Here is a 288,358-nt window from a genome sequence, read left to right on the forward strand (position 1 = left end):
AAGAACACGGGAATATTTTTGCTTTGTTACCTAGTACATGTAGATAAAGAGTAATATTTCTTTGCACCCTCAAACTCATTTTAGCTTTTACACTACTCTATCAAACTTGTAATCCTCCCACCTCCTCCCTTGACAATAATATGCCACAGAATTAATTCTTTAAGTCACCCTGTCACCAGAACCCTGCTCCTGCTGTGGCCAGGGTCCATCGCGTGCCTCGCTCAGCCTGAGCCACCGGCCCGGTCCTGCTGGAGGTACCCGCAGCAGTGCGGGGCACTGGTGGGCAGGGACAGCCCAGCTCAGCACTGTTTGCTGCAGTCACTGAATTGTGTCCGACAAGGGAGACCTCGGAGCCGTTCTTATACTTGCAAATGGTGCTGCTCCATCAGAAGACTGAAATTCTCTGCCTGACCACCAAAGATGTGTATTTTGCAAAGCAGATGTGCAGACCACCTGCTGTCCTGCCACATTCACCTTTCCCCAGGGTCTGTGCCTCCGGTACACCTCCAGCTTAGCTGGGAGATACTCTCGTCTTTACGGCTACTTCCCAGCCTGACCTCTCTGTTGGAGGTCTGCCAGCAAAATGAGAAATTAATTTCAGGTCTAGTGGTGGTTTTATGTGATGCAGCTGCTCGTCTGCTAGGAACACAATTTGAAGCCCAGACAGAGTTGCTGGGCACTGAACAGCCTGTGCAGAATAACAGCTTTCAATCAATACTGACCTGAGATGAAGATGAACCCGTCTACAAGAGACAAGAAGCTCTGCAGCGCTCCTGTTTACAATTCCCTTTGGCATGCTGAATCCCTACCAACAGCAGATCCCTTCTTTCCCAGGATCATTATGAAGCAAACTCCATTTCATTTAGGTCATGACCTCCTGTTTGATTTTTCAGAGAATTATGACCTCATGGGTGGCTTGTTTTTAGCTCTTTGGATGGAGAAACTAATAATCAGTTAAGTACCAGAGGATAAGCATTTATTTTTAATACTAGCTTCTCAGTGTAACCAACCATAAAATATTTAGGGTTCTTCCTTGTAACTCTAACAGCTACTTGTTCTGAATGTGCTGCTTTTTCTCCTCATCTTGATGAAGCCTCCTATACCTCACTGGAAAGTAGTATGTGAAATTCTGCCAAAATGAATTTTCTGGCCTGAAACGCAGTAAAGAGTCTGTAGTCTAGAATAACGTTGCCTAAACTCGCCTAAGCATTATCATACCTGATAGAAGAAAGAAAAAACAAAGGAAGGAGATATTCCCCAGCCCTTAATCCACCTTTCTCCATACTAATCTGAAGATGAGCTTGTGAATGGTCAATAAGGGGGGCAGGGCTCAATGGCAGTTTGCTGAGCATCTGGCTGAGGTCCTCAGCTGATGTAAATCATGTATGTTTCAAAGCTCATCACACCAGCAGCAGATTGGGTTCCGGAACAGTAAATATTTACTTCTGTAAGGCCCTTTAACAAAACATCCTTTTCTATTCCAGCTCTTGTCCCAGATTAAGTCCAGATAAGCAAACTAAAGCATGTTACATGAAGACAGGCCAACACAGCGGTGTTTTGAAGCCATGTTTTGATTTTTTTCTGGAAAGGAAGCATGTCAGAGATGCTGTTCCTTAACCAGGTCATATTGAAGTTTCCCCAAATTATATTTGCCCCCTTCCTAAAGCAATAAAAGTGCTGCTAATAACACGCAATGCATTTCTGACAATGGCAAGGTATATATAATACGCAGACGTGTAGGAATGAGGGGTAAGCTAAGACCTGATAGAGAAATGTCCCTGAAGACCTTATTTCACTAAAACAGTCTCCGACCTTCACTTTGCCCAAGTAGAGCCTCCAAGACAGGCTGCAACGCATTTATCCAGTAAACTTGTCACACAAGACAGGCTGTGCTGAAGTGCTCGGTCGGGCCCGCCTTTGCTGAGAGGTAAGAGGATCTCGGGTTGTTTACTAGAAAGTGTTGCATAATTGGCTACACCAGTTAAAAACCAGGCTGGCAGGCTCTGTGGGAGCCATACTGGATAGCACTTCCCAGCTGCCTGGGTCAAAGGCTTGCGTAACACTGGGAAAAATAATGTCTATCTGTGATATTATTTGAAGTGTAAACTTCATTAACAGTATGATCTACTGTAATTTTTTTCCAGTTAAGTGTGTGATTTTGGATTTCTAAGATATAAAAGGTATAAAAAGACTACCTTATTGTATTGACATATTGTTTGGTTAATTTTAGATCTTGTGGCACTCTCTTGGTAAACCATTTCACACATTCAGGTAATTACCTGATGCAATTGCACGTGAGTAATGCACAGATGCACAGATTTGCTTTATCCCTCCTCCATGCCATGGTTGCTTCCAAGCTCTGATGAAGTCGGTGCAGTTACTCCAATGCGAGATGCATCAGTCTCATCCTCACACTACACAGATACACAGAGTGATGCTGTCACAGTTTTGTTTTAAACACTTTATTCCAAGCTGAGTCTTTAAATTTATGTTATTTGACTCAATAAATGTTTGATGGTCTCAGTGTAGCATCTAGTGGAGAAAGTGTAAATAACAGAAAAAACGCGAAGCAGGAATGTGCCATTAACCCTTGTGCATGGCAGGGATGGAAATGTGAAGTGTCAGGGAGCAGGAACACTCCCTTCCCCACATCATTCAACAAAATCCTTCAAGCATTACTGCAAAGCAGCCACAGTTAACTGGGTACAATGCAGGACTTGTAATCCTGGCAGAGCAGGATGATATCACTGGCTCAAATTCAGCTCAGGAAGGTCTCTCTGAGGTACACAATTGATGGGAAGGCAAATTGTCCTTTAGAAACTTCCCTACTTGGTTTAAATTTGCTCTTGCTCCAGCAGTAGTTTCTGTCCTGGCTTACAGTCAGTTTTGTGTTTCTTCCGTTCATGCTAATGCTGTGTCCAGTGGAACTACAGAGCCAGAGCTACTGTTCCCCAGATTCTGTCCTGGCGGAGCCCCTGCACAACCCAAATGGTGTGGGTGTTACTGCAGCAGCTGGTTGGACTGGAAACATCACAGCCAGGTCTGGCTCAGAGGGGACTTGGCTCAGGACTAGTCCTGGACCTGCAGCACAGCCAAACATCACGGGGCTTGGGGAAGTTCTGAACACACAAGCAAGATGGGAACTTTTCCTGCTCCCTTTCTGCAGGAATTTGAAGGCTTAGCTTTTGAGACCTATCAAATCTGAGCAGCTGAAAAATGGGGCCCACTGTGTAATTATTTACCAACACCAAAAAACTTGAGAGTTACATTTTTAACATTTTTTTTTTCCTGAATGTTATTATTGTATCCTGTTTATAAACAAAGTAGAGTGGAATATCTGTGGCAAAAGAGAAAAAAAGCTTCATTTTCAATAACCATGAGTTTTACGAAGAAAATAAGACTTGTTTTATGATCATTTTCTTCAAACTTTATTGCAACTTTTTCATGTGCATAATGTGTTTGGTATTTTACAGGGTGGTGAACAAAGAAGCACAAATCTGTACAGCAGAATCTGCCTGTAGGCACAGCTGATAGTGGAGAGTCCTCCAGAAGCACCACTGTTAGAGGAGGGAGACAGCTATGGAATTAATGATGGGACTGCAGAGCCAGTTCCTCATGATATGGCATGGAAATGTGCTGCCTTGAGCGGGAATAGAAAGTAGAAGGTAAGTATGTCCCTCATTAGGAGTACCTCTAGAGAACACTGTGATTAATCAAAAATTATCTGAGATACAATTTATTTGCAATTCATGAGGACACTGTATATTGCCCCATACATGTTGCAAGCAATTAGGGAAGCATCTGCATTAGCCTGGTAGCACTAACCAACATGTAGCAGGAGACTCAAGGGTTACCCATTCTGTATTTGTCCTTGCTAAATCTTTTAATAAGGCTGAGGTGTGTTCACATCTGTTTGCTCCTTCATCCCCATTAGCAAGCAGAAAGGTGTAAAGTGGGGGGATTCTCATTCTCCTCTCTTGGTGCAAAGAGCCTGGCTGGCAGTGCTGCCTGCGAGCAAGGAGGCTGCCGGCTCATCTCCTCAAGTGCCTGTCAGCTCTGTCCTCATCTCAGTCCAGCCTCTCCTTGATATTTTCCTGTTCCTCCGAAATGCTGGGGGTCCCATCCTGTGATCCCACAACAAAAGCCCACTGGAATCAGGATAACTACCATGTTTTTTGAGAACTTAAGAAGGTGCAGCAGACATCACTGAAAAACTATCTCACGGCGGTCCAGTAAGTGACAGAGCCTGGAGCTGGAGAGAGCCAGCTCGAGAATTTTACCTTTTTAAGCAGAGAGGAGTTACTTTATGCATGCTTGCTGCTGCTCTAAAGGTGACTTGGGAGTCTCAGCAGCAACACTATTGGTTGTGAAAGGCAAGCATTCAAAAGAGAGTTTGTTTACAAAACATAGTTGCACTTTTATTTGCCTTTTTATTTTTTTCCTGGATTTTTCTACTTTCATATTTCCAAGTTACCACAACTATCATGACTAGAAACATTGTTAATGTCATTCTTACCATCAGAACTATGGCTGCTTATAACAGTAGTACATGAAAGCTAAGATTCTTAGATAATAAGCAAATTTATTGAGCTGTGGGCAACATTACAGACCTGCTATAGATCAGATAAAAGCCACAGTAAATCTGCAATTGGTAGCTTTGGTGGTGGTGTCACCAGAGAGATGAAGCTCTGAGCCATCCCGTCCTCAGTGTGTGGTCCCTTTGCAGTTGGGTAAGACAGGTGCAGGTAGCACAGCAGCGTAAACACAATACAATGCCTTAAATTTTCAATGCAGACTACAGCTCACAGGCCTGACAACTCACCTGTTATTCGCTTCTCTGTTCTTCTGTGTCCCTCCTAACCCAGAAGCCAATATTTTGTCTGTGAAAGCATCTTTTCGGGGCTCTGTCCAAGGAACAGAAGTGGAATAGTTTCTAGGACTTAGGAATTTGCCTTTACCAAACTTCTATCAGCTCTCTGCTCCTCTTGTCTTCACTGGTTATTTCAGAACTTGCTACCTACTACACTCCGTCCAGACTATTTTTAGGGTACATATATTTTTAAATTAAAAAAAAAAAACCAACAACAACAGACACAATCTTTTTGTATTCTTGATCTGAAAATGTTTTTTTTTTACTCTATTAGAAAATGAAGTGAGCTGAATTTTGTGTAAATGTTGATTTTTTTTAATTATAATTAATGTACCTAATTTCTATACAATCATCCCAAGCCTTCTAATAATTTTTGCTATTTATAACATGAACTTTGGAACTACTTCAGGAAGACAAAGTCAATGTTCTATGAATCAAGAATTCAGAACAAGTTGTACAGTTCCTGGAAGAACATAACTGGTCAAAAATCTCTCTTGACAACTTTAACTACTTTGTCAGGGAGGCTGGAGTGTGGGTGTACCAGGAAGTAGTTTGCACATACCTTTTTTTAGCCAAGTTGCTGCTGTGCTGTCTTTTGTCTTTTTCTTAGGAAAGGTCAAATTTGGCAGTTCTCTGTACTGCACACTCAAGTAGATGGTTAATGCAAGGGAAAAGCAAACCACAACAGCCAATAAACACTCTTTCTCTTTGTAAAGAAGCCTGTGAAAGGCCAAAGTAACCAAACACTAGGGTGTTTTTTTAAATCCCCAGCAACAAAACGGGAAGGGATGACAGAGCAGTCTTTTTCTCCTCCCTTCTTTTATATGTATTTGTGTTTCTCAAAAGGTTTCCTGATGTTTTATTTGAAACAGACCTGAAACATGAAAACTCCCCATCTGAAAGTCTGAGCTCATTCCAGTGTTTGCCCTGCAGATCAAGGAAATAAATCCAACAAAACCAACTTCTTTACAGAGGTGGAATGTGTGTGGCTTATCTATACAGGCTGCATCAACTTAAGATAATATAATGCCATGGCCTTCCCTCAGAAGTGGAGATCTTGGCAACAGAAATGCAAATAGCATTAAGTACAAAATGCAGCAACCTGTGCACATACACGTCATTAGAATCTCTGCTGACTTTTTGAAAGAAAACTGTCTACCTGCCTGAAAGTTACCTACAATTCAGCCAGATACAAGTCAATGTAAAGTTAGTTTTTGTTACTTTAGAAAGAAATGAATAGCAGAATTGAGCTAATTCCTTACAAACTGAGCCGACCACGATTCTCTTAATTTTTGTGTATTTCTTTCCCTCCTCTCAAATACTCCAGAAATTTTCTGACAAGTTGCAAAGCCAGGAGGCTGTGGTGGCAGTTCTAAGTGCTGGGTTGCTTAATGATGGACTTAGAAAAGGCAAAACCTATTTTAAAACATGCAACCTAGCTCAAACCAAAGTTATAGGCTTGCTGCAGAAATTACTGGGTGAGGTTCTCTGGGCTAAGTCAAAGTGGAGGTCTAAGTAAATGGTCATTTTTGGCTTTATATCTATGCAAGTAGTTTGCCTAAAATAAGATCACTATGGATCTCATTTCAAAACTTTGATCAAATCCCTTTGAAGGTTCTAAAAATGTCCATTAGATGTTTCATTCACTAAAATGCTTTAGCAACATTTCTCATGTTCAATACTTACAGTTCCAGGATACGCCAGGAAACAAAAAGTCTAAGACAGATGTGTTTTTGCTCCAGCCGTAATATAAGAAAGACTTAACTGAGTCACACCAAAGGTCCAAGTAACCTGGCACCCTGCAGTTGCCTATAGTACAAGGCCAGAGCAGTTATAGCTTCATTTCTCCTCCTATTTACCGTCTCAATTTCTGGCAATCTAAGGACAGAAGTGGAGGCTCTGTCCATCTCTCTGCAAAGCAGTCTTTCTTCCATTAATTTATCTACTTACTTCTTGCAGCCCTTAGTATTGTCGGCATCTAAAGTATCTCATGACAATGAATTACCCAAATTAAGCAGATGCTGTTTAAATAGTACTTCCTTTTGTCTGTTTTACACCTCCACCTGAAATAATATTATTAGATTCAGCCTAGTTCTCATAAGAAATGAGTAATGGTTCCCTGTTCACCTTCCCCATGTCAGATGTGGTTTTTGGTACCTGTGTTATGTCCCCCATTTGTCATCTATTTTCCAGGTAGTCCCAGAGAACTTTATCTGTCTTACTTAGAATGCACTCTGTATTTCTGGTAAATTTGGTCTCTCTTTTTTCTAATATCTTAATCTGATGCTTAAGATGCTACCAGATGTCGAGGGGCTAGAAGCAGAATTTGGTGTTGTATTAAAGAGAAGAACATGCTTGCTGAAGATTTATGCAGTAGCATTATGTTTTATGTTTGCTTTTTCATTATCTTCTTTCCTTAGCAGTCCTAACTGCCTCTCTGAGCACTTGAGATAACAGTTTCAGAAAACTATCTGTGCTGATTGATATGAACTAATTTAGAGCCTACTATGTTGCACAGGTAGAGAGGTTTTTTTATTTTCCTCTCACAGACATCTCTGATCATTACATGTTAGCTGCTATTTTATCACCTACTAAGTCTTTATTGTGATTTTTTTTCTTTTGCTATTTTGCATAAGCAGCCTTGGTGTTGTTTTTCCTGAATAACTGAATCACTGGAAAGTACTGTCATGTCACTGTTCAATCCTATTTCACTCATTACTTGTGAACACAATTTAAAGCATAAGTCCCTTTGGAATCTCACTGGGTACTCCCTTCTTTGTGATCATTTACCTATCTGTCTTCCCTTTGAAGCAGTTACTAATCACAGGAGGAGCTCCCTTCTTCTGCTTTGCAAAATCGTTTTGGGAAATCTGTCTATGCTATTGCTTAATCTAGGCTGCATGTTACATGTTCTTCATGTAATGCCTAGAGTCCCCTTATTGTTCAGACTGAGAAGATACCAGGAACATGCTCTGTCTTCCTCTGTCCCTACATTTGAATTTATTTTCTGTGGAAATCAGACTGAGGGTAAAGGCAAGCTGGAAAGAGAAAGAGAGGGGGCAGGAGATAGCACAAGATGGTACATGCTTGGTCTTCTTCCAACAAGGGGTTGGAGTATTGCTGAGGACTCCAGTGTCCCAGTGTTTATATGAAGTCTATATAAACCAGCTCCTCTTTATCAATATTTGCTGACATTGCTGACATTTTAAAAGCATGACCAGATTTGCAGTTTCCATCTCTTCCCTTTATAGGTGATGAGCCGTGTGTTAGACTGACTGGTCTGTTGTTTCCAGGTTTTCCCTGAAGTCTTTTCTAAAAATTAGAATGTCATATGCCACTTTCCATTCTTCCAGAATGGACTTCACTGCAAACCATAAATTACAAAGCACAGTTAATAGTTTGGTGACTTCAGATCCAAGTTTTTTAGAACCCTGGGGTGAGAAATACGTTGTCCTGGCAGACAGGTACCGTACATTTACTGACTGGCTCCAAACCCATACATACTAAGTTTTGTGGATGTTTTATTTTTTTTTATGACCATGCCCCTAAAAAAGGTTTTGTTGTGGCAATCACTTCAAACTTCGCCATAATGAACAGTGGTAGGAAAAAAGTACTTAGCTTCTCTCCTGTGGTTTCCTTGAATGCTTCTCTTATACCTCTGTTGCCTGCTAGTTCCTCATGCTCTCTGGCAGATCTCCTATTCTTCATGTATATGGAAAAGGTTTTATGCTTAAAAATATTTTTTTGCCTGCTTTATTATGGTTTTATATTCAACTTGCCAGAGTTTATGCTATTCCTCTTTTTGACAGAAGCAGAAAATAACAGTATTCCACAAGTGAATGCACAGGTGGCATGCACAAAAAGCTAAGGTATTTGCAATGGGTATCTAAAAATACAACCATGTGGTATACTGGTGTATGTTAAAGGCAAAGGAGCTTGTCAAAGGCTGGCTGGAGGAAAAAGGACTTAGCAAAATGTGCTCCAGTATCTGTAGGTACTAATGCTTCCATCAGCTTACATTCTCTTTGTATTCCTAGAGGGTTATCTTTTAAATATATTTTTCAGAGAAATACAGACAGTCTCCAAACTGGATAGTAGCTGCAGGAAGCTTATTTACATAAATTATTTCCACAGTATTCTAATGACAAGTATTGTGGGGCCCTATTGCACCATGTATTGCACAAATGTAAAGAGAAAGTGAGTCCCTGCCCCAAACAGTGAAATGACTGTAGCTTACCCAGGACACTGCTGAACAAGCGTGCTCAGTAGTTATGTCAATACTGTGTTCTAACAGTGATCCCAAAGCCAAGTTCAAGCACAAACTTGCCCGCTGTTCATACTGATCGGTGGCACGGTCCATGCAGGATTGGGCCAATCTCACTGTGGTTGTGACCCTGAAGTTTCCATGAGCAAGGAGTATATGCCTTACTTCATAGAAAATGTGCCTGCTATTAAATAGACATTACACTTGATCTTAGTGTTAAGATTAAGTGCCTTGTCTCCTGTCCCTTTCTCAGCTAAACTCCACCTGTGGTGAGAGTCATTCATCTTGAATTGCTGTAATGTAGTGCTTAAGTATGTCATCTTGGCAACAAAGCAGTTTGCATACTATTTCAGTGAGAGGTTTAAAATCCCATTCACATTTTTAATACACGTTTCTCTCACATAAATTATCACAGCTTAGTTGGCAGGTCTTGCATGTGTAATAAGGTTGTTGGCACAAACATGTACCACAGATCTAAAGTAAAGGAGAAGTTTTGTTTGTTCCTATGTTTATAAGAAAGCTGTGAGGTTTCACTTGTACAAAATGGTTTAAGATACTGATGTTTTACTAGGAGGACATTACCGGTCATGAGATAACATATCCTCCCCAAAACACATCAGCAACAGTACGGATAAATCCCCATGTGCGAGTTTGAAAATTAATGTCTTGCTATGTGAAGCATCTATGCAAAAGGCAGCTTTCATGGCTTGTATGCGCAGGCAGACTGTAGCTGAAAACTTGCTCTTATATAAAAGAGGCAGGCTACTGAAGGAGAAGTGAGCTGAATGCACTTTTTACATATGAAAGGAACATGCTCTCTTTCCAGTAAATAATGACAGACTTACATTTTGGTTTGCTTTCTCTCCATTCATAATTTTGGGAAGTGATTGCTCAGGGTATATAACACATCTCAAAAATCAGAATTCTGCAAAGTAAGTCTTCTGCTGAACTCCATGTTATAAGGTCTGAACAATGTCTGTACACAAATACCCTGCAATGCAATTTTGTTCCATTGATGTAAGAGCACGAGCTGAATAACTTTATCTCAACATCTGTTTTTAAAGCATTTAGTGCTCTTGCAATGTAGGCCTGACCTGCAGTACTTTGCACATGGTAGGAATCTTCCACTGCCTTTATTTAGGGCTTTGAATCAAATCTTCTGTAAACAAAAAATTACAGGAATAATAGTATATCGTGAGGAAATAAGTCTGGAACATCCAGCCTTTAATATCTGTATGTGCCACCAATTTTGTGTTAAGATTAGCAAAACATATCCTTTCGTAACAGCTCCATGTCACATGTGCCAAACAAATGTTGTGTAGTTCTGCAGTCACATTGAGTGGTTTGGATTGCTTCTCTATTACACACTTTGTATAAAGTAATGTGTTAATTATTGTTATTCTCAAATTGGACATAACTGTATGTTTGACATAAACCAGGCACAAGTAAAGAAAATGATACGAAAATGTGAGAGGCAGACTTTGAAGCTTATGTAGCAATGGATTAAAATGTATTCATGCAATTTGTGAATACATTTTCCATGATCTGAAAGAGAATTATCAGGAAACCAAGACAACTTTGCAGCTAAGGATCCCTTTAATGCGCAGAAGAATATATCTTGTCTGGTGCTTCAGAGGCTGGCAGTAGTTCAGAAATGCAGAATGCAGTTATTGGATGTCTCTAGATGCACCACAATCAGTTTGTCAATTTAACTATGGAAATGTTTGACAAGAGCTGGAACAACATGGACAGAGTAAGAAATAGCATTACTGATGCTCTGTGTGTTATTTTGGGGCTTCATAAAACCATCAGCCTAGGAATTCCTCAATCCAGGAGAAATGTTCACATTTCAAACTTTGTCATGTTTTTTACAGACTTCCATTAATAAAGTTTAAATAACAGCAATTAATGAGTGTTTTCTAGTCATGATCATTAAAAAGTCTATTATTTTAAAGTGCCCCAGAGATTGAGAGATATCTAAAATTCCTGCATGACAGACTTCCCCAAATTCAGTCTTCCAACCCTTGATTCAACTTAGTCCTGAAAGAAGATGCGACAGCTGGAGAATCCTGAGTGTCCTAGTACTCACTCAGAAAAAGGGAGAGGAGGCTGAAAGAGCTTGGATTATTTAGCCTAGTAAAATGAAGTGGGTATGACTGCTTTCTAAATAATAATTGGGGGTAAACTCTGCTAAGACAGAAGGGCTATTTAAGCAAAAATACAAAATTTGCACAAGAACAATTTAGGCTGGAAATGTACAGATGACTTCCAAACATCAAAAGAATGAGATTTTAGATACCTTCCTAATCAAAACAGTACATGCAACATCCTTTAGTATTATTCTGTATCTTGCTATGGTTTGGAATTTAACGGTGAAATCCAACAACTCATTCCCAACCACAAAATATATGTGTATGTCTAGAGCTCATTGTGATAGGTTGTATGTTAATAAATGGACATGACATTTCTCACAAAAGCCTTGCACCAAATTGTGTTAGACTAAGTCTTGCAAAGCAAACCTTCCCATGGGCGCCATGGGAAAATCTTTATGTGTCCAAATGGTGGAATACGCCTCATACCTTGGAGAACTCTGGCAAGGACTCACAGTCAGAAATTACTCTCTAGGACATCTGCAGGGTGAGGCTAGGTGCACAATGTGGTCGTGACAGAAAGTTAGCCCATTAAGACAGCCCAATTCCCTCTCTCTTGTCTCATGTCCTCCCTCGGTGCGGATTTTGACTACCTGGCAGCCCTGATGTCAATGCAGACCTGCTGCCACTTGAGTGACATGGCACCCCAACAGTTAGCGGCATGCCGCTGAAGCACGTTATTGCTGCTCTTCAGCTGAGCAGTATCATCTCACGGCCGTCGTTAAATGCCACCCATAGCCCTGCTTTCTCATTCCACCCGTGTCCCTCCAGCCCCCGGCTGCCTGTCCCTCGAGAGGGTCCGACCCTCCCACCCCAGGCTGCACCTGAAGATGCCGAGGGGCTTCCCCTCTCCCTCCCCCCGGCCAGGAGCACTCGCATAGACGATCGGAGCGGCTGCGGCTACAGCTGCCTTTCCACAGTCCCCTCTCTGGAACGGGAATCCCCGCTCTCCCCGGGCCTCGCTGCCCGCGGGAACGCCGGCGCCCCGAGGCGCTGCCCGCACTGAGGGTGGTGCTTCGGGTTAACGTCCCGTAGCCGAAGCGGGGGCCAGAAGACCACACTAGGTCTCCCACGGCTAAAACCTCCCTCAGGAACGACCACTGACCCCGAGCAACCGGAGAACAGCGGTTCGAAACAGCCTCCCTCAACGACTCCGTACCTCCCCGCACTAAACGGCGCCTGGACTGACGGCTTCGATGACACAGACGGACGTGCAGCACCGCCCCCAGTGATTGATGGTGGACCCAACCAATCAGGCAGTAGGATGAACTCTCAGGCCTGCCTTCTCTCTTTTACGGACAGGGAGCTGAGCCAATGAAAAGGAAAGGCCACCACCCCTTTTCCCTTGGGCTCTCGCGAGTTTACCGGGCTGGCTCCCAGCCCCCCCACCCGCCGCCGGGTGACTGCGCAGCCGCCATGTTGGTTGCTATGCTGCCAGTGCTGCCTGCATGAGGCGGGAGGGCGGCTATGAGGGGAGGAGGCTGCTGTTCCTCCCCCCTTCTCCCCCACAGACGCTCACTCGCTCGCTCACCGGCAGAGAGGGCGCCTCTGCAGAGCTCCGCTGCCTCTCCCCTCCCCGGTCCTTTTTGCCTCTCGGCCGGGGTGACTGCCGGTGTCTGTGAGGCAGCGCCGTGCCCCGTGAGGGAGCGCCCCGACCCGCCGCTGGGCACTGCCGTGCCCTGCCCGCGCCCCGGCTCCCGCCTCGCCGCCCCCTCTGGCCGGTCGCTGTGAGCAGAGGGGAGGAGAGGCCGGAGGGGGGATCCACCGCCTTTCACTCCGAGCTTCCCCGTCCCTTCTTCCCCTTGCTCCCCGTCCCGGTCCCTCGGCCCAGCCGCCGCAGTACGATGTGGTCCTCGCCGCTGCGGCTGGGCGCGGGGCGGCTGCTGCCGCTGCTGCCGAGGCTGCGCCTCGGGCGGTCGCTGCGGGGGAACTGAAGGCAGCGAGCGGCGCGCCCGCTCCCGCACGCGGGGCTGCGGTGAGGCGCTGCGCGCGCGCGCCCCGGCGGGTGCCCGAGCGTCTGCGGCGCGTGCCCGTGTGCGCGCGCGGGGGGTCGCGGGGCGGCAGCGGCGAGCGGAGCCCCCGCGCCTCTTCCCTCCGCCGTCCCCGCTCCATCTGCAAGGACGTGGCTCTTATATGAAGGTAAGGCGGCCGCCGGGGCGCCCGGCTCTCTGTGCTGGGGGGAGAGGGGCGGCGGAGGGACGCTGTGCGCCGCATTCCTTTGCTGTGACCCCCCCCGCCCCTTCCCGCCGGCTGTGGGGGCCCAGGCTCCGCCGCACCCCCAGCCCCGCTCCCCCTCAGCCCCGCTCGCTCCCCCTCGCCCCGCAACTTCGCGCACAGGTCGCCGCTGGCGGAGAGCGGCTCCGCCGAGAGCCCTTTTGGTGGAGTGGGAGGCGTGTGTGGGGGTGCCCCTTCTGTTCCCCCTCCTCCGAAAAGCGAGGAGAGCCAGCCCCGCTCCGGCCGAGGTGTTCGGGCGGGGGGGGAAGGGGGGTGCAAGGGACCGTCGGCCCGCGGGAGCGCTCGAGGAGAGCGGCGGGGGCATGTTGGGGTCTGTAAAAGGTGGTAAACTCAGCTGAACGCTCAAAACGGATATTTATTTATTTATTTATTTTTAAATTTATTTTAGTATGTTTAATATGAAACTTTGCGTTCCTGTGCTTTCTAGGCACATTTACACGTTGCCCTGGTTATGGGCAGGGAAAATGGGTTTGAGTGCTGTCGTTGCATTCCTCTGGTACATTTTTAGTATCTCCCTCCAGCAGAAGGCTTGTATAATCGCGTGGCTATATGCGACAGAGGCTTTCGGTGTACCTGGTGATGGGTTAACTCGTGTGTGCTGTTGCAGCACCAGCTGGAAGGAGAACGTCTTTTTCCTTTCAAAAACCTCCAAGAGCTAGTTGCTAAAACTAGGTAGCTGCCAGTGTAGGTCAAATGTTCCCACTACTTGCTTATTCAAAGAATAATACGTTGTTCAGATGTAATATATACGTGTACGAACTTTCTGTTGCTACTTACACTCTTCCAGGACTTCAGTGTGGCCAAGCTGTTATAACATTTTTAACTGTGAGATAGGAAATATTTATGTGATTTGTGTATTACAGAAGTGCTAATGGATCTCAGCTGAAGAATAATTGTTAGGCTGCAGTATGCACATACATTTTCTCACTCACGGGGCATTTCTCTTGCCCTGAGCTAAACTCTCTTGAATGGTGGTGGTGGTGGTGGGGGGCTGTGAGTGTATGTTTGTCTGCTTGTTATTGGCAAATAACTGCCCTGTAATGGTGGGAGCCACTGCTCTGTTCACACACATGCAGACGTTTATGAGCTCGTGACATCATAGATACGTGTTAGAGGAATATAAGAATGAGTTAGATCAGAAATGGTAAAACCATTTTCTCCTTATATATGTATATTGTAGCAAAGTTTTCCAGTTCATTTCCTAAACATAAATTATTCAGCATTGTAATCTTATGGATGCCATTTTCTTCACAATGGGTTTATTGCTTTGCTGACCTAAAAAGTTGTTTTTATATATTGGCAGGACTCTGGCTTGCACTATGTTGATAAAATATGATTCCGGGTGATAAGCTTACAAATACATATGTGTGCGTCTGCAAGTTTCCCAGACACATTTATGCTTTATAAACTCAGAAATACAACTGTTGGATTGGTTTTTTGAGATAATATTGTTGTGATTACAGTTTCTGTTTATTTTCAGATTATGTTCATGTTTTTATTTGCATTTTTAAGTTAGCTTAAATGTTGAAATGCAAATGCATTTTCCTCAAAAGCAGAAATGTATTAGTGTTTTACCTTTTGGTACATTTTCCTTATGTTTGCAGTTACGTTTGCTTGGCGTCAAGTTCACCTACCTAGGGTTTAGTTTTATGTTTGTTTCTTGTTCAGTAAAATTTTCCATGAAATGTATTGTTTGCTGTTGTGCTTTATAGTTCTGTTGTCCTGCTAATGCCCAACTTTGGTTGTACTTAGCAGTATTGATTGAACACCTTTGCTAAAAATACTTTCAGGGTTGGTTGTACTTACACTGTAGCAGCAGGAAAGTTAAGCCTATACTGTTTTTCTATGACCAGTACTACTTTATTATTAGCTGTTATGTTTGCAGAAGATGAATAAAAGCAAAATTCTGTAGTTTTAGCAGTAATGCTAATTGTTCTGTAGAGTGGATGACCCTCTCTATTGATGAACAGAGTTCATGTAGTACTATTTACATGTCATTGCCATTAGCATATTTGGAATATAGGGTAAGTTAATACACAGGGTACATCATTTTGGCTCTGATCCTGCAGTGACCGCTGTTAGGGCAGTGGGATCCACCTACGCAAAACTTACTGCAGGAACTTGAGCTCAAACATTCATTCTGTAGACATCAGGCCGATGGTTATCATGAGCATTTGCACTGTGTGTTTTGTTGTTAACATTTGTGTTTATGTGGCATGTCATATAGGGTTTTGCATATGTAAAGAGCTGCAGAGTTGGTGCTCAGAGTAACAGCCTGATACAGTAGTCTGTGACTTGATTATTTTGTGAAAAAGAGTTGGGTTGGTTTTTTTTTAATTGCTTTCGTACTATAACTCAGCAATACTGACAGGTCCTGATGAGCATTTGGAGGTTCCATATCACTAGGGTCTTGTTATCCTTGGTGGGTTATGAACATTTTGTTGACTATACATAAAAGTTTTGTGCATTGATTTATGTTCACATATACTCTGTGTACTTTGCAAGCATATTATGGAGAACTGAGGGAAAGTTACAACTTTGAATATGCTGGAGGGGAAGATACTCAGGATGGTTCACTTAGTCACATAAACTAATCTATAGATGGGAAACAAAGACCAAATGGCTTGCTCGTGGCAGTTTAGACCTTTGGACAAGGTAAATGAGTTTGGTTAAGTGCCTTCTAAAAATTATGGTGGATTAAAAATTATTCTCTAACTTTCAGCTGATCAAAACTTAGATAGTAGGCATATACATGCTTTTTGTTTGTTGAAGTCTATGTTAGATTATTTCTCTTAAATTGATAAACAGCACATTTCTGTGGTCTGTATTCTACTACCATTAGTTAGGTCCTCTGATAGCTCATGATTCTGTCTTGTCCCTCCCTGCCCCCCTGGTTTGGGTTTAAATTTGGTACAAGATCACATGAACCCTGTGCCTTCACATCCTGGATTTGTGTCACCTCGCCTCCATTCTCACCAATTATAAAAATGGTCAAACAAGAGAATCTTTTGGCAGATGGCTGACTGTGCTGCCTTTTTTTTTTTTTTTTTTTTTTAAATACCACACTTTCTCTCTGGTGCTCTCACTTTTCATAAAATGGCCAGACAAAATTCTTACGGGTTTTAGTGTGTTCCAGCCTAAACAACTGTAAAAATAGTTTGTGAGTGCATATAATATGGAATTGTTTGTAGTCGAAAGAAGGAACTGTGAAGGTGGAAGAAAAAGGGGAGAGGAGAATGGCCTGAGCAGGAGACAAAACCAAAAGAGCTGAACAGTGGCCTGGTAATACAACAGCAGGTCTTTGCTGTCTAGGCCAGCTGTTCATATATGCTTGTTTGGGAGCAGAGGCTGTTTTTCCTTGAGGACTTGTAATCCGTCAGATTAGTACAAAAGCAGTTTTATGTAGGCTTTTGAGAGCCTGTAATTTCTAAAATTTTGCAGTTTTCTGGGATTTCACTCTGAAATGCCATAGAATTACATATCTGCAGGTATATGTTCAAAATCTCCATTCTTATTTTGGAGGATTTTAGAATTACTGGAGAACTGTTGCTATTTATCACTTTAAAAATAAATTACTTCATGTTTACAGTAGTTCATGTCTTCACAGAAGTTTTATTGACTTGTCGACATACTAGAATGTCCAGATGTAGGTTAGAAGAATATGATCTTTTTATGGTGATGTGTGTGACAGTGTACTAAAGTCTGTGCTGATTGTACACACCGTGTCCCAGTACTTGTTACAGAATATTACAGCTGATAGATGCATAATTGCTCCGGTAGATTGGACAGACATAACTAGGGGGATTTTTGTTTGAAATGTGAGAATTGAACCAGCTTGTCTGTTCTCAGCTTATGCACCTTCAAAAAAAGACTTGGGAGGGTGATGCAATTAGGCCTCTCCTGACACACTTCTTGGACAAGCTGTAAGGCAAGTTGGATGCTAAATGCAATTCCATTTGAATGGTTTGTGAGTTACTGCCACTTCTACAGTTACATGAGAAAGGGGGAAATGGCTAATATCCATTTAAAAATAAATAGTCTTTTAATTATGAGTACTTATGACCTGTAATGAGGAATGCTCTGGGAAATGTTTTCTCTGAGTGGAGAGTGAAATGCAGTTGCCACTTAAGAGTTTTCAGGCCATCCATAAGGTTTAAGAGGGAAAAATTGATAATCCACTTCTGTGGCATGTGTGCTCTTATGTCACCTTCCTGGCCATTCCTTATTTTCTGCAGGGTGACTAGCTCAGAGAATAATGACTGAATTATTCTGCATGACCAAAGCCTAGATCTTCAAATGGAAATCAAATGTAATGCTGCTAGGGATTAACATTTTCATACTCGCATTTTTTAAAATTGGAATGGTGTAGATTAGATTGAAGGTGGATGTATTTAGTTCTCCTGTCAACCTGGAGTTTAGACTTTATATTAAAAATAGGTAAATATCTGGTATTAAATGCTGAAAACCTTGTTCTAACTGATGCATGTTTGGGGATGATGTACCAGTCTGCAGGCTTTAGTTGCATGTGATTTTGCTACTTTGTTTGTTAGTTTTCACAAACTAAATAAAAAGCTTCATTTAAATGTAAGGGGGTTTTTGTTTGTTTTAGGACTAAAAACATAAATTGATTTGGTTTATGCCCATTAACTGTGTTTGGGTTGAACAAACTCCTCACTTATTTATATTAACTTTTATTAACTTTTAAGACAGTTGAGCGTACTTTAGCTTTTCCTGAGTCCTTTGGCCAATTTATTGTGTTTGTGTACCGACATCTCTCTGCCAGAAAAAAAAAAGTGACCAAACAACCCAAACGATGTTCTGTGTCTGTTGCAAAAGACAGAAGTGAGAAATAAACTGTATCAGTGCTGCACTGAAACTGTGTCTATTGAGTGCAACTGAAGTTACATAAAAGATGTTTTCTCAAATGAGAAAATTATTCTTAGATTGTATTTTTCCAGTTTGGTTTTTGTAGCATCAGTCAGGTTTCAAACCTGAAATTGAAACTATATATGCAGCAGATAGCTCTTCATGTAAACCAGAGCAGTGGCTGGTAAAACATAAGAGCCTGCGGTGGCTCCTTTGTCTCAGAGAGATGGACTAACATACTTTGTCTTGTAAGAAGGTTAACAAGCAACATTCTTGTGTTTTCACAGTGGAAGGTGGTATTTGCAAAAGAGTCAAGCAAATGGATTTGACGCACCGAAAACCTGTGTTTTTAATTTAAGAGATTCAAGTGTGACATACCAGAAACTTGTGCTCCCTCTTGTCTGTGGCAATAGATGCGCAAAGCTGAACAAACTTCATGGTTCAGCCTTTAATAGAAACAGAAATGTTGTTAAATTCCTCTGTCCCTTAGGCAGAGAAATTACCACCTTTTCAGTAAGAACACATAGAAATATACCAGTCACTGGAAGAACAGTTGTCACTAATACTGCTCTCTGGACTCCCAGGTTAGCATGGTTTTGTCTGGATGAACAGATAATTTCTTTATGGGACATATTTCTCTCAGGACAGGAAAAGATGGTTCCTCGATCTTACCATTGTGATTTGATGCCTTTCTTTAAAAGAAAAGGCAAAATAATTTAGGACGAAAATCACACAATAGAACTGTGGTGTTTTTTGTTGTAGTGTTGTGTTCCACCACACTCCTTCCCCCCCCCTCCCCCCCCCCCCCCCCCGTCTTGTCAGTGCATTTTGAAGTGTTTTGGAGAAAAAACTTGTAGTTTTTCCATGAAAAATTGGCTTTGGAGAGAGTTAAGATTAACATGTCACTTTGTCTTGATAATTGCAACAAGATTTTATTGTAATCTGAAAAAGTAGCGAGAGAGATTTTTGTCTTTTGATGTTTGGATAGCGTTGAAGATGACCAGTGCTGATGATCAGTGATGTGCTGCATTGTAAGTTGTATTTTCCCCATACAGATTGAGTATGTGCTCTGCATGTCCCAGCTTTGTATTGTGTTTCTAAACTGCATATAGCCTCAGTACTGTTCTTAAAATGTTTTACTGAGTTGATCTGGTGCCTCTGTTTAGAAAAGGTGTGCTTCAGGAGAAGTGACACGTATCAATTAGTTTGACTTCTTAAAAATAAAATTTTATAGAACATGGCATTTGAGTTTTAAATCACTGAGGCCTGTAACCTCCAAACTGCCATTAAGGCTTTGCTTGGAAGAGCTTCTTGGCTTTTTTGGGAAGGAGGCTGCTTTTATGATTGATGCCACAGTCTGTTTTTAGTATTTGAGTGCAAATGAGGCCATGGGTGAGTCTTGGGAATCCTCATCTGCAAGTAATTCCGCACTTAGTATGTTTTAGGCTTGTGTGTTGACTGTGTAAGAAGATCCTGCATCCTGTTAGCTCATTGGAATGCACCTGCTTTCCATAGAGCTGATCTCTTTAAATTCAGTTTGGAAGGCCCTTTCCAAATGTAGTGTCTGAAAGACTGAAATGTGACTGTCTCTGTAAAACTGAAGGGGTGTATCACCTTAGTCTAAGTCTGGATGGAGAAGAGAGGAAAGAGGAAAAGAACAGCTGCCCTGCTGTGATTAAAAATGCATAAGGTTTTGGAAACCACAATTAAAAAGGAAAGGTGAATATGGTAGTGCTGGGTGTTGTGGGTTTTGTTTGTTTATTTGTTTTCTTGTTTTGTGTGTGTGTGTTTTTGATATCAGCAAATCTCCTGACCTCATTTGAATATTTTTCAGCTCCCTTGTTTTCTGTGAGCTTGAATTATACTGCTGATTTAGGTGTTTCAGTATAGGGCTAATACAGTTGCTTCTAGTCATGCTTCTAGCATCTCTTCTCAAGTTCAGTATGTATGCAGCTAGGTAAGGAGGGACAGAACATTAATGATGTGAGAGTTTTTTTACGTTTTTTTCTAACCCTTTACTAATAAATATTTTGCTTCAATTTTCATTTTTTGATAAATTAAAATATATCATATGAGTCAAATTCATAAACCACTCCGTTTGGAAGTGGCCTGCAGTTTTTAAACCTTCCGATCTTTATGTTTGGGATTGAGGAAGTAATTTAATTTTGGAGAAATCTGTCAGGAAAACTTACTATTTTTTTGCTTTGCTTTCCTGTATGGTGTGATCTGCTTACTTTTTTTTTTTGACATGTGCACTTAATAGGTTTGTTCTTGCTTTAGAGACTTCGGGCATTGGTGATACTGTCGTTTCCCTTAGCTCCTAGTATAGGTTTGAGTCCTTTATTCTACAGCTCTGAGATCTGCTGGGGGAAGTGACTTAGTGTGAGTGTGTGTCTGGGGAGGGGCAGAATGCATTTGTTGCTCCCTGGGTTCTTTTTGTAAAGCTGGTTTTGACCTTTTGCAGTCCTTGCACTTGTGGAAATGGGATTATTTTCAGATTTTGCTATAGTTAAGTAAGTTTTATTGAATTGAATAATAGACATATCAATTAAAATATCTCTTTCAAAAACATGCTGCTTAAAAGGCTGAGATAGAATAAGAAAATGAGGCAAGGGTAACTATCGAGGATGTATATAGTTACACTTGGAACATAATTTCTCTGTAGAAGACTAGCAAATAGACTGAAAGTTAACATTTGACAAAAAGTCCTCTAAGAGGAAATTCCTACAGGAGAACTTCATTCTTGAGATTAATTAAATGAAAGATTAGAAATTCTCTAGATAGCTGTAAGCTATTTAATAAGACTGAAGTAGGGAATTAAAAGACTCAGTTGTAGTTACCAGGAGAGGTATTGCCTCATTTTTATGATCCTGGTGCTGCCTTCCCCCCCATTACACATGTTCTCTGTCCTTTTACAGGAAAGCCCTATATGCTGCTCTTTCATGCTAGATGTTTTCTGCAGAAGGATTTTCATAAAAAGCATCCCTCTCTGAATAAGGGTGATGTAGATAATAACTTGTTTGGCATTGAAAACACATAACAGTCCTGAGAAAACAAATAAAAGTGCTTTGTAGGAATTATACTAATGAAATGTATATGAGAGAGGAACTTGAAAGAGAAACATGATTAACATCTGAAACTTCAGGTAACATTTAGCCACCTTTGAATAGAACTTATGTTTCCAATAAAGATACTTCATAAAATCTCGGGTTTCTATTTCTAAGTTATCTTGATGTAAGCATATTTCAGTCTACCTCTACAGAATTTCTTTTCCTGTGTCTTCCAAACAGATTAATTCTAACTGTTCTGGGAAATTATTTTAGTTACTCTGGTATCTGCAAAAGGCGTTTTCCACTTAATTCTCCCATGTTGATTCTGAATATGTTTTGCATTCTGCTGTGCCGTGACAATTGTGCGTGCTCTAGCAGTTGTGTAAAATAAGCCATAGACCTGAGTTGTGTTATATCTCCAGAGATCCATCCCTCATCTGAGGGCAGCATGTAATAGCAAATCGTGTCATCATGCTAGGAAGAAAAATGTATAACTGCAAATTATCACTAGATTCCCCAAAATAGAAACAGTTCTTGGAGTTCAGCAGAATTATTGTGCCACGAGTAAATGGGAAAAATAGGAAAAATGAATTCTTACATTTACTAAGTAGTGCTATTATAATAATTTTAAGCTGCTTCAAGATAAGTTACTGACTGCTTAAGTCATTAAAGAGAAGCACACTCTATGATACGATTTTTTTTTTCAGAAGTGTTCATTACTTTCCACTCTTAGGTCTATGAGAAGACAGATGTGGTCTTCAGTGAAAATAAAGATAAGACTGATACAGAAGTTCTGAAGGTAAACTTCTTAACACTATTATTTCTCTGCTGTAAATGGAAAGGCACATTCTAAAAATCTGCTTTTCAGATTTAAATGACTATAATTAGTACTCAGAAAAAGCCACAGTGAAACCTTTCGGCAATGTATAAATATATTTTCATAACATTTAATGTTAAACCAGAATACGTTGTTAGATTTCAAAGCAAAACTCTAAAAAGGAAGGGATGCCCTTCCTAGTGGCCATTTATTGCGTTTATAATAAAATTTGTGCCTGCATAAAAATTAAAAAAAAGTTGACAAATTAGTGTTACTTTTGTTGTAGCTTCTGAAGTATGGAATTGTGCCTGAAGCTCAGTTTGTTATGTACAATTAATAGAAAGCAAATTGTGCTTTAAAGGCCTAACATTTCTGAAGTTGAGGTGGGGTTCCTTGTTAGACAACAGACTCATCTCCATCCAGTTACCTTGTAAATGCTTCACTGTATTAAGGATGGCATAAAAATGAATGAATGAGGGCATTAGGAACCCAGATCTCAAGCCTTCAGTGCACTTCCAGCGTTTGCAGAGAATGTTTTATAATATATATATATATTCCTAATAACTGTTAACTCATGTGGCCTAAAATGAGTAGGGAATTAGCTTTTCAGAAATTTATGTGTTTAGTGTCCATAATATAATTGACATATATTGTATACTCAGATATATCTATAAACATGCTAAATAAAGTATCTTCATATTGCTATACAGTGGACAAAAGGATGGAGTGATAACATTTTGAAATTCTAAAACAATAAATCCATGTTTTACAATAGAACGTACTTGAAGAGTATCCCAAGATGTTTTAAATGATATTTGACAAGCAAATACCAGTGTTCATGCTTCCTCTTCAAGAGGGATAGGCAAATGTATTTTGTATGTTGTTTTTGTATTGGACTTAATAGTTCCTGCCAAACAGCGTTGTACATGCTTGCACTTCAAAAAAATGTTGAAATGTTCTGTTGACTTTTTGAAACTTTTTTTGGCAACATTACGCTTTCCATTTATTTTGTCCCTTGTTTAACAGTTTTTGTGTGTGTTTTCAAAAGCACTTCCATTCACCATTCAAGGAATTCAATAGAATTCTAATAGGAACTGCACATAAATAACTACAGAAATCAATGCTTCAATTCAGCCAAGAGTTTTTGTGACTTCAAAAGCCACAAGAGCATTTATTATTAGTAACATACAATTGACTTTTCTTGTATTATCATTTTGCATAGTGATTTGGTTTTTGCCTCTACAACAAGATGTTTGACAGTTTCATTTGAAAATGATGTATTTACATTTGGCGTTCCAAAACAGTGTAATTTTTATCTTTTCGATGAAGCTCTATTCATTTTAATTTGCGTATTCAGCTTTGTGCAGACATTGTCAGTGAAATATTTGCTGGTGGATTTGTCCTCAAAGGTCAACCAAATGTTAAGCATAGTCTCCTATTCCTGTATTGCAATTAAAATACTTAAAAAAAATAATCTTTAAATAACTTTAAAGAATACAGTTAGATTAATTTTTGTCTGTTCAATTCATACAATGTCAAGCATATCCTCTCCTCTGAAATGCTCAATTTCCTGAGTATAACAACCACAGAATTAACCAACCTGCGACAGAACAGGGTTCTCTTGGAAGTACTTCCAGCCTTTAGTATTTGCATTACACCTAAGGCTATGTCAGCTGTAGCAGTCCTTTTGATCCTGAAGTTTTTGAGTGATTTTTAGAAAGTGAGATGGTCTCAAAAGAAGTTTTTTCATCACCCTGGAAGCTTTAGTAAATTGATGCTTCTTTTCTTTTGAAATAGCCTGAAATGGATAACGAGATGATATGACATGTAATACAGCACTGTGTTTAGGAGTGCTCAATGCCCTGTAAATGGGCCTCTTGAGTGCTGTGCCTTTTGGGCAGCTCTTCTGCACAGGTTCTGTCAGGTAGTTCAGTATTATCATCTCAGGTGGAAAGCTCATCCAGAAAGAAACTGAGTTGTGTTTTGGTTGTCAGGAGGGTACTCATTGATTAATGGATTTTTCATCATTAATGTTTTATTTTTTGCTATTGCTGATAGTTTGAAAAACAAAGCCAAGTTACCAGCAGGGGCTTTAGCATTCCTCCACCCTCCTCATCTCCTAATTCCTGCTCACCAGCAGGTCTGGTTCTGTTTGAGGAGGATGAGGTGGTGTTAGGAACTGCTTCATGGAATTTCATGTTGTGAACCCACTGGTGCTGAGACTTGCCACCTACCCCTGCCATTACCTTGAGGCGCAGATCAGCAGTCCCATCCTCATCTACCTTGTCGTGTGAGGAGGTGCTGGTGGTGTATGTTTGTTTTGGCAACTGAGAAACATTTCAGTGAAGTGGAGAGGGAGGGAAGTAGTGTCCTTCCCTCTCCTAACATTTGGAGTGGAAAGACTATGAAGGTTAAACTTCTACTGCACCGTGAGGAAGGTTTTAATGGTTTTGAGGGGTAAGAGAGGCATGATAGAGCATGGTGAGGAGCAAGACTAGTAACACAATGTCATAACTGCAGTTCCATTAGTGCTTAGTGTTGTCACTTAGAATTACATGCATTTAGGATTTGAGTGTTGTCATGGTGTAATCTTTAAAAAACTTAAAGAAAAAATAGAGGAAGTGAAGTCAGACCTTCTGTTGGTTCCTCAAAGTTCTTCCCCTTTTCCTTTTCCCACTTCTGTCTAATTCAGATTGCATTTGAGTCAGCTGCTTTCACTTAGAATCATATAATCATTTAGGTTGGAAAAGACCCTCAGGATTATTGAGTCCAACCATAACATAACTCTAGCACTAAGAGCCTCATATGTCTTTTAAACCCCTCCAGGGATGGTGACTCCACCACTTCCCTGTGCAGCCTGTTCCAATGCCTGACAACCCTTTCCATGAAAAAAAATTTTCCTAATATCCGATCTGAACCTTCTCTGGCGCAGCTTGAGGCCATTTCCCCTTGTCCTATCACTTGCTACTTGAGAAGAGAGACCAACACCCTCCATGCTGCAACCTCCTTTCAGGTAGTTGTAGAGACACTTAATGTCATTCAAGCATCCAGAAAGTTGCTATGCTATTGTCTGCATTTCAACTGACTGATAGGTACACCAAAACCTATCTTACTTTTGTCACTGCAACCTGAAGCTTATTTTAATTTCCCTGGCTGTTCAGCATTTACAGAACAAGATAATGGAACGCCGCTGACATAATTTGTGAGCCTAATGTCTGAAGTTTATTCAACACGGTTTTCTTCTTGAAATACACTCTAGTCCTTCCTGTGTTCTCGTATATGATTAGTATTTGACTGCTACATAAGCCAGAGTGGAAGAAATAATAATGGACATCTGAAAATGATGGTTTTGTAAGAGAAAATGGGTTCTGTAAAGGGGCAAAAAGGCTTTTTAGATTTGTCTGAAAGCAAGCATTCCTATGTATTTTTAGGTTTGTGGGTCTTCTGCTTCTTCATGAAACATAGCTTATGACAGCGAGCAAGACAAACCACATGCCTCATGTTTTTCTTGAAACCGTTGTGGGTATTATCCATCCCCTCTTGCACAGCTGCTTTTATGTAGCCAATCCCAAATGTATCAGTGGAAAGGAGAAAAACATCTGTAGTTTGTTTTGGATGCAGGAAGGAGAAACAGAAGAGGAAAGAAATAAGTAAAAGAGATGGGGAAGACAGGGAAAGAAACAGTCTTCCCAGCTCTTGCAAGTAGTTGTCAGAAAACCTGAAGCATGGAGGTATTAAAATATATTATTGGTACAGAGGAACAAAGACTTCATTGCTTGATCCTGCACACTATGTTTTGTAGCTCCACCCTATGACTGTTTCGAACTGGTTGAGGTTCCTTATACCTGGTTTGTAGAACAAGTGGCTAGAAATTTACCTCAGAGAAAAAAATATGGTCCTAAATTTGGAGCAAATTCTTCTCTGACGGTCCTATTTACTGTATTTTGTAGTTGTCATTCCATTTCTATAAGTGCTTTCTTCTGCCTGCTTCTGTCTGTGGGTGTTGCTCTCTTCCATATCATTAAAAAAAAAAATCTAATATCTACTTGGTATTACATTTAGGCTTCTTAATGAATATTCCGTCAGCTATATATGGAGAAAAAATTGTGTTTCAAGTGCTTGAAAACTATAATACATACAATTTTTGCAATTTTGGGTGAAGCAATCTGAATTATTTCTGTTTTATCATTGTTGTGCATTTTCGGGTATTTGATTTTGATTCTGCTTGGAACTGGAACAGTCTCTTGACTGTTCTTAATTGATCTGGGTCTTTTCTGGAAGCTTAAAAATGAATCCATTTGAGCTTTTGCAATACTGAGCAGCATGAGAGAGGGGCCTTCATCTGTCCTGAGGACTGTGCGCCTGACTAAGCATCCTCATAAGTGGAATTCCCTCTCTACAACAGCATGACATAGTTGGTTTATGTTTGTATCTTATGACCTACTAAAAATACTCTTTCCTTCCCACTTATCTTCTAAGATCCTCCTCTGCATAATTGGTTTATGCCACTTTGTATGCAATTCCTGTGTTTTTGCAGGGGATTATGCCTGCTTGATAGAGTATAGATATTGTCCAAACTTATAAAAGAAATGTATATTTTCAGGAAATAGTTTTCCAACTACATTTTTAAGAATAAATGTTATTCTTATGTGCTGAAGATACAAATGACACAATGTGGTTTGTGGTCCTGCTCCGTAAATTTACACTTGTGTTACTGGGAATGAAGGAGATCTTATCTAAATTTCAGTAAATGACTGATACAGTGCCTATGAGGGGTTGTGAAAATGACTGGGATTAGTAGAGAAAGCATACTTTGGATCAGAAGCTGACCAAAGAGAAGACTGCAAACAGTTATACTGTAAGAGCAACTAATAGGATGGAGAAAGATTATTAGTCATGCTTTTCAAAAATTAGTCTTGAAATTAATCATATCTCATTGCATTCATTAATAACCTTGGTGAAAGAATTATGTCTCTTATTAAAAACTGTAGATAATGCAGAGTTCGGAACATTTGTTTGGTATTTCAGAGGTCTGGATTATTCTGTAGGGAAAATAAGAAAAACTCATAGATTTGAGTACTAAAAGAATCAGTACAATTTAATAATGCCAAATCAAGTATTGAAAGCATAAAACCATTTCTTTGGTTTTAGGAATCATTAGCTTGTAAGTAGGAGAGTAATGGGGGAACACTGCTAGTAATGTAAATAACAGCTGGGCTAACCCACCAAAGAGGTCCACTGTCAGAGCAGGAGTACCTGACAGTTGCTGCACCTGAATTGCCTTGGCTAATTGTGCTTATTACTGGCTTAGATAATGAGAACTGGGGATAAAGTGTCCTAAGTTTCACGCACAGCACCAGCTGGGGGGTGATTGTGGATATGTTGGAAGAAAAGTTTCAATGAAGAATTTTTACTCTTTTTTTTGGTAAACTTGTCAAGGTAAAATACGGTCAAATTCATTAGTGTCTGTAGAATATAAGTGTGTTGTAAAATGTATGTAGGAAACTATTTTATAAGAAGTATATACATCTTTTAAAAGTTTAGAATGTTTCTGGTGTGCAGTTGTTTGAGACTTTTTGTGTGAGAATACACTTGGAAACTAGAGTTTTGAAATGTCTTAGTTTTTTTAAATGGAATTACATAAATTTGATTCCTATTCATAAGACATGTTTATGATTTTAATATATATATTAGAAACTTAGTTCTGACAGTAATCTGTGTTATAGGTGGATATCCTGGTTTACTAAGTTTATGGCAACAAACTGAAATAATGGTCTCTTCAGCAGATCTGTGCTGAAATCAGCTGAGGTCATAAGAGAAATTCTAGTTCTATCCCCATTTCTGTGAAAAAGAATGCTGTCATTCAGTGCCCTATTAGGGCAGATAAAAGGCTGATCAACGGAAACATCTGGATTTGACTGTCAGATGGTATAGTGTGGCAGTAAAACTAATTGCAGCTCTCCCTTAACGTTTGTGTCCTAATTCAGATTTACAGCATTTATAATAAGATTATCAGTCTGCTATGCTTTTTTTTTTAATGTTCAGAAAAAATAGGAAGGGGAAAAAACCTATTTGTTTCTGAGCAATTGATGTAATTTTAGTAATTGTGAGGAGTAAATAATGTTCTTTATAGTCTTTAATACATCTAGTCCAGTCACTGGTCTGGCTGTCTCAAACACATTTTCAGGGCCCACAGTGTGTCAAGCTGAGCTGACCATACGTGTTTTAAACCTTACGGGTATTTGAAAGGCTTTTGGTGGTCTATATGTCGATATAAGTTGTGTATACCAACAGAATTTCTCATAAAGTATTGTGCATTGTAGTTAAATGCTGAGTTGCCTTTCCTTTAGGATTGCTGTTTTGCATTATGTTAGAGAAAGAAGAGAGAAAGAAAAAGATGGTTTAGATTTTTAGTAAACTGGATTGAAACCCAAACGTCTGAACTGATTTGCCTTGAGCTTTTGGGGGAGGCATCCTTTATTTTTTCTTTCTTTTGGAGTCTTTTATGTGTTTAAACGTCTTAACTATCAAAATACATGGGAACACAGAATATCAATGTGTATAGAACAGGTAAGAAGTGAATATATTTCATGTGATAATTCAGAAATTTTACATGACTTGAGTTCCTAAGCACTTATAGCAGTTCTGGAAAATAAATTTAAAGTATTATTTCAGTGTCAATCTCTGCGTTTGTTTTAGAAAGAAAACTTAAGTTTCTAAATCAGGTAAATAGTTTTGAGGAGTTAATTTGCCATCTGAAAGGCATCTTACAAGTTGTAACCTAAAACTAAGCTGTCTAGTAGATAGGTGCAGCTAAAAATATGTAGGGATCTTAATGCTTCACCTTCCCCCAATTAAACATTCGCTACTGTGTATAAATATTTTTCTTCTGTAGCAATTACTGTTTCAAGACCTAGAATGATGCCTGGTGTAATCATTTTCTAGAAGACATTAACGCAACCACGCGTAGTTAAGCCCGTGTCCCCTCTTCTCATTTAGTATAGCAGTAATACATCCCTTGAGCACTGTAAACCCCTTTGAAGCAAAGTTCTCTATGTCTATGCAGATTCCTAAATGTGTTTTTTAATGAAGTTATTCTAAATGTTATTAATACTTTGCCTTTTCAGACGAGCGTATATGTTCACTGATGTGTTAAGGGTTGTGTTCATACATCAGAACCTTTCTGAACAGTAATATTATTATATTAGATTTTCACTTACAAAGGTTTTGGCCCTTACTGTTGAGAAGAGAAACTTAAGAGCATATGTATAGGTGATGCAGCTCCCCAAACCTGTAGGGAGCCTGGCGTGGTTCCTGGAGGCTAATTGTTTCATCCATTTTCATTGCCTTTGCCCTCCTAGTTCCAGTGCCACCATCTCAGTATTTGTAATGTCCTGGTGTAGACAGGGTGTGATAGATCCGGGTTGTCATTGCTGATGTCGGCTGATGGGTTTTTGACTAGCATGGCACAGCAGAAGCAATTGTAGGCGCAGGTTAAGATCTAGGATGCTGCATTCAAATAACTGTTAGAAACAGCTGATAATGACAGAAGTTTGAAGGGAAGGAGGAGATCCTGCTTTATGTCTTCCTTCTGCTTTTTCTTTTCTGCTTTACTCACAGCTGGGCATTTGTACAGGACTTGGGAGTCCATCCCTGTACAGTGACATGGTATTTTGAGGTAGGAGGAGGTGTATTGTCAAGCAGCTACATAATCAACTTGGCCTTGCCTACTCCACTCCCTACAGCCTGAGTTGCAAGTCTTATACTAATTATAGTAAATGCACTGGAATGAAATTCTTCATAGCAGAATATCTTTACTCTCTCTTTTACTTTCATATATCAGAATATCATGCTTTGTCTTTTATTGGCAAAACTGTCAATGGTTATTTTCATTATGTGTTTATCTATTTGGACTTGGACATCTGCAGGATAAGAAAAAATGACTGTGCATTAAAAGTCTAGATTCCAGCAATATTCTGGCAAGTGGTAAAATTGAACAATAGAAACTTAAGTGAAAGTTTCTGCCTGAGAGGCTAATTGTAGAAAAGTTTATCAGCGCCAATTATAGCAGGAAAGTCTGTCTTTCTGAAAGGTCTGCCAGTCATTGATGGAGATAAAATCCAGTCTTTCTTGAGCTGCTTTGTGTGATTGTGTGCCAAAGATGATATACTAAAGGAATCATATAGACTTTTATGGGGTTTAAGGATTGCTTGTTAACTAGAATAAATTTTTTCCTTTGGATTGCATAAATTAACCTTTCTTGTAACAATTTATCTTTTGTTTATGTATTATTGTTCCTTGTTCGTTTGTACTGTCATCATCATTCTTTCCCCGCCCCTTGTGCAGTAGTCACTTTTCATACCATGGGGAGAAAAATTCTGCATCGAAAGGACTGGCACAGCACTGCAGATAAGACCCCAAGTGCTGTGTTGGGTCAGATTAAAGATCCAGAACCCAGTAATTCTAACAGTGATGAATAACAAGGAGAAGTATAAGACATAGGTCATGTGTACAGTGAACCTTCCTTGGTGTAGCCACATAGGAACTGTTATAAATCAGTTTCCTGGGTTTGTTTAGTTTTAACATGTAGGTGCTGAAGGTTATAACTTTTATTCTGTACAAGATGTAACTATTTTTAAAGTTCATGGTAAACCCAAAAGCGTTTCTGGTGTTTTTCAGGCAATGAAGTACTAGACTGAAAAAAAAAAAAAAAAAAAAAAAGCAAGCCGCTAGTGTGTTGTCTTTTAAATAAAGTGCATTGTATAAGCTTTAGTGTTCATAGCAAAAGAAAGAACAAGCATAAATTTGAAATAGTGAGATTCATGTTGTTAATACATATGGCATGTAATGATTATAAAAGACCTTAATCTAATGCCAGTACCTGATAAGAACAGCAAGAGATGTATGACCAGTGTGGGCTGCTGCCACTGACTCACTGTGTAATGACAGGCAAATTACTCAGTTTTGTGCATCTCATTCTACTCCTTTATAAATCAGAAATATTGTTTCTTGGTAAAACTCTTTGAGATCCTTGGATAAAAGGAGATTATTTTTTTTTGTACGCCTACTGAGTATATAAATTGGAAGTGAGAAAGTGCAGCAAATACCAGGTTCTGTGTAAGCCTTTTACCAGTACAGACACAGTAAGATGAGTCTTGCTGCTCAATATGGATTGCATTAAAGCACCTTGTACTCCAGAAGACCTCTGTAAAGCACAAGCAAAACGAAGGGTTTAGGTCAGACTTGGCACTTGAGTTTGTGTTCTGTTCAAGCCTTTTTATAGTTAAGTAGAGCTCCAGTGAAGCTTCTGATGTGTGTATTGATAACCACCATACCATTTTTTTTGATACATCGGATGCTGTACCACTTTCAGATGAAATAGTGCAGTGAGCCTTTTAGGGCAGTTTTCTGTCAAATTCCATCACCTCTTTCACATTAAGTCTTTGACTATGTTTTATCACTGAGTCTTCATAATGTTTTGGGAAACTTGACCTTTCCAGAATGGTATGTGTTAACACTATAGTCTTAATGTTTCCCCTGGCACCTCCTGAAACAAAATTCAAATTAGTGATTCAGACACCACAAAACAAATCACATGCCACTTGTTTCTTCTCAACTATTCTTCATTGTCATTGTTTGTTGTATTCTATGCAAGTCCTTGTGTATTCTGTGGTGAAAGAGACCTAAATAATGAAGGTGATTTTAAGGATGGTCAGTAGCAGATAAGTAGACAAATGATGCAACAGTTTTAGGTATACACAAAAGATGATATTTCATCCATCAACTACTGTAGCTATCAACCTATTTTATCCAGTTGTGTTCTGCCCCAAATTCAGTAAATACACAATCCAAAACCTCAGTTTTGAATTTCTCTTTACATTTTCCTCCACCTTTTCACCATTTTCTGTTCTTTTATTCTTCTCTTGAAATTGCTTTTACCAAAATGAATGGTCTTCACTTGGCTGGATGCTAATACATTTACTTGCCTTGGTTTTCCTTGTTTTGACCACAAAAGAAGCAGTTTCCTCCCTTCATGGCCACCTGCGTCTTCCTTGTGCTGCTGTAGCTCTTATGCCACTGCATGGTGAACCATATTGGGAAACTGGTCTGACTGAAACAGAATTTTGCCAGAATTGTGTTATTTCTTAATTCCCCACTCTGGTTTACCATATGGCTGTACAAATGGCTAAGTCAGCAGTAGGGAGAGGATGATGCAAGGCTGGAAAAGGATGGCCAGACTCAGGAGTGGGTTAGGAATGCTGCTTTAGCTAGCGGTGCCAGGCTATGTCAAAATAAAGAGTTCATCAGAGTAAAGTCTAATTGTCTCCGACGTGATCATATCCTACTTCTGGAAATCCTGGTTTCTGGTGTGTTTTTCCTTAATCTCTCTAATTCTCAGTCATATTGTATAACCATATTTTCCAAAGTTGCTTATTCATCTCTATCTTATAATAAGTGATCAATATCAACATCAGTAGACACCTCCATTTCTCAGTGTGTACAGGAGGTGGAACCTGTCATCCTCAGGGTATGTTGAAAACCTCTTATTTAAGCCATTTGGGTAGGCATCGTTAGTCAAACCTGTGCCATCATTTGGAGATGCCTGTTATATCATTAAGATAAGGTTTAGACTGATAAGCTGTTGGAGTTGAATATGTATAAGTTTCAAAAGAATTATTTAAATCAGTAGTTTTCCAAGGCAGCACAGTCTGATACCAGTCTAGTGTGAAATTTTAAAGACTTAAGCCATTTTGGTAGAATCATTGACGACAAAAAAGGTGTGATACAACCTTGTCTGCTTTCGTAGTGTCTTTCCAGCAGGGACTGGTTACCTTCAAAACACATAATTTTGTGTTTCATTTCCCTGGAATCAGAAGGCACTCTTTGTCTGTAAACAAAAGCACTAAATAATTCCATCCTTTTCATTAGTCTGTGGAGATGCCCTTTCACTTATCTGCAATCAAGTTATTAATAGCAGCAGAAAAGTGTGGGCTGTTTTGTTTGGTTGGTTTTGGTGGAGGAGGGTATGGTACATTTTACTCTATAGCTATTAAACCACTTCTGAAATAGTGAAATATACATCTGAATCTATTACCTGCAAAGCTGGGCATTTTTAGATCTGAGCTTAGTTTAAGGCCCACAAAGAATATGAATTCACATTTAAGTCAAATTCTGCATACCCCCACAGTGCCAGGTAAATAGACATTCTGGCTCTATCTGAAACTGTATGTAATGGTGCATCTGCATGTGTTTAAGTCTCAAAATGTTTCACCTAACTTAACAATATTTTTTTGTTGTTTTTAAAAAAGTCAGGTAAACTATGTTCCTGCTATTCTTTTATTTGTTTGGAAAAAATGTAACAGAAAAAGCAGCATTGTTTAGCAGCATGATCACACCATTGAGACAGCTTCTGCAGCCTGGCTTTGATACTCAGTTATGGACGTCCTTTCAGAAAGGAATGGTATTAATTGCCCTCTGGTCAATCATATGAGCTATATAGTTCATTGTGTTGTCCATGTTTTTTTTCTGGCTATCACAATCCTGATTATTGGCTTTTAAAATTTCCATTTATTTGTAGGACAAAATGATCAGTCTCTGATTCTTTCAAAAATCAAACCACAAAGACAAAAATTGGAGCTTAATGCACAGAAACAAACATGAGTTTGCTTTGGCTACGGATGATCATTCAGTATTAGGCTTTTTCAGTAAACAGGTCACTTTCCAAACTTTGATACCAGAATTAGATGCACTGCCCTGATGAAGGTGAACAGTTGAATTCCAGTCTCTTGAAGTATAATCCCAAATCAGCAATGGAAAGCAGACTGTTCTGTGGCATGTAAAATGTAAATAAATATGCCTTTTTGTGGGTTTATGTCCCATGATCTCTACACCTCCCCCCAAAATATCCAAAGGCCCTACTACATGTGCACTCGGGGAGCTGATGCCTGTGTCATAAGGCTGGCAGTGTTCCCTTGCCTGAGAGCTCTAACTGTCGCCTTTCTACTATTTTCAGTAGTCATATAATGTTTTTTTTAGTCTGTGTCCTGCGTCCATTCTGTGCTGCTGCTGCTAAGATGGGTCCTACCACACACACTCTCTTCCATGAGCCCTTGAACACTGTTCTCTTTACCCTGCTGAAGGGAAGACATGATCTTCATTCAGGAGTTGCTCCAGATTCCTGAGGTAATATTTTTCTTGAATTGCTGCCAGCGGAGATAGCAGTTGTGTTCTCTTTAGCTAAATGTTGCTGTCAAATAGTTTTCTATTTCTCCCCTGCTGCCTTGCCTAGATTTTATGTACTTCCATAGATGTCGTATTTTTATTTGTAAGTGTTCTGAAAACAGGCATTTAAGCAAAGGCTCTCTGGTTTCCCATAACTCTGATAAAGTTATTCTGGAAAACCATTTTGTATTCTCTTTTATTCTCTATAACATTCAATAGGAAACTGAAAGGAGCTTGGTGAAGCTAATAAAAAAAGGAAAACACGCTATCTACAAAAGTGAATTTCAGATAAATATTCAAACAACCATAACTTTAAGATCTTTCCTATCCCTTGTGATTCAGACTAAAAATTCAACAGTCCATGGAATTGCAAGATGAGATGTAAGAGCCAGGTTTGCCCTATTATTAAAACTTGCCATGTAATGGTGGTGTGGCTACTCCTACTTCAGCTGGCAGGATCTTCCTGTATCATATTTCAGAGAACTGTAACAGCAAGTTTACAAAGTGACTTAATAGAATATATAGTGGCAAAAATATTAGTGGTTGTTTATTGATGTAAGTTATTTTGCTGTAGTGACCACCATGTGCCAGAGAGATGTACATGCAGTGTAGCCTATATATCTATTAAAAAACAAAGCCTACCACAAAGTATGCATAAGCTGTGGGTTTAGGTATCTGTGCTCTTCAGTTACTTATTTTGGATTTTTTGAGAGCTAGATGAGATTTTTCTGCACTTCCATGAGCTCTGTCAGCACTTGTTCAGTCTAGTTGGCACCTCTTCCTTTCTCTCCTTTTTTTTTTTTTCCAGCAGATTTTCTTAGAGAAAGGCGGATGATCTAACACTGTGAAGAAATTCTAATTTGCCTTTCTCTTTATATACTTACAGAGGACAGATGGACACGTCTGTTATTTAATAATGCTCATGTTCTTCATAAAGAATCAGAATAGCTCCTAGCAGTCTGCCTGCTTGTCAGTAGCAGACACAAGCTTCTTGCTGGTTTTGTGTTAAATAACAAGGATTTCTGCTCTCCAGGCTTCAGCTTCTAGAGTTTAAGACCAGCACATTGTTGGATGGGCATTGTAGGTTCCTCATACTCCTGGCTGCTGAGAAGTTCTCTTTTTTTGAGAGAGACTTTTGGGTGACCTTCTAATAAATAAACATGCTGTGCTTGTTCTCAGAGAATGGGAGATACTTTTCAAAAGGAAAAGGTGGTAGTGTTAATAAACTCTTTATAATTGCTTCTTTCTCTGATGCACATAACATCATGCTCATTCTTTAAGAAATTGTCAGAGCATCCCGACACCAGCTCCTGAATCTGGAAAGGACAGGCTTTGTTTTGTTTATTTCCTCTGAATAGTCAGAACTGAAGCACACTCAGATATTCTTCAGCTTGCTTTCTGGGCAACCGCACCATTGCCTAAGACTGAAGGAGTGGTATAGTGCAGGACCCCAGCCACTTGCTGTTTTGTGAGCAGTGGGTAATATTCCAGGCAGCCTCAGTAACTGAGCGATCCTGCTGGGGCCAGCTCTTTCTTGTTCTCTGGCTTCACAGACTTCAGTTTTGGACCTGCTAGCACTGACTTCAGAAGAGAGGACTTTTCCAGCACTGGACAAAGCTGGGACTTCCCAAACCTTTACAATAAAGGGACCCATTGATCTGCGTTTCTGCTCTGCAGCTTCTTGGAGCCACAGAAACCTTCCTTGTCGTGCATCACTGTGGTCTCCTTCCTGGGATCTAGGGAATAAATTGTGTTCTGTCATTGTACCTTTCCACAGAAGATTTCAACAGTTTCATGGTAGGCCAGGATGTTATTGATGTTACTTGGTTTCACAACAGTTCTGATACTGTTGAACTCTGATACTGGCAGCCTATTTCAACAACTACGCGTTCAGATTTAGATGACTAGTCAGTATTGACCAGCCCACAGTGACAGATGGTTGCTGAAGTGTATTTGTTCTGAACTCAGTATTGCTGATGCTGGTATGGTGGTTTGAGTTCAGAAGGCATAATCTGGATTTTGTTGGCTAGAGTGCTCTCCCTAATCATAGTGCAAATGGAACGTATTCAGACCTCCTTTGTATGCTATGAAAGAATGCAGTTTCTATATCTGCTACAGATTTATTATGCTGTAATGAGAAAAGGATCCTCTCAATTTCATGAGTTGATTTTTTTTTTTTGCCTCTTCATAATGTGGTAAGCTTGGTCATCTCTGTCACAGGTTCTCTAATTATATCAGGAAGGAATTAACTGGAAAACCAAAGTAAGTGGCTGGTGGTTTGGTTTTGGCTTGGCACTCAATCTTCATGAGCCTTACTATTCCGGGCTGTCTCCTGCATAATTTTTAACATGAATGAAGCTTATTGCTATCTCAGTTTGCCACTGCATTTTTGGATGAGTGTTTCCCTATTTGGGAAAATATCTCTTCTGAACATCTGTGGGAGCACGAACCAGAGCTTTGTGCCCTCAGTTGAGTGTGGTACCACCGTGCAGGATGCTACTCTGCAGAAAAGCGCTCCTGTTGCTTTCTCCTGTGACTCCCGCAGCTGCTTCCAGGGAAACTGGGCTGAGCTGCAGAGCAGCTGTCAGGGGAAAGTGCACGTGAATAGACATTGGAAAATAGAACACCCCGGGTACTTGGTTTCTTTGTTAATGTGCACATTCCATATCCTGCCATATGTCCCTCTTCTTAAGCCTTTTAATTCTGGGATGTTATAGGTGATGCCTTCAGAAGTGCTCCAGTAGTGTTGGACTGCATGCCTGCTATAAAATACAGTTAGAACAAATCAACAAACCTTCTTTTTTAAATTTCTGTTATGGTAATGTTAGTGTTAATACAGTGTGGAAAAATTAACTGAAATCAACAACAACAAAAAAAGACCATTTGGATTTATCCTTTATAGTGGTATTTAATGAGGCTCAGGAATTTCTTATCTAAACCCTCAGAACCTATCTTCACAGCAGTTGGGAGGAATAATATTTTTCATAGGCAATATAAATAAAATGTGCTTCTAAGATAATATACTTTAGCTATTAGCTTAATAGGTTTTTAGCTTAACCTGTTTTTTTTTTTTTTTAAGGATATGAATTCTAGATAATGGAAAAGCATTGTAATAAACAGGCCAAGGGATTATTACTGATGCTGCCTTATAGCAAAAGGAGCCACACAGTAGCATAATTTTTATTATATTGGGGTTTTTAACCTGCAAGGTAAGGAATAGTTGAAAAAGGTTATTAGGAAGGCGCTGGAGAGAGACTCGAACTCTCGTGGGTTACTCTGAGCAGTATTTATTGTAGAAGATTCGCAGGAACAGCAGGGTTGGATCACCTCCTCAGAGAGTGACAATCATACAGCAATACAGCTAGTCATTATATAGGGTTCTAACAGGTATTGTACAACTAAGCAAAATTTATCACTGTCTATCACTGTTGATGTCTTCAGGTTCCTTCCGTCCCAGTGGTCTGCAGGTTTCACTTCTTCCTTCATGTTCTACTTTGGCAAGTACTGAACGAAAAGTCCTCGGGTTGCAGGGCTAGCTTTGAAGTTCTACCTCTCTCATTTGTTATCCATAGTTCATCAGTCTAGTACAGAAATCAGCAAACCTAAGAATAGCATTTATCAATGTCTAAGGGTACAAAGCAAGCATAAGGTAACCACGCTCGTGCTTCTGGGCAAGGGCTATACAGGAGACAAGCTGAGACTTGCAGCCTTAGCAGCACAGCTTATAACACTGATATAGGCCTAAAATCCTAATTCCCTATTTTCCTACAACAATAGTGATTCGCTGTATGAGATAGAAGTTTCACTTTCTGTCACATAATGCAGAAGGCAGCGAATAGTTTGGAGAAGCTGAGATTAGTTATAAAAAAAGGGCCTAAAGAAAAGGGTGTAAGAAAGTGATTAATCCTGACTGCAGAGGCACATGAATGAAAAGAGTTTTTAAACAAAATGCCCAAGAGGAGCAGTGCAGGTGTGCTGGCTCGGAGGGCTCATCACTTTTTAATGCCATCTTTGCAGATTCAGTCTTCCTTCTCAATGCACTTTGTATAATATTTTCACTTTAAATAAAAACTCAATGTGATCTTTTATCCTCTGAGTAGCTCTTCACACTTGATAGAAACTGTAAATTTTCTTCTCTTTTAATGTATCAGAAAACTGAGCTACTGGGAAGCTCTATCGTGTCACTGTCAACATGTTGGTGCATGTTGAGAATAGACTTGTACTTAATCAGTTTTCCTGCAGGAATTTATCTTCTCCTGAAAGTCTCTTTTTTGAAGGAGGTCGCCCATAAGCATTACAGGCATTGAATTAATTCTGTTGGTGAAGATGATAGAAAATTGAGGCAGAGCAAAGTTCTGAAACACTAAATTAAATCAAAATTTGTGCATCTAGGAGACTTGTTAGGGAAAGTCGCTTCAACATGCAGATTCTTTACAGATTTTTCTGATTGGTTTGGGAATCTTTCTGCACCTCATGCTAAAAGCTGTGAAATCTAAAAGCCCTTTAATGGCTGTTGGTAATGCTGTACAGATAGTTATGCTGCCCTCCATCCTTTCCGTTCATAACCATGTGGAAAGTATCTCAGCAGAGTGCATCAGGCACCTTGCATCTGTGGTGCTGACTATAGATGGTACCTGGCATCTCTCTTTTAAGCTTTGGACCAAACTTGAGCATGATTCTTGGCCCTTGACTACAGTTTTTCTTCTTGACTCCAGGTGTTACATGTCTCATTTTTTTTATGGTTTTTGGGGATGTTTTGGTAATTTCTATTGCAGTTCCATCTTCTGTACCCACCCCAAAGGAGTAGGGGCCTGAAGTAGGAAAGACAAGATTGCAATAGGCGAGAGACAAATTGAAAAGTGATTAGAGAAATGGGCATAATGTAGAGAAGGGAGTTGTGAAGGGAATTGAAGAGTTACAAGGAGGACTGTTAGAGCCTTGAAAAGTGAAGAAGGGAGGTGGAGGAGGTCTGAAATACTTGAAGGAGAGGAATGGGACAGAACTGATGGTTTCAGTAACAAGTAATTATCTTTATAGTTTCAGCAGGGTTACTGCATCGACCTGTGAATCTGTAACCATCAGCTTGCGAATGTGGCCCATGTTTATACCTGCTTTTTCAGAGAAAACAACAGGAACAAGAGCCAGGCTATTTTAAGATTACTTAATTAGTATGTTATTTAAATTACCTAATGATGCCTAATGACTTTTACAGGACTATTAGTAGCTACATTTATGTGTCTGAAAACATAAACTTAACAATATGCTATCTCCACTGTCAACTGTTACCTATTCTTTCTTTCAGGAATGATAATGTGTACTTGCTAAGACAAAAAGTCTTGCATTTGATGTTAAATATTCATAGAAGAAAGTTTCTCCCAAGAGAGACCCTATCTGTCTTTACAGAATGAGAAAATATACTGAGAAAATTTTCTTGTTTATATTATCAACTTGATAGTAATTTTTGTTGTCTGTCGTGGTATTCATAAAAGTAACTTAAATACTCATTATTGTAACTTTTGTTTTTATTTCTTTGCAAGTCGGTGCTGATACCTGTATTTATAAGAGCTGTAGCCTTTTATTGCGACTTCATGAACTCCTAATATAAGCAAGAATTGTAGTGGGAAATTTTAGAACTGCACTTTCCTTTAAATAAAAGATAAGTGCTCTTTTAGAGCACTAGTGATGAACTTTTTCTCTAAGGACTGTATGTAACTTCAGGATAACTGACACCAGGTTGAATTCTAGATGTTCCGTCCTTCTCCCATCATCAGTCTCTTGGCATTGTTCAGAGGGAGTCACTGCACAGATTCACATTTGTGCTCTGTATTTTGAGAGGTTTGTTGTTTTCTCCACAGTAGCTTCTGTTCCCTTTTAGAAAAGGGAAATGAATCTGTCCCAGAATGTTGACTGCTTGGCAGCTGAGCAGAAAAAAGTTTTCAGTGATGGCCTCAAAAGAAAGGTATTTAAGGAAGCGATGATTTTATTTGCTGGCAGCTTCCCTTCCACTTTCATATCAAACAGCAAAAATATTGGTTCTCACCTTTACTGAAAGGATAAGAAGCTGGGAAACTTGGGTACATTCTGCAAGTATTTTTCTTGGTGGGGATACTTAAATTTATCACTTTTGTCAAAAGATTTGAATCTTTTTGGCTCTACAGGTTTGGAGGAATTTCAGTTTCTTTGTCAGAGATTCACATCTCCAGATACTGTGCACACAGAAGTATGGGTTGCTTAGTGCATACAGATCTTTGAGAACTGAAATGCTGTGCAGAAATGTGCCTGCTTATTGAGTCCTTTACTGTGTTTGGCATGGACTCCAGTTACACCTGAGGAAGTTACTTCCTAGATTTAAGAACTGCAGCATTGTTTTCATGCTTTCCTTTGACTGTGAGGAGTTATTGCACTGTCTTTGGTAGGGGTTTTGGGTAAATGTCAGCCGTGTACATAATAGCTTGTACTGAATTTCCAAATATTAAAGGTCTACTATGATAAAAGTACATTGAGTTGTCATAGTGAGACATCTGTCAGATAGCTTTGGAGACAGAATTTCACCCCTGGTATAAAAAAGCAAAATATGGTAGCAGGGTGAGTTTTATACTGTGACTGTTGTTTAGGTCATCATTGCAAATCAGCTATTCTATGTGCTCCTTACATGCTTTTGGAAATTGTGTTATTGTGGATAAGTTTGTTTTTTCTTGCAGATTTATATTACCTTTTTATTTTGACTATGAAATCCCTTTCTGGCATTGTAGCCTGCCAACTTTGCTGGAAACATGCTCACTAAGCCTTGCGTTAGGTCTCTGCTGTCAGGTTTTGGTAGATTACCACATGCTTCAAATGCTTGTTATGAATTTGAAACAGACATTTAGCATAATCATTTATTGTTGCTTGAAAGTATTTTTTCAGCAGAATCAAAGGAGAAATGAGAGCACTGAGGGAATTGGTCAAAATCTGTCATTCGGATGTGCTGCCTTGCACAGTGGCTGGCTCAGCAGGGATGGGGCTTGGGAGCGACAACTGGTGGTGGTAAAGGTGGAACAGCTTTGCAAACTCCTGGTTTCTGACAGTCTGGGGATTATAACTGAGTGCGTTCAGTTAAAATAGTATTTGTTAACTGCTATATAGTGGAGGAGACTATCCAAATGCTTTTTTCCTAAGACCTTTGTAAAGCTGCTGTATGTTGGAAGGTGAATTAGTTTGCATTGAAGGTTCTTAAATCAATCTGCTGCTTCAGTCATTTGACTTCAAAGAGAAAAATAATGCTGTATCCTTTTTTAAAACAAACAAACAAACAAAAACAGTGGGAGAAGATTTTTACAGGTTAGGGTGTAGCAGACTCTCCAGTATACAGTTGAACAGTAGAATAACATGTTCATTTTTAACAGTAACTTTTTTTGCACAACTAATGTGAACTTCACAGTGGCATATAAAGCTAAATTGATAACTCGATCAATATTTCTTTTCAGAGCAACTTTTATGGTTAGATTATTTTATTATGAATAAGTAGTTGTCAGTTAGAGGCAATGCAGTGGAAAAGTTGGTATGTATTTCTCTTACTCAAAGTTTAGTGTCTAGATACATAACCACCTCTGTCAGCATGGTTTTCTTAGAATTGGGCTTCGTTTAAAAAAAAAAAAATCAAAATAAACTTGGTGTGACCTTTCATACCATAAGTTTGAGAATATTTGCTGTGATGACATGGATGTGTGGACTTCTGTATTGGGCTGTGGCTACAATCAGGTTGATATTGATGGTTCTGGTAGGGGAAAAAACCAAAACCTGGACTTGCCCGCAGCCTCTCAGCTGGGTAACTGTCCTTGCAACCTGCAACAGTGAAGAGGCTCGGGCTGGGCATTTGAACCATCTTACTGTTTTAGTGGCAGAGAAAGTATTTTAGCAGGATAATTCCAGGCCTCCGTTTGTTTTACAAATAAGAATAAGAGTTAATTTTATTATAGTCAATGTAACATCAGGGGCAGTGGGCTCTTTCCATGTTGGTTTGTGGTAGGAGGTCCGTGCCATTGTCCCATCAGGAAATCCATTTCACCAGATGAAAGTTCTCAGGAGCAGGGAAGCAGTAAGTAAATGAATTTGAAGACCCCATGATATGCAGGTGATTAAACTGCTTTCAGTGTTTTTGTTCTTACTTAAAAGCAGTAAATACATGAGAGAAACCATAAATAGTAGTGTGATAAATAGTCATGTCACATTAAGCTTATAAATAGCCTCTTTTAATTTTGTAGTAGTTTTTCCTTTTAATAGTCTGCTGCTCTTTAACTTCAGCACACCCTAACTCTGCGTGTGTGTGTTCTTTTGCCTTTTTTGGCAACGCTTTATTCCAATTGGAGCTGCAATGTTTCTTTTATTGCTTTGTTTTTAATTGATTAATTGGCTTGTAATATGGTTATGTGCATGCTTTTTCAGTGGACATGAAACTTCATACTGAACGGAGCCGATATGATAAAGAAGTACTAAAGCCTCTATTGTCTTCCTGAACATGAATGCTTTAGAGGAGACAGCAGAAGTTGTTTTCCCGCTAAAAAGAAATTCGTTAAATTATAGAGTAATTGAATTAATTCATCTCAAACCAGCAGTGTTGAAAGCTTCTTGCTGATTGTAAATGGCATCTGGTTTTAAAATTTTTCAGCTCCAAGCAAAATGGCCCGTTAATTTTTCTCAGTCAGATGTTTTATTAAATGCAGTGACACTAAATGTTTTTATTTAGAAAAAGTATACCCTGTACCTGGAAAATAATTCACTATTACGTTAGTAAAAGGAATCTAACTCCTAATTAAAGGTCTGAGATTTGGGTGGGCTAATATGAATAGTATATAAATACAGAGTTTGTCACTGAATTTTAGTTTTGCTTGGGTAACATGGTGTGACTTGATTTTGGAGTGTAGCACATTAAAAAACTCCTTCTTTCTGGGTTTTGTGCCTGTTGCAGTTCTATACCTGCAACTTTGTGCTTTACTTTTTGGTTGCGGGAATATGGGTAGTTTTTTTCAGTCTATGTGTGATTTGCTGTGTGGTGGGTTTTTTTGTTTGTTTTGTGTGTGTGTGTGTGTGTGTATGTTTGTTTGTTTGTTTTAGCATATTCATCATTAGCCTTGACAGTGTGATTTTGCTTTTTGCACTATCAACAACATCTGCTATTTTTATTAAGTTAATTTTGTGGAAACTTCCAAATATTACTGTGTAATTGTAGAAAGAACAAAACTCTAAGGAAGAAAACAGTCATATTTAAAAACTAAAAGCAAAACTTCAAAGTTTTTTCAAAAGTCTACTTTGAACCATGGTAAGAAGCTTTATGGGCTTCTCTAAGTTTGTCAATTTAGTTTCAAAAGAAGGAAATGCATCCCAAAAGGAGAAGCGTTTTTAGGTAACTCAGTTAAAATTACCTTCATGTGTATTTCTTCCTCTTACTTGTGTATGTACAAAATTGATTGTAGTTTAATGATTTACGAAACTCAGAATTTGTGAAGACAAGTGTCAGGAGGCTGCAGTCTGGCGCCTTAACATTTAATCAAGTCACAACCCCTGTCAGGGTGCAACTGCTCAGGTCAGTATGCCTCAGTTTTGGAAAACTTTTGGTTTGGCTTTGAGTTTCACTTTGTAAGAAGTACGGATAGAATTGTCCTTTCATTTTATGGTCAAGATCTCTGAAAACGATCCTTTTAGAAAGTAGGTTTGTACGATTTATAAAGCTGGGGATCTTAGACCTCTTTAGGATACTTTGCCTAAGAAACTAAACCCCTGAAACTGTGATTTATGTATTTTTTTAATTTCACTGTAGGTGAATGGTTATCAGATTTAACTGTTTAATCACTTGACTGTGAGTGATATTTTCATTGCCAGATTCACTCAAATAATTTTTAACTGTCTTGAAAATTGAAGTTGTTTCCTCTAAAGAAAATCTTTGGGAGAAGGCGGAGTTGAGTCAGAAAAATAGTTACCTCAGCTGCACTGCAGTTGTAAAAATGTGAGCGAGCTCTTAATAATAAATAAATAAAAGAACTCTGAATTTGGGATGATATGAATAGGATGATTCTTTTGCTACTGGTCAGATCCGTCAGCAAAGCTGCTCCTGCCCTGTGCAGAGAGCTTTTTGCTCTAGTGCCCAGACATGCTTTGGGGTCTGTCTCTCGTGTGCACCCCAAAAGCACCTGAAGAGGCAGCCTGCTCCTCTCTGCTTCCCCAGAGCCAAAGAGCTGGGGCGAGGCTGCGTGTGGGGGTGCGGGGGGCAGGAGCGCCAGGCGCAGTGGCTGAGACCCGGGGCACGGATGGAGTGAGGTCACTTCTCTCTCTGGGCAGCGCTGCTGGCAGAATTCCCTCGGTTTGTTTCCCGTTGGAGGAGGAAGCGGAGTTGACAAGCGTTTTCCAGGCAGGTAGCCAGGCAGGCATTATTTTCATGTTTCCAGAGTAAAATCGGTGTTTTTTGGCAAAATGGAAATTTTCCATGTGAAAATTTCTATTTTGTGGAAAAGGCACTTCTGATTAAAAACTAATTTTGATGGAAAGTATCCAATTGGTTATATTCAGCCTTAGAATTAGCATCTGCTGTGTTTAAGTCTATTGAAGATAATTTGGCTTAAGTTTAGCAACTCTGAACAGAATACACACAGACAACTTTCCTCCCTCTGTCTAATACTTTAGTTCCAGCGCCAGCCAAAATTCAACCTGAAGTTGGCTATGAGTAGAATAAAAGCTTTTTCTGAACTTTGCCAGTTCGTTTTCAATTCATACTGCCTCCAGCTTCAAAGGCTTCACGACACAGGTGCCATGGCTAGAACTAGAGCTGCCAGTTCAACTGTCTGTGCAGCAGGATTGATCAGTGGGTGCTCAAGTGGCTAGCTGCTCGTCCACAGCTTTCTTCCATTAGGATGTTTTCTGTTGATGTTGTCTTTGGGTAATTGTGGCTGAGGCTTGGACGGTTCACAGGATGTGGGACTTTTGTTCATTTACAGTCACACCAAGTTAGAACATGTAGCTCTGCAGCATTTGGTGTTTTACCCCTGTTTTATCTGCTTAGTTTAATACAACTGACAGAGGCCAGCAGTTGTTATTTACATGTAATTTCTTTCTCTTTTTGACTTCTTAAATTGTGTTATAAACCCCTCATTTTTCTAGATGGAAAAGCTGGAAATTAAAAGATAATTCTCACTTGCTACGTTTCCTTGATTCAGCATGTGTAGTTTGGCTGTTCCTTAAGTTTAGAGCTGTTAATACTTAGTGTCCTGAAAGAACTGTATTAGGTTATTCTAGCTATAGGCGGTTGTACATTGTTACTAAAGGCTTGAAGGTTACCAGGCTCCTTGTGGATACTAAAGAGATTTTGGTTTCTACTAGCCCTGTAGAGGACTGTAATCTCCTTTTTAAGGGTCTTATAGCAAAGAGGAATCAAATTTAGTTACTCCTTGATACTTTTGAGAAAAATGGTAGGAAGAAGTGTTTTGTGTGGTTTTTTTGTTTGTTTGTGTTTCCCCCAACTTCTTGAGTAAGATACTAAGTACTACCTTGTTATCACCTGGTGCTTCTGGTTTTAGTTTGTCTGAACTTGCACTGATTTGAACCCTTTTTTTTTTCCTGGTGAGTAAATATTTAGGCTTCCTAAACTTAGAGTTGTATGTGATCCAGAATTTCCTTTTAATGAAAAATCTATTTAACCTAGTTTAAGAATACGTTTTAAAAAATACTGCAAATTTATTTTGGGAAGTTGTATCAAGAAGATATTTTAGTAATATTTCATTATAGTCTCAATTTATTACATCTTATTATAGCATTGAGTAATGAAACCAAGAATAAGGGATCCAGCTCCAGGAATGGGAACAGTTAGATGTAGTATTCATCTGTGTGAGGGTCATGGATTGCCATTTTTGAGGCTATTTTCAAACAAGGGCAGGTTATATATAATGAAGTTTAAAATATTCAGGGTGGAACTCACTTGGAAAAGTTTGCTATTTATTCCTAGTAATCCTTACACATTATAAACACCTCCAAATATCATGAGCTGACAGCTGTGTACTAGGAAACAAGGTAATTTTGTCTTATCAATGCATTTGAGTATTTGTTTAATTTATAATATTAAATATAGAAGGATAATTATATTTACCATTTTGTGATATTTAAACATTATTCCTCTTCCTAGTTTTTTTTTCCTGGCAACTTTATCCTTGTCTGACTGCTTCAGCTATCTGCCCTTCCACAGGTTTTGGTCCTCATATATATATTATTTTTAATAGATTTAATTTTTTCCTATGGTAGCTTTGCCATTTTCTATTCTAAATTGCTTTTGTGGGCTGCTGTAAACTTGGTGCCTGCATCTCTTTGGTGTCCATCGCACTGACTGAAGGGCTGTATAGCGGTGCAGGGACCACAGGGGCTCTTTCTTGTGTCTGCCCCCACCGCCTCACAAGCTGGCCACTGCTGGAGCTGGTGGTTGCCATCAACTTCTGTTTTCGTATTACAGGCCTTAACCTATACTGATAGCTTTACTTAAAGAGATTTCTAACTTCATAGAATCATTACAGTTGGAAGAGACCCTCAGGATCGAGTCCAACCATAACCTAACCTAACTCTGGCACTAAACCATGCCCCTAAAAACTGTGTCTGTGTGCCTTTTAAACCCCTCCAGGGATGGTGACTCCACCCTGGGCAGACTGTTCCAATGCCTGACAACCCCTTCCGTAAAGAATTTTTTGCTAACATCCAATCTAAACCTTCCCTGGCGCAACTTGAGGCCATTTCCCCTTGTCCTATCACTTGGTACTTGGGAGAAGAGACCAATACCCTCCATGCTACAACCTCCTCTCAGGTAGTTGTAGACAGTGATAAGGTCTCCCTTGAGCCTCCTTTCCTCCAGGTTCCCCAGTTCCCTCAGCTGCTCCTCCGCAGACTTGTGCTCCAGACCCCTTACCAACTTTGTCACCTCTTCTGCACTCTCTCTAGTACCTCAATGGTCTTGTTATGATGAGGGGCCCAAAACTGAACACAGGATTCAAGGTGCGGCCTCACCAGTGGCACAATCACTTCTTTAGTCCTGCTGGCCACACTATTCCTGATACAAGCCACCTGCCTGCTCTCTGTTTCTTAACACCATAGTATAGCTTTACTGTAATGTGGTTGCATTGTGATCCAGGTGACTCTTGAAGATCAGTGATAGTTTATTGCTTAATAGAGGGATAGGTGTGTTTTTCTGGTTCATTGAGGTGCATATGGGTATATTGCTATCATATAGAAACTTTCTAGACTTCTGCTCAAAATAATCTCTGAATCCTCACGTTAACTTCACACATCTTGTTCAAATGTGTGTGTGCCCGTTTCATCAGACTTCCCTTACCCCCAGTATCACCTGCAAATAAAAGGTCTCAGTGTCAGAAACAATATGACTGCACAAGTTCATATGATGTTTCAAGTCGGATTGTGGCTTCAGGGTGTCTCCCATAGACAGATGGGTTTGTTCTTGTTGTGAATAACTGTAGGTACTCCATATGAAGCTCTTCCCTTAAGGCGTGTGGTCTCTGCACATTTTTCTTGCATCATTTGGAAGTGATGCAAAAGTCCTGTCTCTTCTGAAGTCCTATTTTCATCAGGTCAGTGAGTGCTCAGCCTTGAGCTGGCAGGAGGTGGTTGGAAGGAGGCTTTCTGTTGTCTTTAATTCATTTGCACTCTGACCTGTTACAGTGAAAAGGGAAATGGGTTGAACCTGCTGAAGTAGGACGGAGTGGAAAAAAAACTAGACCATTTTAATTCTAGGTCTTCCTTAGTTGCAGACTTTAGTGCATTGGGTGTATTTCTTCAGTCTCTCTGAAGCTCAGTTCTCTATCTAGAAAACTGGTAAAAAACTGAAAAAAAAAGATCTGATTTACTGTGAAGGGATATGCTGTGGAAATCCAGTGCATTTGTTGGGCTGCTAGTTGTAATGTGGTGTGGACAGGTGTTCACTACGAATAAATTTGAAACTTAAAAATGGGTTTAAAATGGATCGTATTGAGATGTTTGGAATCTGTAAGTCCATTGTCTTTTTTTCTTTCTCTCAAAAAAATGTAATATCTTCTTGCGTTGCACGTCATCTACAGTCCTGGATAGTGAAGATGGAAGAGTTACTTCATGTAAAAAATGACAGGGCATGGAAAGGGAGGACATAAACGTTATAGGTTCAAAATAATTGCCAGTGTTGATGGCATGGTTCTAAGAACTACTTTTAAAATTAGTATTACTTCTAAACTGTGAAAATAAGTGGTGTCATCTCAGACTAATGGATTTGATCTTGCTGTTTTTGCGTTTCTTGAAATGTTACGTTCAGGAGTGAAGCAAAGTAGGTACCAGACATGCTGCACTGTCCTACCTCAGCCCCAGAGCAGAGGAAGGAAGCAGCTGAACTTAAGAGGCTTTTCTTTGGAGCATTGTGCACACAATTCAAGCATAATGAGTATTGACACTTCATTAGATTGAAGTGTCACTTTTAATAGGCTTTTCTGTTAGCTATGCTCTCTTTCTTGGGGAAGGAGAGAAGCAAGGGACGGTATTGTCAAATTGTCGAAATAGTCTGTTTTTCACATGAAATAGTAGATTGCTACAGTACTACCAAACTAATTTGCTGTGTCCTGGTATACATCCTCCAGCTTTTTGTAACAGATTGGCTGCTATCCTGTAATGAGTGACTGAACACTGATTAATTAGTATTTTTATGTTGGAAATAATTAAATTCTGGGAGTGACAGAGCAAGGTGTTTTGCCTTTAACCTTTTTCTCTGTTAGTAATGATGTGATTATAATGGTGAAAATCTTGCTTGATGTCATGCAGCACTTGTTAAAAATTGAAACCCCTACCTACAGAAGCAGATAAAAAGCATTATCCAAGGAAGTCTTAATTTAAAAATAAGTCGTCAAGTAATTTTTAAACTGAGAGTAATTATTAATTTAGGTGTCAAGTCTGTATTGAAATCTCCAGCCCACCCCATGAAATCTTCATGTTTATAAAAGCAGATGAATTAACAATCATAGAAACTTACCTGATTAAGTGGATGGAATATTAATTCTCTGTTATTGGCTCATGTATAGGGGAAACTGATGGTGAAGGAAGCCTAAATTCAACTTCTTTTCTCTCAGCTGTTGAACTTCAGGCCCAAAGCTTTCAGAAACTGTCAGATATACTTTAAGAATTAATGCTTCTGGTGTTAGATTTGGCTCTTTATGTGGTTGAGGATCGAGGATGTGAAAAAGGAGGATGTAAGAGTAGCTTGTTCATTGAAATGCAGGTGAGATTATAGACATTTTTGGGGGCACATGAATATGTTGCTCTTCATTGCTCTCGAGAGTGAAGTACTTGCAGATAGGAATTTCTTTTGCTGTTCTATACTTCTTGCGTCTGAGAGGGATTTAATCAAGCAGCTCAGAGTGCCCACAGATAATAGAAGTCTTGAGGGAATGCATAAAAGCAGCTGGAGATTAGATAAGGTTCATGTACCAGTTTTGCATATGAAGTGTGGAGGCTGTTGAAAGATGTGTGGGAACCGAGGGGAGGCGAGCTTGGAGTCGCAGAGCTGCCAGACCTGTGCAGATACCTGGACTAACAGAGCACGGCCTGGTTACTGACCGGTGAAGGGATGGTGCCAAGCCCTTCCAAACTTCCAGTGCCTCTGTGTTCCCTGTGCTCTATTTTGACAACTCTTTGGGAATGCAGGAGCACTGAAGAAATAATTCTTGGAGTTACATTGTGCGGTCACTGTAACTGTCCCAGTTTGTCAACAGGAAAAATGCATTATTCCTGTTTTGAGTTTTATAAAGAGTTTAGTAATTGGCCATATGATATCTTTACAGTAGTATATGATTTTCCTTAAACAGAATGAATGTGGTTAATTTTTGTATTACAGATAATAAGTAAAGAGAACACTTTGATGGAGCCCAGAATCAGTAATGGTGCTGTTGCTTGGCTAGAAGTCTAGATTGAACCTTTGAATCTGGTGACAACAAAGTGAATCAACCAAAGTTTACATATCAACTTTCAAGAATTATGGATACTTTGCATTGTTTGGTCAGCAGGAAGAAATGAATGAAGTATGAATTGTTGGAATGACTTCAGGATTGTAGTGTATGAGTCGATTAATGTAAATGAAAATGCATTTCTACTTTGATTTTTATTTATAAGGAATGTCCTGAGGCTTTGTGCTACATCAGAATTACTGACAGCTTTCAAAACAGATTTTTGAAAGATAAATAATTTGAACTTTTTTTTGTTGGGCTAATATGTGCATCCCTAAAAGTAGTGCACAATCAACTAATGTTAAGTATTTTCAAACTGGTTTTGATTAAAACATTTAATACAGTTTTACCAACATGTTTTCAGTAAAAGTATATGAAGATGGATTCTAGGTATAACTCAGTGTTTGTTTGAAATGCAGTAGGTTGTATTACTCCTGGTAAACCTCCAAAATTTTCTTTTTACTTTTAATAGTTGTTTTCTTTCCTCCTGATTGGATTGTCTGGATCATTTTAGTAACCATGGGGCCTGCAATCTATTTAATGTATTCACACTATACCATGTTATAAGAATGTGGGTTTTCTGTGAGTTTTGCCTGCTTTTGCACTTCTTGTAGCTAATTCATGTGTTACGTTGGACCCAAATCAGCAGGTGGGATGCAGTGGAAATACATGCCCTACAGGTTGCTAAAATAGCAGCTTCTAAACAAATGGAAACCTGACAATGCATTGGCTTCTTCATTGCTTTAGATTAGGCATGAACAATGAAATTTCTCATGTCCTTTCATGCACATGTGCACACTGTGCTGTGCGGTTGTCTTTGTGTACAGTACATGAGGCAGACCTGCTTTAAAAGAACTCTTTACTTAGAGTCAGCAAATCAGTTGCACTCTTGGATAAATTAAATTTCAGTGGATTACCTTTCTAATGAACTGCCTATTTGTTAAGCTGCTTAAAATTGGGTAGTTTATTGTGAGCCCAAGAAAATTATCGTTTTACTGTATACTTTTACATAAAAGAACAGAGGATGCCGAAAATTCACTTCTGAAGCTTCTGCATGCTTCTTATTGCCCTAACCAAGCCAGTATCGCAGGAATGTTCTGCCCGTTGATAGAGAACACTCCTTAGAATTGCTTCATCGCTTGAAACCTGAGCTCAGGCAGGAAAAGTACAACTTACTCCCTCCACAGACCTGAGGGGTAAGTGGAGTTTCATTGCACAAGTTCTGTCCTTTTCTAGTTGCTGTAGCAGCACATGCTTTGGATTATTAATTCAAGTGTCTAAATATCACATGCTTAGCAGAAGACACTGAAAAATTGTAAGCAGAAACCTTCTTCATATGCAAAGCTTACTCTGATTTAAATCCGATTTAAATAATGTCCTTGCATATATAGAAAGATTTTTCTTAGTGGAAGTGGCCGTGGTGCTGTCCGTGACACGCATATGTACACACAGAAGTATCTTGCTTAAGTTACTTTGCTGTTTAAACCAGTTGTTCTCAAACTTTTTTAGGTTGAATCTCACTTTTTGTCTTTACTCCTATTTATTTTGGATCTACAGATCTTACTTTGGAGCTTGAAGTCAGACTTTCATTTGTTCCATACTAACTTTAACTATAACCCATTTTTGTTTCAGAAGTTTGCAATAAGTGTAGCTGAATTTTCGTAAGTTTCGTCATTGTATATGTCAATATTTGGTGGGAAATCAGATGGTTAAGATTTATAAGCTGTGGCAGGATGCAAACCCCCTTCTCTCCCCGTCCCTCCTTCAGTATGGAAGGAGTAGGCACATCTCCCCCTCTCTCTGCTACTTGAGGCTAACAGCTTCTTTTGTTTGGCCCCAGAGCACCCTGGACAGGGCCATTAGGAGAAGATAGTGCCGAAGCGCCACTGAGCTGCTGGGTGCCTGTGGCCAGTGTGGGGGATGTTTGGAGGCTTCAGGGTCACCCCACAGGTGGGGATGCAGAGAAGCTTCTGGAATGCCTACAGTCAGATCTGATCAGACAATAAAAAAAGCAGGACTCTTGTCGAAAGCCCATTGTCGCGGGTCTCTCGGAGCACGAGCTTAGCCACTGCCGCCAGGAGCCACGGCCCCTGCTCCTCGGGACTGAGACTCCGCTTGCCTTGCCGCCACGTGTGTAAGTAAATTAACTCTCGCAGGATTGCGAGTACATATACTTTCTGTGCACATTTGCACGTGTATTTTCCGTGCTCAATGCGAGCACGTGTATAAATTATTTCCTCGCACAGTCGTGAGTGTACACTTTCCGTACTCACTATGAGTACACCTATCTCTTTAAAATAATTGCACACTGTGTTCAGGCAAGTGTGTACTCGTCCGGGACTCAGGGGCGGCTCCGGCATTGTTTTGGGTGAAGCCACGTGCATGCACACTGTGGACCTCCTGTTGTATTAGTTACTGCCCCTTAATAATTTTCCTCAACTGATATCCAAACCTGTATGTAAGTCACTTTTGGAGTGCTAAAACCCTGTTTCTCACTGGTTTAATAAAAGTTGTTTTGGACCCTGTTGTCCCTTAAACTAACCTCGGGGTGCCTCCGTGACATAAGCTCATAAGCAATAGATAGCCATCTCACTATTTAGCTAGTATGTATTCAAAATGTGTAGTAAGGATGGCATACTTGGTAAGGAGAAATAATATCATCTGTGTTCTGGGTGGATGTATTTCTGGAAGAAAGGAGTAATAATGATGATACGGGTGCAGTTTGGGGCCAGTTATATTGTAAAACAAGTGCGTCACAGTAAAACCAGTAGTTGCGGGGTCTGTCTGTGCTTAACAACTGCGTCCTTTTTATGTCACTATGCTGATAGAGGTGTAAATATGGGTTATGTACACGTGACTGGCTACAAAGCAGTTACTGGTAATAGCTCTGGCAGATCTTAGGAGGAAGAGTATTTTTGAGAGAGCGTGTGATGGTGAAGGTGTTTTAACATAATCCCTACATACTTCCCATAGTTTCTTTGTTGACATAAGAGGAAAGAATAACTTTGAATGTGATTTGCAGAAAATAGTCTGTCTTTTCTCACCTTCCTCTTTATTACTTTCATAGCTGTTATATTTCCATTTGGTAGAAGTATTTCAGGATTTCAGTTACTACACTTAGTTGTAAAACTGTATTCTGTAGTTGAAAAAGCCTCTTAGTTTCATGGATGAAACTTGTCTAATACAACAAGATGGTCATGTGTAGTATGTGGGACATGGAATATAATGTTTTATTGTCTAACCCGAAAGTTCAAAACATGGTTTCCTAAGCCCATGAAAAAAATATTTATGAATGACTGATGTCTGTCATGGTGTCAATATGAGCTCCACACCTGGAAGATGCTCCAAACTGTGGAACAGTATGCGAGAAATATCTTTGTGCGTCTCCTATTAATTTCCTCTTTCCTTAAACAGAACAAGAAGGCATTGCCCTTCAGGTCTGTGAGCTGGGTGAACTGTTGGTCTCACCTGTCTCGTTTTCTTAGTGAATCCAAAATACAGTGCCTTCTTTCTTGAATTCAACCATTTCATTTATGTACAGTGAGAAAGGCCTGAATCACTGTCTGTGACTATTCAGTGTTTTTGGTTGGAGTGAAGATCATCTGTGTTACAGCAAGAACCTTGTTGGGTCTATCCAGGGGCATGGTGAATGGTTGCTTGGTATGAAAAGATTTTGAGGATGACTGAGGGCAGATTTTGTCATTGTTCACTCTTATGAATTTGTTACTCTGTTTGAAACCCAGAAGCTTTCTGTCTAGTTTGAGGCAGTGATGAGAAAGGAAGAAATATGGTTGGTCTTGATCAGCAAATAAGAAAATAGGGGAGAGAACAGGAGGCAAAAGTGAGATTTGCTTTTTGTTCCATTAAAGCGTGAAGGTTTTTGGCCTTTAACAAGATTTTTTTTTTTTTTTTTTGGCAGGTTGTTGAGTTAGACCCCCCTAGCTCACTACCACATGGTTTTGTGCAGACTGCAATACTTATGTGGAAGCTAAACTGTCCTGCTTTGTGCATTGCTGTTTGTATCCATGGGAAGGGACTCTGAGATAACCCTCACTGTGTCGTGGTTGATTTGTCACTTGTGCAAATCCTTGTAAAACATGCCAGTTAAAGGGTTGTTTCTGTGCTATGGATAAACTGTTTTTAATCAAATTACATGCTGTTTTGAAACCTTATTTGATTCAGCTCACAGTCAGAAAGACTTGACCATAGTTATTGGTTATGGAGCTGCACTGATAAAGATGCTGATCTTTACACCATTATGGCTAGTAAGGTGATTGACTTTTAGATTGTGTCTACATGACATGAAATATTGTTTGTGAAATGTTATGTTGGTGCAGACCACTGGTGTGGAGAGTTCAGTTACCTGTTCTTCTGTGCTAAGTGTTTTCTTCTGCTTGTTATTTTTGAGACTTGTAGAAGACATAGCAGAAGCATCTTCTTCATGAGGAGTTGTCAGACATGTAGTTTCTTGTTAGGCTTTACTTTGGAGTTTCAGCGTTTGTGACTCAATTTTACATTATTTTATCATTAAGAGAATGTTGTGAGTTTAGCTTACAGCTCGTGGATTTATCTGGGATCCTTATCCTTTCTCAGTTTGTCATGTTGGTTTAGCAAAATAAAAATAAACTTGCTGTAATTCTTCATGAATACAGTGTTGCAGTTGTGAAGCCAGAGTGTCTGAGTAGCCAAAAAAAACCCAAATCAACCAAATAAAAAACCTGCCTTGTAAGGAAACAAATACTACTTAATCTGAAAATGCTGGTTGAGTCAAAAGTGTAACATTTTGCAATGATGGATTATCATAAAAGATATTGCTTTATGTCTGAGATGTGTGGTCATGCTGAAAGAACTGAAGATGTGCTCCAGAAAAGCAAAACACCTCAGGGATTTGTAGGGCAGTCACTTGGGAAGTTGGTTGCAGGCGGTGGGAAGAAAGTTAAACCGCAAAGTCCGGGCCCGTCCTGGTGCGAGCGGCTTGAATTTTGGTCTCCAGCTTTCCCAGGAGGGCCTCAGTATCTAAGCTGTCAGCTGTTTAGGAGGGGATTGATCTGCTTGGTACCCCTATTTCATTCATATATATTGGAGCACAGGTATCTGTTATGAGCCAGGCAAGTTCTCTAGTTACTGCTCAGATGTTTGCTGTTCTCTGCTAAACTAGCCTCTTTATTTTTTTTTAATCGCTATACACCGCTACCCCCAAATAGGAAGCAAATGTGTAAATGTTTTTGAAGTCTTCATAATATTTCAGAGAATAAGGAACATCAATCATTATATATTCAGTTTTGAGAATACCTGTCTTCTTTTACTACTTTCTAAAGTATTTTAATTTTCTACCCCAGTTTATTCTGTACTTAAGTTATGAAACTTTGTTTGCTTACGCCCTTGTCGAAGGATGTAGAAATAGCTTGCTGAGCATGTAATTAAGTGAATCACAGGCCTTGATCCTGTGAAGTACTTAAGAAAGTAGCTGGTGTCGCTGGATAGGGCTAATAGCATGTGTGCACAGAAGTACTTTGCTGGACTGGGGTTGCATGATAATCATTAGAATCTTAGTTTGAAATAGTGAAAGTTGCTTTTCAATTGCATTTTATTTATGAGCACTTAGCACAGGGTTTATACTTGTGTTGGCCACTCTTCTGTATTTGAAGAATAGGATTTTCTTGTCCTTCAAAACTAAATACATAAATCCAATCAAATTGATCTAGACAGAAGATTGAGTAGTTTGACAAACCTTTATCTGTCCATGTTGTAATTAAAACAAACAAACAAACAATGCTTATGTTTTTGTTATCACTGTGTATTCTCACATCTAATGATTATACAGTGAATGCACAGGCTTTGCAGAATAATGCGTCAAAATCTTTGTGTGCTTGCTGTTTTCTCTATGCTTTTTCTCTAGAAAGCTTTTTGGAGTAAGCATTTTTTTTCTTGTTTTGCTCTGAAATGAATTACTTAATTGCCTCTAATATTGGGAGTGTAGTAGCTGTGATGCCCAGCAATTACAGTGCTTTTTGAAGTGAAGATGCAGTTCTCAATCTTCTTTTTTTAAAAAAAAAGGGGGAGGAAGAAGAAAAGAAAGAAAAATAGGGAAGGCGTGGACCATGAGCAGAAAGTAAAGGACTGACTGTTTTGGAATAAGGTTGTGTTAATTTTTAAGACATAGCTTTGTTGTTGGATACCATGAATTTAGTACTGCTTTTTCTTTTGTCTGTAATGGAGTTTTTTAGCAATGGATTTGCTGTGTTGACCTGTCTTTGAAGTATGACATTCTGACATTTGCATTTTTAAGTATTTTTAAATTTTATTTTTTGTTTTGCTTGCAGACCCTGTGTGGACAGTAATGACCGCACGTTTCCGATTGCCTGCTGGCAGAACCTACAATGTACGAGCATCTGAGCTGGCACGAGACAGGCAGCATACGGAGGTGGTCTGCAACGTTCTTCTCCTGGATAACACTGTACAAGCTTTCAGAGTTAATGTAAGTAATTTATTTATTGCAAATCAATTATCACCACGCTTGTTTTCCTTTGCTGGACTTGTACGGCTGGAGTTTGGCTTTCAATGTAGTGTTAAGTACAGAATAGAAGGGGAAGTTATGTTCAGGCAGACATGTCTGTGCATGTGCAGAATAAGTCACTGTGAACTTAGTCATTCTGGCATCCTCTATAGTACTAACACATCTTCATTTCAAAATTGAATACACAAAGCATAGTTTATTTCCGGTAATTCTTTTCATGGACAAAAGTTGTATCGTGGAAATGGAGCACAGTTTTGCCACTGAGTTGAAAGAGAAGCAAGCTTTTGTTTTACTTTGGTTTGATTTTTGCATTTTAAGCATGAGTAAGGTATAATGGTAACTCTTCTCATGACTGTGCAGCTAACTACGTTCAGTCATGTATATGGTTATATTTGGTTACAGCTATCATCTTGAAGTATTATTTTGCTTTTTTCAGATTATAATCTTGTTCCATGATTTCTCTTGGTTAAACTAGCACCTTCTAATGCACTAATGAGGATGGCATGAAAGAAAATAGGAAGCTGTTTGCGGAATGCTAAGGACCGTTACTGGAAAAAGTGAATAACTTTTACATATGAGCCTGGATTTTAAAATTGGTTATTTATCAGATTTTCTAACCTGTAGTGCTTGATAAGGACTTAAAATGAAAATGTTCATGGTTTTGTGCATGTGTTCACACAAATGCAACCGTTTCTTTCTACTTCTTGAGGGAAAAAAACCACAAACAATGGTCAAGGACCTCACAAGAAAACATTAAAGCATTTAAAGAAATCTTTGAGTGCAAAGAACCAGAACTCAACAGGAAAGAAGTTTTAGGGTATCGTGAGACAGAACTCAGCTTTTACTTTGTAAGCTATAGATTGGATAACTTAGGTGGAGAAAGGTTGAATAATGGGATGGTAAAAGTAACAGGTGGTATCATGATTAGAGTTTTTGAAGAGAAAACAGAACTTAGCAAAGGGAGTAAAGGAACAGCTCAGGATCGAATAAAAAGGCTGTGGGACTTCAGCTGGGAAATAAGAGAGAAACTGAAGCAGTTCTCAAATCTGTGAACAAGTTTAATTTGAACTATTTGACAAAGTTTTAATGCTCAGTAATTATATGGAATTCTGATATCCAATGTTTAGTGACACTGATACATTCAGAGGGTTTAGGGAAGATACATGAGAATGAGTGCATTTCTCTCTTCTGTAATCAGGTGCTTAGAGCCCGTGCAGCCTGCAGCAACCTGTCAGAGCAGTGAAATCTGTTATCTAGCAAAAACTTCCAAGGATCCAGTGTTGAGTGGTTTAAGATTTAGAGGTAAACTTGGTGGATATTTGTTTTAGAATTTTCAATCAAGATAGAAGGTTTTAGGATGTTCCCTTAAGGCATTTTTGTAGTTCATTCAGGAGCTATTTAACTTTTTGGGATTTCTGAGTGTTTAAGGGTGGGTATTTTAGATGAAGGAGCTGGGGGAGAGATGACTAAAGGCATCAAACCTTATCTCCTTTCTGGGATAACTTTTCCTATATCCCGTTTCCCTTTTTCTCTACAATATTCCACTGCTCTTCTGTACCTCTTCTAATCCTTGTTAACAGTTTCCCGTCTATACTGCGTGCCAAAAAGCAGTATGTGCAAAATGTCGTTGGAGACAAAACATTAAAAGTACCAAGAAATTGTAAATGTTGTGTTCTTTGCTGTCAAATACATGAGTTTTCCATTTTCCACCTGTCTTGCGGTTTTCTGTTTGTTTATAAGACTTGGCTAAAATAATTCTGAGTAATTGTTGTACAATAGGTATGGGGGATTATGCTTATTTTTGATGTGGGTGTTCAAGAGCTGTATGTTGTTAGAGAATCTTAGTGCTTGTCTAGAGTAGAATCACCAGTTATAAATCCTCAAATGTCTACTCTGTCTCTCTTAAGAAAAAATTATGTAATATGTTCTCCCTGCCTCCCTAACGTACTAAATATTTTAGTTGCATGGATCACACTCTAATGCTTACATAGATCAGCCCGCAGTTTTTCTCTGTTAAAAATCAGTTTCGGGAATAAAAAGTTCTTTGGTGCTCAACATGTTGATCTCAGGTCTCAGCTTCAATCTGTTTTTTCAAAAATAGCGCACAATAAGGTATTCAATCATAGCAAATGTACGCTAACCTACATAGTATACAGATTTTCAGGCTTTATAGCTGTGTTTTACTTCATTGTGGTTGACACAACACTTGGCAATAAATATTTATAAAATTGTTTACAAAATAGGAAGAACAAAGATATGTTAAAAAACCAAAAATTATAGCAAGGCTTTTGCCTCCTGGTGATTGCTATAGGTATTCTGCATGCTAATGATGGTAAAGCTTAATCATCTGGAATATGCAGTGCTGTATTAGTAAAAATGTGCTCAAATGCTGTTTCTTCTCCAACAGCAAAATACTGATCACAGACAATGCCTCTTGATAATTTATGTGACATGTTCTAAGTTCACATTTCAACCAGCCTTTTCCATTGATCTGCAAAATAGTCGTTCTTTGTGCTTAACCTTACCTCGTATAGAGCGTAACAAATCAAATCAAATAATCCCTGTGGGTTGTAGCCCGACAAAGGTTATTTTTGTTGCAGGCAGAAGAATCAGTTGTAAGTAACCTATGTGTATGTTTGAAGAGTAGAAATCCTTTTTATAGAACATGCTGCTTACCAGATGAAGAATTTCTACTTAGACTCTGAAAAGCAGCCACCACAGGAAGTGTAGCTGGAAGAACTGAGACGGACTTGAGATAATAACATGATCAGGATGATTTGTTTTACTGTAAACTTGCTTCTTAAAGATCAAATTGATTTAGTTGGCTTTAATTAACTGTCTAAATCCCTCAAATTGTGTTTTTTCTGTGCAGGCTGACTTAATTGTGTTTCCTGAAAGCCAGTACATAGATATCGAGTTGACACTAAACTTCAGGAAAAACTAAGTCAAGGTAGATGTTCTGTGAGCAAGGATGGTGGGCCAGCCGTCATGGACAACTGTTTCAGTTTGGAGCCTTTATTATCTCAGAATTATCTTCCACCTTACTAAATTTACATTCTAATGGAAGTAAAATAAAAAATATATAAAATAATCCCCCCCAAACCCAAAAAACCCCACACCACCCCTTCTGTAATTTTAGAAGCGAAAATTTTCAATAATTCAATCTTCAGCATTACTTAGTTGCTTCCCTTTTTAAAGTTTTTTTTAAAAACAAGCGAATTCTTGCAAAATTGACATAAGCTGTAGAATGAGTGGAGGCAGTCGTGCACACTGGGGATGCACTTACTGGAGTTCCCACCCGTGTACTGCGATGAGCTGCAGTGGGGGTTCCAGTGTTGCCATGAGCAGAGGAGCAACGCGGCCTCTCCACACCTGTGGGCAGCAGAGCTGCCCAACCCTCCAGGAAACCCCTGGGCTTGTCATCCCATCCCTCCCTCATCAGAAATCCAGACCCGTTTGGGGTGGCACAGCAGCACAGTATCTACCGGTGTTTGCTGTACCGCTGGCCAGTTCTGTAAGCCAGCAACAAAACCAGAATGTCAGTAACATAAATTGGGAAGATTGTAGCAGTAGTTGGTAAGCAGGCATTAAACCTATGGAAGTGCAGATCTTTTCCTAAATTTTCAAACATGGGTGTCTGTAAACAGCTAACAATAATTTTGCGATTAGAAATTAATTTGTATCTAGTGGTACTGGATGCCAGCCACTAGATGATAGATACTTCATAAAGTGCAGTTAATATATTGATGTCCAGTGCTGATGCCAAGTTTGTGCTGAAAGGCCAAAATTTGTTAAACATTTTGCCTCAGGCAATGACTGTAAGAAGTACCCATAATATTCTAATATTCCAATTCAGAAAAAAAAAGATATGTTTTGTTCCTAACTACTGCAATTTTATGTTAGATAGTTCCCATTTTTCATATATTTTTACATTATTCCCTGTTTTAGGAGGAAATACTGATGTTTAACTTTGTCTGTAGGTATAAAGCACGTTTCTTTTAAGCTAATCCGTATTTGTTGGTTTTGCTTTTTTATTTTAAAAAAATGGGCAAAAGTAGGAACTTGTTATACTTTTTACAGTTTAGAGTAGCTATGCAATGGTTATGGTAGTAGTATAAATATTTTGGACCTTTCACAACAGGCAGGATTGTGACCTTTACCTGCTCTGGCAAGCTGCAACATCATTATATAAATATCAGAGCTGGGTTAACTGGAGGTCTGGTTTTACTAGATGCTTATCTTTATTTTGCATTGAGAGTAAAACACTGTGATCAAAACAAATGCTTCATGTTGAAACTAGTCTTCTCTTACCACATTTGCTGCTCTCTTGCAGGAGAAATAACTTCCCTGTGGTCGTGAAATGACATTCTGTATCACTAAATTCAAACAGATCAGCAAGTTCTAAGCTTTTTCGTTAGGAGGTGTCTGTTCATACATTTAAGAAATAGTATAAATTCTCAGGTTTAAACTGGAAAAAAGCTGCAGAATTGATACCTGAGTGTTATTCAAAGAAGTAACTTGTCAGCCATGGTAAAGGCAAGCATCAACTTGGCTTCCAAATGTCTCCAGTTTTCTGATAGTTACTGTTAAAAGTTCTTAGTTTGAATTCTGTTTTAAATTTGCGTGGGGAAAAGTGCCAAGAAGCAATTAGTCTTGCTATTAATTTTAAAGTTAGTTTTATTTGCTGAAAAAATTGTACCGATTACTGGTTTATTTCAAAATGCATCGGAAACTCCTGATTAAAAATGAAAGTGACTATTTTTGGACTGTACGTAAAAATTGCCTTATACATTTATACTGTAGTGTATTTCTTATGCTAACACCTGTTGGTTTTTTTCTTTGCTTTTTCTAGTTATTGGAAAGTAAATTTTTCAGTAGTGAACTTCTTAACTGGTGCTTCTACTGCCTGTTCATGAAACAGCAGGAAATTTTCTATTTTTTTAATAGTCTTTCAAAGTAAATATAGCAATTCTTAGATCACTTTAACTTAGCCACATTTATATGGGATCTGAAATATATGCCTTATGTAATTTCAAATTAAATATGCAGAGCCATAGTTATGATTGCCCTGCTGGGATCACTTCAAGCATGATTTGTTGATAACTATTTTCTGGGGTATTTTTATTATGAAATAAATGTTCAAGCTTCTTGGACTTTTTAGCTCCCAATAAATGTTTTTGACAGTTTACTTAAATTAAATGTAATTTCAGCTGAATTTTAAAAAAAAAAAAAGAGTGTTTTGATGGGATACACTTAGATGCCAAGAAATGTCTGAATGCGATTTGTAGATTTTTCTTGTACGTGGACATTAATGAAATTGTTGAAACCTCCTTTTGGCCTTTTAGTTACATGCTTCTGTTTTAACAGCTGAAAAAGTAAACTTTGGGAGCAGAACAGCAGTTTTTTGTTTTCAAGCTTCAAAAATATCTTACTGCCTATACTAAACAAGGTGAGATGTATCAAATCCACTCCAGCATCAATATTACTTGGGACCTTTTTTATTTTTAAAAATTTTTTGGTTGGCAATTGTTCTTGCAGAATTTTTCCTCATCTTTCAACTTCAAGAATCTCAGACACTTCTTTGGGAAACTCCCTTCAGGTTTCACCAAATGTCTAATAAGTCCTGTCATAATGGTATATTCAGCATTTCAGTTGCTGTGTTGGCACTATTTTCAGGTTAGGCAAAAAATTACTAGGTACCAACAACTACAGTTTCTTTTTATAGCATTTTCTGTGTGGGATTTGTCCCTGTAGTAGAAATCAAGTTTGTTTGCTTGTCTCTGAAGAGCAATATTACTGTTATTCTGTTCATTTGAATTAGTTCATTTGTAGTGAAGTATCTTTGAGAGAAGACATTAAAATAGCACTTCCCAGATATTTGGCTGCTTCAGCTATCTATGTTATTTAACTTAAGAAACTTTTTCAATATGCTGGTTCGTTTAGATTCTCAAACAGATTTTCAGATAAAATAAGTAAGAATAACTTGTACAGACCTGTTCTTTTAAATTCAGTGACCCAAACAAGGCTACAGATTTCCTTGTCACATCCTAGCTTTTTTTTTTTTTTTGTACTTCTTTTAAATATCAAATTTGGCTAGTGAATGGCTTTCAGGTATAATCCTGTAGCTAACTGACAAGTGAGAAATTCTTACTCTTAGAAGATGGCAGGGAGGAAAAATAGTAATTCCTTACATATGTTTCAAGAAGAGAGATGAAGCTTGTTTAAAAATAGGATACAATTTTTGATATTTAAAATGTTTGATATTTAAAATTCAGGCTGAAGCACATCTAAATGTCCATGTGCTCTGCCTCCCTGAACTATGTGTGTCCAGTTATTATTTGTTCATTAAACAGTGTATGTATTTGTTTTCTGCAGAAACATGATCAGGGACAAGTTCTGTTGGATGTAGTCTTCAAGCATCTCGATTTGACAGAGAGAGATTACTTCGGTTTACAGTTGGCTGATGAATCTACTGATAACCCTGTAAGTTGACTGTTTTATGTTCATCACTGTACTCTATGTCATTGTAAAGAGAAGTAAATAGAAGCCGTTGCAATATTGTGCTGTCTTCTCCAGCTGTGTCATTTGAGTGGGTTTGTATCACCCTGTAGTTACAATAGAACTAAATGTTAGTATTTAACAAGTTGAGTAAAATGTTGAGATCTGTGCTTATGAAACAAAATCGTAAAAGAATATTGCTTGTTTTATTGTATCTATGTACTAGACTTCATGGTCATTGTCAGTTAGGATCAGAAATAGTAACTTTTTTTGTTTTTAGTTCATTAGGACTTACATAAAAATGGGAGTTTCTAGATTGTCCTGTATGATATTTTTGTTTCTAACCCAGATACCTGGTAGGTCTTTTAATAGTGCTTCACTAGCTGAAAAGGGCTGTCCGCTCATCACCTTGATAGAAAAAGGAAGGGAGTACTTTGAAAATGAGCGTTTATAATAGTTTATGTGCTTTAATTGAAAGGAAATTCCATTGGACTGAAACTTTGTAAATCACTTTATAATTCACCAGTAGATCCACCTATAATGTTCTGTGGCTGTAATAGCTACAGCTGCACTGCTGGGATCATGATTACTTGAAGAATACTTCTTGAATACTTTCTTTTGTAGGTATCAAATGCTCAATACTTGTTTTAAAGTGCAATTTAACTAAGTATTATTCCTTATAATACAATTCTTTATCTTATTCCCATTATATGCATGTCAGAGTGATGGTGTCTAAATTTATCTCTCAGCTTGTGTGTCAAAAGTAATTTTTGTTCACAAAATGTGCAGAATATGATCTGTAGAGATAAGTGACACTGTAAAGTGTTAATCATTCAGTAACTAAGGTGAATTTCAGAAGATAATGCAACTTTTTTTGGTAAGTGCAGATTTGGTCTACTGTTGTTTTACCATCAAGAGTAACTATTCTAAAAAGAAGGAATACTTTTTCATCTTGCTAAAAGGTTGGGATTTTCTTTTTACTTATTTTTAATGTCAACTTAGAAGAAGAAGAAAGAAGTCACAGTACAGCCATAATTTTTCTTCTACCTGAATAGTGAACTACTTCCACATTTCTTTCTTCTCTAAAGCAAGTTATTCTTAATTATAGTCTTTTTCTAAATTCTGGTAATGTTAAGATTATTAATATGAGTAAGCTGTATAGAACAGTTGTAGATATTTAACAAAGCTTTCTTTTGTAACGTTTGAATAGTTCTGTTAAGACATTGGCAGGCTGGCCTCATTTAATCTTTTTATTCTAAACTTTGTTTCCAGACTGAAAAGACATAGCCATGCTGTAGAAAGGGCTGAATTATTTTCCAGCTTTGTTTAAGAAGTATTTAATTGAGTATCACTCAATATTTTACTCAACAATCAGAAATTTGTAGTGTTTCTCATTATCACTTGTCTGGCTTTCCAAAGCTTAGGCCTCTAAGCTCTTTTTTTTTTTTAGTTTATCTGTGTAGAAGCAGCTGAACACAACACTGTAATAGAAGGATCTGGTTAAGAGTTAGTCTGAAAGAAGAATGACTTCACAGCTATTTGATATAAGCACATGATTTAAAGGTTTAGTATTCTTTGACTCCTAAATATTTTGGCTTTTCAGCACATATCTAGTTGCCATGAAAACAATGTGTCAGAGCTAAATAGAAATGTTACCAATATTAGTCATGTAAGCTTGAAAAAATTATATGTGTGACTAATTTCATTTTTTTCTATCAGTTTACTTTTACACTTGCTTCATTTGGACAAAGAAACGAGATTGAATTGACAAATATTCTACTTACTTGTGAAATAACACAGCGGAATATTACTTAATATATAGTCAATACGGCAGGAGATAAAAATGATGGGGGAAAGCCAATTCTGCTGATTGAATGTGGAAACCTCTATCATTGTGTGTAAATGTGGATTTCATAAACTGCACAGGCTTTCTTTGTTTGGTTGGGTTTTTTATAGTACTAATGTCCCAGTAGAAGGCAATGCAGGAAAGCCCTGGTGCTGTGCATAGCTGGAGGGGTGTATTGACTTGGGGTCCTGGGCACTGGGGGAGGAGAGAGGACAGACATGACTCTCCAAGGAACAGGGGTACAAACTTCATGGATCCCCAAACTTACCTGCCTCTCAGACTTACTGGGATGTGAATGGGCTAACACACCTTGCTAGCAGCACCTTGATTCATGGAGTTCTGAAACTTCTGCCTAAATCCTGTCAACTTCAGCTTCTTTACAATAGTAAGTGGTTTAACCCTCTTCAGTTTACCAGAGAGAAAAGACACCTTTTGCATTTGGATCCAGTGATGTCGCCTGCTAAATATGGTTCAAAAAACAGTTACTCCTCTGTGGTTTGAGCTACACTGGTACATATCAAATTGATCTTTACAGCCAGAAGAAAATGTAAATACAAGATTTCTGCTAGGCATTTCAATTCCATCTTTTCTGGATTAACTGTAATCTCAAACAGTATTTCACACAGAAACAAAACCTAAGGATTATCAGTCAGATCTGTGCTTTTAGCAGATACATTGGATCATATACCATAGCTTAAAGATACTGTAGTATCTTTGACTGTGTTTTGAAATATTCTTATATAAAATTAATCTGTATCCCTGTCTGGAGAGTCCTTTCTTAAGCCATTACATTTAGTCTTAAATATAATTGATTGTCTGAGGTCATTTTGAAGTAATCGCCCTCTCTCTAAGCTGCATCAAACTGTATCTTTAGTTCCTCTTAAGTTTTCTAATAGAGAGATACAGCATTGGATTTGGTCGTAGCTGTTTATTATTCCCAGTGAATGAAATGACTCGGAGCTAACTTCAGATCCATAGCGTGTGTCAGATGGCTCAGGTACCTCTGTGTGGTTGTTTTCGCCTCCCTCACATGAAAAAATATTATAAAAAGCCTTGTGATAAATGTGCAGTAGTTACATACCCTACATGGTTAGGTCTCTATCACTTCGTAAGAACTGAGGCCATGTAACTGTTTCCTGAGGCTTTCGGGCTTGCATCGCAAGGCGGACTGAGGAATTGATCACTAATTATAACAAAGGTAGACTTAAGAGTTAACTGAACTACGTTTGTATGTGCAGAATCTTCTGGATTGCTGGTGAGGAGTGGTTTAAACAACTTGTAGGGCTTTGCAGACAACCATACTTCTCTCTGAAATTTGCAGCGTTGATTTTTAGAAAGATTTGTCTGTACTTCCCGACAGCAGCGTTCTGCTGTAGAGACAATCAAGATTGGGCACTGTTTGGTAAAGTTGTTCTCTGATCCTTCATCCAGGAGGCTGAGTGCTGAGCCTCTGCTTTCCAAGATGCCAATTAGCAACTTAGCAGAGATGACACTCAAGCTGACAACATGAAGAGAGTCTGAGCCAGTGGAATCACTCCCTGCATGTGTCAGACCTGCAAAATGCAGAGTCAAACTGCTGGAACTAGTTTAAGCAAATTAACTTCTGAGTTGGGTAAATTAGCCTGCTTATAGCTCTTCACTGCCACAGTTAGTCCATCTTAGATAATCAGATTAAAGAGTAGCTGAAAATTGTGAAACACACCATAATCAAGTTCTCACCTTTCTCAGACTCATGTGACAATCGAGGAACCAAGTCATAATCGAGCAGGCACTGTAATAGACAGATACCTGGACAACAGGTAATCTCATGGAAAGAAGAACAAGAGCAACTGTTGATGATCATTGTGACTCTCTGTCCAGAATCAGTAACAAGGCTTTGTATGCCAGTAGGACATTCTGGTAAAAAGGAATAGAAAAGCAACGTTTTTTTGCAGTATAAGGCTATAATTGGTACTTTTTTTGTTTCTCTAAAGTTTGTGTTATGATTTGTCTCTTTCCAGAGGTGGCTGGATCCAAACAAACCCATCAGGAAACAATTAAAAAGTGAGTACATGTATGTATTTGGTCAATTCATATATCATTGTTATGCTGATTTCCCAGGGTACCCTGATTAATTAGAAATAACTTTTCTTGACCGTAGGAGGATCTCCTCACAGTTTGAATTTCAGAGTTAAGTTTTTTGTAAGTGACCCAAACAAGCTCCAGGAAGAATATACAAGGTAGGTCTAGTTAATTTATTAATGAAACAGTTTTCTATAAGGCTTATGTTTAAGGGGAAAATGATCAGTAATTTTTTTTAAGGTGCGACATGGAAATTTTCTTTTAAATCATTTTTGCGTCTTCATGTGCAAGCTTCTAATTTTTGCCTAATAATTACAGATATGAGCAATCCAGTTGCACCAAATCAATATAACAGAAAGCCTCTGTGAATAAATTTATGAACTTATATGCAAAGTGAAGTAACTACATGACGAAAATACTACCAAGTAGAAACAGAAATGGAAAATAGAGAAGAGAGGAAAAATTTAATCTTACTGTTCACCAATGAGTACAAATTTAATTTTATCCTTACTTGTGTTCTCTCTTGTGATTAAAAAAATACCAAGCTTTCTGCATTTTATTTCTTGAATATTTTTTCCTCAGTTTTCTGCTTGCACTAATAAAATTTATCTCTTTGTATGGTTTTAGTCCTAGCTTGAAGCATGTAAGCTTATTTCGATAGCAATTTGTTGAAGTCTGTTGAAGAAAATGCTCAATATGAATCAAGATAGGAGGCTTGTGAGTTGCAATTATTCCCTGAAGAAATGCCTCAAATTTTCAGTATTTTTAATTAGTGCTGGTCCTCCACCTAAGTGGCAGGATTTGACAGATTGGAATTTCTGGATGTCAGCCATTCTGAAAACAGGTCAGCCCCATTCAAAAACAATATCTAAATTACTAAAGATAGCTTTAGAAATGTGATTACCAAAACTGTGAAAATTTGAGTCCACATTTGTTTATAATTTATTTTGATTCATCATATTTTGGACAAAATTTTACACATATTTATGCAGACAGAATCTTGCTAAAATGAGTCCCAGAGATCCTGAATCAGGCTTTGTTGTATTGAAATATTTACTCTAGGAAAATCTGGCAACTTACTGTATCAGAATAATGAAAAATGTGTTATTTAAATTAAAGGAAAAGATGTAATATTTCTAAAGAGATGGAAAAAACAGTAAATGTTGATCAACATGAAGTAAACAGTAAAGAGACAACTGTTTACTTTAAATGTTAGCTGTAAATACACAGCTATAAATACAGCATCCTTTTAGATGAGAAATAATGTATGATTGCTGTATCTAGGTCAGCTCTGCCTTTCTTGCTAATATGCCTAATTGCCCCTGAGAAAACTGTTTTGTATTTGGAATTATTATAAAGAGAGGGTTATTATCTATGAGGGTCTTCTTTTTTTTTTGAAGTGAAGTTTGGATGCTGTGTCACATATCTGGGCTCCTTTCATGTCATCAGTATTTCCCCCTTAAAAACAGAAAGAAGCAAAATGCAGACTTCTGACAATTCTGTCTCAAGCTGAAACTTTTCAAAGATGCCCAGTTCTTATAAATATCATGAAAACAGAGGATTGAGTCGCCATATTAATGGATGTCAGGGAACAGTTCAGTGCAAGCTTGTGTCTTACTAGACCTGTGCAAATGTGTGTGCGGTTGGCAGGTTCTGAATGCCCCGGGTCTGGGAGGGTCAACAGGAGCTCACCTTATGTTGGAGAGTTTAGCTTTAGGAACTTGTCTTGGCAATGAAACTTTGCTAGTTCTGCTCATGGCAAAAAGACTTGCTTATTAATGCTGACTCCAGTTAGCAATAATTCTGTCTTACCCTTTTCTATATATGTGTGTGTATATATATATATATATCAGGAAGATGAAATATTGTAATGCAATGCCACCTTCGTTGTTCTAGCTGAATTTGTTGTGCAGGCTCTTTCAGATCTCCATTGCTAAGTCTTCCATTGATTTCCCATTCTGCTCAATAGTTTGTGAGGCTTCTGTGTTCAAGCTGGGGTCATTAGCTAACAAGCAATTAACTTCACTGTTAGCTGAAAACAGTGGACAGAAAAGGAACTCTGCTTGGTGTTCCCTAATAGTGAAATCCCTTAACTACGATGGAATATTTCTAAAAAAGCATTACACCAAAAAAAATAAAAGGTGCAGCTGCACATACAGAATCTTTTTGTCCTACATTTTTGAAGCCAGAAATGTTAACAGAAAAAATAGGAAAAATGGATTTTTTTTTTCTTTTTTCTGGATATTTTATGAAGAGATGCTCAAACTAAGCATGAATAGAACTTGTCAATTATTGCGCTTTTTTAACAGGTAAAGAAATTTTGCTTTATCTGTCTTTTCTGTTTGTTTCAGTATGCATTGTAAGGTAGCATATGAAAAGTGTTTTGAAGTCTTTAAAGCCTAGCTAATGCCTCAGTTTTAACTTAAACCTTAAACTAGGCTTCTTGCCATTCTGATCAGTCCAAGAACTTTTAGACAGTTTTCTAGGAGCTGAGTACATGGGCTTTACATCTTTGTTGGTCTGTTTGTGAGTGTTTTGCATCATTTTTTTTCAAACATTGAATGTTTTAACTCTCTGCTATATTTAGCTTGTAAATGACTGGATTTCAGTGCGTCTTTGTGTAAATGTTTATTGAAGTCTTCAAAGTGGTAGTTAATCCACTTCCCGAAGACTATACAGTAATAAGAAGTCCTGTGTAATCAAGTGATATATTTTGGTTTTAATTTCTTATTGCAAGCTCATATTGGGAAATGTTTGGTTTCAGTCAAACTTGAAAAAGGTGATTTTTGATAAGTAATTCTGATGAGTGTTTATGATGAATGAGAATGTCTGATTCTCTACTTTTGAATCAGAACTGCAAGAAGGAAACCAGATTAGTTTTGTAACAATAATGACATAGGAGGTCCCAAAACAGAATAAACATATAAGAAAGCAGGAATGATGTTGAAGTTTTCCACTCAGTAAAACTTTTTTTTTTTTAAATAAAAGGGCATCAGAGCCTAAATTCTACAGCTGCTTTTATGCTCTATTATAAGGGGGTTTTGCTGAAGGTTTAAGCTTGTGCTAATAACATCCTGCCATCTCAGGAGGTCTTGTTACCACACTTCAGTCTCTGTGTGAGTGCAGGTTTATAGTAAGTGTGATTTGCCACTTGATATAAACATTTGTACTACTTTAAAATTGTCTGAAACCTTTGAGTGAACTATGAAGGAACTAAATTGTATGAACAAAAGGTTCATTCTGAGACGTTAACAAAATATTTGGGTTTTATAGGCCAAACACAGGAAGTAATTTAGAGAGAAATCTGTTTGCACTTTCAGGTTTGTTGAGGTTTCTGTGTCAGTGTTTCTGCTGCCACTGTTCCATGGGAAATAGTTCTTGTTTTAAAGTGTTTATCTGTTCCTTTGGCTCTCTCTATCTCCTTGACTTGAAAGAGTGGGCCTGGGAAGACTAGATGAATTTCTAACAAGCTTTTCTCACATCATAATTAAAGAAAACTTCAGAAGTTCAAGGGAAGTCAATCAGAAGACATTTGCCATAATGGAATCCACAACTTTTAGTTAAGAATGTAACTCCAAAATACTAAGAGTAATTATTTTAATTTAAATGAAAACAGAGTAATATCAAATATTAAATAAGAATAAAGTTATTTCATCTACATGGAGTACAAATCATTCTTATTGAGGTACTTCTATACACAGAGGCAAAATTCAAATTTTCATTGCCATATTAATTAGTTCTATTGTTCACACTCATTCACCATGAAGGCATTTCTTTTTTCTCTTTTTAAACTTTAAATTCAACATAAATATTGGAAAATAAATCAGGTAGAATATTAAATTTGCAGCCTTTTAGTGAAATACAATGTTTTTCTTCATAACCTGTAACTAGTTTAATTTACAAAGTTGTATTATTATTTTACTAATCATAGTTTATTCTTAACCATAGGAGTTTAAGAAATAGCAAGCAAAATGTGAAGTTTTAGTTTTGCACTGACAGCAAAATGCATTAAATTGATGAAAAATAGTTACATAATTTTATTTTTACTTATAGTGGTTTTGTTTCTTTCTTTAAATAAGGTACCAGTATTTTTTGCAAATTAAACAGGACATTCTTACTGGAAGGTAAGACATATTTGTTGTGTTGAACATGAAATGCAGCTTTGGTTGAGGAAAAGTTAATGGGGAGGGATTTTACCTGCAAAAATAAAAATATTTTTAAAATAAATTACTGTTTATGCAAGTAGAAGTGTTTATAATAATTCTCTCTAATTTGTTCATAGGCTATGAAAGATTAGGCTTTTCAAAAAAATCCAAGTTTCACATGAAATATGTAATTTTATTTATTTCCCATTTTAAAACCAAAACAGATTGCCCTGTCCTTATAATACTGCTGCTCTTCTGGCTTCCTATGCTGTTCAGTGTAAGTATAAGTAGTATTCAGGTACATGTTACTACTGAAATACATAAAAAGTAGTATTGATTAGTTTCTAAAGAATATAGTTTTTCTAGCATTATACTGTGTTTGTGGGCATGATGCTACTTTTATCATGGCTAAGGAAATATGGGTGGGTGGTTTTTCTACACTCCCTGTCCCCCCCCCCTACCCCCCCCAACATGTTTTGCTGAACTAATGTGGAAAAGATACTGGTAACAGTCTCTGCTTGCCTTCTTTAAACCCATGCAGTTAAAAGTCTCAAAACAATCCTTTTGTATTTCTCTGTATTCTGAAATGTGGAGTTAGATTTGTTTTTTTCTTGAGAATGATGATAAAACATTTTTTAGACACTGAAACAGTTTTAACATACCATACAGTGAATCTACAAATAGATGTGAAAAAGGAATTCTGTTCATATCTGGGCAAAAAGTTGTTGTCAATTTTAAGCCATCCAGTGAGTAGATAAGTCTCGAAGGCTGAGATTTAGTCCTCTTCCTCTCTCCCCATTTTCCTTCATAATTAAGTTGTTCAGTGGAAAAAAAAAAAAAAACCACAACAACTAATCAACTAAAAGACTGTTCAGCACTTAGTTCTTGAAATTTGTGATTGTCAGAAATTCAGTTTTATAAGCAATCCTGATATGTCCATCTAGGTCCACGCGTTTTTCTGCTGTTAAAGATACATATATCTACTTTTAGTACTGTGTATACTTCGAACGTATCAGAGAAATAGTGTCCAGGTTAATCTTTTCAGCGGAAAAAAGTACCGTAATGCAATGTTTTATGTATAGTTTTGTTAGTTTGGGTCACCTTTTTCCAGATCGATCAATGGAACAATTTCTCTTAAACAAAACTCCTGAACTCTCGCTACTTGCAAATAGATAGGAACCACAAGTGCTGTCATGCCGCAGGGATTTGCTTTAGAAGAGGTGAAATATTTGATCATGAAGCAGGCACTGTGAAAAGTTTATAACAGTTTAAGCTTTTAAGAGTATAATATGTTTATTTTTTGAATACTGTAGAAGTGGCAGGTATGCACAGTGCACTATAGTTGCATTTATATACGAGATCCTGCTGCCCTTAAGTTCCTCAATGTGCAAACCCCTGTCTAATGATTTTCTATGCCTGCGTATTGCTAAACTCTCTCTGGGTTTAGCTCTTGGGATCCTTTATAAACACAAGTAAAGAGCAGGTGTAGATCTGGGACGGTCTTGTATTCTCTGTAGTGGGTTATAGCAAGGCACGCAAGCTGTTATGAAACCTGGTCCCAATTTCCAGTTTTTAAATTATTTAGAATAGGATGTGTTTCTGGCAATGCCAGTGCCCCAGACTCCCTTTCCCTTTCCCCACGGTGCCCATCCCTCTGCTCAGTCCTTCCTTGCCTGATGCGGGTGTCAGGGCACCTGCCCAGGAACCCCTGTGCTGCTGTGTTGCCATCAGCTTCCCAGGTTTCACGTTATGATACTCACCTATCACTGTAGATCTGTCACGTGGATTGCAGACATTTAAAGCTTAATTTTTTTATTATAGTTAGAAAGCCTCAAAGCCTGTATTTTTTAGCAAATGTTGTTGTTTGTATGGGGCTTTTTTGATTCCTATAGTAAATGTGATTTTATTTCTTATTTTAAGAAACTGTGAGCAACTATGTAAACACACTTTTTAGTGGTTTCAAATAAAGTCTCTCAATGTGCGTGTATGTATGCATGCTTTCTTCCCATACATACAACTGAATGTGCAAAAAAATATTTTTCTCATGCTTCTGAGTATATCTTGGTACATAGTGAGTTGGTGGGTTTTGCAGAGCTTAATGAAGAAATAACAGTTTTAGTGTTAAAATATATTTATTGTATAATTACATGAAAGCAAACAAGGGTAAAATAAAATCAGAAAAAATGAAGTAACTTTTAAGTATATTAGTGTCAGCCATTATGACAGCATTTATGAATTAATTTGTATTAAAAATAAACCACTTTATATACTTTCTTCATAAGTACCTACTCAAAGCTCTCTCTAAGTGATCTCCATGGTATTCACTGAGAATGTGACTGTTTATTCAAAAGGGAAAAGGAGAGTTCAAATGTCTTCTCTGTTTTTGTTTGCTGTAGATCATAAATTATGTGGGAGCAGACTTTTGTGGATTTGGGGGCATTGCACAGTGCCAAGTACATCAGTGATAAACAATAATCTCTCTTTTTAATATTTTAGCCGAGCTGGGAGACTACAACCATTCAGAAAACTTGCCAGGCTACCTCTCAGACTATTCTTTCATCCCTAGCCAGCCTCAAGACTTTGAAAAAGAAATAGCAAAATTACATCAGCAGCACATGTAAGGATTTACAGCAGAAGATATTTACTGACTTTGTTAAATCCTGACTGCTGGTGCTGTGCTATTGTATAAACAAATGAGTATTTTGTCTTTAAAGTTTTTTGGCTTTTTTTTTTTTTTTCAAGAGTATGTTTGATGTGATTTTTTTGGTAGATTGTCTGTATAGTAAGTACCATTGATACTCTGCGCAGATAGAATATCTGACAGAATGACAACGAAAATAAGTGGAAAAGACATGTTAAAGGTACACTGAAAACAGTATTTGTGTGTATTAGATTGGGTTACAGGTTATAACTTCCTTAAGAGTTTTTTTTCAGTCTTTGAGAATGCTCTGTGCATAAAGGCTTTGTTTTCATGGTGCTCTCACCAGTAAACAAGAGTTACTTTAGAAGTAACAAAGTCCTTTTCTTCAGTATCTGCTCTTTCCTGTGTGCAAGTCTGTGACCTTTTACTAAAGAGGAAAAGGCAATGAAGCAATGGAAAATATTTTTTTTCAGTGTGTTAACATTGTGGTGCTTTTTCAGTGATGGTTCCTTGGTATTCTAGAACTTAAGCACTTCTCGTTACAGTTAAGAAAATGTACGGTATATTTCCAAAACCTTTGCTTAATTGGCGCATGTTGTTGACTTTAGAAACTATGAATGTTATGTTACATTTCAGTCAATGGCTTAGCAAATTCTGCTAGGTAAGATAAAGAAATTAAAGTGAGTTGATGGTAATTTATAAGTATGAGCCTTGGAGAGAAATTCCTGTTATCAGTACAAAATACAGGAAATTACAGAGTAGTTTCTAGGTTCTAGAGCTCCACAGACATTTAAATGATACAGTGCATTAGAAATAAAACATTGTGTGTGTTTGCAAGCTGTGTTGTGGACTCTTGTCAAGACTTTGTCATTACGGAAGCACAAGTGTTTTTCTGTTAAAAATTTGGGTTACAGTCTGTTTATGGTGAGAAAGGAAATTCAGATTTCAGAGTGGAGCAGAAGTAGTAAAACGAACATAGATTGTCTCTTTGAGCTCACAAGGGAGCCTGATGTGGGGGGTTATGTTGGAAAGTTTCTGATTGAGCTTCTTTCTTTCAGAGGATTGTCTCCTGCAGAAGCAGAGTTTAATTATCTCAATACAGCACGTACCTTAGAACTTTATGGAGTTGAATTGCACTATGCAAGGGTAAGTTTGGATGAACTAGTATTGTAAAGTAAAAACAGGTTCCTCTGAGATTTATGGAAAAAGAGAAATTTCTTTTTAGTGAGCCTTCCTGCCTGCTGCCTACAAGAGGAAAAAAAGTAAATATTATCTTATTAGGTGCCTGCCTTTTACCAATTTCTATAATTCCTCTTTCACTCTAGTGAGGGTGTTTCTTTGCTTAAATAAGAGCTTAATTATACATGTATAATTCAGCTTGAGCCTTGTTGGCCTGAATGCCTGTTCAGTTGGCTACTGGTGAATAAGAAAAATGTACTTGTTGAATGTGCTTTTGATATTTAAGGGTCTGTCAACTTTCAAAAATATTTCATTTGGTTCAGATTAGAATCAAATTATAAATCACTATCATTATATAATACAAACTGTTAATGTAAGGTAAGCATAATATAATTTGATATCTGTTTTATCTGGTAAGGCAAGGAGCTCAAGGTCTTGGCTTGAACAATATTAACCTGCCAGTACTAGTGCCACCATTTCTGCAAAGCCTCTGAATATAATTATTTTTTTGTAACCAAGACATCTCTGGTTTTTAAGTATCCCTGCCCTACTCCCAAAGGTTAGAGAAACTTGCAGTAGAATTTAAAATGGACCCCACTTCACTGCTCTGTGTCCTGCTGTTTTTGCACATGTATTAGAAGATGAATAGAAGGTGTTTGGTTAGAGTGCAGAGATATTTTGGAAAAACTGTACTATTTAAAAATGCTTACAATATTGTTTGTTTTAGACTCTCTCCTCTCTGTGTTCTGAGATTGCAATTTCCTTTCAGGTAGGAATTTAAGCTGCTGGTTGCTTATAGTGTAGCAAACATCAAGCCAGTCTGTTAGTGCTGTTATTCATAATAAACTGCTAGAATAGTCTATATTATGTGTTTCTTCGAGGTTGGTGGAAGATAGAACATCTAACTTAGGAAATTAAAATTCTGTGGTAGCTTATAAAGAACTTGGAACAAACATTCAGGGGTGTGCTAAATAATTTAATTCTTACGTGTCTTCTTAAAACACTTTTCCTTCCCTGTCAATTGAGATCTGTTTTACTATGGTATCTGCGTATTCAGAGAGAGATGAGAATGAATATATATGAGGCTTCAAAGATATTTATATTGTTCTTCAAATAACTTTCTCTTTTTTTTTTTTTTTTTTTAAAGGATCAGAGTAACAATGAAATAATGATTGGAGTGATGTCAGGTGGAATACTCATTTTTAAGAACAGAGTACGAATTAACACTTTTCAGTGGTAAGGACAGCTGTTTAACCTCATGTTTTTTTAAGTATTTCAAAACATGTTTTTATCACTACCAGTGTCACACACTTCAAAAGAGACTGAAACTTAGTTGTAGCCTATCAAGATGCAATTATTTACCTCACGCTGTGCTGTGGGTAATTTTATGCTGAGGTTTTGTCCTGCTCTGCATGCTATGCTGTTAAACGGTTGTGGTGCAAACTATAATGAATTTGAATACATTTTTTTTCTCCACAAGTTTGTAAGCATACTTGATGTTTAATTAACTGTATAGCCAGGGCCAGTGTTATGGTCTAGCTGACAATCTTTAAAGTGACAACTGAACTTAAAAATATTAACTTGGAGAGTGATTGCACTTATCTGTTTTGTTACATGTAAGTTAATTGCGCTGCGTGTGTTAAATTTGATGTAGTATGGCACTTGAGGATAACCAAGGTGGAGCAATGTCATCAGTCAGCAGATGGATGTCATCTCTTCATCCACAGATAACCATTTTCCTAAGGATCAAAAAGTACATCTGTTGCAGAAAATGCTCTCTTAACTAAAATAGTTTCTAAAGTTGTTCTGTAAACATGGAGTTATCCTGATTAAGTGTTACTATAGTTTTCAGTCCTCTGAAGTTGCAATCCTGTTCTTATTTATTCATATAAGAAGGGGATAGATCTAAGAGAAATCCTGTTCTGCACTATAACTTCTCCAGTGCTGTGTAGAAGTTATGTCACCTTCCTCGATGCTTTTTTTTAGTTCCCTCAGAAGGAACCTTCCCTTGGTTTCCTTTGCCTGCTTGGAATCCACTTTGACAGCCTTACTTACTACATATGTCACTGAGTATGCTAGAACAGCATTCTGAGTGGGTGAAGTCAGCCATATAAAATTATCATAAGAGACATTAGTTTCCCAGGCACAAAAGCTGTTTGCTCTAGGAAAATGATGGAAGGTTTTGCATTATCATTTGCTCCTGATCTGGTTTTGGGCAACGCAGCATTGGACTTTTCTAAAGTTCTTGGCTGGTCTGTCATCTTCAGATAAATAGATTAAATTGGTTACCACAATTAAAACTGGCAAGGCTTTTCTCTAAATTCAAACTGATATAAGCAGTTGAAATCCTTGGGGTTTTGTTGTTTTCTGTTAGCACAGGGTAAGATCCGTTGCCTATAATCAGTGACCTGTTTTCACTTACTAAGTTCCCTTGCAGAGATTCAAGGTGTTAATCACAGTCTTGATCTTCCCTGCAAACCAATGAATTTCTGTGACATTCTGGTTTTCTGTGCTAAGCTTAGTCTCTCATTTTGCTGGAGGATGTTAGGTGGTTTACCATTTTGAGAAACAGTGTGAATGGTTAAATCGTAGTAGATTTCTCAGAGAGAAAGAAAAAACAAAGCTGTGACGTGTTATCCACAGATAAGTAAGTCTGAAGCTATTACAGAGCATGTAGATTTTTAATCTTCATGGTTAGCTGGGTAAAATAAAACTGGATCTTGCAATGATAAGTTTGGAACTGCTATACTAGTCAGTCAGACCTGCTTTTGTAATAGCGACATGTTCTAAGAAAGCAATCCTTCAGCTAGTGAGAGTTTTGAAGCATTAGAGCCATTTCTGTGTTAAGGCTGCTTTATAAATGCAATGCTGTAATAGTCAGGAAGGTTTTAATTCAGGCTGTTTTTACTGCTGTTATTTTGGGGAAAACAGTAGTAGTAGAAATAGGTTCTATAAACACGCCTGTAAATTACTGAGTATGTACAATGTAAGTCATAATTAAGCTACATGTCCCCACAGGAAGCTAGAGGTTTCTGTAAGCTCTGCTTTGTATTGTTTGCAAGCCAGGGATGGTGATGTAAATTTTTAGTGTGTTTTTTCTGTGTACGTAATTACCTAAACTGTTCTTCTTTGTATTCAGCCATATCAGCTGACATCAGGAATATTAATTTCTTCATGTGAAGACAGTAATATCAACATAATTGGTCTTTGAAAACCAAAACAAATCAAAACCAACAACACACCACCCCCCCATTTTGTTCTATTATAGACTTTCTTTTACTATGAGTAAGGATCTGAAATGTGAGTTCCCACAATATAGCTCATTAGTAGACCTATTACCTTTCCTTGTTAGCTGTAGTCATGCAGCTGCGCCAGTGACACCATTACTGATGTTTTTTTTCTTGCTTCTGCTTACTCTTGCTCTTGTGCAACTGGAGTCATGTAATGTCTTCCCAGTGCTTCATGGCTACAGTGAATGTTTAGATATCGCTTTTTGAGTACTCCTGAGCTGAGTTTTGAGGTGAGAGGATAGACAGGCATGTATGTGGGAAGAAATAACAGTTTAACTGTAGTGCTCAAGGAGAATCAAGTAAAACGTCTTTGCCCTCTCCCTCTTAATTTGATATTATATCTAAATTGCATATTGCAAACCTTTTGATCATGGGGAGGAATGAAACAAGAGGGAGACAAGGTAGGAATAAAGCAAAACAAAGGAGACAGCCTTTTATCCAGTGTGTCCTAACTTGATCTTTGTGTATTGTGGGTAATTCCTCTTTTCCCCAAAATGTGCTGCCAGGCGCAGAGACCCAGAAATTGAGGGAGTAGATCTTGCCCTTGAAGACCAAAGGAGAGGAGCATGGCCTTTCCCTTGTTACTGTTTCCTTTGCCTCTCTTTTGCAGTCAATGTACCCCTGGAGAGGTGCTTTGCCTTTCACATCCATTGCCAGTGGCAACTGCAGTTGCACTTTAGATTTCCTAGTTCTATCCCCAAATGCCTAGGTAGCGTTTCTCTATTCTTCCTTGGTCATCTGATCCTGCTTCTACATCCTGTACGCTTCTTTTCGTGTTTAGAGTCAGTCAGCAGTTCTGAGTTCATCCATGATTGCACATCAGGATTGCTCTGGATTGAGAAGACTGTCCTTTAAGACTGGCCACCTCTCCTCAGCTCCTGTGCCCCAAGCAGCAGATTCTAAGGGATTTTTACCTACCAGAGCTCTGAGCAAGCTGGAGTTTCTTCTCCTGTACTCCAGGGTTGTTTAGTCTGCTACATCCCTCCTCATTTCCCTTAGGATCTCACCTTCACCATCTCACAGCTGCTGGAGCCAAGTTTGTCTTTGACTATAAAAATCTGGACAGTCTTTCTTCGCTTGTGAGCTGTGCTGCCAAGAGCATCTTTGCTAGATGACTGGTCCAGAGTCTGTGTCAAGGAAATCTTGATTGAGAAATCTGCTGGATTGCTTGTGTCCTGCTTTATCACTCTTCCAGCAAGGGTTAGGGTGGTAAAGTCCTTAATGAGAACACAGGCTTGATATCATGAGGCTCCTTCCACATGTTTGAGTACAGGACTTTTAAATATCTCTTCACTTTAAAAGATATATCTAATGATTTAAGATGCCTGAGGTGACTGGAGACTGGAAAAATCGTACTCAGAAAATATTATTGATACCTGCCTGTTCTTACACTTCTACTTAGACTTGGACCATTGTTGACAGACAGAGAAAGGAAACATAGGCAGACAAATAAGCCTTTTGCTTTAGCCGAGTATAGATATTCTTATTTAATGACTAGCAGGGTGTTAGCAGTGCATATGAACTCTCTCTTATCTGCTGTATTTTTCAAAAATAGCTGAGATTCAGTTTTGCTGAATCATTTCTTTGTACTTGAACGGTGACTCTTTTGGGTTGAGTTAGACCTGATTGACTAATGTCATAGTTTTGAGTCTGTTCCAAATAGTTTCAGGCTTAAGAAGCAGCTGACCTCACTCTGCCTGAGTTATGGGGTGAGATTAAAAACCAGCGTATATAGGTTTCATCCTTATCATTCTCCTCGAGTCTAAATCGCCAAAGGCGGTGATTTCTTTAGCAGAAAAAGAAAAGTAAAAGGTAGTAAAGTGTTTTTATAAATGTAATAATTTTGATATATTTTCAGGTTTTCTACTGGCATGCTAAGCAAATCTGATATGCTGTAGAGTATGTGCAGTTAAGTTTTTAGAAAAGGTATATATTAAAATGGTTTTTTAATTGCCCCGTACCCCAGAATTCTAGAAAATTAATTATAAAATAGTCATGGTAAACTGCAGCCCACATAGTGCGATAGAGCTTTTTTCTGCTTTTTCCACAGACTGCTAAAATCACTAGTGTCTAGCCCATCCAGTAAATTTAGGGCCCATCCCTAATTATTCTTAATCAATTGTTTGTCACAAGAGGTGCTAAGGAAATTGCTGCATTGCCAGTGGAATAACTTGATTTCAGTAGATAAGTTGTACCCCTTTTATAGCTTTTTAATCCTTGAGAAGCTAATTTCAATAGCAACAATTTGTTAAGAACTGAAAAACAAAACCAAAACAACAACCAAAACCAACATGGAACAAAAAAACGGGATGAAATTCTAGCTGCTGCTTTTTTTTTTTTATTTTTAACAACAAAGCTAGGAAAGAAATATATAGGAAAGTATTTAAATAAGCATAATTGAAAGGCTAATCTCTCTGTTATTGGAGATAGAAACTCTCCCAACAAATTAGGACATCCAAGTTAACTTCCTGCTTTGAATAATTCCCTGGAGAAAAGTGTTTCCATTTGATTTAGTTAAGAAGATAATTCCTATATAAAGATATCCAGCTTGGGTGTCTATTAGTGTCTTGCTTCTCATTCTTCCTAGTCTAGAGAGTTTTTTATTCATCAAGGTGATTAATAAGGCAAGGAATTCCAGTCACTATTGAAGTCTCTAGATGTTCTTCATGAATATGCTTGTCTCAAAAGTTGTAGCACTATCTTTACTGATGTGGTGGGGGCTTTGTTGGTTGTTATATGTTGGGGTTTTTGTTGTTGTTTTAGTCGGTTTCTGTTTTGGGAGGGTTTGCTTGCTTGCTTTTGTAGCTTTACCAAGCCAATATAGTAACTGGAAGTACAGGGACCGTGAGAGATGGCAGTTCAGATTAGTAAGGGTGCTCTGCATAGACATGCTGTATAAAAGGCTGATTGTAAACCCTGAAGTTTACTGTATAATTTCCTTCAATTAACTGTGATTCTTTTGATAATATTTGAGATTGTCTTTTGCTTTGCATTTCATGACAATTGTCAGTGAAATCTCCTTTGAGTGAGAGAGCATCTGAATTTAGTGTTCTACAGTTCACAGTATCATACCTGTTGTTCTGTTTCAAAGTCTCAGAACTTACTATATTTTTTCTTGCTCCAATTGTAACCTTGCTTTTATTCTTGACCAAATTAATGCTCCTGTATATTCAATAAAGGATGTGCACTACTGTAATATTGCATTTCTTTGAAAAAGTATATAATTATTCTGATGGAAATATAGCCTGTCTTTTACTGTTTAGTGTAACCAGCATTGCAGTGACCATCCAAAATGGTCTGGAATTACTGTCAGCATCTTGTATGTTTCTAGATATTGTGCAAGATGAAAAGATCTGTAGGCTGATTTTTCCCTGTCCTGTGATATTTTAAATGTGTTTTTATCCTCATAGTGTGATTATTTTTTTGTTTTGTTTTTGGTGTTTGTTTTGTTTTATGTTTTTCTTTTTGTGTTTGTTGGTTTTTAATTTTATCAATACCCAGATTGCAAGTCCTTATCTCTGTGCGTATATCTTGTCTTAGCTATTTTACTAAAACAAGTTCTGGTTATATTCAAAGACATGTAGCAGCACAGAGAAAGAATGTCTTTCAGGAATCAGGGGACGTTTAAAGTCTTTTTTAATATTCTAAGGGGTAATGAAAGCAGTCTCAGAAAAGAGAACATCAGATTGGGATGACCTGAGGATAGAATAGCTCTTTGGACTTTGGAACTGGGAAAAGATTAAAATTAGCAACTGTCTTGGGCTTAAGATGGGAACAAGTGGATTTGATAGATAACTTAAATACATGGCTCATAAATTTTGAATTATACAAGGTATTTTATGTAATCTTTGATATCTTATTTTCTGACGATGGAAATCTCATGGAAATGAAGTGAAATCTGTTCTCTCTCGAAAGTGTATTTTCAGTAGGTGTACTGAAGCCTTTAACCATGGTTCCGTATACTAAGTGTTTAAATAATGTGACTTTTGTTTTCCATTTAGGTTGAAGATCGTAAAAATTTCTTTTAAGTGCAAACAGTTTTTTATTCAACTTAGGAAAGAATTGGTGAGTACTGTCTTAAATTTCATCTCCAAAAATGAGAGCAATGAAATTTCTCTATACTGCATGTCTGCATTATACTGACTGTTATGTTGATTCTTGCCTATATCTGTAATTAAAAGTCCAGTTTCACCAATGATCTATTTTAGTTCTCAAATGGGCCATTACAATGCTTTAGAAGCTTTTTTTGACTGATTTGCCTTATTTTAGATACTTTTAGATTTACATTTGTATGCAGGAAATGCAAGTTGCTTATATAAGAAGGATGTTGGAAAGGTTGAAAGTAAATCAATATAAAATTTGTTTCAGAAGACGCCAAATTAAAGGTAATGCCTAATGCTGCTTCAGTCATATATGTGCTTGTAAGTTAACATTTGATTAAAACATGCTGATTTGTATGCAGATTTAGTAATACAAGTTTGCTTTATTACTTATGTTTAAACAGAAGAGATAAGAATGTCTTTGCAGTTTTAAATTACATACAGTAATTTTATATGCATACTTCTAAATTTGTTGAGGAAAAGGTGAAGCTTTCTGTGAAGAAAGTGTATTTCACTGCTTGTGGTGTGTGTTTGCTACCCTGTGAAGCACCACAGGACCTCTGTGTGTTTAATTCAGCAAGAAATGGACTGTTCCACGCCTCCAAGAGATTAGTCTAAGCCCATCACAGACATATCACTGGGGAAAGGCGGAGGAATTAATTAAAAATATGACTATGTGATTAACTCATCAGATCTGTTAAAAGGTTTTGTGCAGTTCGTATAGCTGAAAGGATTTGAAGACCTGAATGCAGAGTTACTGACTAGATAAAAAAAGATCAATTCCAGGCAGAAATGCATCCTGAGTACTACAGGACTGTTCCAGATTTAGAGACAATGTGCTTAAACAAGAAAAATATAAAGAGCAAACATCTGTTACGTCAGATCACACCAGTGGCTGGTGACTGGCTTTAGTCAAGCTGTACATCTTGAAAGCAGGTCCTTTAAAATGAATCCCAGGAGTCTGGAGTTTTCACAGATGGAACTACCTGACCTCCTGCAGACTCTGCGATGTGTATTAGTTGACAAGAGAAGTTTCACCTGTGTGCTTGGAGCAGTGTGAGTAGCTGTCAGTTCTGAAGTAGGATAAACAGGAATTAGAGGATTTTGGAGTAATGATGGGTAGAAAAAAAAAAAAAAAGAACTTCAGTGATTATATGAAATAAATGGGGGTATCTGTCGATGTGAGTAGGCATCATGCAACGTGAGCTGAAAAATTGTAATGATACAAAAGAAGGTGGGGGGAATATTTCATCGTAGTGACACAGGTATTTCGTGATATCCTACAGGAGCTATAGGCTACTTCTGAAAGACAAACTGACCTCTGACAGCCCAGAGGTCAAATTTTGTCTTGATCCCAGTTTGTGTACCTTCCATTACAGTTGCAGGAATGGTGTATTTAGGTCTGAGATGAGAATTTGGAATTCAGAAATTATGAACTGCAGTTGTTTTCTAAATCAGAACTTGAGGAAAAGGTGGTAGTAGCAGAGTTCAGGATGTTGCAGATTGAGATGCCCAAATATAAAATTGGTTTGATTACTGTACTTGAGTGTTTTCCCCATTTTCTGCAGAAAAAAACCTGCATGTAATTGAAGGTAATATAAAGACACCTTCCTCATCTTGTTTGTTTCTGTTGCCTTTTTAATACTCTGCATATTGTTAGTTGCACCAGAATGCTGTATGTGTAACTAATGTAATTTCTCTGCTGAGACATCTTATCCGAGCTAACAAATTTAAAAACCTCGTAGTGTTTTCCTTTAAACTCTATTTATCAGATGAAAACTGGTGGCAAGAACTTAATTTTCATTCATTCCAAGTCATGAATATCTTAAGATCAAAGCTAAAATTTGGCTTCCAAAGAAGGTATACTTAAACTAATTTTTAAATCAAACCTGATATTAAAATTGTTCTTTCCAGAGTTACTTTCCCTCATAGACTAGTAGGATAAGATTAATCTCACCTGTATTCAGCCTCAGCTAGGTTAAAAGAACATATTTTCTGTTTCATGATAATTAGCTAACCAAAGCTAATTATTAGACTTCCGCTATAGTAACCAGACACAAGCAAACAGAGAAACGTCTTGCATGAGGTGGAAGTACATTTTAGGATGGATTAAGTTGCTCTCTGGTGGTATATCCTTCCTTTTGCTTTCACTCCCATTAACAATGAAGGGAGCCTAAATGGCCCTTTTTAGGCAGCAGGAACTAGGTGAAGTGACTCAGTGATTGCACATTTGGTATGTAAAGTATCTCTAATCCAGTGCTTTGAGTGTATATTTAAAAGCACTGATCTATGATATGGCAGTGAAAACACATTTGTGGTATGCTGATGATGTGTTTCAAAGTTGTTTGTAAATATATAATGAATTTTACAGCTGAGTAACCATATTTATTCAGATGCAAAGCTGAGATGCTGTAAGATATTAAGTTGGTGGACTTGGGAAAGGAATTTTCCAGTATGTTTATTTTTTCCAAAATGGGCTACATCTGCTTTTAAGTAGTCCTAAACAGATAAGATTCAAATACTGCTAAAGAGCATTGAGAGCTTTTAATTGCAACTGTCCTCAAAAGTGCAAGTGCCTTATCTTCTAATCACCAATTAAATTTATTCCCTGACTTGGCATTGCTTAGAGGCATCAACATAAGTAAAGAATTATTTGCCTACTTTTAATAGATTATATCTGTGTTTAAATAAACCATTGAAAGGAAGTCAGATGAAGCAGTTTAATGTCTAAGTCATTTTCTACTGGTAGCATAATATAATCTTGAATGGAGGCTGGTTGTGTATTCTGGCAATTACGTAGCTGGAGCAGACATCCACCAGAGTATATTTTCTTTCCATTGTTTCTTCATGATTTTGTGGGGGAAAAAAAGTTGTGTATGACTTCATTTGGCATTAAAGCCCCCTGAGCCATAACTTCACTGGCAGTTTTTTTCACCGTATTTTTGTTTATTCTGCCTGTTCCGTATGTTGCTTCCCTTACATGCTTGAAGCTGTTTGAGAATAATTCAGTAATTTCATTTTTCCAGATGTTTCCCTAAGCTTCTCTGGTCTTTCTTAGTTGCACCATTGGCTGTTGTAATGTCAGTTGTCGGCATCAAACTGTTAATGATGTCGTGCATACTTAGTGCTTTTGATTCTTTGACAGCCAAATAAGCTGTTCACGTGTTCTTTTGCTCTTTTAAAGCTCAGATGTCCACTGAAAAATTACTTGAGTATGTAAAAAAATAGTGTAGTGTTGTCCCTGACTAAGACCTGGTTTCAGTGAGTGGCCAGAAGATAAGATATGATATGATATGATATATGATATGATATGATATGTCTGAAATTTGTGCTTTGAATTTTTTCTTTTTACTGACTTTTAGAAAGAACTTGGGCTAGAATCATGAGGCAATATATGGGCTTATCTGCCCAAGCACATACTTGATCTCAAGTAACACTGGCATTCATTAGATGCCTAGTTGATTGTTGCCTAATCCTATCAAAGCTTCTGCCATTGAGTTTTTGCATGAAGAGCAAATACTGTTGGCACAATCTGTGTTGCTTCCACAGACTTTTGTGGAATATCTTGAGTCTATGGAGCATCTGCTGCTTATAAAGCACAAGTCTTTGTCTCCCTCAGAGATGGGGGTAGGGAGTTTTTGCTTTGTTCTGGGATTTTTTCTTTGTTTAGGCAAAGAGAAAGAGACCCAGTAGAGAATACATTTTTCCAACCCAGTTTCTCTCCTGAGCAGTGAGAGATCTGCTCTGAAGTCCCTGCTTCAAATCAGACAAAGGTGGGTTTGAATGAATATCCCCACCCAAGGTAAATCCTCAAGGGCTGAGCTGTTGTATGTCAGAGAGAGCACCAGTATGCAGTTTGCTTTTTTGGGGTTTTTTTTGTCCTTTTAGGAAAAGGAACCACAGACCTGACTTAGACTTGACGTTGCCCTGTCCCTTCAGTGCTTCTTCCTGAATTTTATAGGTAGCCTGCCACTTGGTGTACATTTGTAAGGCTATGATTTAAATTAACTTTCATGGTGGTATTTGGCTTACCTGCAGTTTAAGACTGAGCTCTGAGCCTCATGATGGGTATTGCATTCCAGCCGCTTCACTCTTCTCCCTCTCTGTAGCAAGCAGACTGTTTTCTTCTCTCTAATAGGAACTGTGGACACAATTAGAAAATAGTTATTTCAGAGCAGAATCCAGCTCTGACTCTGTGAAGTAGTCTCCTAACATTGTCTCAACAGACCAGAAACCCTGAAATCTCTGGGTGTCATTGTCGTACCATAGAGCATTCAGCATCTTCCTGGAGCCTTTTGCTATAAGAACATTCTCATAGGCTGCACTATAACTGTCCTGTTACTTTATGTGCTTTTGGCTGAAGTACTGTGGACATTACAAAAGTTGCCTTGGGGTCTTATGCTGAGCCCACATAGACTCAAGCCTACTTATTGCAGGGAAAAGAGAGGCAATCTTATTCTAAATTGAGCTTCCAGACAGCAGCAGAACCAGGGCTTACACCCCAGAATCATCAGCAAAGATGAAGTACAAGTGCCAAACTTATATTACAGAACCTGCCAGGGTGAATAGAAAAAGGGTGGATGTACTTAGGAGCCAATATCTTATACTCTTCTTTAAGGTTGATTCCTAACTGTAATTGAGATGAAGGATAGGGGTTTAGAATCAGTTCTCTCTGCACTGCAATGAAAGCCTTAAAAGCTATGAATAGAACTATTGTTAAGGTACCTTTAAAGCTCTAACACACTAAGTTCCTCTGAAAGTGCTGTTTCGCATTACAATTAAGCTGATCTAGCTGCAGCTCCTCCTCATCATGTGATTCCAGCTCCTTCATGCTTCATGCCTGATCTAGTGATCAGATGGTGGCATGAGAATCAAATGAGCTCATTCTCTGGAATACAAACTAGGGGAAACAGCAGGATTTTTATTTTTTTCCTGATCCATAATTATAATGCCTTGGGTGACATAAAAATAAATGGTCGTCAGCTCACATAACTTGTCAAATTCTCTTTTTCCAACAGTAGAAAAAGCAGGCAGAGCAATAGAATTTGCTGCATCATAAGAACTTTGTTGGAATTTAAAATCTCAGCTGGTTCATCCTTTACTGCATCCAGATGAGGCAGTTCATAATTGTACATGGTTTCTCTCTTGCAGAACAGTGATGTATCTTGTTTATATTATTGTCCATTTACGTTGTTGATAAAGCCTTTTTGACCAAATAGGTAACAGAGTTAATTTCTCTTACATCATCTATGACTTTTAATTCTTAAGTACTTCTGTTGACATGTCTAGAAAATACAGGGGAGAGCTGGCAATGCTTAGAAATTGAGAAAAGAGAAGTTAATTTTTGTAAATTGAAGTAAAATATCAGGTTTCAGTTTCTTGCATTTAATTTCTTGAATTTCATCAATAGATACTTGGAATTTGGTGTTTGCTTTTTAAATCCATTTGATTCTTTGCCCTAAAATCATCATGTGGCTGAAAATACAGCATTGTTCTTAGCCATTAGTTGCAGCACCTTCCCAAATACAACACTGGGAGAAGAGCTGCAGGTCTCTGCTCCAGTACCTCAGCAGATCTAAAGATGAGCAGACCAGCAAAAGCTTAACTTGGAAAAGGAGTTTACTTCCAAGTGAAGACAGTTAGGCTTTGCTAAATGTTGTGGAGGATTTAGTTCTGTTTAGAGAAAGCAGAGTGCTGATGATGTTTTCTGACCTACAAAGGTTGTAGTCAAGCTCCCTCAACAGGCGGAATAGCTTAGCTTGCTTTGCAATTTTGCTTCTTTCCCTTATTAGGAACCTAATTAATCATTTAGAAGTAGGCACAGCAGTTGCTCTTAATACCTGTTCCCAGTTTCTGATTGGCACGTGTGCGTGACAGTTCCCCATCCTAAGTGTACTAATCTTTGAAGAGTTCTGGAATCACAGATATGTTTTAATGTAGTTTGGGTCCTAGCTTTTGGGGGTGTTTCTTCACATCTCCACTCAATGTCACAAAACAGATTGGTAACCTTTGAGTGAGCTCATTTAAAAATAAATAAATAAATTTTGAAAAATAATACCTTTAAAGAAAACTTAAGAGGTGTTTTTAAAGGTTTTATAATAATGTAAAATTAGAGAACCACTTCAAAAAGCATAATTTAAAAAACAAAAGCCCACAATGCTAACAGTATCTGAATTTTTATCTGAAATAAATTTTTCTCATTTTTAGCATGAATCTAGAGAAACGTTACTGGGATTCAATATGGTGAATTACAGAGCATGTAAGAATTTGTGGAAAGCTTGTGTTGAACATCACACTTTCTTCCGTCTGGACAGACCGCTCCCCCCTCAGAAGAACTTTTTTGCACATTATTTCACTTTGGGTTCCAAGTTCCGCTACTGGTAAGTGCTGATTTGAAATATATGGGAAGGAACATAAGAGGACGGACAACTCATAAATAAACATAGGGAATTACTTAGAAACTATGTTAAAAGATGCCATAATTCAAGAGATTTTGAATCCTGCAGCTGTTCCCCATCCCTGTTGACCTAAGTTTTGAATGTTGTCAGTAATTTTCTAGGATATCTTGGCAATATAATTACTGTATTATTAGCAGTTGTTATTGAGCTGGTACTCTGATATTGCCTCACAGGCTGCATTTCTTTGCCTACTTACCTGCTGGGTTATGTTTATCTTTAAAATGTTGTCTCAGAACTTCAAAGTATTTGGCCTGGTGTTTTTGTAAACTGATGGATTTCAGATCTCCTGTGCAGCAACAGCAAACCAGACCTAAATAAAGGTCAAATAGAAATCAATCAAAAGAAGCTTTTACAAGTAAAGCCTACTTAAGCTAGAAGCATACGAATAGGCAGCTGGGTGAAGACAGAAGACATACATCTTCTGCACCAAAACCAGAAATTTAGAAAATAAGGATGAAATTAAGTCTGTAACTTTTAAGTATGAACTTGACCTAATAGAAAAAAAAGCTTAGAGATGCAAAGAATGACTGTGGAATAACTATAGTCCCAAAGTATAATTTCTGTTCTAAAGATATGGAGTGGGTGTTGTTGGTTTTTAAAGTGGTTTATGCTTTTTATAAAGTAAAGATTCTCAGTTAAGTAACTGAATTAATTAACTGACTCTGCAAGTAATGCAGAATGCTGATGGTTTAAATTGTGCCTGAAGCAGAGTTTAATGGAGCTGCTACTGATCGTCCATCTAGAATGGCAACAGTGTCTGAGGTACAAAGGGAGATGATGAAAAGCTAGAAAACATAGTAACAGACTATTTCTGTTACACTGATGAATTGCATAAATGTATAAAGACTAAAGTAATACAGTGGCTAAATTTGTATACCATCTGTTTTTTTGACCAGCATTCACAGCACCCATTTGAGAAACAGCATTCTGTAATCCTGAACAGTGTTTGAGATTTGGTTCAATGTTGTCGTAGTGAATTTGAGGGAGCTTTTTCATTTTTGTTAAGATTCTGAATTTGAGTCATTGTGGTTACTATTACAGAATAGCTCTTTGATGATGACATTCAACTTATGTTAATGTAAGATGAAAAGGGAAACTGCATAAAAATGAAGAAGGTCATTAAAGTTAATGAAGCAGCCAAAAGGCTAGAACTTCTGCAAGTAGTTTGAGAAGTTGTTTAGAGGCAGCATAATAGTAGTAACATGGCACACAGAGTGAGGTTGGGGTGCTGAGCTCGTTTAATCTGGTGAATAGGAAGCTAAGAGAGAATTCAGGAGTGAGCCTAAAGCTACGTCAAGGGCACTTTTGGAAATGATGGAGCCAAATGTGCTGGTGATGAGACATGATACAGCAAGGGGCAAAAGCCACAGATTTCACCTTGAAGATTGTAGCTGGACATTAGGAAAAGTTTTTGGGGTTTTTTTTGTTTGCTTTTCCAGGAAGGTAGCACATTACTGGAATGAGTTACCCAGAGAGGTTGTGGGATCTCTGTTTTGCAGGCTTTCAAAATTTGGCTGGACAAAGCCATGGCCAGACATGACCTAGTGCTAGCAGAAGACTGGACTACAGAGACTTCTAGCCAATATATTTATGATTAAAACAAACTAATAAAATACTAAACTGCTAGGGCTAGACAGAATTATCTCCAGTTCTGACAGAAATGAGACACATAAAATTGTTGAACTATTAAATGTGTTACATAATTTATTATTTCCATTGGACTAAAACATTCCAGTGCAGCACATTTTAAAGGGGGGAGGTTGAGGAGAAAGCATCTTGCAGGAGGTATCAAGAAGACTATTGCCCTGTTCAAGCAGAGTGCACTATAGGAGGTGGCCTAGGACTGTGCCCAGCCAGGTTTTGACTGTCTCCAAGCACAGAAACTCCACACTGTCTCTGAACAACCTGATCCGGTGTTTGACCACCTTCACAATAAAAAAGTTTTTGTTTGTTTTGTGGGGTTTTTTTGTAGTTATTGTTCTTCTCTCCTCTGTTTAAATAGGCTATCTCATATTTCATTTTGTGCGCAGTGCCCCTTGTCCTGTTTCTGGGCTCTCTTGAGGAGATTGGCCCTTTTTCACTCCGCCCTTCAGCATTTATACACACTCCTCTGATCTCCTGAGCCTTCTCTTCCTGAGGCTGAGCAGTCCCACCTCTCTCAGCCCCTCCTTATATGTCAGATGCTGCAGACACCTAATTGTCTTTGTGGCCCATTTGCTAGACTTGGGGGACCCTGGAACTCCACACAGCACTGCAGATGTGGTCTCAGTGTGGAGCAAACCTGCTTCCCAGTCCCTTACCCCTCAGCTTGTGCGTGGGGTTATTCCCCCCAGGTGTGGGCCTTTGCATTTCCCTTCACTGAATAAGATTCCAGTTGGCCCTTTTCTCCAGCCTATCTGGTAGATACTAAAAAAACCCCAGAAATTATGAAATATTATAAACGATCTTTGACACAAGACATCTGGTCTTATATGAAAAATCAACAAGTTCCAGGTTTTGATCTTGGTTTTGACAAGCTGTGTAGAAGAATAGAATCCTGATGTGCTTGTCATCTAATTTCTTTATGATATTTTACTGAACTAAGTAGCAACTAAGTTATTAGCAGTTCATGGAGCAGTTTAGGAGGAGTACAGAGGAGATGCTGTAACTTTCAATTATGGCTGTGGCAGGAAAGATTATAGTGTTAAGTGTCATCCAAATACCCAACCAGAACTTTCTTATTGCTTTGGATAAGGAGAAAAAGAAAGAGAAAGCTTTATGCTGTGCTTAAATTAAACTGGTCTTTGTTACAGTTAGACTCTAATGGGAAAGAAGACCTACACTTAGCAAACACTGTCCAAAGTTACACTGTACTGAAGCTAGTGCAATTGCTTAAGCCTGACTGAAAATAGAATTTAGATGCTTTTTGTTGAGATGGTTCAATTTTAAGCAAGAAATTGTCATCCTAAGTTTGTTGCATTTAGTGGTTTGGTTTGGTTTTGTTTTTCAGTGGGAGAACAGAGGTCCAGTCTGTGCAGTATGGTAAAGAAAGAGCAAACAAAGACAGGGTGTTCGCAAGGTAAGTAATTTACATTCATACAGGATCAGTAAGTCTTCTGTTTGTGTCTTTTAATATGCTATGGGATTATTGTTTTCTCTTTGCAAATATTTAAAATACAGAGCAACTGTAGTCAACTGTTGCTGTTGGCTTGACTTAACCATATTAAGGAGTTTAATTTTGATATGGGAAGGTGTTTCTTTGGGGCAGCCAGAAATGGGGAGAATCTTATGATGGAAAAGTTAATAAGGTATTCTTTAACATTTTCCCCTTTATATATTGTCAAAATAAATTGCCTTCCATCTGCTGTTGTTAGATGTACTACCCCTCCTTGTGCTGTCTTTATTGCAAAGAATGGTGTCTTCAAATATTCCATTAAAACTTTGGATTATTTGATATGTTTTATTGCCGATAACAACCTGCAACTGTACACACATAGTTCCTTTAGAATAAAAAGCATTACTTAGTTGTGTTTCAGACTGCTGAGGGTTTTAGTGATTACGAGAAAACAATCAAGACGTAGATTTAGTTCTTCGTTCAGAAATCACAAATACAGTATTCAAAAGTAAAACTGCTGCTGTATCCATTTGGCAGTCTGCTCCCATCATTAATAGAAAGAATCCGTATGTGCAGGGAGCATGTTCCATGCCTTTTTTCTAGTTATACTTTTACTGAAATGGGGAATGTCTTTTGGTATAATTACCCCTTAAGGAACTTCAAAGTTCAAATTTATGCTCGCAGGCTTTTTCGTAACAAGCTCAGCAACCTTTCTTGAGTACCTGCAAACACTTTCCCAGAGCATTAGTGAATTCTGTGTTGGTTTTCTACCCGTCCCCCTTTTCTTTCCGCCTGTGCGATATAATATAATTTGAGTTTTTAGTTGGGTAAACTGTAGATACCGAGCTCCATATTAGAAAGATTTGAGGGTAGAAGTGCTGTGACATGTTTGTTCAAAAGGCAGATTTTTGTAAGACCTGTTTGTTCTGTGTGCTGTAGAATTATTTTTTACTCTAATTTACTAGGGAAGTCTGCTTAGACTTTTTTATGTGGGGCAAATTGTTTAGTACTCAGAAGACTCAAAACTGTGACAACAGAGTTTTAATTATCTAAATGACAGTTACGAATCAGTTAAACTGTTTGTTCTTGTTGCACTCTGAGCTTAGCGGTTCTCCATAAGTAAGTAGGGTGGAGGAGAGTCAATATTGGTTTTGAGGGGAGTATATCTATCGTTTTAGAAGCCTATTCTGTAGATGGCACTCTTCACTTTGAGTCAGAACTGAACAAGTGGTGCTGGAGTCACTTTTGTTTTGTAATATATACTCTGAATAAAATTGAAAGCAATGGCTAGGATTGCTCTCATGTTTTCCCAGGTATTTTTAACTTTTTTTTTTTTTAGTTAATAAACTCTTCTGTCCTCAGTAATTCTATCTTGCACTGTTGCTTTTAGATTAAGGAACACAGCATTCATCACCACCTTTTGAGTTGTTTAGTGATGTTGACGACTGATAAAAGTCTGAGGCAAATACGTGTACATGTATTGTAACAAATATACCTCAAAAGGCTTTTAATAGATCATCTGTTTCTTCCTCTGTCCTCCCCATGACAGTGTGAAATTAATGCATTTTCGATCTTAAAGACTTTTAGTAGTTTCAAGGGTGAAAAAACTTGAAAGAGAAGACTGTTCTAGAGCACCATATGGTTCAGGAAGCTCAGTCTAAGAACATTATCTTCAGTTCTTTGTATTCTACATCTACATTTCAGGTTGAAATACAGAGGATACATTTTGCTTTTATAAGGTTTTACAGGTATAATGAGATTTTTGTTCCTGGAACCTGCCTTTTTCAGTGTGTCTTTCTCACACAAAGTCACATTGTTGAAGAGTTTTTAAGCTGTCGAGCAGCGGGCTTGTTTCGGTTGCTTTTGAAAGTTCTGCCAGGTATTGGTTGCCTTTTATTATGAAACCAAGAGTGTGCTAGCATTACAGTCAGGTCTGTCTTGAGAATTGAGTGGACATGAATTAAAAATTAAGTAATTGCTATTGCTTTTGTTATTACCACATCAGAAGATTTATTCATGATCAGTTAAAAAATATATATATATTTTCAGTGTGTTTTTTTTTTTTTTCTAGAGCTATCCGTATTTTATCATCAATATCTAACTAGAAACTGCCTTCTTTGAGTTAATACTGCCTAAGCAAAGTTTTGAATAGTTTCATTGTAAGAAAATAACACTGGTTGTTACACTAACATTTTATTTGAGTGACGTATTTGTTCTAAGTTGGGAAATGGTACTTGCCTTAAGTAATGATCAGGTAGCTGTTGCATACTGAGTGGAACATCTATACAGAGCACAAGACATGAAATGAAAATTCTGAACAGCCATTTCAATGAAACAAGCAGCCTACAATTAGCAGGCTTAGCTGTTTCTCCTTAGGATTTTGCTTTAAAAATAGCTGAAGTAATATTCATGGATTATATTTTCCCAAATCAGAAAAACAGTTAAAACGTACTGTCCAAAAAACCCCAAAACACACACACACAAAACAGACAAACAAAACCAACAAAAAACAAAACCAACCAAACAACATTCACCCCCCCACCCAAACACCAACACCCCGCCCCAAAAAAAACCCAACTTATGTGAAGGAGTAATAAATTGATACAGTTTGTAGATGCTGTTTTCTTTATCTTCCTGCAGCACTAATGTCAGCGTTTAGAAGAGTGTTGCTGCAGTTTAGCTTTTTTTTATATATTTCATCTTCAGTACAGTCCTTCTCTTGGCCTCATTTGTTGCAGGATTTTCACAACCCAAGCAAACCTGTACAAAAAATCCCAGGAGCCTAATAAGAGTTAAAGCAGATAATAAAAGTGAAAAAAAGTTTGATCAAGTCAGGAATTGAGAAACTTTTTAAAGAGCAATGTTTTCTTTTAGAGTCCTTGCAAAATATTCTGATTCTGTTCAGTTATGATGGTCTGTAGTGAGTTGAGAGAAGATCGTTTGTGTGCATTGTATGATAGTGCGTGGGTATCTCAGCCATTTCCATCTACAAACTGCTCAACATTACGTTTCTAAAAATCCAGTCTTGCCTCAACCATGAATTTGTGCAGGTTAATTAAATAATTCCTCACATGCTTTAAACCATGTATGTTATTTGTGGTGTATCTGCAGGTTCGTGTATAGTTTCAGTGTCTCAGCCTGGAGCAGGAGTTGCCACTTATGTCTGAGAAATGCATTCCCTGCACTCCTTGTCAAAATACAAAGCAAGGCTGTAGCTCCAGGTTATATTCTTTTGGGGACAGAAATTATTTAAAAGATTCCCACCTGTGTTCTCAAACAATAATTTCTTTTCCAGCTCCTGTAAGAATTTAGCACTTTCACCTGTGGGATGCAAAAAAAGCTTTTGTGTACTGTAGCTGAGCTAATATAATTTTTGTGCCTTTTTTTAAGTTGCATTTTGTAATATCATCCATGTTACTCGTATTTTGTTCTTGTTTGACGTAGTATCACAGCCTGTAAGACTGTTCTTGATCTTGGGGGCAGGTAAAGTTTTGGGTCTCTGCCCCTACTCAAACAGAAGCCCTCAGATAGGGCTTCTTCCAACTTGTTTAGGAACGTCTTTGCAGATGCACCAAAAATTGAATCTGAAAATAGTTTACTGTTTTAATCATCGGTCTCCTTTGCTACAGTGCAATGGAAGCATCCAGACTGAGCAGACAGGTGTGGAATTTAGAATTTCAGAGTTTATCAAAGCATTTCAAAAGTTTTTTCCAGCTTACTCCCCCCTCCCATCTCTTCAGCTGCATTCTGCCATTAGAAAGTTATTTGAATATTGGAAGAAATTGGTGATATAGGAGAAATTTGCAGGAGTATTTCACAACATACCTTAAAAGTTAATAAAATAGCTTATTGTTATATTTAGAAGTGTTGGCAGGAAAACTAGTATCAAAAAGGCACAGCACTGAGAAGTTCGGTGCTGCAGTGTGGTAATTTTTTCTTTGAAATTTCTGCAGAGACAGGAAATAGAGGCAACAAACATGAGTGGGTGGGACTCTGAGGTTAGAACTGTTAATAAAATTATTGAAACGAGCCTTTGCTGATAAACACTGCAGCTGTTTATCACGTTGGTAAGGTATTCTTTCTGAGACATCAGACCCTATCCACAATAAAAGGTGAGTTTTCTTAACATCAGGTTTTTTCAATAAGGAAGAAGGTAATGCTTCTCATTTTAGAGTTCTGTTCATTTGTTGCATAGATTGAGGAAGTCTTTAAAAATGTAGTTATGATCTATGACTTACATACAATGTGGTGGCTTTTTTTAAGCAATTGAGGGTTTAATTTTTGGAAAAACTTGTGGGTTTTTTTCCCCTTTCTATGTACTTTTGTATCTCTCTTTGTAATTTAATTTGTTTTATACAGGCAAAGATAGTGCTCTTTCACTGTTGTTGAAAATTAAACAACAACAACAAAAAAACACAAAACCAAACAGCTTTCCTATAGTCATTACAGCTGTTGCTTTTTCACTGAGGGAAAATAAGGTTCAGTGGCTGCCTTTACGTGTCTGTCAAAAAACACAGTATCTGTAGTCCTGTATCTACCTAATTTAGCACTATATATATATTATGTTCCTCTGTGTTTTTCCCTCAGCCCATTCTTTGGTCAGTAGAATCCGGCTCTTGGCAGAGCTGGCCCTTGGTGCTAATCTGCTGGCTGCAAATCTGCTGGTCAGCCAAGTCTGGCTAACGAGAGCTTTGATTAATAACAGAATGATGGGTGGGCAACTTCAGGCATGCCTTTCAGTTCTGCTGGTTTCTTGTTATTTTACCTGTTTAGAACTGCTCAAATTTGCTATGTTGATGAAGAAAAATACCTAAGTGGTTTGAATTGCTCACATTTGAAGCAAATTACAGAAATTGAAATGTTGGTTTAATTGATATGCTATCAAGCTAATAACTTTTGATTTAAATAAATACCGTTTAGAATACACGCTCAGAAACTGGATGTGTTTTCCTCAGGAATTATATAATTGATATTTTCACTTTTTTTTTCAGTATCAATATGCTATTAGATGAATTAGTGGATTACATTAGTGGAATAAGACTGAAACAGTAGTATTTAGAGCAGCCCATCTTGCTTAACTGGCTGAAATTTGTCAGCTCTTGTTCAGTAAGTCTTTAGAGAGCAGCAAAGCAGCAGGCAAGGCATGTTCAGAACTGCTTTGGGTGTAAAAACAAAGACAAACCCGCCACGCACAGATCACCACTTCTTTAGTATTAAACAAACACTATTGTCATTAATAGGATTTGTGCATGTGAAGATAGATTATTCGATACGATGCTTGGTTGGTTATTGTTGGAGACTTTTTTGATTATATTGAGGACAGCCTGCTTGAGGTGGTGGCTTGCATGGAGTTTTATGTTCCATGAGAAGCAAAAATGTATTTGTAACTTGGGTTCTCATTTTCAGAAGGATGTAAGTTCTTTGCAGGTAGTTCCTTAATTTCTCAAAGTTCCTTCTTCTGGACTTGCACTTTCAGTAAATTAAAAGATAAATCAGAAGATAAAGGACAGAAATAAATTTTGTTGTTGACTAAGGGATTTTCAGTTGAAAACAAACAGCAAAGTCTGGGTCTGTTTAGTCGCAGGATGACTGAGCCATCCTGTGCGATGCTAAGAAAAAAGCAACCGCAATTCTTGGATGATTCATTTTATAATTTCCAGTACAAAAAGAAAATATACTGTTTCATGAGAGATTGCAAGTATGGTCTCGTGTGCTTAAGAAGCAGGTGAAAAAAAACAGCAGAAGGAGATTGAATGTATCCTGGGGTCCCTAGAGAATGAGAAGAAAAACTTTCCTCAATATTGAGAAAGGGCAATGAGTAGAAAATACAATTCCTTCTGTATTAAAACACTGGCGATAACAACCTTTAACCTGAAGGACATTTCTTGCACAAACCAAATGAAGTTTGACTACCTGCAAAGAACTTTAAATAGGATGATTGTATCTGCCTTACAGGTGACAAAACATGTTCTGGAAGAAAGAACATGTCACCTCGATGGAAATCCCTGATGAGCAAACAAACCCAGCAGCTCTGTTGCCATGTTAATGACTACCCCACTTTCAGTTCTTCAAAGTCTTTAGGAGGTTTTTTTGGCTGGTGTTTCTACTGCTTTATTCTTTCTGAGGTGGCTGAATAGTTGAATTACTTCAAGGTTCAGACCTCTCTGACTGTTTTGTGGGAGTCAGATTCTCTTTGAGGCATTAGAAATGCCTCGTGAAGTTTAGTGGGCTCCCATTCCACCTTGCCTGTTTCCTTCCCAGATGACTGGATGTCATCGATGTTATTGTACGAAGTACAGAAAATGAAGTGCAGTATATTGAGAAAAATACAGAACTGCCCGTGTAAATACAGTTTTGCATTATTAAGTCACCTTTCATCCATATAATTTGGTTTCCTATGATAGAACGTCCACAGTTTCATTGTGGTGAATTTTATGTAATTTTCTTCCTATTAGCCCCTATAATTTTTGGTTAGTCATTTTACTTCCTCTTCTAGATCCCCCAGTAAACCTTTGGCACGAAAATTAATGAGTGGAATGGACTGGGAGGTAGTGAGTAGGAACTCACTGTCTGACGACAGGTTGGAAACGCAGAGCCTGCCGTCACGGTCTCCACCTGGAACCCCAAATCAGTAAGTAGCATCGGATCTGCTCTCCCTAGAAGCGACTGTCTGCCTCTAATGTGCGTGAAATGTTTGTGTAATAAAGGGATTCATGCGTTATGTGGAGACAAATAACTTCACAAATTATGTGCTGAGTGGTTCCCTGGAACATCTAGCTCCAGGTAAGAGAAACTATTTCTGGGTGCATTTTAGGTGCTTCTCACTCAGGCTATAAAGAACGTAAGATGTAGCACACTACCCTAAATTTGAGAGCTTGAGTTTTCTCAAGGACAGTTAAAAACTAAATTATTCATTTGACTAACAAAAAAACCTGATAATAGTAGCTGTGTGATATTTTAGAAATAATTGACTCTGGTTAATACCACTTCTTAAAACATTGGGAAAAATTACTTAATCGTAAATCCTTGTAGGCTTATTCCCCTCAATTTTTCTGCATTTCCTTTCCAAACTCACTCTTTTCACAGCTTTCTGTTTTATGTTTATAGTTAATGAAAAATCATTCCTGAATGCTTTTGGAAAATAACCTGTTTTCTCACTGTGCTAAAACTGGGTAAACAATCAGTATTTTCCAATTTTGTATTGCATAAACCAGAAGGTTTTAGGATTCTTTGGCATTGCAACATATTACTCAAAAGGCTGTTGTAAGTATCTTCAGCATTTGAAAACTTTTGTATTTTTTTTTAAATGAATGATGCTTATAGCATAACATAATTAATGATGCATCTTTCAAAGTATTTTAAGAAAGATGCCTGTCACTATGCTGGTTTTCGAATGGGAAAATTTTGGGTCACAGAAATTAGAAGACTCTCAGTGCAAAGCTTATGATTCTTCTAGGAGAAGATGCAGGGGATAAAATGTTCATCTTAATGAATTGGGTTTAAGTTCTGCCATAGCAGAGCCAGGATTTTTCTTCTTGGGGATTCTTTTTTTTTTTATCATTAAGTCAACTGTTATTCCAGTAACCTTTTCATTGGGCTTTATTAAAAAAAAAAGGCAAAAAACCCAGCTATTTAATGTTTATGAAGATACTTTTGGAACACTTTTGAAAAGAAAATTGTGAAATATAGCATGTTGATCTGACAACATAATGGTTTCAGTGATTTTTGAAATCTTAAATTATTTAATATGCATCGAGAGGAAGTAATTATTTTAGCATTCCTTTGTAGTGGTGTAAGAAATGTAGATTAACAGTAACATTCTTTTCACCTTACACCGCTCTGCTTTCCCTCTTAGTCGCAACTCTGCCTTCACTCAAGAAGGAGCCCGGTTACGACCCTCATCAGTTGGACATTTAGTGGACCATGTAGTTCACACTTCCCCAAGTGAAGTATTTGTGAATCACCGATCTCCATCTTCCACTCAGGCCAACAGCATCATACTGGAATCATCACCGTAAGTTCTGCTGGTCGTTACTGTACAGTAGCTTGCAGAGTTTCTGAAGATAAGTCAGAAATCTTCACTGTTAAGTGTTAAATTTTGGGTTGGGGAGAGCCAAAAGATCTAATAGAAAGGTCGTTGTTATTTAGGGAGTATTATTATAGGTATTACTGAAAATGAAATGCTCCAGAAGTAAAGCCCTATATCTGATATGTTCCTGGTGCAGGATTGCAATACCTTCCAATCCACTGAAAATGTGGGTTTGCTGTAATGTGACCATCAGTGTCTGGATGAGGAAGCGAAAGTTATTTTTTTGACAGAACTGAAGTATGTTGGCTTGTGATAGTTTTTAATTCCTGTGAGTTTGGAAATTTGGTTTTTGTCAACGTACAGAAGTATGAGTGAGCTTTACGTGGCCAAAATGCCTTTTTAGCACCCCAGCATTCTGAGGTTCTTAGTATGTTTTGTATGTTGTTGTAGAGTATCTTTATTTTTTTAAGATAGCACTATCGGGCTTTTTTCTGTTATGGTGAACTATCCTGATACTATGCTTTGGTGGCCAAAATAAAAACTACTATTGTTTATTAAGTCCAGAAGGATGACAAATGGAAAAAGGTTGAGTTATTCAGAGATTTGAAATACTCGATAACTTGTGGCCATAGTACAGATGAATTGGGGAAAAAAGGTGCACAATATACACCTTATTAACACTGCCACTGTAGCTTTTTATACATAGCTCTACATGTAATGCTAAACTTGCCCTTGTGTAATCTCTGTTATCAGGGAAATTGTGCAAATGGTTTCAAAACAATTGGAGAATTATAAAACAGCACATAGATAATTACATGTTTATAAAAAAAATTGTATGTCTCAGGAAAAGTTACCCAAGGAAACCATTAGAACACAGTTCTAAAGCCTTGCTTGGACTCTACCTTCAGTTTTAACTACTGCATAACTTTGGAGAGGGAAATGAATACAAAATTTTAAAATTTTTGTGAAATAACAAAAGGTGCTTTTTATGACAGGGCACAATAGTTATAATTTGACCACCAGCTAGTCATTTAGCTGTCAGACTTATAAAACAGTAATTTGGCCTAATAATATAAAATCTGCTTTTTCTGGTGGGCTTTTTTAACCTATTCGCATGGCAGGGGAGTCTCAAAACTGGAACACTTGTGAATATTTCCTTATATTAGAGTTTTGCTGTCCTAAGGCCATACAGGGTCAGGTTCCTTCTGTTCCAAGGCTTCAAAGAGAAGTCAGTTACGAGAAACACTGAATGGTGGGGTGATACAGTGAAGCAAGCACAATTCTTAAATATTCTTTTATTCCTATACCTTTATTCTAAGTTAAGTTGTAAAAAATATTTCTGAGGGTCCTTGGGATTTGTTACTTTAATACCTGATTTATTGTGTAAGTCGCCATAGAAATGAGCCTTAAGAGGAGAGGAAGTGGTTTTGTAAATCAGTTATGCAACCATGGCTGTTCTTTTTCATGATTTCGCTCTTTTTATACCCAAGAAGAAAAACCATTGCTCTTTCATCACTAAGGTTTGCTTTTTTGTTTTCCCTTGTTGGAAGCTTAAAAGTGGAATTTAATCTTCAAGCATAAGGTATTTTTAAGAATGAGGGTGTTGACTGTCAAAATACTTGAATCCCATTAGGACCTTCTGAAAGTTTCAGGTGGGTTATTGATTCAAGATTTGAGAGTTATGAAAGATAGTAGTAGTCATGAAGGTCTTATCAGATATCTAAATTTAAATTCTATTACTTTACAGTCAAAAAAGCTGTTTCTTAACCAGTTTGGCCTGTCTGAGTGAACAGATTTGAGTAACCCATCTGCTAATTTATTGGGAATTTTTATTTATTGATCAAATTTACATATGTAAAAAAGCAGGGCTAACCTGATAGGTTTACTTATCTCTGTTTGGAGTCAACATAGCAAAATAAATTGGTTTTGATGAAGTTTAGGAGCGTATTATTAACATAGCTAATACAACCTTTAATTCATATTTTTCTTCATCTGCATTTGCTATTCAAAATTAAATTGAGAGATTTCTGCTTGTAGTTCTCTGGGGTAATGATATCCTTAAATTACAAAAGCACATGATATGTGTTTAGTTGAATAAATTTATGGGGGTGCGTAGGAAACTTTTGCTTAATATATTAAAAGGTCAGACCGGATATCTTCAACAAGAATACCCAAAGCTTGTCAGTGCCCGGGTTTGCGTGTTATTTTATTATTATGTAAATGGCTGAGTGCAGTACCAGGGAGCTGCTTTGCCCACAGAATCGGCTGCTTTCACTGCCATTATCTGAGCATTCAGAAGGAAATTCAAAGCTGACTGGGCAAATACAAAGCAGTGAAGTTTTTGCCCAAGGCTTGATTGTTAGTTCTCACAATTCGTTATGCTAATATATTACAGTACTTGTATTACTGCTTCTAAAATGTTAATTTAAGTGACTTTTCCAATCTTTTCTGTAAGTTTGTATGTTCAAAAGGAATTTTTTGGTGTTTTTTGACATGTGTGTACAGACATCTAGTCAAACACAAGATCCCATCCTTTACTTTCATCAGAATGACTTCTTTGTGTCTCATGTTTTCTGTTCCTTTTTTATTCCATTTAAAACTCTCAGGAGTAATTGTTTTCAGGAAAATACATAACTGTGTTGCCCTTCACTTAAAAGGCTGAATAATCTGTGCTGGCCAGACTTCAATGAATAAATACATAGGCAGTTAAAAAGCTCTGGGTGACCTTTGTAAGTCAGCGTCTAAATAATTTATAGCTGCCTTGAAAATTCATTTTGCAAATGTCAGCAGTCGTGATATTTTCCTCTTTCTCCACAAAAATCAATTTAGAAAAGCTGCTTATCCTGAAAAATGTAAGGATGATATGCTCTATTTGCTGTCACTTGCATTTAAAAGTGTTAAGAAATATTATTTTTATTCAATAGTGTTTTGAACATGAGATTCTTCCAATATCAGATACTGAACAATTAGTACTTTTCTTTTTTCTTTTAACACTGCATGAAAAAACATATATTCTAAAAGATGAAATTAAGCAAAAATATACAGAAAAAAATATTGTTAACATTTTTTCAAATGTACTATTTGCATTAATTGACTGAAAACTTTATCAATATTTTGTTTTCTAAGAAATTTGACTAAATTTTTAAAAACTGGAATGGAAAACGTGGTTTTTCAAAGTGAAGTGTTTCGCTTCCCTTTACGTTTTTGTGCTTTTTGAAAGAAGTTCATCCTTTATTTGAAATCACTGCAGACAATTGTGATCTGATTTTTTGTCATTGTTTTTATTGGAAAACACGTGTCTGGGATCTGCCTTTCTTTAACTGCATAGAAACAAGATTATAGGGCATGGAACTTGATGTGTACCTTGGGTTTTCTTAAGGTGCAGCAACTTGAGCTGTTGTGCTGTGTCCTGCCAGTCCTGTGTGGCCAGAGTCGTCCCCCAGCCCTGCTCCCTGCTCGCCCCTCTTTGCGGAGGGTGTTTGCTGAGCTCTGAGGCGCCTCTACAGCTTGCTGAGAACCCAAGGGACCGTGTCCTGTTTTTGGCTTTGGGGAGCGCCCTTCCCTCCCCTGTCACCAACCACTTCACCTTGGGGTAGCTACCCAGGCTTGGCCAAAGAGCGGGTGGATTTTTGCTTGCAGGGTGAGCTGCCTGAGCCGAGCGACCAGCACCGAAGGGCTTTGGGGAACAGGCCGAGGCTGTGGGTGGAAGAAAGAACAGAGACACCCATTTCTGGTTAGAGCATTCTGTTTAGATTTAGCTATAACCTGCAACTTCATTCTTGATGGGTTTTTCTGGATTTGCCACTAGTCTCAGTAGGCTGTTGTCATAAGTCATTAAATGACTTAATAATAGCTTTTAATGTGGTTCATGGGGAGGAAGGCACGTATCCTTGCTGGTATTTAGAAACTGGCATTCAAGCCAAGTTAATAGGAACTATGTGCGAACTGCCCTTTTAGGCCTCTCAAAATGTTCTTAATTCTTAAATGTAAAGCCATATAACGAAAGATGAATCATATACTTATGTAATACAAATTATGCAGTTAAGCTTTTATTTCAAAAGGACTAATAAGGGAAATTGTCTACATTACATATAAACACAGAGAACATTTTTATTAATCTACAGTAGAGTGCTTGCAGATCTCAAACAGAGAGCTTTCTGCTATTTCGTTTTCAGTAATGGTGTTATAACTGAGCTAAAAATGCATGTGATGAATGCTTTTTTTACCAGCATTTCAAAGCTGCACATGTTTCAAAGGGGAATATGTTCAAGAGGGGAAAAAAACAAAGTTCTCTTGAACTGTATATGTATACTATTACATTGAAAAACTGAGACTTAACACTATGATCTCTAATAGGCTTTTCAAGTAAGTGCAGGGGGACAGTTGAGTTGTCTTCAGCTTGCACTCCTCCTATTTTTAGATCAAAAGCCAAGGACTAGCGTGGGTGCACTTTATTATGCTGCTTGTTTCTGATTTTAAGATTTAAATTGCAGGCATTAATTTAAGAGGCAAACTAATTGATTTCCTTACTGAGGAAGACATATTGTCATATCCATTATAGAAATATGGCTTTTAGCAAGAGTGCAGATTATACATACAGTGAATTTTACAGTATTCCAACATAAAGTGGGTTAAGAGTGCTGAAATAATTTTAAAAATATAATGTATAAAAGATGGACTTAATCATTCTGTGTACAGTTGCTTGTCAAGAAACATGCAGAAACATGTCCAAACATACACTTCCAATGTATTGTACCACAGTACATTTTTGAGATTCTAAAAATACATTATACAGCTCTCGTATACTTGAGTTTCTTCAAGCATTTTCAGTTTATTCAGAAGCCTGAAAAAAAATGTCAATATCTCATGATCATTCTACTTCATACTTCTATTTTGGATTTAGATCTCAAGAGACTCCTATAGATGGGCAGCCTCCTGCATTACCGCCCAAACAGTTTAAAAAGAACAGTTGGAACCAAATTCATCATTCGCACTCGCAGCAAGAACTGGATAACCATATTAATGAAACATTTGATGTTCCTGCATCTCCTGAAAAATCCACAGTAAGTTTTTGGATCTAGTTTAATCGTTCTGCTTTTTATTGGATGATCATCCTGCTTTTCATGACTTTGGTTCTGATGCATTTCAGAGAGTTGTTGTGTTTATGCTTTACACTGCAGCATTTCCATTATACAGGCTGTCTCTTTGCAAGCTCGTGCTATTGTTTCCATCTGCTGGAGTTAGTCCTTTGTCAGTTGTCATCAGATGTGACTACATTGGGATGGATATGCAAACATTTTGAACATCAGCTTTTCAGCACATGCAGAAATTTCTGACTAACCTCTTCCCTGAGAAATCACTAACCATCACTTTTAAAGACAACATTGCAGACACTACCACTGGCGTTCAGCTTTTATCAAAAAGCTGAAACTAGAAGTGCCTACCAGCTCCTAGAACAGTTTTGTCAGAAGAGGCCTCTTGAATCTGTGGTTGCATTTTTCATCGGAATTTCCAAGAAAGAGACTCTAGGAAAGAGACCTGTGACACTGAATCTAAAAATCTCAGCAAAAGTTCTTTTTCCACACTTAAGCTAGATGACTAAGCTAGTCAGTTGATTATTGTCTGGCTGAGACCTCACCACTTTTTATTTTCTTTTGTCCTTCCAGAAGTTTTCAAGTGGTTCTTGGTTTTATACTGATGTGGGATAATAAATGTTTTGCAGGATGGGTAAACTGTTTTAACATCCAGATGTAGCAAATATTGCATAAACAGTTTGCCAACCTCAGACATTCAAAATTATGAGTCAGCTCCCAAAACTGATATTTTAGAAATGCCTTTGGTTCAGTTTCATTTACATTTTGAACTCTTAAGCATAAGGTGTTATCTCAGCCCACATTACAAAGTTAAGATTCCCATAAAAAACATATTTCATAGGTGGGGTTTTAATAAAACTTCTGAAAGTGAAACTTGTAAATTTATGAGAAATTTGGGAATGTTGCACAAAACATGAACTGTCAACACCTTTGTATTTTCTCAATGCTTACCTGAGTCATAGTAATGTACTGTTCTGTTTTAAAAGATAAACACGACTTTACTCATCAAGTTTTTCTGCTCTGTATTCAGTTATCTTTACCAAATTGACAAAAATAACTTTCAGTTGTTTTCTTAACTCCTTTTAGTTCTGCAAAAGCAACACAGCTGAGTGAGAATGAGATTCTTTTTGCTCTGTGCATTGTCAGTGTAATTGTTTGCTGTGGTCCAGTGGCCCATATCTATGCAGCCTCCCTTAAAGCAGTCCGCTGTTGTAAATGTGGTTCTGATTTGGTCTGCTGATGGCTTTTTATTTTGGACATTAGAGAAGAAGGAATGCAGCATGACTGAAATTTTATGAAACTGGACATTTAGGATTTGGAATGAAGGTTTGTTTGGTTTTTTTTCAAAGCTGTTTTTCTGCCCAGAATGCACTTCAGGTTCCTGCACCACTAAGGTCTCTTGTGCTTCTCCATCTCAAATATTTTAAGGAAAAGCCCACACCAATTGGATTTAATTCAGTCATTGAATTTCTTTCATCTGTTGTATGTACGAGGAATCCCTTTAGAATGGTATGGGAATGACAATATTTTGCTCCATGTGCCATCCCTACATATCCAGTCTGAGAATGTCCAGCAGTATTTGAGAACAGGTGTGGGCAGGAACCCCTTCAGTTGAACACATTAATGATGATATACAGTGTTCTCTTCGGGTTCCTTGTTACAAGCAGCTGCTCAAAAGGGCCTTTTAAAGCAGGAAATGATTATTCCCTTTTTTGTCTAGGGAATGTAATAGCATAAAAGTTGCTAAATGCTGCAGGTGAGCACTTGGTGGTTGTTCATTCTGCCCAGGAACCTGAGTCTGGTCTCCTGTGCCAGTGAACATAGGCTAAAATGATTTGCATATGTTCAGGCTTCCAAAGCACCCTTCCTTCTCATTAACATCTCTTATGCTGTTACTTTCCTCTTTTTCCCCAATTTTTTCGTCTTTTCATTACTATGTGTTGGTGGGGCTGTGGTTGGAAAGTTTTGTTTTAACCAAGAGCTGAAACGCCTGTAATTGAGTTAACTTTTTATGAGCCAAGTTGAGCAGCCTTCTTTTACCTGTCGAACCTGCAGGTTTGAACTTTCTTACATATAGAAATGTTTGCTTTAATAAGTTTTTGTTTTCTTCTTATCTGAATATGAGTCATGCTTTGGCTGTAGTTGGTAACACTGAAAACATCCTTGAAACAAATTTCTTTATCAATACTTCACATCCTCACCATAGAAACTATAGGAATAGTAGCTAATGCTCAGTTTGTGAAATAAATAGTGATGGAAATGAACTAGAAATCACTTCAATGGCACTAAATAGATTTTTCGAGATTAAAAAAGGATCTGTTGTTCCCCAGTTTATTGGTAGTTCCTTTAACGGTGGTGTTGTGATCAGGATGAAACCAGAAAGAAAGCAGCTAAAACTGTCAGAGCTTGATCAGTGCCAAGCACGTGTCACACCTCACGCTCCACAGCACTGGAAATGGAGTAAGGGTTATGGAACCAATATTTTGTTGCCAGATTTGTCCTTGCGTGCTTTCACCATATTGCTGTTAAAAACAATACACCTTCAATGACCTTATTTTTCATCGTATTGCATTCTTACTGCAGGCTTTTCATCGTGGTCTTAATTAAGATGAATTTAAGGAATTTCCATTTAGTAAATGTTTTTTCTTAAGACTGCTTTGAGCCAATTAGCCTTTTCTGATAGTTTCTTACTGTGGGCTTGTTTTGGCAGAACACAATTTTAACTTAGTTATGTCCGTGACTTTTAAATGTGTAACTGTTCCTTTCTGTGCCGAACTCAAGACATTCACACTATTACATGATGTTTTTTCAAGTGTCCCGCAGCAATTACTTGGTAAGGAGTATAATATCTTCAATGTCTAACTATGAACAAAATATATTTTCATATAATTTCTGTTCACCAGCCCAATGGTGGTGTCCCCCATGACAATCTTGTTATGATCAGAATGAAACCAGATGAAAATGGAAGATTTGGCTTCAATGTAAAGGTAAGAGTACATCTATGTCCTTCATGTCTGTTAATATTATTTTCTGACATTTGTAATTTATTACTGATTTAATTTTTTTTAAGGGTGGATATGATCAGAAGATGCCAGTAATAGTGTCCAGGGTAGCTCCAGGAACACCTGTAAGTTATCAAAAAAACAAACTTGGTAGCAATATCTTTGTATCTTGAGTATGTATTCAGAACTGTAAATTATTTCACAGTTGCCTATCAAATTTAGTTTGTGCTAGAACATTATCCTAACAAAGCAAATTCTGTGCACTGAGAATTTGATGGGGCTATATAACATATTTTTAAAAGTTCTTCAGTCCTCAAAAATATTTTTTTTACTAAAACAAAATTGAATTCCTGAAAATGACAGGGAGTTACAGATGTTCATTACCCACTGTTTCTTGAGCTGTATCATCCTAAAAATACATTTACTTTGTAACTTTTAAAAAACATAGGCATTCATATGATGATAAGAATAACTAAAATAGCAAATCTCTCTTATTTTAGTGACAGATGTTGCTGAATAAAGCCACAATTTAGATTAAAAACAGGCATCATGAATCATTCATCAGGTCTGATTGTCTGTTATTACTGGTGTTTAGTGACTATCAATAGTGTCTTCAAACTAGGCACAATATTTTGTCAGTTGATTGCCAGAAATACTGACCTGGTATTCAGCTGACTGGAGTCAGCTCTGTTTATACCTTTTAGAGTAAACTGTTCATTTGCTAACTCTTGAGATGAACAGTTTTTTGAGGGGTTTTTTGTTTGTTTTTTTGACTCTTCAAAACCATTAAAATGTTTACCAAGAACATTGTTCTTGTCCTTGTTAATTGCTATCTCTAAAATATTTAGTAACAATTTTGGCTGAATGCTTCAAACATTCACACTCTAAGGAGAGGATATTTGGTGATGGCATGTGCTCTTCTGCAACCATGTTTAGATCGATTATAATAACAATTTTTATTACCTGATTCCTCTCTCTAGGATTACTGGGATTAGTGCATTGTTTTTGGTCCTTGCCTTACTCTTTTCGTTACAGTTGTGATATTTCACACCTGAAACATTTAAGCCTGTGAAATTGATTTGGACAAGGCTTTGACATGTTGTTCCCTTCCCTGCAAAGATAGGAACATCTTGCTTTTCAATTTCCTATACAAATTGTGATGCAAACAGAGGAGCTTTCTGCTTCAACCAGAGAAGTGGAGTAACAGCTGCCGAAAGACGTTACAATGACAGTCACCTCCCAGTGGCAGATTGATTTGTTGATGTGAATGGCACTGTCTTATGTATTGTGTAAGACTTAAATTTATCATTTGAATACAGTGCAGCAACCATAGCAACTAGGCTGTTAGGATTCAAGCCCTCAAGTATAGTTACTTTAAGTTGCTATTTTAAGGTGAGAAACTGGAAATGTCTTGTTTTACAGACTGTTTTAAAATTATTTTTCACCTTGCAGGCTGATCTCTGTGTCCCTCGTTTGAATGAAGGGGACCAGGTTGTACTGATTAACGGCAGGGATATAGCAGAACATACTCACGATCAAGTTGTTATGTTTATTAAAGCTAGCTGTGAGAGACATTCAGGGGAACTTGTGCTCCTAGTTCGACCCAATGGTGAGTAATTTGTACATAATAATAATTTTTTAAAAATCCACACCTTGCTGTCATTTTCTAACCTCAGTTTTGTGTCCTGAGATGGAATACTCAACTTCCTTGTAAGAAAGAACTCCTTTCCTTGAAAAGGAATTGCAACAACACTGTGTCTTGTACAAATCGTGGTCAACCCCATACTCTAAGGAGCTGTGCATAACTAAGTGTTGGAAATTATTACAAAACGCAGAGATGAAATATTTCTAATAAAGAGCTAATTTAAATTGTGTTCTCAGTCTTGTTGATAAAAATGTCCAGAAAGCTATATTGATATTGAATGGAGTTTCTGAGGTTGCTGTTATTCCCTTAAGGAACACAAATAAACAAAATTGCCTCACCAAACACCCAGTGTTTGGATGACTTGAGAGGTCTATATATGCAAAATCCTTCCATGTGTTTTTAAAACAATCTAGAACAGCTGGTAACATTTCTACTTGAAGAGGCTTAATAGAAGCAAGTGCTAAAAATGCAGTCTAAATAACAGCTTGTGCAATATATTCATGAAATGCACTGTTGGAGCATTGCCAGCAGATGGTCACTGGATTTAAGTCTTTGCACATCCCAATTATAATTAGGGTGTGCGAAGAAGTTGCAGAGGAAAAAGCAAGATAAAAAATAATTATTTTTTATTGGAATAATTGAAATTAGTACAGGAGAGTACATCAGCCTTTCCTTTATTCACTTATTTGCCCTCTCCACTTGTCCTCTCATTCGCTAACTTCTCTTGCAGCTTTTGTGTTGTCACTTTTTTGGGGGGTAAAATTGTTAGCTCTGTTTACAAATTACTGAAATAGTTTCCCCTTGTATATTGATTATCTTTGTATTCTGGATAAAAACATTTGAGTTGTAGAAGTGAGGAGTTGCCTGTTTCCTCCCTTGCGGTCATGGGATATTATTTAAAAACAGGCTCTCTAACAGAAAATGTCTCTGTTACCTATAGTAGAAAATACATGTTGTTTTTCAGTTTATTTATAAGCAGAGCATGCATACAGCATTAATAGCATTATAATGGCATATATTAATGCCATTTTCTCAGGTGGTCTGCACATCTTGCCCTAATTACTGAAGCCTGTATCAGTTCAAAGTGAATTAAAAGTAAAAATAAATGTAACTATAATCACTTCAGAGGCACGATGTGAGAATCTGAGATTAGGGAGTTATGTCAGACGAGGCAGGGCATAATGTGTTTTGATGAAAATTTTAGCAGTCACTGATGTACTTTCACTTAAAATTACTATTAAACAAAAAAAAAATGGTTTTGTCATGGATTATAATGATCAGGAAAGGCTACTTGCCCTTGCTGTTGGGGACTAAAATCAGCATGTTAATGAATGTAGGTTTTTCTACAGAAGAAACACATTTTTGCTGTTTTAAATGAATGACTTAATTTTACTTGCCAAACAGCATGTTCAGCCAGAGTGTTCATACCTTTATTTGTTATAGCTGTCTATGACGTTGTGGAAGAGAAGCTGGAGAGTGAGCCTGACTTCCAGTACATCCCTGAGAAATCTCCACTTGATGGTGTCCATCAGGATGATAATGCTCTGAGGGAGTCCATGATCCAGCTGGCAGAGGGGCTCATCACTGGAACTGTTTTGGCTCAGTTTGATGTGAGTACAGTGTCGCCTGTAGCTGTTGTGCAGGTTCCAAGTCTTCTGGGTTAGTAGTTATTTTAAACAGAGCAGACTTCAGTTAAATTTCAGTAGAGTCAGCATCTTTTAGCAAAACAATTGTCTTACACTCTTGAAAGAAAAATAATGAAAATAATCCAGTCCTGTATTGTATGTGCAAACTCATGGCATAGAATAATCGTAATACTAGTTTTTAGTGTTACTCCCTATCCAAGTTACTGTAGAAACTGAATGACAGCTTAGCTGTTGGCATTTTATGGACCATCTCAATGAGGGAAGGTAAAATTACCAATGGAAAATACAACCCCAGTCTTAAGGTTTACAACCCTAATCTTAAGGGTTAATGTAACAATGTCTTTTATAAATAGTTGATTTTTTTTAATGACATATTTCAGAAGCGCTTCCTGTGGGGTCCTAAGCTGCTGATAGCTATAGTCTTTCTTTCACACTAACTTGTGCCTTGATACTATTCCATCTTTAATGCGTGAGATTGAGTGGCTTAAAGCAGGAAGCAGTAGGTTTGTAAAACACAGCAGTGTGAATTCTCTGAATTCCTCACCAAATGGAGACCTAGCGTTATGTATTACAACATGTATTTATAAAACATGTTTATATACTATTCTTTAAGAACTTGGGTAAAATTCTACTTTCATATGTAGAAATAAAAGATTTTTTCAAAGTGATTTAAAATCCTTCTTTTACCATCCTTTTCCAGTCTCCCAAACAGGTTCAGTGTTTAAAAGTTTTTAAAGTGCTTTCCGTAGAACCTGGGTCCTTTCACTGACACTGTTCACAGCACAGGGGTTGTGGCAGTGCACGGCTGAGGCGTGAGAGGGTGGGAGCCTCTCAAAGGACACTTTGTGGTGAAAAAGGACAAGGTAGCCCAGTTATTGAAATACAGAAGGACATCTGAAAAAAAAAAGGAAACTGCAGTGTAGGTAGATGACTTATATACAACACAATCTGCTTGCCCCAAATCACCGTGTGGAGTGTCGGTGTCAGTCCATTCCCTTGCCAGGCTACAAAATTGACTTGTCTCTGGATCAGTGTTTTTCTGGAAGCTTGAAATTTAAAATTCAGTTTGTCTTTAAACAAATTATGATCATGTCATAATTATTTTCAGTGGTCCCACAGCATAACTAAATTCATAGTACTTTCTTTTGAAAAGTATTTTCATGTGTGTTGAAGTTACTGTTGCTCAGTAGTTTATGTTCTAAAAAATACCGCTAGGCAAACAATAAACTCACGGATCTTTTGCATCTCTTATAGTCTCACCATCATTTTTGTCTTTTAGCAATTGTATAGGAAAAAGCCTGGAATGACAATGTCTTGTGCTAGATTACCTCAAAACATTTCCAAAAATAGATACAGAGACATTTCGCCTTGTAAGTATGTGTGTTTGTATATGTGCTCTAAAAGTATTTGCTGTGGTTAGTAAATAAGTAACATCTTTCTAAAATTTTTTTCAGATGATGCTACACGGGTTATTTTAAAAAGTAACGAAGATTACATCAATGCAAATTATATAAATGTGAGTCGTATTTTTAAAAGAGCTTCTGACATTAAGTAATTTGGCAGTTTTTCAATGGAGAAGTCGATTTAAAAAAAAAAACCAACAACATTTTCATAAATCTAAGTAAGACTGGAATGGCTGATAAACCTGTAGTAAGATGGTTTGAAATTTACTGCAGTTATACCTATTTACTGATGCTTTGTGGCAGGTGTTTTTATAAATGAAACCAAGAAAAAAGAAAACAACACTATGGGAAAAACAGGTCTCTACCAGAGGAATTCTTCTTTTCCCATTACTAATATGGCAGTAGTGTTCAGCAGTTTCTTCACTTTCTTTTCCTTTTCTTTTTTCATTGTCAGTCACAACAGAATTACAGTTACTTACTTTTCCTTTCAGGAACAAAAACCAAAAATGAAATTAAATTCCAAGATCAGTATTTTTAAAGCTAGTGTCAGAAACCCACAGAGCATTAAATGTTTGCATGTGAATGATTTTCTTTTTTTTACCACTAATCTTGATTATGGCAGCTACATGCTGTCAGTTAATATGTGAATTGTACTTGGATCTTTGTAATAATTTTGTGTGTGAGACACTTTGAAGAATTTTTATCTGTGCCAATCCATGCTTACTAACTTAAAATAAATAGAATGAATATAGTTAATGCTTTTTTTAATGTCTTAGTTACTAAACACTAAATGTCTGATGCCTGACTTGCACTGGCGGTAAGAATTAAAATAATGACTTTGTCTTCTCTTAGATGGAAATCCCTTCTTCCACAATAATAAACCAGTACATTGCTTGTCAAGGTCCATTACCGAACACTTGTCCTGATTTTTGGCAGATGACTTGGGAACAAGGCTCATCTATGGTTGTAATGTTAACAACTCAAGTTGAACGGGGCAGAGTAAGTAAAAGATTTCCTTAAATACCACTGGCATAATCTTCTAAAACTCTGTTGATGACTAGCCTTTAAAAGATGAGAGAAATGTACTATTATGACATGTAATATGACAAGGGGTAGTAGGGTAGATTTAGACTAGATATAAGGAAGAATTTTTTTACAGTGAAGATGGTGAAACACTGGCCCAGGTTGCCCAGAGAGGTGGTCGATGCCCCATCCCTGAGAACATCCAAGGCCAGGCGGGATGGGGCTCTGAGCAACCTGACCTGGTTGAAGATGTGTCTGCTTCTGGCAGGGCTGTTGAAATTATGAGCTTTGGAAAGGTCCCTTCCAACCCAAACTGTTCTGTGAGTCTATGGTTATGAGATTTTTCATAAGGACAGCGCATTCTTAGTAGCGTTGCAATGATGGCTTACATTTTAAACCTTCTGATATTGTTAGCGTGGCTAATACTTTGAACTCAAAGTCTGCGTTTATTTCTTAAAGTATTTTTAGACTTCCTTGTTTGACGTTTATTGCAAAAAGCAAGTAGCATTTACATTCATAGGATTTTTTTCTCTAAATTTAAAATAAAGGATCTCCAAGAAGTTTCAGCAGTTTTTGTAGATTAGTTCTTCGATATGTAGAGAGGTGGATTTTTTTAAGGCAGCCTAACGCAGCTTTGTATTTTTAAGAGCCCATGCCTGGACGGCTGTCTTTAAGAGAATCCATGATAATCCTGAAATCTAATATTTTTCATAAAATGTTCTGTGACTATAAACATTTGTTTAATCATATGAAAGAATCATTGTCCTTTAAGTCATTTCCATACAAAAATGAGTAAAAATAGAGTACTAGTAAGAAAGTAATTAGAGTTATAAGTTACTATAAATAATTGTTTAATAGTGCTATAAATGGCCTCAGGTGTGTCCTGTGGTTGGTTTGTTTTGGGGTTGTGGGGTTTTGGGTTTTGAGATTTGTTTGTTTGTTTTTAAGCTCTAGTTTTCTCCTTAATAGCTTTGTTTATATGCAGCTTTGCCCTTTACACAGTGTAATTCCAGAGTTACTTGGTTTAGAGTCTGGAGCATTCACAGTAGCACTGGCCGGTTGAGTATGTGGATAGAAATGATAACCTGGAATAATAGTAATAGAAGGCGAGTTGCAGTGTTTTAAAACTGTTTTTCAGTGACTCAGTGTAGATATGATGCTGCCTGCTCCCAAATAAACATGATTAGAGGGAATTTCAGTACAAGTGCCCTTTTAGTTTGAGTTCTCTTTGCAGATCTGCTGAGAACAGACTTGAAATAGCAGTTCTCTGAGGTTCCCCCACCCCTTCAGTGATGATATTTGTGGAGTTCTTTGGAGAGCTGCTTAATGATGAAATGAAAGCACTTATCTGTCTTATACCCATAGGCAGACTCCCTGCTCTAAAGCTGATCCCGAGGCTACAGACATCACTGTCCTACTGCTTGCCGGGATGTCTCAGTGGAGCAGGAAGTCTGCACATCTGGCTGCTCTTAAAGAATCGCCAGGTGGGTTGGAAAAACAAAAGTACACTTGAGCTGAAATGACCCCTGTAATTAGGCATTCAAGCCATGTATCTGAAAATCTTAGTGTTTGAAGTTTTCATTCACGTTTGAAGACTTGATCAAGAGTCTTCAAAGCCCACCATCTTTATCCCCATAATTTCTGTATTATTTTAGCAACTTTTTTGTTGCTAATAGCCTTTTTTTTTGTTCTTTTCCCATATAAATGTGCTTTGAGAAGATTAGATTAGGATTTTGGAGATCAAAATGTTTATGAAGCAGCATCTTTGTCACTCAAGTGTTAAAAAAGTATATCTATAAATAATTCAGATTAATGTTAAAGGCATCCATCTTCAATTAAACTAACCTTAAGAGCTGGTGCATGTGTCCTCTTGAAAAGAGAACCAGGAAATCTCTGCAATACCTTATTTTATAAACAATAATTAGGTAACACAGTCTATTTGGTAAGTAAATTCATAGTGATTACAGAATTATCAAAATAGTCTTTCATGAACAAAGGCATAAGGTACTAGAGAGAACCAAAATATTACTATGTGAATTTAAACACAAGCATCTTTAAAAATGTGTTGACCTTAGGTTAAATGCCATCAGTACTGGCCAGAGCCATCAGGAAGCTCATCATATGGGAATTTCCAAATTACCTGCCATTCAGAAGAAGGAAATCCTGCTTATGTCTTTCGAGAAATGACATTGACTAATCTGGAGGTAAAATCATAATATACATTTTTAAGTATTAATATCTGAAATCCTCAGAGACTAGATAAAACTTAATCAGATTTTCTTTTCAATTTTTGGCATATCCACGTAAATAGAACTGTTTATTTCTAGAAGCCTTTAGAAAACTACTCATATTGCCGTCTACTTACCCAATAAAAATTCTGCTCTTAAAATGGTAACAAACCTTTCACTAGCAAAATATCACGAAGATTGAGTTTCCATAATCATATTAATTGGTTTAAAATCACTGAAAATATGTATTATTTCTGTTAAAAGTCTTTGGTGGTGTCTTTCATGCCCTGGCTTAAGAAAGAGTAATTAAGAAGTTTATAAACTTCTTATTCCCCTGATGTTTTCTAGAGGTATTTCATTATCGCAGCTGAAAATCTGTCTCTGTAGAGGCAAACAGTTCTTAATAATTTTGTCTTGGAGAATATGTGCAAGTAGATGGAAGATAAATACTGCTGAGAGAAGGATGAATTGGGATTGGTGACCACATGTAAACAAGGACCTTCTTGAACATGCATTCCGTGATTTTTCAGGGCACGTGTGGTTTTCAGAGCCTCCCCAGCTGGCATTTCAATCTCAGAAATGTTTGGAAATAAGTATTTGGAATTTAGTTTGGGTACTGGCTTCTCACTGCTTGGGTTACCAGATGAGATGCCAGTTTTATAGACCTGCCTTTCAGTCAGTTTGCAGTTAAAATTCCTGTGTCATGTTGAGACAACTGCTGATTTGTTACCAGTAGTGGAACCTCCGTAAATGATTCTGTGCCTGGAGGTTACTTCAAGTGCCGTAACTCCTGTTCTTTGAAATGCAGCTTTTACACTGATCGTACAGCTGGTCTCCTTCACTAACCAGAGGCAGGTCGTTTGTGATATTGGAGTGGAAAACAGTGATTCTGCATCTTACGTGTTAGTAAATTGGGTGAAATTAAGAGGTGCAGATAAAACCGAAACAATACTGCTGTTCACACGGGATCTGAAGGAAAACTCTTATGCCTCAAAGTCCTGCTCCTCCCTTCCCAGTTCTATCATTTGATCTAGTGAGACAGAAGCTCTTTCTGTTAAATGTGGCCACCGCCTTGTACATCTAGTGTTCAGATAGAGCGCTGGTATCCTTGAACTGCTTTCTTATTACATGACATGTATTTTTTTTTAACCCGTTGAAGATGTAAACATTTGTAGATTGCCATTTTGTTTTTAAGGAAAAATGTAGTTATAAAATCCGAGATTAACATGAATAAAGTGCTGCTAGTTGCCTGAAGCCACTTTTATTAGGGGTTCAAGTTGCTGTAAATGTACCATTGATTTTTTTTTTTTTTAAATTAATTATTATTATTTTTGGTGTTTGTTTTGGGGGTGGTTGGTTTGTGTGTTTTGTTTTTGTTTTAATGGGTCATGAATTGTCTTTGGATAAACTTTGTTTCTGATTAGAAAGAGGAAAGTCGCCAACTGACTCAGATCCAGTACATAGCATGGCCTGATCATGGGGTTCCTGATGATTCCAGCGATTTCCTGGATTTTGTGTGTCTTGTGCGAAAGAAGAGGGCTGGCAGAGAAGAACCTGTTGTTGTTCATTGCAGGTATCCATTTTTTTTCCAACTTTATTAAATCATCAAACTGAACTTATATATCATCCGATAGCGTCTCTGTGCTTTGTTGTTGAAATAAATGTAATTGTGTATCTGCTTTGGAAATGACAGGAGAACTCGACATTTAAATGAAACAATTACTTAAAATTGTATTCATGTTTCAATAAGGTGAATTTTGAGTATATACATGTGTTGATCTGTGCAGGGATTTTTTGCATGTTTGTTTTGTTTACGGATTAAATGCTTCTGCTAACAGTCTATATAATAATTCAGGGAAATGTCAAAAGATAGTTAGGAGCCTTTTCCTCCTGGTGACTTTTCTACAAGACTCCGGAATAGCTGTATAAATAATCCATAGCAGAAAATGTGGATGGTATATGCAGTGATCAAATAAAAGATATTTTCTTCTGAAGTTGGCAATCTTTGGCTACGTGATATTTTGATACATACATAAAGATTTTCATTTACATTTTTCTCCACAACGTAATTTTGTCATGAATTAAAATAACTCTTATTCTAATTTTTATGTACACATGAAATGTAGTTTTTTGTTTTTCTTGTGCAGTAGTTTTTAATAGTATTCTGTAGTAAATTTCAAAATCTTAATCCTTTACCTAATTAGTAAATTATAACGTCTAATGCCAAATATCTTCAAATGAACATGTGTTATGCCAATTCCCGGTGAGCAGTTCTGTGAATAAAAGTCGACCTCTAACTGCCCAAATAGTCCCCAGTCAGTGGGTGTTCCCGAGCCAGGTTTGCATCCTTTCTGTTTCAGGTGGAAGCTGAGAGGTTTAAGGGATAAAATCAATGTAAAGGCTATCTAATCTACAAGTAAACTAGACATTTATTGAAGAAGATGAAAGAACAAGATTTTTTCTTTCTAATACTTTGTTTATCAGAAATGGTATTTAAATGGTTTTTGTTCTCTGTTCTGCTCTGTGCTGTTCAGGGTGAATTTTATTTACTAGAGAAACCAATACCAGAAGGCCACTGCCTTAAATTATATTTTCCCTCAACTTCCATTATTGATATACTTTTTCATTAGTATGGTTATTAACAAATAGCAAAAATATCTGGCAAATACAACTTGTGGAAGTCTGCAGAGACACTGGAGCAACGACTTCAAGAGTGTGAACAATTTCATTTGTCTCAATGAGACGTCAGTTCATCTCCACACTGGTAATTTCAATACCAACATTTATAATAGTTTTATGTTTCAGAGAAGAAAAGAGAGGGAATATCACAGTTCAACAGAATTTACTTAACTGGCCTAACTAGTCTGTTGGGAGTTATAATCAAATTCCTCTAGTGAGCCAAGCTGAAGGAGCCCAGGGGTTCCTCCACATCTGCACACACCTTTTTTAATGTTTGTTCAGTATAATGGCAGAAGACGTTAGTGCAACACAATGGTGAAACTTGTTTTCAGAACTGAGCCAACAGCTTTAGTACGGAGAATCCAAGTAGCTAAGAGAGCAAACTTTTCTTTTGTACAATAGCAGTTTAAAAACAAAGCCAAACTAACAGATTGTAAGGCAACAGAAACCTCAAGAAATTAGAGAGGTTTTTGTGATGTTGAACTCCTTAAAACACTAGTTTCTAAGCTTGTGTTCATGTGTGGTTTTATTTTTACAAGGCTCCTATTAGTTGAGTTGAACAGTTTCTAATTCCTCTTCTATGATGGTGATCCACACATCCTGTCTGTGCCCTTAATGATTCTCATGTCATGTCTCGATGTTCCCCTCTATCATTCAATGATTTATTTTTCCCCGCTGAAGAGTCCTAGTCTACCTGATATTTATCATACGGAAACTGTATCATGCTTCCCATCGTTGTTGTTGCTCCTCTCCAAATCTTTTCAAGTTGTAAAATGAATCATTGAGTGCTTTGACAGATACTGTTCCTGTTTGGATTTGATAAAACGTTCTGCATATAAATTCTATATTTATAAATTCTATAAATATAGCATACCATTGAATAATTTTACATAACCAGCACATTTACACCTTGTCATAAAATTCTCATTACATCACTGAAATATATAGTGGCTTTGATGCCACCTTCTGGGCAAAGATTTGAAGTTGTAGTTTGGTCAGACTTAATTTGAAGTTATGGTTCCAAATCAGAACAATTAAGTTTCGAAGTTTGGAACGTTTATATTAACTAGTTTAGAAGGAAACACTTTCATCTTTTGACTGAAATACTAGTTGTATAAGTTGAAGTAATACTGGCATTTGAAAATATGGATTTGGTCCTGTATTCAAATATGGAGAACATTGGTTTTCTGTTTCAAAAGTGCAACATAATTTTCTTGAATGTGAAAAATTTTGATGTGAAACTTATTGTCAAGGTTAAGGTTAAATATTCCATCTTTGAGGATTGCTACTTGTGGAAACGTGTATGTATATGTGAAACAATGCAGATAAATCCTTAGATTCGTTTTATTTTTTAACTAAGGATGATTCATATAAGCTCTCTTAAAAATTTTGCCACTCTAAGGTGTGTATGTTACAGTTCTTCCTTGTCTTGAAAGGGATTACTATTATGTGTTCCTTTTCAGTCTACGCAAGTTAGATCTCTCTTGTACTTTTTTCATAACAAGAAAATTATCATTATTGTCATCCTCCAGAGGCTTCTAGTAATTTTTCTATTCCTTATTCTGAAATACAAAGGAAAAGGAATGGATCACTTCAATGCACGTGGTTTTATCAAATCAGCCCCATGTTCCAGTAATGTCAAATTGACACAAAGTGCACAGTGTATGCTTGGTATCTCTGTCTTTTGTTGTCATCTAGATATTAGTACAGTTTTTAGTATCAACTGAAGAAAAATCTGTAAATTCTGCTCCGATGAACGGCTGGGTTAAGACAGTCCCTCTTCAAAGGGCTGACTGTGCTGGTGGTTTTTGCTGTATTCAGGCAGGATGGACTTTTCCCAGGGACACAATCTCTAACCCCTGCCCCAACAGCATGGGAATCATAACCATCAGTTGTGAGAATCCTGGAGAAGGAAGGTCTTGAGTTGGGTGTTTTTTAACACCCTTTAGGTCTTCAAGTATGAACCATATTCCAGGAACTTTGTTTCATTTTCCATGTGGGGTTTTTTGTTGTTGTGTTTTTTTCCAGTGCTGGGATTGGACGGACAGGAGTTCTTATCACTATGGAGACAGCAATGTGTCTAATTGAGTGCAATCAGCCTGTTTATCCATTAGATATTGTAAGAACCATGAGAGATCAAAGAGCCATGATGATCCAAACACCTGTGAGTAACGTATTTGCTGTTCTACATTGCAGAAGAATAATTTCCTATTATCTAGTCATATCATTAGATGGATTTTTAATATACTTGCTGTTGATCATATTGCAAAGAGGTCACCTGTACCCATTGTAGCTGTAGCCTTGGCTTCAGGCAGGAATAAATTGCTAAGGCTGTTGGAAAGGAGCAACTATTTAAATTTCTACAAAGAAAACTTGAAAAAGCAGCAACTCCTTTCAGGGATACCTGGCAATTAATGTCAAAAAGGCCTGTTTTCTGTAGGGTACAAATTACTCAGTGGAGAAAGCAGGAGTCTAATTCCAGGTGTCAATAATGGGAGTAGTATCAAAGGCAAATACAGATAGATCAAAAACATGTAAGGAAAACCTTCAGTGATGCAATTCAATGATCTTATGTTGCCCTAGTTGCAAGACTTAACTCTGCCCTGTAGTGACTCAGTTAAAGGAAAATAATCACATAAATAATATTTTCTTTTTTAATTGAAGTCATTAAATCTGATGTGAGATGTATCAAAATAATTTTAATTGTATGTATTCTAAAAAAAAAGGCAACTTGACACCAGGATTCTTTTGGTGCTGTCTTCACATTTGATGTGTCTTAAGATGCTAGAGTTTTTCCTGGATCTATAATGTTTGGGTATTTGAGATAATTGCTATGTTGCTTTAATGTATTACATTTCAGAGTTGTAGAGGTTTTAGAACAAATTTAGCAATGTTGTATTTGTATCAGTTAGGTGTTATATGTCTCTGAGAGCAGTTTCCGTTTACATTTTTAGAAAATACTTTAAACGGATCAAAAGATTGAGTTGTCTTTCGAAAACAAAAACCAAAACCAACCAAACAAAAAAACTTTGAAGGAAAAAAGTATCAAATCTCTTCCGCAATTACTTGAAGGTGGTAATTTTAATGTCCCTGCTGCAGTTCCTCTAATCCAATTTGAATAAGCCTTTTCTGTTCCTCAGAGAGTATTCAGACTGACAAAAAGTATATATGGGTCTCCCCTTCTAGGTGGTCATTCAATGCTGCTGTCCAGTATTCATGTTCCACTAAAAAAAGTTGCCTTATTCAGCTAGGGTGGGAAGGGTGAGGAAGATGATATATAAAAAAATAGATAAGGATGGCTCTTGCTGTTTGTGACGACTACACTGTATGAATAGCATATCTCTCTAGCATACATAGAGAGTTCTATGACTAAGGGGAGGAGGTGCAGGGTAAGGCTTTTAACTATATTTTTTCACAGCTTGTGCTAAATATCTTGTGGTCTTCCCATTTTTTATCAGAGGCCAGAATTTTCAAGCTTTGAAATGCAGGTGTTCACTGCATCAAGGGGAGAAGGGGTAGTAAAGGATTTGAAGTTTGTTTTTAAGATCCCATGAACTGTAGCTGTTCTCCTTTAGCACTCGCTCTCTTGTCTCGTAAATCCGGACAGATTCACCCGGTGTCCAGGAGATGGCCCAGCGCTCAGCTCTCTGCTCAGTTCGCTGCCTGAGGAGAGCTGGGGCTCCTTCAGGCAGCACTGCAGGCAAAATATGTATTTTACACAAATATGTATTAATTAACTGGCTTAATATACCTGCAATGATATAGTAAATAATTATTCTATCGCTGAATCTGTTACGGTACCCATTTAAGGTCTGACATCGCTAAGTACTGCACAGAGGGGGATATTCCACCACACTGAACGGGAGGCATGCTGGCTTTCTGACCAGCAGATGCACCATTATGTGGTATTCAGTGTTAGTTGTGGTGTTTTACAAAACAGTGACTTTATTTAATTTTATTTTCATTATATTCTAATTTGATTACTTGTGGGTTTTTTAACTATTATTTGTTCAAAACAAAATATTAGTGGCCTCTTTATATGCAGGTGCTATATTTGAATACATTGCAGACTTAGACATTACACAATGTTAATAAACTGGAGTTTGGGCTTTTTACAACATGAAACAATTTTCTTATTTATCAAATTCTGAGAGGGATATATCAGTAACATGACAGAGTGAAAGTACTTTGAAACTATAAATTCTAAATCAAAGTGCCTGGAAACCTCAGGTCAGTGAAACCAACAATGAAATGAAGAGCAGGAAATTACTAATGTGACATTGTAATAATATGTTGTGGGTATTACTTTTGGTATATATTTCAAAGTGCTCCTCATCCTGTTCTGTTGAGAAACAAGATGTTCTAATATGAAGTTCCCGTTGTTTTGTGTTTCCTAAACTAATTTTGAAGCACAGTTCTTGGCCTGTCGTTAGAATGGTATGGGGAAACCTTAGAGGCCTTTCCTGCTTCAATGTTATGTGGTTGTTACATTTATTTTCAATTTACTGAATCTGCTTTCCTTTTCAGAGTCAATACAGATTTGTATGTGAAGCTATTTTGAAGGTGTACGAAGAAGGATTTATTAAACCTTTACAAGCACCACTGCATAAGTAAAGAGCAAAAAAAAAAAACAAACTAGGATATCAATTGAGGAATCTTGTCCTCTCTAATGAACTGGCAGCATTCTTTGTGCCATAATACTGCTTGCAGGAAATGATAGTGAAGTACAGCAAAGAATTGACAAAGGACTTTGAAAACTTCAGCACTGTTGCACTTTACGTTGAAACAAAATCAGTCTCCGAAACTCTCCTAACCTTCATCTCTTTGAAGACTTTATTTTCGTGCTTTGCTTCGAACAAACCATAAACTGAAAGAACTAATTGTGTTCAGGGTAATCTACGATATTTCATTGTAGTGTCATACTGCGCTTCTGGTTGAATTGCTACAAACAAGGCTTGGAATTATTTCACTCTGTTTTACACCCATGTCTCTTAAAATGAAAAACAAATGAAAAAATACACTAAGCCATGGTCTTTTTCCAGTGCTAGGTTTATTTACTATGTACAGACTCTCACTGTTTTGTTTTTTACAACATTAGCAATATTGCCAATACTCGATAGATACACACTGCCTACTGATGCAGCACACACTTTGTCCTACACTCTGACAAGAAACCAGCTGGTTGTTAGAGGAACGCTGGTGTCTGTGTTAACCCAGCAGTAGCTGCATAATTGCCCACTTACCAGCATCTTGTACAAACTAACAATAAAAAATAATAATAATAATAATAATAATAAAATAAACAGCATTTCTTTGACACAGCTTGTGTGTCATACACTGGTGTATTCTGATTCATGTGACTTAAGATTACGTGATGGGAACTAGTGCATGCATTATGTCTTAACCCCTTAAGTGCCTTGAGACTTACAGCATACATCCAGTGAAAGGCACTCATGATTCTGTGGGGGCGGTATTGTCCTGTCATATTTATCTTAATGGGTTCAGATTTTTCAAATGGCCCTTGGTGCTTGGAACGTGTTACCGCAAAGGGTCAGAGAAATACCACTCCCTCTTTCCTTATACAAGTACCTGCGTGCTGCTCTCGGGAGCAAAAGCACCTCTGCCAACTTCATGAATGAGCATTGTATGCTGCTGTGTTGAATTATGCGAGAAATCTGACACATTCCTTCATTCCTTCCAACTAGTAACTTACAAGCAGCTTACTATGAAATGCTGGTAGGTCATTAGAAGCTGATACTTTGTTTTATCCTTTTATTGAGAAATAGCTGTCTTACTTGATTAGAACGTAACTCTTTAATAGCACTGATAATTAAGTTGAACTTGCAATCAGATGTGATTTAATTCCATTATCTGCTAACCAATTACTATTTAAATCCTCATCGCTGATTTCAAGCCATGTTCGTACAGGTCTGCCTTTTAATTTTTTTTAATTGTTTGGGTGGGGGGAAGGGAGGAGAACACTATGAAGTTGTTTGAGAACTTTATTTAAATTCCATATTGACCCCAGTCACCTTCTGTTATGCTTGTGCAAAATTGTTCCAGTTGGTATGGGTTACTTCTTATTTAAGTAGGTAGAAGATTTGTAAGAATTGTCTGTCTGATACAGTATCTGAGCTCATTCTAAAGATACATAAATGTCCCAGTTTTAAAGTATTTTTCCAGTATAGGAGAAACCAATTCAGAAGCAAGGTGTCCAGTGTAATATACTGTAAGAACAAAATCAGTCACTTATTTGACTGTCCTGTGACAACATAACTTTGTGCCCTCTATTTAAAAGTTTTAATTTATTGTATTGGTTTTCTGAAAATGTTTGTCAAGTAAATTTTGTTGTAGGCTATACAGAGCATAAATTAGAATTGAAAGTTCTACACTAAATAATTTTTAACTATTGAAGAATTATATGCTGTATTCTAAGGACATTAGAAAGAAATCAGCTATGAAGTTCTAAGTGAAAAGGGATTCAGGCAAACTGAAATCCTGGCGTATGGCTTAATAATAAACAGGAACCACAATGCCAAATGGAAGATAGTGTTAAGGAAGTTTACAATAGAGTTTAAAATATTTTTAGAAAACAAAATATTAGGTGGCCTGTGGCCCTGTTACTTATATTTCTAGATTTCATGCTTAAATCAATACTATCCCTCAGTGAAAAATTAATCTTACAAGAATCTCTGGATCTGATCAAGTGAAAAAGAGTAATAAGGTAGCTTTAATCTCAGTTATATTTTAAGCCATTTGCAACAAAAGAAAATTCTTCTTTAGGAAAGTATAAGCTTTAACTTCAGTGTGACAAGATTATTGGCTGAGATGCAGGCTAGATGGAAGTTTATTTTAAACTTGGCACTTAATGTCTAAAAAATAAAATAATCCATTATGTTGAAATAAATTTTCTTCATAGTCAAGTCATAACTGAAAATAGCATTTACCCTTTTTTCTGAGGGAAATCAGAAATGGATTTTATAGCAACATTATATAGTGTTGGTATGTCACATATTTAAATATTCTTATGTAAAGTTGCCAAAGCAGTTCAAAAGACCCATTTATACCACAATTAAGTGTGGGATATTTATCGATCATCTGTGATCAGATATAATCATCTGTTTTGATTATAAACACAGGCAAGAATAATAGGTCTCTTCAAAATCTTCCTCTGCACTGACTTAAGATGCTTTGTAGTGTATTAATTAGCTGCACTAGGCAAAAATTGGAACAAGTTAGCTATCCTTAGATAATTGGCCATCAGCAACTCTGACTTTCTGGCTTCTCCAAAGCCAGGATGGTGGAAACCAAAAAGCGATTGGGATAGAGGTTGGCATTGAAGCCTTTCTGCACCATAAATCATTTGTTCAAATGTTTCTACCTTTTGTGGTATAAATGGCCTTTAAGCTATTTTTATATGGCCAAAAAAAAAGGTGAAATTACTAAATATTTTACTGTGGGTTATGAAGATCTGTATCATCCTTAAGAGTTTTTTAAAGAAGTTTTTGTATGTTTCATGCTGTACAAAACATGAATGTATCTTTCAGACATAATGACCTATAGACCTGTAAGTGATTGGTGTTATGACTGTTGGATTTTATGATTAATTATTTTCATACCATTTGATTAGGAAAAATGTTGGGCGGGTGTGGGAAAGAGTATGTTTGTAACACTTCCATGATACAAATCCAGTTAAAAAAAAAGTTTTCATTGTAAATAAGAGCAATATTATGACAATTTTGTGCCAATGTATAATGTTAAGACTTTTGTTTTCTTTTCAGGTTCAGAGTGAAAGCTACCACTACCATCTCTTGTTTAAAGTGGATTTTGAAGGTTTTTGTTTAGTAGAAAGACATGGGGCTCTAGCAGGGGCTTTGAGTGTTTGGGGGGCATTTTTTATTTTTGCTAAATATGAAATAAGGTGCAGGTATTGTTTAATAAATCACCTACACATTGTCAGCCAATCTGCTTTGGGAAGTGCTGCCTTAGGTATACCAGATAATGGGGCTAAATAATTAATTCATTCCAAATTTGGAAGCATTTGGTATTTTAAATAACTTACAAGTCTTAAGCAGTAAAATACTGCTTTTATGCATTTTATTTTTAGCTATTCTCTCCTAGTTATGAAAAAGAAAAAGCCCGTTGTTTTTTTCTCACTACATTTAATGCTAGCTGATGTTTCTTCCACATTGCTCTGTTAAATCCTGAAAGCTTATATCTCATATAAAGCAATAATGCTGCTTCTTAGACTACCTGATTATAGTCTGGCACGCCATCTATTAGAGAATGGGTAAGAAAGCAGTTGGGTGATTAAGGAACACGAGGAATTTGTTATGGAATTCGTGTAGCTGGCAACTTTCCATGGAGACCTTCCAAAAGACTTTGTGCTACCTGTGGAAGGGCCAAAATGCAGCAGAGCTGCTGCAGTTGCACTGCCCAGGGAGATGGGAAGTAGAGAAGGTCTGGCATAGAGATGCTGGAGCTCCAGGTATCCTGTGGACCTGAATTACGTGATATTTTTATGCTTCTGCAGTGTGTGTGCAGGTACGTGGGTGATGTTTGATGGATCAGGGAATTGGCATGAAAAACTACAGATCCGCCATCCACCAATGTCCATGTGAAAGCAGGTTCTCCAGTATGTGTGCTGGAGTTCAGACTGTAGAGTTACTATGCAAGCAATCTTCAAGACCCTCAGGATGAAGGGAAGGATTGGGTTATGGTCCAAATTACAATTTATAATAGCACATTTGGACTTTTCACAAAGTACAGGAATGGTGCCCTCTAATGTCACTTGTAGTCTTGTAGCTCACATCTTAGGTCCACCACTGGTTGGGTGTATTTGCTAATCTAAGTACACAGCTTTTGTCTTGAGACTGGAAAGAATCTTTTCCGTTGCTACTTTTAGTGCTAGGATCCAATATCAAAGCCTGGAAAAACAATTTCATTAATTAGACATAGATCTTGCATGAAAGTGCAGGGATTAGTGGTGATGGGGAAGCTGCTACAAGGGGAAGATAGTTTGTCCTGTTTCTATTACCTCCCTGCAGTTATAAACTGAAAATGATTTTTTTTTTTCCCTGGTTTAGCAGTCTGCAAAGGAGGCCAGTTTGTTATCACTGATTTTACCTCTGTGCTGGCTGCTACCGTGAATGTGCGTCTTTTCAGTATGTAGGGCTTCTCCAGCTACAAGTTTTTAACTGGTGTCCAAGCTGCAAGCTTGGGCTGTTGGCTTTGGTATGTTTTGCTCATAAAAAGCTCAATGGTAAACATTTCAGACAAATCACTTTAAGGAAAAAGCAAAGCTGAAATTTTCCATTTTAAAAATATGGACTTCTTGTTTTCTTTGAACCGGTAGCCTCATAAAAAGGAAAAAGAAGCCACTAAAATATCTGTCATTGCAATAGCATGAGCTATCGTTTCACGGACTGGCTGACAGTTTGTTGGTTATGTTATTTCGTATTTAGCAAGCTTAGACATTTTAAAGGGTGATTTTTTTCAAAGTGTTTTGATGTTTGAATAGTAGCACTTTATCTCATACTTACTACTGACTGAACTATTGGACAAAATAAATTGGGTTTGGAGAGAGATGCTTAATGGGTTTCTGTACAGAGATTATTACACCCTGGTACGAATGCTTTCTAGTGATTTCTAAAGATTTCTATTACAACTGTTTCTGGTTTACTGTTCGTAAGTTTCTGAGCGACTTTGAGAAAATAGATATTAAGAAGATAATAATTCTATCATCTCATTTTTCCTGTCTTAAAAAGAATAATATAGCTTGCATTAAAAAAATAAAAAGGAAAAAAAAAGGTGCAAATAGAAACTACAGGGTACTCGTAAATTTATCTCTGTGATCTCTCTCAGCTAGCTGCAAATTCGCTATGTTTACTGTAAATGTTTCTGCTAAGCATTATTTTTAACATTAGATCAATTACCTGGAAATCAGTATTTTTTTTTTACTTAACTTATTTGAATTTTGATAACTAAAGATAATGCACAACAAAGTTTAAAGAAGTTGTCACCCTTTTACTCCTAGGCCAGGGGCCTAAGACATGAGTGAAAGGGTTAAACAGTTTACATTAAGCTGTTGTTTTCTTTAACTAGAATATATCCACAAAGACTAGACTATAAAAGATCCAGTGCAATTATCTCAGTACATTGGGGCACCACAGTAACAATACACAATAATCTTACAGGAAAAATAAGGTAAGAAAACAAAGGTTTTATTTGTTGTATCCAGATTTATTTTGCATTTGATTTGGTTTGTTTACCAGCAATCCCATTTTAACTAGTCAAATTGGCAGGGCTGTTTGTGTAAGGTTTTTGTTTGTTTTGTTTTATTCTGCAACAGGTGCTATACTATGTGTAAATACAAAGGGAAGACTATTATTTAGATCATTATTAACAATCAGATGGTGGCAATATTTTTTGCTAGTTACTTCTGATAATTAATTTGCATTTCCAGCTGTGGCTTTCAGTTGTCAAATTTCATCTCAGTTTCATACTGCTGAATGATGGACTGCAAGTGTGAAGTAAATCATCTCAGAGTCGAATAGCTCTTTTGTTGTTTAGAATAACTCTTGTGTACCTTTATTAATGTTGGAGGATGGGAAGGTTCTTCCTACAAATTTGTTAAAAAGCACATGATAGGTAGGAAAAATAAAAAAAAAATAAAGAAAACATAAAGGCAACATCTTGGCTAAACAGCTGGGGGTGGTTGATTAAAAATGATGGAAACTTGAAATTGGTCAACACTGGATGATGTGAAAATAAATTCAGCTTTTGTCACTGCAGCTACTGTATGCTTTAAAGGGCCTTATGTATTTGTCCTCATTTTGATAAAATGAAATTTCTTGCCATTAAAATTATACACTAACTTCTACCGAAAACCAGCAGTTCCCAGGATAAATATGCTAATTAACATTTAACAAGTCTTGTTTTAGTCTTAAGTAAAATTTCATTCTATTATGTGAAAAAAAAATGCTGTTATGCATATTTTGTGGATATATTTAATTTCAGTTGACAAATAGCTGTTTAGGTACAGACTTGAAAATATATATATAGTTTACTTGTGGATCTTAATTGTTTAATTGCAAAATAAAGATGTGCTTTAGTAATTTAAAGTTTTTTTCCATTTTCTTGCTATTATACACATGGTTTTGCTGTGCTGCTTTCATACACTTGTGATGCCAGGTAATGTTTGTCTTGTGTTTTACTTTCTGACATTGTGTGCCATAAATACAGCCTTATGGACTGAGCACCAGAAGAGGATGCTAAATTGCCAGGAATGAAATTTCTTGGCTACAGAAGCAGCTTTGAGTATCAACCAGATTTTTTGACCCAAAAATATATACTACAGTTTTTGGTCTAGTGGAAGAATAAATAGTTATCTTTTACACAGTGAGTGTTTTGGATGACAGTGTTCAGTAGATATTATAGTCTGATCACAAACCTGAGGGTATGAGGAGTAGCGATGTGAGGAACAAAAATTCCAGATGGCAGCTTGAGGGGATGTTCAAAGCAAAAGTAGGAAAAGATGATGAAAGGACTTAAGAGGCAAGACAGAAATGTCAGGAGGGGTAAGAGTCTAAGAGAGACCGATTAATTTAGGACTTAACTGATTAATTTAGGATTTTAAAGTGAAGACAAGGTGCTTGGATTTGTAGAACAAAAAGATAAACTACTGGGAAAGCATTCAAGGAGTGAAACAGAAGAACGAAAACATAGTAAGTCAGCAGAGATTTGTTTGAAACTGGAATAGGAAGACTGGATAGAAGATGAGTCACAGATACCACAGCTGCACGTGCAAATACTTGCACTGCATCTGAGTAGTAAATAGTGAGGAAGGAATAGGCTGTAATTACATGAAGAGTAGCAAGAGGCTGGTGTGAAATAAGAGCAAAAATGAGCAGAAATGTTTGTGTCACGGTAGCTACAGAAAGGAAGCTGGGAATAATGGAGTTCATGGTGGCAACAAGGGACCTTGTGAGTGACCAAGTGTAAAGAAGCTCAATTTGAGGAAATAATTGAAGATGGGCAGAAAATGTAGGGACCGCTTCTAAAAATCAGGTAATTTATTCTCCTGAATGCTCTAATAGGAAAACATGGATTGGTGTAGGCTTAATGGCAAGGAGACTACCATTTATGTGATGGGCATCTCTGCTAAAAACTGGGCATCCTTGCCGAGCAAATGAGCAGTTGATCTGCATCAAGAATTCATCAGATGTTTCATTAATCACCATGTGTTTCATTGTGCCAGTTCCTCTGCGTGGCAGGTGAGTGACTGGTGATCTCAGCCCGGGTTTCACAGCTGAGAGTAGAAAATGTTACGTTATTGTTAGAACAAGCAGTTGCGATAACAAGCCCAACTCATGGTTTCCCAGAGTGTTCCAGATTCCCAGTTATCCCGGGGTTTCAAAGGAGTCTGGAGCTCGTTTACTCAGTGCAGGGTCACTGTCAGCTGCCACTACAGTTTTACAAATGGAGTTTGTATTGCTTCTCACTTTTATCGCTTTCCCTGAGGTTTTCTATTTGGAAATCTCAAATACTAGCTTGAGCACAAATATTTACGTACTCAAAAACACGCAGTGAGGTGCAGCCCTTTATAATTGGCAGCAAGCGGGACTTTTCCCCTTAGGCTGGAGTAACAAAAAAAAATAACTATAAATCACTGCAACAAATTGTATTAACAAAGAATACAATCAGTATTTTGTTGTCATAAATTATTTCAGGGTATAAATACTAACAGTCTTAGTTTATAGACGGCTCTGCTTTATTTAACGCATTGCTGCACCTATCCTTTCAGGCAGTGTTTGAAGAGACGATTTCCTTCTGAACTTTAGTGGTGTAAGAGCGCGTTTGCCCGGGTCCGCGGAGGGAACTTCACCGCGCGTTAGAAAAATCCAGAAATTCTGCGAAATACTTGGAAAGCCGCTTTGCTGGCCGGCCCCGTTTTACCTCACGGCCGTTCTTGGTCGCGCCGCCGCTGCCCTCAGCCCGGTCGCGCAGTGTCGCTGCCGCCAGGCCCCACATCGCGGTGACCGAGCTGCAGCTGCTGGCCCGGCCGCTCGCGCAGCCTCTCGGTTCCCTCCCCGGGTACGAACGTGGGCCGGGCCGCGGCCCCCCGCCCCCCACGGCGCCCCCTGAGCCGGGCGAAACCACCTGGCTCGGGGCGGGGGCGCCCATTCTCCGGTCTCCGCCCCTTTAAAAGGGATGTTGGCCCTACTGCACGGCTCGAAAGAGATCTCCTCACCGTCCACCTTCCGCGTTCCGTCCCGCCGCCCTTCTCCCCGGTCTCCGGTCCTGCGCCCAGCGGGAGAGAGCAGCAGCAGAAGCCGCCAGGTGAGCGAGCGTGGACAGGAGGACGTGGAGAGCGAGTGGTTGCCCGTTTAAGGGCCTCCCACATCGCTCCGCCATGTCCGGAGGCCCGCCCCTCCCGGGGGCTCCCTCACCGCCGCCCCCTCCCGCCCACAGGGTCCCGAGGAGCCGCCGCGGGGACACGCTCCCGCCGCCCCCGGCTCTGCCGCAGCCGCCGCCCGGGCCGAGGGGCCGCCCGCCAGGTGAGCGGCGCGGGGAGGCTGTTGCGACCGGCACGGAGGGTCGGCGGCGCCACCGCGCCGGTGCCCGAGCGGCCGCGGCGGGGCAGGGCGCGGCGCGACCCCTGAGGCGAGGCCGCCGGACAGGCGGGGCGGGAATGGGGCCGCGGGCGGGGGGGGGAGGCGGCGCCGGTCTCGGGGCGTTATGTAAGGGCAGGGTGGGCCGGGGGCGCCCGGCCGGCGTGGCCTGGGAAGGGGGATTGGAGCGGGCGGGCGCCCCGGGGCGGCCGTTCCCTGCCGGGGCTCCCCCGGTGAGGCGAAGGGGCGGCGGCGGGTTTCGGCTCCGTGCTCGCGGACTGGTTTGCGATCGGGGCAGCCCGGCCAGTTGTTGGGGTTCGGGGCTGACTCATCGCCGGCTCCGGGTGTTCGGGACCCGGGAGGCGCCATCGGGTGCGGGGCTGGGAGGCCGCTGTCCCTGGGATCCGCCGGTCTGTGCAGAGCCTTTCCCGGGCTGTGCAGAGCCTTTCCCGGGCTGTGCAGAGCCTTTCCCGGGCTGTGCAGAGCCTTTCCCGGGCTGTGAGCGAAGTTCTGGGGCAGGAAGGGCCGCTTATATTTTTTTTTTGGTATGAGAGAGATGGAGTATGTCAGCCAGGAAAACAGGTGGGTCTTCGTTGCTTTCCTGGTCTGAGAGAACATCACCATCTCATTGAAGAGTGCAGTAGTGCTTGTATTAATGAAAGATTAATCGTCTGAGATCTACACAATCGCTTTTTTTTTCCTAATATACTTTCAGGTTGTTCCCAAAACTGCCCTAACTATTGTCAAGGGTTTGAGCTGCTTTTTTTTTTTTAAAGTAGGCAAAGAGTATGGGTATTTAAATCCAAAGAAGTGAATCGGCTGTTTGGATCTTTTTATGTTGGTTTGTAAAAAAAAACCAAAAAACAAAAAAACAACAACAACAACAAAAACAAACAAACAAAATCAAAGCAACAAAACAAAACAACAAACTGTAACTCATCTAAGTTTTACAGTTTTTCATAGATGAGTTCTGTTCTAAGCAAGAGTTCCTTATCAAAATCTGGCATTTTCTAATAACTTTTTTTTTTCCTTTTGTGAAAAACTAACTTTTTCTGTGTTGGATTTTGTAGCAAAGATGCTGAGCTTTTTCCGTCGAACCCTTGGCCGGCGGTCGATGCGTAAGCATGCGGAGAAGGAGCGGCTCAGAGAGGCCCAGAGAGCTGCAACCCACATCCCTGCAGCTGGGGACGCAAAGTCCATCATTACTTGCCGGGTAGCGCTGCTGGATGGAACAGATGTCAGCGTGGACTTGCCGGTATGAGTGATGCAAGTTTGTGTTTTAAATACTGCTCGCTTGTGTCCATCTGATTGTGCTCTTTGCTGCCTTAAGGTAAAGGCAAATCTGTTTGTTGTAGCAACTGACCCCGTGACTTGATGTCCACTAAGTTACTCGTCATAAAAAGATACTGAAAGTATAGTTAGTTTTCTTACGTGACAAAACGAGAAAGCGTTTTGTTAGATGTCGTTGCGCATTACAGATTGAACACTTTCTAGCACGTTGATGTAGTTGTTGTGCCAAAGCTTAATTTAGGGAGGGTAACATCTCAGATGAACTGGATTTTCTTTTAAGTGAGCTATGTATGTATCTTAAAAAGGAAGGTAAATCTCTTGGTGTAACTCTGTTGAAGAGGAGGGCTGAGCCAAAGTATGAGCAGGAATTTCCGTGTGGGTTTTGGTTGTTTTGAGTTTGTGTCAGGGTTGGATGCAGGTTTTAGCACTCACTTGAGAGGAAGGGGGAGAGAAGGATTCTACTTCCTTCCCCTCCTCAGGGCAGATTATATAGCAGGGACTGTCTCATAGCATAGTGCTTTACTGGGAGTGAGGTGTTAGCCACTGTTTTACATTTCTAAAGCTCCCTTAACATGCACGTGTCTGTTCTACTCTGCTTAATTGCATACATGTTTTTGGCCAACAGGATGAACAGTAGCAATAGAAGCAATGTGCTCTGTTTTTCCATTACCATGTGTTAAGAGTTGTTAGTGACTTGTTTTGATCTTACACAGCTGAGTTAGGAAGCTGTGGGTCTGCGACATCTTCTGACTAGTTCTGTAGGATTTGGCTGCATTAATAGTTGCACTGATATTGGAGCTGCTGACTAGAAAGAGCCTGCAGAGCAGCCATGCTTCACATGGCTTTTCTTTCCTCCCCTTCTTATTTTAAGCTCGTTTCTAGAGTGTTTGTAATGTTAGTTTGAGGAAGGCTCTCAACTTGAGTGTTGAGTGGTGGTGTTAACGTAGCAAGCGGAAATAACTCTGGAAATATCTGGAGCCCCAAGTAATCTAGAATTAAAGAAATAGTTTGGCATCTTTATTTGTGAAATGGCTATACTGATAGGTGTTTATAGAGGGCAGTAAAACTAATTTGTACATCTCTGAAACAATGTAGTGCTGTGTTTCAGTGCTGTGTAGTGCCTAGGATGCTTGATTTGAGGCCAGGAATGCCCACAAACACTTTATAGTAAGAGTTACACTTAAAGAGTACTCAAGTTTAAATTAGTGTCTCCATGTAACTAGAGCAGTAATCTTTTAAGGTTGGGGTTGGCTCTGTAGGCAAATTCCTGGCGCCTCTAACAACATTTCTAAGGCTTTGAGGAGCATAAATTGAACCCGAAGAGGTGTCATGACCTGCCATCTGGGCTGTAAAATGGCAGTAGCTATTTATTTCTATGTGAAACTTTTTTCCCCTCTTGCTTTTTTTCTTTATAAGCCAACATAAAGCCTTGTATGTGGACATATAAGTTATGAGTAACAGTAAACAAATATGCTAAACCTATATAGCTAGATGCAGTAATTACAGTACATCATCAGTGGCTGACATGTACCAGTTCCTTTGGTGATTAAAATACAATAAATTAAAAGTAGATTATATGTTTAATTTCAAACTCCTTAGTGTGTTTATTCTTGCATCTCCACTTGCATCGTTCACATTTTGAGCTTGAAAAAGTGGGGGGAGACGGGATGAAGTGGAGGGTACAAAATCTTGTCAAAACAACATCACTTTCTAAAACTTGAAGGTAAATTGAAAGTATATGTATATATATTTACACAGAGACTTTTTTCTTTTACAAAAACTTCCATAGAGAATCATTGTCCTCTTTGAACTAGGGCACTTTCCAAGACTGGTTCTGTTAGTTTCGCAGCAGATTTGGTTTAGAGTGAACTTTTCTTATCTCAAAGAGGTGCCAGTTCAGTTGTGCACAGTTCTATAAGTTCTGTAAAATTGTTTTATTAAAAAAAAAACAAAACAAAAAGTGTTTTGTACAACCAGATCACTTAGCAAACAGGTTAGTTCACAGCTGAAGAAACAGCTGTCTTGGCAGGAATGAATGCTTTACCTGTTTTAATCTATGGCTACATAGATACTTTATAGTGGCATAAGTTGGTGCTGCCACAGGAAGAAAATATGTTGCTTTCATTGTTGCATTTATCCTTGTTTTCACATACCCCTTGGCAGAAGAAACAGTTTTTTGGCAGCCTGGCAGTAAGCTGAGTCAAGAAAATGCTGTGGCTGAAAATAATCAGTGTAGTTAGTTATGTGTTTCCAGCTGGAGAGATTCTTCAATCTGGTTCCCCATGTGCCTCCCCAAATGTGGTGAGGAAGCATTTAGTGAATTTGCTACTGAAAGAAGAGTAGTCTGGAGTTCCGAACATTCATATCATTGAATCTGAGATTGCTGAATTTATGTTTAAATAAATAAATAAATAATGAAAATAAACCAAAAAACCCACCACAGGGAACGTTATAATGTAAGCCAAACCTGTTTCAGCATCTTTTTAAGCAGCAAAGACTGATGTTTTTATGAATATTGACAATGAGACAAAATGACATGTTGTGAATGATGCAGTTGAGATTTAATTTATTAAATACAGAGCTAGGATTTGAGCAGTAACTCTGCTTTTTGTCTACTGATCCTATCTACGGTGTCTGTCAAGCCGCTTAATCTGTCTGCTTTTCTATTTCTTCTGTCGTTTTTAATTACAAAATTGCCTGACTTGAAGTGGTCATCAAAGCTACAGTCCTACACAGTACATAGACTGGATGTTTTTTAAGGACCTACTTGTTTCATAGCCATGTCAATGACTGAAGAGTATCAGTGTTATATATACTATTTACTGTCACTTTGGTATGTTTGAAATGGGAGGCATGAACTTCATGCAAGTTATCAGTGTTCTTTTAGGGCACATTGAAATGTGTGGGGGCTTTTTCCCCAACTTCATCTCAGATTCTAAAGTTGTGTTTTGATCTGGTAGTTTTCCTCATCTGTTACCACTTCTTTAAAGTTTTATTTTGTCCAGATGCATTCAGTGGGTTTGGGAGACTTATGTGATTAGTGAAGCACTAAGAAGCTTGTTATGTTTTTTTATCTATGAAAAGTTTTTATAAAATATATGATGTCTGTTAACTTTGCTGCTGCTGATGTTCATTGCTCACACTGTTTTAACTAACTCACCTTGAGTTCAATTTGGACAAAAGTCAGGTTGTGCTTTTTCTTCTAGTTGTTAAAGATCCGTGGGTGGAATGTTGCTGAAGTGGTATGAGCAGTGAGAGGACAAGAACTTGGTTTTGCTGACATCTCCTATCTTACTTTTAATCTTGTTCTCGTGTGAAACTAAACTCCATCTTCCCCCACTGCACCTCTGGAATTCTCAAAAGCTATGAACAGCCCTGGTTTAGTTGATGATAGTGGTGATAGTTTGTGGGGAAAGGCAGGTTGGGGTGGGGGAAGACAGCATAGCAGTGTTTGTCCTTGAAGCCTGTTTTTAATTGGAGTCACCAGCAGCTTATGAAATACTTGCAAACAAAAACATTTGTCAAAAATTTCAAATAAAGTGCTGTTTTGAGTACTGGAGGGCATCAGAGATTTTAAATCAAAAGATCTGAAAATAGAGTATTTGTTGTAGATATAGTCAATTCTATGCTATTCATAGTAATAACTGGGAATAGGGAAGGTAATTTGGATAAAGGGGAAAGAATGGCAAGATAAATAGTGTGAATTAAATTACAGGGATGCATTTGCAATATGCACCTTTTTTTAAAATGTGTGGATAGCTTTCTGTGTAGGAATAAGCTGAACCTCATAATAGCAACAGATAGTAAATGTGGGGTCATATAGAAGCAGCTCTGTGCTTTGTGGAAGCCAGGGGTGTTTTGGTAAAAAAGTCTGACCCTGCTTAACCCACAATTTACGTAATCTTCTCATAGATAATAGAGTGTTAATTGTATTCCAGTTTCTGTATGTGCAATCTAAATTTTGGGCAAAAGCTTCCTAGTGGTATAAGGTGAAAGACACAAATGATGAGAATGGATGCTCCCTGAGTAGTTTTTCATCTTAGAATACTCCTTACTTATGCATGCATGAAATTTAATATGGAGATTTCAAAATGAGATGTTTTTGTCCTTATTATAATGAAGTGTAATTAAAACAAGGTCTTGTATGAAGCAGTCCAGAGGCTCTGTGGAATAGCAAGAATTAGCTAAGCTGTTTACAGTTTTGGAGTAACGCTTACAAAATAAGATAAAAGGACTGTATTTGTAGTGATTATTTTAAATAAAATTAAAAAATCTATCTGGACTGCCAAAAACATTGCCAGCAAACCGTTAACAAGTGCTGATGGCTTTTTGTGTGAAGGTAGATGATCTGTGTTGATCCGACTACAAGATCAGAGATGTATTGTGGTAGTTGTTTTTACTCAGTAATCTGCCGTGTTTTTTTAAAAGCCCGTAGAATATTTGTGGCTACTTACTGAATATCCATAGCTGTAAATATGGAATACAGGACACTGTCTGTGATGCAGATGCTGATTAAAAAGAAGATCTAGTCATGCTAGAAGTATTGGAAGATAAGTCTTTGAATAAAATGTGTAATCTTGGTGTTCAAGGCTGGAGTTTAAATTTTTAAAATAAATCTCAGCTGACAAAATGAATGAGTAAATAAACATTTGCTTGTGTGTTTATGTATCAAGATGATACATGAAAATTTTTTTTCCCATATGGTTTTGGTCTTTATCTTAAACTATTGCAACGATTTTGACTATTTGCTTAAACTACCGAAAGATCTCTCAGGTGCGTGAAACTGGGAAAATCAGTCCTGAGTGGAGTGTTACAAAGCAGAGCTGCTCTCTGTCATGGGAGGAGGCCCAAGCCGTAGTGCTTCCTGGGGTGCCAGATTTCAATGTGTATTGAGATTGAATGTAAGATAGATATATATATATATATAGTACATGCTGAGTTGTTTCAGCACTTGTGAGCAGCAGCAGAATCACTGACTGCCTGTACAGAGTTGTGCTCTGGGGCCGGTTGGTTTGGGCAGATGGCAGGTGAGCTTTTTGGGCTTGCTGCCATTCACGATGCCCTGGTCAGACTGGAAAGGGGCGAAGGCAGCAGCTGGAAGTGAGTGATCATCAGAATGATTTGTTTGGCCCGCGGTGTTTCAGGGGATGGTGCTGCAGGCTGGTTTGGTTGTCCGAAGGTTTAGCATTCACAGTTCGCACAATAACAGCGAGTTTTGTCTGAAGCCCTGCCTTCCCCTGCACTGCTCCTGGAGAGAGCTCAGCCAAAGACCGGGATTCTCGTATGCTCCTAACCGGGCTGCTCCTGAGAGACCTGCAGCTGGAACACCAAATAAAACTGAAATGTTTGAGAATATACTGGGGGAGGTATTTAATCTCTGTCTTCATGCTGGACAAGCAGTCTGGATATATTCTGTATCAGAAAGAACGTTGGAAATGGATTCAGAAACAAATTGAATCAAATGTGTCACCAGAAGAGACAAACCTTCTGGGAAAGGAAAAATAAGAGACTTCTGGCGAAACAAACTGACAAGTATCAATGTTTTGGATATTTTTTTTTAATGTATAGGGTCAATAAGCCTAAGCATAGTACCTAAAAATCTTTCTATATAGTATTCTAATAATTGTACAGTTATGATGGATATTGAATTAAATTCTTTATAAAGAATTCTGGGATATGCCTTTTCCGTTTTCCAGAGAGACAAAACAAAATGTTTAATCACAAATGTTTATCTTCCTCTATTTGGGAGAGATTGAATAAATAGAGGAACTTCTAAGCTCTTTCTCTGGAGCTAGAAATTATTCTCCGCAGCCTTCCAGCTTGAAGGGCTTTTCACATGGTACAGGAATTGCATGTTGTCAAAGGCTGGGGATACACCAGCGAGAGAACCAGAACTGGTGTTTTGCTGCCAGTGGCATCTTCAGCTGAAGGAGAAAATCGACAGGGAGGTTTGGAAAAGATATTTGAAAGGTTGATGCTTGGAGTTCGAGGAGAGGGGCAACTCCATTTGTAGGTCAGTACTTAAAGCCATGAGAAGACCAGGGTGATACAAGTAATGTGTACTTCTAACACTGCCTTTGTAAAGATAAGGTGTTTTAACCCTGCAATTCTCCAGCAGACCTTGATGGTGTTAACTATAGATACTGCTTTCATGATGTTGAGATGAAAACTCTTGCCTTTAAAACTCACCGTTGGAGCTTTCTCAGGGTTTATTTTTTTGAAACATGTCGTGTGGGAGAAGGGGTATTAACTTAATAAAAAACGCACAGGCTCATCTGCTGCTCCCACACTGCCATGGTCTGCAAACATGCTTGGGTGACATCCTAGCAACTGGGTGGCTGTAAATCCTGCACAGGGTTTTCCCAGCTTCTTCGGGGCTACATGGGGTGTTTCTGAGGAAACTGGTGTGAATATGAATGGTGGCTGCTAATGAGTTGACAAAAACAAGGAAGGGAAGTTTTTGAACTTCGGTAGCTATTGAAGTTAATAGCTACTGTAAATTATTGTTAATAAGCAACATTAGCATCATAATTTGAAGAAATGTTCTGACAGAAAACTACAGCTGCAAAACCACAAAGAATAAGTCCCATGAAGGTCAAGCCTATTAATCTCTTCTTTTCAGAGTTCATCTTATATAGGGACCTACTTTTCTTCACAAACAAAAATAGGAGAAAAATAATTTTCTGTTGAGCATTTTAGTTAGTATTTTTGATGGCGGTTTTTTGTTATTTGTTTGGGGTTTTTGCTTGTTTTGTTTGTGGTTTGTTTGTTTTTCCCCAAGTTTAGGAAGTTTGAAGTACTTGCTATGATAAGAAGACCTTACAAAGTGAGCCATTCAGCCGGTGCCTGCCCAGCACAGGGGTCACATCCCCAGCTGTTGGGAGCCCGTGTGGCTCCAGCAGTGCTGGTCCTTCCTGGCTGCTGCTGATACTGACAGTGGCCTTTCCATCAGGCCACTTCTGGAGCACCGAGCTGCTGCCTTACGCTCTTTCTTGAGTGCATGTCCATGAAATAACCTTTACTTCTGGGACCACGAGAAGAGGGTATAGAAGCTGCCTCTCTAGTTTCAGGCAGTGCCTGAGCCAAGGTGAATGTCTCTGTGTCACCTTATCCCAGTGCCGAAGGGACAAACCACCCAGCCGAGGTGACCACCAGAGCTGGCTTCACCCTGCCTTGCTGCGGAGCTGCCGGGTTTAAGTCCAGCCTCTGTAACACCGGGATTAAGTCCAGCCTCTGTAACACCTATTCAGCCAGCCATTGCAGTTACTAAGAGCAGCGTGAGATGTCATTAGGACATCGTTGGGAGCATCCCTTCCATTCAGGGGCAGAATGGCGTACGATTCATACCAAAGCGATCAAAAGATGCTTTCATCTCATTCCAAAGTGTGGCAAAGCCTCTAGATGCCCAGCCCTATGTAAATGATATATTTTATTTAAGTTTCCCCGTTCAGTTGTTGATTCTCCTGCTGTGAGAGATATTTGATGTTGCATTCTACAGAGCGTAGCGAACTGTGTAAATCAAGTAGTCGGGTTTTACAGAATTACAAACCCGTGTGGAGTTTAATTTGTGCCCTGAAGGGAGGGCCAGCCACTGACTGGGCTGCTTGTGAGTGGAGTCGTTAAGAGTTCATTGGTAACCATTAAGCAGCTTGAAAATATTTGTCCTTTGAGAGTAACCTGAGCTCTGCTGCAAGGAACAAAAGAAAAAAAGAGACAGGGGAGGGGGAAAAAGCGGAGGGTAGCAGTAGGATAAAAATGTCATTCAAATTGCATCTTGCCACTACAGAGTATGGGTTAACTTCTCACCAGCAAAGGCAGTCGAACTGTGTCTTTGCTATGTCTTTTGAAAACAACTGAGATCACTGTTTTATTGAATACAAAGGATTTAATTTGATTTCATAAAAATTGACCTGTTACAAATCAAGACTTTTTTTTTGCAGCCATTTGTTTAAATATGAGGAAGGACTTAGTTAAGGCTTTAAAAAGATTTGAATTTAACGTCAAAGCAGGTGTGAAACTTACGCTGACTTGCACCAAATAGAGCCACTGATGCTTTAATTCATATGCAAAGTACTGCGTAATTAATTCTATGTTGACAGCCTTGTTGACTTAAGTCAGAAAACACCCAGTACCCCTGCAAGTCTTTCCACAGCGCTTCCGTGCTCTTCTTCAGGGACTTTCCTTTCACATTAGTCATTCTGGGTCCGCTTTATCTTTCAATTCTTTTCTGAGATTACCAGAAAGGTGAACGTGCTCAGAAACTAACTCAGCACTGCAGAATTTGGAACAGTAGTACGTTTTGGTTGTTGGTAGTGTTAGATAGTACGTGTAGTAATTCCAGGCTCGAGTTAAAGGGCTCCATTTCCTGTCCTTGAGAGGGAATTTGCCTGAGATAACTTGTTAATTACAGTTTTAAGAGATGACTTAATGAGGAATTGGAAAGGACGGAAAGCGTTCCTCCCAATAAGGGGAGATTTTACTCTTGTTTTAGACATGGTGCAGAAAGCTTCATGCAAAACAAAACATTTTTCTAGTATTGCTGTTGCAAATACTATATTGATTTCTTTTGTATTAGTTTATTTTACTGTTTGAGCAGGAGATACCCTGTGCTGAGGGAACATATCAACAGTTCAATGCCTTGCTCTTTCAAGAAAGAGGCTACAGACTCAAATAGTGGAAAAAATGTGCGGTTTTATATGTAGGTGATTTGCCTTAAGACTTCTCTTAGGCGAGTCTTGCTGGTGTTTAATAAATCTGTTACTGGTTGAGAAGTACTTCTTCCTGAAGTCAACAGAAAAAAACTTGCCGTGAACAAATTTGATGAGGTCTATATCTCAGCATTTTCATTATTTGACGTTTTGCAGATGCTGTGTGCATGTGAAGTTGCCTTTTGTTCCCTCTGCCTCCTCCAATACTGAAAAATAAATAACTGTGGGGGAACTTGCTTAGACAGATTCAATTTAAAGACTCCTCAGAGATTTTACTGTGGGCTCTGAAATATCATGTTGGATTTAACTAAAGCAAAGAGTAAACCAATGATTATGACTGCGAAGTTGAATTTAAAATATTTGAAGATCAGGGTAGATAAAGGTGGCAAAAATTATGCATGCTGCTGTTTATTATGTGGATGTGACTTGGTGATTAAACCAGATTATTTCTGAGAATAAGAATTCTGGCTGGCCAGGAATTTTGAGGGGTGGACTACATCTGCTGATTAGTACCTTACTATAAAACATGCTTAGCAAGGTAGCCCATTTTTCAAGTTGCAAATATATAAATATTAAGATAAAATATTGCAAGATGATAGCATTATGGAAATAGAGAAATCTTTAAGTTGCTTGCAGAGTAAGTATAAATACTTTCTGCATTTCTTTGCGTTTAAAAATACTTCTTTTCAACACCAGTACTTATACTCAGATCTACTAATGTATTAATTTTTTTTTTTCTGTCAATCTGTTACTGTGGAGGAGTTCATAGCATGAAAAATATATGTTGTGTAGAAACTACACAGTGCTATTTGTGTCTTCTCTTTAAAAACAGGTGTTTAATTTTTTAGGTCATTGCTGTAAAAATGTTTGCTTGGGGACAGAGCTAAGGTTTTTCATAAATCATGTATGAGAATATGCAGCGGCTTTTTGCACCTACCAAGTGAACTTACTTCTGCAAATGCGTTATCTAAGTAATGTTTGTTAAAGTTGTTTGCTCCAAACTATTTCCTGTCAGTTGTTAAAAGCACTTGCTAATGGACTGCTGTATCCTAATTCAATACACTATGCTAACTGCTTCGAAACTGGTGAATTGCCTAGATATCAAATAGGAGTAAATTCTTAAGCAACTTGCTGTACTTAGCTCTGAAAATTTTCTGGTGCATTAGTCATAGCAATTGTAGGAGCTATATTTCCAGTTTTGTTGAACTCTGGTGAGTCAGGAAAGCCTAAAAGGGACAAGGATAAATGATACTTTAACACTCAGTCTTGTGCAAGTCAGTGTTGACATTTTCCAAAAAAGGAGATTATGCAAGTCCTTTGAGGATTGTGTGTGGTTCTTGTGGGGTGTACGTTTACCTTTCAGAAAAACAGCCATCAAAAAATATGAGGGAAAAATAATTTCCACGTTATATTTTCAGAAGCTTATCTTTGGGATTCTCTTACTTTTGGAATTAAAACATAAAGTATGCCTAGAAGAAAGCAGATGCTACAATGAATCTACCTGCCAAGTACTAAATCCTTTCATATTTTCAGAAAAAAGCCAAAGGCCAGCTCCTGTTTGAACAGATCATGTATCATCTGGACCTTATAGAAAGTGACTACTTTGGATTAAGGTTCATGGATTCTGCACAAGTGGCGGTGAGTAGCAGTGCTCTTTTTTTTTTTCTCTTTCCTAATTAACATTCTAAAAGTCTTGGTATCTACGAAAGTGCAATAAGAAAGCTGTCTTTTTTTGAGTTATGTTTTGTGTAGAAGCTCTGTGGTGTGTTAGTTTAAGTGACGCCAGGTTTAATTCCACCTTGAACACTCTTAACATCTTACAGAGCTGTTGTCTCTTCCCTTTCTTGGCTTTCACTTGTTCCTGTTACACCTTTTGTTGTCATTAGTTAGTCTGGTCCAACAGGAGCCCAGAGCCTGGCATGTCATGTAGTTCTTGATGTTGCTGGTGCAGAGAGGAAGGGGCAGAACAGGGTTGTGTGCCTGGCTCTGTTGTTCTAGAGTGCAGAAAGTTTTCCTTTGCCAGTGCCATGAACTTCATCACCAGAAATCAGCTTGTTAGTGTCTTCTTGAGAAATCATCTTGGCAAGAGGGTTATACCTTTGATTTACTCAAATCAGTTGTGATTCCGTCCTGCAACTGGAACATTTTAGGAGGATGTAGGTGTGTGTCTATGTAGCGCACAGTTTGCATAGCGGGTTCTTGCAAGCCTGAGGTTGTGAAGTTTGTTGTGTGGTTCTAAAAAAAGTGACTGCTTTTGAAAACACAGGCAGGGCATCATTTGTCAGAAGCAACCACAGTTCTTTCACTTGTAGGCTGGGCAGTTTTGGTTAGATACTTCTTATGGCTGATAGTTAATCCTTCAAGTTAAGTGAGGTTGTTAGACAAGGAGTGGATGTTTTTCTCCGTCCTGCATCCCTGTAACTTAAACCTGTATTCACTTATTCTAACACCCTAGGTAGAAAGAGATCGGAGTTTTAATACTTTGTATGTCAATCTTATTTATTAGAGGTATGACCTAATAGTTTCTTTGTTTCAAGTCCACTTCAGAACTATTTCATGATTAGGATGACAGAGTAGAAGCGCAGACAGTTGCTGCTGAGCTAAATACCTGAATTGTTTGAGATCAGCATATTAAATGGAGGCAGTGACGTGTATATATTCCTTTATTTCTGCAAGGGCCTATGTCCAGAATGATTTGAAGGAGACATCTTAATTGTTGCAGCTCGAGTCTTTGAAAGAAGCTGACAACTTTGCACACCATGTTATCCACCCGAAAGCACACTCAGAACCTGACACCTTCTTTTCAAAATTATTGCAATCGAGTTTTATGCTTAGCTTCTAGTTGTAGAGAACATTAACTTCTGAGAAAATAATTTGTGTTCAGCATCTGAAGCAAATGTCATGACTAGCAGGATTAGCTGCTACTGGGCTGCAGTTCCAAGTAGTGAAAGTGATCTTAAACCTCTTGCAGAACAGAGATATTTAACACTAATGAGGAAAAGAGCGTTACACTAATGAAGGGATATCATTCAGAGCCATGCATACCTCCTATCAACACAAATTAGAAAACAGCCCACTATATTCCATTTTATATTTATAAAAATCATGTTAGTTGTGTTAAGCATGTGCAGTCTAGGATATTGAGTATTGATAGTGAATGACTCCACTGCATTTATCTTTTTGCTTCAGGAAAAAAACCTCTACATTTAAAGTATGCCAACTCAATTTCTGCCTTATGGCTTTTGAAGTATTTCCATGTGCCTCTAGGATCTAATAGGCGTTCACAGTGGGTTAATTAGAACTGGTGAAACTATCCGTATGGTAACCCTTTTTTTCTCTTACTGTTCTGTTATCACATAATGTCATTTCACCTTGAAATGGGGAGATAAGGGTTAATCTTTTCTGCTTCCGCCATGGCTCCTGGCTTGCTTTTGTCCAACAAATTGTTACTTCTAGTCCAGACAGCACCTGATCCAGTGTTTGATATTGCACAATCTACCAGGTACAAGCAGTTTCGAACTTAGTTTGCTTCCTTTCCTTAAGTATGTGTGACTGAGAAGAGGCAGAGTAGAGATAATGATCTGTTTAAACTGGACTTTAATGATACACTCTGTATAAAGAAGCAGAAAAGACTGCATTTTGCCAGAGGAGCTGCACACAACAGCCAGAGATAACTGCTTTAAGAAATGAAGAATTGTTGTGATGGCAGCTGTTCTTGCAAAGAGGAGCTGGCATATTCTAGCAGAAACCCAATCTGCAGCTGGAAACAAAGGCAGAGACTAATCAAGTGACTGGTCAAAGATTATTCAGGAGACCTGTTAAATAAACAGGGTAGAATCCAGTCCCTTACTGTGGACAGCATTGTCTGCTGGCTCAGAGGGAGATAATCTTTCTGCTACCCAAACTAGCCTTACTGGCTAGTTGCTCCTGATGATATAAAAACTCTGGAAAACTAGCAACATGTAGTTAAATTAAAAAATCAATAATTTCCATGCTTGTGTTAACTACAAATGAGTTTTCAATAGATCAATTTTGAACAACTGAAGAGTAGCTTTTTTCTTCTTTTGAGCTGCTTCAGTGATTAGTATTTAGGTGTTTATGATGTTCTGAGGGGGAGAAGCCCAGATTAATAAAAACTTTTACTGACATTTTTGATTCTAGGACTCAAATACTGACTTCTTTTAAAAGTTCTTGAAGCAATTAGAAAAGTGAAAGAATTGTAGTTTTCATGAAATTTTTATGTTCGCTGCCAGTCTGATGGCTGGGAATAGATTCCTCCCCACCACCCAGCAAGAGGCAGGAGATGGTAAAGGCAGTTATTTGCAAGATTGTCCACCGTGTATTGGACTTGATCTGGCAGCCAAGGTACCAGGCTGTTAATTTGAGTAGCTTTGATTGAGCCTGACAGTGGCACAAAAGGTGAAGATTGTTGTTAACTTGTTGGGCTATTTGGCTTTCTCTCTAGCAATGCTGAAAAGATGTTTCTAGTAAGGAGGGACTGAACATTTAACAAGTGGCAAATTTATAGTTCTAATGCACAAGTTGCAAGCAACAAATACTTGCTATTCCTAGTGGAATTGTACAACACATCGGTTTGTTACTCTGGCAGATTTGTCTAATGTAGTGCTTAATGCTGGAAATTATTTGTATAGCACTGCACAAAGTACGCACCCATTAATTCCATAAAATGTGGGACCAGTTTTAGCCTCACCATCTTACTAAAAAACCCTGTTTACCATACCTTTTTGAAATGTTGCCTTCATTTTTTCCTGAACCAGCAGACTGTTTAGTGAGAACTTCCAGTACTCAATGCAGTCTGTTCATATTGCTTTTTGTTTAGCACACTTTTATCTCTGGATTTCAGCAGTACACTGTGCCGAGCAAACTCTCATCAAAATGTAAACTTCTGCCAGGTCCACTTGAATTCCGTTTTAATCATTTGGAATAAATCTTACGTTTCCTGATGCCTGCCTGTGTCCATGCATGGTTTTGTGGTGTGTGGTGGTTTGTTGTTTTTTCTTTTTCCTTCCATTTAATAGTAGTTCTGTTTCCCTTCGTCCATGCACACCCTCCCATTCAGCCAGAGCTCCCGCAGGCAGCGGCGGTGGGAGCTGAGCAGTCGAACGCTGTCAGTGCCTGTCGCGGGCCTCTCAGTTACCTTCTCATGGAATGTGGAGGAGATGAGGGAAAACAGGAGGGAGATGAAACAGGCGTGCACAGCCAGTCCTGGAGCCTTGAAATGTCTCTTTTTGCCATTTCTGTATCTAATTCACCTGCAAGCCTCCAAGTATGTAGTTTGTGTATTCTTACGGTGGAGGAGGGAATAAGTATATTGTCTCCTCCAGCACTTGAGTTTGTGGAATAGGAAGAGAGATTATACCATTTTCCTAAAGAAACAAAAAAAGTATTACTCAACTCCTTTTCACTGGTTGCATAAGCAAACTTGACATAAATAATTACTTAGTTCTTCCTTAAGCTTCCCACTTTATTTAAAAAATATATTAGATACATTTCAAAACAGCCTTCTGCAGTCACTTTGTTTTAATGGGTGATGAGAGCATTTTCAACTCTGTGCACATTAGCAGTAGATGGTTTGGTTGTTGTGATCTGCAGCTAATATATCAATCACTGCCTATCCTGGCTGATCTACAGGCCAACTTTACCCGCTCTCTGCAGAAGGCAGGGCTGCTCTGAAGTCAGGAATGTGTTTGCACTTGGCATTGCAACCTGAAAATACCGGTTCTTTCTCATATCCCTGTCGCTTCTCTGTCCTCTGTGGGGCCAGATGTGAACTTTCTGGCGCATGGGTTATCAAAAGGAGCGTTGCTAAGTATGTAAGTCATCTGTATTAGTTGCAAGATGACATTTGGGACTGATCAAATGAGGTGGTGTTACCTGGGCAGTGTGATCTGTGCAGGACATGGTGTGCTGGGCAGTTTGCTCTGACTGTTGGGACGATGCAATTACATTGCATTGGGTACTGTGTTTACTGTGGAACTGAGTCACCTCCTTTGGAGGAGGGAGCTCTTCACTCTGCACAGCCCTTGCAAGTAGGTCTCTGCCGCTAGTTGGATGTTTGTTTGCCAGCTTTATCTTTAATTGCTGGTATAAACTCATCAGCAGTGGGAGTATATGCAATTATTTTAGGGAGCGTAGCATATACATGTAGATGTTTCTCTCAGCCTGCCATCTATAGCTTATTTTTTACATGCTGTCGTACGCAGTGTAAGTGAAGCCATTATTTTGGCTTCATGTCTAGTATATACCTTATAATTAGCATTAGTAGGTGAGGCTGTAACTTCTGTCCTCCCATGTGACAATTGCTAAACTGTCACCTGTGAACAGATTTTGGAGAATTAGGTATAGCTGACCCTTATGTCTGGACATAGGCAGCTTTGCTTTTACTACACTTAAGTCACCTAAAGAAAATGCATGAAAGCCAACAATATTTACTTTGTCTCTCCCCTCCACCCCAAGTGAACATCACAAACAGCTCAGTGACAGAGTCTCCAGCTATGATTTGTGCTTCTCTGGCACATTGACTGACCTACTAAAGTGTGAATTAAGTGTTTGTTTATTTGTTTGGACAGGATGAAGATTTTAGTAATTGAAGTGGCTTGTCAGTACCTTTTTTTTTTTAATAGATAAAGTTTTCTTGAAGATTGACTTTTAAATAAGGTACTATGGGATGCTTTTGTTCAAAACTGACATTTTGCATTATAAACTTTGAGTGAAAGTGTCTGAGCACTGAGCAAGCTGTGAATTGTAAAATATTTGGATTGGATTGTTTTAACTACTTGTTATTCCAAGATGATCTTTGCTAATGAACAGTGATTTTTTTTTTTTCCTTTTTTGTTCCTTCTGTGATATTTCTTTATTGATAATTCAATGAAAGTACTTTATTTTTCAGCATTGGTTGGACAACACAAAAAGCATTAAAAAGCAAGTTAAAAGTAAGTGTTCTTTCAATTTTCTCTTTGGTTCTCATATTGAACATACAGGAGACACAGAGAGTTGAAACAGGGTGGGGGGGAAGTGTTCTGTGAGGGATGACAAAAACCCAGCATGGTGCTGCTCAGTGTTTAATGACCTCTTCCCTCTGCAGCTCACATTACTTTAGTTTAATGTCCTTAATTAAACATGTTAGAGGCTCATTAATTATAGTTTAAATGGAGGCAAGGCAGCTGAAGATGCTTTAGTGTTATAGATCGTTATCCTGACTATAGGAACACTTGTCTCAGAGCCTCCATCTCTTGGCACAGTCCTGAATGCCCAAATCAGTGTTTGGTCCACCAGGTCCTTACCTGCAGCACAAGGGTTTAGTGTGTTTTATTGGTGTGTGCCTGGGTAATCTGTGACATCAGCTGATTTTTGTTCAGCAACTTCCTTGCTCTGCACTGTGGGAAGTCTTCAGGGATTTGTTAGTATAACAGAGGTTTTGGAAGCACCAAGAGAGACAAAATTCCACCTGTCAGATTCAAGAATCAGCAGAGCGCTGCACATTTTCAAAGAACCGTTAATCCATCCTTCTGCCGAATTAACTCCTTGGTTTCCAGAAAAGATGATTCCTCCACAGAAGGGTCTGTTAAATCTCCCTAAACTATGTCTAAACTTCTGTGAAATAAAGGGGCCTGAGTTGTCAGCAGCACGAGTATTTCCCAGAGCCCTGGAAAGGTGTTACAGAGACCAACAGAGTGCCTGGGAGTTTGGTAAACTGCAGAGCCGAGATGCTCAGCTTTCTCGGTGATGGATAGAGTCCTTAAATATAGGGATTAACCTATATTCATGTGCTCTTGGCAAGACAAATCACCCTAATGTCATACGGCAGTTGGATTGATTTGGAAGATATAAAAATATTTTATGTGTAGACTTAATTGTTGTTTCACCCAATATTTTTTTTATGCATTTCCTTGTCACAAAGGAATTCCTGCCTTAAGACCTTGTGGTTGGACAGAGCCAATTTCAGTCAAGTTTTGTGATGTGTTTCTGTGTAGTAAAAAAATAACATGTCATAACCAGTAACCCTTACCACTGTCTTGAATGAATTCTGCTTTGCAGTTGGCCCACCATATTGTCTTCATTTTCGCGTAAAGTTTTACTCATCAGAGCCCAACAATCTACGTGAAGAGCTAACAAGGTAAGAGGAAATTTCAGAGAGAGTTACCTGGATAAGGCCAGAAAAATGTTTTTGTGGTATTTATTGAAACAGTTGCATGAAGTTTTGGAGAATTCCTGAGAGCTGCTTGCTTACTTGGCTTTTTGTAAAAGTTTCTAATGTAGCTCTAATGAAATAAATGAGCTCTGATATGAAGAGGTCTATGTATTTCTTATATTACTCGATGCACCATTTTTCATTAGAAAATTCTGGTAGCTGAGCTGAGTAGCTTATACAAAATGGACAGAGGTATTAACTGAAAAGAACAGACGTCATTCCTCTGGTTTTTTTATTCTTCACCTGTGTCTAGTTTAAACTGCATGCAGTCGTCCTCTCTAGGCAGAAAAGTGTTGAATTGCAAGTTAGAACTTTTCTTTGGCAAAAATCAGTTCAGTTAACGTTTCATTACTTCTGTGGTCTTTGTAGAGCTTATACAAAGGGAAAATAGTATTTTGCTTCCATGTTGAGGTGCGAGTTGACTGTACTCTATGTGTAGGATTGTAGTATCAGGTGAAAAACAGTTTCTCTTCATTAAAGCATTTCACAAATCCGTTCATAATGCTGCATTTCATGTTGGGCTGAGATGTACTTGGGGTGCTTTGAAAGAGAACGCAACGTACCATCTGTCAGTAGTATAAATCTGTTGTAAAAGGCAATGTTTCTTTGCATTGTCACCACTGCTGATGATACATTTCAGGGAGAAAACAAAGTTTTAATGTTTCCTTGATAGCTATAGATGCTTTGTACCCTCAGCCATTTGTAAGAGCGTGAAGTGCATTTGTTTGTTGTTCACGTTGAACGTCTGTGTGGATCTTCGATCTGCACTTCAGCCAAATCCCCAGGAATGCTGCCAGGAAGATTATAGTAGCATTACCCCTTACAGCCATATGTACCCCCCACAGCTTCATACTTACATGTGGTAACATAATGTTATAACTGCTCTTCTTTAAGGCTTTCCTGCTGATCTGGGAAGAATGTTTTACTTCCCCATTCATGTTCCTGAATAAACATTTAGCTGTCTTTAAATATAGTAACCATAAGCAAAATTCAGACCTAGATTTGTATCTACCACTATGAAACATTTTCATCCATCCTGACTGAGTTCTGCCAGTCAGACCTTGCTATGCAGGTTTTAGCAGGGCAGACCTGAAACCTGAGGGCTTTTAAACCCTGTCTGTCTGCTTAGCTAATCCCCTAGAACAGGAAAGCAGAAAATCTTTCTTCTGTCTCAAGATAGTTTCACAGCTTAAAGAAGCAGTGGGAAGGGAAGCTCTGCTCTGGGTTATGGGTGTCACCAGCCAGGGCTTGCTGAGGGTTCCACTGTTTCTTTGTGTGGCAGAACACGCAGCTGGAGCTGATTTTTGGCTTCCACAGGTGCAGCTCACTCAATTTTTCTGCCAGCTTCCCATCAGATGTCACCAGTCAGAGGTCGTGTACCACAGCCTAAGCTCAGGAAGTATGCTCAAGGTGTTTGCAAGTGTTATGTGGCTGATAAGCAGGGACTGGTCACACCTGCTATACACTGAAGGCCTGTGCTCATTCTTTTGCTATCTAGGGTCAGTACCAAACAAATTTATTCCCTGTATAGGAGCCGATGTTCAAAAGGCTTTGGATAATAAATGGTTTGGCAAAGTATTTGTGGATTTCCAAGGGACGTGTAGGAAGAAACGCCTTTGTCTGTTTGGTGTCTGTGCATGTGAGTTATCAGGAGAGGTAGTCACACGTTGAAACAAAAGCATCATCTTTGGCTTTGTGCATAAGGCTTCTGCTTATATGTAGTAGAATTCAAACTGGATACTGTCACAAATGTCAGTGTTTTATTTTATGAGACTACTTCTTCCTTTGTTAAAGGAAAGCTGTGTACTGTAATGGAGCAAGAGCGCTGCTCTCTGTGAGTATTGGATTGGAAGGATTGGTGTTGCAAAACAAAGGGAATGTATTCAATATTTGCCCGATTTCTAAGCAAGAAGAGTACTGAATAAGCAAGGCAGTGAAGGAAAGCTGGCTCTGAAGAGTAAACAAGTTGAAAAGGCTGCAGCCTACTGTGTTATTTTGGTTTGGTACTGTCACTTTGCATTCAGCTTTCTGGGCTAGATTTTAACTAAGCAATCCATATTAGGAACTTTTCTTTTTGAGGGGCTAAAAGATTCATTCTCTTGTGAGATGAATATGTGTATGAATAATGAAAAAATCATGGGAAATGCAGGTTGCTCTCTGCCCAAGAGAAAAAATGAGACTTACTTAGGTATCCTGTTTCTTTTTCCATGCAACACTATGACAACTTCTATTTTTGGGTTTACTTCATTTGAAATATGTGCAAAGCATACAAACCGAACTGATAAAGCCTTGAAAGAACACAATGCAGTTTCTTCAGACTTGAAAACCCATTTAAAGAGTATAAAATGTTTTTATTTGTCAGGCTCTAATTTCTTCCTGTTGACTTAGTGACACATTAGAACTATTAATCAATGACATTTTTTTCTTATTTAATCCTACAGGTATTTATTTGTACTGCAGCTGAAACTGGATATTCTTAGTGGAAAGTAAGTATTGCCAATAAAAACAGTCTTTTAAACAATTATAGGGTGCTTAGCATGGGATTTATTAAACTTGTATTTGGATAATTAATAATTTTTGCTAAGTAATGTTATTTTTTTCCTCTATAATATTATTTTTCTATACATGAGTAGCAGCAGAGGAATTATTAACTAATGTAGTGCTTATCTCTTGTTAATCTACTGAAAATCTACTAATCCTTTTTTGCTTTTTTTATCCCAAACATTTGCAGTTTCTCATTGTCAGATATATAAGTGTTCTGCTAAATAGTGTCAGCTGAGTCTTTAACAATGCATGTCTCTTACGGCAGATTGGAATGTCCTTTTGACACAGCCGTCCAGTTGGCAGCTTATAACATGCAAGGTGAGTAGGTAGGAGTGGGGATGGATGAAATTCCATGAACAGCTTTGTGTAAACTCTTATTACCTCTTTCAGTCTGTCCTTGTTATATCCAGAAAATAGGCTCTGCCCAGATGGTAGTGATCCAGTGTGAAACACAGCTCTTTCTGATTGTAATTTCGCTGAGATTGTATGTGGGAAATAATTTGATTCATCAGGAAACAGAGCAAGGAGGTTCTAAACATAAACAGCTTTGCCCTGAACTTGTTTTCTCAGTGTTTGTGTGCACACCTGTCCACTTTCACACAAGATCCGAGGTCTGCAGTCCTCTTGAAATGTTTTGATGTAGTAACACACTTATTTTCATCATGTAGTTTCTGCCATGTGTTTTCTTTGTTGTACAAGTCAGGTACAAAATTATTTTGGTTATGCACTCAATTGAAAAGTCTTGTATGCAAAAACCACCAGCTTTTGATTTCAGCTTATTTGTGGAAACATGTGAGTGCCCCATGTCTCCTGCTTGTACGTGAGCATTTATGGCTGAGCTGCACATGTTGGTAATTCAGATCCTTCTTCATCCAAAAGAGGTGACATACTGTATTTTTTCTAAGCTATACCATATGATGCTTGAATGATATGAGACTCTTATTAATGAGTTTTCCTTGACTTTTGATTCCAGCTGAGACTCCATCCTCCGTGGCTGCTCTGAGAGCTGCAGTCAGGCATTCAGTTGCTTGTAGAGGTTGTGTGTCACTGGTCTTCATGGCCAGTGTCTTCTGTTGTTTGGATGAGGGTGTGTTCTTAACAAATGTGAGGTTTGCTGTGGTTTCAAGCGGGGGAACTCGCACAAGGAGGAGAGGAAGCTTGAAGATTTAGGAATATCTGCTAGAGCAGGCTTTTGGGTCCTTGTTGGAAGACGTAGCTGTATAGCCTTATTCAACCCTGTTTGAGTCTGCCAAAAATCCCAGACCTCTGCTATAAAGCTGTTGTAAAGTCATCTTTGATGAAGAGGAAATGTGGAGATATGGCACACTTGTGCTGTGCAAATTGTCTACACAACATTCATCTTGTAAAGCAATGCACTGTTGTACTTTGCAGGTGTTAGGTAACAGGACTAAGGCACTGAAATTCTTTCACATACAGATATTTTCCAAAACACGTTTTGTTCTTCAGGCAGGAGCTACTCATGGCCCTGGTCATGTGTGGGTATAGAGAGCTGGAATTAAACTGTAAAGATATCTGCCTTTTAATCTGCTCTTTTGTGTGGAATGAAAACAGTTAGAATACATCCATAGTTAAAAACATTAGCATTGTTAGAGCCTTAAGATATGGCTTCAGTGGATAAGTTTTTGGAAAAACAAAGTGATCTAATTAGGCCACATATCCATTGCTTTTTGTGCTAGTCTTTTTTTCTCTCCACAATGAGGCCTGTAGCAGAGCTTTAATCTTAAGTCTGACAGCTGTGTGCTTTTATTTAAATCAGCTGGAACCTAAGCTGGCTTTGACAGCATTCCTTTCAACAGAGGCAGGCGTTCTAGTGGGAGTAAATTATTATAGAACTACAGACTTCCTCAGTCAGCATTTAAAAAAAATAGAGGAGAGGATGAAAGACTCTTATGCTTGCAGTGTTCAGAAATCCAAGAATCAGATTTTTAGATTGTATGTTGCTTTTGTACCTATAGAATACTCTGTGTGTGTATTTGACTTTTCCAGGCCTTCCCAAAGATGTCACTGTTTTTTGCCTACACAAACATCAGTAGTTTCTTTTTTCAAATGGTACAATTACTGGCCTGTATCAGACACCTAAGTTCGAAGTTATAGAATTATTCCTAATTTGTTGGATATGAGCTGAACATTAAGAAGACAATTGAAATTAGTGGGAGGAGCAAAAGCTTAGTGACTCGGAAAATCCAGATATTTTTATAAAGGTTTCTAACTGTGAGGTTCAGCATTTTAGGCATACATCAGCCTTTAAAAGCTGGACTTGTGAGCATCTGTGGAAAAAGGAGGTGGTGCTTTTGATGTGGCACACCCATTGACGTGTATGCTCCAGTATGCTCTCTAAATAGCATCTCTTATTGCCCCTGTTGAACATGCAGCAGTGGACTGGATGAGCCACTTGACTGACCCAGTAGGGCATTTATTATGTTCTTAGATGAAAAGGAGAGCAACAAATAACAGCTACATGATTGTGCCCTGACACAGAGTAATGTTAGCAGCACAGGGGGATTTGCTGTCATAAAAACAGAAATTGATTTTTGGAATGGACAAATAGTTTTATGAAAAGTGTCAAAACTAGTTTTATTTTTGACATATCTCAAGTTTTTATTTTAAAAATATAATGCAAAATTAGATTGTAACTTTAGCCTGCTGTCATCTCAGTAGAGATTTCAGTGATAAAAATTTTGAAAGCTTTCTGCAAGAAAGAAAAGAAGGTGAGTTTCAAGGATATAGATAACTTCCATTTATAGGTAGCTTGTTAATTAATATATTAATAGCACTTTGTAAAAATTAATGCAAAGCTTTTGTGCAGACAACACGACCATTTGTTCAGTGTCCATAACTTTGACACTTCAAATATTGGGAGGACTGGAGGAGAAGGAGGAACACAAAAAGAGTTATTTTAGATTAACTAGAAAAGTATGCAGAAGTTCCTGTTAATATCCACTGTCTTTATTGGGAGCATTGCTTGACATTCTTTTGTAGCTGAGCTTGGAGACTACGATCCTGCTGAGCATGTCCCTGAACTGGTGTCTGAGTTCAGGTTTGTTCCCACTCAGACTGAAGAGATGGAGCTGGCCATTTTTGAGAAGTGGAAGGAATGCAGGTAAGAGATATTCCAGTGTGTGCTACCCAGCAATTTTCAGTGATGTTTCTGTGGAGAAAGCATATTAAAAACATGCTGCTGGTGCTTCTTCCATCATCTTGTTCAGAAACATAATTCTAATATGATTCTGTCATATTTTGTAAGAGGATATAACGTGAAAAATGAAGATTTCCAAAGGTCTGAGTAAAACGATGAGGCTGCAGAATCTTTAAAGGAGTAATTTTTACAGCAGTTTCAGATTAAAACTTAAAAAAGTGACCTTGATGTTCATGAAGGTGAGCAAGTGTCAGCAGTGTTAGGTTTTTCACAAATTCTCAGGAATTTCTTTTCCTCTTACCTCATATACCAGTTTTTCATTTCTGTGCTTTTTCAGGCATCTACCTAACAGCAAACAAATTTGTTTCAGGGGGCAAACACCAGCACAGGCTGAAACTAACTACTTAAACAAAGCTAAGTGGCTGGAAATGTATGGTGTAGACATGCACATAGTCAAGGTATGTTTAACCACAGCTTGGTGACCTTTGGAAATGATAATGTTAGCTTTGTCCTACATTTCAACACTGGGTTTGCTTCGAGGGGGGGGAAAAAAAGGAATATTGTACTCATCTGAACTGGGTAACAAGTGATCTGGCTTTGCATCAACATTCTGCCTTATAGTATACATTTCTAGAAGGCATTATTTCAGTCCAAGCGTATCTGCTCTATGTTAAATATGTGATTGGTGTGGCAATATGTACTACAGTTTCTATTAGACTAAGAGCTATGTGAAAATCATAGTAATTAAAGTTGACTGGGGCCCAGTCAGCTACCAGCTGAAGAACTACAAGTGAAAATACGTCTCCTGTGGAGAAGGAAGTGCAGAGAACTGAACAAAGGAGGTCCTTATTACGCAGACAAATCAAGAAACTTTAATTTTCCACTTTAGTCAGCCCTATTGAAGGGCTGCAAACTAGAAAAATCCATTGCATAAGATCATTGAAATGTGAGAGTTTTGTTGTATAAAATAAGCAGATACGTGTTTAATTGTAATACTGGGCAAATAAGCTACATAAGCTATACCGGAGTAATTGAATAAAGGGTCAAACACCAAAATGAACATTATCTTTGTTTTGTGGCAACTAGGCAAGAGATGGCAATGATTACAGCCTGGGACTAACACCTACAGGAGTTCTTGTCTTTGAAGGAGACACAAAGATTGGATTGTTTTTCTGGTAAGCTCTCTGTATGTTAAAATATACTTTAGATTTTTACTCTTTTGTTTCTTTTGCGCTAGCCAAAAAACCTATTTGTTTGACATATGAGGGCACCATGAATACTGGGTACCTGCAGAAGTATTCTGTAGCCTGTGAATGTTTTCATGGTGTCCAAAAATATTCTTTTTTTAACATTCCTGATTGATATATTAATAGGCTGTATATGTGTAACATGCTAGAGACAAGTAAAAGATGGAATAACTTTGGGATGTTATTATTTTTTTCATTGTGTGTTTGATGTTGTATTTTGTACTAGATTGTTTTGGAAATAGAGGGTGCTCCCAGTCAGTGACATGAAGCTTCTTCAGGTGTTCTAGCTGAGTGTTGTACATTGCTGCTGAAAAAGAGGCAGAAACAATAGTACTAGTGCAGCTTCTACATATAATGTCATCTGGGAAGGTTTTTGATTAAGAAAATGTCTCTTTGTGCTCAATAAAGGGCAGAAATGTCCCTTCCTGACAATTGATAAGGACTAATTAAAAACAAAGAAACTAAAAACCTCAAATACACCTTCTTCCACCCCCTGCCCACAGATCTCTATAGAGTGAGGAGACGTAGAGCTTCCTTTGTTTTTTATGAACATGTGCTTTTTAATCTGTCAAATGCCTGAACAACACCCCACGGTTTCGTAGAAGCGTTTTGATGAAATTTTGCAAGGCTTTATATTACATAAAACATAAAACGGGGAACCTTCTAGCTAGAGTGTTTGGGCCTGGATAAACAGGCATTTATGGTTTTTTTGGTTTTTTTTTTAAGTGCTTTATTCCTTAATTCCTATCCAGTCTTTCAAAACTGTATACAAAGAATGAGTAGGCAGATATTAGGTGAAATTTCGTTATATGAGTAGTTAGTTTGGGTTATAACACCAAACTTCTCAGAAAAACACTCACTTTGTAGCAGCAATGTTATCTGTGTGTCTTGTCCCTCCACCAGCAATTCTGGGTATTTTTTTTGGGTGGGCGGGGGGGGAAGTTGTTGCATTTTTGCAGCATGTCATGTTCATGTTGTTCTCTTTGGCTGGGATTTTCTAAAACAGAGTCATCATAGGAATTGACCTGTGGTATATTGTATGATGATTTACATGTATTTAACAAAGCAGAATTATTTTGAGCTGCCTTTGTGTCTGAGTTCAGTTTTGTGGGCTTGCAGAAGAGTAGGCAGGCAGGAATATTTGGATGGACTTTGATTTCAGTTCAAGTAATTATTAATTTAAGTTCCAGTATAATTATCCCTTTAGAAATTGCTGATTTCTTAGCTTTAAGGTTTCTAATAAAGTGTTTAATTTTGAATACATTGGCATCCACAGTATAACCAAGTCCTACTGCATGAACTTAAAAAAATGGTGGAGAGTCTTGGATCCGAGTGTTGAACATACCTCTCAGTGACTTAATAAGAGAGTTAGACATAACCTGTTTTTTTCTGTTTATCTTGCAGGCCAAAGATAACAAGGCTTGACTTCAAGAAAAACAAACTCACTCTAGTTGTTGTTGAAGATGATGAACAGGTAGATAACTATCTGTCTTGATTATACAGTACTAGTTTACATATTCCTCATTTCTTTCTTTATATTTAAGTTTTGAGAATTAATGTGGGCGTCTTGCAAGATTTTTTGATTGTGACTTGAGGTGAGGGGGGGAAATGAAGGGAATTAAGTGTGAGATAAATAGGCTCAAGTACTTTTTTTTTCGTCGCCCTGTTTTTAGGCGGGGAATACCTTGTGAAACTGGTGTAGGCCAGATAATGTGGCAACAGTTTGCTTGTTTTGCAAGGAAGTTTAAAAAAGGCCAGGTAGCACACTTAGTGGAATTAATTCCTTAAACAGATGCCATAATTGTTCCCATGGGAAGAAATCTCAGAGCTGAGATTGTAAAAAATGTGAGCATTGGTAATTTGAGGAAATCAGATTTGGAAGTGAGACCACATTAGCCTTACTGAGAAATACCTTCCTATTATAATGATGTCTTTAATTTGTAGTTATTCAGAGGCTTGACTTGTTAAATGCATGGGCTTCAGACAGTCAAGCAGTTAATCATTAAAGCTTATGAAAAGGTTGTTTTTTCTGCCTAAAATATTTTTTTTAAAACATTTCGATATTCTTTAAAAAAAATAACATTTTCTTTGGCTTGAATTGAGTTGTAGCTTTGACTTTTCAAGCCCCTTATAAATCCTCAGTGTGCTTTGTGTGCTTTAAGGGAAAGGAGCAGGAACACACTTTTGTCTTTAGACTGGATCATCCCAAAGCCTGCAAACACTTATGGAAATGTGCAGTGGAACATCACGCCTTCTTCCGGCTCCGAGGGCCTGTCCAAAAAAGCTCAAGTCGATCAGGCTTCATTCGGTTGGGATCCCGGTTCCGATACAGGTCAGTGCCATTCAGCACGTATCTTCCACCTTTTCTTGGATTGTGAGTGGCAACAGGAGAGAACTTGGTATTCATTCACCTAGGACATTCAGAACAGTGACACTTGCAAGCTGAGTGTGTTGCATGTTGGTTTTATTAAATCATGGATTTTTCCCCTGCATTTTCCAATTTATCTTTAGGTAATTTTGGTCTGTTTCTCAAGGTTTATGTTCCTTACATAGCATATATAGTACTTTGTGGTTTATAGATCACTTCATCTTGAAAGCCCAACCTTTTTAAAATGAACCATAAAATCATAGCATAGAATTATAGAGGACAGATGATTGACTTGCACAGTTGGAGACATTGCACGACTTCTGGCTCCTGAGTTCCTGACTGACTGAGTGATGGCAGAATTTCAGACACCTGAAATAGTGCCTGTCACCATGTCAGGCACTACCTGTGCATGTGTCAGATTTCCAGGTGGCTTGTGGTCCCAGACTAGTCTGTGTGATGCTGTCAGTCACCCCGCCAGAGCTGGTGAGAACATATGGAAGGAGGTAGGCAGTGACACCAGGCAGTATATGTGCATATAATGCTTCCATTTCCAGCAACTCCAGCAATACCATCTAGTCTGCTTCAGAAGGGATCAGTGGTATCAAGAAGTCAACATGAGGTTGGCTCCAGCTTTAGAGGCAGAGTCTGGCCAAACTTGAGGGAAAAATACTTGCCTGGGAAAAAGAGCATCTAGATGCTGTTTTGTAGGCCTATTGCGGTCTTTCTCTATGAACTTTGGCAACATACCTTAAGCTTTACGTTCTTCTAGAATTTTCAGCCTCTCCCAAACGGTGTGACCACAGAAATACGCAAAGGGTAAATATGCATTTTCAGCAACTTAAAGTTTAAGGAGTTGTTGCTTCAGCTTTTTGTCTTGGGAAAATGGGGTGGAGATTAGAAAGTTTGTAAAACTCCATCACTTTTTTGTGCAAGGCCTTTTGAGGTGTTAAGTTTCAGATTTTTTAAATAGAACCGAGATCAGATAATTAAGCTATGAGTTTGAAACACACATGTGATGTTTTGATGAGCAGTGTTGTGTTTTGTCCCTAAAGTAATTTCTTTTATTATTTTGTACTTTTACATGGCATTGTTAGTGGGAAAACAGAGTATCAAACCACCAAGACCAACAAAGCCAGGAGATCAGCATCCTTTGAAAGGAGGCCCAGCAAGCGGTACTCAAGACGAGCACTACAAATGAAAGGTGAGCTATTGACCTTTCATTTTGAGATGTATAATCAGTTGTGAGAATCATATCCTTTAAAGGTACTGTGTAGGAATTCTTCTGTAGCTGTTTGCTCTCCTCTTGAATTTTCAAAGTTAGGTGTTCTTTGACTTATTTAGGAGGCTACATATATTTATCAGAAAGAGGTTGTGTCCAAAGTATGTTGTTCCAGCTGGCCTAGCAGGTAAAACACCCATGATTATTGCACAATAAGTCTCTGTATGAAGACAGAGAACTTGGATCCAGGGAACAGTGGTATATTAATGATAATATTTGAAATTTATTAATCAAGCTTGGAATTTTTGTCACTGAGATTTTTCATTGTTCTTAGGAGTTGCGCTCTGTTGTTACAACCCAACAGCAAGTGATTTTTCACCTTGCCTCTTATTCCCCTTCTTGCGTAGGTGAAGCATGACCTCCACACATGCTTTCACACACTTGCTTAAATCCAACTCTTTGGTTTGCTCTTCAGATTTTTTAGTTTATTTTTCCAATTTAGGGTTTTATTTTTCACAAATTATGCATGGGATACCTGCAAATTCTGCTGTTCTAGTTTCCTACTTTTTGTTAATAAATGTTTAATATTTAACTGATAATTAACCTAATTACAAATTAAATTTTAACATTTTCTATTTTTGCAGCACATTCTGCTAAACTTGAAGAAACAAGGTAAGATGCATTGCAATACTGAAATTTCTCTTTGATGTCTGCCACCTGTACTTGAGCACGTGTCTGCAGAAGGGAGGATATAAGATTAGTTAAATGTAGAGTGTGTTAACCTCTTAACTGGGGTTTTGCTGTGGGTTTTGTGTTTGTTTGCCTTACATAAAACCTGCTGTTCAAAGCAAAGCTCCTACGTTGGTGTCATGTAGTAGATTTTGCCAGACTTGCTCACTAGGAGGCCAAGAGGTTTGTTCATGACCAGCCGTGGTTCTTGCTGGCTCTGAGCTGCGGTTCTATGTGCTGCTCTGTAAGGAGATCAGCTCAAAGTGTGTGAGGGTGTCTTCTTTCTGAGACCTGCCTACTCTGGCTATGTGGCTGAAATCCATAATAAATATTAAAGTAAAATAAATATTTTAAATATGTTGATTTTATATTTGTACTTGTGTTTATTTTTATATATTTGTACTGAATTATTCATAATCAACAGAGAGAGGGAGGCCTTTCGGTTCTTTATTTCTATACCTAGATTCTTTCTGTTTGTGTAGGTTCATACTTGCTGTTACAATGTAAAATACTCATGAATCTGAATCATACAGTTTTCATAACCTTCCTTAAGGGAAGAGAGGAAACGAGGATGAGAATAATTACCTGGTAGCGAAGGAAATAAGTCACTCAGTTCTGGTTTCTGTCCTTTGCCCTAACAACTTGTGGACATGGCAATGATGACTTGCAACAAAATTATTTTTAAAAAGCAGATATATGTAGCTGTTAAGCATCATGACACTCAGAAGCTAGGTAAGGAATGTCAAAATAAGATTTCAAAACAACAGGCTTAATACAGCCATACATTTTCAGTTTGTAGCAGCAGGGTTGATTCATGCATGAGAGGCGGGGAAATCCAGGTGGTGTGGGGACAAGGCTGCAGTTACTGTGATGAAGGTCTCTTTGTGACCTGTTATTGTCTTTTCTCTTTATAAAGTGGGAAAGCACTCTTCCAAACTGGGAGTCATTTAACTGCTTAAAGATCCTCTGCATGCAAAATTTGACCATCTGATTAATTAGTACTCTCGTCATGCTGTGTTGTCATGCCCTTCTCTCAGTTTCATGCTGCTTAGGTCATTCTGAGAGTGGGAAGAGAAACTTCATTTGCAGTTTCTCCTGATAAAAGGACGGTTTGCTGATGTGCACCGAGGTGTGGCACTGCTCTGTTAGTCACCTTTTCTGAAACTTTACACTCAAGCATTGCTAATTGAAATGCATCATGAAAGATGTATGTTGTTCCATTCTTTTGTGTTAACTCGGCACAGGTGAATCTGCTGCCCAGAACGCATTCCGTAATATTTCTCTGAAATATGTTCTGTTTTGTGGTAACCTCTGTATTTGCTCAATAGAGAAGGTACAAAGTTGGGAAACAGGCAAGGAGCAGCTTGTTTGGTCTTGACAGTATGGAAGTAAAACAATTTTAAAGAATTGCTGAAGTAGATATGGAAATCTGTTTGAATTGTCAGCTTGCCAGGTTGGATGGTTATTGTCCAGACCATAAATCACAAGCCTAATGGGACATAGGAGACTGGAACCATTTTCTTTTAAGAATCAGAAGTCTGGAAAAAAAGTTGGCTTGAGATTTATAATGCATCATAATGCATCATTATTGTAAAGGGTGTTTAATGCTTTTAAGTCTCTCAAAAATGTGAAAATGTGAAATGTCTCTTGCAGTTTCAGAAATCATCAGGAACAGGGATATGGGGCTTATTTAATTTATTAACTATATTAAATATTTAATAATATAAAATTATTATTAATCCTGTGCTAAGATGCTGTGCATGTAATTTTGAATGCCTGCTTTTAAAACTCTGAAGCAGTAATGCAGTCCATTAGGGGGTGCATGCAGAAGAAACTCAGGAAGTTTTCTGATGAACTTTTGTAATGTGAAACTTCAAATCAGAATAGTCCTAGTTATGGAACAAACATAATATCTATAGCATGTAGGTGAGGTTTCTACAATGTCACATTTTGCTGGGTGTACAACTAAAGCTATGTAATTTTTGCTTTAAAAATGCCCCGCCTTACTGCTGAATCAGGAAGACTTTCTAAACTGAACTGTTTTAGGAAAAATCAGGTGAATTACAGATAAATTGCAGCTTGAACAAATAATAACAAAAAGTGATACTCTTAGTGACCTAGAACGAGGCAGCTGACCTAAACCATAAGTTTTTAAATTTTCTTTTAAGAACAATTAAGTACTTTGGAAAGATTTTGTTAGACTTTGTTTCTTTCTGAAAATCCTTGTGATTCTGCCAGCCTGCAAAAGTACTTTGCTGATCTCATTCTGATTTAAATTCTTTTTGTCTTTTAGTACTGCAAACAATGCTGTTGTCAACCAAACTAATGGCTCACAGGTGAGGACTCTCATTCTTTCTAAAGGCAGTTTTTGTGTATTCCAACAGATTAGAAGATTTCATTATTCATTATTAAAATCCAGTAATTGAAAGTTGCAAACAGTTAACTGCTGAATAGCATGCCAAAAATGGTTACTAATTCACAAGCAAGATAATTGGTTAATTTAACTGGAATAAGGAAGATACCTCATGCCTCGTACTGTTTATAGATACAGATTTTTGTAGGTACACAGAAGTACCTTTGTGTGAGAGTTTTTATCATCCAAAGTGAATTAATTCTATATGCTAAATAACATTAAAGAAAAAAAGGGTGCAGCTCATCAGCACTTATGTTGATTCCTGGTTACAATATTATTTTCTCTGAAAGATGGGAATGCATCTGCAAATTAAAGAATACATTGTTAGCAAAAAAAAAAAAATCGGTGTTTTCTGAGTTCAGGAAGGAAATCAAAGACCTGTCCCCTCAGTACTTGTACCCTGAATATCCCTTGTCACTGAAAAGGGACCTTCGTGTGAAGTAACTCTCCTGAGCATAAAAAAACAGGATTTGGAGTTTGGAAAGACCCCATTGCACTTTCTGGAGCATTTCAGATGCTGAGTGCAACAGAAGGGGTCACAAATTGGTGGAAACAGGATTATGGTTTGTTTTAACATTAAAATGCTCAGTCTCTGCTGATAGATGGATAGATTGCTGCTCTGATCAGCCTTTTGCCTTCTGTGCAAAACGAGTATTTTTGGGGGAGCAGTTATGTTTCAAATGGCAGTCCAAATGGTTGCAACCCAAGGTGCCACTCGTTACTGCAAAGTTACCTACAGAAGGAAAGCAAGCATTATTGTGTGAATTTAAAAAGGACACAGCAGGCCATAGCTTTTTACTGAAATCTTTGGGCAGCCTTGCGTTCATTATGATCCCAGTACTAGGAAAGACTGGGCACAGGTATCCAGTGCTGTGGAAGTAACGGAAGACAACAGCCCTGCTTTAGCTTTGTGCTTAAGGAGAAGTGGTGATATGTTTTGCTATGTGTAATGTGTCATTGCTTCATGAATGCGTGTATAGTAACTTGGTTTATATTCTGTCTCCAAAGGTCTGGAATGCAAAGCCAAACCTACCTGTTCTAACAGCGGTTCCTACTGCCCCAGTCTTAGTAGAAATAGAAAACCTCCCAAGGAGCCCAGGAACCAGCCAGCAAGACAAGAAGTGGTATGTTCTGCTTTGCTGGCAAATGAATTTTGCTTGCTTATGCATGATTCAGGTGGCTGTTTCTTTATCTTCACTTAAATAGGCTCCTGTCTTTGTATCTTTAGAGTAAGTTGACAGTCAAGTTAGTGATGATGCAGCTGATTTGTTGCTGTTAATGTAGTATGAGGAGGTAAGGACAGCAGCCTTAGTCACTACCAACCAAAGGAGCTGAAGAAATTATTAAATCAGGAACAGCATTTGCAAGTCTTGGAGAGAGCCAAGTCCTTCTCATTTGCCATAATACTCCTTGTAACCCTTTGCTTCATATCATGGCGCCCAAGGACTTACCTTGATCCTTAACAAAACACAGAACCTTATAAACCAGTATCCTTGTGAATCATCTTTTGAACCTTCTGGAATGGGCAAAGTGATTTTTTTTTTTTTTATTATCTTGGGTAGAATGGGAACTTGAGGAAAATAACAGAAGCTGAAGATAAGAGCTTTGGTTTCATGTAATCAGAGTATTTGGTTTATGGATTGGATGTATTTCAAAGCAAGGATTATTTGTTTGAAGATAAATGTACGTATCATTTATCTTTTCTTAATTCTATATTGCAAAGCTATTTCAAAACCAATACTGACATATATCAATGCCGTACTTCTGCACACATAGTCTTAATTTTTTCAGCTTCTTGTGCATTCAGAGGCAGCATGGCTTATCCTAGAAAGGTAATTGTGGTTTCTCTGAGGCTCTCTAGGAGCAGAAGTGATGGAACCGCATGACACAAAAGCTCTTATCCAAAGCAGTTTCAGCCCTCAAGAGAGAAGGTCCTTTTCCCATTGTTGGGCTTATGAACCTACTTTACTTCAGTATCTCTTAAAAGTACATGGTAACTGTTTCTAACATTGTAATGACAAATGCACTTTAATTTAATAAATCTTATTGATTAAAGACTTTTAATACTATGGATTTTGGATTATAATGGGGATGGTATTTCTGCTTTATGTGTTGCATTTTGTTGAAGTTCCAATCAGAACATGTGATCAATGCTGTTTTTCTTTCTTTTGCCCTTGATTTGTCTAGTATCTGAAATCTGTGCTTGTCTGTGGTGAGATCCTGTTGATCGCTCGATTCCTTCCCATGGTGGTGGGTGAAAGGTGGTGGTTTCTTTATTCCTCAGCATTCTCAATGTGGTTTTATTTTTATTATTTTGGTCTCATTGCAAGGTGCGTGCTAGAAACCGGTATTTCCTTTGGTGGAAGTGTTTGATTCTTGCTCCAAACAGCTCTTCTTGGGTGTCTGATTCGTGCTAGCGTTCTTGCTGGTGTTTGCAATGTTTCTGCTGCATATTGAAATACTACTGCTTTTGTTCAGAAGCAGAGAAGACTCTGTAGCCAGTCTTCCAGTTTTGGTCTTGGTACACCTGTTTTAGGATTAAGACCTTCAGCCTGTCTGTTTTAACACTGTCAAGGAATCTAAGCTTATATCCCAGCTGCCACAGTATGGAGCCTTTCTATAGAAGAGTGTGAGTGGATATAAAAAATACCTCCATGTAACCCAAAACAATATGCCATAAAGAAAAAAAGCTTCTTGGCAATTGATACAGTTTATGCGTTACGTTTCTTAGAGATGTATCATTATTATTGAAAGCACTTATATCCTGTCCAAGAGATTTTAATGTGGTCACTGGAAGTATTGTAATACTGCCTGTTATAAAGGGCAAATCCAGCTGTAGGAAGAAGACAACAGTTTGGAGCAGAGTCAGTGACTGAGCTACATTTTGATTTCCTAGATGGGCAGTGGGGCTAGGTTAATATAATTGCCAGAACATATGTATGTATTGTCGGGGCTGTGATTTGGCTGTTGTGCCTTCAGGTCTTGGTGTCTCAATGCTGCTAACAAGATCTCTGTTCAACTGCTACTGTCTTTAATTGGCCTGTTTCTGCATGAATTATCTTTACTTTCTGTCAGAAAAATAGTCTTCTTTTAAAGAGAGATTGCCAAGGATTGTTGAGAACACCAAAATCTTTTGCACTGGGGATTTTGTAGATGGTTAGATTGGAGGGGTTTAGAAGTAAGGTCCTGACCTCATGAGTTTTTATACTCTGCTTGGCAGATGCCTGTATTGGCTGCCTCGCAGCTTAGATCCCTTCCTAACGTCGATGTTTCCTTTAATTTAAAATTTTAACGCTGCAGCTGCCAACAGCAATTGTGCCAGATTCTACAAAGTGCTTTGCCAGATAGGAGAGATTTTAGTGTTTCTATTTTTTTTTTCTTTGCTCTATTCCTGTAAAATTGTCAGTACAGGAAAATTGTGCTGGTCTGCATGGTCTGAAAACAGTCTGGAGTGTCAGCTGCAAGGCAGGGAAGCCTAAAACACAATCCGTGCCTTTCTAAATGTAGTCTTTCCTCAAGAAGCTGCTTCTACGCTAAAACAGAACAAGAAACAAAGGTTTAATAATTTTTTTTCCTTTGTGGAATAAGTGGGGCATTTTTTTTCTTGCTGGTGAATGTAGCTTTCACTTAACCATTTAAATTAGAGAAATGGGAAAATAATGTAACCAACTGTTGAGGATTGGTTACTTCAGTATTTGTGGGTCACTTCCTCAGCATGTTTCACGAAAAATCCCCAACGCTCCAAATTTACCCATGGGTGACCTTTCTATAAATCTCCTCTCTCTTCTAAAGGAGGACTATCTCCCAGTGTTAATCATTTGCCGCTGTCATGACTCCTGCATGCTTTTCTGCTTCCCTGCCTTAATTCCTGTCACCTTCCCGCGCATGCGCTGGCTGCTTGGCTGTTCTGAAACCGGCCTTTCTGGAACGTGAGAAGGTGGAATCCATTTGTTATAGGAATTTCCTTGCTTGAGTACTTTTATGAGAGAGTGCTTTTTTTCCGAGCACTTCTTTGATACCCGACTGGATACTCCTAAAACACCTCAGTGAAGGATCCTAGTACAACACAGACAGCAGTTAACAGACCATTGGCCATTTTTAGAAGTCTTTTAAAATTCAACTGTTTTAATTACTTACTTACCCCTGCTGCTTTGAAAATGCTTGTGCCTAAAGCCTTACAGTTTTCTAGCTTAAGGACTCCTGCATAAAAATATTTTTCAAAACACTGTTTAAAGTGGTGAGTGTTCTCCCCTGCTCCTCTTGGTGCCCAGCATTTCTGTGGTTTTGATATTAAGAATTCAAAATTTAAAATTTACAAACCATTATGCCTTCATAGGCAAAATTATAAAGCGGGGTCTTAGTTTGTGTTGTGACATGTTTTAAAATGGTTCTTTTTCCAACTAAATGTATGTTAATCAAGTGTAACTACAATCACCTTCAGTAGTATTTAGCCCCTTTGTCAACTAAATTGCGAATGATTTGTGTGTACCTTGTTTGCTCCTGCTAAGTGATGCTCATTTTTCTGAGCTTCTGTTTCCTTCTCCCATTTTATATCTTGCATTACAATCTGCATTTTCCAGTGAGTTTGAAAACCAGTGTTGCTTATAGATTCTTGTTTCAGGTGTGCATTCAGAGCTGCCACTTAAACCCCTTCAGCTTTCCGCAAATAAAATGCGCGGTGTCCTTGGGAGCTCCATGTCTCCATCACGTTACTTTCTCCTATCTGTAAAACACATTTGGTTCCTGCTCAGTTTTGTGAAGTGCTTTTCGTTTTGCAAGCGTAAGCAATGCATACATGGGACAGCTTAACCTGTCATTTCAGTCTTCTGCAAAAATGTGCGTTATACTGAGCAGAAAAAGGGTTTATTTGACAGTGTTGCCATGTGCACGGATACTTGCATGCCTCTTTCCTTCAGCATGTACCTTCTAGCAATGCCCTCTTCCCTTGCCTTTTTGCACCAACCTTCTCATATTTACCTTTGCTCTACTTTTCCACCCTCTTCCTCATCCACACCTGTGTACTAATTGTGCCCCCTCCCGCTCCCCGATGATCCAGGCCCTTTGACGCTGCGGACCGCTGTCACCGAGGTGGAAACCCGTGGGATGCGTGGGCCCCGCCGAGGACCCGCGCTGCGGACGGACAGAACGCCGCGTTTGTCCATGAGCGCAATGTGAAGAACGCGGGAATGCATAGCGGTGCTGGTACCTACGCTGTGCAAACCACCATGACCAGTCTCTGAGACCTGGGCTGGTCTGGAGCTCCAGGCTGCTTTCTAGCACAGGCTGGAAAATTGCGTTTTGAGCTGTCCCTGAGATAAGAACAATGGACCCAAAGCTGACTATAGAAGGGCAAAAAAAGCTTTTATTACGAAGGCTCTGCATATCATACTGTTGGTATTTAGTCTTTAAAGAAAAAATAACATATAGGCCAGAAGCCATCTGTCACTCTTACATTAAGAAGAGTATATATATATATATATATATCTTTTTAATTGTTTTAAGGTTTTTCTTAATGACTGAAAGTTTGTGGGGTTTTTTTGTTTGGTTGTTTTTTAATCTGGGTTTGACTTTGAGAGAGCCATGCATGAAGTCCAATTTGTAATAAAGCTGCACATGCAACCAGTGAGTTATAATGTGCTTTCAGAAATCTTAGGGAGACAGAGGATGTAACTTCCCCCCTTTTTGAACCATGATTATTTAAAAATATCTAAAATAGATGGTTGATTTGAAAACTTTTTTTTTTTTTTTTTTTTTTTAACAAGTCATCTTCTGAAAAATATTGTTTGGAAATGGAATAGAATTATTTTAATTTTTTAAGAATAAAATTATCAGAATTCCTGAAAAGGCAAAGGGTAATTTTTTTTTTTTCCACTTTCTAGATAATTTTCCTTCTTTTTTGCTGCTGTGCTCCAATTGAAATGAAACAGAAATATTTCATCGCAAACACCAGACCTACCGTATGATTCATGAGGTTAATTGTTAAGTCAGAGGTTAAGAGTCCAGCTTCATGGCTCACTGGTGCTCTTGGGGGCCTTTAACAACATGAAGAACTACCTTTACCCTGGAACACACTGTGTTTACACGTGTTTTCTGAAGTTAGCTGCTTTTAAGTTGCAATATTTGTTTCCTATTAAAAAAAAAGTGAGGGGAGGAGGGATAAAATTAACTTGTATTTGGCTTTTAAGATAAAGTGTTTGAATGATTTTCAAATTGTTTGAATAATTTTCAAATTGCCACAGAGCCCAGAAATTCAAAAGCATTGTTTTCAGATATCCAGCCCTGAAGAACCAAAAAAGTCAGTTTCACTTGGGACATAACTTGGTATTGCCTGAGTTGTTTTGTTCTCACCTTTGCGTCTGACAGGGGGAAAGAGGTTGCTGGTGTGGTATGAGCCTCTATTTTACAAGTCTGTGTAAAAGAAAGGAAAGATTTGAAAGCTACATATTGAAGATCTGTGGGATCTACAGCCATGATTAGAGCAATCTGTTGTCCTGTTTTTATTTTTAGAATGTACAAGGTGGATGTTAAACCTCTGGAGCAAAGAAGAGCTCTTTGTTTCTTTATTATTTGTAAAGTTGTGTAGAAATATGCAAAGGAAAAACAGGTGTTTTAACTTCAAAATTTCATATAATTTCTGTGTAGGTGAGGGAGAAGCAGCCACTAATTTGAGTGGAGGAATTTGGAATAGTCTTGTATTTAAAATGCAAGAACAAGTCAGTCTTTTATTGCAGAGTTTTAACTTCAGATGTGCTCATGTAGGTAGTGGCTGCTCCTTGGGTATCAGAAGTTTTGTGTAGCTGTCATAGAATTAATGAATAATTGAGTTTGGAAGACATGTCTGGAGATCACTGAGTCCATCCCCATGCTCAAGGCAAGATTAAGTAGAGCAGGTTGCTCAGGACCGTGCCAGCCAGGTTTTGAGGATCTCCAAGGGTGGAGACTTCACACCCTCTCTGAGCAACCTGTTCTGGTGTTTGACCATCCTCACAGCCAAAAAGGTGGGTTTTTTTTCTTGTGTTTAAGTGGAATCTCCTGTATTTCAGTTTGTGCCCATTGCTGCTTGTCCTGTCTCTGGGCTCCCTTGAGAAGAGTCTGGATGTTGCCTTTACTCCCCCCAGCAGGTTTTTATACATATTGGTGAGATCCTCCTGAGCTTTCTCTTCTCCAGGCTGAGCAGTCCCAGCTCTCCCAGCCTCCCCTCCTGTGTCAGATGCTCCAGACCCTTTATTGTCTTTATGGCCCTTTGCTGAGAATTATTATCCTGAATTCCACTAGGGCAAGCAACAGCGCTCAATAGCAGATGGAGAAATTCTACCACACTCGTACCAACAACACCCAGCTGCACATTTACAGGGACAGGGCATGAGCTCTAGGAATGGTGCTGAGGAAACACATGGATGTGTTTCCAAACAGTGTGGTGGTGATATATCTTTGCTTAATATCCACACAGGTTCTGCAGCCAGAACCTTTTCCTAAGGGTGTTTTCTTTCTTTTCATGTAGTTGTTGACTTGCCTATATTAGGCCATGTCCGTATTCGGAATTACCTTTGAACAAATGGGGGACAGCAGAAGTCCTCACTTTAAAAGGAGAAGGACGTTGTTTGTTTGTTTCTGAATATTTTGCCTTTTTGGTTTAGGAAAAAAATCTGAAAAGCTGACAGGCTTAAATTTATTAGTCTTCTTACCTTGAGATACAGCACTGAATGCCCCAAAATGAAGGAAATTAACAAAGAAATTAATACTATTTTACTTCGTTGTGGAGTCAGTGTGAGAAAGTGTTCTGTGTCACTGCCAGTTTGAAAAAAATAAATGAGTTTTGTGGTGCTCCATGCTGTTTAAAATTAGATTACTTGCAAAAGAATTATCCCCATTGCAGCAGGCTTGGATAGTTACTATATTTTGCAGATTGTATTCTACAAACTAGAATGAAGTCTTGTTTTGCTTTTCAACTAGGAAATTAAAAAAAAAAATACCCTTTGTAACTGACAGCTTTGTTGGTCACATTATGCATTGTATGCTGTATGGTACCTACTAATATCAATATATTTGTCAGGCAAAAAGAAGAAATAATACAGTAGCTAACTCCCTTAACCGTGGGAGTTCCCTGAGCATGTAACAACATTTGTGTGATTTATTAGTGGGATGACAAATCTTTCCATGCAGTAAAAACCCTTGATTATTCCTTTATTCTTAATTATTTGTATGGCTTGAACTCCTGGTATCATTCATCAGCTTTTCCATCAGAATATTTCTTAAAATGTGCTCGTAGAAGTTGATTCTGAAGACATAAAGCCTGGTACTTGCTATTATGAAAAGTTCAAGTATCCCTCTGTATGTGACTAAATACAGAAATGTGGAAAGCTAATGCCTGTTTCATTCTTGAGCACCGCACACGGACTGTCCTAGAAGCCCTCCTTTTCCTGGGAAGCCTTTGATTATTTCTTTTGTGATTGGTGTGACAACTTCATCAGTGTTTTATAAGAGAAGTCAGAGATTCTGTGCTGTGATGAAAATAATATCTTGTTCTTTCTACTTTCCATAGTCTGGCTGTTTATGAAGCTCACGTGGGAGACTTCCCACTGATGCTTTGAAGAGGGTGAAGAATCTGGGTGGCCTCAAACAATTTTATGTTCTTTGAGGAACTCGTCTTTTGTGCCTGCAAAGTCCAGTCTCCCTAGTATGACTTTCTTCTTGTGACTGCCTATCTCAGGGAGGCCGAATAGGTGTTTCAGGGGGTCTAAAGGCAAAATGGGGTCAATTCCTATGTGAATCTTGGCTTAGGAGGCTTCTCTAGAGTTTGCCTAAAATTCCTTTAGTCTCCCTGAGGCCCTGCTGTGACACAGGGCTGAAGCTGCAGGGGCTCCCTCCCGTTGAACTGGCTGCCTCAGTCAGTCCTCCACCCCATGGCACAGATGGCAATAAGATTTTCTATAAACTTTCCTCACCTTAATGTAAGTAGTACGCTGCTTTTGGAGCAACACTAGACATTGAGTGTGCCATTTGAATATGCCACCAGATTTCAAGACTGCCCTTAACTCTAGTGGGCAGGTTTTTGAATCAACTCTTGTGTCTGTCTAGTAAATGTTGCTGCAGTTGTCATGGTGGGGGGACAGCTAGTGTAATTACCCTAGCAATTTTCTAATGAAGATAAATTTCATTTTTCACCGATTTTCTCTTTGCTGTGCTGCAGTGCTAAGAAAAGCATTAGAAGATTACCGTGCAAAGAAGTGTTACAAGTGCTTTAGATCACCTGCCTTATGTGGAGTTCATAGGAGCTTATACCTGGTTCCATCAGCATCTCTGTACTGCAGGCAAAGTCTGAACTTCCTGTGCTGGTTGTCATGTTAAACATTTGGGAGGCTATTTACAGAAAACTGTCAGAAAATAGAAGTGAAGTGAAGTTTCATGTGAAAATTGTAAAGCATTTTCGCTCATGTGCATAAGCATCCTCTGATGATAAGGTACAGGATTCAGTCTCTCTTTCTTTGTTGCTCTTAACTGGAAGAGCTCCTATTCCTGCCTATTATTTCTAATAATTGAAGTTCTCTGTATCCATCAATCCCCCTTTGCAGAGCAGTCTGCTGCTTGCCGTTTCCAATTAGTGGTCCACACAGAGGCTGTGCAATAGATCGAAAAATTTCCTGTTATTTCCTTTGCTAGCACCTTCTTATTCCAGTGATTAAGAGAATCAAGCAAGTGACCTCAGTTTGCCTCACAACAATTAATTGTCTTAAGATGATTTGTACATTATTAGCACTAAAACGGTGATATCCTGTAATCTGTTTCAGAGGTATATATTTAACATTGGAAGGATTCTTTTGGGTGCTTGAGTGAGAAGGAGAAGGAGGAGTTTTTTCCTGGAGCCTGTGGTGGTGACACGGGGCTGCTTCCAAATTCCAGGGGCTGGGGGGGAGTTAAGGGGCACGAACCCGGCAGTGATAAGGGAGAAGCTGGTCTGAACTGTCAAGTAGGAATTGTCTGTGTGTGTGAAAGGGTGAATTCTGTTGTGATGAATACTTGCTTGGTATCATTCTTCTTGCTTTTGGGAGAGGACATTCAAAAGTGATAGTTTCTTCTTCTTAAACAAATATTGCAACCAAACGATGTGTGATTGTTGATTGAAACGGGTGACAATCAAAGTGCAGTTTTGTGCACAGGGTGTCTGGTTCACTGTCGTGCTCTGCAGCAGCAATTCTTTCCCCGTTTGTTCATTTGCTGCTGGGATAGCTTTAGTTGCTCCTGAACTTTGAAGAGATGGGTGAGATTCCTGACTGTTTGCACAATATAAGCACCATAATATAACTTCTGGTTTTGTAATTTTTTTTTTCTATTTTCATTGTAAATACAAACAGTAGGACACAATAAAGAGGAGATGTTTAATGGAAACATTAGAAAGCAAAGGAGGTGAAACAAGCGATCCTAGTAGCGTACAGAATATATGCTGTGGTTCACTTAAAATGTGACTGCTAAGGTTTCATTCACATCTCTGCCCAAGTTAATAAAACTGAAAGTAGTGATAGGTATGCGTAACCATAACATAGTGTCAGTGTGGTGCACCCTCCTGCTCACAAGTGTTGGATGAAGTGCTGTACAAATAGCCTTTTGTGAACAGTATCAACTTCCCTCTTTCTACTCTTCTTTCCTACCTGTAAAAATCATAACAGGTACCTTAAGTTTGTTAGAAGAATTTCAGATGTTCATTCCAAAAAGCAAATTTAATGAGTAAAATCTTCCCTCCTTCTCTCTTCACTTTTTCCAATGCTATGTGATAAACTAGCATACAATGTGGACCTGCTCTGTGATGTAATCAGTTCTTCTACAGACATGAAATATTCTTTTTTAATTTTGTTTTTAAACTCACAAAAAGCCAATGTGTATTAGTTACCTGAAGCAGTTTTTACGGAATGTGTCTGATCACCAGAAGATAGCTTGAAAAAGGACATTGCATGTGTTAAAGCTTTTTTTATGTTACAGAAAGAATGGTAACATGCTTCTGCGTATCTCTGCCCATCTTTCTGCCCTGGCAGTGTACCCCTTGTTGATCTGCTAGACAGCACAGAGCTGCCAGAAACTTGTGTTGATGATGCTGCGGCCCGTCCAGTCGTTGGCTTGGCAACAGGAGATTCGGAAGAGGCTGTTAGTTGCCCTCATCCTGGCACAAAGGAAGCTGCTGCTGAAGAAGCAGACTCTGATCGTAAGCAAACTTACAGATTTTTCCCTATAATCATGACATGTGAGGTCAAAGTTGACTGATTACATTGTTATGAGGTTGTTTCCTTACAAAAACCCAGATGTATTTTAGAGAGCTCCCTTAGATTACATGCAGAATGGTAGTTTTACCCCCACCACTGCAGTATTATGAATTAGTCCATTTAGGAATTCAGTGTAAGGTTTCCACCAAAATGTTAACAAATCGTTTTCAAGGAGAGTGTGTTTCACAATCAGTCTTCCATCTGTGAAATTTCTAATATTGCTGTCGGTATATCTACTGAACTGTCCTTAACTGCTTCCAAGAGCTGCCTTTTTTTTTTTATTTTACTGTATTACCATAATTTGCCACCAGTTTTTCAAGAACTCTATAAGATGTCGTCATGACTTTGAGTCATGCAGTTTGAGACAACAATGTAAGTCAGCTCTCCCCATTTCAGCTGGAGGCAGTTTATTACCAAGGACAAAGGTACAAGGGAAAAGTCACAGGTTTTTATGGGATCTGACTTCAGCCACAAAGAGTGAAGTGCAACCATCTGAGCGATTACCTCTTTCTGCTTCTCTCACTGTGAGGGTGGCTGGTAAATGAACTTGCAGGAGTGCAGAGTGTTGTGACTCAGTACATACAGCTGAGCAAGAGGCTTCCCCCCATCCCAGTGCCTTTTCCCACAACTTAAAAACCATATAATTCACGTTCAGGAAGAATGCAAGTTACAAGTCAAATAATTCCACCGTGACATTAGCAAGATGATATATATATTTTCTGTCTTTTTCAGCATTCGAAGACACATTCCTAAAGCTGAGACAGCAGCTGGAGACAGAGCACAACAGCCCGGTGCCAGCTGAGCGTCCCAACATAAACATAAATGTGCAGGTACTTGGGCTTCATCCCTCCTGACAGAGCCACTGAGTGCTGTTCAGATCAGTCTGAAGAGTCTTCTGCTTGCCTTGGTCTGTTTGCAGGAATTTTTAAGAGTATGAGTGAGTAAAGGGGACAGTAAAGAAAATACAAATGCTTTGTAATGTAGAAACTTGTGTGTGATGGAGCAGCGAGGTAAGGTTGAGGGGCAGAGGTCCATGTGCGTGTATGCAGACTGCAGCCTGGTGACATTTTCTGGGGTCAATGGGAGCAAAAGGCATAAATGCTTGAAATGCGCCTCTGTGGTCTTTATCTGTAGGTTACAGTGTTTTATAGTTCTCCCTCTTTTTTGAGGGGTTGAGTTGCCTTCAGTAACCCTCACAGAATGTTGTTTTGACGTTTTGTTTTGAGAAAAGTTTGCTTGTGATCCATCCCTCCTGTTAAGTCACCAGTTTTTACCGACTCTCTAAAGCAGGTGTTAGTGCTGCGTGTGTTTACACAAAGAGGTGTGATGTGATTTCATTTAGTGCTCTCAGAAACCCTTTTGAGCAAATCAGGCTGCATTTCCATGGGCAGCTGAGCCAGAGAGTAAGCTTCAGTGCCCTGGGCAGGGCCAGGGCTCTCTTGCCTCTCACTCCTCTTTGCTCTTCCTTCCCTCGCTTCCCTCTCTCCTATCACCTCCAGGAATCATTGCATGTTTCAGTGAACCATTGTAGTCTACAAAATGACAAACAAACCAAAAAAATTACTTTTTGTTTTGAACTTTTTTTTAAAGTTGTTCAATAAGCTCATGGAGGGGGTCAAATAAATGCCAGAGCTGTAGTGAAATAAGTAGTGTTGCTAGCAGGGGTGGAAAGGACAGGATCTTCCCATACAACAGCAATGAACTTTCAGAGATTCACTGGTTATCAGATAACTGCACCCATGCAGGATATCCTTTTTTTAATGAGCTTCAAAAAAATTGGAATTTAGGTTTCCCTCTGAGTTTGCCTGTAAATAAATCATATGTTTATAAAGGAAAAAAAGACAAAAAGACAACTTACTCTGCTTCCTTTGTGTTAAGGATTTGGGTGCTTGATTGCATTTTGAAGAAGCAGCGAAACACCTGGCAGTGTTCTCTCTGTACAACCATCCTTTGCAGAGAGGCCTGAGGATTTATCCGAATTCCAGTGAAGCAGCTGTGATTTTTCTTTCTCCCTCAATAGTAAAATGATCCAGGTGCCAAGAGAGGTGTTAGCAGTATGTGTTTGGGCTAAGCCCATTGCTGAGCATGTGTTTCCCTGCTCTGTGTGAGGGAGGGCTGCTGCTTGGGTACCCTGGGTGCTGCATGCTGTTCTGCTCCTGTCCCCTTTAAGGTCTGTTGTCAGAGATGCCTTGTGCAGTACCTCTCTGCTTGGTGAGTGCATTACCAAGATTACCAAGTCTCTAAGAAGATTAGTCAGTAGCCTGTAGGCCCTGCTGTGCTGAAACGCTGCCTCTGTATAAACTAAAGCAAACGAACACAGCTTATTTCAGAATATTTTTGCCTGTTGAGCTCTGCTTTAGTTCAGAAGAGAGGGGAAAAAACCCAAAACATTTAATTGGTTAAATGGAGAGAATGGAGTGAAAGTGTCTTAGTGGTTTTTGAGTTGTGGCTGTTGCATAGTAAGCGAGATAAGATTTCTGTAATGAGCTAATCTAACAAACATCTGCCAATGCAGTACAGTCAGCTATCCAGCTGCTGTCTTGTGAGGTGCTGAGTAACTTTGGATATTAGAGGTTACAGATACTGGGGTGATAGTAACTTGATTAGAGAGAAAGAACATCTACATAACTGAGAAATACATGATGTGTGGATCAACAGTGTGTCAATGTGATTCTTTGAGTAAAACAGACTTCAGCTTTCAAGAAAGATGTGCAAACTATATTGCAAAAATATAAGAGTAGATCGTCAGTGGTTTTCCTCAGATAGAAAAGATTGAATAAAGCTTTTCAGTCTATGATGTAGCTTACCAAGAAATTACTTGAGAGTGTTTGTTTAAAAAGCTGAACAAAGATTAGAGACTGTATACTTTGAATTCTGTATGCCTCAAATTGCAAAGACATGTAGATTACAGTAGCATGAAATGAGTACCCCCAGTTGTGGTAAGAGATGAAGATTAATGGTCTGGAAATGAGTCCTGAAAAGAGTGACCTAAGAAAAAAACCGCTTTATTTCCTGCTTTTGAAGCACTTTGTTATAAAAACTACCTATTGGCTCTCCTCCTGCACTTAGTTCTGCTCTTAATCTACTTGTAAAAGAGGCATTTATGACATCTGCTTCTGACTGAACCAAATGGAACTGCAGTGTATACACTAAAACCCTGCAGTGAGCTTGAATCCTGGAGCTTGCCTTTACAATACTTGAGATGAACACAGAGTTCCAGTGACCTCCCTGAAACTGTATGGTAGCAAATTTCAGCATGTCTCATCTCCCTGAAGTTTTACCAGTGCATGAGATACCTACCTATGTAGAAGCAGTTACAGCACACAAAAGGTTTGGTAAAATGCATGGGGGAAAAGCATTAGTTTGCTGCTTATGAAGGCAGATCTGCATCCTGAGCTTTGTAAGTGATGCTGTCAAATGCCAATGGACTGCTCACTTCAGCTTTGTTAACTAAATATTTTCAACTGTTGTCTGTCAGGTTCAGAGATTGCCAGCCAGCATCATCATTACATAATTCTGTACTTCCAATCAATCAATCTTGATTGATTTCTTTGCTAGGGAAATATTTATCTTGCCATCTCTGTTCTTTTAGAGAAAAGGAGAAATCTGTACAGAATGAGAACTGGGAAGGGGGAATGAATGGCTTCATTCTTCACCACTGCTCCCTGCCAAAATCTGCTGGGATGGAAGAATGCGACTTTGTCCTTTCCCAGCTTTCACTAGTGCAGTGACCAGATCTGACAAAAGAGAACAAATAGCTCTTAAATACACCAGCGCTTGGCTTTCATCAGCTTCTGAAGTGAAGTGAACGATAAAAAGTTCACCCTTTGCCATGTTCAAAGTCTGCTCCAGAGTCAGAAATGCAAGGATGTGAGGGTTTTCTTTTTCGGAATTCCTTGTGATCTGTGAACAAATAGAAGTTGCTCCAAAATGTGACTGTGTTAGACTCCATCTCCCTGCACAGAGTGATTTCCAGTGGCACCAGGAACGCTGCTCAAAAGCAGAAAGCTTGGGGATCGCACGCCCTGCTGCTGCCGTTCATCTTTCCTTCCCATCCTGCATCGCTGCCTAGCTCCATGTTTTCATTGAAGAGTAAAGTACAAATACAGTTTGTCTAGTACATGGAAACAATAAACATTCATAATGAGCTAGAATACTGACAAATCCCAGCAGCTTTACTGTTTTATGTGAACAACTGAAGTGTCTTATAAGTTAGACATCTTGAGGCGTTATCAGGTCCCAGATGCTTTCCCCTCTAGCTATGTGCTTTTTCCATAAAATAAAAAGTAAAACACCACTGTTTTTTTCAAGCACAAAATAGAAAGTATTGAGAAAAAATGTCTTTAATATTGATGGAAATATTTCCTTGGTGTTGTAGAACTTACACTTGCTTGCATTAAAATATTTCTTAATAGTACTAATCTTTTGAAAAGTTTGGAATATAATTGCTAATAGACTAGAGTGACCTAATCTGACTGGTTGTTCGAGTAAAGGAAGATGAGAGGGAAGTTAAGCCACAAAATGGTGCTTAAAGCACCAGTGTACTCACGTGCTCAATTAAAATAACCAAATTTACTGTATTACTAGTACTGGAATAATGCATTAGAAATTCTGTGCAGGGGCTGTTAATGTACAGCATCCTGTTCAGTGAGGTCCAGCGTGAGGATTTAAAGATTGTCACAGTTGGGTACTGTGATGATGATGATTATTATTATTTCAGTTTTAACACCAGACTTTTGGCAATTCCAGGAGCTTCTTGAAAATACCACCACTTAAATGTTTAATACTTTATTGTTTTGTTAGTCTTCATGAATTATGTGAATTTGCACCTCTTAGTATCTGGTAGCAGTAGTCATTAGTAACACTGGTGGTTGTTCCTCATACCTTTTTATGTTGACAGTGACCCCTGAAGATTTTGCGAAATTCTGTATTTAGTGCTGACTGGGGTCAAGATTTTAAAATGGGTTCTTTAGGTAGTCTTCTAAGTTCCTATGCAGATGCCTCAAAAGGTGATTCAGAGGGAGACAAGAAAATGTTTTTTGCCTCCCTGAAGACCTAATAACCTGAAAGTTTTCACTAATATTTCCAGTTAATAAATTCTGTGAATAAAGGAAAAGCTAAAGGAGAGCTTATTTTAAACTTCTGCCCCTCTCTGTCTGTCCATGCACTGGGCATCGTTCCTCTGGCCGTGCCGCAGTCCCTGCACTCAGGGTGCAGTGGGGTTGTCCCTGCTGCGGAAGGCAGAGCCTCTGGGGGCAGCCCGGGTGGGGGATGGCAAGGACTGCGAGGCTCTGTCTCCCTCTGCTGAGCTGTAGCCTGAGAAGAAAGGTCACCAGGTTTAGTTTCCACTCAGTTAATTAAATTCTGTTGCTAGTCAAATAGCAATTATTAGATTGAATGCTTAATTAACGTTTTTTATCATTAAGAAATGCAGCTCACATAATGCAATATACTGTAGTGAAAGGTTTCATATTTTTAATTGTCTTACGTATCTGGTTGCCAGTTTGCTCTGATAGAGTCAGCGATGGGGGAGGTAGCTAACAGCACATTAAACTGTTGTTCTAATTTATAAGTGCATTCTAAGATCAAAATCTTCTCAACTTTGCATTTGAGAGTAAATTATCAACTTTTTTATATATATATATATAGTTATGCTATAGTGGTATAATATGCTGGTTGCTATATTGATCTATCAGTAAACCAGGCTGCAAATTTAGGGTCTGTTTCCCTTGTTGCATGCTGGATTTTCAGCACAGGGCTTTGAATCTCCACTTCTAAGCATCGTGCTTTTTTTTACTTTATGTCTTGTTGTGACTTTACAACTGCATTTCAAAACAAAGAAATAGCCTTTTCATTTCACTGTAAATCTGCTGACTTTCAGAGCCTTGTTGTTATTTAGAGATGTTAATAAACTTCAGCCCAGACTTTTCCATGTGGGAACTGCTACTAATGAAGATTTTTTCCATGTCTAGGATGAAGTGGTAAAGTTGACAGATAAATGTCTTAAGAATGCAATTGAGAGCCCAGTCGCAGCAGCAACGTGGCTTCCAGCAGATATGAAAAGCAATATCCTGAAGGCCCAGGCAGAAGCAGGGCACAAGGTAAATGCTCAGCTGAGAGGGGTTGTGACATTTCTTGAATGTTTTTATTTCCCTTCAGTTGCCTGGTGTTGGAGAAGGTGCCTTGCAGGTACAGGTTCTCCAAGAGCCAAAGTCCAGAGTAGAATAAAAGAGCCTTTCAGCCTTCCTCCATGATAATAGTCATCCAGTACTGGAATGGTTGTCCTAGGAAGAATCTCCATCCTTGATGATACTGAACATGGAACTGAACAAGGCCCTTAACAAGGCCTGGTTTGAGTGGTGACTGAGTCAGATAACCTCCAGGGGTTGTCTTCTAACCAAGAAATTATTCTGTGACTAAGGCTATGCTTCTAGAATGTTCTACTAGATTTTATAGCAAATAATGGTGTTTTATTTGGCTATATTTGTGAATTATTTCCGCACTGAAGTTTTCACATAGGATTGATTTTTCGAGTCCCTGAGCAGTAGATGAACAACACACTTTCATGCTGGGAGGGAGCCACTCAGCTCTTCTGTGGATCTCAGAACCCCCACAAGATGGAAACAGGTGTCAGAAATGTATATCTTTGTTCATTTTTTCCTCTCAGGTCATAAGAGAAGACAGCCTGACAGGTGTCAAGAATTCCAATATTCAGGATGCTGCTGCCAGGTACTGAACACTTTTGGGAAGAAATATGTGATCTTGTTACCCAAGTACAGCACTGAGTGCTGTACAGTTCAGTGTGGTCTTTCAGTGGCTTGGTGATCACTGCATTTTACCTTGTTATAGCGTAGCTTGACATGGTGAGTGTGAAGTGTCTTTAAATTGAAAACCAGCAAGCAGTACAGTTGCTAAGTTTTGTTATATACAAGGTAATCCAGATACTCTTTATTCTCCCATACTTTAATTTGATAGACATTGTTCTAACAGCAGCTTCTGTCACTGTAGTTATTTCTGACCCACGAACAACTTCATTGTGGGGAGAGGGGTTGGGTCTGCTTACAGTAGCTGTTTTCTAGTGGAGAAAAAAATTTGTATACAAAAACCTGACATCGACAGTTGATTTCCTAAGAACTACTGAATTTCAAATGATTGCTAATACCAGTGGGATTTCAGGCATTGGAAAAGTTAATGGGTTACGGCATGTAATCTCTTGACCATTCGTGAATATGAGCATGTATCAGACCTCAAAGAGCACATGGGGATATTGAATAAAATGTACATCTAGCCATCTCCAAAATACGCTGTAACAACTGACTCACTAAGAGCTTTCTGTGGAATGTTGTACCTGTTTATTATTTTGTGTTATTTTTGTTGTTTTGTGCCAGGAACATTCTCCCATTAGGGAAAACACAGAGTAGTTCCCCAGCAACCAGTCCAGTATTTCAAGACCCGAGAGAGCTGCTGAAAGCAATCCCTGCCTCAAACACCTTTGTTCTGTAAGTGATTCAGGAAAAACGTGTTTCTGGGGTAAGGGAACCATGTGGAGATTATCATGAGCACATCTGAAAAGTTGAGGAACAGTTGCTGAGCAGTTAGGCTACATCTAACTGAGCAGGTTTACCGATGCATCTTTAATTACTGTTGCAGGAGGTAATCAGCATAGGCTGGGCCTCAGGGTGAGTATCCTAGCAAGGAGCAAGCAAATCTCTCTCATCTTCTGAAACAGCTGAAATATTTGATGTCTTGCTGCTGCTGGCTCTAAAGAGGAAGATAAGAGGATGGCAGGGAAGGCCTCAGGCGAATTAGAAACAGGGGCTGAAGATCCTTTGAGACAGAAGATATTGATACGGACAGGTCTCTACATAGCTATAGCTGAAACTAGGAAAGGGAGCAGTAATCTGCAGAGGTTGTTGGAAGGCATTTACTTCGACAAGCACACAAACATTTGTCTTCTGTCTGCCTCACATGGAACTGGTGTGTCGAGTTTTTGGGTTGAGCTTTCAGGGAAGCAGCACTGTGTGCTGATGAGAATGTTTTCTTCTTTCAGGAATGCATTAAATGACGACAAGGCTGCCTCTAACCATGAGGACCTGCTGATTCCAGCTAATCTGGCTCCAGCTGAGGAAGCTGCTGTTTCAAAGGTATCGCCACCTGCCAGCCTGGAAGGTTTCTGTGTGTCACGTTCTGAGCTACTGGTGCCTCCAGGCAAGCAGAGCACACCTTGCTGCGTGCCTCCCATAACTCAGTGAATACCCGTCATTGCTGAATGCCAGAGAGCGCTTTCTGGATCAGGCAGGGACACTGTGCAGATCTCTCCAGAGGCCGTTTCTGGGTGTCCTTCCAGGTTCTTTGCCTGACACTTATTTTTCAAAATTGATAGTTTTCCTCACACCAGTGGGGATCTCCTACCATCCCAGTGAGGAAAGAGGTGACAGGGGTGAAATTCTGACATAGGCAATTCCTATCAAAAGAACCCCAGAGGGAAAAGTTTAAAGTGAAATGTTTATTGGTTGTATTCTGGTTACCTTAAGGATCAGATAATTTTTAACTGGACTTCATGAAATGCACATAGTAGTTCGGGGTCAACTCTCCTTTGCCCCCTCCAAAATAGAAGAGGAGTCTAACACTGGACTCTGCTGGTGCTGCAGCAGACTCAGGGGTTATTCTGGATCACTAAAGCACTATGCCCTTTAGCTTTTGTCCCTCTAAACCAGCATTATGTAGTTGATCCCACTGAATAATTATCAGTCTCATCTTCGGAGTTCAAATACTCAGCTCCCAGACCTTGCCGACCACCTTGTCGGATGGCGCAGTGCCACATCTTCACGCAGGGGAGTGGGACAGTTTCACAGCTCACGTTGCAGTGACTTTGTTTCCAGTATGCTAATGAGAATAAGTGAAGTGAAAAGGCTATTAAAAAAGGTCTCATGGGAAGGTTTGTGAAAACAGACCTGATAAACAGTGGTGTTCATTAAGGATACTGCTCTGTAATTTGGGAAGCCACTAGAGTATTCAAGAGACCTATCTGGTTACTACTGGGAATTCAATTCAAAACTGATTTATTCCATAGAGCACTCCAGATGACCAGGACGTTTCCTTAACATCATTGACAGAGAATCTAATTGACTTTACAGAAGCCACACCTCGGGTAAATGTATTTAAAAACCAAACTTCTTCCTTCACACACATACAGTGGTTTTTACACAAACTCTCCTCTGGCTTTAGTATTTGTCCACCAGACTTGGATCTGCTGCAGTAGAGTGAAGTGGTGATTGACCTGGATCCGTGCATAGATGCCCCCTCCATGAAGGGTGGCTGTCGTAGGGTTGTAGATCCTGCAGTTTTGTCATGGAAGTGAGGGAACCTGAAGAGTTGACTTGTATCTGTGCCGCAAGGGCCTGTGGTCTTATTTTAGTATACCCGCAAGTGTCAGCCTGCTTCTCAGGCTTTTGGGTATATCTAATACTTCGGAAATTAAATGTAAATGTGTATATACACACAGACATATATATATATATATATATATATATAAAATAAATACTTGAAAATAAATTTCTAATACAAATCTACCCTTTTATATAGATAAAAAAAATCTCTTGTAATCTGTGCCAGGAAAAAAGGAGTTATGTTGCATGCATCAAAAAAGGGGGAGGAGTAGGACCTTTAACCTGTTCACAGAAGTGCACCCTTGGTTAACTTCATCCACAAAGCAGAAAAAAAAAAATGGGCTAAGTTGCCTGTTGGAAGGGAGCACCGTGCTGAACCTGCAACCAGTGCGTGTCGGTGAGGGAACGGGTGGGAGCTGCGGGCTGTGCGGAGCCATTTGCCTTTTGGTGTGAGGTCACATTGTCTGCAGTGGTTTGAACATTGGCGATAGACAAATATCCAGCATCAGTTTGGGAGGCAGTGTTGTTTTGGGAGGCAATATTGTTTCAAGAATGTTCTCAACTACTTCTAACCTTTTCTAATGAGCGTTTGTTTGCTTTTTGTAGGTGTCTTCCCAGCCCGTGATAACACCGAGGTGGTTAGTGCCAGTGAGTTATTTGACTGTTCCTTAACAACGAAAGAAAAAGAAAGCTCTTGTCATGATTAAGAAACAGGAGCTCGAGTAAAATATAATAATTTGTAATAATTTGAAGGCCCAGAAAATAATGTACCAGACCAAAAATAAGGCAAATTAACTCAGCTGGAGAAAATCAAACAACATAAATATCCTGTTAAACTTCTTTTTTTTGCTGTGTTACATTCCAACTAAATGCCATAAAGTTTAAGAATTTGCATTTACCAAAACCCACCCTGGAACTTGACGAGTCTTAGTTTTTACTGTTATAAGTAAATCACATTGAAAAATCAGCTTGTCTTGCCATGACAGGTTTTTATTTGTTTCCTTTTTTGTTCTCTGCAATTCAGACTGGACTGATTTCCAATGGGCCTTTGGGAAATGATGTTGCCTTGGCCCTGAAGGCAGAGAGAGGCAGCACGGAGGCTCTGTTGGTGGCAGCGGGTTTGCCACCGTCCCAGCAGACGGCTGATGTCCCTGCGAGGTAAGGGCTCCTCAGCACTCACTTCAAAAGTGTCTGTGGAGTGGAAGGGCAGTATGTGCTCTTAACTACTTCCACTTAAATTGCTAAGGTTGTCATTTAGACACAGTGCCTTATTTTGCTGGGCTTATAAACTATCGTTCTGTCTCATTTTGTAGCATTTGAAATCTTATAAATAGAGCAGCTGATGTGTGTCTATTTTTACATAACGTTGTTTGAAGGGTAAGAAAACATTTTTTAATTCAAGTAAGTGAAGGAACAAAGCATACAAATTTGGCTGGAGTTGGAGACAAACCTGTTGTTATTACAAGTGCTATAAAATCAATTAATGGATTTTAATTATAATTTCACTTCAGTTTCTTTCTGTATATGGTAACATGTTTTAGTACTGGAGTAAAATTATGGTACAGATGAATTTTCTGAGAAATCTTTTTACAGTGTTCCAGTACCTGCAAGAGGATTGGCAGGGGTGTTGGGGATGTCCCCCAGTTGTTTCCAAGCTGTAAGGAAGTCAGTGAACAGCATCTGTAGAAACCTTCCCTCTTGCTATTCTATTCTGCCATGCCGGTGAGGCAGAACAAGGGCCGTGACGATCAGGCCTTCCAGGGAACCTTGTACAATGCAGATGCACATGGCAATGATGCTGCTGCTGCACCCTCGGAAATGGATTCAGTTTGCTCTTCTGCTCTAGTCCATTGGTCTTATTAAATTATGAGGGGAACAGCTGTTAATGCTCTGTGGAACAATACTCATCTCTCTTAAACCCTCATGGTAGATCTTCTTGGTGGAGTGTATTTACAGGGCCTCTTTTTTTTCCCTTTTAGCCCAGTTACTGAGGATGCTACAGGAAGAACAAAATGTTTACTCACCACTGAACTCTAGAAGGAGGAGTTTCTGCACCTTCCCACCTTGTAAAAACTCAGATCTTCTATCGTATCTTCAAGGGATCCTTCCAAAAGACTTGCTTGGGATCAGCTCTTGCTGAATGGGAATCGAACAGCCAGCTGGTTTGTTAAGAGACTTCTACATTTATTGCAATCTAACTGGAATTACAGTCTAAACTGGGATATAAAACCACATGCAGGTTTGATCTTCTCCCTCAGGAGGAGGGAAATCCCACACTGGAGCTAGTTCTGAACGTGAAGAAAATAATCTAGTTGTGTTCCACTCACACTGGGTTTAGTTTTATGTACCCTGTGCTGCCTCTCGAGTGGTAACGAGAAGCGTTCACTTTGACATTGGCTGTGCAGAGTCTGAGCGTCCTGTCCCTGACCTGTGTAGGTGAACACTGGAACCATGAGGAGGACTCGTAGGGCCACCTCGTGGCCATACTGTGGATGGGGCTCACAGTGGTGACTTTCATACGGCCAAGCACATTTGCTTCTATGTGATTGTTCCCTCTCTTTCCTTTGTTTTACCAACACATACTCTCCTTTTTGGCCTTAAACCCTTTAATAATCCTTGCACCTCCTGTTAGAGTACCTGGAAAGAATGAAAATCTAGTTCATCTGTGACCAACTACATGGACTGGATTTGAGCTGCTTGCTGCAACCAGAAAAAGGAAAATTCACCTGCCAAACAGCTCACAGCATTAGCTCACTACGGCAGAGGTCCCACATTTTGCAACTGATTATTTCATTTCCTATACAACTGAAGTACATGCATTTTAGGCTAGATATATGTACGTTTTAAATGCTGAAGTAGTGAAGGTGTGAGTACAGCTTACTTCAGGAACTGCTTATTTGTTAGTTTTGTTGTCATACAGGGCTGGGAAGGAAAAGAATGTTCTTGTTTCTGTTCGTACTGTTTCTGGTTGTCGTTTCCAGATGCCGTGCTTTGGGAATACTTACTGGGTATGTTAGCAGCATGAGGGTACAACTAGCTCACTTCTTAACACCACCTCAAATCCTGTTCTAAGTGTCATCTAATAGTCATATGTAGAACAAAGAATAGAATAACGTGAAAACAGGGAAAAGAGTGTGAAAAGTTCCTGTAAGCAGTTCACTTCTTGCAGAAGGAAGGTAGGAGCTCTTGCAAGAGCATGCTCCATGGAGCCTGTGAAGGCCAGCTGGTGCTCAGGTGAAGTACGGGGTACAATTTCTGTTATAAGAGATCATTTGAGTCCTGGGCAGCAGGATCCTCATGTAGACATGCAGAGGTGAGCATGTGGGTATGCAGCCTGGGAATAAGGTCAGTGCAGAGTCAGAGGGACAAGAAACATAGAAGCCCAATGATGACCCTGCGTGTCCAAGCAGGGAAGCACAGATGAAGCAATTGATGATCGGTCTTTCTTAGGAAGATGTTTGTACATACAACTGGGGTTGGAGGATGTTTTCTGGATAGTGCTTCTGTTTGTAAATATTTCTATACACTTGGTTCTTAGAAACAATTTTAAATGTGAAAGTCCATTCTGAAACCTGTATGCACAACTTCTTTGTTGCACACTGGCTGTGTGCATGTCTGTCGGTGTTGACAGAGATTTGGACCAAACCACTGTGGGTTGTGCAAGTGAGTTGGTGCCCAACTGGGCTCTTCTTTCAGACCAGGATGTGGGTGTTCTCTGTGCTGCTCCTGTGCTCTTGTTTGCAGGATGCTGAATGACAGTGTTGAGGAAGAAACCACGTGGCATTTAGATGGCCAACTGCCGCTCCTCAAATCCCCCGAGGCCTTAATAGAGAAACACAGAAACCATGGGAAACTCTTTGGGCTGAGATACCAGAGCGACTCTGCAGACAGTGAGTTGCAGCCATTGCCTCAAGAATCAGGAGTCAGAATTGGTGACAGGCACTTCCCCGGCTCTGGCTGGTGCCTGAAGCCCCGGGCGGGCACGTTCCCTCTCCTCCCGCTGCCAGCCCTGGTGGGCTGCTGTCAGGGGTGTTTGCTCACCAGCCATACAGCTCTGTTGTTGTCAATTCCAGTTGAGTATTGGCTTTTTTTTTTTAATACTTTTAAGTCTGAGCCTTATTGCATATTAAAACATAGAAAGTTCCCGATTCAAATACCAAATGTCTTAGTTTGGATTAATAACACAGTTACCAGCAAAGTTCCTGCAGCAAAAGGGAAGCTCTGGCTTCCCGCTAGTACAAAGCTGGGGCTGCGCGGGGAAACTTGGCACATGCTGCTGATGTGTTTGCTCAGCAGCCAAGCTGGCGTTCGCCCGATCCATGTGTTGGGTTTGTAAATAGACAGAATGCAGGAGCGTTTTCTGTGAGGCATGTTTGATATTTGACTCTTGCCGTTAGGTTCAGGAGGTCTGTGATCTGTTAGCTTGAATCCCTCGCAAAAGTAGAATCACAGAAGTTTTTCAGTATTGCGTGTTGAATACCATTCCTCGCTTCCCTCTGAGCACTCATGTGCATCAAATAACAAGTAAATAACGTGTGGCGAGTGGGTCCTCCTAAAATCTAAACAGTTCCAGGTAGCCAGCTGTTAATTTAGCATGGCTGGGGTGGTGGCGATTGGAGGGGTATGTTATATTTACACACATGTGCCACACACAAAAATTTCAAAGGGGCACGGTTTTCCTCCATTTTCAGAGGACTTGAAACTTTGAAATTTAACATTTTCAACTGCTAAATTTGGAACTTATGTTTTCTATTAGATTTGGGACTGCAAACCCAACTCTTTCCAGTGATATTTGATAGTTCAATCAAATATCCACTCCATTTAGCTCAGTGTAGCTTATTTAGCTATTCCAAATCAGTGTTTAAATATGGAGCCTGGCGAGACTCAGGTGCCTCAGTTATGTGATCCTAACAGTGGGTATCCGAACATCCTGGAGTTTGGCATCACTGTTTTACTTTAAAACTACAGGTGTCACTTTGTGTCATGACTGGCTAACAGGTAGTGTAGCCTTATTCATCACCTGCATTTTATCAAATGCAAATAGGTATAAAAGTTCCTACAGCTGGTGTTATAATGTATTAATGCCTGTGTGCCACTGAGAAAAAGGGATTCTCTTACCATTGCTAGACCATTGATTGATTGGCTGTAAGGTCCAATTATCCTCTCAGAGTTTATTTTTTGATATTTATTTAAAGAGATTTAAAAATTTCTGTGTGAATCTGGTGCTGGGATGTTGGCAGATCTGCCAACCACTTGAACACTTTAAGAGTTGACAGGAATGAATAAATGCCTGTTCTCTTGCAGTCATTTGGACAAAGTTGGCTCCCTGGTTTAAGAACAAAAAGTAGTTCAATTTTTGTTCCTAACGGAGTTATCCCCCCTTGACTTACTAACGCCTGTCCCAGCCCGTCTTCAGTAATGGCTTCATAGCTGTCTGCTGTGTGCACATGCAGTGCAGATCAGAGGTGGGGGCTTTTAAACTCTGTAATTAAAAAACGCTGAACTAAAACTGAAAGTGGGTGGTTCTAAACATAAAAATGATTTTTCTCCAGTCACACTCCATAAGTGACTGGAGTAAAAGATTTTATAGAAATCTTAACATTTATAATAACAAAAAACCCCACCCTGTATCTCAAACTGTAATCTTAGAACAGCGTTTCAGTTTCACCTATGTGCTGTAACAGGATGAGACCTGAGCACGTGGTGATGGTCTTACAAGATTTTTAAATGGGCATGAGAATGTGGGAGTTCAGGGCCTCGTGTGCTTGAATTAAGGGAATCTACTTCAGTGGTAATGGGATCTAATACTGGGAAGTCATATAACATAACTACTTAACCTGGTAATCAGTCATGGTTAATGAACTAGCTTGAATGTATTTGATTTTAAACTTAAATTCCATGTATACTTTGTTGAATACAGTGGTGTAAAAGCCAGGTTTTGGACAATTGTTTGGACACAACTTTGGCAAGAACATTTACAGCACCAGAAAAGGCGCTCAGGTGAAGAGTTACGTTCTGGTCCCTTTCAACAAACTATATTCAGCCCCTCACCGTGGCCCCTTTTTCTGCCCCTTGCCCCTTCTTGTTTCCTGAAGCAAAGCTGCACTGTTGGGATGAGCATCCCCTGCACAGACAGCACTGGATGTGTTGTTCACGTTGTGAACATTTTCTGGTACAACCCGAATCTGCAGATGAAGTGTTAACAGCAGCTCTGTGTCATGGCCAGCGAGCGTTTAAAGCTCTGTCTGGGCGCGTAGAGTGTTTGTTACTCTAGAAAGTTGTAGTAAATTATGTAGCTGTTAGATACGGTAACGTCACAGCTTTCAAATGCAGCTGGACAATCGTAACTTTTATACCAAAAATAAAAATAATTCATGCTCGTGGCCTTTCAGTGATGCAGGTGTAACCTGGGTGTGTTTGGTCCAAGTGGCAGCACCGCAGACAGGAGCCACGGGCCCTTCCCAGCCACGGGGGCAGCGGCAGCATTGGTGCCGTGTCCCTCAGCGCTGCGCTGGGCCGTGTCCCTCAGCACTGCACTAGTGCCATGACACTCAGCGCTGCAAGGACCTGTCACAGTGTTCAGGGCAGATCTCAGCGATGGGCAGAGCCTGGGGAGCACCAGGGTCTGTTTTGCGGCCCCACACGTGTGTGCGCAGCGGGAGCGGGTGCTGGCCCTGCAGCGATGCTGGCCCTGCGGAGCTGTGAGGTTTCCTGACAGAATTCCCCTCCTTTGTACTGCTTGTCTTGAGCACTCTGCTTCATAAACACACACACCCCCACACCTATAACTGGACAAACTGATTTTTAAAGTATGTAAGAATATTTTTTTAGATAGATTTTGTTGTTGTTGTTGTTAAAGCCACACTAACTACTGTATTTTTACCTTTTATATGTAAAGCTTGGCAATAGCTCTCAATGTATAATTTATTTGTTGGTTTTTTTATAAAACAAAGTGCACCCTCTTGCTTCTGTTTCACAGCAATAGCGATATATGAACTGTTGTAGGCACTGCACTGAGATCTGTATTGAAACTGAAACTGTGTATGGGAACAAGAAACTGTGATTTGTGTCCACCGAATACAATCTTGAAATGTTTGTACTGTAGTTTTGTCTTAAATACACCACATCAGTGCAAAAGCCTTGCAGAGTCATCTTTGAGCACGGACGGCTGTGTCAGGCTGGTGGGGCAGCAACAAGGCGAGTTGGTCAGGCCTGGGGAGGTGGGTGATGGGGTCTCTGGCAGCGCGTTAGCGCTCTGTGGGACTGTGGTTTTCTGTCTGTGCTAAGAAGATACCCGAGTTGGAGAGACATTTGTGAACTTATTTGGGCTGTCAAAACTGCAGGCCATGTTGTAAACTTAATTTATTGTTGATTAAGGTGTAACGTCAGGTGGTATCAAAGCTTGCAGATAGATGCTAGAGAATTAAATGCCTTATTTCTGAAAGAGCTGAGGTTTTCCAGGAAGACTGGCAGGTGTTCAGTGGCTTTGGAAATCGTAGTATGGAGGTGTGTGGCCAGAAAGGAAGTTTGAACTTCCAAGTGTGGTTCCACAACACGCAGCCAGAAGCGAGTGCCGGTCAGCTGAGCAATCCTGCTGGTTATCTCCAGTGCTCACAGGATCCTTCTGTTTTGAGGTACAGTGGTGCTGGTGATTGTTTAAAAGAAACTGGTTATTTCCAACCCTCAATTTTGGTGAAATGCTTAAGGTGGCAGCAAAGGGCAGCCAAACAATTTGATCATCTTCATTTCTCAACTATTAATAAACTTGGGAAAGTATCAAAAGGAAGGGAAATAATTCCATCCCATTGACTAAGCTCACAGAAAGTAGTTCCTCTTGTGGCATTATTTGTTGTGTAGGTCAAACTATGATCCCTGTGATAAGTCACTGAATTGTTCTTCAAGTCCATTTATAACTCAAAACAATGCAACAGGTTTAGTTTACATTTTATTATTACTTTAAAAACCCTTCTTTAAATGTTTGCATTTTAAAGAAGATCCCTCTGCCATTTGTGCATTTTAATGTTCAGAAACCAAATGGTGATTAAAGACAATAGGTTTGTTGAGATAGTTAAGGCTTGATTGATTCATTCTCTTGTGCATTTATGATACAACAGTGCATCTCATGTCTGAGATGAGGTCACCAAAGAACGCTGCATCCTTTTGCCTTTATTCTATGGATTGCATTGGACTGTGGGCATATCAAACACCCGCAAGCTTCCCTTGTTTTCAGAGACATTTTAAAGCAGCTCGCTTCAGTGGCAGCACCTTTGGTCTGTGCCCAGCCAAAAATGAGGTGGTTTGTTTTCTTCCTAAATAGCTGCCATTAGCTGGAGTAATTCCATTCATTATTTCATGCAGGCTACCACCGAGCTTTCAGATGGCAGCAGCTTTTCGTCACTCACTGGAGCCCAGGATGAATTCTCATTAACTGCTACAGTTATGGAGAAATATCACAACCGCATCCACAAAGATGCTTCCTCTGTGAAAAGGTGACTGCGCTGGATAAAAATGAACCAGGAAAACAGGACTGAAACCACTCGAGGTTTTCCGAGAACCCTGTGAAGTGTAGTTGACATCACCGTTTGAGTTCTGAAAGGGAAGATGACTCACGAAATGTGATACAGTGGAACAAGCAAGGGCTGTGTGCGGAGGTCTTAGGTACCGTTTTTAGGACAGAATCTGAAGTATGAACCATGCGTGCCTAGAAGGGACCGAGGTGCCAGGCAGAGGAGCGCTCTTGCTGCTGGGTGGCTGTGGGACACAGTTCCTTTGCATCTCAAACTCCATCCCTCCCAGCCTGAGCTCACCTCTGTTTTTTAAAGACCTGGGAACCAGCCATCAAAGGGAGAAACAGCCTCCAATGGCTCCAGTGAGTCTGCTGGAGCAGAGTCCCGCTGTCAGGCTGGGGCTCCTTTCTCTTCTGTAGCATTATGGGGGCTTCTCTGCAGCTCAGCCTCCTGCAGGTGAGCCCTGAGCCCCCTCCCTTCAGCCACAGCCCCTCCTGGAGCCCCTGCACAGGGGCTGGGGACCGGTGGGGACCCCGCAGCATCGTGGCCCTGCAGGAGGCTCAGGATGTCCAGGGTGCAGGAGCTGGCACTATTCCGGAGGCCAGGGCAGGAGCCGGGGAGATGGGCGCCTGCCGCAAGCTGCTTGTTCCTCCCCGTGCCAAGCCGTGGCCTTTGGGCTGGCTCCTGTCCTGCCTGCGCTGGCTTCAGGTAAATGTTAAACCCCTTGAAGGGCTGCCGAAGGGAAGAGAGTTGGGGGAGTGAGGAAGAAAGGAGTGGGAGAGCCTGGGTGACATTTTCCTGGGGCTGTTCAGAGCCCTGGGGTACCTGTACCTGCCAGGAGGCCACTTGGAACACCACTGGTTTATTGTTGCCCTTCCCAGTTCAGTTTCCTTCCCTCGTCAATCCCAGGTAAAAGTCCATACGTTACAGCAGCGCTCTCTGGATAACGCCAAAACAGACGTGTCTGCCAGCAAAAGAAAAACACGCTGCTGATTTAAGTTTTCAGTTTTCAGCCCAATCGCTGTATTGGAGTCCATTTCGAACATTCTGCCTCTAAGTGGGCAATTCCCTGTTCTTGGAGGAGAAATTAAAAGCCGGGGCAGCCCTCGGTCTGGCTGAAGGGCCATGAGATAACTGGGGCTTGCGGGAGTGTGTTCCTTCTGCAGAAACGTGTTCTTTGTTCATTTTGAAAATGTAAATATTTTAAAGTCATGAAAGCTGAGAAAACGAGCGCACACTGATATGAAATGCAGCAGCCTTTATTTACACGGCAGCACACAATCCTGTTTACAGAGGTCACAGAAGGTCCAAATAACTCTTAAGTAGCTTTTTGCAAACTCATCTATCATTTTCCTATTGGATCTATGTGACAGGTACTTGTGAAGAGATGATGAAAGTATCTGGAAATACTCTCACTTAAAATTCATTATTCCTATGAAACTTTTGAAAAGTGAGATTTTTCAAATATTCAGAAGTATTCAATTACACTTTCCACTAATTTCAAACATCAGCATCTCTTCTTACAGAAGCTGAAGTTCAGCCGGAAGGCCAGTATCTTCATAACTTCTGTGGAAATAAATGCTCAGAACACTGGGCAATATTTCCTTTCATAGAAAAGCACTTTTTCCTTTCAACAAACAAACCAGTATGTGAACTCAGGATTTATTGGTATAGAGGGGAAATTTGTAACAAATACTGCGTATGTTGACAAAACAGAGAGAGATGGAGCTGGGAAAGCAGAAACCCCTTTGTGGCTAAAATGTGAGTTACCAGCAGAACAGGTTCTGGTTTGCGCCACTCCTGTCCAGCCTGCCTCTTTTTTTTCTATCTCCCCCCCCAAGAGGAAATCAAACCCTTTGTATCCTGCTCTCAGCCACGACACCTCACGTGCACTGCGCAACGATTTTGTTTTTCCCAATGTGATGCTCTTCCTCTCGTCTGATGCTGCACGTGGTTTTTCCAGAGGGACTTCGCAGGTTCGGTTCCTCGGGGTTGGGTGCAATCCTTGACTAATCTTCTAGATTTCCCTGGTCAGTTTGTCTATGAAGATCCTTCTTTGTTGTAGGCCATCTCATGTTGCAAATATATTGTGCAAAGAACCCTCTTTCAAGAAAACAATCTTAAGACTCTTAGAAAATGTTACCATTAAGATTTATCAAACCCTTCAAATGTGACCATAACCCGCACAGACTTGATTTAAATATAGTTTTATGGGTGCGTATTTATTTCTTAGGCGAGTGCAAAATGAGCGAGCTTTGCGCCTGAAATGGCAGTTACGGAGCCAGAAGGGGATACTCGTAGTTCCGATTTTCAAGGCTGCATCAGCCACTGCAGTTTGAAAGGATATTAACTGACCAGAAGAAAAAAGTAACAGAGCAGTATTCCAACAAGCTCCTCTCAGAAATTGTAACTTATGAGCAAGTTGTGACTTAAATATATGTCAGGTTTTGTTCACATTGTAAAAAATCTTTTTACAGCAAGTATGAGAAGGTTTAATTTTTTTCTCCCGGTGTGCTGATAGGAAGCTGCAGAGAGCTGCAAGCAGTTGGCTGGTTTACCACCCACTGGCACGTTGGTGGAAATTTATACTTTCACTTTGCAATCAAAGCGGTCACAAGCTCTCAAACGCTGTTTGCCAGAAAGAGATCTCGGAGAAGCTGGATAAAGGTTTACCCCCGAGGAGCAGCAGCACGTTGGTACCACTACAAACTTCATCCACTGCAGCTGTGTGCTGGCAGTCGGTTCCCTCCTCTCCTCCCACAGTCTGAGCAGCATCAGAAGTCTCTCTTTCTGAAGAGACGAACAGACGGAGAGACTTGTCCTTTGACAAAAGGCCTGTTGCTCTGTTTGGGCCTAGTTCTGCCTCTGAAGTGGTTTGAAACGCACAGAAGCCCCCTGGCTCCAGCGGCGAGCTGAAGGTTTTCATCTCCATGGCGTCGCTTTCCTCGCCGCGGGACGCTGGGTGCGCGGGCTGCTGGCGGAAGAGGCCGCGCGAGCGCCTGCGTGTCGGGATGGCCGCCAGCTGCTGATGGTCCTGCTGCTGCCCTCTACAATGGCTGGGGAACGGATCGGTGAAATCTGAGGTAGTTTGGAAATCAGCACCAATTCCTAAGATGCAGTGATACATTTTAGGAGGTAAGTTTGCCTTTGGAGTACTACTAAGCTTCTTCCATGTCTGCGTAGGGAAATGATACTTCCAGAGGTCACCCTGAGGACTGGAATTTGAAATGCCTCCACCAAAAATGAGCAGAGAGTCTTTGAAGACTATCGAAGCATGACCTACCACTGGAGGAGGTCCTTGGCTAAATGTAAGAGAAAGCAGCAGTTAAGGGGAGACCAACAAGAAACTAACACTGATTTTAGCCTCTCTTTTTGCTTCACCTCAATAGAAATGACGGCCGAACAGCTGCGCTGGGACGTCACAGCTGCACTGCTGACAGCTGCGTCAATGCGCTGCCAACAGCTCTTCCACACAGAGCCAGGAACGGCAGCAGCACCACGTCACGATCCGAACAATTCCACCATCGCCGGAAGGGCGACATCTCCCTGTCTGCCCACACACTGCATCGAACGGTAAGACTCACTCTCTCTTTCTGTGTCGAGTGTAACAAATAGTATCGTTTACCTTGTTCTGAGGCTGGACCAGCTGCTGCTCACAAAGTCCCACCTCCAAAAGTCCTTCTGTTCGCTCAGCCCCATGAGCCCTCCAAAAAGGTACATGCCTGTGCGATAAACCACCGCCGAGTGGCCGTGCCGAGGTCCTGGGCCAGGACTGCGAGGTGGGCTGGAAACACACTCCCATCTTCTTGTGTCTGAAAGCAAAATATTAATTTATAGATGCACTAGATTTACCCTAGTATTGGAGAAAGAATTTATTTCAAGTATCAAGTAACTATTCGGTTGTAGAAGAAGGGTTTCTGCTCTAAGCTTATTATAAAACAGCTTAAATTCTGACACTGAAAAAGTGTTTTGAAATAAAGTTTTAATGAAAATGTCAGATGCTGCATGACAGATGTCATGGAAATTTTATTTACAGAGCAGCTTTTCCTACGGCTTTGTTAATTCATTAACTCTGACACGGAAAGATGATTTCCTGGCCATGAGAGAGAAAAATCAGTCAACAAAAACAATCCTTCATTAATGTCTGTGCTTATTCTCCCTATGAGGAATGAGATAAATCCATCATTCATTTCAAAATAGCGACTGAATGGCCACCAGATAACAAAAGCCGTCCATTTAGGGAGTCTCTGGGAATCATCTGGTTTGCAAACACCAGATTAGCAATGAATATGCTAATGAAACCATCTCCTGTCAGGTTTGGCTCTCCACGGTCAGTTCAAGATTTGAGATTCAGAAAATGACACGAAGAGGCTGAAGTCAGGGTCTCCTCTGCATTTGGAAGTTTTCAGTAATCCTTGAAGAATTTAGCCCATAGTGAATAAAACATTTTTTTAGTTCTGAAACTGGCAAATACTGCAAAACTTCTTCCAGTATAATACCATCTAATTAATTTCAGTTGGGAATTAATGTAATTGACAGAATTCATCATTAAATGCTGCCAAATAGAAGCCAAAACTAACTTAGAACAGTTTTACTGATAAGAATTTTCTCGACAGAGCAAGCCGTGTTTCCCTGCAGCCGCCGCGGATCAAAACCTTCCCGTGCTTTTCACTCACCAAAATGGAAAGTCCAGAACTCCTGTGAAATGCCCCTGATGCCAAAGTATCCCCCGTAGATGTACATGCTGGACTGGTACACCACTGCACTGTGACCTTTCCTGTTGGCTGGGGCCGAGCTCTAAAACAGTTTGATGATGAAACAAAAAACTGTTAACAGGTCAAGCCATCAAGCCCATTTCTGGGGAGAGCCATGTTCTCTATATTCAGTTTAGGGTAATTACAAGAAACCATTTACTTCTATACGTAAGGAGTTGATGCATAATTCCATTGTATCTGTTGTACGTAAAACAATTCTCATCAATGGTATAATACCTTCCCCCACCCCCAAATGACCCTGCAGTCCCAAGCCTTCTCTTGACTCCTCCACCAAACACAGGCAACTGTGCCAAATCTTAACAATTTTTTGGTGCAATTTCATAGTGTAGAAACATTGTGAGGAGGAAGTTTCAATAGCAAAAAGTGAGTCGTTCTTTACATGCAGCGATACAAAACCAGCCTCTTAAGTCCAAGACGTAAATGCTTCCACTGAGGTTTCATTTAGAAGTGGCCATATCTTAGTGAGTTCACGTGTTCAGACCAAAGAAATGAAAAATGCTGCCGCACTTCACATTTCAAAATGTATTAGTGTGACTGTCAATCTGTTTTCACTCCCCTACTTTTAAAAGCACAGACTACATGTGTGGGTGCAATTCACCATTTACAATGTTTTCTTGATAAGGATTTCAGAAAAACAGAAGTGGGAGTAGAGAAAATGACTTCTTAATAACACTTAAAATTTTAAAGCAATATTTTAAAACGCTGTTTTAAAGAAGGAAAAAGCCTTAGTTATTGAAAGCGCAAAGAAATAAAGCATAGCCACATCTCTGAAGAGGTGAGATTGGAACTGTTTGGGGGAACATATTTCAAAGCAATCTGTTTAATCAACAAAGCAACAGGCATTTGATTCACACATTCACCAGTTCCTGGCTCCTTACCTCAGTCTCTGCTGGTACGGTACGGCACTCTGTCCATCTCGCAGAATCTAGGGGATTGTTTTAATAAAGCGCAGTTTATATCGCAGACCACAAGAGGACACTCCTCCAATATTAATTTTTCAAATTACAGATTTAATTTTCAACTCAGTCTCATCCTGGTGCTTTCCACTGACAAGCATGAAGAAACCCCCTTCCCACTGAGAGAGCAGTGCCAAGGGACTTACAGGAGACGCTATTTAAATAGTTTTGCTGTATCCTTCTTGGATATCAAATACTGGAGACACCCCGCTGTATTTCCTGTTTCGTAAGGCTAAATTTCACGATGCAAAAACAATGTGTGGTTTTCAGCATTTTCTGAACTTGCGTAATGCTCAGATTTACCGATGGATGTACGGCTTCTGCTTATTATGTAAACCTTATGCCTTCAGCCTTGTTCTTGTTCCCCTTCACAAATCCATTAAAAGTCGTCCTCAAGTAACAGTCAAAACCCCCTGATCTGAGATCACCACGAAGGGGTGCAAATCTGAGATACCCACCATCAGAAGTGGAATGAGAAAGCAGCACAAGTTTACATTAGTAAAAGCTACACTTGCCAGGAAAGATTTTAAATAATGACCATGAAAAAACAGGCCACAACAAAGTTTGAATCACTCATTCCCAGTTTCCACTGGTAAGTACTGTGAGTAATAAGATGCTTTCTCCTATAAGATATATTCTGTCTGAGGATGTCTGTTCTTTCAGCAGGTATTTCAGACAAATGGTGGAAAACGAAGGAATAAAACAAATGGCCAGTGACTTAAGGTCACAGTCAAGCAGCAGAAAAGGCCAGGAAACTTAAATTTTGGTCTTTGCCACAAGATCTAACAGCTCAGAAAGAAATCAATGTCTGCCTCTCTCCTTCATCTGACATGAAAATAAGCAGCCATTACTATACAGAGTTTTCCAAAGCGAGAATATATAGTGTATGTCATCGCTATTACATTCAATTGTTGTACTGCTTTTATTAGAAGAGGTCACAAATGTTTGTTCATCAGATAAAAAACCCCTGTGTTCTGAAAAATTGATATTAATTTCCCACCTTCTCATTTAATTACATGTTTTTTTTCCTGTTCCATCATTGCTGTTGCCAGCTAACGTCTTTCTTCAGTAAAAACACAGAATGAGATATACTTTACTGATCTATTTCCTTCCATAATAAAACAAAGAGCTTGTTGTTTAAAAATTACATCATATAATGATAAAATTTTAAATATTATATCTAACAATTATGATCAAATAGTAAAATTCAGAGGGAAAGGGAGAGGAATAGAAATTCTGAGACTATAAAATACATAAAACTTTCCCATAAAATTCTTTCTAATTAAAGAGCCGACTTTTTGATAGCTTAACAGTCTAATTTTAAGGGGAAAATATGCACACAGTTTTACGTACATTACTTCTTGTAAAGCCTCAGGAAGGCGATGTTACAAGCATCAGAAAACAATTTGGTTCTTATTATTTGTTAGTACCTATGGACTTGGAATGTCCCATGGAAGAGACTGGATATTGTGTATCATACCAGTGTCATATATCCAGAGAGGAATTTTAGCTTGCGTGAAAGCAGAATCCACCATCCCACCAAAAATACACAGGATGCCCTGAGAAATGTAAAAATATTTGTCACTCACAGGTAGGCATATATTGTAGCATAAAAATAATTTTAAAACAATTCTAAAATGTAAAAGCCGAGTTCACCAAAATATCATTGAGAATAATGCACATGATGATCTACTAACAACTCAAGAGGCAATCATAAGAAGTCACCCACTTTTAATCATGTCTTTACCTTCTCCCCGTAGGAAACCCCGCTGAACGTTCTGCAGTTTTAAGGTCCCAGAACCGCTCGCTGCCTCGTTAGCCTGGGACAGCGGGGGGATGCGGATCTGGAGCCCTCAGGCTTTGCTCAGGTAATATCACATTATGCATGTTTATAGAAATATCTCATTGCACTGCAGCTCCTGCTACCCTAAACTCTGTTTGCCCCTCACACGCAAAGCTGTAATTTTTCCTTGCCTTCACTCCCCCGTCCCTCTTCTATGCAAGTTCTTAAGGGAATGTTTTTATGCTGTAGCTTATCATGCAAATTAATTCAGAGCAACTGTTACAACTACACAACTAAGTCAAAGAATGTGCTGCCAAGGTCTTTATTTTGTATTACGATTATGTGACTGAGGAAATGGGGGAACTGCACACTGCTGCAAAGCTAAAATACTGACACTTTATTCAAAAACATTCCAGAACATTGGTACAGCTACATGTAGAATTGCACTGACATAAAAGCATTCCCTGGGTACAGTATATCAGTGTGTAATGATCTATGACGTTTTATTTCATTGTAGAATATGAAAAAAAAGTTAGGAGATGGACAATATAAATCTTGGTCTGCTACCTTATAAGCCACCATTGAATGTTCTTCCAGTTCTTCTGGGCCGTCTCTTGAGCAGTCCAGCATTTCCCATTCATTTTTCACTATAAACCAAAGCTGAAGTTAAGACAGCGATAACTCAGCATATAAACGTCAGGGGAAAGGTGAAAAATCGGCTTTGAATTTGGCTGCACTGCCAGTCACTGGGGAAACATGAAGCGTTTTGTCATCTTTCCTCTCTGTTAGTTCAGAAGACTGATGCACTTCCCCCGAAATTACATATATGCATTTTTCTATTTAGCAAACTTAAACGTAATAGAAATTGATCTTGTTACTGCTTTTATTTTAATGCTAATACTGTTAAGCTACATCAAACCCCAACTATTCCATGCGCATGAAGCCCAGCACAATTCTGTGCCTTATTCTAGTAACAACAATTGAACAGGGAATGGCATACAGTAAGTAAAAAAAAAAAATAGAAAATGTAATATTTCATAGTACGTTATTAATACAGTCTTACAAGATATTGTGCACTTTCACATGCATAAAAAATTCTTATGTTAAAGAATCAATAAAGCTGTTTTTGATATCCCTTGCTAGAACTAGGATATTTTAAATTACTCAGTATTTATGGACAAAAAAGGGGGGGATGAACTGAACTGAAATCTAAACTTTCTGGGACACCCGCAACAGGAACAAACACACACCTTGTGCCTAATGAACGAAATGCAGGTTATACATGATTTTGATGGAGGCACTTTAAATGGGGCTAATCTGTTGATACTGAATATCCCTGATTTCATGATGGCTGGATGCAGAATCTCATTAATCCTGACATACATGTGAAGAGGCAAACTTACCTATGTTGTATCGCCAAAAATCCCTAAGGCTGGTGGTGTTGCGCCCTCCATAGAGATAAAGAAATCCTCTGCAAATAATGCAAGCGTGTTTATATCGATCACAGGGACAGGGCTGCTTTTGGGGTGCAGATTTCCCGTCATAGTGTGCAGTGTTCCCTTTCATGCTGACAACTAGGTCCTTACCCAAGTATCAATTTGCAAAGGACAGCCACGTCAGGGCAGGGTCCCCAAACACCAGGGACAGGGCTTAAACCCTGCCTCATCTGTACAAAGACAAAAGAATAGTTTCAGGTTACAAAAAGAAAAAAAATATGAAAATACAGAAAAGTCTCTGCTTTACGATTAAAGGTTTACTATGTTTTCTTTTCATTCCTGTCAAAAGCAACCTGAACAATTTTGGCCATTGGCGATAATACACTAAATGAAGTAAAGCATTTGCAGTGCTGGCTCACAGGGTCTTGAATCAGGGAGGCTGGGACAGGAACATCCCTGGGGCTGAGAGTTTCCAAAGAGCATCGGCAAGCTGGAGTGATGAACTGCAATACCCTACATTTGCAACATGGTAGAAACCAAAGCTCGGTCTTTTTTCAGGATGAAAAAGTACTTAAACCAAACTATACTTAAACCAAAATTCAAAAAGAGTGAATATTACAGATTAAAGTAATGCAATAACAGTTGTCCAGAATTTCGTTAGATTTTAATCTGTAAACCAGCTGAAATTAGGATGCATCTGGAAAAAAATGACACTATCCCTTCACTTGCCACAAGATGTCACTGTGTTCTGTGAAGATAAGTACCAGGGACAACATTCTTCTATTAATTCCTCTTTAAAATATATAATGGCCAGTGATTATTTTATGAAGCGCACACACAAAATCAGCATTAGGCCAAATTCAAGAGAAGCCTTATATTAAAAGTTTCCGTTTCCCAGGTTAATTCACAAGGATCCTGCATAAAATCAGCAATGCTGCTGTCAGACCAGAAACCTCTTCCAGGTAAAGTTTGAAATGTAAATGGTTTCCCACAAATGGTAATTTAAACTTTCTTTGGGCCAGAGCAGTTACTCAGAAATACAGCAATGGCCAGTTCAGATGGAGTGAAGGCCTCTTGCTTAGATCTTCACTCAAGTATTTTTACTGTAGAATCACAGAATCATTTTAGTTGGAAAAGATCCCTCGGATCATTGAGTCCAACCATAACCTAACCTAACTCTGGCATTAAACCATGTCCCTAAAATCCTTGTGTACGTGCCTTTTAAGCCCCTCCAGGGATGGTGACTCCACCACTTCCCTGGGCAGCCTGTTCCAATGCCTGACAACTCTTGAAGAATTTTTTCCTAATATCCTAATATTTTTCCTAGTATATGCATTGCCACAGTAGAACTTAAGACATATGAACTGTGCCTTGAAGTTCATTATGGAAAACTCTATTTAGTCATATATAGGTTAGTGAATGTCAAAATAAGCCCAGTTCACCCTGTGTTTATCTGATTACAGGACAAGGGGGTAGGTATAGAGAGTACAAAGTATCTAGAACTCAATGAAAAGTTGCCATTTTCTGAAAAGGGAAGAATACAAGATTGGTAGCACTTACACAGGTGTGAATCTCTTTTTTCCCAGGGGAATTGTCAGCTATGAAGCAGTGACACATTACAGGTCTGTAAGTAAATCCCTAATACTTTATGGCACCTCACTGAAAAGGGCTGAGCAGCTGAAGTCACGAAACACAGATTCTCTCCCTAACTCTGCCCAGCCCCTGTGTAACCGAAGCCAATTTATCTGTTTACTTCCACAGGTAAATGGGGACAAAGACACCTCCTTAGTAAAACACTTTAAATTTGCTGATGCGGTGCTGTGTGAGAGGTCCAAGATATTACTACTGTTGTTATAATTTAATGTGAAAAAGGTTATAGGTCTCTCCTATTAGTACTTTACAAAGGTAAAGTAGGATTGTCCCCTTGAGTTTTGTTTTTTTTTCTAGCTATAAAACTGGACACTCCTTTTCCTACATATTTGTGTTTGTTATTCTCCCTACAAACTTTGCCTCCTGTTATGCAAACATTCAGAGAAGAGGGCAGACCTGATTTCCTACAGCAGATTAGCAACAAAACCCTGTCCACTTGTTTATCTGCCCCAGCGGAACTCTGTGTAGGGCAGGCGAGCAGGATGGGATAACAAACACCCAATCTGGGATTAACTGAATGGGTATCTCCTCCCAGTCACACCTTCTGGGCATCAACTGGCCCTTGTCAATCACAGCCATTCACTCGCCCAGTGTAAAGCATTCTTTGAGGCGTACCTACAATCACTGAAACAGATTAGTTAACAAACTGATTAATTTCAGAGTTGAGGAAAACAAGAACAACAACAAAGAAACAACACCAAACACCTTCAAAGTTAATCTTGCATCTTGCCTTTCATCACTGGTATTTTAAATGCCAGACTTGAGTCTTGGGTTGCCTTTCTACAGAACCAGACTCAACAAAGTTCAGCTACCATCTACCTGAAGAGTCCAAAGAAAAACTGCTGCTCTTCTGAGAACGATGTCACCCTCTGCGTCATGCAACACTGACCTCACATTCAACTTGGTACAAGCAAGACCAATTATCCAAGAGGAAGCTCTAACTTCAGCAGAATTTCAAATAAAATACCCAAAAAGGCAACTCAGAACATTTTTAACCAACTTCTTTTCTTTTCCCAAAGCAGCTGTAGCACACACAAAAAATGGCTGCTGCACTCCAAACTCTTCTGCCATTTCATTCTAAAAATGGCTCCTGTGCAATCAATCCCAATTGTGAAAGGGCCGAGGGAGCTGTGAGACAAGGACCTAAAGAGCTGCAATTAGCCTGGTAACTACAGCAGAGCACTTATCAATTAACGGTGCCACACTAGTGTTTCATAATTCAGGAAATGTAGAAAGACAAGAATTACTTCAGGAAATGTAGTTTATGTGTTCATTATATAATTCTTTATATTTCTATTAGATGTGGTTTCCCAGACAAATGATTTATTTATTTATTACTTAAATATATCATATTAAAGCTTTTTTTTTTCTACCTTGGTCCCCCAATTTCATTTCCATCTGTTTTCAATATACTCAGAAAAGTTCCAGATTTAAGAGGACTGAGCCTTTTGAAATATAACGAGATATGAAGCCACTCATGTTGGGGGAAAAAAGTAGGAAATCTTTTGTTTGTTCTATTAGCGACCCAGTCTTCTGAGCTCAACTCTTTAACCTGTATGTGCAGAATACTGTATTTTCTTATTAGGCAACTTGGTATTTTATTGCTCTTCAAAAATAACAACAGATATTCCCAGTTCTCCTTCTCTTACAAACCCTGCTTTTTGTGGCGGTTTTATCGTCGTGTGTGTTCCCACAGGACTGCCTGCATGGATATGGAGAAAACTTTGACCATAGACTTGCAAGGCACTTACAAATTACTAGATTTAAAAAACAAAACCACTTTGTTTAGAATAGTTTAGAGGGCAGAGCTTTTTTCAGTGCATCACATTTACTTGCAATGCTTTACTATAATATTTGTGATAGATTTTTAGTACCCTCAGGTTTGCTATTTTATTATTGCCTAAATTCAAGTTATTATGCACTGTTTCTAGAGTAGGTGTTTGTTTTCAAAACACAGTAATTGATTTTCAGAGATGCTTAGCTTCAGAATTTCAACCTTAAAGTCCAGAATGGCTTTGGGAATATAAAATACATGTAATATTTCTGCATTATTATAATTCTGAATTGAAATAAGGGCGTCATTTTGCTATGTGTTGTAAAACATGCTGTTACTGTGTGACTGAGGACACAACTGAAGGAATCAAGACGAAGGGAAGGAGATGGAGAACTGTGTTTGTTTTTGCAGGGGGGAGCTGAAGGACAGAAAGAGGATTTGTAAAGTGACAAATGAACACAAGGGACACAGCTCCCTTCTTACTGTAGGGTTCGGAGAAATGACAGGTACTTTCAAGTAAAACAATAACACCTCTGTCCTCTCCATAAAGCTTAGAGTGGACATACTAAAAATTTACAGAAAATATGAAAGCCTTTTATATTAAATAACTTATTTTAATTTTAACAAGTTAAGGGTAGTATTCTTAAACTTTACCATTGTTTTATTTCAGTGCTTCAGAAAGCTTTCCGAATAGGTGTTTCAAAGGATGTAACTCTTCTGAAACAGTCTTGTATAATTATAGTTTCTATATACTGTAAACTTCTATATGTAAGTACTACTTCTGGAGTGTGCAGTCCTAGAGCAGCGAGGACACTGGCATCCTGATGGCACAGCAGATGAGAGCATCACGAGTCTCTCCTTGTGAGCAGCTCTGTCTGGGCCTGGAGCTCTGCAGGTGAGCTACTGTGCTTTTTTAATTCCAATCACATTAATATTAAAGCTCTAATTTTGCAATTTCATAATAAATTAAAATGCTTGCATATAATTGCAAAATTAAATTTTGCAAATTGACATTACTAATATATTCTTCTTTGTGGTTTTTTTTTTTCTAGAATCTTTCACTCAGAAGATAAATCCTTCTGTTCCTTACTGTGTAGCAGTACTTGATCTCTATTAAAAAGTAAGTTCCTACATAGTAATAAATAGAAGAATTTATTAAATAAAGAAGTATAAATATATCCAGTTGTATTTTCTAGGTGCTTGGTGTATTTCTCATTTTTAAGTAAACAACTTGGTTTGGGATAACACAGTAAATATTTAATCTGTTTCTCATAAACGGTGGTGGTGCTGCTGCTGATTTCTGGAAAAAAATAATGCAGTACTTAAAATATATCTGAGATTGTTACATCTTTATATACAACTCTAATATATGAATGAGGAAATCTCCTTTGCCACTATGTTGAAAGACGTCTTACAATACAGACAAAAAATAAATACATCTATATTAGCTTCCATGGCTTATTTTCCTTGGTAAATTAAAATTTCAGTTTTGTTTGAGGTTTTTTTTTTTTTAAGAAGACCAGGGACTTTTTATTAAAATAATAATATATTGTTTTGAGAAGTAGATCTCCCAAGGTAATTGTTAATTATGACTTCCAGGACTGCACTGAATCATTGACTGCAACCCAATTTTGAATGCAGTTTCTGAAAAAGAGCTTCCTAAAATATACATATGTAGGTGGCACAAGGACAGCACATTATGGACATCTAAATCCAGTGTACCAGCCATGCCTGATCAAAAGTTTATGCTGATAATCAATGTGAGTGTGCTTGGGGTTTTTTTTTGTTGGTTTGGGCGGGTTTTTTTGGTCCTTAATACTACATAAATCTAATCTGATTTTCAAAGCTTATGTTGCTGACTCCATCCACAGGCGTGTCAAGAGCTCATTCTCTGTTGTGGCCTCACCATGTGTAATAACTGGGACAGACACCCTGACTCTGAAGTGTCACTGCGGCAAGATGGCTCTTTGGATGTCAGCTAAACAGGTAATTTTTCAAATTCTAGATATGGCAGAGGGAGGAAATACAGTTCCTGGTCTTCACACTTCAAGATAAAAGAAATGAGAAACTCCCACCATCTTCACAGGGCAGTCTAAGATGTATTTGGCCTTTTACCCTTTCCTTGGAAGCAATTTGTACTGTCACCACTGGAAACAGGTCACTCCAATACATAAGACATCGCTCCTTCCCCCTGGAAATAGCAGTTTTCAGTGTTCCTAAAAGGCATCATTTGGGGATTTCAGAAAAACTTACTAGTTGGATTCTTTCAAGACAGAGTAGGCAGATGCCCTGGAGAGTCAATGTCATAAATCTGTACTTAGGTGTGACTGAATGCATCTTCTTGACAGCTCATGACCTGCTGTTGAAACAACTTCAAAATACTTTATTTCCTAAGGGATACTCCTCTTGTGCTAATTCACAAAATTTTCTAGGTTAGGAAGAAAGACTCTGGTTGACAAAGGAGTCAGTGGCTGCCCAGTCTGCTTACTCTCCTCAGGTTCAAGTGAGAGTACTATAGTATATACTTGACAGCTGAGAGTATACCAGCGAAAAGCCATTATCTTCCATAGGAAACAAGTACGCACTGAATTTTACCTCTTTGTTTTTTATATTCCCTGACTGAGGAAAAGGAACATCTAATAAAACACTCAGCCACACTTACAGCTTAATGCCACACTTATGGAAGATAAACAATGTGTTTTTCTTGTCTCCAAGACATTTTGCCCTTAGATGAACATGGAGCAATGGGATAGAGGAGACATATAAGGTTATGAGAATAGCAGAAGCTGTAGCTTGAAGAAATATGAGGGAGGAAAGAGAGGGCATTTGGCAATGAGAATAATAAAATGTTCCAGCTGGCAAATATTAAAACACCCAGATATCATGTTAGAATCAGTATGAATTTAACTACACAGTATGGGAGAAATCATGAGAGACTTCACGTGAGAAAGAATCAGATGGCACAACTGGAAAGACTGGAGTTAAAACTGACTACAAAAAGGATCTTTTACAGGGAAGATGAATTTACAGAGTCAGATGAAAAACAGTTGCACAAAACCAGATGATACAATTGCAGAGCTGGAATAGATTGCATAGAGAGGAATAGCTGGATTTTAGTCTGGCAAGGAAAACAAAGGTGTCAGGCAGGCAAACAGTAATAATAACCATGATGGTTCACAATAACCTTGATGCCAACAGTTACTGGGCTGCACCAAAAAATGGAGAAAAACCAAACCCACATAATTTCAATATATAAAGGAGACAGAAAGCATAAGAGTAACTTTACACATACACGTTGTCGCTCCAAATTCAAATGGAATTACTCATGTGAATAAAACCAGTGATACGCATGAGCCTGCACAATGTAGCCTAGATACCAGAGCAAAAGAAGGACCAACTCTTTTGTTAGAAGCCTGAAAAAATGTTTTGCAAGCTGTTTTCATATTCAGACTGCGAATGACAGGGTCCATTTTTGACTGGAGACTGGCTTTCTGAAAAATCGTCACTCCCAGCTAACGTGGTCCAATATTCATCCCAAGCCAGATGCACTTTGGCTTGGGTTTTGGATGGTTGCATTTCTTTGTTTGTCTTTTGCTCGGTAGAAGGCATTTTGTTGCTTTACACTCTTTGATTGTGAAAAAGGAACAAGCAGAAGGAGGGTAGTGAATCTCCTAAATCAGAGGCAAGAAACCAAGAGCTCTGGCTGGCCCTAGCACAGACCTCCTGCGCGGCACCGCGGAAGTCACAGGTCCCCTTTCCCCAGCGCTCTCCTGGCTGCAAAGCGCTGACGCCTCTTCCGTCCTTTCCTGCGCTTTGTTTCCTTTTGTACATTTGGATGAAAACATATTTGTGAACAACTGCACACAGCTGTGTGAGTGTACAACTGTGTGTGCTGAGAGGCTGGCTCAGTGCTCCCTGTGATGCTGTGTGTGTGTTACAGCTGGTCAGTGCCCTCACCACCTTATGAGGCCCCCCTGCCCTGGGCAGCTCTCACCTCCGCATCTCCCTCTCCTCTCCAGGTGCTGCTGCTCACCACCTCAGCTGGGGTTTGGTCCTGACAGAGCATGAAAAAAGAGAGGAAAAATGAGAGTCGCATGAGCCGGCATTCGGCCAGGAGCTGTGCCCGCTGCCTCCCTCAGGTTTGCCCTCGCAGGGGGACACCGTGCCCTGCCACCCCTGTCACCAAACGGGCTCACGCCCCCACCCCAACCCCGCAGGAGGAGGGAGGGAGGGATGCCCGGGCCGCCAGCGCTCAGCCGGGAGCGGGACCCCTCCGCTGCGGCGGGCGGGCCCAGGGGCACGCAGGCCTGTCCCGCCCGGCCAGCGGAACCGAGCCCCGCTCCCTGGGCCAGCAGCCGGGCGCCTGCGCCCTCTCCCCGGGCTCCCTCTCACCTCGCGGGGCCCCAGGGTGGGAGGCGCGGCCCCTGCCCCGAGCCTGCGCAGGCAGCGCTGCCCGCACCGCCGCGGCTCGTCCCTCGGCCGGGGACCGGTTCCGGGAGCAGCCGGGGGTGCCCGCCGGGAGCGGGGGCAGGACCGGACGCGCCCGCCGGCGGGTCCCCCGGGGGAAGCGGGTGGTGCCCGAGGCCGCGCCGGGCGGTGCGGGTCCTGCGGGTGTGCGCAGCGCCGGGCGGCGCGTTTGCTGCTGCGGCAGCGCCTGGTAGTCACGGGGAAACAGAAACAAACTTTTTTCTTGGTTTTTTCCTTTTTTTTTTTTTTTTTTGGTGGTTGTTGTTGGCGGTGGGAAGGGGGAGCACAGAGAGTGGTTGTTTGTTTCAACGCTCAGTTCCAAGCCTTTTAAAGTCAGCGTTTAGCCCAAGGATGCCTCTCTGTGCGCTCTCCTCAGAGCCACAGCCCCAGCGCTTGCTCGGGCTTGTGTCCTTGGCTTTCTGCTCATCTGCTTCAGCTTCCACGGGGTTTGCTTTTTTTCCTCTGTGTTTCTCCTTTACAGCTACATAAGGCTTCACAAAACAGGCAGGAATTAAACTCCCCCACCCACACATGCCTCTGTTTTACATGTTGACGTGTTTTCCTGCTTTGGGGTGGAGGCTACTACTTTTTCCTTAGTATTGCTCCTAAAAAAGAAAGGGTGTAATTGTTTTTTCAAGTTATCATTGCAGAGGCCAATAGATACACCCAGCCCATAGTAATGCAATAATATATGTGAATAATATTAATACCTTCAGTTATAATGTATATTATATAATATAGCTGAATATGGTAGCAATACATAGTTCTGAAGTCTTCTTGATAGGACTTTAGGCCAGTGCAGAACTTTCCCCAGACCCTCATAATTGCCTCCTGCTAGGAATAAAGAAAAAAACAACAACAAACCAACCAAAAAAACCACACACACAAAAAACCCAAAACCAACAAAAAACCAAACTCAAACCCCAAAACAAACCCACACATTTTTCATAAAAAGAACTCTGAGATCATTAGCTAACATTTGGAAGTCCCTCAAATTAACATGCATGAAGGACTGTGGCCAAACTCCCACTGGCTCCCATAAAAGCAGTAATCAGTCCTTCAAGCAAGATTCTCTACAAAATAACACCCAGAAGCCCCTGCAGAAGGGATTGCCAATCTCGCCATCTGACTAGATTAAAAACAGCAGTAACAATGTGATAATTGACAGGAGAAACTTCCCTGACAAGGAATGAATCAGTGTTTATTTTTAGCCTTTTCCCCAAATGCTTTATTTAAACAAAAGATTAATTATTTCCGTTGTTATGTTGTCCATACCAGAAACAGGAGGTGGCAGATCCTCGTGTATCTGCAGGGAGCACTTTGTTTTGGCTCATCCTTTGAGGTCTGCACCCTGGATGGATGCGATTGTGCCAATTGTCCTTTCATTTCTAGTCCAATCAATGTGAAAAGTATCAAGGCTTCACTAAATTTAGACACACCACCCCTCAATATTTTTTATTTTCTAAATGGCAAGCCTGGAAAAAGGTTTCAGAAAATGTAAATTGTGATTTTTCTCTGTATCCTACCTTTGCTCCAAAGCTTCACTTGAAAAACAAGTGCCCATTGCAGCCGTTTGCAATGACTGAGCACTCGCGTTCCAAGCAGCTAAGGTAGCACTAACTGCACAGGAGCCTGCAATAAAAATCCTATGTAAGGAGAAGGCAGTTCACTTGAGAAAAGACTGGCAAAAGATTTGCCCTGTTTTATGGAAAAAAAATGCAAGAAAATGGTATAAATCCCAATGATACCAAATAATATCTATATGACTGGTAATAAGCTTTTTGGGTTTTGCTTTGTTTTGATGTGAGGAGCTTGAAGTGTTTTTCTTAAAGTTTTAATGAATTACGGATTGCAGTGTGGGTTTCATTAGCAGGAAAGGAATCAGTCTTGTTTGAAAATGTCTGAGGATATATTTTTCTGGCTTATCTACTATGGAACTAAGAAACATAAACGATCCTTTGTTTCATGGTACTGCATGTCTATAATATGAGGATTGATACAGAATATACGAAGACCTCATTTACTGGTCTCTTACTTTGAAAGCAATTGTACCACACTAAATTAATAGGTCAAATTATATTAATTTTACTCCTGAAATATAAGTCTCAGTTTCAGCATCCAAATATTTGTCAGTGGAGAATGTTTGTGTAGAATTTCTTTGCCATGCTCCTTAGTGTTTCAGATAACTTTGGATATGACTGCCTAGGCTAGGCCAATTCTAGGTAACACAGTTTATTGGTACCATTTTAGTGCATACCTGGTAATTCCTGAACAGAGTGAAATGTGAAGCAGAAGAACTAGAAGACCATATAAATAATGTAAAGTTGTCAGTTTCTTCAGTGGTCTCTTACATAGAAGCAGAAACTCCACTGCTGCATTGCTCATAGGAATAAGCTGAATCTTTGGTATCTCATCTTACATGTCATTGCAAGAAATGCATCAAATTGGAATTTTACCTAGAAATAAAAGTACCCTTTCTCCTGTTTCTACATCTCCTGAAGAGACCGTTGCAGCAATGGCTGCTCTTTGGGATGAGTTCTCTGCCGTGCAAGTGTGTGCTTTGCAAGTATTATCTGCAATGGTGACCCCACAACACCAGATAATTTAATTTCTGTTTAGAAGTAAGATAAGTGTAGAACGTTAACAGAAACATTGTACAAAGTGATTTAATCTGTGGGCAATCAGGCCAAACAAATCCACGAATCATTCATAATCATTCATACACATCTGCATTGCAAGAGATACAATTAACTGCAAAAGAAAACATTACAGATGGGGGGAGGGTGTGACGGGGAATAAGGTAGGTTAATAAAATCTGCATTAAATACATGGGGGTTTAACCAGAATTTGTTTTATTGTCTACAGGACAAATCTAAGAAATAAGGGTTTAGGGTAGAATTTGAGCTCCTAAACTAAAACGTAGATGGTGAAAAACTGCAGTGAGCTGTGACTGACCTTGCATCATGCCTAAATTCCCAAACCACCTTCCGTGTTTTTATGCAAGCTACTCTGCTGTGTAGAGCCTCTCTGTGAGTGCCCAGATCTACACCAGTTCATCAGGGCTAAGCAGCTTGGCACTCATTCATATCTCAACTCAATCAGGAACTGAAAACTATGTGTTACTTCATACATGTCCCTCGAGCAGCTCCATTCAAGAGGTGATCTTTAAACTCCTCTAATGGATGCCAGTGGGACTGAGTCTTCAGAACTGCAATTGTACCCATTTTCTCTAAAATACATTTTTATGTTACACTAGAGCAGGAAAAGCATTTATCTAGGAAGTAGAAGGTCTGAGTTCAGGGCTTGTTCTTTGCACATCAGAGGTATCAATAGTCAGACTGATGTCTGGGTGCATGAGTATTCACCTGAAACCAGCTTCAAAACTCAATCACTCCCATTTGCGACCCTGCACAGGACACATGTAGAGCGGTTGGTGAAGCTCTGTGCAGGGATGCTCAAATTAGCATTGCCGTGTTCCTATCAGAACTGGGTAATGCTGTGCCACCCGAGCGGGCTGCAAAGTAGCAGAGCTGATTAGCTGAGATGCAGTGCAGGTTAGGACGGTGGCATGTACAGCTTCCCAGGCTGGCAGCCCAGGAGCCTCCCACTTCAGCACACTCCTGCTCTCAGGCAAGTGACAGCCTACAGTCATTGACTCAACTACTTCAATATGAAAAACTGTTTTGTTTTGTTTTTTAAAAAAGGTATTAATCTTTAACAGCAATGTTCTCTCAGCCTAGCGGTAGCTCCTGGGGAGTCTGGATTCGCAGCTCTCAGGCCAGCGGGCACAAGGTGTGCGGCTGCAGTCACCTCTGCGGGGCTGGCGCCGGCAGATACAGGCTTGGGAGTGACCGCTGGATGGCACTCCTGTGCCACAGAGGATGTGACTGTGCCCGGTTTTATTTGGTTACAAATACAGACGTCTTTTACGGAAAAAGAACCAAGTTCACTCCTTCTTTATACCGTCATAAATTTGTAGTGGCTTCACATAAGGCATTCAGCTTCATTTAGAGTTGCACCAGCATAACTGCGAGAAGAATACAAACCAGATGTTGAGAAGCAATATTTTGGCTATTAATTCTATTGATAAAGTTTTGAACTATTTATGAAACTTAAATACACAGAACAGGCATAATGACTGTGGCTACGAAAGAAAAAGAGCACTCAGCTCCAGTTCTTCTGTGTTGTTACAGGCTAGACTAAATTCTAATTGACCTTAATGCCTTTACATGCCAGTGTTTTTATCCTTAAGGCTGCTGTATTAAACAGGCTATTCTATAAAGATACAAGAAAAACCTTTCATGGCTGGCTGTAAAACAAGAAGCTATCTTCATTCCACAAGTCAACATCTGAATTCTTTGTCTTAAAGTTTCCAGTCTAGGTATTTAAAATGTTTGGAGAATGTTTCAATCATTTCTAATCCTAAGTATTATGCTTTTATTTTGTAATATTTTAAAAATGTCTCACTTATTTTCACATAGATCAATCATTGCATGAAAGTCGATTTTTTTTTTCAGAGAGTATTTAGTTTTCTGAGAAGAAGTCAATTTTAGACTACATTTACTTTGTAAAAAGTTGTGATTGTCAGCTCTCTAGTGAAACAGAATCGTATCCACAGTAACTCTTGACATTAAGCCAAACATGTTATCTTTATTAATGTACCTGTGTTATGTATGAGTGCAGGGTATGGAAGAATACCAGGAAATTTCTGCAAATATATTTCAACATCAGCGAAAAATCTTCATGAAATTGATGCTTCTGCTCCTTTTTTGTTGGTACAAATGGTGATAACCCTCTGCCTCATAAAGAGCTTCAATTCCCCCAACTCCAAAGCTGTACAGTGCTCTGAATATCAGGGAAGTCGGATAAGTTCAAGAACTCTTTCAGCAAAGTCATCTTCTCCAACTTCACTTCCACCAAAGCCAACAAGAGAGCTAGTCATAGTAATCAGTTTATTCTGAGGTGTTTTCTGCTTTGGGGCTGGTAGCATATCTCTGGTTTCAGCCAGGGAAGGAAGTGCTTAGAGTGTTTTATCACAGCCAGCTCTTGTGATTTATTTGGCATAACTGGAAGAAGGAAATTGTGTAAATATGGGCTAAAGCTTATTCTTTGGAATGCAATACCACAGACTTTGTTTTTTTAACTTGTATTTTCATTTGTCACTTGCATACTGTCATTTTCTCTATTTGTATCATGAGAATAATATCACACTAATTCCATGATTGTTGACAGAAGAGTTCTAGTATGCATGCTCAGTGTTCTCAGAGGCAAACCTGGCAGACTCATGGTGTCTTCTCACACTTTTGCCCTTCCATCCCTTGACTTTATGCTGGAACTTACAGCATTTGCAGTTGACAAGGATGGTCTGCAATTATCCTGTAAAGAACCTGTGTCTTCCCCTGCTTTCTTTTATGTACTATTGCCATTTACTGAATAGCTGGTAGTTAATTAAAAAAATCTACTTTATGGTAATAGTCCTGACCTGTGTTCTTATTTATGGTTTCTTTGCGCTAGCCATTGTAGATACTGGTAGCTGAGAAAGACACTGTCGTGGAGAACTTACAAGTTCTAGGTAGCCCAAGTGGAGAACTGAGATTCAGGGAAATCAAGTGATTTGCCCAAGGTCACATGCTAAGTTTGTGGCAATGTTAATCTACCCAATCTGATTGTCTAAAGCATGTAGGCACCCATACATGTTCTGGTGTATGTATCAGCCACAGGAATGCTGAAGTGGAGAAGTTCATTTGGGAAAATAAAAGAGGGGGCGGGGGAAAAGAAAGAAAAGGCATGCTTGGCACTACTTGAAGACTTGCAAGAAGTTTCCACTTTCCCATTCTTCAAATACTTTGGAAATACATAAACTCTTGGGATCTGCATTTTAAAATGTTGTTTCAAACTGGAATAACATCTGTTAAATGTAGCCAAGAAACATCTGGTTTTCCATTCCTGGAACCCTGAGCTGAGGCAGCCGTTTTCCTGTCAGCTATGCTGTGGAGTGAAATTGGTTCAATAGGTCATTCTGTTCTCTCCATTTTTTAGTTCTCAGTTTCCTATTAAAAAGATGGCCAACAATGAGAGTAAGCAGGAGGGGAAAGGAGATTCTGTGTAATGTACATATTAGCCTATGAAAAAATCCATTTAGCTTCAGACTAATTTAAATAACTGGTGAGAGCAGAGCTCTATTAAGTATTGGGAAGAACACTAGGGATTATATGGAACTGTAAGATTTATTAGCCCCAAGATGGTTTATCTTTCATCAGTGGAAATAACAGTCTGATACAATTCCCACTCAAAACAAAGAAAATCTCACATTGATGGTCACTGGGCTTTGGATTAGACCCTCTCTGGTATCGCTGGTAAATGGCCTAGTGGAAGCTGGTCACCAATGCACAGTATGTTAATTGCAAGATTGTCGTTAACTATCATCTAAGCAGCTCTAGACAATGCAGTAATTGAAGGGTCAGAAACGGTTGATGCTGTACCCACCATCTCTTCAACCATCGCTCACTCCAGCAGAGTCAATCTGAGGACGCCTGGGAGGGAGAACCAGAAGAAGAGTTCAAAAGCCTCGAGTAGAGAAGAAGAAGAGTTCAAAAGCCTCGAGTAGAGAAGACCATAAGCATGTGGTGGTTTTAGTTCTTACATTCGCAGCTCTCTGTGCTTTCACAATGCCTTGGACAAACAAATACGTTCTTGAGAACTGCATTATAATTTCCATTCATCTTTTAAGCCAGGACCAAGGCTCATAAAGACATTTAGATGCATATGGTCCCTCTGAAATCATCAGGCATTAAAAGCATAAATAACATTGAGAGCATGCACCATGATCTGATATTTAACTACCAATGAAAATCCATATCGTTCAGTCAGTGCCATTAAGATTAAGAGACAAGTAACACCGAAGTGGCAGAACCCTCTGTATGTATCCTTACTGAAAAATGACAGCACCCTTATTTTTCAGGACCAATCTCAAATACAACTGGGAAAAAAAATGCTGTGACCTTCTGCCTTAAACATATTGGTGAGGCAAAAAGGCCAAAAGGCCATTGGAGTGCTGTTTCTTATACAGATGTAATTTGCCACCACTCACGTGACTTAAGAGCAAAACTAATCTAGAGTAAGGGTTTCTTGAGTTTTTCTTTAGATGTGACCTTTCTCTTTCCAGTCCATGAATTTAAAATACCAAGGAAGTGAGTTCTAATCTGAGGAAGTTTCCAAAACAGAATTAGAGATGCAGCACTTCTGTGGCAGGGTCTTGCAAAGTGCTGATGGTACAAATTAACTAGTGGGGGTCAGGTCTGTGTGCACAGAGGAAACTTGCTGAAGGCAGATAGGGTGCAGGAAGGGAAAAGGGAGTTGTACAGCTCGTAGGCAGTTGCAAGCAGCTTCCTGACACTTATTTACTTCGTGAAACGTTTTGTTTCCCGTAGAGCATGTTTGACTTTGCTTTCCCCATCACCAGTGGAAGTCAAATGCCTTTATTGGTATTGTGTCTGTTTTACATGGCGCAGCATTCACACTCTGATACTGAAGTGGCCGTTCCCCAGCTAGTCTGTAATTATCTAAGTCCACACAGTAGCATGGTCCACCCCTGCCCCAACTACACTACAGTCAAATCTATACTTTAAATAAATAAGATGTAGTCTGACTGCCAAGAAAGGCTGTGCCATTTTACTTCATGATAGCAAAAAAAATCTGTAATAACACATGTATGTGGAAAATGCTGTTGTCAATGAACCTCATCTGGGTGTTCCTGCTCCAGCAGAGGGATTGGACTAGATGATCTTTTGAGGTCCCTTCCAATCCCTGACATTCTGTGATTCTGTGAATAGTTGTGAATGGAATGAGCCAGTTTACTCTGTGATACATTGATTTGTAGCCTATTTTGCTCAATGTCATCTTCATGTCTTCAGCCTCTCCTGACTTATTTTATCTGCCATATATACACTTTGTCCAAACACAATTTGGTTTGTTGTGTATTTGGCACAGCATTTGAAATTGCAACGATTTATAGAATCACATCCAATCGCAAGATTCAAAGGACCTGCATATATTACAGGAAAGCCATGCATGCTATGAACACAAATGTGTTTCGGCACTGCTGGAGTTCCGGCTTAGACCTGCTGCTTAATGATGGATTGTCTCATATCTGGAGCTTTCTGTAGGAATGAGGGACATCTAGTGGCTCAATGGAATTGAGCAAATGAAGATGTTCTGCTTAAAAAAGGTACTTTGTTGCGCAAAGTAGACAATTCAGTGAACACTAGGCTAAATTAAAGACCTCAGTCATTGAAATGTAATTTGAATATATGAAATTACTTTAGCTGAGTCAAATAATCTATGATTAATAGTATTTTTGTGTTTTTATCTGTTTGAGAAGAGATGAGTTGACTTTGAAACTTACGCAGGTTAAAATGTATTTGTTATCTATTTTCAGGACAATATAACATCCTCTTTCATTAGAAGCTGGTGTACAGGATAGATGGATAAGAAACAGGGACAAATCACACAACACAACCCTATATATTTTGTCTTCCCCCAAATAAGAACATTTATTTTATGTATAGTAATTCAAGATCTGATTAATTAGACCAGGTGACACTTGATAACTTAAAATGACTAAGAATAACTGTGAAGAGCAGTTAAACGGAGAACTTTAATTTCTCTGCAATGTGTCTCCTATTTTAATACTAAAATAATGAGTTTCTTTAACAAGTAACCCACTCTGAGTCATGTTTTCCGCTCTCCTTTGTTCTTATTCTAACCAATAACTACATGGCATCCCCGTAGCTTTTATTACAAAAGACAAGATGCACATTGTAGAAGCATCGAATTGTAAACTGGCTTTGTATTGTGAGCCTGTGTTTGTATTAGGTCTGCCATTCTGTCTTTTTCTAGTCCGTACAGAAAGTCCAGATGGACTATGTCGGTCTGTTACGCTGCTTAGATCAGGGACAGTGCTTGACCCCTCCTGGAATAACTAACATTGAGAGACCAATGTCATGCAGTCAAGGGCTGTCGTGTCTGACTGTCTCTCACTCCTATCCTAACCCCACGGAACAACTAATTCAATTTACGCAGATGGAGCTGGAGTATTTTGTCTGGAGCATGTAACTGAGGGAGGCAGCCTACATATCAAGAGGGAGGCTTCTCTGCAAAGGAGAGCAAATCATTGCCAAATATTAAGACAAATAATCTGGAGAGAGCAACTGCTCATCTCTTACCTGAGAGCTGATAAAACCTGGAAGCCAAAGAAGTGAGATCAAACTGAGAAAAGACAAACCACTTGTTATTTTGCAAAGATGTTTATCTCAGGAGATTTCTTTAAGGGTAAAAAGTGATGATAAAATCCTTTGCTAAACAAGTGGATTTTATTTTCCTTTTCTCCTCTGAACAGGCCAAACTGGAAGCTTGTAGGCCTTGGTGAAATTAAGAAAATAATGAATAAGGAAGCGAAGGGTTGTCCTATTCTGACACATGGGTTCCAAGTCCGTATCCTATGCTAAGGTTCAGAGAGAAATTCTCAACCTGTTTATGTGCCATTAAAATGATATAGGAACAGATATTTAAACATTGCTCAGATTGCATTAGGAGCTTGGGACACAGAGATTGGATCTGGTGGTTGAGGCTGATATTATTGGAGACTTATATTTACAGGGTTTCTTGATTCGTCAAGGTACACTGGAAGCAGGGACTTTATAAATGTCCTATGATTAATGAGTAGTGAACACACTGAGTATATGATAGTCCCTGGACCATTAAGATTAATGAAAGGATTTCTTTAGAGAGAGGTGTTAGCAGCCTTTATTTATGTGATAGAGTTTTCAGGTTTTTTCATTCCTGAAGTTTTAGGTGCACTAGCAGGCTCAAAGTTACATTAGAGATCTCATTTATCTCCAAGTTTGTTTCAACAATAGTTCATTGTAGAGAGAAATTCCAACGAAGAGAGGTTCCAAAGGATTTTTCTGTTTGGACTTGTTGCAAAGGCTATATGTAGGATGGGAACACAGGTATACCAAAACCCTATTGCTGACAACATTCAAACTGCATTCACCAGTATTAGGGAAAAATGAGCTGAATTTCTTTTAGGTGCCAAATAATCAAGTCTATTTCAAACACTTCTGGGAAAGAATGGTAAAGCCAAGGTGCACCTGACATATGAAGTTCTCTGATGCAAGTGTGGTAAACTGCAGAATGAAGAAAAAGAAGCAGGCAGGCATTTTAACAAATGTTTATTGAATGAGAAGGTAATGACTTCTTAAATCTCTAGTTACCTCTGCCACTACAAGGTTCTGGTTACCGCATTACCACTTTACTGATTAACAGGGCAGTACAAAATGAATCTAAAGTTACATGAGGTTTGGACTGAATAATTTCCCCTTGTAGAAAGATCTAGGAAAAATTAGCAGTCCTGTACTGACCCAAGATTAGGTGAAAAGTGTGTATGGTGGAGAAAGACTGGAGTATTCCTTGCAAAGACTGTGAACAGAAAGGGTAAATGGGAGAGCCGAGACTCAGCACCTGGCATCCTTCAAGCATAAAGTGTGTTACAATACTGGAAATCAGCCTAGGACTCCTCTGCTCTTGCTTCTGTTGATGGTGGAGTGCCAGTAATAAGAAATCTATGACTACTCAGCTCAGGCTTCCACTCCTGCTGCCCCAGTGCTTTGCCCCCGGCCTTACGCAGAGATGGGTACATATTTACTAACTAGTACAGGCAGATACAAATTTCCATAGATTAATCTTTCTCTGGCAAGGTGAGTCATCATATAGAAAAGGTTGTGTCTGCTTGTTCTCTGTTCAGATTATAATCCAATCAGAGCTCCAAAAAAGGCCAGACCAGTAGCTTCAACAACTGTGACCACCTCTGGTCTCCCACAGTAACAGAGGGAAACCTGGAGACATGTCTGTAGCTACAAGCTTTCTGCAGGGAAAGGTCTTCCTTGGAAATTACTTTGAAAGAAGCTGGCAAGGATCCTGGTAAGAACTTAGCCTTTTCTGTCCGCGTTTTTCCATCGGCCAAAACAAGGTATAACTTTTCCCTACTTCACAACAGTATTGTGAGGACTCATCCATTAATACGTTTACATCACTAAATATGATTTCTTGTTCTAAATCACTTGAAGTTTAGTTCTTAGGAACAGAAACATCTCACCCTTCTTGAAGATATTTTCTCTCTTTTCATACATACAGATTCCTCTTTGCTTTCTGCTACTGCAAAATGCAATTGCTGCTGACGTTGGTCTTGGACACCTGAGAGCAATTTTAACAGTCACATTGAATTTTCCTGAGCAATTAAATAATCAGTAAAGGAAAAGTATTCTTCCCCAATTTCTACTTTTCCTTTCTATTAATGTTGGAAAACGTTTCATAGCCTATAGTGCTCACAACTAAAATTTCTCATTGCTCCAACTCCTCGATATTGTCATAAAGAACAATCTTTCCATATATTTATAAAGCATTTCTTAGTCCAGAGATCTCTGAGAGAATTAATTGTGATCAAAACTGGAGTTATCTGTAAACAAACTCCAGTATAATATCATGTGTTGTCTATGTTTGTATGCTGCAGGATCTGTACCTCTTTCTACAAAAAGCCAGCTTTCTCTGGAATAGAACAGTAGCAGACCACAAAACCTGCACTGTCTTAAATGTAAAGTTACCATCCAACTGAAATTGCACAGGGAACCTAAGAAAGCCAAATGGTCTGCAAGCTCCTGTAATGACCTTCCTGCCAGAACTGGCAAGGTATTTTTAGCTATGGCACACTGTTGAAGATTTATTTAGGGACATGAGAGGTACCCAAATCTGGAAGTGGTGACCATTTTAGTTATGGTCCTGCTGCCTTCTCATCATCCCACACACAACCTTGCCTGACCTGTGAAACAGCCCTTTTTTTCTCCATCCCTGCCATGATCCCTTTTGCTCCCACTCACCACTGCCTTCTATAAAACTCAGATCTGGGATTTTCCTCATTTCCCTGTATCGTAGTTCCCTCCCACCTCTTTCCCAAGCTCCAAACCACTTCCCCATCCAGGTTTGCTACCAGATGCTGTATTTTAATGTGGGGAAACATCCCAGCCCTATATATGCACAGAGGAATGTGAGTTACACTTCATAGGGACCTTCACAGTGAAGGTGTTCAAACCCTTAAACGGGATGCCCAGTGAGACTAGAATGTCCACCCTTGGAGCCATTCACACCTGGACAAGGCAAGGCACTAAGTAACCTGACCTAATTTTGAAGACAACCCTGTTTTGACTGGGTAAAGGACCAGATGATCTCCAGTCAATCCTTCTAATCAAAATTATTTCATTATTCCATAGTTCTAACTAAATCTTGAAGGAAACAAAGCATCTAGGATAAAGATGGTCTTCTGGCAAGAAGAAAAAGGAATACAACAAAACAAATCAAAGCTGTGCACAATTCATCTGCTTTTCATCTTGCTTGCACTGAAGTAATTCAGGATGAAGTCAAATGGATGTTAAAATCGGTAGAGAACCAAGAAGAGAATCAACACCAACATGCCTGTGGTTAGTCTGGGCTTGTTTCATCTGTCTGGACCCAAGGCTTGGTTACTAACGTGTGTGTTGTCTTCAGAATTTCCTCAGACGGAATAGTCCAAGGTACCATCTGTTTTATTTCCTGCAGACTGAGATGGGGAGCACAACACAAGCAGTACCCACCTCCTCTGAGCAACGATGCCGGTGCTGCAACCAGATGTGCATTGTAGAGTAACCTTGTTGGGTGGCTGGAGAGAAAGCAGGAGCAGATCAGGGGTACCTGGCTGCCTTCATTGCAAGCAGCAGTTCCAGCTACCTCACCCTTGGAACATTTATGAGTACAGTTTGTGTTCCAGTGTGTGAATACAAGAAATGTCCAAATCAATCCCAGAGCTGTGACAATTCTTTGCTGTTGTTGGACATCTCAAATTCAACCTATATAGGTTTTATGGTACTACTAAAAATCAGGCTGAAAGCAGAGAAACAGAAATATAAACTGCATCCCAGTTTTGAGAAGGGACTTCCAAAATTCTACAAAAGTGAATGTGTTAGTGATCTTAACTCACATTCCTCAGCCTCACAATTGATGTTTGCCTGATTTGAGGTGTCACAACCCTTTACTGCACAGAACAACTAAAGATGATTTATCCTTGTTTCAGAAGTACAAGTAATTATGAAAATACCTAAAATCTTTATGAAGAAAATCATTCTGTGTTCTTGTTTATTTTACTATTACTGCTGGTTTGGTTAGGAGACACATCACCACTGGATAAACAAACATTAATAATACCAGCATCTGTTTAATAAATATTATATTACAAAGTATTGTTCTTCTGCTATCCTCCTAAATAGAGCCAGTTCCTGAAATTGAAATTCCTCTAACAAAGGGCACAAATAGAACAAGAAATCTGGCAGCAAAATATTTCTGCTTAAACAATAGAGCTGAAAGAGCAACACCCTGTTGTACTGCTCAGTAGAAGAGTACTGACAAATACAGAAACATAAAATGCACAATCACTAAACTACTTCAATATGATAAAGTTCCCCCAAATCCAAGCCACTAAACCACAAAAACATACAGGATCTTGAAAATGATGGTAAACTATAATATCTCACTCATGGGTGGTCTTAATGCTGAATCTGGGGTGAATTACATGAAAAAAAATCACAGGAAATTTTTAACATGAAAAAGAAATCCAAAAGGCAAGTACAATGACTGCCATAACAGAGAATTTAGCAGTTCCAAACACCACATGAAAATGTTGTGTGCTTGAAGACTGTGCTAAATTTTCTTCTGACAGTGGTTTATAGGATTATAAGAGAAACAAAAATATCCTGACAGCTTCAGAGAAAAATGAGTGACTTATCAGACCAATTGATAAAGCTGGAAAGAACAAACAAACTTCCAAGCATGCAGGTGCTTCTTTGGATCTGAAATAGAAACAGGAAACTTCAAAGCTACATCCAAGTTGAGAACAATTGTGGCAAGTAAGGACACCCGCTTTGCTTCAAATGTTTATTATTTTCTTTTTTAAAGGTTCTAAACGATGACCTGTGAAATACATTCATACTAACGCAGCCCTGCAAATGGATTGCTTTTTCTAAAGCAGGCTTGCAATTAGAAAGGGATCTGAGGAGTAAAACTTAGCCCAGCAAATCTGCACAAAATCACATCAACTTTCCATGACATTCACAAGCCTGTTTGCTTACATTACTTTAGAAAATACTAATTGGATTCCTAAGTCACTGAGGTATTTTAGAAGATTTTACTTTTGGTGAAAAAGGCAATAAACAAGTCAGGGTAGTGCCAAGGAGTGGATATATGTGGGTCCTTGGGGCTTATGTGCAGGCAACTGTGGCCACAGAGCCAGCTCTGCTGGGGACTGGTGTGTGTGCCTGGACAGACCTGGCAACAAGCTCAATGCTTAAGATCTGACAGAAGCACAGACACCACGAAACAATGAGGTGGCTTGGCCGTAATACAGGCTAGTCCTAGTAGTGATGTAAATATTGTTTTCTAAGTTTGCCATTTGTATTTATTGAAACTTTTCACTGGAGAAGGGAGGGAAGGTGAAGCAGAAAATTAATTCTTTGTTATTGGCCATTCAGGAATTTTGAAACTTACTTTTCAATCATCTGCAACAGTTTCCTTGTTTTTAGAATGAGCGCATGATATCATATCCTGAGCCCTTCCCTTTTCTTGCAGCTCTCTGAGGCACTAGGAGGAGTCCAGCTACAGTCACTGTGTGAACTGGTCTGTAAAACTGTAGTGGAGCTGCTGTTGCCATCGTCTTCCTGCTGCCTTATTCATACCCCTTCAGAAATTGCTGCTCTAGGACTAACGACCCTTTAAGCACAGTGAGTATCAGCTAAGAAAGCAAACAATTCATCTAACTTGTGAAGTTGCATCAGAGAAGGGTGACTTCTCTATGTGTTTACATGCGCCTGCAGTTAGGGACACAGATAGAAATGAAAAAAGAACTCGCTGTCATTTTCCGTCACTGAAGTGAGAAGAGAAAGGCAATTCCTGGCCCAGCTGGGGTGCGGTAAGGGATAGCAGTAACGTGGGAGGCTCTCAAGGTGCAGGGGCTGGATTAAAGGTGTGGGAAAGGGCCAAGGTACATGTGCTGTGTGAGGCAACATACCCATTTGCTGTGGACGGACAGGGAAAACCAGCTGCTAAAATGTATTTACACAAGCAGCTGTGCGTGAGCACATGGCATTGTACTAATGTTGGATGACAAGTACCTCTTGTTGATTCTGAATCTTGTTTGACTTAATGAATGCAGTAATACTAGCTAGTAATAAGCAAAAGAAAAGGGGAATAAAAGAACTAGTTTCTGTACTAATCTCCACTCATTCCTGAAGCATACAGGCCAAGTAACAGTGAGTCAGTGATTCTTTTTAGTATGGTTACATAGACAGTGGTGGTGGTGGTGTTATTTCTGCACTTCTCCATCTCGGTCCTTTACCTCTGTAGCGCCAAACTAAAGTTCTGCCATTCTTGGTGAAGTGCCTGAGGTTTTGTCTAGATGTCTCTGCAGTGTCAATTTAGAAACTTGCTAACTATAAGTTTAAATATATCTATGGTTACATTTATAGTATATAAATAACTTAGCATGATCTGGAACTCAGAGCGTAAAAAAACGTTACAATGAAAGTAAATAATCAGCTTGCATTTAGATCTACCAGATGATACTGTAGAAGTTATTTATTAACCTAGAAAGTTGCTCATAAATGGAGAGAAAAATCTGAGTTTTCCTATCCATGTTGCCCTGGTACGACTTAATTCCAGAGTTGTAAAAGACTGATGATTATGCTTTATGTGAGGGCCTCACTCTGTTTTAAATGGCATCAAGAGAAAGAAGTAGTGATATTTTTGTGGAGACTTAAGATAACAATAACTGACTTCAGAAAAGTGCAAATAAGTTGTGTCCTTTCCCCAAACAGTCTTTGGTGAGGCAAGCAACTGTATAGGAAACATAACTTTTGAATATGTTCTTGATCACACTACCCATTTTTTCTTTGCTCACTATGGTTTTGATCAGATCATTCATAGGGTCACAGCACAATGTTAGTAAAAATCATTGCTTTTTATTATCTGCTGAACCGCAGAGTGGGGGAAAAACTCCTCTTCAGTTAAAAGTTGCTGGATAATGTATTTTTATTCTTAATTATAGTTGGATCAGTCTAGTTTGTGGCTATGCTTTTTTCAATTTATACACTCTTGTCAAGGGCTTCACTCACAGTTTTTCCTATAGTTAATTATTTTGTTGTCATGACTAAATATTCAAAGATGAAAGAGATGTGAGTTTCCTTTATAGAAACCACCCATCTCTGCTGTTGTATCCTGTTTATACGTGTTTAATAATAAATTTTCCACCATCTTACATCCAAGAAATGTTAGGTGTGCAGCTAATGTTTAATTAATTAATCTCGCAAAGAACTTGTGAGGTGTGTTCCCTTATTTTACAGGTGAGACAGTTAAATTAAATGACTTGTTTAATATCACACAGTGAGTCACTGCTAACACTGAAAATAGAGTTTATGTCTTCTGGTTCCTTGCCCTGTATTTTAATCATCAAACCAGACTTAACTCTAAAGTTGAAGGAACTCCTTAACTGATTAAAATAATTGTTCTCAATTTAATGTTGGAGTATTATATTTTAATCACCTAAGCAGCTGAAATACTTGCAAAAGTTTTCCTTGCTTAGGACTTTTTTAGTCTTTCTTGTTCAACTATTGCTTCAGATATCAGCTGAATATGTTTTGCTTACAGCAAGCCTGAACTTTAAAACATAAACAGATATCCACAAAAAATAAGGAACACGCTTAAAACTCACAGCTGTTTCCTTGCTGTCAATGTAGCAATACTCTTTTTCATACTCTCAACACCAGTTCCACTTAATAATAGCCATAGCTTTAATTAATGGAGCATAGCAAAGTTATTGCCCCATAGAAAGCAAAAGATAGACTGCCGGTTACGCTGTCATGACTAAATGAAAATGTAGCCTGAAGCACAAAACAGCAATTGCATCTTAAGAAATATCTGCTTAGAAGTGCAGTTCTGAACTACATGCTGTGTCATCTCTGAATAAACTGATATATAAAGAGGTGTAATCCTTGAAAACATGTTTAAATGAATAGTATGCGTGCTCAGGCTAATAGTATGCTCCAGCAGCTTTATAGCTTTTTGGAGTATTGTCCACATATTTGCTCATGCTATAGGACATATATAAATTTTTCTAATCCTCACTATCTTACCTATTTGATGGTGTTCTTCAGTATAGGAAAGAATAAATGGTCCAGAAAGCATGTACGTAGGCATAAGATAGAAAGAGGCTCAGGAGAAAGAATGAAGAAATGATATTACCATGGCTTGCTCCCTGTTAAAGCTGGGTGTAGACACCGCTGTTTGTTATGCAGGGTTATACAATGCTTTATATCATACAGTACTTGTGGTGTGTGTGAGACAAACAGCATAGGGCTGTGGTCAGATCTAAGATTTTTATAAGACTTTTGCCATATGTAATGATCAGGGCATTGCTGTGGAAGCAGCCTTCCAACTTAATTGCAATTTAACAACAAAATACCTTAAAAATTCACCTGCTTCATTACTGAATACAAATAAAACTCCTAGGTGGTAAAATCAGTCAGTAAGCATTGGCATGCTATATTTATGGAAAAAACTCAAAAGTAATTTAACATGTTGTACTTGTAAAGAAGAGTCACATCTTGCCATCTGAACTGGGAGATGGACAGAAGGTTCCAAATAACAAGCCAACCAGGGATGTTCCAAGAAGGCCACTCTGTTTCCTCTCCATGGTCGATACTTCTAAGTTACCATGTTGTTTTCCTTTTTGGGTTAATCTTATCTTTAAAAAGTTAATTATGAGCATGTTTTACAGTTTGTCACTAGTGACAGGGCTCTGTCATCGGTGATCAGCTGTCCAATATTGGTCCAAGTACTGCTCCAGCGTCGCTTTCAGTTGCTGTTAGAAAGTAAGGTGTTTTTCTCACAGACTTTAGAAAATGACCTGATGCCAAGTGCTGAGCAGTTTGCAGGACAGCATTGTGTCTGCGCCCATCTATCGGGGCTTAGAGATGCTCCCTTTCAGAGGGGTTTGTTGGGAATAGTGAACTGTGTATCTGATCAAAACTAACCAAACCAGTAGAAATACAGTTCATGGGCAGAGAATCCTTTTCAGCAACAATCCAGCTAATAGGTTTGAAGAATGAGCCAGCTTGAGAAAATCAGAAATTGTTTGTGGATAACCTGAACGAGAATGGAGAATGCATAGTACAGTATCACATTTGAGAAGGGCTCTGACAAAATATGGGCCTTGAATTTTGGATGTAGAGAGAGTTATACTTGCTTCTTCTATTACTGAAGAGAAAACAAGCCAGCCTTTCTTTATGATTAAATAGACATCATGCTATTTTACATAATTTTATTTCAGATCCTGCTTACAGCAGAAACCTCATTGTGTCCTGCCTACCTTAGTAATCTCATTACTAATCGCTGCTCTTTAGTAGCTCTATTGCAGCCTGGTTGTGTTGATTCAGCACGGAAAGAAAACATTTTAGGAATGTCAATTCTTCAAGCAGTTGGGATTATAGGCATGGTAACAAGTACTGTTTGTGAAAGGTATACGCTGTCTGCCTTCGTTCCCCATACAACAGTGAGAAGCAAACTGAGATACAGTCATAGTGCTAGTTTGAAGAGTTAATATAATGACTATATTATTATGTAGATTTGATTCACAGAATTGAGAAAGCATTTGTGGTAATATGGTGCTTATACATTAGAGCCAGAAAATGAAATGGAAAAGTGAAAAGAAATGCATAATGAGGGAGTTGGCCAGTTCAGTTCCATTATGCAAGCACAGTGAAAAGTACAAAGGTAAAGAATGCCACAAGTAACAAAAAAAATCCAGTATCAGTTACCTTAAATTATATTAATTATAAAAGGTGGAGTTAACAATGCAGGCAAGTTACATTTTTTCCAGCATTCCTTATTATGTGTTAATCATGGCACTGTAAAGATCCAAAAAAACTTGGATCATGCAACTTGCAAAATACCACTAGAATGTTTCTTGCTGGAACTAGGCACAGCAAGGCAAGTACAAGCTGAAACTGTAAATACGGGGAAAGACTTCTCTGTTCAATAAAACAAGCAGTTTCTGCTGAAACTAGTTTTGCTTGAGGACTAATTTGTGGTTCCAAGTGTCTTTCAGTGCTGACAGCTGAAGAAGGTAGCTCTGGGCCAGATTGTAATGTTCACTCCTTGCTCTAATGGGCGGATGTGTTTAATTAACCTTTGTTTCTGCAGAAGCAGACATTCTGGCAAGCTGTAGGAATGCTAAAGGAGGCAAATCTAAACAGCAGTGAACCTAGGCACATTCTATACATCTAGTGCTAGGTAAAGAATGTTAATGCAGACAAATACTGTTTCCTAGGAGACAGGTTTCTAGAAGAAACTGAACACAGTTCCCCTGTAGGGCTCCCCCCATCTATTTCACAAGACCCAGCTATGGTCCCATGTCCTTGGGACTCTTGTCTCTCCTGTCTGGTTAAAGACTGGGCACAGTTCTTCGACTGGGAGTGACCAAAGCTTGTATTCAAGGTGGAAATATTCTGCTTAGTATCTCTTAGATAAAGTCAGACTGGACAGCCTTGCTGCCTGTTCCATGTCCAGCACTGACTTCTCCAGATACCACAGCTTAGACAGACCCATCCCAGAGCTTCCTGTAAAGTGCAGATCGTTTATAGCTAATTCTTCAGAAGGCATATGGCAAGTCTAATGCAAAGCAGATATCCTTTGCATAAAGTGGCTCAAGGCATTGTTTTTTCGCTTAAAAAAACCAAAGCACTTTAGATTACAATTCATACAAATATAGGAAACTCCCTGGCCAAAGTGTCCCTTGGCCCTAATCTTTCACTAAAAAAATCACAACCTCTGCATGAGTGTTTCAAAAGCATGCAAATTAGAGCTTATCTTCTCTGACCTTCATCAGCTCCACTGCCACAATAGCATCATTGTTTCCTCTCTCCTCCCCTCAGTAAGCAGCACCCTCTGTTCCTCTCCCTTTCCGGCCCAAACTTTTCCATCGGAAAGACTTTTTAAAGCTCTGCTTTGTCATCTAGTTTTGATACTACTGTGATTTAAATATCACCTCCTCCAGTCCTAGTTTCCCCAGTCTCAGTCAGCCAAGACCCTGTTTTTACTCAAAATGCACTTTTTAAACTTGACTGATGGACATTTCTTCTACTCTTGTAGTCTTACAAGAGTACAATACTTACAATAAGGTGTATTCCCAACTGACAGAAACATTTAGGTTAAGGCATTTTTCTTACTAAAACTACACTGTAGCAACTTAGTATCAAATGCAATCATGAATGGTACTTTTCCCACTTCAGCACTGTGATGCAGAACTCTTCCCTTCATGGTGCAACTATCACCGTATTGCCACAGTACATAGGAACTAGCGCTGAGGCTGCAGTTGAATTACTAAATTCCTAATCCCATGCTTTATCCATTGGGTTTCTGCTCCAGAATGGAGAGATGTGACAGCAAATGAGGTAACCAAGGAAAAATAAAACTGGCTACAGTTGTCAGGATTATGAGTTCAATATAATTCTTCAGCTTGTTCATACAGGTCTCTTTTTTTCTAGTAAGGACTGGTAGCTCCAAAAGCCATGGGTTGTGCTTTAAGTTCTTGGGTGATGACAATTTCCTTTATAATGTTGCCCAGTGTCGCAATTATAAGATAGGATTGTGTAGCCCTGCTAAGAGCAGAGTGTGTCCTAATGCAAAGGGAAGGTTTGCAGAAAGACTAAGGATAGAGTAAGAAGTCTTTATGTCCAGACATAGATGGTGATTTCCAAAAGCTCTTACCATTGGCTGAACATACAGCACAGTCAGTAGATGTAGTCAGGTTGATGCAGATTACTTTAAAAAATTCTTCACCAGCATGGTTTGACATGCAGCCCACTGGCCAAATCTGGTCTGCAGGATCTTCTGTCTGGCCTGAACCACCTTTTCTATGGAAATTCCAATGAGCAAGCTTCTGCATCATCCCAAAGAGAAGGAATGGAGAGAAAATGCCTCTTGCCCATGCTTCTGAGACGTGGGCAAGAATAGCACCATGGTCCAGATGAGTTGTTGCTGTCTTTCTGTCTGAATGAGTTTGTGAGTGCTTAGATGTGTAAAAGAAAACACTCCTGCATAGCCTGGTGCCTTATCTCTTTGTTGGGCAGGTAAGAACAGCAGTACTCCTCCACCACTGCCATTCTCATTTGCTGCTTGTTTTGCAGGTTGGGGTGGTAGGGAGCAGGGGACAGTGGTGTTCCCCTGCAGCCCATTGCTCCACCCAGCCTCCCCCCAGCACCCGCTTCTCTGTCCAGTTATGTGTGTGAATGGTAGGAGAGATGAAAACACACTCCCAAGCTGCTATTGATTGTCATCTTCATGGCCTGTCCTTAAGCTGGGAACTGACTCATGCAGCCTCTGGGGCTTCGCTATCCCACTAATCCACTTATTGTTGCTGTAGATATCGCTCACCTAGAAGGAATCTATGACATTATGTTTCTTTGCATTTATATTCTTTGAAATGCATTTGTGTCTCTCCTTTCTTTGACCATCTGCATGCAATGTATGATTCAATTTCTCTGCACAACTGCAGGAATTATGAGTTTCTTGTAATCATGGAAATAATTTCTGTAAGCATGAATTCTATATCCATACAAGGACACAGGACCTATGGGTTAATCTTGCAGGCTTTTTATTCAAGTGAATACATTCAGCAGGTTCTGGGTCCTGTCTTCCTCCAGTACAGGAAGCATAGTGCTGATGGGGACTGAGAAGAAGTTGCTGTCCTTGGAGTTGATAGCAAAGCTCTTTTGCTAGTGGAAACAGGCATCATTTTGAGCTTGTATCAAGCTTAGAAGCCAAGGGAAAGAATTACAATATCATCTTAATTTTAACATAATCCAAGTAAAAATTACCAAACCTGAGAGCTCTCACTTAAATACAAGTTGAAACAATTACTTTATCTTCTGGGAGACTCTCTAAGTAATTGAAATGGATGTAAATCTGAGCTGACACTTCTGCTTGAAGAAAAGTGCTACTAGATGTGTCCATGGCTTGGTTTCAGCACATGCAGCCAGTTTCAGTACAGGGGAAAGACACATTAACTTTCAGTAAAGCTAAAAGGGTATCTATCCTGATTTTGATAGATGGCAGTTAATTACATTTTTCCTCTCTGGAAGAAGTATACATTTCTTTCTTTTGTTAGCATGTCTGATAATGGCAGGGGATTTTTCTGAGGGTAATTTTGGAATAAAACTGCAGCTCCAGGCACTCTGTAAGAAGCCAAATACAAGGGAAGGGTGGAGTGAAGTTGCTATTTGATAATAGGAATGGTCTACAAGAAAGTTTCCTTATCTCTCTTCAATACTTGTTTTTCAGATGAAAAGGCAGGAGCTATTCTTCTCTGCTGTAAATTCTTTTCTGATAAGTCTTTTGGAAGAAATCACAATGCTATCTTCATTCAAATCCTTCCTAGGATGCATTTCTTCCATAAAGTGTTTCTATGCTAATCCACTAGGCGTTGCTATTTACATCCTGAAAAGAAACAAAGTACTTAACCTGGACTGATTGTAGAATAAGAATTACTAAGGGCATCTATGTCCCATAGAAAAGCTTAGTCCACAGAAAAAATCTATTGCCTCCTGGCAGTAGTACTTTATATTGTGTTTTTATTTCTTATTGTTGATTGTAATCTCTGCAGGGAAGGAGTGTTTGTTTTTATACACCTTTAAGGCATCATACATATCTGTAACTTTATGCAAATTAGTGAAGATCAAGAAGGAAACAAGAAGTAATTTTACAATACAAATTAGCTCTGCCTTGAATAGCAGTCAAATTTTACTCTGTCATCCCAGTGTAAATCCAGATTTGGTGCTGAAGTCATTGTAATGGAATATGGTCATAGCTCTCAATACACAAGGACTGAAGGGGAGAGAAGGCCAGTAATGCTGCATCTAATAGATTAATTCCCATTATCTTAGACTATGTGAATATTAAATAACTCTGATTGTCTCTTCAGGGCATGCTGACTCTATGCTGCCTTGTGCTATAGGCTGCTAGTACGATTCAGAAATGCACATCTGCTATTTAACAGTGTATAAAGTAGTGGTTGCCAAACCAGGCACTATTGTAACTAGTGAGGTCATAACAGTTTCAAACAAGGTCACAAGCTACAAGAAATTCAATTTTATCAATTTATGCTTGCATTTGGGGTTGCATTAAATTCTTGCTCTACAATAGCAATTTTTGCAGTGAAAAATTTGGGGAACTGCTGTGTTTTACTCTGTGAAAGACTGGGTGGAGATACTATTCTCTCTGAGTTTTCAGTGGGTAAAGTCAATTATTACAGAGGCGAAACATGTGAACATGACATCCAGAACTGACAAAACCCCTACAACTGGGAACACATTAGAATCTGATGATATAGCATATTTCAAGTCCAAAGGTGTCAACAACATTGCTTTCCAAAACTGTAATTAATCTATATGTCAAAAATATTATGTTACTATAATAATTATCATAACAAAGCTAATTACAGATCAGTCCTTCACTACCAAATTACACTGACCACTAAGTAAAATGTGGCAGTTATTTGCACGATATACAACAGATGAGAAGAAACAAACAACATTGATATATCCATCAGAAACAGCTGAACCTTCTTTGTTTTTTAAAGCAGTGTCTGCATACTTGTGCTGTAATCCGGCAAGGAAGCCCTGCCAGTAAAGGAATAGGATGTTGTAGAGGCAGCAAGCTGGGAGCTGGGAAGGAAGGGAATACTTCCTGATACTCATTGGCAAGCTCAGAGGAAGGAGAACATCCTGCCTAGTCATGCTAAATCAGCTAAAGAGTCCTTATTAGCACAGCAAAGCCCTTACCCACCCTTGTTTAAGAAGAAGGATATTCAGATTTGGCTAGGAAAGAGAAGCCACGATTTCGTACGTGAATGCAGAGCACCCTTTGAACTTCACTCTCCTATACTGTGACTTCCTAATTTGCTCAAAGGAGCTGTAAAATTAAGAATCTGAGGACTTACCTGTCTTTGTTTTGTTTCCCTTTATCAAACACATTTGGTCAGTTCTTACCTTTTTATGCTATGCCTTGACTTAAATATTTATGCTATGTCCCATTAAAATCCTCAGCTGAGAACTTCCATTCTTTCAGCTGCACAAGCTCTGCATACCATTTGTTACTTTGTGAACTTCAAATATATTTAGTGTGACTAAGTAGCAGAGTTTGTAAAGCAATGTTCTGTCTTTATACACAGAACTGCCATATCCTCTAAACCGAGGCAATTCGACTCTGACCTGGAAAGGGACACCAGAGTTCAGTCTCTTGTGCCCTAGTAGTCCTTTGCTTCTTGTCTAGAAGTTGCCAGTTCCACAGGCAGTTTTTGTAATATTAATATTTTCAAGAACCAACCACTGTTAACCACATAATCTATTGTTTAAACTGCTTTTTAGTGGATTTGGATGTCTGGCAGCATTCAGACAAACTGACAAAAATGGCAGCTCAAATGACAGATTTAGAGCTGTCATCCTCAGGAGGTCACTCCACATACAAGTTATGATCAGCAACATTGAATTGCAAAAACACCTGTAAAACCTTTGTTAAGTAATATAAATTGAAATTTATATATACTCAAACCAATGCAAATAACAAGTCATACAGAGAATACATTAAAAACCAAACCGAACCAAAACACCACCAACAACCAGCCTTAGGAAGGAAAAACATACAAAGAAGAATGCTGATGTTAGGCTAAATTCTCAGACTATGCTTCATTACTATTGCTGTTACCATTTATCAAGGACTTGCAAGCCAGTTCTGGTATTTCTTCCCTTTGTGTTTAACTCTGGCTGTTACATCCTTAACTCTCATGTTCCTAGCTAAACTTTCCCTCTTAAAACTTTCTTAGTCCACATTATTTCTGGTCAGATTTGGATCAGCAAACAGAACATTTCCTGTCCTTGGGGGGATGAATCTCCACTGGATATTAGGAGCCTGTGTCAGCACTACCAGGATGCAGACCAGGAAGCTACGCATTTTATTAACAGGAACTAGAACAAGAATGGCAAAGTTTTGGCAGAATTAGAATGAAATGTTTGTACGTGGAATAGAATAAGGACTGGAAATAAAACATTTTTTATATGACTAAAGTAAGGCTGCCAGCAAACTAGTGTGGTAGGTTTGGAAATCATCAGGCACTAAGGAGAAAAAGCTTAAGCTCAAAAACTAGAATCTGAATGAAAGCTCCAGCTGCCTAACTGACTGGAGCTGTGTCTCTGGCAAGGTGAAAAAGGCTGCTGTGGTAACTGAGAGTACTAATGAGTTATATCCTTGAGCAACAAGTTGTTGACACCCTACTGACAAATTAATAGTTGAAAATTTGGAATCTAACAAAAATGGAGGTGGAATTAATGTTGGTCAATAAGAATAAAAATTGACTCAGAGTCTCATGCTGGAACACAAGGTACGCTTCTCAGGGAGCTAACAGTGCACGTGTACCAAAATACAAATAGTAAGTAGCTGTGTGGTATGGATCTAAAACAAGACCAGGAGAAACCACAAATGTGGTTCCCTCTAATATATTGTAGCTCTGTGAGCTGGTCAGCAATTCCTCATTCAGACTATAATGTTTTCATATCTCTTCTAGCAGCTACTCAAGAGTCTCATCATGATCCAAACCTGTGACAGAGCAAGTCTGGTTGTTGGAAATTTGCTGGATAAAGTAGGAATGTGCATTGAAAAAAGCTGACAGACATTCTATTCGTCAGCTTTACAGGCTGGTCTTCCTGTTAATTATGGCTTTGTACTGAATGAAGTCTCTAACGAGGAGAGCTGAGCATGGTCCTCCATTAGCTGGCCAGAAAAGCCTAAAAAGCCCTATTTGTTCCATAGTCAAAAAGAACATGTATTTATCCTGAGGGACATGGAAACCATACTTTTTGAAAATTCGTTTCTGATTTGTGACCCTGAGATCTATAAAATCACGCAGGATCCTCCTTTATGGCAGCTGCAGATTTATTACAACTAACACGGTAAGGGACCAGCCCTTTTGTTATAAACTTTTAAAAGGGAGAACCTGAAAGTTGCTGGTGAAATTGATGTTGTAGGTGCAGCAACTGAGGACAAATTATGACAATCACACCTACTTATTTTTACACTTGCAGCTTTTGGGAACTGACAGGAAAGATTACTATTGATTTATAACTATTTCTGAAAAGCAAGACCTGATAATTATCAGGTAGCTCACCTGTGTCATGCAACAGCTACGTCAAAAGCCAACAATTAAACTACAAGGCAGAATGAAATTGTGTGTGGAGTCATCCCATAAGGACAAGCTGGAAAATTCTGGGGATAGGCCAGTGAGTTTCCCACAGCCATTGAATAAATCTCGTTTTCTTTTAACTAGAACAAACTAATGTATCTGAGGTCTCTTAAGGCCCTCTGGAATCATATTACGATGATTCCTGTCTTTTAATGCAGGTAATACGTTCTTCTAACACAGATAAGAGTCCTAGGTGAACGTTTTACTTGTATTTGCAAAACTGTGCCCCATCAGAGGTTCTGAATTTCTTTCACACTGCAGTCTTCACCTGCTTCTACTTTTAAAGTGCATTGTTTGCATAACAACTGAGAAACAAAACTTCCATGGACATACATAGAACCTTAATGACAAAAAAGCTAGTTATGGCTTAGTGTAATTAAAATTTTTGTAATAATCACAGCTCTCTCTGGGCCAGGAATTACAGAAATAATAGTAAAGATGAGCTCATTTTTAGACAATTATTAAAGATGAGCCCCAAAGTTTAAGGAAATTTGAACTCTACAGGCCAAGTAGCACTGCAACGCTTTCTGCCATGATTCAGACTGTATTTAGCAATGGCAGCTTAGACTGACCTATCTCCCTTAATATCATACAACAAAGTAAGAAAGTACAAATCAGCCAAATGGAAAAGGAACTGAGTTTTACCATCTTTTCCTGAATTGGAAGTTTCCCAAATTATCCCCACAAAACCCTGAAGAGGTTCAAGAAAAGCCACAAGGAAACTGTTACTGAGCCTTCAGCACTGAGAAGTCAAAGCAGCCCAGCTGATCCAAACAAAGGATTCTTTACACGCTAATCAAAAGAGAGATTCAGCGGGTGTCCACATTGCTTAAGGTCTGTGAAAAGAAACTGAAAATGCAGAACTACATCAAGCTGATTCTGACAGGAATGTGATGTGACTATTGCATTTTGCAGTTGACATGATGGATATCTTCAGCCACAATAGCCAAGTCCACAGTAGGTTTGCATTTTTGCTTTTCAAAGAGCACGAAAGACTACTCTTTCTTGGATGGAAGCGGCAGCTGCCACAAGAATATAATAATATCTCAGGCTTTCTCTATATAAAGATCTTTTCTAAATTTACAAGGAAGTAACTTGTTTGGTTAAAACATTTGTCAAGAAAAGATAAATCATTAAACATTTTGGATCCTCCATTTACTTTGCCTGTTTCCAGCTGTCTACCTGCCTCTAAACTGTCGTAAGTGTCTTGCATCCTGAATTACTGTTAAATGGAAGAACTAAGATCACAGATATTATAATCTACCACTCTCTTAAGACTTTTGACAAAAGGGCTGGTCAGACTTTGGGGAAAGTAGCATCCTAAGCCATTACAGTGAGGTTCAGAAACTCTCTCAGATCCCTTCTCTGAATGTAGTCCATGCAAGCCAAGAAGTCCAGTGGGCAGCTGATAGGAAATGACTTAGGAAGAGGGTATCTTGTAAATCCTGCCCTTCTGCATAAATCGGAAGAGGGAAGGAAGGAGTAGCAGCCTTTTCTTCAAATCACAGGAAGAATATGCATCCTTTCTGTGCAAGATCTTAGGGGATACAGCATCTCTTTAAAACAGACATCAACTTCCTCCTCTTCTGGGGAGATTTGAGCCTATATCTAGGAGGAATATGCCCCAAATAGCAAGCTGAAAACTATCCTCTGCTAGGCAAGGAGTGTATTTAGTCCTTGTTGAAGCTGATCCATTTTGCATGGAATACTATTCTCTAAACCAGAGACAGTACAAGCAAGAGGGATCTACCTTATCTAGCAGTTTCAGCACACACTGAACAGTCCCCGCTGTCATAAAGATGTCACAACTTATGTTGACTACGTCTGTGCCTTTACAGTCCTTGATTCCAGGGACAGGCTTACATTATCTGCTTGGCATCATCCATCTATTGCTATGAATCAGGCATGCTTATGGACAATATAAATGACCAATGCTAGTTTTTAACCTTTTCAATTATTTTACAGTGACCCACATAAGAGTTTAAGCTTGAGGTTTGCAGATTGAAGTCGTCTATTGATCTGCAGAAGGGAAAACCTGATTATTTTTTTTTTTATGTGTATGCGCAGATACCACTTGTTATCTGCAGAAAACAGTTCTTGAAGAGACTTTAATTCCTTTTTCTGTTCAACTGAAATAATGTTGATCACAATGCTTCAATATTAAGTTGATTTTTACAATATACAAGCTGTCTTGAGACAATTAATTTGGCACCACCAAACACCTCACTTAAGGCAAGTTCTCAACTGGCACTAAATGTTTTCAGAATAGTCTCCCTAACTAATCAGTTTTCATCCCTTCTCTAATTCCACTAACATAGTTGTTACTGTCAAAGCTAAGAGCAAAGGGCAAATAATCAAGTGACACAGAAAACAGCATGAAGAAAATCACTATAAAATCCAGTGCTCAAACATAGGAATGTCTCAGATGATGCTGCATACAATCTGACCATTAGTTTCTCGGCTAATTCTATATTTTCTGTTTTCAAAGAATCCACATTAATTTTGATATGTTGTGCGCTGCTTCCGAAGAATGGAAAGATAATATTAGGGGCCACCTTCTCCCTTATCCAATAATTTCTGTAGTGATTGAAATATGTATGAGTTGCTATTTAGCATTTTGCAGATGTATTCACAGACAGGATTCCATATGGAAGAAAAAGGTAGGGAAAAAGCAGCCTTTGTATGTCTTCTGACCTGGTTGTAATTCCATTTAAAATGTTACAGAACTATTGCCTAGAAAAATAAATCCATAACAAAGGACAAGGGTTATAAATGGAATAAATATAGCTACGTGAGCCAGATCGAACCAATTCATTTTCTGCTACTGAAAGTCTGATCAGAAAAAAATGAAGCCAAAGGTCTGTTGTTGCCCTTCAAGAAATCCAGCTTGAGGATGAAATTCATGCCTGAATGAAGAAAAGCAATTTTGAAAAGTCAAAGTTTGATTTATTGTTCTCTGAAAGGTTGTGTAAAGCTGCTTACTAAAGATATCAAAGTTACACAAAGGTGATTTGTATGATTAAGGGCAATCATAGTTCTGAAGGATTCTTAGAAGAATAGGTAGAACTTCTTAATTTGTTCTTTTGCACTACAGACACACATGATCCAGCAGTAGTACAGGTGCACATTTGCAGTATATTATATACACATATTCTGCTCTCATCTATGACAATGTCAAACCAAATAAATAAGATTTGAGAAAGCCAAGATATAAAAGTATTCAATAGATATAGTTGATCAAAAATGTCCAAAAAAGCCACTCTTTGGCCATTCTGCTGTAGGCCAGAACACCTGTTAACACAGCTTGTAAGATCTTAAAACATGCCCCTGCAATGAAACGGAAAAGACAAGACCAAATTAAAGCAAATGTTGACTGCTGTCCAGAAAACAATTTATTTTAGGCCGTAACTATCAGATTAATTCCAAATTTCAGTTATATATTTTGGGGAGGAGATTACTTTAGGTAGAAGGTTGGGTGAATTTGCTTATAAGTACATAATGCACTCCTCTTGTGCTGTGAATCAGTGTAGGTCAAATGAAATTTGGGAAAAAAACGCATTTTTGACTCTTAAGCATGACTTCAGTTGTGTCTAATCACAGCGCTTTCAACTTTTAAACTAAAAATATATATGCACACACATATATATGCATGTATATATCTACTCAAAGGTTCTTTTCTCCTGATATTGCACCTTTGCTTGCTTACATTACCCCCAGTATCAGAAGTCCCAACTCGACTCAGAACTTCCTGGCTCTTGGTAATTATTCCAGTTGTTATTTTAATGCAGTGCTTCTATTTTATTTTTATGTTTTTCCAAAAGTAAATCATAATGAAATCACAAAACTTGAGGGTTGAAGAGAAGCTTGGCAGTGTCTGATGGAGTCCCACATATACACTTTGGCCAAGGCACATCAGTTTTGCAGACTGAGGCCCCACAAACCAGTACAGCTCCTCCCAAGCTTTTTCAAAGGAATAGGAGTCTTAATGTAAATTTCATCAGAAGACAAAATATGTTTACTTTTGAGTTGGAATTTATTTATTAATGAGTTAGCAGGATGAATATTAATTAACCTATTAATATGTTGAATAATAAATTGCAACTACTGACATAAGTAGCTTCTAGCAAATAGTCTTTTCCAAAAAGTTAATCTCTGACTCTTGACAGATCCTAAGTATGTGCTACTGTTCACTGAAAAGATTAAATACAATACAGAAGCCAGAATGACATAGGATACGTCTGCTTATTTTGAAACTACTTTTCTTAATCTTCTAATGTAAAGCATATTGTACTCTTATCGATTTAACAGGAAAAGAAAAAGGAGAGGCTGTTTGTAGACTGTATTAGGTTATCAACCACAAGTGACATGCCTTTTCTAGAAAAGAACGCTGTGTAAACTAACATGAACCTTCAGCTCAATAGTCACAATGTTCTCAAATGCAGCAATATTATCATATGACTATGGTGTTCTTAGCAAGCTCTGTAACTGAAAGTAATGTCATAACAATGGGATACTTACATTAGTGTATTCATAGACACACAAACTTCCTCTTAAACTTCTCTGGTGGAACAAGTTCCTACAGGTTTCCTACAATATCCACTTTACTGACTTTTTGAGGCTTTCACCTCCGGATCAAAATACAGCAACTGAAAAACAATGAAGTGTTATATTGTGTAAGTTTAGGGAGTAAAGAATCTGTAGCAAAGTGCAACTGAAGAGGAATTTTGGTAGACAAAATTCATAGCCATGTGTTTCACCATCTAAACCACTTCATACAGAACTTGGATTTCCAGAAAAGATTTTCCATTCAAGTGCATGTTCAGACATTCTTTAATTTCACATTTGCCAGGCTGATAGCATAAAGTTACGCTGTAGGTACAAGAAAAGTCAATTTTTTTTAGCCACTGAGACATAGCAGAGTTAATTCAAGGTGTTCCATTGATGAAGAGGTAAAGTACTAATATAACAATGACTAACTATATTACAAAATCCAGGTCCCAAGTTCCCTCTTATAAATTGTGACATGCTTGGGAAAAAAAAATTATATTGCAACTTAACTGTTAAAGTGGCATCACAGCTCCCAAATGTTTGCAATAGATGTTGCAATTAAACATTGAAGAGAGAAAATAGCATTGTTAACAATGAAGATAGCAGACTATGAAGGGCTTTTATGGTGTAAGAATATGTTTGCATAAAAATGCTCTGTTTAAATTTGCTGAAGGACATTTAAACATTATTCTGAGTTTCCTCAACTTAATTAGAGACTGCAGAGAGAAGTAGGTACTTAGAGATTATATAATTGACAGATCTTTCTGGAGTATTGATCTCATCCTGCTAGAATGCTGGTTGCTATCAAAGTCAGTAATTTTCATTACTAATTTAATATCTTTGTCAATAATTTCATCTGGAAAACTTGATTAAAAGGGACACAAGATCTGCTAACATGAAATTTTTTCAAGGATGCTCAAATCCTTCTCCAACAGTAGCTATTCAAAGACGTGTCACTGTTCAACTCAGTGAGCTAAATTCTCAGTAATGTTAGCTGCCTTATTATTCTGGAAAAATCCCCTGCCTTATCTATTTCTGGAATAATTCCAGTTTTTACACAACTGGCTTTGGCGTCGTAATGATAATCACATTCAACTTGATCTATAAGACACTAAAGTATGCTTCCTACTCTCTATATAAGTGGTAAAGCATTAGTTAATGTATCTTCTGCAGCAGTGCACTTCAGGAAACATGGGCCAGCTGGAGGGAGTCCAAAGAAGAAAGAGAGTGACTGGCAATTAGGAGACAAGACCTATAAAAAACAACTGAAAAAACAAGTGTTATTTGAAGGAAGAAAATAATTCTGAGGAGTGAAAAAATAATGATTTTGGAATATTTAGCAGATTGATGCAAAAAGAAAAAAAATCCAACTGCTACGTCCAGTATGCGACTTCTTAACATGCTTAAACTGCAGTAAGTGACATTTAAGGTAAATGCTGATTTTTTTCTTATGATAAAATAATCCAATATTTTAAATAAACTGTTATGATGATACTACAATCTTAGTTGTATTAAAAAAAATACGTGCTAAAATTTATTTATGTATAACTGATCTTGCCTTTGGATCATGCAATAGGACTACCTGATCTCTTATGACTCTCCCTACAGCTTTTATTTTCTTTTGATTCTTGGCTCTCAAGATATTTACCATAAACTTAGCTCATTCTGTAAAGGCTGCAAAATCAGGCCCTAAATCTGCCATGCTGTTGATAATCAAAATGATCAGAAGTGTAACACTTATAAAATTGGAATGTGAAATCCCTTACCTCACAAAACGTCAGTGAGAATCTCCTTAAAAATGACCTTGTGATTTGATCCTGGCAAATCTCAGCTGTAGCTGAAATGGAAAGGGGATTTGACAGTGAACTTTATTTTAGTGTGGTGACTTCCTGCTGTCTGTAACAAAAACAAAGTGCATGATACAGCGAGCTACCATAAACTCCCACAAGGCTAAAAACAGTCATATTTCATTTACTGTTGTTTGTTTCTGATCTATTTTAATTTACTGCTTTATGGTTTTTGAATGGTGAAATTCATAAATCTTAGCAAGGTCAGCTTCATTCTCTTAAGTATACAAATAATCTGTATAATGCTGTTCTTGTGAGACTATCTATGCCCAAAGAGAAAATCACCTTTGACTAAATTATATTTATTTTAGAACAAACTCTGTTTGAGGGCACACTAGGTACAGGTACCTCTTCTGACAAGTTATCTGTACCCCGATTAACACGGGGAGCTGAACTCTGCATATACAAAAAGTGTTGTACTTTGAGGACAAAAAGGACATCACAGCATTCTAGATAATCCAATAGATTTTCTTCTGTTTTCCCCAGTTAGCTTTCTTCTGTTCTCCCCAGTTTTATGCTAACATTCATTTAACTTGAAAAATGTTTTTAAAAGTAGGATAAGAAACAATACAGTGGCTTTGGATTTAATAAATTAATAAAAACTTGCGGGTGTGGTTACCTTCACTGAACCATTGCTTTGTGCTGCACAAGTGCTACAAGAGACTGGCCGTGTGTAACTAAAAATTACCTCAGAGAGGGACAAAACCTGCCTGCTGCTTTAACTTGTTCTTATGTTACTGGCTCAGCCTCAGCACTGGAGATGTGGCAGGACCACTTCTTTCTCCGCTGATCCCTGACTTCTTTGTGGTGGTTATGGGCAACAGTTCCTGTCTCAGTCTCCTGTAACTGAGGCGGGGTTATAAGTTGTGAATCACATGCCTTTCATAGAATCATAGAACCGTTTGGGTAGGAAGAGACCTTCAAAGGTCATCTAGTCCATCCTGCTGTCCCTCTTCAGCGTTCAGATGTAAACTGCCTCTTTGTTCTGTTATTGACAAAGATTGCAAATGACATCACTAAATCTGCAAAGACTGACTTCCTCGGTAGCAGTGATTCTCTCGTAATTCAAGATTCGCAATTCAAGATTCTCCCTTCAAGTTCCTCATCAGTTTATATACCTTTCCTTTTACCCTTGAGACTAGTATTACCTGCTCCCTGCAGGAACAGGGAATTCTTTCTGTCCATCATTTGCAGCCTCCTAGGCCTCATAGTTCCTAAAATACTTTTTTCCTAAACTGGCTCCTTACCTTTTTCCTCCTGGAGTCACTGGTGCAAAAAAACAGGCCAGAAATGCTATAAAACACTGTCAAAGGAGAACTGGGTATGCAGGTGGTGGTTTTACACAAACACTGTACAGACATAATGACCAACATGGAAGCTGTGGCAACTGCCAGTCCCACCTAGCATGAATTTATCAGCAAGATAAATGTTCGCCTCTCTGCCCTCAGCAGTGGTGGATATGGTAATCCTTGGGTTCTGATCAAGAGATCACAAAGTTCACATAGCTCACCTCTTCCCTGCAGCATCCGAGCTAGATTTCGTGGTCTACTACCCATCTTACGAGGAATGGGTCTATCACCATCTTTTCCATTTAATTGCTTATATACATCTCCTTGATTTTGACAATTACTGCCACAGTAAAAAGAAAAAAAAAAAGATTGAAAAATCACTAGTTTCTAGAACTAATTTCAGCTAATTCTTGTTTCAGCTAACCATCTTTCTAGAATGTATTTCTACTTATAAAGTAGAACTGCTCAGAAAGGAAGTCCTGCTCTCTGCAAAGAAAAATATCTGTGGTGCTCAGTCATCCCACCACACTTACTGTTGTTCAGGACTCTAGCAGTGATACAGAGTGCCCTGTTACCTTCTTAGTGGGCTAGAAACTAAATGTATGCATCAAAAATACCATCCCTATCTCTAAGAATTTGCAGTTTAAAACATATTATGACATGATAAAGCAACAGCTGGAGATAAATTTTTTTCCATTTCTACTGAAATCGTGTTTAGAAAGTGAATATTTATTGTCTGCAAAGTGCTTAGAATAAAGTAAATGCAATATAAATTATGATTAAAAGATTTCTCTCCTCAATTGTTCTAAATAATTTTTCTTCCTAAAATACTGAAGCAAAAATATATCTGTAACACCTATGGTAACCATGGAGATTACACCAGGCAACATGCGTAATGATGCAGAATGTGGCATCAGACAAATGTTCTTTGTCATGACTGGATTACTACAAAGAAGTAGGTTTCCCCTAAACAATTTGCAGAAGCAGGATAGATGTGGTTAATTACTCAACTCTGGTTTATGCAAGGGGGAAGGGGAACAGTCAGTGCTGTGGTACGGGCAGCAGGCTGACATTGTGTTCAGTTTGAAAAGACCCAGCTTCTCAGGTTCTTGGTAGTTTCAATTTATAGATATGATTTGCTGAAAATATTTATCTTCGCTGAATAGTCACATCAGAGCAACTAGTCATTCCACATTGCCTGCACGACATGATAGCCATGGAGACATATAGTTACAGAATAAATAGGAAACAGTTCTAATTAATTTTTACTTGCTGTTGTGGGTTTTTTTGTTGTAGTTGCTTTTGTTTGTTTTCAGGACTACATACAGATGCACAAAATCTATCTTAAAAACAATTCAGGCATAACCCCAGAAGTACCAAAATTTGGGTAATTTAAGTGTTAGTGATAAAAGAACATTCCTTCACATTTGGCAATATCGCTTTCTCTGCTTATTCCTTCTCTGCATGGATGGCATCAATAGTAAATAGCTCTCAGTCTGCCAGCTTCTAATGCAGGATGAATATTGATGTGATTCTTAATCTGACACAGTATATAATGCGGAGGGGAAGAATTACTAGAATCAGGACCTTTTCCAACAAACAAACCTGAAAAGAGAAAGTCACTTTTCCACTTAAGTTGCTAACTAAAATCTGGTGTTTGGCAGTTGTTTGAGTTAGAAGGAGAAACTGATGATGATGCAAGGATGATGTCAGTCCTGTTTACTTACAAACAATGAAGAAAACTTGGTTTCCTTCAAGAGGGGAGAAATTCAAATGATATTTCCTTTTTATACAGTCCTGAAGTACTCAGCTGTTCTCAGAGCCACACACCTACTTTTTCCTGTCTCTGTAATTTATTTTTTCCAATTCCTGGCATTTTTGCCCACCCTGAAATTACAGATTATAGTAAATCTCTTTCCAGTTCTCCCATCTCTACCATTTTATTTTGTTTTGGCAGTAGGCCTATCACTTTTATAAAGCCGGATTGCCTTTTTTTTTTCTCTTTTTCATGTATTTTAAGTGGCAGGCCTTTTTCTATGCTCTTCAACAGCAAAATACAATTTCACCTGGCATCAATGGATAGAAGTAGAAGGCCATTAATTATTTCTCTCTCTCTTCTGTAAAAGGCTGCAAAGAGGCTCGATGTGAAAGCAGGAGTTAGCACGACTACTTAACCTATTAATATTACTTCTGTTCCAGAGGATATGAGCCCCCAGAGATCAGTGGTAATAATGATTTCCACCATTTCCCAAAGTTGGTGTTATCAAGCATATGGCTGTTTTTTCTAGAAGGAAGAATTTTACCAAACATATTCACTCTAACTCCAGTGTGTGGCATTTAAATAGGCAAACATTTAAAGCTAGAAAAATTAACCAAATTAATTAAAGCAGAGCACACAGGTATGTTATCCTTTGTAACTGACAAGGCAGTTACATGTGATTATGTGACTGGTAACATTAGAATTGGCCAGAGGGAATTCTGATTTGGGGACTGATAAAGATTTGAAGAAAGAATTGCAGTGAATACAGCAATTGCCATTATTTATTTTTTTTTCCCGAGCAGTTAAAACCGCTCTGTGCTGCACACATACATGACAGTATCGCAGGACAAGGACTTACTAAAACGCTCAGCACTGCTGAGAGGCAGGGATGCTTCCATTCCTTTGCCTTCTGATCTCACAATTATTAATTTATGCAGCCACCAGTAGGACTTGCACTAAAACACGTGAGGTATTTAAGAAAGCCCTTCCCAACTTCTTTTGAGTGAAAGCAGAGCCCGTAGCGTTTACGGGCTCGCTGTTCCAGCGGCTTCTTTACAGGACTCTGAGGGGAACAGCCAACAAACAGCCTCGTCCCCCCACAGCCGTGGGCGGGCACCCTCTGCTGCTGCTCCCCTTGCAGGACCGCAGCCGCCCAGCAGCGCGAGCCCCCTTCCCCTCAGCCCCCACCGCCCCGCCTCCCGAGCCCATTGGCCCGTCAGCGCCACGTGACCGCCGGGAGGACGGTCGGGCGCGCGCTCGCGGGGAGCCGGGCCCGGCGGGAGCGGCGCCGACGAGGGCGGAAGTGCGCGGCGGGGGCGCGCGGGCGGCGGCACCCCAATGAGAGCGTGGGGGCCGGCGGTTAAAGCGGAGCCGGGTGCCGCGCTGGAGCCTCAGCGCCGAGACGGGTCTTAGCCCCCAGGTGAGAAGGAGGAGAGGGTGGGCACCTCGGAGCGACCCCCGGACCCTCTTTCGGGTTGCGGGGAGCTCGGCTGTCCCGGCCCTGCTCCTTTAGCAAGGGGAGTCGGGAGCCGCCGGGTCCCGGCCGCGGCCTGAGCGGGGCTGTGCCGGCTGCCGGGGGGCTGTGGCTGAGCCCCCTTGTTCCCATCCCCGCCTCTTTCTGTGGGGAGGAAGGGGAGGTGTCGCCCGGGGGCGCTTGGCAGCCCCTTTCCTCCCGGGTGTGTGGGGCGGGGGCAGCCCCGCGGCTTCTCCTGCCCCGGGACGTGACCCCTGAGCTGTCGGGAGGTTTTGGGGAGGTGGTTGAGGAGGGTGGACAGTGCCTCGTGTGGAGCCTGCGCCCCTGGGGCCTGCGAGGGAGCCGGGGGAGAGGTTCGGCTGCTCTGCAACCGCTCTCCCGTGGGTTTGGGCACTTTTGTGGCGTCCCCGCGGCGTTGGGACTGAGTGGGAGGCATCGGGGCTGGGTGGTTGTTGTGACTTCTGTCTACAAGTGGAGCTCGGGGGAGGGAAAGGGCGAGGAGAAGCTGGCCTTGAGTGTTAGTTTCTCTGGCGACTTCTGTGCGGGCTGCTCTGGAATCAGTGATAATGCTTCTTCATCTGTGCCGGATAAACAGAAGGTTTGAGATGCTGTTGGTCTCAGCTGAACCAGAAGTTTCTCAGGGATCTTGTTTTATCTGGGCAGGTTCTCTCTGTGCTGCTCTTTCTTCTCCCTGTAGCCTTCCTGGTGTAGATCTTGTAGGAGGAGAAAGGTGGTGCCTGAGCATGACCTTACCTGGAGAAGGGCAGGGTGAGAGGTGAGCCAAAGCAGTCCAGTCATGCTTCCCGAACAGCGAGTGGAGGCCAGACTCGATTTTTCTGCTGGAGTCCTGTTGAATCAGTTCTGATCCTCGAACAGGAGACTTAGTCTTGACTACCTCAGGGTATTTTAATAAGAGAAAAGGAGCAGAGAGACCATACCGACACTAGGACCAGCCTTCTTCAAAGCTTAAGCCTGCAATCTGGATAGCTTTTTTGTTTGTTGAACTGTTCAAACATTACTTCTATAGTTCTGAGATTCTTTTCTTTTGTGAGGGGGATGGAAGTGCCTGCCTGTTCAAGGGCATCCTCACTACCATGATTTTCAGGAAAAGCAGTGTTTTTTTTAGATGCCTTAAACTCCCCCCTTTTCACCCCACTACCCCAGCTGAGGTTATCAGAGCTGAGAGAAGGAATTAACAACTGGAACCAGACTTGTGGTTCTTGACAGTGATTTGCTTGAAGGCTGAAAATAACCTTATTGTAGAGAATTTGATAGCAACAGCTCAATCTTATTTGGCAATAGCATTTTTATAGCTCATTCACTTATAGCAGACTTATTAAAAGTTTTGTCTGCTGCTCTAATAACTTCTGGCACCCGTATACTGAACTTAGGTTTTTGCTTATGATTAGTTTAGATCAACCATGGTAAAAGTTTTTGCATTTACTTTCTGTATTAAATGTTATTTTTGAGGGCTAGAGAAGCTTTTGGATTAGTCCTGTAAATAAGTTTGCTATATTCAATTTATAGTAGTAAACTGTTTGTTGTACACATCTTTTGGAATAGGCCAACTTGATTCTGAAGGCTGAAGAAAAGTGAAGCTGACCTATTTTTGCTGGTGTTATGTATATACTGCAGAACAATGTCTAGTTTTAAGACTTAGCTGGAATGCTTTACAAAAACTCTTAACTGCAATCTTAATTTGACCAGACAATACTCTTTCTCGGTCACCCTTTAAAACTCTCGAACTTGTCTCTAATTGTCAGTACAGTGGTACTGGATATCTGGATAGAAGAGTAGTTAAGACATTTTGATCAAATCAAGGCAGTACTGATGGGACGCTGCCTTGACAATTTGTATGGGTACACTGAAATCCTGGATGATGTGTAGATTCTGCGATCTAATGCCCTTTTCAGGCTTTACGTTTTTTCAGCTGCAACTTAACCCGTTAAGCACCAACTGGTTTTTGACCAAATGCTGGATAAAATGGTTTGCTTCTCTGGGAAGTATTGGTCACCAGGCTTCACGAGCAACAGAACTGTCCTGCGAACAGAGGAGAAGTGGCTGAGTGAAATAGCAGAATAAACCCTGATATCATTTGGGAATCTGACTCGTCGTTTGTCTGTTGTCTTATAAACTGTTTGCTCTCCATGGAGTGGGTACTTTAACTTGATAATTTCTTATTAACTAGATTCAGGCTCCATGTGACTGATTAAATGAACTGCTTTCTATTGCATGATGAATCATCTGAATTAATGGCCTCTCTTATCAGAGATACTGAAGGAGCCTGTTTCTCATGACAGCTGTGCAGGCAGTAAGCACTTGTGGGAATGCAAGTGCATAGTGGTATCAATACAAACAGTGCATAAGGTCAGTAGGTATCTTGTGCATGGAGCAAACAGCTTGGGATGGGAGTAGTGGTCTCTTGGGTTTTGAGTGAAAGACAGTGGCTTGGGGAGGCAACAGAAGTAGATGAATAGGGTTATGTCCTTGCTGCTTTTCACACCCTGCGAGCCTGATTTCAAAGCAACTTTTGCGTGATTGACGTATGAAAGGTGCTGATCCTAATTATCAGCTGGGTTAGATAGCAACTGTATTCTCAAACTCTGTCTTGATTTGGAAGTACTATCCTGCTGATAAAAACCTTCAGTTCTTTAGGCTTTCTCGTTATTCACCATCTACCTCCCAGTCTCTGAAAACTATTGTGCACCACTCTCAAGCGGAGGTGGTAAGGTTCCATTGCTTGTTACTTGCTATCGTGCGAAGCGGCAAGGTCAGCAATCTTAGCTGTTTCAGTCTCCTACTAGTAATAATCAATTTTGTGGCTTGTGTTCTATGACAAATTGATACCTGCCTCTTGATAAGAGGTTATGGAGCTGATATTTTAGAAGTACTTGTTAATAGCTGCCAAAGAGCAATCATGTTGTTGATAGCCCATTAAACAGGACTAAGCAACTTTTATCCATGTCTGCCCCAGGAATATCAAGTCACCCTGTCATTTAAGTAAGATAGGTCTATTTAACTCATGCTTTGTCTCTTAGTATTCTTCCAAATGCTTCAATAGTAATATTAGAGGATCTGTTTTGTCTCTTGTGCTTGAGGTGTGCAAATGTGTTTTTCAAAACCTGTCAAAATGAGAATCATGAAGTCATGTAATGTGAAAACGTTATTTATACCGCTGTGTAAGTAGTTACTTGGAACTTCATGGTGACCAAGCGCTTGCTTAGAGCAGTCACTTTCAACTGCTTGATATGTGATCTTGATCCCACAGCTGTCCTAATGTTTGCCAAAGCGCTTGAAAAAGGAGCAAATAGTGGTTGATTACAGGAATATGAGACTTAATGGAAGTGCAGGCCTTACTAGGAATTTTTGCAGGATCGCAAGTCAAAGACTGAAAAATCAGTCCTGGCATTATAAGCATTTGTTAAAGCCTTAATCCTGTCAACTGTTACTTTGTGAATTAGTGTTGCTGTCAGTTGATGTGATTAGTATGAAATATTTTGGACAACTAAAAGTGCAATGAAACTGGAGTTTTTAATGTTCTTCTTAAACTTGGCATGTGGCGGAACTAATCTGAAATCAAAGCATAGAACTGGAAAGCTGAGAACATGCTCAGTTAAGCAGGTGTTGTGATTTCTCTGATTTCTAGTTCTTTCTGTTTGTATCTTTACCTGTAGTGAAAAATATCATTCTTCGGAAGAGTACTGGAGACCTAGATTTAGCCCCAGTTTTGGGCATGGTTTTGTTCCTGTAGATGGCTATCTTAGATAATGTTTCCCATTTAGATTTAATATTAATGACAGGTTTTTTTGCATATTGGTGGCTTAAGTCACAGGTTAAACCAAAAATCCTACCTAACAGATAAGATTATTATAGAGTATTGTATTTACAGGCTGATACTTAAAACATGACAAAGCACTTTAAATGTTTAATTGTGGGAGCCACCTAAACTCTGGAGTCCATGCTGCGGCACACTGAAGTGTGTGTTGTATGTTTGTTTTTTGGTGTGTGTTATGGTATGTTTTTCTTTTTAAAGAGTTGGTTTAGTTGGGTAGTTAGTTAGTGCTACCCTGCTCAGTGAGGCACTGTCTTGGGCACCACTCTAAAGCAGGTATTTAACGAGTTAAGTATTTTAGATCAAGCTACATGCCAGTTGCCTGAGCTTTCCAGAAAAGAGGTTGTTTTGCTGATTGGGGGAGCTGCTCCCTGATTGGAAGGAACTAATTCTAAACTATGTAGTGATGTCTGATACAGCCTTTCTGCTAAGTTGCTGCTGCAGTAAGAAATTCTTCCCTGGGATGATACTCTTCTGCTATTTAGTGTTCTTGGCTTATGGTGAGATCCCATTTTGGGTAGGTAAGGAATTCTCATTAACGTAGTCACCAAGAAGTCTTATTGACTGACTTCTATGGCAGCCTTCTGTTTTTATCTGCTGTATCAGAAAGTAGACTAGCTGAGCCACTTAAGGAAATGGTCTTTCAGAGACAGGAATGTGTGCTTGAAACTAGTGGTATTTCTCATTCTACTCTCTCTCATTTTCAAAACATTTTAGGAAGCAATTTAATTTTTAAAGAATTCTGCAAGCTCATTGAGAATTTACCTTTAAGTTTGTCTTACAAGGTAAACTAAAATCAAAGTAGGCTTTAGGGGTTAATGTATTCTGAAACTATAATGGAAGGAAACTAATTCAAAAAATTACTAGACATAAGTAGGCTGACTGATGATACTGTACATGTTTATCTTAATTTAGTTTGTAAAACAGAGATCAAGCAGTGATCTTGTCCTACTCACTTTCCTTAAGTATTCACAACTGTTGTCTTATAGTAGCTATCATCTGGTGACCCTGCCTCCTATTATACTTTTGTAAGTAAGTATTAGTTAAGGTTTCTAATTCAGTGTTAGTAATGAAGGACTTGCTGTAAGTTTTTTTAGCTATGTTATACTACTTGTTGTCAAATAGGCCTTCCACTTCCAAAGACTCACCATAAATAAGATTTGTAGCAATTCCACAGCTGGGGCATAGGTTGGAATAGTAGAGTTGCTGAGGCTGGAAGATGCATCTGGAGACTGTCCTATCCAGGCCTCCTCCTGACTGCACCAATCCTGACCCATAAACTGGCTCATCATCCATCCCTGTGTAGAACTTTGTGCATTCCTGCTTTTTTTCATGGGAAGGGCAACTCTCCTGCTTTGCCTTCTGGGTCTGTCTGGCCTAAGGGGCCTGTAGCCATCCACAGCAGCATTCTAACCATGAGAGCTAACCTCGCTGGGATCAGGGACGAGCTGGGATGTGGTCCCTGCAGCTACACACAGAGCCCTAATATCTCCTTTTTGTTCCCTGTGCTGCACACATTAGGGTTCAGAAGCATCCTGTTGTGCTGATTTCCCAAGAAAAGCATGAAAACTAGGAAATGAGATGGCTGTGTATCAGAATAGTAGTGTGTTGGTTTTTTTTTTTTTTTTAATTCTGGTAATGTGCTCTGTGAAGAGAGGAAATCTCTCAAAAGAGAGCACAAGGATAAATGTGTAGTTTATATTCTGCATCTTTGTGTGACCCGTCACTTGCTTGGTCATAAAGGGAAGTGTCCTGAAGTAAATGTGTCTTAATTTCTGTGTTGAAGTCAAGTGGTTCTGAGTTAAGTCTGCCACCCAAAACCAGAGTTGTCATAGAATCAACAAGCTCTACAGCACTCTGGAGGCTCCGTGGTTCTAGAGCACCTTTTTGGCTGTAAACAGTTTTATAGTGGTAGGCAGAGAGCGTTCTCTGTGAGGAAGACCAAGGATAACACTTCTCCCATGTAGAAATTCTCTACAGCTTTTTAGTTTTATTAACTTTACACTTAGAGTAGGTGTCACCTTTACTGGTGTAATCTGCCTTTAAATAGAAACTGGAATAAGTTCTGCTTTTGGCTCTGGGATAAAGTATGTGAATACAGTAGGCTGGGAAACTACATGCCTTTTTGTTTTTTAAAACATCTGTTCTTAGTCCAGTAGAGAGGTAGCTGCTCATATGTACTGAATACCTTGGTGTGGTATTCACTCTTTCTGATCTGGGAAACTGGAGTGAAGAAATCTGTTTAAAAGCAACTTAACATAGCAGCTGCATTATGGATAACTAGTGACATTTAGCAGTTCAGATAATTGCTATTGTTGTTTTGTGTGATGCAAATGCATTGATTGAAAGATGGGGAAAAGGTTCAGTGCTTGGCACTTGTGTGGTGTGCCTGATTCAGGGAGCTCAGTGACTCATGATGTGCATCTGTGAACCCTTCAGTTAAGTGCTTAAAATAGTGGAAGTATAATACTTTCAGAGGCTACAGATGATTCCACAGTGTCTCTGGGGAGGTGTGACTCCATGATTAAGAGTAAGCTCAGAGTAAGGGTATATTACTTGCCTCCATCAAATGTGAGCAAAACAGTGGCCAACATTTCCCCAAATGGAGATGTGAACATGAAACAGTAACTTCAGTTTAGGAGCAAGGAGTGAAATTGTATGGGCAGAGACAGTTGCTTCTGCTGGTAGTAACTAATCCAAATGAAGTAGTGTTTGGGCTTCTCATTTATTCCAGGCATCTGCTTCACTGGGGAAACTGAAGACAGCATGATCCACCTGCTGAAGGAGCAGTGGTGGTGGCTTGTGCCTGTCTTTGCAATGTGATGTGCCATCTTTGCAATACTGATGGACTATCTCTGATAGCTCAAGGATCAGGTTGGGAGGATGAGGGGAGGAAACTTGGCTGGGTAAGATTTTTGTGACAGCTGAAGAATTAAATCCTGCAACTCTGTATCATGCTTATGGCTGAACTGGTGTCTGAGATTTTCTGGATCAATGTTAGTGGCAACTTCCCTGGATTATACAGCTGCAGGTTGTCCACTGAAGTAAGAACTGAAACCATGTCATACTGATGTAGGATTTGAATCTTGGGTTATATTGAAGTCTAGTTTGCCACTTAAGACACTGTGTAAGATGATATACTTGTCTGTTGTATTTGTTATACTCCCAGAGATCTGATTTAAAAATTTGTGTTAGATGAACCATCTGAAGCATGTCATTATCTCTTAGTGGTGGTTTGGTGGACTTGGTATATACTGTGTATTGAAGATGAGCATGTTCCTGCAAGGAAGAGCTGTCAAAGAAAGCATAGTTGAAACACACTTTACAACTTAATGGAATTGAGGGTGTTGTACAGCTCTGCCTGAGTGTCATTTTTTTTGGTATGAGCCTGAATGACAAGTGTGAGAAATAGTGTCATAATTCACTCTGAGTAATTAGGCAACTAGACGGTTACCACTGCAGTGACACTCTCTTAGCAGAGTAATACTGATTAATGGTATTAACTCAGTCTTTGTGCTTGTAGAAGATTTCTGTCAAGTTTCCTAGTAAGTTCTTGCTCGGATAAGAGCAGTGTGGTAGATAGTTTTCTTCTATAGTCTGTCTGCAATGCATCTTCTGGGCATTAACACTAGAACCAGAGGCTTCCTTAAAGTATTTGGGGAGGTCTGGTGGGATGTCTTCCTAAATAAGTGTTTTCAACTCTAATGGCACTGGTTTCTTATGACTTCAGGTAACACTATCTTGTTGCATGTAGCACCAAGCAGAATATACTCTACATTTCAATCTGCTAGTTGCTCAGCACTGAGTAATATGTAAAGTCATGGAGTCATAGAATCATTTTGGTTGGAAAAGACCCTCAAGATCCTAGTGTCTGTGGGATGGTGGTTTCTTATTCTCTCCTGCTCCCCCATAGCTATGATGCTTCTGTGTGCCATCTGTGAAACAGCAAGACAATTTAAGTATTAATAACAGTATTGCATTGACCTGTAACTACCCTTATCTAAATACTAAACCTTTTGTGTAAGAGTTTAGAGTAACTATGGTGGACTGGGACCTCACCTCTCAGGAGATACTTCACTTTAAGGTGATGCTGCCTGCCCCCATCATGGGGGTGTGTAATGCATATGAGCCTGATGCACCCACTGCCTCTTCTGGTGAAGAAAAGTGATGCTGCTAAGTTAGGGAAGGGAGATAGTGTCTTTTGCACTTAACTAGTTCATCACTGACATGGGATAGACACCTATGTGACAGAATGCTACAGTAACATGGCAGAGCTGGTGGGTTGCACCTAATGGAGCAATCAGATGCAAGGCTGCTATTAGAATCTAAGAGGACAGCTATGACCTTAAACCTGCAATTCTACCATGCTGTTAATATCAAAGGTGCACAACATCTGTAGAAAATAATGTCAGAAGCCTTTGAAGACCAGAACAGGTAAGAAACCTACTAAACATGACCTCAGTTGCTGCATAGCTTCTGAAGTGTGGCAGCCAATCATCCAAGATGCCTGTTGTGCAAGTCCCTCACTGCTCTCAAAGGATGACTGTTCTCATTGGCAGTGTTGCAGGGACCAAACTGCTCAGGTACTTAACAGGAGGGGTAATTCTAGATCTCTCTGCCTTGTTGCTGTCATTGCTTCCTCATGTGTTGGTTAGTCTCACTGGAGCTGATGCTGCATCCAGGACAGAAATTCAAGCTTCCAAATAGTGATTATCTCCTGAAGACACAGGGGCACAGTATCATATTAGGTCTGTGTGCCTTGGTAGAGTAATGAGTTGCATTTTCTGACATTGTAGCAGCCTGAATGCAAACTGAGCAATATCACAGTTGACTTGTTAACACAGATTTTTATGGTACTCTCCCTGGGAAGTAGATGCATGCTGGAGTATTGGCAGTTTTCCCACAATTACATTGACTCTGCTTTTTCTGTTCCCCATTAGGATCTATAAGGAATCCTGTAGGGGAAACTGCCGGTTTATCTCCTTCCTCCATGAGGAAGTCTGGGTAGTGATGACTCACCTAATGACTGTAGGGGTACAGTACTCTGTAGACTATTTAAATGCATCATATCCTAGGGGAATTCACCTTATGAATAGTATGGTTCAGCAGATAAAGTGGAACTGCAGTGGAGACAACCATTAGCTTCTGTTCTTGCAGGTATTTGCAATGCTTTGTATGTATTCAGTGTACATGAATTTAGAACAAACATACTTGAAGTAGTGTCATCTGTCCATTTAGAACCACTTACGCAGGTGATGAGCAGATTGCAGTCGTACAAATGCACAACCAAGTAGCTGCTGATCACAAATAAATTAAAAATACTGCTTTTATACTGCATATGGTCTGTTCCAGATGAGCGAGTCTTAAAGACTCTCCTGCGTTACAAGTTCATCATACAGGCTGTAGTCTTTCTTCTTCTGGAAGCTAACACATTAATTTGATAAAATACAATTCCTGATCTAAAACTGTTCTTCAACCTGTGCTTGTCCTTTCCCCAGCTTTATAGGAGGTAGGAAATAATTGTGGTCTAGCTTTAGATTCTGGTTTAACCTTAAAATGCTGCAACATTGTAAATTTACTTGTCTCTGCCTTATTTCTAGTGTGTGTGTAGCTCTGACAGGCAGCATCTCCAAGTGTAGATACAATTCTGGTTTTTGTGTGGGATTGATAACTACTTCTAATCGATCATTGCCTGATCTGATCCAGCATGGTCCAGAAAAATCTTTAGTCACAACTGAGAAATTGTACCTGGGGAAGGATACAAGGATATCCCAAGCAGGAATTTTCTGCTAAACACATCATAATCTCTGTTTAGCTTGAAGGAAAAAAAAAAAGTAACTGGAGACATGCCAAGAGGTAAGGTATTAGAACAGCAAAAGAAGATACTGTCATTTTTATTTTTAGCCTGCACATCCTAAAATTCAGTAGCATTAAATATGCTACCTAATCTCAAGTGAACTCTTTTTTTTTAAATACATTTGAAATACCAGTTGGAGCATTTACAGTCCATTGAAAGCTAATGGAATTTCAGTACTTAAATATTTTCTGGATAACCTCAGAACAGCGGAGGAGCTCTTACTGTTCATAGCTCAGTGAGATTGTTAATTAGTTTTGTGATCCAGGGAATTTCTGTGACTGCATTCTTGTGGGCATATCATAGAACCAAACACCTCAAAGCCTCTAATTTGTATTCTGATAAATGGGGATCACTGAAATACTGTTGCAAAACCTTATCCTTTCTGTGCTTGCTGTTCATGACATCATATTTTAATCTTTAAGTTGAATACACAGATTTTCCTTTAAAAGTAGGTATCTGAAAGGTTTAACAAAGCTTCTCTGTCAAGCTGTTTGGCTAAAGGTTTCTAGAATCCCCTTTTAACATCCAAAGAATGGCTGCTTTCAGTGGCAGGATAGCAATGAAAAGAAATGTCCAAAGATATCAGCTGCACAGTGAAAGAACAAGGGCTGATCTCAGCTATTTTTGAGCTTACAGCTTTATTTCAGTTTTAAATCTCAAACAGATTTGGAAGAACTATAAGCAATTCCAATTAAAGCCTTTGGAGGAGTCTCTTTTTAAAAAAAAATTATAGTAACAGAGTATTTATTGGAAAACTGGAAGACTTAGTGAAGTTTTTGAAGTGTTTTTTTCTGTGTATTTGCATGAGCTGTAGCAAAATGTGTTCCTTGTAAAGTGACAAATACTCTTTCCTTTAAGAGATTGTACAACTGCGGACTCTTAATGCAGGTGAAGTAAAAAGGGATGTAAGAGTGCAATCTAGTTTGAAATGTGTAGTTATTCAGTAGTAGTATCTGAATTGTGGCATTAAGTAAACTAATCCTGTTAATAATATTCTGAACAGTTTAACTGTTTAGGCTGAGGAGCAGGTGGAGAAACTAGAAAATTGATGCTTAAATTTAGAGTTTATGGAGCTGTTTATAAACAAATGGCTTGAAGTGCTCTGTTTCAAGGACCCAGCTAAGAATGACACAACACTGTGCAGATTTCTCTACGGCAGGAGGCCGTGGTTAACCTGGAGAAGTTACAATCTAGACACGTAAGACAAGGGAAGTCTGAAATAGCTGGTGAGCTTAGGGGTCACATTTCTTATATTGAGGGTGGCATGACTGGATTAGTTCTGTGGCTGAGTGCAGGTCTTCAGGAGTATAAATCAAAACAGCTTTTCAGTAACCACCGTGGTTTGATTTGTAGATCTTTGTGCTTCGTGTGGCCGTCTTCTCTCCTGTGTAACCTTTGTTTCTTGGTCTGAAGAGCGTTAACAGCTGAACTTGATGATCTTAAAGTTCTTTTCCAACCTAAATGATTGTGATCTTTCACTAGTGAAAGCTCCTGTTGTATGTATGGTTTTGTATAACCTGTTATTAAAAAAAAAAGTAGTCAATAGTTCAATCCATTTATTTTAAAGCAGATGAAGCTAATAATTTTCTAATTTCTGAAAGATGAAAGGCTGCTTAGAAAGGTTTATGCTCTGACCTGGGCTTTCTCTAGCACCTTATTTTAAAACTGAATGAACGGTATCTGGAAGAAACTTCAAAAAACTCTTCTGAAAGATTTTTTTTTTTGGCAGTTTGACACCACACAAAGTTCAACATGGTGTCATTAAACCTGAGGGTAGAATGACAAATTAAATGGATTGACTGACTGCCATTGACTGGATCATTTCCATACAGAGGATGGTAAATCTTGTTGTTTTGGTACAGTTTACTTTCCAGCAAGTAAAGAACAATATGGGAGAGGCAGATATACTTATCACAGAATTAAGTGACTTATCTGGACACTTATTCAGAGCAGGCTCTTAAGGCCAAGAATCTTAATACATCTGTTTAAGTTTCCATTCCCTTAAACTGAAGAGAGTTTAATAGCGTTTTAAAAGTAACTGCAGTCATCACAGGTTCTTCTAGACACCACTACTTTTTTTAAATGAGATGGCTGATTTCCCAAGACTTCCTTTTCTGTAAGGAACAGATGAGTTAATGTCAGTATCTTGACTGCCTCAAGGATACTTAATCTACAGAATGGGGTGAAAACTCCTTGCCTCCTCAGAAATGACTGAGGAGAGAGCTTCCACTTGTGTTCTATGATTTTTTTTTTTATTTTCTTTTTAACCTCAAGGAACTATTAAATGTGAGCCTTGAATCACAGTGTGTAAATGGTTTCTTGGGCTGCGGAGGTGGAAATGCAAGTAAACACTTAGCCCCAATTATTTCTCTTGTTTTTATTAGAGTATTCCTATTAAAATATAACTGTGCCCTTTTCTGAATCAGTGATATCTATGAGCCTGTTTTGTAAACATTGGTTCTTCTGCACTGATACTGCCTGTGTCAATCCTGTGCCACGCTGCCTCAGCCTTGCTTTGTTCTGTACTGCCTGGCTATGCTGGGGCTGCGGTGGGCCATGCTCCCTCTGTTGCCGCTAAAGAAGAGGTGCCTTGTGCGAAGCTTCTGGGATTTCATTGAGGACATACAGCATAGGGGTTGTGTTGTGAGGGGCCTCCTGCCTTCAGAGGGTTCATATAGTGTGAATACTCTAGAATGTAATTTTAGGACTGTATAAATGTAGGAGTAGTCATATTTTTATATATAGTTATATTTCTACAGTCCTAAAATTACATTTGGACCTTTGAAGGCAACCATAAGGCTGATGTGTCCCCTGGTCAAAATGAGTTTGACACCCCTGTGGTAGAAGATTCAAGTGGTACTTGTAACAGCTCTGCAGGGAAAGTCAAGTACCTTGGCCATTAAGAGCTGGGCCTGCTTTAGATGCTGTCAGTTTGTAAATTTGTGTGCTGTTGGATCGTTTTTGTTTAATGTTGTATTTTGGTTATGAGTCAGGTAATACTGTGTGTGAAGGCTGACCTTGTAGTTTCTAGTGGCTGGTGTTGAGGTTGGAGGAAGAAAGAAGGATCTAAATATTCTCTCCACTTACGTCTGCGATGAGCTCATACTGAGTCAAGGTGGTCAGTGTTCTAACTGAAAGACAGCTGTTCCTTTAATATGACCAGATAAAGATGTGGTATCTGTATTGACAGGAGGGAGAAAGTTGCTATTGTCTCTCTTGGCTGTTAGTAAATCTTTTTATTGCAGTTGCATAGCACAGTGAACTTAGCGCAACCTTGTAGGCAGCAGCACTAAGTTTGTGTTGCCAGCAAAATGTTTAACTTGAAAGTTTTGTGTTAGGTAACACAAAGCAGAACAGCCTTATGATGCTTGTTAAAAGAATATTCAGAGGTTAAAACCAATCATAATTATACTCAAAAGTTGCTGAGGGTCACTTGGCTTCCTCAGAAAGCAGCTTATCTACTGTTATCAAAGCCAAACTGCTCTTGAACTAGGACAAAATAAACTTCTCTACAACTTAAGAGCAAGCTGTGTTGTTATTGGAACACTTCAGGTCCCTAAGCTGTCTCATTGTGTAGTCAGTCTGTAGCTCTTATGCTTTGGGTTTCTATTCCCAAGCAAGCTGAATTCTAGTTTATCATTTGTAGAGCTTGTGGACAATCAGCAAAGAAAGCCTTTCAGCAACAACTTTGGAGTTCAGAGGCTATTAGTGTTTTTTCACACTCCCCTGGCAAGGAGCTCTGTTCTCTTCTCCTCTTGCCTCTCTGACTAAAGAACTAAAAATCAAGCTTGCAATCCTCTTCTGGTGTAGAATCTCTGGGGTAATGGCTGAATTCAGTGTCCCCAACACAAATGTGTGTGGTGTACAGGGAGAATCTCTGAGAAGTAGGAGTTACCACATCCCGTTCCTGTACTAAGGAGTGTCCTGGATGAGGGAGCTGATTTATAATATAGAAGGTTAACGGAGGAAAATATCTGTCATCAGTTACCAGTGTTTATCCCAGAATGAATGCTTAAAGATTAATTTGCATTACTGTACCAAGTGTTTGTAGCAAGCAGGTGTGAGTGAAATACTTTTAATGGAAAAATACTACTGCTCAGATGTTTGAAAAGGCTGTCCTGAGGGCACTTCTTAATTGTTGGCATGTTTTTTCTTGTATGCAGTTGTCAGTGTCAACTTAGTTTGGTTGTTTGCTTTTCAAAACATCAGGTTGTGACAAAGGGGAAAAATTTCACAGTCTGTGTACCCCAGGGCAGGCTGCCCAGACTGGGCATGGATATGGAAATGTCAACCTCAAAATGCGGGGCACATAAACTGGATTGCTTGGAGCAAACTGCTTTAAGGGAGACGTTTGGACTGGACAACATCCGAATATCCTTTCCAGGCTAAATAATGCTATGGTGTGTTTTTAGATTGACAGTCCCTTAGTCCCTAGTTAATTTTGTGAGGGCAGCTAGTTATCCTGCAGTTTTTCCCAATATAGTGCTCTATAACTTCTACTGTAGGCCTTGTATTTCCATCCAGTAGAACCTGACGTGTGGCAGTTCCATATCTTTCTGGAATAATCACGTCCATGCAAATTTGAGATTCCTGGTAGGCCTGTTGCTTCTGTGCTTTTGGAATAATGGGTGCTGCTATAAATCAAGGCTGGTAGAGCCACCTTTCACAGCGGTGTTTCCTGAACCCTCTGCTATTCTTGCAGAACTCTGCCTGTACATTAACAGCTCTGGCCCTTAGTTGTCCTGTGAGGACACAAGTGTTGTTATCCTAGCGTCTCCCTTTAGCTATCAAGTGTCTTGAGTACATATCTATTTTGGTATTTTTGTTTTGCGTTTTGTGTTGTGTTTGTTTTGTGTTTTGTTTGTTTGTGGTGGTGGTGTTTTGTTTCTTTTGTGGTGTTTTTGTGTTGTTGTTGTTTTTTCTCAGCAGTGTAGGAATGCTGGGTGTTGACACATCTCTTATTGTATCAGTTACTTCTGCTTTAGTCCCCAGTGCGCTGTTCTTAGAGCTGCTGATATGTGGTAATCAGAGTGTGGCAGCTGATGTTTGTGTTTCTGTCACAACTACTGTGTCCAGCTACTCTTAAAAAAGCAGTATTTTTTAAGAGGCCTCTAGCATATAATTACTTGATTTACATGACACACAAACAAAGGCTTGCTAACTAGTAGTTGTTTATTGACACTTACTCTTTTATGACTTCGCAACATCAGGGGAAGAATAGGAACTGATAATTTCTTGCAGTAAAGCAGGATTTTTTTTTTTCCCAAAGCAAATTAGATTTGCAGTATCAAAAGGCAGGAAGAACATAAAATAAATGCTAATGCCGTGTCATAAGACTTTTGCAGCTTGTTCTTGCCAGAATTTACTATGTATCTCAGCTGTTTTCTTAGCCTACATAGAGAGGAGATCAAAAGTTGTCTTTCTGCATATAAGCAGATCTAAGGTATAGCTCTGTTTCCAGGTTGAAACTAAGCTGCATCAACATTAGAGAGATGTTTTAGAAAGGTTTAAAGGCTTATCACAAGAACAATAAAACCCACTTAATTTCATGTTTGAGAGAGTGTCTTTTTTTCTTTAGAAACTGCTCTAGATAAGTCATGTAGGATGGATTTACAAATTAGAACAGCTTGTTCAACTGTAGCTGCTTTGAGAAAACTGTAGCACATTTATTAATGGTACTGTTGTCACAAATAGAAGGCATTGGTTCTAATGCCTCATTCCTACTCGTGCTTTAGACATCAGTGACACGGTTTGCTTGCCAGTGCATTGAAATGGCCCATTCTTCAGCCTTGCGGGGCAGGGCTTTAATCTGATCTTTCAGCACTGGTGAGATGCTTTGCCTGTCATGGTGTCACCAGTGTCATGGATGGTGATGTTTCTTTTTTCTGCAGATCTGATTGGTTGCCTGGCACTTCATCTGTGGCAAGCAGGACAATGGCTGCCAGCAAGAGCAAGAACCAGAGTTCCTTGGCCCTCCATAAAGTAATAATGGTTGGCAGTGGAGGTGTGGGCAAATCTGCACTCACTCTTCAATTTATGTATGATGAGGTAAGTAGCTTTTGGTTCAGCTTCTCTAAAGCACCAACAGGTGCAGGTTACTAAACCTTTTTTAATGGGACAGGGAAACTAAATGTAAGTAGCCAAAGAACTGATGACCTGACTGGGAGGAGAGGAATGTGGGAATCTGTGAAGTGTACCCTAAGGGTGACAACATTAAAGCTTATTAGTAAAAGAACATTCTTCAAAAGATATGTAGGATGTGAATGTGCTTATCTGGGTGTTGAGATGCTGTTACTGGTTGGCATTTAACTTTACTTTTGTTGCAGTTTCATTTTAGGCCAGTTCAGGTTGAAGATGGAAGTAAGCATTCTGCTTCATTCTGAGCTGGATGATGGGGGCATGTTCATAGCATGAATTCTTCCTCACTGGTGTACAGGAAGCTAGATCAGACAATCCAGATGAGTATGTGAAGCAATACATGATCATGTAGTTCAGAAGTTAGTATTTATCTATAGACTATCCACACATACTGTAATGATGTGAATGTCTGAGCAGGTGGCATGGGCATTAGTTAAGGCCAGTCAGGTTAATCAGGCTCATGGCCCAGCGTTTTGTTCTACTATGAGGCTGAGAGAAAGGAGGTGGAAAGTTAAGGAGCCTGTGTTGGACATGTGCTCTCAGCACAGAACTAGGAGTTGAACTGACGGTGGCTTTGTGGGTCTGATCAATATTGAATGGTCTAAAGTATGTGCCTGTGCAATTATGGAGCAGGTTTTCATATTCAGCAGCTGGATGCTGTCATCTATACCTGTTGAAGCTTCAGATAGCTGTACCTGAAGTACACTCAAATGTTTTTTCTTGAAGTGGGAAATCTAGATAAACTACCAGCAACCTGGTGGCATTATACTCTGTCCCTTAAATTGTGCTGAAATTGCAGAACAGTGTTTCATGTAGCAAGGCTGTTTTTTTTCACTAGGCAGACTGACTCTTTGATGTATTAAGTGCTTAAATAACTTCCTTTTAATAGTAAAACTAAAAAAAAAAAGTGGTGGAACTTTTTAGCTCACTGAATTATGAGAAGGTTTTCAGGAATTTAAATATAAGTGAAAGAGAATGGATTTGTTCAAATACTGAGACCATTTGACAGTAAGTCGAAACACTAATCCCTGTCTTCAGTTTGTAGAAGACTATGAACCTACCAAGGCTGACAGCTACAGAAAGAAAGTGGTTCTGGATGGTGAAGAAGTTCAGATCGACATCCTGGACACAGCAGGACAGGAGGATTATGCAGCTATCAGAGATAACTATTTCCGCAGCGGGGAAGGTTTTCTTCTAGTCTTCTCAATAACAGAGCATGAATCCTTTACAGCAACAGCAGAGTTTCGGTAAGTAGTTTCTCTCCCAGGCAGGGGGAATATCTGCTTCCTGTGTTGCCTTGACAACTCTTCTTAAGGGAAAGAGCTGTAGCTTTTGTGTCCACTGCCACTTTCATTGACAAAATGGTAACCCAGCCATTTTGCTCTCAGTAGCTGGTAACTTAAACCACGATATCCAGCCTCTGACTCTAGTTGTCTTCGTGCCTTCAACTTACGAGTACATTATGCCAGGAGTGACTTGAGGCAAGTAGCAGATTCTTGGACTCCTAAAACAAACATATTCAAGCCAGTTTTCAGTCTTTGTGGATGTGAAGTTTAATTATCTTAGAGCAGTACTTCTGGAATGAAGTCTGCCTTTTGGCCAGGTTTCAGACACTGTATTGCTTACTGCTGGAAGCAGGTGCTCTAAGGGAAGAAAGGATTAGCCTCCACTCTCAGGTATGGATTGGTGCCAAACAAGGGTTGGCAGCTAAGCAGTACTATTATAGGCAGATATATTCCTAGAAAGACACACAGTAGTAGTAAATGCTTCAGGTTATTTTGGTTTTGGGAATATCAGTTCTAATGTAAAAATCAGCACCAGATGGAGCACAGAAACTGCTTATGTAGTGTAAAAGAAAAATAAGGGGTTTAATCCATTGTTCTAGTCTCAGAACTCATGTAGCCAGGTTCTTCAGGGCAAGTGTTCTAACGTCTATTTGATAATAGCTGTTTCTTCTGTGTAGAAAGTAATCCAGAGAATCCCTAGGACAGCTTGTACAACTTGTAGTAAAACTTGCCAGACCATAGGGAAAGTGTTAGGGGTTCCTTTTTCTTGCCAGCATAAAAGCTCTTTTATCAGTCTGGCTTATGTTTACCTTGCTTCAGTGGTACAATTGTAACATATATTAATTGGAAATGCAAGTGCTGATGCCAAGTAAGGTAGAGACCTATTTCTAGGGTTTTCTTAAACCTGTGGCAAACTCCTCTTGCACTCTAAGACTTTGGTCCAGGTTCTTAATGTATTACACTGTTCCAACTGTAGTAAGAGACTGCATCATCTTTTTAAGAGGTATAAAAATATTGTTCTTGTGTCAAATATTTCTGTGACTTCGCTAAGCTTCAGAAGGCTGATGGTCATGGTGCACACGAACAGAGCTGTTCTACTCAGTTTGCTCTAACCATAGCATTTAAAGGAGCTAAAACAGTTGAACTGTTGTAGGACTGCAAAACGGAGTGCTTGGACTGTCCCTAGTATGAGATGGAGGAAAAAGCCGGATACTGTTTAAAAAAAAAAAAAAAAAAAAAAGAAGAAATTAAAACACTTGTAAGTACCCAGCTTGGGTTTTGACTTGTGTGCTTAAGTGAAATATAAGGTTAAACCCAAGGTTTTGGATGAAAAGGAGTAGGAGTGTTTATCTTGGCAGTTTGTGTTTTTTTTGTCAGACTTGTGTAACTAGGTTAACCATGTGTTGGTTCAAGACTCCAGCACAACAAAACAGTGAAAAAGCAATGCTAGCCCTTAAAGATGAGCAAGAGGACCTAAAAGCTTTGAGATGAAGAATCTCATACTTTTCAATGGTTCAGAAGTAAACAAATTACAAAATTAAAGGAAATGTTTAGGTTGACATGCAAGAACCTGTTCCTTGGAAAACACTGTGCCAGGAAGGAAGGGGGAATGGTCAGTATGAGATGCCAGCATCACAGGCTAAACTGCAGATTGGTATTATTGATCCTCTGATTTCCAGAATTCTTAAACTACAAAAAAGTTGAATACTAAATGAACTATGGGCTTGTCTCAAAATACTACAATAGCTCTTCTGCAGATGCTATGCATTTGTTTGCCTTCAGTGCCTCTGTAATCTGAAAATGTGTGAAAGTATAGTTTAATGTAACAGCAGCTTGTCTGCTCCAATGTTAACACTATTTTAGCTTCTCATGTACTCTACGTACATTTAGTTATTTTGTGGATGGAAAGGGCAGGTGTCTGAAGTAGTGTGGCAGCTGGGTGGGGTGAGGGGGTGTAGCATTGTTCTCATGCCTAGTTGGGCTTTTGTTCATAACAAAATGAAGCAATCTAAAAATACTCATAGACTGGTATATTTATTCTAGAGTCCTAGATGGACAGCAGCATGTGTCAGTCTGATTTCAACCCCTGTTTTACTACAGTAATAGCACAGACTTTGAGGCTGGCATGCAGCATCACTGTCTCATTTCCCAGATGCTGTTAGGTCCTTTCAGAATGACAAAGGATAGTTAGGTTAATGCTGGTGGTTTGTGGAGTCTTTGAAGGAGGAAGGTTGCTAGCATTTTAGTTCAGCACTGTTTAGTATACCAACTTTCTTCATGTAGGTAGCCATTAAGAATGATCTCTGCCAGCTACTTAAGCTGTTTCCAGCCTACTGCCTTGGCAAAGCCTCAGTATTGCCCAGACCTATATCAAGGTGGGATGTAGACTGGAAAGGGAAGGTGGTGACTGAATGCCGAGGTGAAACTTGGCAAACCTGGCACTGTGCTATTTTCATCATTCAGATGTGAATGCTAGTTGTGAGTTGCTCTTCTGCCATACAGTTCTTCTTTATTAGAGCCTAGGTAGTGAATTTGCTAACAAAATGATAGAACTGCATTCCTGAAAGTGTGAGGCTTTTATTAGTGTAAAGCCCATAGCATTAGTATGTTAAACTTGGGATGGCTTTTAAGTGTGTGTTCAACTGTTGGGAAATGTACTGTTAAGTACTGTTGTAAACACTAATCTGTAGACCACTGGATCCACTCCTGATAAGGGTGCAGGTTTTTGTTGCTACTACTAACACAGATATCTTTATTTTGAATACCTGATGCATTAGGGAACAGATCCTGCGTGTGAAGGCTGAAGAGGATAAAATCCCTTTACTAGTAGTGGGAAACAAATCTGACTTGGAAGAACGCAGACAAGTGCCTGTAGAAGAGGCGAGAAGTAAGGCAGAGGAGTGGGGTGTGCAGTACGTAGAAACCTCTGCCAAAACCAGAGCAAATGTAGATAAGGTAAGACAAATGGCATCTGCACAATTAGATAGTTACTATGTGTTCAGTAGCTGAATGACTAATTCTTGACTCTTAGTGGGACAAAAGTAAATCTACCATTGGGCTTATGAAAGCCTAGAGTGTCAAAAAATAATTAACTTACTGGAAAGTGTACTCTTAAGCAAATACCTAGCTTAGAGGAGCAAGAGACCTGGTACAAGTTAATGCTGTTGTCTTAACTGTTTGTACCTGAACCAATAGCTTTCCAATAGTACTTTACCTAAATGGGTTTACAGATTCCCTGGAGCACGTTATTTTGTTTATAGGTTGTGGTCTATTAATATAACAGGAATAAACACAAGCGATAGACAATTCTTTTTCCCCTCCTTCCCTACAAAGCTGCATGTGGTGTGGCTAGTGTTAAAGATTTCATTCTTGTTTTCTGCCAAGACTGCTTTGAGTTGTGAAAAGAACTCCTCTTGCTATGTCCCTGTCCTGTTTTGACTTGTCCATGCTGGTTTAGACAGTCCGTTTGTCAGCATGTTTCTGCTGCTGGCTTCTTGCATTAATAGTGAAGGTGGTGGGTTATTGTGGAAGAGAGATGAGTTATGACTATGGAGTCTTTTCTCATAGGGAAAAATGAGTTTCGAGCCCCCACTTCATTCTGTGTATAGTAGGGGTTTACTTGAAGAAGGTGCCTGTTTATTTCACCAATCTGCAGGAGATTGTCTGAAATTACTGTTGGTCTCCCTAAGGACTCAAAAGGTGTGGCTTAGAAATCTGCATTTGTTTAAAGATTACAAATTATGAGTAGTTTTCTCTTTGACCACAGGATATTTGCAGCTAGCTGTACTCCAGGTTCTTGTAGACAGATTTCTGTTCTTCTGGTCTGTATTAGTTTACTAATGGAAATGCTGTTGGTGCATAAGTTGCCTTGTTGGAACTCTATTACTCTCATTCTTGGTTAAAGCAATGCATACAAAACTCTTGAATGGAGACCTTTTGGTTATAAATTACATAGCATAATTTAAATTAGGTGAAGAACTATTCTGACTTGTGGAATTTTACTAGAAAGTCAGACTATCAGATGTATAAACTGGATGATATAGTAAAACATGAATACCTAGACTTGCTTTTGCCTATGACCTGTCTTGTGTGACTAGAAAATGTGTAGCCTGCTTTATACTCAGACTATCTTTCTGATCAGCTGAGGTTAGCAGCAATGTAGCTGTGTGTCTGGAGTGTGCTAGCCTGTTGTTCTGGACTTGCTCTCATAGATCTTCTCTAGCTAGCTTGTGTGACATGCTGGTTATCTGCTATGTAAGAACTGTTTTTTGTATATCAAGACAAGTTATCAGCTATTGTGATGATTGTGCATTGACACTAGCACAGGGCTGTAGTTACACTTATACAGTCCTAATTTTACATTTGGCCCTTTGAAGGCAACTGCAAGGCTGATGTGGCCCCAGATAAAAATGAGTTTGACATCCCTGCAAAAGAATAAGAATTTTGAATGATAAACTATTTCTGATCAGTAGCATGATATTGTTTCCAAATATCAAAGACCTATGTAGATCCCCATAAAAAAGCCTAGCTCTATAGAGTGACATTAAGTTCTTGTTCTGTAATACTAAAAATAATTTTTCCCAATAACTCTCTACAGTAAAATAGCTGTTGCATCTGAAGTGCTATGTAGCTAGAGATCAGCTGTATGGAGTGAAATCAGCTAGAATTTTGGAGAAGAGACTTTATCGGAGTCTTTTTTACAACATAGTCTGAGAATTTTCTGTGCCTGACACCATCAATGTTGTCACTTGAATACTGCAGCTTTTAAATTATAAAACAGACAGAATATCACCCAGCAGAGAGTGCTTGTAACTACCTGGAAAGGACTGTACTAAATACTTTGCATGGTTAACAAGGGTAATTTGCCTGGAAATGTTTGCTAGGCACAGACAAATGTTCTGAACTCTGAATGCTGCTTTTGTGCAAAACTGATATTCAATAAAAAGCTCTTAAAATGGGGCTGTTGAATGATTTGGTAGCAGGTGAGTTTGTGCTACTTCTTGCTCCTGCTCGACATGCTACGTAATTCTAATATTGATTTTGTCACTGCGATCTGTGTCTAGACTTATTTCTACTGTGGTAGGTACAGTGTGGTTCTACATCTTTATTTGCTGCTGAATAAGGTAGTTTGTACCTGCTTCCTGGTGACAGTTCTTGTTTAATCTTTCTTTATTTTTCCCTCCTAGGTATTCTTTGATTTAATGAGAGAAATCAGAGCAAAGAAAATGTCAGAAAACAAAGACAAGAATGGCAAGAAAAGTGGCAAAAACAAGAAAAGCTTTAAAGAAAGATGTTGCTTACTGTGATGCTTGGGAACTGTAAATATCTGCAGGTGGCATGGATGAGACACCACTAAGGATATAGGGCTGAACTCATTAAAGGAACTCTATATCGGCTCCCTTACATTTTGTTTTGCATATCACACCTTCAAAATGTGAAAACAGAACTCTGAAACCATTTCTGGTATCCAACAAAACCTATGCCTGCTCAAACTGAAATGGGCTCAGTATTCCCAGTGTCTTTCAAAACTAGAAACAGTTTCAGAACTACAATCCTTCTGCTTGGTTATACAAAGTACTTTCATATTAACTTCCTAGTTTATGCTAATGTTTCTCTGAATATATGTTTCTCTTGAACCTCTACTGGCCTTAACAAGCACAGCTGTTCAGGTTCAGACAGTTGGGTTGTGGTGGTGATCTTTTTTGTTTTGTTTTTTGATGTTTTTTGGTTTTTCCACTGTTGCTGCCCTCCTTAATGTTGCAAACTGCAGAAAACTAGATGACATCTGGTTAAGAGTTTGGGTCTCCATCTTCTATTAGTTGTCACTGATATTTCTTACACTGAAATCTGCTGGCTTCCTCCCCACACTATGTAAGAAATAGCAACTGACACTTGAGAGTCAACTCAAAACAAACTTTCTTCCATATTCTATTTAGTCAATACAGCATTCATGAATCAAGCCTATGGACTCAATTCAGACTTATTTAGGCAATGCGAAAATTGATATTTAAATACTGGTTAGATGCGTTCCCCACTGGTCTGTCTTCTCATCCTTAAATTAGTGGTATGGGGTGAGAAAATGACTGTATGCCTTTATTCGAAAGGAATAATATCTTCACCATGTCCTTGAAATTCTATCCTGGGATTCTTCCATGTATTGTGGCTAGACTCAGTTCTACTCACTCTACGTACATGATCCTTCCCCTCCCTGGTACTGGAGTAGTGAACATCAAAGCGTTGATTTAATTGGTTTTGTTTCTGTTGGAACAATTGTGACCACATTGGGAAAGTGGGAACATCTGCATCTGTCTCTTCGTCTTGCTGAAAATGAAAACTTTGAGTAAGGATGGGTCACGTCACACAATCATGACTAGTAATAGGTGAGGCGTACATGCTACCTCTCAATGATTAGCTGGCTAGTGAGTTGTATGGTGTCAAAAAGCAAATTAAGTTAAGCAGTTACCATATCTGTTACTCACTGTTAATTTTATATGCACTGTTTCTGATGCACAGCAACCTAGCACATGGAGATGCATGTTGGGTTTTCTTGTCATTTATGCAATGGTGGTCATGTACTGATCAACAAAACCAGCCTAGGAATGGAACAAAAGCCAGTACTGAGCAGGTCCTGTTGTCAGCTGACTGAATGGAGCTTTCTGGTGCAGATACAGAAAAAAAACCAAAACACAACGCTTCTGGCACTGTGGAAAGTAACAGTGTCTTCCAGTTGTGGAGTCTCTCAATGAATTATGGTTATCTGAAAGAGTAGCGAGGCTTAAAGTAGTGACTATATCTTGCTTGTTAACTGGATGCTTAAAACACAGCTACTTGGTGAAAGGAATACTTGATGCGATTGTTCAATGAAGCATGTTACAGCACTAAATTAACAAATGCTGTTTCTTTTTGAGGTGAAGTAGTAATGAATACTGTTCAGTACTTAGTATTGTAATTTGAGGTTGAAAAAAACACTTTTTAACATGTACTAGATTGCTCTTGTGCATTCCACTTCTGAACTTTGAAAAAAGATGTGTTAGATATCAGAACCTCTGTTGGTCTGAGGTTTCACAGGGACTTACTGCAAACTCATTGTCTTCCATAACTAGTTCAACTTGTCAGGCAACTCATTGGATTGGGGAAACTGTACTAAATAAAAGGTGCTGTAATCTTCATTCTTGTCAAGTTAAATTCCTTCTTTGTTACCTTGGATGGGCAGACAGAATGGGTAATCAATTCTGGAAATATTCCTCTTTGAACAGTGTAACTGGTATTACAAAGCCAACTTGACAGGATGGTTTTGAAGCAGGGACTGGGAGCCTGTTGGCTTACAGAACTTATCATTGGAGCTGTATCACCTGTATCAAAAGCCTAAGCACCTAATGGGGCACTTGGAGCTGTAACACTTTGCTAACAAAGTTTCCTCTTGAACTTCCATGGATCAAGTCAATTTTTGAGTGCACATTGTGCATACAGCAAATGAATGTCTGCTTCTGGAGGAATGCAACTCGCTTAGGTTTGGTTTTAGTTGAGACCTAAAGGTTAAGTCCTTAATTAACCTAAAGGATCAACAACAGCGAAGTTCACATTACAAGCTTATCTAGGTCAAGCCCCTCTGAGGCGGATTGTAAAATGTGTCTAACAAAACTGAATAAGCTTTCCTTGCTATATGAATAACGAACTTGGCAAAGCTCACAATTAGCAGCTCAGCTATATTGGCTCAAGAGACTTGCATGCATTGACCTTTGATCTCTTTAGTCTTGAAATACCTGACAGTATTTGATAGGACAGATGAATTTCTACTCACAACACTGAGTCTGCCACTGGTGTTCTAACAGTCCATGTGCTGTTCTCACTCGGGTTACTTTTTTTAACTGATGAAACTCTACTGCTGAGGTGGACTTGCTTGAAAGAAGGTGCTTGATACAGGATCTCTTCAGTGTTCTGTGTTTGTCACCTTCTTCAGAAAGACTAGGCCTGGGGACTAAATACAGCAGCTTTTCAGTATTCCTCTTCTGTACTTTTGACAAACTTCGGTTTAACTTTCTACAGCTGAAAATACCATGAGGCAGCTACCTTGGTTACTTCAGAACACTGGGCAGCAAGTGTTCTGACCTGAACCAGGAAGGCAGTAAAACTGCTCCTCTGAACAGGAATTATTGCCTCCATCTCATGGTGGAAGTGCCTGCATGCATGTCCCACTGAACAGAGGCAGTACAATCTGAGAGTCCTTGAATAACTTCCAAGTGTGCTTCAGTGGACATCTGCATCAGGCGGGTTGAGTGAATAAAAAATGGCACAGATAGGAGCTTCTTCTGGACTTGGAGGGTTTCCTGTGAGCGGAGTAAAGGGAGCTTTGGCTACTTATCTAAGTGAGTATTTGCAGACCAGGTACATCAAACAAGGAGGACTGACAAGAGCGGGTGTGTGTGGCTGCTTGCTAGCCATGCTGTGTAGCTGAGGCAACTGCAGGCTGTACTGAAGCTGATATATTTTAGCAGCGTTGACATGTTAGGCCATTATAAGACCAAGACTTCATCAGTATAATGTGCTCTTAATTATTTCTGGAGTATGGCTGTAAGCAAGTAACTGGATATTTGAAGCTGGAGGTCATGCAAGACTTGACTATGCACTTGCACTTAAGCATTCAAATATTATTCTTGTGTAATGACTTAATGTATTCTGGGAGCTGTTTACTGTAGTGTGCCATGTTCCATGTGTGGCTTAGCTGTGGGTATTCCAGTGCTCCAGTCTGCCTTCTGGTTTGAGTTAACATATGAGACAAGACCCATTATAAGAGGGGCTAAGTCGTCATATGAAATTACACTTCAGAAAAACAGGTTAAACTCTGGGAATGTGAAGGCAGACTTGACTCTCTTGGAGAAGCACTTTCCAGATGAGAGTAGAGATGCAGCATGAAGTACATAAGTACATCTTCAGTGACTTGTACCGTGTGTGTTCTATATAGACTAATAAGCCTTTACTGCAGCTTCTAGGCCAACAGTTGGCATGATGAAAAGAAAGATTTATGCATGCATTTACTGGGCATTAAACTCGAGTAAGATGTTAATAGCCATCTCAAGTTCCAGCTGAATCCTCTCTAATATAATGCTTAAGAATACTTTACATCTAAGGTACAAAGCTACAATCTGGAATATAGTAAGAGGTGGCGGGGAAATACATCTCACTAAATTCTCATAAATATATATATATTTTTTAAAGCTTTCCAAAGATTAACCCAGTACTTGGGGCTGACAGGTCTATCAGTTCTTGTTCAAAAAGAGGATACTGTTTATCAGTTCAAATCGGAGCTTATATAGACAGAAGCTTTCTTTAATTGCTATAAGCATATGTTGCAATACTCGCCTCCTGTTGACTTTCTAGTTGGGAGAAGGAGGGAAGAGGAGCAAAGCAGCTCTGATTTTTTCACTGTAATCTCCACACTTCATGGGAACGGCAGGTGTTCCTCTTGGGAGGGAAGGTGTTATCTCAAACACCACAAAAGAGGTTTAGCATAGAGGAAATGATTGTGATTGAAAGATTTATTAAAACTGCCTCTAAACTATGTATGCTATACTATACAATGTAATTCTTTTCTTGCATAGCTTCAGAGCTTTGTCTCCTAACATGCACAAACATTTTTAATGTCTATAAAACTGGTCACTTTTCATTATCGTGCTCTAATACAACTGATTTTTATTACTATTGATAATAAAAAGAAAAACAGGCATAATATTTGTTTGTTATTGATTTTTACAGCATTCTGAAAGCACTTCTAATGACCCAGCTTCTTGAACCAGGCAACTGCTGACTTTCAGTGGCTGGGACTAACCTTTGTGTCAAATCTGTAACGTGATTGTATTGCAGACTGGGAAGGGAGGGGGGCAGGAGGTGACTGCGGACCCCATCATTGGTTTGCCCGAAATGGTCTGCAGGTTTCAGGACTGAAGTGATACTGTAGTTTGATTCGTTCATAGTTACTTTTCCATAAACTAATTTGCTCAGACAGCATGCATCAACTATGTAAATAAGGGAGTTACTTTCCTCTTTCTTCAGTCAGTCTTGTGGCATAAATAACAGAATAAGCAACATTATGTGGAAAATCCTTAAGTTGTCTGAGTGTGCCAGAGTTGATTCTCTGGATTGAACAAAGTGCAGCAGAGAAGCTGAGGTGCCTCTGAGGAGAGATGGTTTGGGACAGACTCACTGCGCTGTTATGCCACTGAATTCAGAGTGGCAGAGGAATGGAATGGGGTTCACAGTGAACTTTGGGTGCAGTTTCTGCTGCCGCTGTCGTACAAGCTGGAAGCAGAACATCCTCTTGCTGATGACTCCTGGCCAACGATTACAGCAATTTACATCAGCTTGTTTACATGGTGTTTGCTCTGTGTTCCAGATTGTCACAGTGCTTTATGTAGTTCTGCTTCCCAGTTAAGTGATTTTTTAAATATTCTGTAGCAAATGGTAGTATGAAAAGTATTGTGTAGGAGGCAGGAGAGGGTTCTGAGCACAACTGTACTACGCAATTGTACCCAAAGCCCAGAATGGCACATTTTTCTTCAGATACTCTGTGGATGTTTGTGAGGAGCAGACCTTAAATTGCAGCAGGATGGAACTGGAGAATGATTGCACGTATAGAACTTGGCTTCTGCCTTTGCCTGTGCTCTGCCCCAACCAGAACACCTCACTAATGTGGTTTTGGGTGCTAAAAGCTCTGCGGGTTCCTGGGCTGGTACACGCGCCTCTTCCTGAGAACTCTTGGCTCCATCTTGTGGCTTCAGGAGTCAGAAGCTCCACCATGGAGAGGGGCTGTTCAGCGTGCTCAGACCAGCACACAAGTTGCTGCTATTAATCTTCTACACACAGAAATCCATGCTAACTAGATTCTTTTCTCAGTGCTCTGCCTTACGGTTCTCTCATGTAGTAGGAGACCTTGTTCTAAATTAAAATTTTCCTTTTGCATGCAAATGCTAATGTTAATTCTTGCCTAAACATTCTGGTGTGCAGCAGAACACCCAATTTCTCATGAGGATGGTGGCTTTATGATTTCTATGGCATTAAACCGGTTTGCATTGCAAGTGTAAGTTTGTTCTGCTCACTGAGCACTGATTTGCATTCCAGAAAGAATACTTATTGTTCCACAGCACTGTGCAGTACTTCACAAAACACTTTGTTTCTAAGGGCGACTAAAGATGCTGGTTTTTCTTTGCAATATAAAGCCTTAATAGGGGTGGGGGAATATCCTATTTAAAAAAATCTTTTTTCCACACCCCTCAGTCTCTCCTCCCCCCAAACTACTTAGTGTCTGTTGTAGGAATGCAAGAGAAATACCAACAAATGGCCCCTTAAGCCTTGTAACTCCAAAGGGGTTGGAGGCAAAATGCTGAGGTGAGCCTGGGACCATATGCTCTGCAGTTGCCTTCCTGATAAAGTTGATTAATCTCCAGAGTTTACAGTAAGTTCCTTTCAATGAGCTCTGTTATTTGGCTTTGAGGCAGAATCATGTTTTTGATATAATCAGAGTTTATAGAGTTTGTTTTTAAAGTCTAGTGTTCGGGGTATCGGAGGCTTTATGCATGTTGGCTTCATAGGCCAAATACCAGAATTCAAGGACAAACTTGTGTGTACATGTAGCATTGAGAGACAAGGAAATTTTACTGCCTACTGTTTAATAGTGCTCTGTTTTTGTTTTAAAAGGAAAACGCAGACAACAAACTGAACTTGCTGTTCGGATGAGTGTTTCTCAACCTGTGGTCTGTAAAAGTGCTCTGTAATATGATTGCCTTGCCCACGAATTGATGGCATTACACTTCTATATGTGTAAACAAGAAAAACAACTGTGGACTGGAGGAAGGAGTAATTATCTGAAAAACAGCCAAATTATTTTTTTGCTTCTGAATGAAAACCATCATGGCAACGTTGCCCAAGATAGCATGCAGTTTTACTTCTAAAGGTTTGTCCGACTCTTCAGTTTTAAGAAGGCTAATGAGAACCTGAGAGAGATGGTCCTGGTCAGATACAGACTTCCCTAATAGAAGGATCCTTGCCCAGAATGACAGGGTTCAGAAATCAGAAGTTAAAACTTGGTTTCCTGCTTGGGAGGAAGAGCTATGAAAGCCAAAACCTGCCAGGCTGCTGAACAAATGGCTGCAGGGTGGACTAAATATTTAGTTTGAAATATAGCTATTCCTCTAGTTAGTGCTATTGTCACAAGTGTGGAAGAACCTCTTTCCCTCTGGGGTCTCTGTTTTCACTTCTTCCTGGGCCTGCTTTGTTCTTTGTCCTTGGGTGTGTCCATCTTTACTCCTAGGATTTCAAATCTTACTAGTTCTCCTTAGGTTCAGACAGCTGAACTAAACGTGAGCCCTTCCCTCCCTTCCCTCCTTTCCCTCCCTTCCCTTCCTTCCCTCCCTTCCCTCCCTTCCCTCCCTTCCCGGCACTCATGTCCCCAGCTACAGCCAGCTGCCCTGTTAGAGCTCTGAAGTACAACAGAGTCAATCAGACTATGGGAAGAACAACCACCCACAGAAGGATTATAAGCACTGGGAGAGCTGGACACTTCAGTATTTGCTCCTGAGAACTACGTCCTACCTGAGAAGCAGCAGCAGAGTAGGTGACTCACCCTTTCCTGCAGCTGGGTTAGAACTTTCTCATGTGGTACCTTGAGTAAATCTATTTGAGCGATGATGGTAGCGTAGCAAACACTTTTGGAGCAGAGGGTAACACCGTGCCTGTTTTGAGTTGTTTTGATTTGCCTTCCCCCCTCAACTCCCCACCTCTTCCCCTCCCTGAGCACTGTGGAGGGAGGAGGGCAGGCAGAGCTTCTCCTGTGTGGGAATAAGGTCCACGTTTGCAGCTTTGCCTCAGGAGCTTGAAAACTGTAAGTCAGGCCTCCAAAACTACATTTTGATTAGAGATAATGAGATGCTTCAGAAAATGAAGTTCTCTTTCATAGTCTTTTTGTTTCCAGGCCTTCTGAGTGTACTGGCTTCATGTTTGCAAACTTTCTTTCTTCAACAATGATTGGAGAAGTACTTTTTTTTCAATGGAAATGCATATGTTCTTATGTTTGCTGATTCCAGCCCCTGGGGCATAAATTTTCAAATATTCTGGCATTTGGAGAAGAGCGGAGGCAAGACACACAAAGCACTCAACTTTAAGCCCTGTTTCCACTGGGTCACCATCATCTGCAGTAGGAATCTGAAGGATTGTAAAACCTGAAGCATAAGGACCCCCTGTTGGTGGTCCCAGTGTCTGTCTTGGCAGCTTGCCAGGAGCCCAAGGGATACACTTAATTTTCTTTATTCATTAGCATATTTTTAATCAAATCCATCAAACCACAATGTTTCCACATGTCTCTCCCATGGCAGATGAACAAAAATAGGTCAGTGCTCAAATGCACCTTTAACACATTGCAGTTCTGCAGTTCGTTCCTATTGTTGCAGTTGGAGGACAGCAAATTACCTGTCCTCTGCACCGGGTGAAAACTTGTGATGAAGACTTCCCTTCTCTTCTGAAAGAGGAATGCACTGGACTTTGTCGATAATACGGACTGTCTGCTGCCCATTCAGAGGGCAGGAAGAGCTGCATCTGAATCCTTTCCAAGTTTACAGCATTTGTTTAACGTTAATTTCTAGTGAATAATCAAGCAGGTGCAATGTCCATGGATGAATTCCCTGGCCCTAATGAAGTTTCAAGGCTGCTTACACCTAGTTTAATAATAGGCCTTTTACATTCTTGTCACCTGTAACCTACCTTCATATACCTCATGCTGCCAACCCATCTCTAGCCAGGCAAGGAAAATGTTGCAGTGTTGAGATCATGTTCACACTTGCAGCTGAGACGTGTCTTGCCTTGTTTCTTATCTCTGAATTGTTCATAACAAGAGCTAAGTAAAAATTACTCTTCATGTTTTTTACATGAGCTTTCAAAGTTGGTTATGCTGTTCTGGGTGGGGTGAATATTGCATCAACACCAAGTTAAAACTTATCTTTTGTTCTTCTTTTTTGGAAAGAAATGGGGATATAGGTTCCAGGGGAACAGTCTTCCCCATGAAACAAAAATTGCGTAAAGTCTAAGGCATGAAATATGTTTGAGGTATTTGAAATGTGAGTATGACAAAAGGATGCATGCTTTACTTTGTTCTCTTTCTTCCTAAAAAAAAAAAACCTCCAGGACTTAGAATTACACAAGTCAGTGAAGACTGATCCTGAATATAGAAATTGGAATGGGCTCGCAGCCTGCTCTCAGCTGCCGAGAAGTTAAGGAAATGAAAGGTGAAAAGCTCTGCAGCATCCAGGCCCGTTTCCAAGCAGCCCCACCTCTCCGGTAACCCTTTCCTGCTGCAGCGGGTGATGCAGGGATGGAGCAACCCCTGTGTCGCTCTGCTGTGACAGAGTCTCCATTTCAGTCATCACCCACTCCTTCATGGTTCCTCTTGTTTTGGGAGCTAACCCAAGGGGTGAGTGTAGGAAAGGTGTCTTAGCAAGACTGGTAATTTTGGTAATTTGGTAATTCCTGACTTTTGCATATATTTTTCTGTCAGAAGCCCCAAATCAGAGTATAACTTCTAAAGCCTGGAAGCCCACAGTGAGATAATGGAGTTTTCTCTGTTGAATAACAAAATGTCCCAGCCATGGGGATGGGGGCCTGTTTACTCCTTCCTTGTTGCATGCCTGCAATAGTTCATAGCAGCAGCCAGGTTAAGGGCAAGTACTCTGCCTTTATCCATTTACTTTTCTATTCATTCAGCCCTTCCATTTCTGCTAGAGGAACACTATCCATTGACTGCTGTCAATCACTTGTTTACTTTCAAGTCTCAAACAAGTAGTTAAGTGTTTGCCTTCTCTAAATCTACTCTTACTTACACCTGTATTATTTTATCATTCTTTAACAGCTACTGCTAAACAAATTCAGCCCTGTTACCTGGAGAGAATGTAAGTCCCAGCAGGACCAATTTTGCAACAGGTTCAATCCTGTAAATCTGTTTGTGCCTCGCCACTTAGAGAGGGGGAAGAGTCACTTGGCAACTTTAACTCGTGATCTCCCCGCTCTCCTGTACTGCCCACTCTGTGGGCAGACCTGGATCTGTACGGTGTTTATTGCACAGTGGTTTGGACTCTGCAGAAGCTCCATCTGCTATTGCTTTGTGGACTGCTAGCATGACAATGGCAGTGATGTTTCGGTTTGGGGGAAGCAAACTCACAAAAGGTCTTAAGCATCACTGTGGCGTGTTGCAGTGCCTGTTCTTGGCAGCCACCACAAACTCCAGCTATTTGCCTATGGAGCAAAGCTTCCTGTGCTGTGCATCACCCCAAATTGGCAGCCACCAAAATCAAGTGTCCGCTTCACTGCCTGAGAAAATGATGGGGAACAAACACAGTCTTTTAAATCTACCTTGCCTGGGGGCTGCTGGTCTCTTGGGCTTCACACCTTAGGCTGTCTCTTGGCACTCTTCCAGGAGCAGAGCATGGGTCCGTTCTTGCAAGGGAAAGGCAGGGTGGTTGGCAGTGTGGTGGTGTTTTGTGTACACCACACTGAGTGCTCAAAAGGCTGGTGCTGAACATGGGGAATGTCACATAGCTCAATTCTGTCCTGCCCCAGGAGTGCGTATGAGTCCTCTCCAGCTGACTGTGCTCACAAGGGCATGCTCTGTGCCAGGGAGGGGCTGCCTCTGTCCTTTTAAAGCTGGGCTCGTGGGAATTGGGTAGTTCAAGATGTTTTGGCTTGCAGGATGGGAAGCAGGGAGGCCTGGTCTTGTGACTCTCTGAACTATCTACCTAGAAAGCTGTGGGATCACGTTCTCTTTGGTCATACACTGACTCAACTGGAGGCTTGGAAAGTGCCCCTGTCCCAGCACCACCCCATACCCGGCTTTTTCTGAAATGACCTGACCTGCCTTTCATGCTCCCCAGGACTCCTGTCAGGCAGGGAAGCGGACTGAGCCCAGTTCTTCTTCCATGAACCATTGGACTACTGACTAAATTAAGGTATGAGTAAAAATAGCCTACACCCATCCCTTCCACCCACCTTGAGCTCTTTTAGAAAAATGGAAGAAAAAACCACATATTTATTGCTGCATTTTTGGACACCTGATCTGGAAGGTGGGCAGACTGAAAACACCTGCTGCACTGAGTCCTTACGGAAGAAAGTCAGAGATGTTCATCTAGTCGTTTTAAGGGACTGAAGTCCAGGATGGATGCCACAGGATTTACAAGGCTCAGAGGCTTTTAACTTGCCATTAAAGCCAGTGACAGGCACCTGGGTATCTTGAACATACCATTGTGGAAGTCACTAAGCCATCAGGTGCCCAAGTTTTTGTCACATTTTGCTATATGACATAAATGATTTTAACATATAAAGTCAATTAATGGGAGGAGAAATTCGGCATCAGTTAAAACCATGGATTTTACAGCATTGAAGTTGCACTAGCAGAAGTTGAATAAGTCAAAGCAGTGTCTTCTGTCTCCTTGAGCTTTTTCCTGACCTGTATGCACAACAGGATTTGTACTGGGAGTGACAGGGAGTGGACGTACAACACACGTTTTCTCAAAGTGGAAACTTTGTGCAACTGCCTCATTTCTCCTGAGATTTGTCCAAGTATTTCATCCTGCTGTTGTCAATTTGTTGCCACCCAGGAAATACAGGTAAGTAGCATGCAATCATACCGGTGATATTAAAGAAAATATTCCTTTCCATTGTGACTGCACAACAGTGGCATCTCTCGTGTCCATTTTGTGGTAGGGGAAATGCTCTGACCCAAGGAACACTTGAGAAAATGAAGAGCGAGTCCATGTGTGAGCCATCATACCTAATGCTTGCTTTTTATGTCATAAGGAGGAGTCTATCTTGCCCCCCAACCCAGCAGTGCCTAAATAATCAACTGTCTTAAAATTCCCCTAACCCCGACATCTGGAAAGAGCTGTGGCTGTAAAAAATACTATCTCTTGCTAATTTTTTATACAGCCTTAGAACCTCTCACCCTGAAGGACCAGACCCTTTGACCTCTGGACCATGGTTACCTTCCCATTCCCCCCAAAAGGCCACAGTAAATGAGGTCTTCGTGGAGAAGTCCAGCTGTGTGATGGCAGCTGCTGCCTTATGCTCCCTTAAAGGGAAAGTAGGGCCTGTTTTGGGGTGCAATGGGACCAACTAGCTGCAAACCTTGCATTTTCTCTATTTCAGTGCCCTTTGCTGCTCTTGCAGAGGTGGCCCTGCAGAAGAGAGTCCCAAAGGATGTGCAGCAGCCAAAACCAGCCTCTGCTGGAGGGAGAACCCATGCACAATTCAGAGCAAGTACCACTTTACAATAACCTCTAGTAAAGAAGAGCTGTGGAGAATACATCTGCATCAGGATGCTTTAGTACCCATGCTGAAATTTGGCCAAGGAAAGGAAGCTCACACCTTTCACTGTTGCACACAAATAAACCAATATTTCCAAGGGATCTTTCACAACCAGCATTGGAGATGGATTTGTCACACATAAGGTCCAAACCTGAATGCACCTGGCTCTGGTATGGGATCATTGGTGATTTTTTATTTTTTTTAAATATTCCATTTTCAGCTGGAAATTACTGATGTGACCAAAGTCCGATTCCCTTCAGCAGTTTCTCCCTTCCTCCCCCCACCTTTTCGCACTCCCTGAGGTCTGACCATCTGGAAATCCTCCTCCACCTCTTCATCATGTGTGAATTTCCACCTAGGGCTGAAAGTGTCACTGTACTAAAGTGTGATGCATTAACACATTGAGGCAGAAAGCAGAGGGGAGTTGGGGATTATAACACTTCATGACCCACTCTGCAGTCGCTCAATGATTTAATCATCTTTATCAGCTTGTATCCTATTCTTTGTATCCCTGTATTTTCCTTGTATCCTTTATTAAAATATTCCCATAATTAAAACAAACACCAAAACTCTACACAAAGAAATAAAGTGCAGTACCTTGTCTTCAGACTAGGATCAACTAGAAAAGGCAGATGTCTCGAGGAGAACATGCCTTACCCAAGCAAGCTGGGGGACCTAGATTCCTCTTTCACAATGAAGCTCACTGATTATCCGTATGTCCTATTGCATATTGCAGACTTGGGGTTATTTCCTGCTAACTCTCATGCACATGATCTAAACAGTTGTATTTTTTTAGTAATTCATATACATATATATGTAAAGTATAAGCAATAATAGTACTATCTTGTACAGAAATGAAACCAAGCCCTGCAAACTGTGCTATGTTGGTTTATCCTTTCAGCAGAGTGGAATGTAAAATTCAGTAGTTTAGAAGTCAGTTAGCTGCCTAGCCTTCATCTGACTAAATACTGAGGCTTATTATGCTTCAAATAAATATATATATATATATTTCTTTTGTGGCTTGGTTGCTGTAATCATCTTGGATGTAATAATGTTACTAGCCTCAGGGCTATATTTATTAAGATTTTAATTTAAAATCTTTTTGTCCTTCAGCATTTAAACAGAGGAAAACCCCATCTGGAGTAGCCAAAAAAAAAAAGTTCATCCTTTTTCATGCCTTTCCTCCCCAGGCCCTCTCATCTTTTAAGCAAAAAACGTAGAACAACACACTTTCCTGTTGTAGCTCTGCACCCTCCTAACGCTTCAGTACCTGTGTAGGTTTGATAGACCTGGTGTCTGCTTAATATGATCCATGTGCTCCCGTTCTTGCTCTATCCAGAGTGGTGGTTTGTTTTCTTATCATTGTATAATAGTATCAGTGTATTTCACAGTAGTATTTCCACATACTAAGATTCGTTCTTAAAAATGCTCTCAGTAAGGATCTAAACCACAGCAATGAATGTCAGGGGGTGAAGCTATCACTCAGAAATGGCAAAGGAGTGTGGAGAAATTTTAGGATTATTCTTTGTTAACAAGCTGCCCCACTTCTGAGGAGATCATGGCAGGGAAATGACAAAAGAAGACCTGCTTGTAACCTGGGCAGTGAAAAACTCCTGCAATCTTAAAATCCCTTTGGGAGGACATCTCAGTCAAGGGGACAGCCTGAGCTGTCACATTGTATGTGCTTTTCCAGGTGTTTTGGAAGAAATGGCAGATGTTAGCACCCAAATCACATAGAGATTGCAATCCATTTTGTTCTAATCCCATAGTATATTAAAGCTATTCCTTCATGAGGGAACAGCCAGAGCTGGCTTAGAAATTATCAATACTGAGCAGGGCAGAGGTGATTCAGAAATTTTTGTAAATAACCCTCTCACGTGATTTAGTAGTACTGGAACACCAGTGATGGGTGGTAGCAGAGAACCTTACTTGCATCTAATGTCAATGTAGCAAAGGTGGAGGGTAAGGCAGCCTGAACATACCTACTAGAGACGTGCAATAGGTATCTAGCATGGGGCAAATGACTGCAAATCATATAGGCCAGTTCTCAGCTGAGGCAAATTGATAGAGCTCCTCTAACTGGGACAGTGCTGCTGCTCTGCCCCAGTGTAAGATTCTTGCTTGAAATGGGGCACTTTGGCGCTGTTACAGGAGACCCTTACTCCTGGGCCCAGCAGTGGGTGCTTCAGTTAGCCATGTCACAATCATCTTTAGAAACCCACTCTGATGCTCTTGTGCAAACAGCCAAACTGCACAATAGATTTGGTTTGATATAACAGAAGACTCATGGAAACAAAACTGGGCAATTAATGTATGAAGAGACTGAAAATTACTTTTTACATGTACCACCAAGGTCATACTGTTAGTGTCAGGCTCCATGAAGAAGATTAATTCCTGTATGCTGCTTTTTTCTGCTTAATTTCAAAACAACTTAAAGAGGGTTGAATTCTGTCCTCTTCAACTCACAGCTAATCAAAATGGGGTAAAGAGGAAGAAATTCAGGCCTGAGCACAGGTCTTTGGGCTCCAGCCTGTCCCACAGACAGTAGGTGTAGATGCTTTCTTTACATTTTACTGCTTGCTTGTGGAAAAGAGAAGATGGCTGATGTTCAGGTACTCATCAAGTGCTACTGTTTATTTGTTGTGAGATGACTCAAGCTTCTGTACTCTATTTCTCCCATGGTATTACAAAGGTATTATACCAGCTATTTTTTGCTACTGAGCTCAATCTGAAATTGGAAGGAAACCTCTCTATCACCACTCCCTGATAATCACTGATTTTTCTAAGGACAGCTGATTTTAACATCGCTCCATCCTACTGTTCATTTTCCTGATCTATTAAATGTATCAGTCACAACTGGATGTATATAAGAAACATACCAGTTGACTTCTAAATGCATTGCCTCAGTAAGTAGAGTTCAAATTACAAGAAGTCAAGTTTTAACTATTTTGTTTACCACTTAAATGCAGATTTTATTTTTATTCTCTTTGCTACTTTGCAAGGCTGCTGGTGTGAACTTAAACAAACATGAAAATCATGTTCTTTAACAGTATGTTAAAAGTACTGACCACAAAGTAGACACTTCTTTGTTGGGCAACCAGCACAGCTTTTTCATGTTGTCTGTGTGTCCTCACCCACCCCAAACTATTTAGGTCAATACAAGCAACTTCAGAGGAAGTCACTGCCTGGTTATAAGGCTACGGCTTTGGACTGCAGAGGACAGACTGTGCGAGGAAAACAACAGCGCTTTTGGGCCACCAGCAAGCAGCGGATGGGTTTTGAATATCGCACAGGGTATCCACCTGATGGTATCTGTTCTTTTTACTCTAGAAACTGAAGCAGATCACTGAACTCTGTCCCTCTGCTGAAGGGCACGCTGCTTTGTGCAGAGACTTGCCTGAGGCGAGGTACCTGACTGCATTGCTCACGGTGTGAGAGATCCACCTGCACTTCATTCCTCACAGTGGACCCAGGAGCTCGGATGCAAACCTGTCCAGAGTGCAAAGAGGTGGTTGAAGAGGACCGATTGGCCAACATGTTGCCCGTGAGGCATTGCCAGGTATCTGGGCTGAAGGGAGAGGGAATACAGCCATGTTAAAGCAGGTACAGCGGCAGTGGGAGGCTGAAGCTGTGATTATACCGCTGCAACCCTGTACTGCTGCCTCCCCCACATCCCCGTCTTGCCTGATACTTGTGTGAGGAGCTAGTGTTCCATAGGTGCTCTCCAAAACCTGTTGAGGGCTCTGCTTTATTTCTCTGTGACTCATCTTCCAGATTCTTGTTGTACCTGCTTTAGATGAGGAGTTCCCACTGTAGTCAGGTCCTTGGCTTCTGCCTGCTATACCCCATTTTTCCAATGATGTTCAGAATACGATTATTATTTTTTTAAGAGAGCAAATCTCTGTTAATGGGCAGTTTTCAGTTAAAGGAGCATGGTCAGGAGGAAAGAAGTCAGATTAACCTCTTAGTGGTGTGGTTTTGTTTTTTTTTTTTATGCGTTAGGTCAGCATTTACCAGTTCAGAAAATATCTGGGACATTTAGAATGGCATTTACTCACTTGATTTCAATAGGACTTTCCCTTCTAAAGAATTACAGTGCTTTTGAAACATCCACTGTTGTTGTTGCAGTTGCTTAAAAAGTAATTGTGCATAGTGAGGAATCAGTCTGATTACGGATACATAATTTCATCTGAAGCAAAAGAATGGCATGAATACAAATTCCAGATAGAGCGCAGTGCTCCCAGCCTGCCCCTGTAACTGTGTATCTTAGATGCTCTGTATTTCTAGCAAGAAGACAATTGCCACCTTGTAAAAAGCTCTTTCGAGATACAATGAAGAAGTATGTTACTTCAAGGTCTAGCCTTGAAACTTTCGTGGGATAGCAATGCTCTTCTGAAGTGCCATTTAAAACAGATTGCGTTCCGCTACGTGCAAAAATCGCCCATATAGATGCAGCTGTATGAGCAAAAAGAAAAAAACAACCCCACAAAAAACCCTTTGCTGGTATATAGCCTATTTTATTTGGGAAATGCTTGCAGAAAAAGATGCCTGTGCTAGTAAAAGTTGTATTTGCTGGTTATCAAAGGACAAGCAATTCTAGTGCAAACCAGGCCTCTTATTCAGTTCAGCCATCAGTACAGTAAAGAAAATCCTTCCTCAAAGGGATTAGTAAGGTTACCTAATAGATATTATTACTGGTTTAAGAGCATAAAAGGTGCTTTAGGAATACGTGTGGGGTCAGATCCTTCGCTAGCGTGAATTGCTATGGTCCCACTGAGGGCGTCATGGAAACAGAGCGATGAGGGAGCCGCCTTGTGCCATCGCTGTCTGCTCAGCTTCTAGAGCTTCCCACCGACTCTGGAAGGTGCAGAGCTGCACAGACTGGCCTCTCCAAAAACATGACTTCTGCATCTGCCAGCCCCTGAGAAAAATGTGCATAAGCAAATATCTAGGTTACAGAGGAACAGTTGTGGCAGTTTGATGCCTTGGAAACGTGCTGATTTACACTGGCTGAGGACCTCAGTTCATATGGATTTCATTGTATTAGTAGCTTTAATAAGCATCAGATTCCAGTCATGAGATTCGATGTTTCTACAGAAAATACCCTTCAATGTTGTACCTTCTCACAGCAGGTCTTCCTGCCTAACCGTGTGCTCACCCACTAAGCACAAATCTCAGTCATTTCCCTTCCAGTTTTCTCTTGCATTTAATGTATGGAAAAGCATGACCCTGAATCAGAGGAATAGCAGCCGGTTTGAGAAGGTGTGTGTGAAAATGTATCCTCACGCAGATGAGCTCAGAACAAACAAAATAGAGGGGAGGAGAGCGGAGTGGGGGGAGTGTGAAGCTACCCTTTCCCTGATAGTTCAGCCAGTAAGTGTAAGCAACAAGTTTATGCCCAAGGGAAAGAGCTGAAAGCTGAGGAGATCTTAAAATTAACAGAGCTTTATGGCTCAATCAATAGGCTGCGCTCCCTGAGTAAGATTAGAAATCGAATCTCACATTTCTTTCTGTTAACCCTGTTTGCCCTCCCTGTAGGCTCTTCTGCCTGAAAACATCTAAGGTTTGATTAGGTCCTTCTCCAGGAAGAAGGCAGATAAAGTCCATTGTCTGAGAGCTGCCTCCAGAATGCTGTGTTGGACACACTTTAAATAATAACAGAGAGGTTATTAGTGTATTAGTTTTGTTAGCAATTGCTAGAGAAGATAGGTCCTCCCAATATTTGAATATGCAAAATGACTTTGGATAAGCAAAAAAAAAATAGAGGGGAAAAAAAAAGCCAGAGCACACCACTGCAGTGAGTAACAGGGATGATTAAAAATCACTGTGGGTAAAAAAGGAAACCTCTACCTGGTTTTCCCACTACAAATACCTTCCCAAATTCATTATCCCACCAAAGACACAATATTTTCCCTCTTTGGCATTTTTTTCTCGCTGGGGCAATGAAATAGTTGTTTTCAAAGGGAGAGGGACTGTGTTTGCACCTATTTCTTGTTTGACAGTGACCTCTATGAACCAGTCATCACTGCTCTGCCTGTTGTTTTCT

The 288,358-nt window shown here is 39.3% G+C and overlaps 3 protein-coding genes across 8 annotated transcripts; all 3 read left to right on the forward strand.

The window, feature by feature from the left end:
- The first annotated feature begins 12,739 nt into the window (after positions 1–12,739).
- PTPN4 (protein tyrosine phosphatase non-receptor type 4) lies at positions 12,740–130,131 on the forward strand. 5 transcript variants are annotated; one of them, XM_080346752.1, is made up of 28 exons: positions 12,740–13,423; positions 22,169–22,234; positions 56,781–56,935; positions 63,350–63,457; positions 67,319–67,361; positions 67,459–67,537; positions 71,459–71,503; positions 71,749–71,801; positions 74,021–74,141; positions 75,224–75,311; positions 76,492–76,580; positions 82,636–82,699; positions 88,942–89,114; positions 92,182–92,250; positions 98,783–98,917; positions 100,142–100,300; positions 105,219–105,378; positions 108,312–108,395; positions 108,479–108,535; positions 109,863–110,019; positions 111,499–111,665; positions 112,981–113,071; positions 113,156–113,217; positions 113,957–114,103; positions 116,203–116,331; positions 117,780–117,928; positions 121,063–121,198; positions 123,562–130,131. In XM_080346752.1, the coding sequence occupies exons 3-28, from the start codon at positions 56,798–56,800 to the stop codon at positions 123,646–123,648; spliced, it is 2,790 nt and encodes a 929-aa protein (XP_080202878.1). In that variant the 5' UTR covers positions 12,740–13,423; positions 22,169–22,234; positions 56,781–56,797; the 3' UTR covers positions 123,649–130,131. The 5 variants fall into 5 exon arrangements, 4 of the variants coding, with proteins under 4 accessions (XP_080202878.1, XP_080202879.1, XP_080202880.1 ...); XM_080346753.1 differs by lacking the exon at positions 22,169–22,234 and having other exon boundaries at positions 13,383–13,423; XR_013922275.1 differs by lacking the exons at positions 12,740–13,423; positions 22,169–22,234 and having other exon boundaries at positions 56,446–56,935; positions 123,562–123,925; positions 126,816–130,131.
- A 2,317-nt stretch (positions 130,132–132,448) lies between these two features.
- On the forward strand, positions 132,449–187,212 carry EPB41L5 (erythrocyte membrane protein band 4.1 like 5; the record flags this gene model as incomplete). The annotated part of the gene is made up of 26 exons (XM_080346664.1): positions 132,449–132,550; positions 133,718–133,902; positions 144,179–144,283; positions 149,556–149,598; positions 150,704–150,782; positions 153,299–153,343; positions 153,667–153,719; positions 156,402–156,522; positions 156,929–157,016; positions 157,645–157,733; positions 159,210–159,279; positions 159,968–160,137; positions 161,268–161,374; positions 162,037–162,064; positions 164,415–164,457; positions 165,543–165,658; positions 175,562–175,728; positions 176,519–176,616; positions 181,759–181,887; positions 182,454–182,515; positions 183,175–183,285; positions 183,837–183,930; positions 184,860–184,937; positions 185,782–185,823; positions 186,200–186,333; positions 187,155–187,212. The coding sequence occupies exons 2-26, from the start codon at positions 133,723–133,725 to the stop codon at positions 187,210–187,212; spliced, it is 2,310 nt and encodes a 769-aa protein (XP_080202790.1). The 5' UTR covers positions 132,449–132,550; positions 133,718–133,722.
- Positions 187,213–242,833: 55,621 nt separating this feature from the next.
- Positions 242,834–270,483, forward strand: RALB (RAS like proto-oncogene B). 2 transcript variants are annotated; one of them, XM_080347112.1, is made up of 5 exons: positions 242,834–242,922; positions 263,443–263,599; positions 264,728–264,936; positions 267,753–267,930; positions 270,162–270,483. In XM_080347112.1, exons 2-5 carry the CDS (start codon positions 263,486–263,488, stop codon positions 270,279–270,281), a joined length of 621 nt encoding a protein of 206 aa, XP_080203238.1. In that variant the 5' UTR covers positions 242,834–242,922; positions 263,443–263,485; the 3' UTR covers positions 270,282–270,483. The 2 variants fall into 2 exon arrangements, with proteins under 2 accessions (XP_080203238.1, XP_080203237.1); XM_080347111.1 differs by lacking the exon at positions 242,834–242,922 and adding an exon at positions 247,673–247,808.
- Positions 270,484–288,358: the final 17,875 nt, after the last annotated feature.

Source organism: Nesoenas mayeri (genome assembly GCF_963082525.1).
Source record: "Nesoenas mayeri genome assembly, chromosome: 6".
Classification (NCBI taxonomy): Eukaryota; Metazoa; Chordata; class Aves; order Columbiformes; family Columbidae; genus Nesoenas; species Nesoenas mayeri.

Coding starts and splice junctions, on each gene's coding strand:
- RALB (XM_080347112.1), top strand. CDS start 263,486: ATGGCTGCCAGCAAGAGCAAGAACCAGAGTTCCTTGGCCCTCCATAAA. Junction 263,600..264,727: donor TTCAATTTATGTATGATGAG/GTAAGTAGCTTT, acceptor CCCTGTCTTCAG/TTTGTAGAAGACTATGAACC. Junction 264,937..267,752: donor ACAGCAACAGCAGAGTTTCG/GTAAGTAGTTTC, acceptor CTGATGCATTAG/GGAACAGATCCTGCGTGTGA.
- PTPN4 (XM_080346752.1), top strand. CDS start 56,798: ATGACCGCACGTTTCCGATTGCCTGCTGGCAGAACCTACAATGTACGA. Junction 63,458..67,318: donor ATGAATCTACTGATAACCCT/GTAAGTTGACTG, acceptor GTCTCTTTCCAG/AGGTGGCTGGATCCAAACAA. Junction 114,104..116,202: donor CTCAAGTTGAACGGGGCAGA/GTAAGTAAAAGA, acceptor TGTTGACCTTAG/GTTAAATGCCATCAGTACTG.